Source organism: Dipodomys spectabilis, unplaced genomic scaffold (genome assembly GCF_019054845.1).
Source record: "Dipodomys spectabilis isolate Male_0828 unplaced genomic scaffold, ASM1905484v1 ptg000158l, whole genome shotgun sequence".
Taxonomy (NCBI): domain Eukaryota; kingdom Metazoa; phylum Chordata; class Mammalia; order Rodentia; family Heteromyidae; genus Dipodomys; species Dipodomys spectabilis.
The window spans coordinates 2,109,537-2,397,894 of record NW_024870835.1 but is presented as its reverse complement, the minus strand read 5'-3'; the positions used below and the strand labels follow the sequence as shown (position 1 = coordinate 2,397,894).

The following is a 288,358-nucleotide window of genomic DNA, read 5'->3' as shown; positions in this document are numbered from 1 at the left end:
GACATTTTCATCACCTCAAAAAGAAACTCTGTATTTATTAGCTACTACCGTCTTGTCATCACACCCTCCTGAGCTCTAACCTACTTTCTTCTTTCTATAGATTTGCCTTTTGTGGACATTGCATATAAAATGGAATTCAGTAAAAGTGGTGATGTTTGACTGGCCTCTTTCAGTTAGCATGTTCTTAAGATTAGGTATTGTAAAAAGAAGGAAGGAAGGAAGGAAGGAAGGAAGGAAGAAAGAAAGAAAGAAAGAAAGAAAGGAAAGAAAGAAAGAAAGAAAGAAAGAAAGAAAGAAAGAAAGAAAGAAAGAAAGAAAGAAAGAAAGAAAGGAAAGAAAGAAAGAAAGAAAGAAAGAAAGAAAGAAAGAAAGAAAGAAAGAAAGAAAGAAAGAAAGAAGGAAGGAAGGAAGGAAGGAAAGGAAGAAAGAAGAAAAGGAAGGAAGGAAGGAAGGAGAGAGAAACAGAGACAGAGAGAGGGATTAGGCATTGCTTCAAGATCCACACATTGCTTGTTATATCCAAGGACTACTCCATTATATAGATACACCACATTTTGTTTATTCATTTGTCAACTGATAAACATTTGAATTCTTTCTACCCTCTGTCTATTATGAACAATGCTGCTATGAATATTCATGTAGAAAGTTTTTTTTGTGTGTGTGTGTGTCTGTGTGTCTGTGTGTGTGTGTGTCTGTGTGTGTCTGTGTGTTTGTGTGTATGTCAATCCTAGGGCTTGAACTCAAGGCCTTGGCAAAGTCCCTGAATTATTTTTTTTGCTCAAAGTTAGCATTTTACTACCGGAGCCACAGCTCCAGCTCACTTCTGGCTTTTCAGTGGTTAATTGAAGAGTCACAGACTTTCCTTCCTGAGCCAGCTTGAAACCACGATCCTAAGATCCCAGCCTCCTGACCAGCTAGAGTTATAGGCATGAGCCACTGGTACCCAAGAGAAATTTCTCTTTAAGGGGAAAAACATTATATTTATTGGATTATAACCTAAATGAATCTAGTGATGAAAACTCACTATTTCTTTGAGCTGATTTTTTTTGCAAATTTCATGCTTTCTTATTTTCACTGGGGCCCTCTCATTCCTATTTTAAACAAGCTATCATAATCCATTCTCAAAGACTGATTTGTGGTCTACTTATTCAGTGATTGCCTGGCACTAAGTTGACAGAGGATTCAGGAAGTCCCTCAAGACAGAAGGAAAGTGACATTGTAAATGAAGTGTCATGACCATTATGAAGCTCAGATGGCAGGGACACATGTGGGTGAGTGAGTGAATATGCATGTGAAGGATTGTGTTTGTATTCAGAAGCATAAAAGAACTCCCCAGGTGTGGAAGGGCTGGCCATATCATGTTAGGTTTAAATGCAGTGGTTGAAGCAATGCCAGGCAAAGGGAAATATTTGATTTAGATGCACCTGGCCCATTAGCTCATCAGACTACACTACAGTTTTCACATAAAGGTATGATTTACGAGAGTTCTATTTTATCAGTAGTTGTAATATGAACCCATACAGAGTGGGAAAGTCTCAGGAATCTTGATTATTGCCAAATTATATCATGAGTCTGAAAACAAATTTATGAGTACATTGATGTAGCAGGTCACCAAGTCCCTGTTTTGACTAAGTGTTTCTTTCCAACTTTTTGACATAGGAATGCAATGTTTAAAATAAGAACATTCTCACCTGATATAACAGGTGAGAGTGTATACTATGTCTCTCTGTCAGCTTTGTGAGAATAATGGTCTCTCATGTTGGTTTAGCAATTTACAATATGCCAGACATCAGGTTAAATGCTGGAGGTGCTGTTGAGAAGTAAAATAGACATGGCCCCTGCTCTCCTATTATCCCAGAAAGTTTACTCACTGATTTGTGTATTAGAAAATTACTCCAGACACATTTATGAGAAATTCCAGTTCTCTTAGAAACTGGTTAGACATATGTTTGTACTAGACACTGGGCTAGGCATAGCAAGTTGAGAAAACAATCAAAATATATGGCCCTTGCTTTCAAATAACTAATGGGCTAGGATGTGCACATGCATGTGCATATACCACATACCAGAAGATGAAGACTGTGTGCTATATACTAGCCTCAATGCCCATCAACAAATGAATAAAGAAAAGATGATATATAAACACAGTGGAGTTTTATTTAGCCATAAAGAATGCAATTATGTTGTTCTCAGGGAAATGGATCATAACATTTAGAGAAATATTCAGACTCCGAAAGGCAAGCATAATGTGTGGAATTTAATGGAGAAAAAAGGCATGAAGATAAGAGGGGGAGTATTAGGGATATGAAAGGGATAAAAGTGGAGGAGGAAGAATGAGAAAGGGTAATAGAAGTGAAAATGACTTAAGAACATCATATACCCATATAGAAATCACATAGCAAAACACATTAATTTGCATAATTACCATATGCTAATAAAAATCAAACATGATAAAACAACATAGCTCTATAAATAATATATTTTAGAATAGAGGTATTGAAAAGTGGGCATATCACAATCACTCATTCTGTGAGTCAGTGGGTGTTTGTACAGAGGAAAGGGTCTGTGAAGTTTTTCCAGAGAAAATGAAGGCTAAGATCTTTGAGGACTTATAGGATTTGGACAGACAGTGAAGAAAGAATAAAAAATTCTAATTGGAGGGAACAGCTTGAGAAATTGCCAGAGGCATAAAAGTAATGTTTTGTAGACTAGCAAATAAGTAGACATACTGTCTACTCCTTCTTCTGTCACATCCCAAAAAGGAAAGGCACAAACTCAGATATTGCTCTGGCTAAGTATTTCAGTGGAAAGCTAAGACCAATCTGTCAGTCCTCATTTGAACACCTGGAAGGTCTCAAAGCACATCGAACCATGCACAGCTTTCTTGGGCTTGCCACATATTAAACTTGAATTTCTATGAAAGCAAAAGATAAGTTTAATAGGCAAATAATATTGATTGATAGAATCCCATCATTCAACATCAAGTATAGACTAAAGCTTAAGAAGTACAGTATGTCTTTAAATAAAACTGACATTAAGTATTCCTCCAAGTTACTATGGATGATCTTAATTTGACTGTAGTTGGCATTGTTCTTACTCTATATTTCTACAGACTGGATCTCTACAGGTTGAGGGAAAACTGTATTTAAACTTGAGGAAGGCAACACAGCATAGTGATAGGCCTTGGTTCAAAACTCCAAGTCTTCTACCTATTAGATTTAACCTTTCAGAGTAATAGAAACTCACTGAGCCTCAAATATTTTATCGGCAAAATGTGGGTAACAATCATGCTTGCCTTAGGAGACCATTGTGAGAGTAAAATAAAATATATATTCAGCCTGATGCATGTACATTGGCTTATATGCGATGTTATTGTAATGCAAGGAATCTGAGCTTCTTTCTATTCATATCTATAGCTGAATCCTGCCTCTGTCAGATTCGTGGCATCATTTTTAGTTTTGAGGCTTTGCTTCCTCATCAATACACAAGGAATTATTAGAAAGTAATTTATGATTATTCCAGTACCTGACTCATAGCATATATATTTTAAAAGTTCTTATTAACATTATATAGTTCAAACTAAAGGAAAATTAAATTTTTCTCAGCAGCCATATTTTCTAAGCTTTCAAAAATTAATTTTTGCAAGAATTGTTAAAAATCAGCATCATCAATATAACAAGGCACCATATCAAAAGAAAAACCCAATACACAAAAATGTTCAACACCTTTATCCATCAGAGAAGTTCAGATCAAAACTATACTGAGATGCCATATCAATGGAAAGGCCATTTTTTAATGGCCACATACTAGTGACTTATACCTGTAATACTAATAATACTCAGGAGACTGAGATCTGAGAATTGTGACTCGAAGCCAGCCTGGGCAATCCATGAGACTCTTACTTTCAATTAACCACCAAAAAGCGGCAAGCGAAGGTATGTCTCAAATGGTACAGTGCTAGTTAGCCTCAACTGAAAAAGCTCAAAGATAAGGCTGGGAATGTGGCTTAGTGGTACAGTGTGTGCCTAGCATGCATGAAACCCTGGGCTCGATTCCCCAGTACCACATAAACAGAAAAAGCCGGAAGAGGTACTGTGGTTCAAATGAGAGTGCTAACCTTGAGCAAAAAGAAGCTCAGGGACAATGCCCAGACCCTGAGTTCAAGCCCCAGGACTGGCAATATATATATATATATATATATATATATATATATGTATATATATATATATATGTGTGTGTATATATATATATATATATATATGAGTTAAAAGATAGTGACCAACCCTGTTTCAAGCCCCAGTATTGTGCAAAAAAAAAAAAAAAAAAGTTGGTGAGGATGTGGAGGTAAAATGTTCTTTTTTTTTTTTTTTGGTCTGGTCGTGGGGCCTGAACTCTGGGCCTGGGCACTGTCCCTCAGCTCTTCAGCTCAAGGCTAGCACTCTACCACTTGAGCCACAGTGCCACTTCCGGCTTTTTTCTTTTTGCTTATGTGGTGCTGAGGAATAAACCCAGGGCCTCAGGCATACAAGGCAAGCACTCTACCACTGAGCCACCTTCCCAGCCCCAAATGAAGTGTTCTATATGTACTGTTTGTGAGAATGTGAATTAGACCAGCCATAATGGAAAGCAATAAAGAAGTTCCTCAAAAAATTAAAAATAGAATTTCTATATGATCCAGCTAACTCACTCCTGGGAATATAATCAAAAGGATCAAAGTTGGTTTGTTAGATATCTTCAAATATGTATATATATAACTTCTCTAGTTACAATAGCCAAGTTATAGAATCTGCTAGTGTCCACCAACAAATGAATGATAAAGAAAATGTGATATGTGTGTATGTGTGTATAATATTTGGACACAAACAAAAATAAAATACTGTCTGAAAGAAAATGGATAGAACTGTAGACTATGATGTTTAGAGAAATAAATCAGTCTTACAAACATGGTATCATATGTTTTTTTCATATGCGAAATTTAATATGACAAAAATAAAAAGTCTAGGATGGGTCTATGGGTGTGGAAGAGGGAAAAGGGGGAGAAGGAATGAACATGGGTAATAGAAGGGGCAAATAGGACCAAAGTACAGTATATACTTATGGAAATCTCAAACACATTAATATGCATAACAAACATATTCTAATAAAAAATCAGGCAAACCAAAACAAACATACAATTAAAAATAGTACCTTGCATTTTCTTTTCTTCAATTCCTACTTCATTTTCCTTTTGCCTTTCTCTTTTGCTTTTTTCTCTCTGGAATCACAGTTACAAATGGCTGTTGCATTTTAGTACATCTACTTCATTTTGAGCTCATTCACTGGACTAAGAAAACAGTTAAGAATTATCTGTTGTGTAGTATGCTTTGGATGTATTCTCTCACTGCATTCTCAAAACACTCTATGACATAAGTATCAAGATCATTTCTGATTTTTTAATAGGTTAGCAATTGGAATACAAAACGGTGAAACATCTTTCACAAGGTTCTACAGCCAGTACTTGATAGATCAAGGACTGGAACCCAGGCAATCTGAGTCCAGAGTCCCGGTCCCTATTGTTAATGCAGTTAAGTATTATTCTCAAGTCTGTTCCTGTGTTAAATGCATACATATAAGATATTTCATTGTCAAGGAAGTTATCATGTGTCATCTAAGGAGTGTAGTACTGAGTTACACACAATATAAATGTGTATCTAATTAGAATTTTTTTTAAATGCTCTTTGCGCCAGTCTTAGAGACTGAATTCTGGGAGTAGGTGCTATCCCTGTGCTCAAAACTAGAGCTCTACCATTGGAGCCACAGCTCCACTTCCAGCTTCTTTGGTGTTTAATTAGAGATAAGAGTCATGGATTTTCCTACCCAGGCTGGCTTCAAACCACAATCCTTAAATCTCAGCTTCCAGGGTGGTTAGGATCACAGGCTTGTGCCACCAGCACCTGGCTCTAATGAATATTTCTTTTACAAATAGAGTAGGAACCACCAGAAATGGTCTTCAGGGTAATATTTAGAAGGTCTGAATTGTCTGAATTCATCAATTTCGTTAGCCATTTAAATTTGGGTAAATAACCACTCTGTGGTTTGATTTTTTTCATCTAAAGTATGAGTGTATAATCAAGTTCTAAACTACTTGCCTCACATGATTTTTGTAATAATTGAATAAGTCACATCTAAGAAACCATTTCTTTTTTCAGATCAGGGTAATTGCTATATGTATCACCTCAGACATTTTATCACATCTTTCTGTTAGGAACTTTCAATATTCTCTTAGCTGTTTTGAAATATTCAATTCAAATATTGTCAGTCTTAGTTATCCTACTGCGGTAGAGATTATAAGCTATTGCTTCTAGCCAATGGTAGCCAATAGCCATCATCTCTCTATTTCTCCCTCCCCTACACTTCTCCCAGGTTCTGGTAACCACTAGTTTATTCTATACTTGAATGAGATTTTAACCAGAATTCTAAGCCAAAGGTCCAACTCTAGATATTTCCATGTCAAATTAAGACATTTCCCACAAATAAAGACAAGAGTGGCAATGAGAACAGAGAACAATCACACTTCAAGAAAAGAAAAAAAAAGCATTCCCTGTCTTTGGTGTGCAGGCGTGAGCTTTAGATTGAAATAGGGCAGGGGAGAAAGTACACACAATTAAAAAGTCACAGGGAAAGTATCACCTGAAATCATTATCTCATTCTGCTTCTACAAGGGGTTCTGGACAAGTTGTTGTCACTGTCTTCGCTTGAGGAGAACAATATGATTCTAATGAGGTGATTACTCTTATTCCAGTATGTAGCCTCATTATTACACATACTTAAGAGGCTGTGCTGTTCCCTTCTTTTTTTGGGGGGGGGGGTCCGGTCGTGGGGCCTGAACTCTGGGTCTGGGCACTGTTCCTCAGCACTAGCTCAAGGCTAGTGCTCTACCACTTGAGCCACAGCGCCACTTCTAGCTTTTTTCTTTTTGCTTATGGGGTGCTGAGGAATCAACCCAGGGCCTCAGGCATGCAAGGCAAACGCTCTACCACTGAGCCACCTTCCCAGCCCTTGTGCTGTTCCATTCTTTAGGATAGTTTCAGTCTCTTGTCATAAACATAGAATCAGCCGTGGTAGCTCACACTTGTACTCCTAGCTACTCCAAGAGATGAAATTTGGAAGAACACAGTTTCAGGTCAACCTGGGGAAAAAATAATTAGCAAGATCCCATTTCAAAATAAAAAAGCTGGGTGTGGTAGCACACATTTGTTATCCCAGCTCTCAGAAGAATCGCAGTTTCAGGCTATCTGGGCAAGAAAAGTAAGATCTAATCTGAAAAACAACTAAAGCACAAAGGGCTGGAGGCATGGAGGGTGATAAAGTATCTCCCTAGCAAACTCAAGATTCTGTATTCAAACTCCAGTATTACTAAAACAAATACCAAAAAAAGTCAGATGAGACCAAGTCAGAGGCATTTTGCTAACACATACTGGACTGTTGAAAAGGAAGAATAAAAACTTTGGCAGAGATTTGTCATGCAAAGGTAGTTACGCATGCTGTGTGTGGAAGTGAGAAGGAAGGGGGCTAGTCTACCCAGCAAATAGTGATGCAGAAAAAAAAAAAAAACCTGGGCCTTGTGGTCTGAGGGTCTGTAGCGTAGGCTGAACTTGAGCTTGCTGTGTACTCAGTCTTGTATTGAACCCATGGGTGATTCTCCTGATGAAATTACAAGTGTGTCACCACCACAACCAGCATGGATTTTTCATTGGAAGGAAAAACTGGCCATACAATATGAACTCATCAGTCACTGGAGAGCAACCAATCATTTTAGTGCTGAAGTAGATGTCCAAAGGCTCTGGAGTGGTAGAGCATTGCCCAGAACCTGAATTTTAAACATCATTCGGATGTGGTTGGTTAGTTGATTGCTTGGCCAACAGATTTACTTTATTCTGGGGTAGCATTCTTCTTATGATTGTGTTTCTGAATCCTCTGAGATCAACAGTCAATGTATATGGAGCATGTGCTATGGTAAGATTTCATTGAAATGTATAAAGAAAATGGTTTTATACTGGCTCAAATCCCCTTTAGTCTAGGAAATATTTGCTATACATAACCTAAGTGTGTAGCATGGCCAATATTCATGGAGAGGAGCTCAGAACCCATGATGACCCTAAACCCTTCAGTCCCAGTGTAACTAGAAGAGTAGGTTATATATCAAGGCCATTAAGAACCTCAGTAGTCCCTGATCAGAATTACAAGTGTCAGCAAATACAGTCAGATCAATAGAGCTAACTCTGCATGAAGACTTGAAAACACTAGCTGTGGGCAGCTAGCTATGTTTATTGGAGCCAGTCCCTGAAGAGCAGTTGGAAGTCAGATGGAAACTTTGGTGACTACAGTTGTGTGATGGAAGCCAGGAAAGTTGACTTGTAAAATTGCACCCATCCAGAGAGACCAAGTCCTGCCCTGACCCCAATTAAATTGGACAGGGTTGGATGAGAGAGGAGTTGCAGGACCAGCTCTCATCTTGACACCACTCATTCTGCCTAGATCACAAGATTCCAGCCATGCCCTTATTTTTACATGTTTCTCTCTGACCAATGGGATACAAGAAGTGTGGCCACACCAATATTCCATACTACCTAGTAACACTGGTATTCCCTCTGTTGATTTACACCACTAAGAGCGGTTGAAAGAGGTAGAGGGTGCTGAGTGCTAAGTGAGAGAATCAAGGTGACTTTGGAGATGAAAGTAGACATAGTTGGTGATCATTGTGATACTAGAGGTGATTTCAGGGACCCTGGAATGTGCTCTACATTTCCCATCCCAGCACAAAGATATCTGAGCAAACAAGATGAAAAAAAATAGCTATAGGAAAGAAACTACTACAAGAATACCAGCAGAGAAATTGTCCTGATGGACCTGTAGAATACAGAAGAAAAAAAAGACGAAGAAAACTAAAAAGGCAGGTAACCCCAGGACAAACACTACCGGGGATTATAGTTCAATTATAGGTGTAGCCAAAGATCACTCTGACCCTGAGCCTTCCCAACTTTGGGTACAGTCAGAGATGAAAAGGTCAAGTGAGTCACTGGTCCCAATAGAACCAAGAATATTGAATGGCACTACTAATACCTGGTGCTTTCCCTGGACTCCAGCAGAACATAAAACTGGCAGCTCTGCAGTGAAATCAAACAACTGAAGCAGGAAAAGAAAGACCTGTAGGATCAACAAGGGAAAAAAATGAGAAGATGACCAGTATGCAGGAAGCACTGAAAACAGAACTTTAGCTCCACAAGCTATCAATAGAGAAGTTGATTTCAGAAAAATTCAATTTACAATCTGCCCTAGCCTACAAGCAGCAAGTAGCCAATGAAAGAGAATTGGATCATGAAGATCTTGCCAGCTGCCTGCTGGCTTCACAGCAGCATGCTGCAGAGGTAGAGAAGACATTGTCTGCAGTCTCTACCACACAAAATGAGACAGACAAGAACAACCCAGAGCTTATTAAAGACCTGAGCAATATAAAGCTATAGCTCCAGGAAAAGATCAGAATCTATGATGACCTGGAGGAAGAGAACACTGAACTTCAGGAGAGGCTGGGAGTGCTCCTGACACAGAAAACCAACATAAAGATCAAAATTCACCAGTTTCAACAAGCACTAGTGGAGCAGGCAGAGTTGGAAAGACAACTGGACAATATGAAAGAGTTGTTGACAGCATTAAAGTTAGAAAGAGACAACTCTATTGAGGACCTGAGGGTGGAGAGCTTCAAGTGGCTGGAGAAGGTCCAGAAGCTCTTGGAGCAGATGAAAGAGGAGAAAGAAAAAGGGGTGAGTTAGGTGTTGAGGTAGATACCAACCTGGTGGAACTGAGAAAACAGCTGGCAGAACTGCCACCCCCACAGCCTCCTACAGGAACCATATCAGGATGAGCAGCAGCTGCAGGCCCAGACCTACCAGATGCAAAAGAAGCTCAAGAACCTGGAGGAACAACTTTACACCCAGATACAGGAAAACCAGAGCCTGGGACTCCAGCACATGGACAGCAAGAGTGAACGTGGATACTGGAGAAGAAGGCTGAGGAATGGGATCAGCATGCTGAGGATCAGCACAAGATCCTTGAGATAATGAAAAAGGAACATGAGACCATGAGGTGCATATTGGTATACAACTGTTAGCTGAAAGATCAGCTGGTCCAGTTGCAGGATGCTTTCCACAGACTGAACAGTGAGAAGGAGTTAACCAGCACCCTGCACTCAGAGCAGCAGGTGAAGAAACAGCTGCAGGAGAAGCTTAGCCAGTTAGAAGAGAAGTTAGAAGAATGGAAAGAGATGGCTGGGTTAAAGAGCCAAGCGGCTCAGAATCTGCAGGAGCTGCATGACCTGGCCAGCTGCAGGAGCTCAGAGCTACCCATGATCAGCAGATGGTCTCCAGTCAGCAGCTGACCTCAGAGAAGGAGGCCCTGCAGCACCTGCTGAGGCACACCCCACTGCTGGAGCAACTGAAGCAGGAGCAGGTGCAGAGCAAGATAGGGGATCAGGTGGTGCCTCAAATTTACAGGAAACACTGACGTGCCTGGAAGCAACAAGACAGGAGAATGAGCAGCTGCGGGCCCAGCTGAGCTTCCTGGCTTTTGCTTGGCAAGGTGAAGGAGTAAGCAAAGAATAAAAGGATGAGGAGGCAACTCCCCTTGATGTGACTGTCCCAGAGGACATAAACAACCCACAAACCATGAGGGATTTTTACCTTAAAGCACTATCAGTTGCTGAATCACAAAAGGTGAAACTCAGCCAGCAGCTGCAGGAGCAGCAGGCCAGCTGTGGGTGCCTGGCCAACCTGGCAGCCCAGTGCCAGACAGAGCTGGAGCACCAGGCTCTCTTCCCCAAGAGCTGGAACCATGGAGTGTCTGGGGAGAGAAGCAGGACAGACAGGTGCTCAAGAAGCTGCTTCATCCATGACCTGCCTGACAAGGCGATTACAGAGTCAAGTGGATGACCTCCAACATCAATGCAGCCAGCTGTCAGAACACATGACCGCCATCAGAGTCTGTAAAGAACAGATGGAAGTCTTTGATGGGCTGCATCAGGAGAAAGATGAGTTTGTTAAACAGCTATCTCAGGAGAAGAGGAATATGAAGGAACTGCAGGAGCTGCTGTTGCACCTTGCAGGTGAAGGCACTGAATGTCAGGGCAAGATATCTGTAGCTACCCAGATCCCAGCTGCTGAGGACCTCTCACACCTGCCAAGCCCCACAAAGATGGAAGTTATGGAGGAGCAACAAGGTTTTGAAGAGGTGCTACTTGAAGACGATGTAGAGCCCTACCCAAGGAAAGGCTGGGGTGCCTTGCTCCTGGATGGCCCCCATCATAGAGCAGATCATGCCACTGCTGTCCCACAGCCAGCACCACCAAGAGCTTGCAGGCTTGGGCAAGGAGCCCTCCTTCCCTTTCTTCTCCAGGCTTTTGCAAATGAGTTTGAGATAATTACTATCTAAAGACCCAACAGCCACTACCTAGGCTTCTCTTGCACGTACTTCAAATTATGACAACTGTGTGTCATTCTCTTAAGCTTCTTAAAACACTTGATGGGAAGGAGCAACTGCAAGCTACACAGGGCAGAAACTTCTAGGAAGTGGCCCAAACTCTAGGGACATCTTCCATTGTTTGCTAGGGAAGAGGCCCATGTGATGGTTATTACAAAGAGTAAATTCTTTCCAAAGGAAGATGGCATAGTTTTCCATTAACATATTAAAAACTACTTCTATATAGCATATTCATTATTTTCTGATATATTTGAATGCTGATTGATGGAGTAGTTTTTATAATTCTTTAGATTTTTAAGGAAAAATTTATATTACTGAAATGAATTATTTCATTATTTAGCATCATATAGTGGTGCATTCATGCATTTTCAAAAATCATATTGTGTACCAACAGCACTGAATTTTCTTGTTTGTATTTTAATATAGTACAGTGGTAGTACACTGGGGTGAAAAAACAGTACAAACTGAAAAGTGAAGAAAAGTGCTAGACATTTTGGAAAAAAAAAATTAATAGCACAAATGTGCTATTTTTCTACCTGTAGTGGAAAAACACACCAAAGAAGTACAGAAATGTAATGCAGAATAATATAATACAGAATCATAAAACATCTATCATGAGAATATCAAGCATCTTGTTTTCACTTATGAATTGTTCAAGTTATAAATATGACATTTTGTTCACTGAATCAAGTAAGATATTCAAAAAATTTTAAAGATTTGGCATAAATCAACTCTTATCTTACTTGTAAGATAAGAGATAATAGAAACACTTAAGTTTATTACTGGGTGGGATGGAAGAGACTAGTTAGTAGTTTTTAAGGATCCTCAGCTGTGCTCCTAGTTAGACTGCATCCTCAGAGCTTCCTATTGGAGATCATCATTTGTTTTTGGAAATAGGATTGAACTTGAAAGGTAGAGCTAAATCTCTAATTCGATAGGATTCAGGTAAGACTTCTGCCTCAGCTTCACAGGAAAGGAAACCTCTCTAAAACTTATGGATCCACAGTGTCGGAAACACAAGTATTTTGTATAAGATGGCCTTTTGGCACTTTGATGAAGCTATTGGAAATATTTATATTCTCTGTTTTTCTTTCTTAGTGTTTTCATTTTCCTTACTTTGACCAGAATTATGATGTGACTGTAATAATTAGGTCCAAAAGAGAAGAGAAGAGGATGGTGGTATGGGGTTTTTGTTTTATCTTGTGCATCATTTTGTGATCATTTTGCATTATAAGAAGGTATATCTGACAGGCATAAGTAGTTGCTATTCTCTTGGCATTTCAGTATATAGTTTTTAAGTAGAAGGTGTCATAAATTGCTTTAATAATTATTTTTGTTCCATTAAAGGAAAATAATCAGTTAAAAGTGGTATTGGGATTCTTTTTTTTTTCTGCTCCTGGGTCTTGAACACGGGGCCTGGGTGCTATCCCTGAGTCTCTTTGTGCTCACGGCTAGTGCTTGAGCTCAAGGCTCAAGGCTTGAGCCACAGAGCCACTTCGAGCTTTTTCTTTTTTCTTTTTTTAAATATTTATTTTTTATTGTAAAGATACTGTACAGAGGGGTTACAGTTACATAAGCAAGGTAATGAGTCCATTTCCTATCAAGCATTGTTACCACTCTGTTTTTCCTCTACTGTCCCTTCCCTCCCCACCTCCCAACTCCTCCCGCCCCGCCCCCCACTGGAAAAGTTGTGAAGTTTGTTTTCAACACAGTTTCTTGTACATCTCATTATTGCAGTGGGTCATCCTGTATCCTTATTTCAGCATTTTGTTATTTCCCTTCCCCTCCCCAATTAGAAAAATGTATATAGAAGATGCAGGACACCAGAATCAAATACAGTGACAACAGGGGTTATACTATGGGGGAAGAACATACAAAGAAACAAAAAAAAAATCACATAGTACATTATAAGTACATTAAAAAGAGCAAAAAGAAAGACAAAAAATCCCTTGTGTCTCTATCTTGGGGTTCATTTCACTTAGCATCAGGTTATATGGTCATATGTACATAGCTTTTGACCTCTTCTGCTTGTTCTGAGTAGTTAGTTTATTGGAGATAAGAGACTCACAGACTTTTCTGCCCAGGCTGGGTTCCAACCGTGATCTTTAGAGCTCACCCCCCTGAACAGCTAGAATTACAGGCTTGAGCCTAGGCTGGCACTGAGATTCTTTAAATGCAAGCCAATTGCAGCTCATTTCTTTTTCTTATGGTTTGCTAATGTGTTCTACCATTGGCATCTCATGAATCTATATAACTGCAGGAAATGGGCAAGTATATGAATTTAGGGATGTAGGATGCTCTTCAAACAGGAAATACAAAACAGTGGCTCCAGGCAGTGGACAACATAATTTCTCAAGCTGCCAGAAGTAGTATCAAGTTCCCCCTCATGTTTTAGTACCCCCCTCATTTTCTTTTCCTTTCCAAATATAAATAATGTGCAAACCTTGGCATATTCAGGTTTTCAGTCCCACCAAGAAACATTGTACTTGAGTGATTACAGAGTAGACAACACTACTCCTAAATTCTAGAAGGAAAAAAAGTCCAAAATCAAACCACAGAGTTGATGAGAAGACCCTGGAGGACTCAAAGCTTGTAAATGAAACACATTGTTTCCTTTAGTCTGAGTTTCTCCTTTGATGAGAAAAACTCTAAGATATACAAAAAGAGTCCTTTATGGCTTGAGGCTCTTAGGTTGCTAATAGCTTTTGACAGTGTGTTACAGCTTGTTTAATCCAATTGAATTTGATTATTCATGTCAGTAACAAGATAAACTAGTTGACAGAAAGAATTTTTTCAGCCACTGGTTCATATTAATGTCTGAAAATTCAGCTGTCTAGAAAAGGAGATAGGGTAGGGGGGAAGCCAGAGAGACATTATTGTAATCCCAAGCTGTTTCTGAAATTTGATTTGACTATGAGAAAGCATTGATTGTAAACCAAGATTATATTAATGTTAATTCTTTAAAACAGAACATTTTCAGTGAAGTACAACATGCACACACACATACGCATGTGTGTGCGCACACACGCACCCACACGCACACATCCAGCTGTTATGGAAATCTTTGTTGTTTTCAGAATATATAACACCTTCCCTGTTTGTATCCTTTACCTAGAATATCTTCCTCTTTACTTACAAATTCCTCATTTTTCAAAATGCAGGGAAATTATTCCCTTTGCAATGAAGTCCCCACAAACTCCCTCAATGTCACACAGCAATGTGAAAGTCCTCTTAACTCAGTTCTGTTTCTTCTTTCCCACACAACCACATCCTTGGGATCTAGAACAATCCTATCTGTCCCACTGGTTCAGGGAGATTCCTGTGAGAAGGAGTGTTGGTGGAGATGCTTCTCTCCTCTAAGTCAAAATATTCACACTTTCAGTGCAGTTAGAAAACTTGCAGTTCCTTTGCACTGCTACTAACCCATCATAAATGTTGGTATATCTACCTTGATGCCATGGCTCCAATCATTACTCTTATCAAAACATTCTGTATCTGCTTCTTTCTCTGATACCAACTTGCATTGTTCACTCTTACAGCGATCATGCCTCTTCTCCACAGTGGAATTCTACAGTAGACATTTGTTCTAAGAGTAGGAAAGAGCATGAATGATTGGCTGAATAGAGAAATTATTTCAGGAATGCTATAAGCAGTTATAATTCATAATTGGTAAAGAAATGGGCAGAACATACTTATATTAACTTGTAGAGAGTGAACTGGGAAGTTCCATCTTGTAAGTAGCCACCAGCACTGACATGTCATGTGCTACAAGTGTTCAATGCACACTGGATTTCAGAGTCTTGCTATAAAAGAAGCTAAATAGCTCAGTTTTATCTTGATTACATGTCAAGATGAAAATTTGATATTTTGAGTTATAGCCTATTAATGAAAACTACATTTACATGCTTTTTATTTTTGAATGTGGTTGGTTAAAAAATAATAATCCAAATTTTAATCTTACATGAAGCTCACTTTTATGACATATTTCTCTGGAAATATATAAGTGGCATTCTTAGTGGCATTAATTAAGAAATGAGGCTTGGTTCCTGAATAAATGAATCTAACTTCAGCCTAGCAGATGAAAGCCTCAGTGTAGGGAAAGGAAGGAAGTGGGTTTTTACTGAACATTTATCTCCTTGAAAGTGCATTAAAACTGAACAGAAGAACAATGGTGTAAACATTAATCTCTCAATAACTTCTGACTCTCCACTATTTCAAAAGTATCTAGTCAGCCACACTTCCACTGAAACTTCTCATACAAGCCACTAGGAATTTGCTGATGCAAACTTCTCTCCAACTCCACAGCTACATCAGCTTCATTCATGTGTATGTATGTGTATATATGTATATTATGTATATATGCATATGCTCATACATGCATATTCAAACCTATATGAAGTACCTTGTGTCAAGATCTCTTTCTGAAAAAATCATGCAGTACTATTAGGGAAATATGATTGCTATAACATATTGGATTTAAATTGACTGTTAGTTCTTATTTCTCAAGTAAACTGAGAAGACCATGTATAATTTAGATTTGTTCCAGAATTGTGTGATGAGAGTTCCTATAGTGTCAAGAACTGAGATGAGAGAGAGTCCCCTTATAATTTGAGCTCTAGTCCTTAAAGTGCAACCTAAAGCACATTCAGGCAAAAATTAGATTCCTTTAAACAGATACTTATTAGGGATGCTCCTAACCATGTGTTTCCACCAAGGAAACCTCAGTCATCATGACTTGTACACTGCATGTTGGTCCTCCTAACTTCAGCATGCTTATATTTGTATAGAAGATAGCCATGTTTTTCATATGTGTGAACATATATGTATTTTTAGTGCTTTCTTGTAAGACAAACTTTATTTCCATGTATTACAGAAAACAAAATTTTAGAAGTTGGATCTTATACACTTATTTACAACAGATTTTAATATACTTCCCCAAGACATCTTAGAGTTCTTATTCCCACTGTAGGGAATTAATTCTGTCCAAACTGCAATATATTGCATTAGTTATTTAGAGATTTGACTTTCTTCAGTGGTAGGAAGTCTATGAATGAAATAAAAATACCTTAAAATTTTCCAAACTTTTCCTTTGATTCTACTTACCACCACTTGTCAGTGAAATGTTCCAGCAATGAGGAATTGGCAGTGAAAAGAAGGAAGGAGAATGAGAGAACCCGGGCTATTGCCATTAGAGTTTCTTATCCACATTAGTTTTCATAATGATCTTATATTTGGGCAATTGGTTCAGAGTACAGATGCTAAATGTATCCATCTATGTGAAATACTTTAAACACTAATTTAAATACAAACATCTTAAAGGTCACGGAAAATGTCTATCAATCTTAGGTTTCAGAAATATCTAGATGCACTTGATACATTAATTTGATGACTGACTGGAGTTTTCTATCTTCTCCCAGATAATTAGAAATACTTTGATACAATCTTTGAGGTGTTTGCAGAGTTTCTCAACCATACAAGTATATTACAAGTTATAAGTGACTTATGAAGTAGAATTGCAGCAAGCACTGATGTTAACTGCCTATCCTTCAGAGTATAGGTGTCATCTTTAAGCAGTCATAACCAAGGTAGAGATCTGTGTCAATGCTAGTCTAGATGTGCCTCTTCCTTGTGTCTCAAATTTGTGTTTTTAAGCCATGATATTTCCTACACTTCATACTGCTCTTTGGTGGATTAGACCTTTCTTGGGCATAGAAGGATACACTAATTTCAGAAGGTAGACAATTTCTGTATACTTAAATTCAGAGTTACAAGGCAACTTCATTATCTATATTGCTATTGCTCCAGTTATTTCTGTTTCGGGATTCATTAAGTCTCTAATGCAATTAGAGTTATCATGATACTTACAAGTGATTCCTGTCAAATCTCCTAGCCTTCTCTCCTGGACCATGAGTGGAAGGGTGGGATTCTGCTGTGGCTTTCAGAACAAATAACACCATTTACTCATATTGGCCTTTGGGTTGACTCCCAGATGAAATTTTGTCTTCCACTGCAGATATGTCCGTGGTATAGAGCTCAGACTAGTCTACCATGACTGATACGAGCTGGTTTTAACCCCAGTGGATATCTTGGAAGGAAACTGACTCACTGTTCAATGAGGAAATCAGTCTGCACATTCCCATTAACTCAGTAAACTTTCTTCAAGGTTTTTTTTAATGTTTTTTATTGTAAAAAATAGTATGCAGAGGGTTTACAGTTACATGAGTAAGGTAATAAGTATATTTCCTCTCGAGCATTGTTAGCTCCTCCTTTGTTTTTCCCTTACCATCCCTTCCCTCCCCACTTCCTCAACCCCCTTCCCCCTACCAAGTTGCAAAGTTTGATTTCTACATAGTGTCTTGTACATCTCATTGTTACAATGGGTCAACCTGCATCCTTGTTTCAGCATTCTCTTCAAGGTTTTTAAACCTCTTTATGCATCATTAAAATAGATTATGGTGATGAGATGCTAAGATGCCAGAAAGTTTTCTTTGTCCACTGAATTCATAAGGCATTGAAATTAGGACTAATGAGATTCAAGTTACATCTGAGGTTATAATTCCTGATTCTATGGTTTTAAATCTAGCAGAAAATCAAATACTTTGTCTTCTGTTATGAGATATTAGAACAGAGGAAACAATTTTGTTATGATAGAGGAAGTTCAGAGCACTCTAAGGTAAAAAAAAAGTGAAGAAAAATACCTCTGGAAACAGTGCTATCTGAAAGTTAGGGAAAAGGTGATTCAGTTAGAGATAGCTAATAGAAGAGAGAGAGGAGATTTGAAGCATTCCTCAAGTCATTCATTTGTTTACATAAATCAGACCACAGTGAAATACATAACTGAGAAATTCAGAATGGCTTGTTTATATCTGGAATGTGCACTCCAAAAGTTAATTTGTTGGAAAATTAATCCATAATTCCTATATTGATGGTAGTAGGAAATGGGGTCTTCAAGAGGTAATTTATTAGATAAGATTATGAGAATGTGCCTCTTGCAATGGCTTTATAAAAAGAAGAGAGTCTCACCATGCACTACCCTCTGCCATGTTACAATGCAATAAAACTCCCCTTGACACATACTGGTGCATTTGAACTTCCCAGCCTCCAGAACTGTGAGTTAAATAAATCTCTATTATTTGTAAACTATCCAATCTATGGTATTTAGTTATAGTAACAAAACAGTAAGATGCTGAAATTCAAAGGGATAAAGCGAGATGTCTCTAAAACCATAGGAACAGACTGAACTTCATCCTCAGATGCCAGATTTAGCATGCATTGTTTCTACTATGTGGTAATGATTCTGGATGTTGAAACACGTTATGTCGTTTAATCCTCAAAAACTCCAGTGTATATACACATACAGGCACATGCACACATGCACAGGTGCGCGTGCACACGTGCGCGTGCACACACACACACACACACACAATGTCTTAGTACAAAAATGACAATAAAAGAGAGTTAAGCAAGTGGAGAAGCTATTGAAAAGTAGTTTAATCATGTCCAAGTGCATATTATTTGTCTTTTACTATCATTGGATTAACTTGTGGCTTTATAGACATATTCTAGTTATTTCAAATGAGGGAAACCAGGCAGCCTATGTTTGTCTGAGTCTGGCTTGCATTGCTTAATACAATTTTTTCCAAGTCTTTCTATTTCCTTATGAATGGGGCAATGTCATTCTTTCTGATGGAAGCATAGATTCCATTGTGCATATATACCACATTCATCTACTGAGGAGCATCTGGGTTAGTTCCATATCTTAGCTATGGTAAATAATGCTGCAGTGAATGTAGTTGTGCTGGTGGCTTTAGTGTGGTCTTGTTTGTGATCATTTGGGTAAATGCTCAGGAGTGAGATTTCTGGGCCATAAGGAATCTCTATATTTAGTCATTTGAGGAACCCCCATACTGCTTTCTAATTAAAAGGCACTTTAAGCATTCTTTGCACAGTTGAAAACAAAGGAGGATAATCTTTGGAGAGGTTCACAATGGCTCAATAGCTATGTGCATATGACCAAGTATAATGATGCTTATCAAAATGAATTCCAAGAAATGGAAGCAAGAGGGTTTTTTTAAATTATACTGTTTGCAGTTATTTCTTTTTTCTTTCTTTCTTTAGTTTATTTCCTGTTGTCACTGTTTTTGATTTCTGTACCCTTTGCCTTGTATATAAGTTTATCTGATTTGGGGAAGTGTAGAGGAATCATAGAAATAGTGGGACAAAGGGTGAACCAATTCAACAGTGATACTCACTAGATACTATGTTGGAAATGAACTTTACAACTTAGTGGAAGGGGTGTCAGGAAGGGAAAAAGTGGGAGAAAATGAGGGAGGGAGTAAAACTGTTTAAAAAGAAATGTACTCATTACCTGACTTATGCAACTGTAACCACTCTGTACATCACCTTTACAATAAAATTTAAAATTAAAAAAGTAGTTTATATCTATCATAAAGCAAACTGAAATTGGGAACCACATACGGATGTTTCTAGCTGAACAGAAGTACCATTTCTGCAGACTACTGTGTAAAACAAACAGTTGTCACCCTTGAAGTGACCATCTCAGTGTAAGGTCTGCACAGGGACACCTACCTCCCTCTTGGCTAAGTTTCTGCCGAGTATCTGTTATCTAGGTCTTCCAGTACCTAGATACCTTCCCCTCCTGCTAGATCACATCCTGGGCCACCTCTGGTCACATGCCTCCCATCTGACCTTAGTTGGGTCCCAGACCCTGAGGTCCTGTCCAGAGCCAGTGTGGCCACACCTTTCCCCTACCTGGCCACACCTCCTCCTGTCCCTGGCCTAGATAAGTCCTGGCCTCACAGGTGGGTCGACCCCTTCCTTTTCAGCCATGCCTCTCCACCATGCACAGCGGGGGCAGCAGTTTGGTAAATAAACTTCTTCTCCTGCCTGAATATTGCATGGTGTTCTCTTCATTGGCTACCTAATGAACTCTACCTATTTAATATACCTTACATTCAGCATCTTCAGCATCATAAAGCCAAGCCCTGGTGCTGGTGCCAAATTCCTTAAGGTATCAGCACATCACACCAATGTATTTCATGATAAACCCCATTTGTGTTTTATTAAATATTACCTTAAATCCCCAGCTGCGTAACTGTGAATAATATATGTCTATAGTAAATCCTTCACCAGGCAGTGATCTAGACTGAAACTAAAATTGCCTCAAGCACCTTCAGTTTTAGTACTTCGTTCCAATGACTTTAATCTATGGCTTACTTCATAAGCAAATAAATACCAATATATCTACTAAAGCCTCAGCACTATTTGGCTGACAATACTATTCTATGAGAGGGAAAAAAGTGAAATGAGGTTCATTTTTAACATGACAACTATGTTTAGAAATTTATTAATTTCACTTGTAAGGCTCAAAGCAGACAGCCAAGACAATCATTTATTTAATTACTTGTTCTTTATCCTTTTTCCAATGACAAGCTGTCTTTGGATAGCTCTTAGCACTAAGCTTAGGATGCTGGCTGGGACAAGCTCTATCACCCACAAAGCTCCCTTCCACATAACCCTCCACATAACCCTCTGGCTGTTCCAGTAAGTAAACACTCAACTGTGTTCTTTCATATATATTCAGCTCATGGATTTAGGCCCCTAAGTTACTAGCTCTTCATTTCTGTCTTTCTGTCTTAAATAACTCAAAACAGAATAAACACCAAGAATAAATAGTATGAACAGTGAGTGGTTTTTTTCCTACATATCTCTAGTGCATATTATGTGCATATTTATGTGCGTATTATGATATCATTCAACTGGAAGTACATCACTAAAGACAGAATTCTAACAATCTATGATTTAGAACAACTAGCATTTATTCTTATACAATGGATCTGTAAGCGGAGTGGTTTGATTAATCTGGACTTTTCAGGATATGAGTTGGCTTGACCTTCACTCCTGGCAACAAGTTTTCCTCAGTCTGTTCTAAATGGTTTTTGTTCTGGAGTTGGGCTAACAGGGAAACAGCTCTCCAGGGCATATTCTTTTCATACTGAAGAGCTTGGTTATAGGAAGGCAAGAAGAACCATTCAGGTGCATTTCACTGGCATCTATTTCATCAAACCATGTAACATATCTAAGCTTAAGTTTAAGGAAGTTCAAGAGTAGGCGAAAGTATAGTTCACTAACGAGAGCAGAGTGACAAAGGGAATGATGCAAGCCTGGCATGGGGTGATATAGAAAATGCCCATCTACCACAATGCTCTCTATCCACACCTTATATGAGCCTCCTGGTGAGCCAGTTCCCGGCAGTAGAAAAAGAAAAAGTAGAAGAAAAAAGAAAAGGAAAAGTAGAACGTAGAAAAAGAAAAAAAACAACATTTGGAATAATTATGAGTTCCCAGAAATAAATAAAATTAAGGTGTTCTGGATTTACATAACATTACATGGTTTTATTAACTAGCATCTTTAATTCTTGCAATTTTTGCATGCATATCTTCTACAATTGCTCTTCCCATTTCCCTCCTGTTTACATATTTCATTGCTGAAAGTAGCTACAGAAAAACTGTGCTAGATCAGGACTATGAATGATTACCTGGCACATTTCTTTTTTGGGGGGGCGGGGGGGGGGGGGGGGTCCGGTCGTGAGGCCTGAACTCTGGGTCTGGGCGCTGTCCCTCAGCTCTTCAGCTCAAGGCTAGCGCTCTATCACTTGAGCCACAGCGCCACTTCCGGCTTTTTTGCTTATGTGGTGCTGAGGAATCGAACCCAGGGCCTCTGGCTTGCAAGGCAAGCACTCTACCACTGAGCCACCTTCCCAGCCCTGTCTGGCACATTTTTTAAGTAACCTTGAGCCATTCCTTCAGTATTTCTTAGCCTAAGATATCCTGTCTGAATTATGGCAATATCTGCTATAGAGATTAGATAGAAAATATCATACTTAACAATACTTTTGGCATATATTAAGGTATAAAAATTCAAACTATTTTCTTCAGTCTGTCCTTTCACCCAGCATTCACTACAGAAATATTTTTGTTTGTTCATTTAGAGTAGACAGTGAACACCAGTGACAATTTGGGCCATGCCATTGGGGGTTATCAGAAACACATCATCTGGAGGACTTTCTCACAGGTCAGCAAATCCTTGGCTTTGCTCAGTTCAGTCCTATTCAATATGTTGTGGTATATCATGAGGTAAGTATAAGTTTGGACCTCCAAGCAAAACAGTGTTTAATTATATAGTCAGTTTTCAACTAAGCTATGACGAAATCTGGCCTTCTATGGCATCCTTCTGGCTAAAGGGCTTTAGATTCTGTAAACATTCCTTTATGACAAAAGATGAAGTACCCAAACTTCACCTCAGACTTCATGTTGATCCCTGTGGTGGTTCACATCTGTAATTCCTACTACATGGGAAGGTGGTATAGGCAAGAGGATTGTAGTTCCAGGCCAGATTGGGCAAAAAGTGAAAACATATCTAAAAAATAACCTTTAAAAAGAAAAAAAAGAAGGCAAAAGGAAGTGTGGCTCAAGCAGTAGAATGCTTGCCTACTTACACTTACAAGTGCCAGAGTTCAATCCCAACTATTGCTGGAGGGGGTGGGGGGCGGGAAAGAAGCAGAAGGAAGGAAGAGAGGGAAGAAGAAGATGGGATGGAGGGAGGGAAGGAGGGCGGGAAGGAATAAAAAGACAGAGGTCTTTTTCACCATTGTATACTAAGCATATTTAGCATTGGCACAGTATAACTATAGCTAGACAAGAAGTTTAAACAAACTGAAGGACTTCCTAATTAAATACAAAATAAACCCATTGCTTTAACTTCTCAACTCAACTGAACTTTCATTACTCTCATGTGTGTCATCTTTAAACTCTTATTTCAAATAATTGTCAGTCTAGGGCTTTAAAATTTGAATTATACTAAATTACTCTAAGATATTTATTGTAAATCAGCTGAATTTCCTACTTTGTATACATGCAGAATTTAGGAGTTAAAAGAGAGATCATTATAATCTCTCTAGAGATACACTTGAATTTATAAAATGAATAATAATGATAAAATGAAGCTCTAATTACTCCACAGCTGGATCTTTACACAATTGGATTTTAACTTTTTAATTCTCAATTAGAAAACAAATAATATAAATGTATGTAGACTTGTTTATTTTTATTGTACTTGCTTTGGAGCAAAAAGAAAATGTTTGGTAATCATCTAATATGATTGTTAGAAGTCATAGTTCAGAATTTGAACTCAAGTAGTAGCTCAAGGGTCACAGAAGAATTTGATAAACTATGAAGTTATGTAGATATATTCAGACATAATATATACATCTGTACATATACAGCATATATGCAGTTTATGTATATAGTATGTATACATGTGTATATGCTATATCTATGCATAGTATATACAGTATAAAATATATACAGTATATTTAAATCTGTTACTTGTTATAAATATGTGTGTAGTACATAATGCTATACAGTTAATATACAATGCACATATTATGTAAAAGTATGTTGAAATCATCTCTTTTTGTGACTGTTACAACTAGTTTTAAAACTGGCCCAGCAAAATCCTTTTATTTATGTTTTTACCACAGCATCTCGGTATGGAGCAAATAATTAATAAAATACCTGTTTGGTGTACTAAAGTTAACCTTGAAGAGTAAAAGGCAAGGTTTTGTTGTCTGCAGAGAAGGAAATGAATGAGGTACATTTTTCTTGTAAGCATTTCTGGGTTGTAACCTTACCAAGCTAAGTGTGCTCATTTATAACCACAAATAGCACTTTTGTTTTTTCTGGTGAAAAGAATTAAATTAACATAATTTGTGCCAGGAATTGATGCAATAATGTATGTGTTGAATTGCTACATTAAGAAATCAATTTTTCTAGTTCACACTAAACACATTACCCATCCCTTAATTCAAAAGCAGGAACAGTGTATATGCCTAAGATGAATTTCATGAAAAGAAAAGATAAATTAAGTCCTCAAACCCAGGGAAAACAATAAGATTTCAGCATTGTCTTTAGTTCTAAGTTTTTCACTCTCTTTGGGGCACAACTTTTCCTTTCAGGAATTTGTTGTTTGGAATTCTGACAATCTAATGCAAAAGGGAAAGCAAAGATTCTTCAGTGTCCATCTGCTCTTAGTTTCTTCTGAATGTGAATCCCTTATTTCTATTTCTATTTCTCTCTTATTGCTAATTATCATCTCAAAAATCTAAATAACAGATGTTTATTATTCTAGTTTCTGACAATTTTTTTTAATCTTCCTTATGTGGCATAGCAAACTCAAGAATTTATTTAAAAGACAAAAAATAAGGAAAAATAGAAAAAATAATTTTTTGGTGCCAGTCCTAGGGCTTGAACTCAGAACCTGGGTACTGTCCCTGAGGGTTTTTTTCCCCAAAGCTAGTGCTTTACCACTTGATCCACAGTTCTAAGTACGCAAAATTTTATAAATTCAGAAAGATGCAAACTGAAGGAAAAATCATTTTCACTAAATGTGCAAACAGATAAGGATTATTATAGATAATAATATATAGATGATAATAATATATAATCTTCTTTATTATCTATATTTTAAGTTCATGGGAATATATATTCATAGCAGTGGTTTAGTAGTCAAATGATATGAACAATAGCTTCATGAATGAAGAAATATAAATTTTATATAACCTAAACAAAAGAAACAAAAATTCAAACTATTAGGTTTTTTATCTATTAAATGATAAGCTAAAAGCTAATAAAGAAGTGTAAAGCAGGGCGCCGGTGGCTCACACCTATAATCCTAGCTACTCAGGAGGCTGAGATCTGAGGATCATGGTTTAAAGCCAGCCTGGGCAGAAAAGTACATGAGACTCCAATAAACTCCAATAAATCTCAAATAAACCACCAGAAAACCGGAAGTGGGGCTATGGCTCCACTAGCCTTGAGCTGAAGAGCTGAGGGACAGCACCCATGTCCAGAGTTCAGGCCCCACAACCATCCAAAATAAAAAAACAGTATAAAATATTCACATAATACTTGTGATAGTGTAACAGAGCAACCAATTGGGAAAGTTGGGAGGTTGGGGGGGATGAAGGGAGGGATGGGAAGGGGAAACAAAGGAGGAGGCTACAATGCTTGATAAGAAATGTACTGATTATCTTGCCCATGTAATTGTAACCCCTCTGTACAGTATTTTCACAATAAAAAATTTTTTTGAAAATTTTAAAAATGTCATTTTATATTAAAATGCTCAAATTTTATCTTTAGTGAGTGAATTCAAAATCTTCATTGTGAAATTATTCACAAATATGAAAAACATAATAAAATTATAATGTAAAAATTGAAACAAAGAGATCATTGCCAAACTGGTGCAACAAAAACTGTGTAGCACTATTTACCATGATGAGAACAAGGGACTTCATGGAGCTATTAACTTCATATCATGAAATGTAAATAGTACATGCAAAGGTATTTATGTAGATAAATAAAAAATCATTTTAAACTATATATGTTCTAAGATTGCACCCAATAAAAATGCAAGCAATTTGTACAAAGATTAAAAGGAGTGGCAGTGTGGCTCAAGTGGTAGAGCGCTTGCCTTGAGCTGAAGAGTGCAGGGACAGTGCCCAGAGTTCAAGCCCCACGGCCGACAAAAAAAAAAGATTAAAAGGGACTACATTTTTAATTTCAACATTTCAAACCTGATCACAGAAGCAGCTAATATTTACTAAGTAATTATTACGTGACAGTCACTTTTATAAGAGCTGTGTAGGTTTGATGAAATGCTCAAACAAAGTAAAGAGTAGGCACTATTAATAACTCCATTTGTAAGTGAGACAATTGAAGGAAAAAGACTGGTAATAAGTTTTTTTTTTCAAGAACACTAAGTTATAAAGTAACATGGGCAGAAATCAGACCCAGGCAATCAGGCCTCATGATGACAGAATTATGGATTATTTTCCTTTTCAAACTTTACTGTATTAGGTTTGCTATAATGCTTAAATTATTATTTTTTTTGTCGGTCTTCGGGCCTGAACTCTGGGTCTGGGCTGTCCCTGAGCTCTTCAGCTCAAGGCTAGCACTCTACCACTTGGGCCACAGCCCACTTCTGGCTTTTTCTGCTTATGTGGTGCTAAGGAATTGAACCCAGAGCCTCATGCATGCAAGACAAGCGCTCTACCACTGAGCCACCTTCCCAGACTGCTTAAATTATTTTAAAAAAACAACTCTGCAGCCTTTTTCACTCAGAAAAAGGCTAATGTATGAAAACTATATCTCCAGAAAAATAAGCATTAGCATACCAATCCCAAGTATTATTCCTAATGAACCAGTTACTCCATCAAAAGAGAAATCAAACCCCAGTACTGCCAATAAAGAAAAAATTAAAAGACAAATATTTTTAAAAAATAAAGCAAGAGATTTTTTTTGATCTATCTACAAGAAGAATGACAGAAAGAGTGACGTTGATCAAGATGCATTGTACTTGTAAATCCTCATGTTGAATTGAAACCCAGCAGGTACTTAGAAGAAATAAGTAAGTCTATACCAATCCCCCCCTAAAAAAATCTAGCTACAGAACACAAATAAAATTAGATACAAGTAAGAAGAGGAACTAAAGGAAACAAAAAATTAAATATAAAGTAAAAATAATAAGAAAAATATAGTAAAAGGGAAAAAAAGTTTTGCACAATGAATTGGAAGAGCCAACATCATTAATATTTGACTCCCCTAGACCTGGGGGAGAGGGAAAAGTGGTATAAAAGAGTAGGTGCATCATAGGTGGCCTTTCTTGTAGCTCTTCTCTGTTCCCACTATCCTGGATGGAGCTGCATGACAGCTGAGGGCCAGACGTGTCAAACATCATTTGTCAGCATCAAGCCTACATTTGGGACATTCACTTCTTTTATACCAGGAGGCACTTTGGGCTCCAACAAGCTTTGTGGCCCGTGGGCCAGGCAGGTTCCCATTTGATGTGCCCCTCCTCAGTCGGGTACCCAGTGGGTGGCAAATGTCCAGAACAGAGGACAGAAAGTGAAGAAAGCAAACAGAGTTCTTCACTAGGGGTAAAGGAAGAACCAAGGGAACCTGTTACTCTACCTGCTGGTCTCAATGTTTTAAGATTCACACACACACACACTCACACGCATTGCTACCTACTGCAGTAAACCATGCTGAAGGAAGGAAAAGGCTGTGGAAACTAAGCGATTGAAGTATCTAAGCCCAGAGCTCTTCATCCCATCCCACACCAAACCACACGTTGTAGCCAAGAAGCTCTAGAAGCCAAGCAATCAGGCAACCACAAGTTTGGATCCCTCCAACCCCGAAGTAAACCACAGGTTACAGGTCTCACAGAGGGCAAGGCTATTAACCACACTTAAAGTCCAAGCTCTCTGATGTTTTAATTTCTCATTGGGTCCATGTCTGACCTTCTTCTCCATGACTGCCTCTTGAAGCCATCTTTCATCCAGACACAGTGGAAGGATATCCTACTTTTACTGAATTGTGATTGTTCCCTTTTTTCAGGTTCCCAGAGTAGGTTAGTCTCAAACACTAGGACCCTCTCAAGATGGTGCCTAACTTTAGATCTCTGAGTTATGGGTTATTTATTTTCCAATGCTAGCAAGCCATGCTGAGAGAGTCACTGTCACGCTAAATCCCCGCTCTGAGTTTAAAGGTTGTAGGAACAGCTAACACTGCCAATCTGTTGTCTCCAGAGCTGCCTGGATTATCTTTTGGTGTTAGTTTGGGCTCTTCCCACCAGACTCAGGGAGCTAGTGTTGAAGCTGAGTCTTGCTCCTACTTTTCTATGTTGCTTTCCTGTTTCTCCACGTTTTTTAAATGTTTTGTTGGCTCTTTCTTGAGTCTCAGTGCTCTCCCTCTTTTTTTCTTTCCTTTTTTTTTGTTTTCTGTCAGTCGTGGGGCTTGAAGGCTGGGCTTGGACATTGTCCCTGATTTCTTTAGCTCAAGGCCAGCACTTTACTACTTGAGCCACTGGGCCACTTCTAGTTTTCTGGTGGTTAACTGGAGATAAGAGTCTTGCAGACTTTCCTGCCTGGGCTGGTTTTGAACCGTGACACTCAGAACTCAGCCTCCTGAGTAGCTAGGATTACAGGCCTGAGCTACTGGCACCCAGCTCCCTCTTTTTATCTCCTAGGAATACAGTCTTTTCCTTGTTATCGTTCCTCTCATTCAGTCATGCAAATGAAGTCCCTGAGGTGTAATTTCAATGTGAGGTGGAAGATTGGAATATATTTATTTCCAGTCAGTCTTGTCCAACTATGAAATCCTTTTTTGAGAATTTTATCTAGGCACTCTCACAGAAAAATTTAGGGAAAAACTGTATTCTCGTTTTCTTTTTTCCAAAAAGTAGTTGTAGATATCCACACCAAGAAGACCTCCTCATGGGTCATAAGCTCTATACTCTCAAGGATGCTCTTGTGCTATTGTATTTTGAAGCACAACTATGTGTTTTCAGGCGAGTTTCTTCCACTAGACTGTAAATTCTGAGGGGAAAAAATTGTCATTCACTTGAGAGTGCTGGAGGGTAATTTATTATACAGCCTTGGATAATTTTGAAAGGAAAAGAGGGATTTAATAAATACTTTAGAATAATAGATATAAACTTGGATGAGCCCAAGAAAATTAGGTCACATGATCATCCTACCTATAGCCTTCAGCAGAAAGCTGTAACCACTGGTTTCAGACATACTTGGTCCCAATCTAGATTTGACATCAGTCACCTATTTGGTCTTGAGCATGTTGCTTATCTTCTCTAAGCCATAGTTTCCTTACTTGTACAATGTGCATGTTAAGACTACCCATTTCAACCAGGCACTATGGCTCACACCTGTGATACTAACTACTCAGGAGCTAAGATTCTAGATCATGGTTCAAAACCACCCTGGCAGCAAAGTCCATGAGACTCTTATCTCCAATTAATTAGAAAAAGCCAGAAGTAGAGCCATCGCTCATGGTAGAATGCTAGCTTCCAGCAAAAGAGCTCAGGGACAGTGCCCAGGGCCTAGGTTCAAGCCCCAGGACTGGAATAAAAAAAAATCATTTCAACCAATTCATTGGGTAGAACAATATATTCACCTTTCAAGGAGTAAGAAATTATGAGGTTCCTTTTAGAACCCTTTTTGGTCTCCCAAACCTGTACTTTTTACAGATTTAGTTAATATTAAAAAGCCATCAAAATGACTTCTACCATTATTTTTGTAGTCTTGGGGCTTGAACTCTGAGCCTGGGCGCTGTTCCTGCGCTCTTCAGTTCAAGGTGAGTGCTCTACCACTGCAGCCACAGCACTACTTCCAGTTTTCTAGTGGCTTACTGGAGATAGGAGTCTCACAGACTTTCCTGCCCGGGCTGGCTTTGAACCGTGATCCTCAGATCTCAGCCTCCTGAGTAGCTAGGATTACAGGTGTAAGTCACCAGTGCCCAGCTTGACCTCTACCATTTTGAAGAGTTATTTCCATTACCTTGTCTTCTTTAACCTCCATGAAGCATTGGACAGAAGACTATTCTCTTTTCTGAAGTGTTTCCTTCCGTAAGCCTCCATGGTACTCTGGGGTGCCATTCCAATAGCAACCTCGGCTTTATTACAAACCTGTGCTCCTTTTTCCTTCAACGCTGGCCTTCAAGCTCAGTTCTTGGATTACTCTTCTATTCTTACTTTACTCTTCAATTCTTCATTGAAGCTATCTCTTTTTAGGACTAGAACAGTCCCATTTCCTCTCGTTTGTAATTTTGTACAGAAGGAGTAATGATTAAGGTTTCTCCTCCCATCCCCATGACAAATGTGCTCAGGAGAGCATATTTGTTTTTGTGCAACTCTTCCTGAGATGATTTTTGGCTTAGTGCAAACACGCAGAGACACACAGACACACAGACACACACACACACACGCGCGCGCGCGCGCGCGCAGGCACACACACTAAAGCTTGGTTTAATGAATGAATGAATTAAATACTGGTGGAAGAGAGACACTGAGGCATCTCGATTGATCAGGTCTGCATGGGTATCTCATGGAGAATAGATACAGTGTTTGTGGACTAATGCACCCATGCTGTTGTCATGGAGTGGGTGTGAAACTGCAAGAATGGTTTTGTTTCCTCTTCTTTCTGTCACATTCCCTCTATATGCTTATGAATTGCCTTCCACCATGAAGTACACAACAACAAGGCTCTTGCTAGATGCCAGTACCTTGACCTTGAACTTCCCAGCCTGCATAACTGTGAAAAATAAACTTCCTTTTTTAAAAATAAAAATAAAAAATAAAAAGGCATCGATAAACCATAAAATTTTCTTTCATTTCAGTGGATATTTGTGGACCTAACTCAGGTATTCTATAGAACAGAAATTTACCAGAAAATGCAATGAACATAAGGTATTACAATGTCAGTCGAGCCCACAAACTGCTATGGAAATCTATTGGCAAATTATAGCTTGTCATGTTCAGCAGGTGAGCCAAGAGACCATAACAGGAATCTGAGCAGGTTTGACATTTCTGGTTTTGAACAATATACATCATAAAAGTAACATGAAGTGTGCATTCAAGTTCATTTAGCTTGTTTGATATAATAACCCAGTAATTATTTTGTTGAAATATCCTCTGAGACCATTTAGAGTTTCTAAGCACTGAATTTTGTCATTTAAGTAAACAACAAATGGAGAACACGGCATATGAGAGACCGAAAAAGGTGAAAATCAGAACCGCTCTGTAATTCTATAGTCATTCTATAATGGTTCTTTTTCAGACATGCTTCACTTCCATGGGAAGCCTCTCTCCTGCACATCTCTCTGCCCTCTATTCATTCTGGGCCAGACTATTGGCTGGGTATATGTGCTCAAGCCTGAGGTATCTGCCTCATGTTGCCTCTCATATCCTGGTTTCTCATGCCCCACTTTACATTACAGTGTAATGGGCAATGAAGGCAAAGAACCAGAGGTAATTGGTAATGCATGTAGTGAGTTTGGCCCAGGTGTTGGGGTGGGGAGAGATGCTTTCTGTGTGTCCACACTCCATATTCTAGAAAGCCTGGAAATCTGGATATAAGAGGTCTCAAATTTTAAATGTTGACACTTCATTTTTAAAAAGAAAAAAATATTCCCAAATTCAGTCCATTTACCCCCTAATCACAATGCTGGTTCACTTTGGTTCACCTGTAGAGGTTTTGTTCTCATTCAGCTCCCTAAGCATAGCCTATGTTCTAATCAGCTTCATGTGGTAGTAGCTGTATAAATGCACCCCAAAGGTTTCCTCTACAGTGCCTCTAGACATGTGTTCTCTAGTCACATGTTCAAAAGTGCCTACTCGCTCTCTTTTGTGTCTGTGCACACACTGAAAGCATCTCTCCCACTCCAACACCTGGGCCAAACTCACTACACAATCCTTTGTACCTCTCTGTCCCCAAAACCTTATAACCTCATATTCTGCCTACATTTTGTTCTTTTTTATTTTCCTCACTCCTCCTAAAAGCTTCCCAAAGACAGGAGCAGTAATTTATTGATCTATGTATTCTCATCTCTAGTTTCAGTACATCGTATAACAACTCCTTCATCAGTACGATCTTTATCATCATCATCATCATCATCATCTATAGGACTTACCATGATTACAAGTGCTTTACAAATATATACTTATACCCTCACAACAATCTAATATAATCATCTTCATTTTGTAGATGAAGAAACAAGCACAGAGTGTGACAAGAATCAACACCAACTAGGCTAAAGTCAGAGATCATAGTTCCAGATCATGCTTCTCTACCATATTTCCTTCCACATGGCACAGTATAATTCTTTAGAAATAAAATTAAATCTAAAGGTCATTGCCCAGTCCCTACTATTCCCCCCTGACTATCCTTTAGTATTCCTTGTCTCTATCTTAGGTATCTTTTAGTTGCTAATGAAGTAGAGAGAGCTCAGAGATAGATTTACCAAGGACTATAATCTCTAAACCCTCTGAGCCTTCCTAAAGTCATCTGCCTAGATTCAGCTTTGGCTGACCCAGTGATAACCCCACTAGGTAGTTTCTTTGGGTGCAAACAACGATTTAAGCAAATATGCCCTTTCATGGTTTTTTTTCTAGTGCTCTTTGTTATTGTAGTGAAATCCAAGTTGGACTTGATGTGAGAAATCAAACAACAAAGATGGGGGTACTTTTTGTTAGATACAGAAATGTGAGGGAATGCTTTTTAATTCCCATTCAAGCAGTTACTACTTATCTGCATGGCTAAGGAATGGTGGATCTGAAAAGAAACTAAATGCTAGACTGATCTCTGCTCCTTCTCCCAGATGGAAGTTTCACAGGCATGTTTGAAGTTTCGGGTCAAGGGCTGTCACTCAGAAACCAGTGTGTCTGCTTTTCTTTTACACTCCAAGTAAGCTGACTACTGATACTGTTCCTGTTCTTATCTGATTACCAATATCCAACTAAAGTAGCTAAATGTTTAGAAGAGGTGAAGACCTAATAATACATAAGAGGAGCTGAGATACACTGCTGACACTTAAATAACATAGCCAAGGACATGAGGGAAATCATTTATGCTATTAATCAGTAATCTAGAACTATTGTGTTTGTGTACTTGTCTTTCTCTGGGCTGACTTTGGTGAATTAATTGAGCTCTGAAAAATCTGATGAAAGAACTTTCTAAATGTACACAGTAAAATACAAATGTTTTCCATCAATTACAGCTCACCTTTTGTAGGGCTTAGATTTGACATTTGAGAAATGCTTCAAAATGAACTATGTACACATGGTTAAAATTCAACTTTCCTTTAATTTACATTTGAGACATAGAAAGCTTACTCCTTGATTTAACATTGATTTTTTTATAGCTTTAGTTTTTAAATAACATGTCATCCCCTATTCATGTTTTAGTTTATTTAAAAAACAAAAACAAAAACTGGCCCTATGTCCCTGACTGATGAGAATTGCTGCCATCTGCAGGCTATTCGCATATAACCCGTATGAAGACTGAGGTCCTTCAGGAAAGAACTATGAAAATGACACACACTGTTTTACAACCAGCTGGGCTAAATCACAAAAAGAGATCATTAACATCTATTAATTATGTACTCTTCACCTTTTTCTCTCTCTTTCTTCTCTTTCACACAAGAAACCAATATTACTCAAACTAGACAACACTAGATTTGGGGGGTGGGGAGGAAAACACAACCTTTTGCTGCCCCCTACTGTTTATATTCTTAAGCATTTCTCTGTTTTTATCACTAATACTTTTATTTTTGATTGACACATAGATGTACATATTTATAGGGTAGTATATGGTGTTTAATATGTGAATAGAGTGTATAATAAACATATCAGAGTAATACCATATCCATCACTTCAAGCATCTATTTTTTTCTCTGTTGGGAAATTATTCAATTAATTAAATTATTAATTCTATTAATAATTGTTCATCAGAATTTTCCCTTCTGTGATGTAAAACATTGAAAAGTTGTTCTTCTTAACTGACTCACTCTTTACCTCTTTCTATTAGCATCTACTATTTGTAAAATTGAATTTCACTGTGATACTGTATTTCCATACATGCATACAATGTACTTTAATCCAATTTACCCCATTTCTCTTTCTTTTTTTTCCCTTTTTTTTGCCGGTTGTGGATCCTGAACTCTGGGCCTGGGCGCTGTCCCTCAGCTCTTTCAGCTCAAGGCTAGCACTCTACCATTACAGCCACAGCACCACGTCCAGCTTTTTCTGCTTCATGTGATGCTGAGGAATCGAAACCCAGGGCCTCACGCATGCAAGTCAAGCACTCTACCATTGAGCCACCTTCCCAGCCCCCATTTCTCTTTCTTTACCTTTCCCTATTTCTGTACCTAGTTTGTTAAAATCAAAAATTAATTAATGTGCTCATTTGTCCATATCAAAGAATGAATTATATTATGAACCTATGAAGAAAAATCTATTTGAGTCATAAGGAATTTTTATGTTTAATCTTTTAAGGAAACTCCATACTCCTTTCCAGAGTAGTTGAACAAGTTTACATTCCCACCAACAGTGTAGTACTGTTCCCTTTGGGCCACATCCCCACCAGCATCTGCTATTGTTAGTTTTCTTAATAATGGACAGTCTGGGGTAGAATCTCAAAATTGTTTTGATTTGCATTTCTTTTATGGGCAGAGATGTTGAACATTTCTTCTTGTGTCTATTGGCCATTCTTACTTCTTCTGAGAAGTCTTTCTTTAAATCTTTAGTCCATTTACTAATTGGGTTGTTGTTTCTTTGAAGATTGGTTTTTGAGGGCTGGGAAGGTGGCTCAGTGGTAGAGCACTTGCTTTGCATGCCTGAGGCCCTGGGTTCAATTCCTCAGCATCACATAAGCAAAAAGAAAAAAGCCGGAAGTGGTGCTGTGGCTCAAGTGGTAGAGCTCTAGCCTTGAGCTGAAGAGCTGAGGGACAGCACCCAGGCCCAGAGTTCAAGCCCCACGACCAGACCCCCCCCCCCCAAAAAAAAAAAAGATTTGTTTTTGAGGGGTTTAATTTTTTGAGCTTTAAGTATATTTAGATATGAGGCCCTTGTCAGATGAATAGCTAGTAAAGATCTCCCATTCTCTGGGCTTTGTTTTTTTTTTTTTGTTTTGCTAGCTATATTCTTTGCCATTCAGAGACTTCAATTTGATGCAATCCCATTTATCCAGTCTTTCTTTAATTTGTTGTGATTCTGGATCTGTATTTAGGAAGTTTCAAGCCATGCCAAATGAGCCCTAGTGTTTCCACTATCTCTTCCTGTAATATTTGTGCACCTGGGAATTTATCCAATTGACCCAAACTACCAGTATAACCATGTTCACTCCAGCATTGTTTACCATATCCAAGATATGGAATCATTCCAGATGCCCCTCAGTGGACAAATGGATCAAGAAAATGTGGTATATATACACAGTCAAAGTCTATGCTTCCATCAGAATGAATGATATTGCCCTATTCATAAGGAAATGGAGAGACTTGGGAAAAAAATTATATTAAGTAAAATAAGACAGACCTAAAGAAATAGGTTGCATGATTTCCCTCATCTGTAGTTAGAATGTGCCTATAAATGTATAAGTAAACACAGTGGATAGAAAATGACAATAAGGGCTGGTGGCTCAGCGGTAGAGCGCTTGCCTTGCATGCCTGAGGCCCTGGGTTCGATTCCTCAGCACCACATAAGCAAAAAGAAAAAAGCCGAAAGTGGCGCTATGGCTCAAGTGGTAGAGCACTAGCCTTGAGCTGAAGAGCTGAGGGACAGCGCCCAGACCCAGAGTACAGGCCCCACAACCGGACCAAAAAAATTGTAGAAAATGACAATAAATTACACCTAGACATGATAAATTAAACAGGACTCTTAACATTCACATAGTGAGACCAAAGGAGGATATTCTTGAAATCATGAAGGCTCAATAGTTATGTACATGTGATCATATAAAATGATGGTTATTGAAATGAACTCCAAGAAATAGAAATAAGAGGTTCTTTAATTATTTATTTGTCAGTTGTGGGGCTTGAACTCTGGGCCTGGGTGCTGTCTCTCAGCTCTTCAGCTCAAGGCTAGCACTCTATCACTTGAGCCACAGCGCCACTTCCAGTTTTCTGAGTGGCTTATTGGAGTTACAAGTCTCACATACCCGGGCTGGCTTTGAACCATGATCCTCAGATCTTAGCCTCCTGAGTAGCTAGGATTACAGGTGTGAGCTACCAGCGCCCGGCAAGAGGTTATTTTACTTTTTGTGGGGGTTTTTTTTTCTGTTTTTTTTTTCTCCTTTTGTCACTGTTTTTTATTTGTGTACCTGTTATCTTGTATGTAAGTTTATCTTATTTGGGGTGGGCAAGGGAAAGCACCTAAATGGTAAAACAGAGGGTGAACTAGTTCAGCAGTGATACTCACTAGACACTACTTTGAAAATGAACTATACAACTATACAACTTGTTGGGGAGGGGGTTAAGAGGGAAAAAATGGAGAAAATAAGGGAAGAGGTGATACTGTTTTAAAAGACATGTTCTCGTTACCTGATTTTTGTAACTGCACCCTTTCTGTACAATAAAAATAAAAAACAAATAAAATTTAAAAATAAAAAATGTATTTGAGATGTAGTACAAAATTTTAACCAACGGAACAAGGAAAGAAAAATATGTTTTAAAGTGTTCCTAGAGTCCATCAGTATAATGATACCAGTATCCTCTGCTCCATCTTACAGTTGAATTCGAATTTTCTCCAATGAATTTCAATACTCCATTACCACTTCCAAGCCACTTGAAGTAACTGGCAGTTCCTCACAAATGACTGTAGAGTGGTGTGCCATGGCTTAAACTTAGTTCCTTTATTGTCTTCCCCAACCCCATTCAAGGACCTGTCCTTCAGAAACCCATCATGAAGTGTTCCTGTAGCTTGTTATGTGATTAAGACTCCCCCTTTCTGTTTTACCCCCCTCTTCTTTTAATTTGTAAAAGTATATTTATTAATTTACATATATTGTTCTATCTGTGTATTCCAAGGATATATCTCATTTGATTTGATCTTTTTAATTCTCTTCTAAATTTGCTAATATATAATTTGGCACATGAACAGACAAGACAAAAAAACATGACTACCTCAATAGATGCAGAAAAAAAAATCTTGACAAAATACAACCTTTCATGATAAAAACTCAACAAATTAGCTACAAAAGGGATGTTCCACAGTACAAAGGTTATATTTAACAAGCCCACAGTTAACATCATACTTTTCAGTGTGTACATATGCATGTTCATATGCATAGCCAATAGATATATAAACACAAAAGAATCACTAATTACCAGAGAAATGCAAGTTAAAAGCATAATGAGATATCATTTCATACCTATTGTAAAGACTATTATAAAAAAAAAAAAGAGCAAGTGCTCTCATTGCTGTTTCTAGATCAGGAGTTCCTGAGGGCTGATTGTGTATGGGCCAAATTTTGTTCTCCCTAGAACACTTATTTTAAGCATATTACATCCTGGGAAGAATGATATAGCAAGACTTCAGACTTTGGCTGGAGAAGACTTCTTAAAGGTTTTCAGCCTCCTGTTCTTCATATGATAATAGTGACAGTCACATCTACCCCGGTGATTTCTCAAACATCCTATTCTATCTAGAGTTTTTTTGTTTTTGTTTTTGTTTTTTGGTCCAGTCGTGGGGCCTGAACTCTGGGCCTGGGTGCTGTCCCTCAGCTCTTCAGCTCAAGGCTAGCGCTCTACCACTTGAGCCACAGTGCCACTTCCAGCTTTTTTCTTTTTGCTTATGTGGTGCTGGGGAATCAAACCCAGGGCCTCATACGTGCAAGGCAAGCACTCTACCACTGAGCCACCTTCCCAGCCCCTATCTAGAGTTTTAAAAGCTTAGTTTAAGGGTGGATCCACAGGCCTCTTGGTAAGGTAAATTTTAAACCTGTTTTTGGAAATTTATGCTTAATTTTTTTATCAATCTGTTTTTATTTTGGCCATATTAGAGTTTAAACTAGGATCTTGCACATACCAGACAGGTGCTCTATTATTTGATCCATTTCCCTAGTCCCTTTTGCTTTCAATATTTTTCAAATAGCATCTCATATGCATGCCTGGGCCAATCTGCATCATAATCCTCCTATTTACACTGTCCATATAACTAAGATTACAACATGGCTCACCACATCCAGCTTTTATTGGGTAAGATGGGATTTCATGAACTTTTTGCCTGGGCTAACCTCTCCCAGTTTCTAATCTCTGCCTCCTAAGTAGGTAGAAACACAGGAATGAGCCACGAAGCCCTGCCTGGAAATGTACACTTTAACAGGAGTTATAAGTCTGATTATATATTAATAGGGGAAAGAGAAGGAAAGTCTGAAGGTTGTAAATAAAATGAAGTTTTTGAAGAAGCAAATACATTGAAAAGATGAGAGGAGGATGATTCAACTTCTCTTAGTCTCCTCATCTATAAAATGAGTACTATACTATTATTTACATCAACAGCTATGAGGATTAAATGAATAATATATGGCTCTTATCTGACACCAATTGCTCAGGAAAGAAGACTTGGAATTCCATATAATTAAACAGCTTCTGCACAGCAAAAGAAACATTGCTGGAATCAAAGATTCTGGTTTACAGAATGGGAGAAAATCTTTGCCAGCTATTCCCAAGATGAAGAACTAATACCCTGAATATATGAAGAGCTCAAAATATTAACCACAAAAAGATCAAACAATCTAATTAATCTAATTGATCCAATTAGGCAAGAGAATTGAACAGGCAGTTCTAAAAACAAAAAATACAAATGCACCAAATACATGAAGAATGCTCAACAACCTTAGCAATAAATGATACTAATCAGCACAACACTGAGAATCTGCCTCACTACAGTCAGAATGCTATCATCAGGAAAACAAACAGGAGCTAGGCACATACCTTCAAAGTATAAAGCCAGGGTGGACGGGAAGGTCCACCCCAAAAATCTGGGTGTAGAGTTGTGGCTCTAGTGATACAGCTAGAGTCCTATTGTCAGAGCATTTTAGACTTTGCCAGAAAACCACTCAGACATCCAAGTACAGAGTACAAAGAAAGGTTTATTGCTAGGAAAGGGGTCGACAAGCCCCTTCTCACAAGGGAGAAGGGAGAAGAAGCACCTGTTATTGTCTAAGGTGACCTATATAACCTAGAAGGTTAGGAAGGGCTAGGAGGCAGAGACCCTGGTGTGGACATGTGGGCCAGGGGCTTCATCATGGGGGACTAGGATTTATAGGTGCTGTCCAAATAGTAGATAAGGGGCCCTGCAGCTGCCCAGACCTGAAGGTCACTCTAAGGGGCTCTTATTGCCTTATATGGTGGTAGCTGCCCCAGAGAAGTGCCATCCCAAGGTAAAGGGGGTTGGAGGTTGATTATTTACTGCCTTTACTAAATGGGCCTAGTGTTGCCTAGGAAGGAGCATGCTAAGGTGTGGAGAGGGGAAGGAGTGCACTAAGCTATGGGAAGGGAGCTCATTGGGCTAACACCTGTCTTGGGTGAAAAAAGCTCAAGGAGAGTGCCCAAGGCCTTGAGTTCAAGCCCCAGGGCTGGCACGTCCACACACAAAGAAGAAAAAAAGGAATGGAGATGTGACTCAACTAATAAGAGTGCTTACCTAGCAAGGGAAGAAGCCCTGAGTTCAAACTCTAGTACCATTTAAAAAAAAAAAACACCGTGAGAAAACTTAGGCTAAAGCAAATAATCATGAGGGTGAAAATCTATACTGACAAGGGAAACAGGTTATACAGACAGCTAAACAGACAGCCCAACAAGGCTAATGGAAGACAGTGACACTTGGAATAAAACTGTGGGTCACGGTGTTTTGTGGCTGTAGGGAAACAAGTCAGGCCTACCTCCACTGTCCTTAACCTTTCCCAGAGAAACTGACAGCATGTCGGTAACCTAGAGGCCACCCTTCAAATCGTGCCACCCCAGTGGGTGGCTTGGAAGAGGTTACCCCATGCACCAACAAAAGCTGTATTGAATTACTCCAGAAGGAAGGGTTGGGGTGGGTCCTCCCAAGGGTAGATTGCTGGTATTCAATGACGGTGACATGCTATGCATCCTGAAAGCACAGAAAGTGTTCCACTGGACTTTGCCTGGTAGAGCCAGGCTGAGTGTGGCAGAGTCTGATCTTAAGAGACTCCCCTCAAACTGAAGATGGGTGAACCACAGGGTGAGTCAGGACGATTCCTGCAACGGAGTGCTTTACTCCGTTATGTGTGTGTGGTGTGTGTCCGTCGTGATTTGAACTCTGGACCTGAGCGCTGTCCCCGAGCTCCTGGGGCTCCAGGCAAGCGCTTCGCCACTGGAGCCGGGCCCGGCCCCGCCCCGCCCGCCCGCCCGCCAGTGCGTGGCGGGAAGGAACCTCAGCAGCCCGCCAGCTCCCGCCGCGCACGGTCGCCTCCCGCGAGAACTTCAGTGGGGCCGCAGTGGGGCCTGACTTGGGCAGCGACCCGGGCACCTAAGGCTGGGCCGAGCGCCGCGGCGCCTGCCCGCGCGATGCTCCTCACAGGGCCTGGAGGGAAGAAAGTTCCGCGAGCTCCCTAACGAGCGTGCAAAGCACCGCGTCAGAAACCGCAGAGGCGCCTCAGCCCGGCGGCCCGCGCGGCCGCCCTCACGAGCCCGCCTCAGCCCGGCGGCCCGCCTCGGCCGCCCTCACGAGCCCGCCTCAGCCGCCCTCACGAGCCCGCCTCAGCCCGGCGGCCCGCGCGGCCGCCCTCACGAGCCCGCTAGAACGAGGAACGCGCCACCGGAAGGGTCCGCCGGAGGGCGGGACGCGGGAAGCTGGATTTGAGGAGGGGGTGACGGGAGGGAAGCCCACGCGAGCAGCCAATCGTGCTGTCCCCGGGAGGAAGAGGCGGAGTCAGGGCCGGCCCGGGACTCCGCGCCGCGCGCTCTCCTCGCCGCCGCTGCCTGGCCGCCCGCCGCTGCCCGGCCCGCTCGGAGCCCATCGCTCCGCGCCCCGCGCCCCGCGCCGACATGGCCTCGGGCGCCGCGCCCGTGAAGGTGAGACCCCAGCACCCTTCCCCGGGGACCGCCGCCCGAGCGCCCCTCACTCCCCCTGGGGGGAGCCTACCTGCTCCCGCACTGCCCCCCTTCTCTCCCCGGAGATGCTCCGGGCGGGGGGTTGCGGGTGCCCCGGCTGGCTCTGTCGTGGACGGGACTTGAACTTGCGCCCCGTTGACTCCCCTGACTGTCCGCGGCCCACGTTGGAGAAATGCGCCCTTGCTCTTTGGCAAGCTTCCGCCCCCCCCCCCCATCAATCAAACTTCGCTTTTCCTTTCTCCTTACTGAGATTTTCCTCTGCAACGCATATGCGGGGGTTTCTGAGGCTGTGTGCGTGATTGTGTGTGTGTGCGTGCGTGTGTGCTTCCCGGCACTGGGGCTTGAACTCGCGGCCTGGGCGCTTTTTCACTCAAGGCTGGTGTTCTGCCATTTGAGCCACAGCTCCACTTGGCTTTTGGTGGATGATTGGAAATGAGAGGCTCTTGGGTTTGTCTGCCTGAATCCTCACATCTCAGCCTCCTGAGTAGCTAAGTTTACAGACATGAGCCCCCGGCGCCGGACTTTCTGAGACTATTTTTTAATACCGCAGAGGAGTCCCGGGAGCCTTTCCGTAAGTCTGCTTAGCTCCCTGTTTGGAGGCGTCTAGCTTGAAACCACTTTGTCTGCAAACTTGAAACTTTGAGCTCAATTTTCTTGGGCTCTGGGTCCTCAGAGGTTTGGTCATAAAGGATCATTGTGTGTTGGGAACCTGTGGCCAGAGGGTAGACGTGAGTTCTCAGAGATGCAGAGAGCTTCCCTGGAGCTTTTAAGACAGAAAGGAGAATTCCAGAACACAGGGAAAATTGATCATAAAACCAGACTATTGTTCTTGGCTAAGAGCACAGAACCTTTAGGAATTCCAGGACCATGGGACAGCAGGTCCTTGTCTTCTCCAGGCAGGTCTTGATTCCTTGCACCTGTGTCCAGTTCTCTTGGTAACAGGTAAATCTCTGCAGTCAGTGTGCAGACAACTTAGATTAGCAGGAGCCATTAGTAAAGACAGGAAGGGATGAAGGTGCTGCAGTGAGACTTAGATATGCTTGTAAGTAGAGAAGCTGAAATGGAGAATTTATCTTTTCTCCAATAATCAAATCATTAGGTTTATTGTTAGGACACAGCTGTCTGCCTTTTCTTTATGCAAATACATGTAGGGTGTCATCAAAAACAAGAGAGAGATGATATTTAAGACAGTTTCATTCGAATGAGGTTAGTTAGTATTCTCCCTGATGCTCAGTTCCTCTGTAAATTCAAGTAGCCAAGAGTGGGCAGTGCAGTTGAAGCCCAGATGTAAATATTGAATGATGGGTATTTTTGGTCTTAGCAGGCATCTGGATTTAAAATTAAGAGGTACAAATTATGCTCACATTGCCTGCTGGTTGCTCTCTTTGAGAATAGAACCAGTGACAATTTTGTTTTTGAGAAACTGCATTTTTACATTTCCCAAGACTGCTATAGAAATATATATAGGAAATATGAAATGTCAGTATCTAGAGCAAAATAGGCTAATAAAAGCCATCTGCTGTCCCCATGTCATGCAATAGTGGAAGCGGAATGCTTGTTCAAGACCGTCTGACCCTTTTTGCAGATGTAAAGCTGAGACCCTGAAAGGTCAACTGAGATGTCCAGTGTTCTAAAGCAAAGGCCTGGAAAATGACAGAATTGGGTCTGGAGCCTGGCATTCCACCAAGATGGGAGTTATTTCTGAAATCTGATGTGGTTCCTATGTCCTATTTTGTTGTGTGAGGAAAGAGGTTATTCATCCTTAGGAAGCAGGCTGCTTCCCTAAACCTACTGGATACTTCATTTGTGGACATAATAGACATATTTTTATGTCTTGAGTTCCATTTTTGGCACCAGCACATGGCATGTCACCTGGCTCATCCCCCCACCCCCTTTTATCTAGTCATTTAGTGTGCTTGGAAATGAAAGGGTAGTAATGTTAAAACTCAGCTCAAGGAGGTAGTGAGGGAATGAAAGAGATGTGGAGCTAAGAAACCCACAGTCATAAACCAGCACCACCACTTCCTGTTGGCAAATTAACCCCAGAGCTTTAGCCTTCATGAATGGCAATAGTGCCCTTATAAAAGAGGCTCCAATTTAAAAAAAAAAAAAAAGAGGCTCCAGAGAGCTGTTCTGTCCCCTTCCTTCCACCATTCAAGGCTGCACTACCTATGACTCCAAGAACAAGCCTCTCCAGATATGAATTTCCTTTGATCTTAGATTTCCTGACTTGCAGATGTGACAAATTTTTGTTGCTTATGTCTGTGGTATTTTGTTACAGCAACTTGAACAGAGTACTAACAAGCTGATGTGAAGATACAGAACCTGACTTCTGTCAAGACAGCATCAAGGTCTGAGGAAGAAGAAATGAGTAGAAATCTTAGTGCTAGTGTATGTCAGAATTCAGGGGCCTGGACTAGTAAAAAAATTGGATTTGATTCTAAATGCATTAGAAGCCATTAAAGGTTCTAAAGAGAAGTAACATCTGATTTACATTTTTAAGTGATTGCTTGGCTGCTGTGTATAGAATAAGCCATGAGAGAAGAGCTAGATCTGGCCAGAAGCCATGGCACTGGGGCGCAAATCTCAGCTGGTAGCTGCAGATGGTAAAAATCTGCAGTGGATAGAGTGGGGAGTGGCAGGGAGAGAGGCAATGATTCCTGGTCTGACCTGTGGAACCAAAAGATGGTAGCACTGGTGAATTGTTTCCAAATACGAAGCTAAAAGGCCCATGAGTGACTGGTTAATAAAGGATTCTTTTCTCTAACACACTGCTGGGTAGGGGGTCGGGTCATGAGTGCTGAGGGGCCTTTATTCTATAGATGTAGAGTCAGGTATAGATTGAAGGAGGGTAAAAACATGACTCAAGTAAGAGTAACTGAGACATTTTATGGTTTGCTGGAAGGGTATGTGATCCAGGCAGGCACAAGGATACCACATGTGGGGCAGCCATGGATTAACACCTGGCATTGTCCAGAAAAATCTCAGGAGACATTGTCTTCCAGCTTCAGCCATGAGCAGGTGACATATATGACTGAGTAGAAGGCCAAGCAGGTCTGTAGCATCCAAAGAGAGGCCATTCTGGAGGGCTCTTTCTTTGGACTACAACTTGCCCATCAGCTGCCCTGTTTTCACTCTAGGGAATAAAGAAGTAACTTGTTAAGTTACATTTTCTGAAACAAAGAAGAGATACGGTCTTACTATATATGGGTAGTGGACTGCTAACACAGTGGTGTTAAGAGAGACAGCAGGTCATGGTAGGTGGTTTGTGGAAATGGGAGAAAGCAAAGGAAGGACAGGGTGACACTGTCCAAGAAGAATTGTACTCATCACCTGACTTGTGGAATTGCAACCCTTCTGTTCTATACCTTAATAATGTTATATTTTGAAAAAAATTCTAAAAAGCTTTCTTTGGGCCTGTCTTGTCCAAGGCTGAAAGAGGACTTCATCCTGAAAGTGGTAGTCTGAAATTGGAGGCAATACTTGGGTACTATTTGATAATCAAATGACCGGTGCCTTGATTTTTTTTCCCCCCACCTTGGGTCACAAGTGCATTTGGGGCAGGATAGTTCTTCTGCAGGACTGTTCTGAGCATTGCAAGCACATGGACCACATCCTTAGTCCCTCCCTGAAAAACACCAGCAGCACACCCCCAAGTCACTGTATGGCCAGAAATGATCCATACTTCATACTTAACATATAACACCCCTAGGGCCTCTTCTCACTTAGTTGAGGATGCCCCCCTGAGCTTCATCCCCAAGAGCCTACCTAGGGAGGAGAAGTAGGGGCAACAGGCTTGTATATTGAGCAGCAGAGAAAAGTGAAAACATCGAATGTTTTATTGCCTTGAAAAAATTAATTTGGAGTGTGTGTGTGTCTGTGTGTGCTGGTATTGGGACTTGAACTCAAGATCTCATGCTCTTAATTGGCTTTTTCATCAAGACTTGGTGTTCTGCTATCTGAGCCACACCTCCTCTTCCTTAATTTGGATTTTATGTGTTTGCCAGCAATGATAGATATTGAGAAACTAATGCCATATTTTATAAATCTCAATCTATAGATTAAATAGAAAAACTACTGAGAGTGGCAAGGAAGAAACCAGATAAGGTAAAGATTTGTCTACAGTGGACTCTCGATTCAGTTCTCTCTTTGTTTTCTTCGTGCTAGTTCTGGGGCTTGAACTCAGGGCCTGGGTACTGTCTCTGAGCTTCCTTTGCCATACCACTTGAACTATAGTTCAACTTCTAGATTTTTCTGAGTAGTTTATTAGAGATCAGAGTCTAATGGACTACGATCCTCAGATCTTGGTCTGTTGCATAGCTAAGATTACAGGCATTAGCTACCTAACAGTGATTGTAGTTGTAATGTGCTGCCTATGACTCCAAGCCATGTATAATGGTTCACATGTACAGTCCCAGGGCCTCACCTGGCGCTTTGTTAGAAAGTGAATTTCTAGTCTCCAACCCAATCTAGCTAAACCAGAAATTCAGGAGGCGGGGCCCAGAAATCTTGGCTTTAACAAGTCTCAAGATATTAAATGTTTACTGACTTTTGACATAGCTGACCACGGGTACTTGGATAACAGTGTGCTTTGGAACAAGCTCTTCAGCTGACTCTTACTCTAGGTGTTCCTTCCCTGTGGCTGCTGTCCTCATCCTGAGTACCTTTAAATGACACGTTGGCTCAGGTGGGGGAGACCAGAAGTCCAAAGTGAGCCTTAGGAAGAACTAAGGTCAAGATGTTAATAGGGCTAATTGATGGCTCTTGGAGAATCAAAGGGGGAATCCAATCACTTGTCTTTTCCATCTTCTGGAGAGCCCAGCATTCCCTTGTTCACAGCCCCACAGTTGTCATCACCTTTTCTTTCCCTCTGCTTCCATCATCACATCACCTTAAGTTTACTTTCTTGCCTCCCTAACACAGGAAATCTAGGATACCATCATGTGGTCCTTGATGTAATCACATAATGTATCATTCATAGATTCTAGGAATTGGTCTGTAAATAGGATCCTGTAGGTCTATGTGGTTTATTCGATATCCCCCAAAGACATATATACTGAAGTCCTGGTCACAAACCTCTGGCACTTTTTGGGTATGAGAGGGGGAGGATTGGAATCCTTAGGAAGCAGGGCCTAGTGGAAGAAAGTTAGGCTATGAGGGGGCATGTCCTTGAAGGGGATATTGCAACCCCAACCTCTTCTTTCCCTTTCCTGTGCCATGATATGAATGAGTGGTTTTGCTCCACCCTTCCATAATGTCCTGCCTTGACACAGAGTCAGAGTAACAAAGCCAAGTGACTGTGAAGTGACACTGAGGCAAAATAAACCTTTTCTCCTGTAGGTGATTTTTACAGTATTTTATCATGGTAACCAAAAGCAGACTAATATAGGAACCATTGTTCCATATACCTCACTCAGCTAGCCCACATTTCAGCTATTTGTGGCTCAAGTCCTAGAGTAGAATGGTCAATTCTGACTATGTATCATAACCATCTGAGAGCTTCAGTAAATTATGCCTTGCACATTAATCGGGATCTGAGACCTAGGCCTTGGCATTGAAAGCTCCCCAGGGGATTTGTTATATATCAGGTGATTGGAAAGAATGCAAGTGCTGAAGAAAATTTTCCTTAAAAATCTGATGGACCGTTTCAGGAGTGAAGTATCTTTAAGAAGAGGTCCACCCCTTAGACTAATGCCATTTCTTTTCGGGGAGAGTACAGTATTGTTTGTGTTTTGTGTTTTTTGTTTTTTGTTTAGGTTTAGAGCCACAAGCTCTATGGCTGTAGAAGCTGTGTAATTTTATTCTTGGGTTTTCTAGTCTGTCCTTTTTGTTCTTCTGGTATGCTTTCATGACAGTACTATGCTGTTCTACGACTATGTCTCTGTAGCATAATTTGAGGTTCAGTATTGTGATACCTCCAGGATTGTGCTTTTTGTTCAAGATTATTTTGGCTATTTCAGGGCCTTTGTTCTTCCATACTTCTATGTTAAGTTTTAGCTTGGTTTTTTTTTTTTCTCTTTGAAGAATGACCTTGGAATTGAATTGAATTGAATTTATAGATTGTTTTCAGTGGTATAGATGTTTTCACAATCTGCCAACCCATGATCATACGGGAGGTTTTTCCATCAGTTAGTGTCTTCTGCGGTCTCTAACTGGCCTGTAGATGGTTGTGTTCTCTGTCTTCACTTCTCTTGGACTCCGTCTAGGCATTGTCCCCAAGCTTTTTTGCTCAAGGCTAGTGCTCTACCACTTTGAGCCACAGCTCAACTTCTGGCTGTTTAGTGGTTAACTGGAGACAAGATCTCTCAGACTTTCCCAGCCAGGCTGGCTTTAAACTGCATCATCAGTGTTCAGCCCCCTGAGTAGCTAGGATTAACAGCATGAGCTACTAGTGCTGGGCTCATACAAAATGAAGATTCCTTTTGTATGTGTGTCTGTGCCTCTCCCAGTGACCTCATTTGACTTTAATTACCTCTGTGAAAGATCCCATTTTCCAAATATAGTCACATGCTAATGTACTATAGGTGTTATAGTGAACTTACAAATGGAAGGAGCACCCTTCCACCCTTCCTACCTACAAAAGAGGTTCTTGGAGCAGGGTTTAGTCACCAGTTAGCCCTTTGAATCATATTGGTAGTTTTTCAACAGGTGTTTGGCCACTCTGCCCCACTACAGCTAGGCTACCCAGATTTTGCTTCCAAACCAAGTTGGCCTAACAATAAAGGCTTCTGTCTGCTCCTCTTATCAAACTTTTTAGTAGCAACCAGAACTGAAGGGCTGAAATGCTTAGATCAGGAACTCTGCCAGCTCTGGCGCTGGCATGAATTGATCTCTGCTGCTTGGGGTTGTAGTATTTTGAAAACATCATTATGGAACACTGCCCAGGTTTAGAACAGTTCCTGAGACCAGAAAGTAAAGTCTTCTGGGTCACCAATGAAAGTGGACTCAGGGTAGGGATTATTATGCACCTTTTTTTTTGTGTGTGTGAAAATACTGTAAAGAGGGGTTACAATTACATGGGCAAGATAAGGAGTACATTTCTTATCAAGCATTGTAGCCTCCTCCTTTGTTTCCCCTTCCCATCCCTTCCCATACCTCCCCCTCTCCCACACCCTATCCTCCCCCACCTTTTTACTCTTGCTGAAAGTAAGCATTCTGGCTGGGTAAGCAACCCTTTGGATAAAATGCTTTGACAGTTTCTGAGAGTCAGAGCTTGACTCTTGTTTTAGAGGGAGTTGGCTTATTGGTTTCATCTGTGGGAAAGTGGGAAAAACCAGGAACTGTTGGTTAAAATCTGGCAGTGACCTCATCTGACCAGGAAGTCCCTATTTCAGAGCTTGGGTAATAAAAAATTCCTGACAAAGCAAAATAGATTCAGAAATTCTTTAAGGCTTTGAATGCATGCCTGTCCTGAGGACTAGTGCTCTGGTCCTGGGATCTGACTGGGGCTTGTTACTGTTATTCTGAATATGAATGGCTGATAGAGGATGAGTTCATGAAGGAATCTATGCAATATTGGGAGAAAACACATGATAACGAGGAGCCTCAGAGAACTCTGCCCCTAACCTGGCTTTGCTCCTTGTGACATGCTCTTAGATTTTATTATTTTTAGTTTTCCCTCTTTGGTAAAATAGGACTAATACAATAGGGCCTGTCTTACAGCTAGCAAGATCAATAGAAAGCCCACGGATTGAGAGAAGAATGTCACTATCCATACAACAGACAAGGGTCTCATATCTAAAATATACCTGGAACTCAAAAAATTAAATCCCCCAACAACAAATCTTCAAAGAAACAACTGCCCAATAAACAAGTGAGCTAAAGACTTTTAAAGAGAAACTTCTCTGAAGAGGAAAGAAGGATAGCCAATAGACACATAAAGAAATGCTCAACCTCCCTAGCCATAAAAGAAATGCAAATCAAAACAACATTGAGATACCACCTCACCCCAGTTAGAATGGCTATAATCAAGAACTCTAATAACAACAGATGCTAGAGGGGATGTGGACAGAAGGGAACCTTACTGCATTGTTGGTGGGAGTGTAAACTTGTTCAACCACTTTGGAAAGTAGTATGGAGGCTCCTCAAAAGACTCCACATAGAGCTCCCCTATGACCCAGCAATACTACTTTTGGGCATTTACCCAAATGTTTACAAACAAGACCACACTAAAGCTACCAGCCACGACTACGTTTATCGCAGCATTATTTACTATAGCTAAGATATGGAACCAACCCAAATGCCCCTCAGTAGATGAATGGATCAAGAAAATGTGGTATATATACACACAATGGAATTCTATGCCTCCATCAGAAAGAATGACATTGCCCATTTGTTAGGAAATGGAAAGGCTTGGAAAAAACTATATTAAGCGAAGTAAGCCAGGCCCAAAGAAACATAGGTCCCATGGTTTCCCTTATTTGCAATATCTAGTGTATGTCTGAGTCAAGCAGAAAAGGTCAGATAAGGTGATGTTAGGGAAATGAACCCTAAGATACGTATTCAAATGTTTTTTTTTCTTTCATGCGATTGTTTCTAACACATAAGATTATTTCTTTGTTGCTTTGTATATCCCTCCCCCGCAGTATAACCCCTGCTTTCACTGTATTTGATGTTGGTATAATTTGTGGAGGGGAAAGGGAAAAACAAATCGTTTAACTAGGGATACGTGGACACATTGCAACAATGAGATGTACAAGTTGTTATGTCGAAAACGAACTTTACAACTTTGGTGTGGGGGAGGGGGCGTGGAGGATTGGGTGGGGGATGGGGAGAAGGATGGGAAGGGATGGGAAGGGGAAACAAGGAGGCTACAATGCTTGATAAGAAATGTACTCATTATCTTGCCCATGTAATTGTAACCCCTGTGTACAGTATTTTCACAATAAAAAAAAAAATAGGGCCTGTCTTACAGAGTGGTAGAATTATCAAGTAAAGGCCTTTGAAACACTTAGCATATACCTGTGATATGTAAAATGTTCAGACACACTTATCACAAAGGCAAATACTGAGTTGCTTATTAAATTTGGAGGCTGGAGGAAGCATGGATACCATTGAGAATTGAGAACTTGGGTGCTTCATTCAGCAGTACTTTGCTGTAACCAGCAGGGGGCGTCATTGGCTGCATCTTGATACACTGGCTTCCATCTTGTCTAGTTCCCTCCTGTGGTCCTTGTTATGTTGTACCCCTTCCAAGAAATAGATTTCTATTACTAACTGTTCCCAGTTGGATGACCCAGTAAGCTTATCTGCAGATCATTCAAATGTCAGAGACCATCCTAGCATTTCTAGCATGCAATAGACACTTGCTTTCAAGTCAAGCGTTAATAGTTCCTTGCTGCTAATAATGCTGGGTCATCATGGAGCCAGCATGGTGTGTACTGAAGCTTGGAGCTGTTGAGACTGAATTTCAGCAGGATACTTAGCTGGCATTTCTTAATTATTGTGTTGTGCTGGAGTAGTGGGTCTAAACTAAGAGGATAGTTCCAAAACAAAATTAGATTTGTTTTGTATGTATAAGCCTGAAGGCCCAATGTTGAATTCAAAATATAAGAGGCTGTGCCCAGGGAATATCTGGAAACAATCAAGTTAAAGTGGTCATAGTAGCAAAGCCAAAAATTTTACAAGTAGCTGCATTCCCTAAGAGAAGGCTGAGATTTCAGTCAGCAGTTATCTCCGTGGCCTAGGCTAGGGACATGGGCTGGGCATTAATCTCATTATTGATGGTTCTTCAGAGGTACATGAAGGGTAAAATGGAAAAGCCACACTGGAGAGATGACAGTGAGTGCATAAAATGGCATATTTTTGGACAAATATTTTCGTTAAAGTGCATATTTAAATGTATTGAAATGAGGGAATGCTACTGTTGGTTTGAAAACTATAATACTGATTAGTTTTCAACTGTAATAATACTTAGTTGACACAAAATATGCAACCTGCTGCCATTTCCATAATGTACCACAAGGTGGCAACCACATCAGCTGACTTAGTAAGGAAAAGTGATGAACTCAAGTTTTTTGGTAAAAATCTTGCTAAATTATCCTTATTTTTTTCCTGATCTTTTGTTTGTTTTTTTTTTCTCTCCAAGAAATGGAAAGAAAACCATTTTTCTACATGTTGATATAAAGCCACTTCTATCATCTAACCTGAAAATAATTTTATTTTCTATTTTTATAGTATTTATTTATTTTTGGCCAGTTGTAAAGTTTGAACTCAGGGCCTGAGTGCTGTCCCTGAGCCTTTTTATGTTCAAGAATAGCACTTTACCACTTGAGCCACAGCGCCACTTCTGGTTTTTGAGTCCTTAATTGGAGATGAGTCTTATGGGACTTTTCTGCCCGGGCTGGCTTCGAACCATGATCCTCAGATCTCAGCCTCCTGTGTAGCTTAAGATTACAGGTGTGAGCCACCAGCGCCTGGCTTAATAATTTCATTTAGATACCAATTCTTATCGCTGGAATTAGAAAGCTTATTTAGTAGAAATATAATTCAAGTAAGACTAGACCTGAACTTTCTTAGTGAAAAAACAAAAACAAAAAAGTACTTCTCCCTACTCCCCCCCACCCCCCCCCCCCCAAAAAAAAAGCAGCTCAGGTCATGTTCCTTTATTAAAGTTTCTAGCCATGTCTTTAACTTGTCACTATTTAAATATTTTCTCTGTGGGGTGTCAGCCCAGTCACTAGTTACTTGGTTTTTAATTGTAACACTTGAGTTAATATTTGTCCTTGTAATTGTTCTTATTTGTGTTCCTTAGTCATCAAGTCAGATTAACTCTTAGAGAGTAGAGCCACATTTCCCCATCTTATCTGATGACCAGAACTTTCAGATGTTTTAACTTTAATTTGAACTATAAATTAAAACTCCCTTTGAATTATTTTTATTACTATATAATGACTTCATTGTATGTAAGGTGTCATTTATGCATACTTTCATGTATAAAGTGAATTTTAAAAAATGTGTGAATAATAGTATTATTTCAGGAACTGGAAGCTGACTTTACACATCTACATTACCCTCCAGTTCCAGAGGAAGGAAGGTCCCATGTCATCATGTCTTTATCAAATGGCCCCATGAGACATCATTACAAATGGCTATAAGTAAAATTTTATTTCCCAGAAGATTGCTGAACACCCTCTATTCTGCAGTCCATTTGATGGAAATAAAATTGGTCAGAAGAATTTTCTACTCACTTGCCTACCTTTAGGTTCTGTTTCCTAACCTAAAAGTACTTTTCTGTGCTTATTTTTAATTCAGTTAAAAATCAATTGGTAGAAGCCAAAAAGGTAACCTATATTGTGCTTATTTTTAAAACAGGAATCCTTAAATGGTTATTGATTTTTTTTTAAGGGCCTTTGAATGTTTGTTTATTTTTTTTTAATTTTCAGATTTTTGAAACTGGTTCTGGGGACTGGGAAGGTGGCTTAGTGGTAGAGCATTTGCCTTGCATGCATGAGGCCCTGGGTTCGATTCCTCAGCACCACATAAGCAAAAAAGAAAAAAAAAGCCGGAAGTGGCACTGTGGCTCAAGTGGTAGAGCGCTAGCCTTGAGCTGAAGAGCTGAGGGACAGCACCCAGAGTTTAGGCCCCATGACCTGACCCCCCCCCCCCCAAAAAAAAATGGTTCTGGAGAAGAGTGAATATGAATAAATGAATTTGCCTAAAATAATTACTTGTTTCTGATGAAAATAACCTGGTATGTTCTCTTTTTTTCTCCCTTAGATTGGAATAATTGGTGGAACAGGCCTGGATGACCCAGAAATTTTAGAAGGAAGAACTGAGAAATATGTGGATACTCCATTTGGCAAGGTTAATATCCAGTTGAGGGAGGCTTGTTAGCTTTTCTCTTTCTCCTTACAGCCTTAACTTTAAGTTAGGAGAAGCAATTGCTGTAGTGTTAGCAGCCCAGGGCTCTCTGATCCAGGCATAGAAGCTGCAGCCCTGCCATTAGTTCCATCATCTGAGAAAGAGCTGTACTTCCCAGCTCTTGGATTGCAGTTCTTAGACTGCACTGTTTTGATAACATGGCTAGTGAATGTGTAATAGTACCTTCTCATTTTCAGTGTATATTGTTAGAAGCCAGACACTCATTTCAGACATAGCAACTGTACTCTTTAAATGTATATTCAAATCAGCTTCTGCTTCTAATTTGGAGGTTGATTAGGGGGCAGACTGATGACTAATAGAATGAGTATCATTTTTCTGTGCTCTGGCTCTGAGGAGGAGAATCTTAGGGATCCAGAGCACAGCCAGTGTTAGTAGAATTGGAAATGAGACTCCTCTTTTCTTTGGACAGGCTGCTTATTCTGGTATTAACAGCCTAAGCCAAGAGGAGAGTGTCTGCCTACCTCTAATTCCATACTTCTAAACCTTATCATTCCTCTTGTTCTCCTAGGAAGGTCTCTACATTTGGCCATCCAACCAAACTGACGAAGTTCTTTGGTTGCCCTTTTGTCTTCCAAGACCAGTTTTTATCTCAGCCACTTCTTAGCCTTAGTTCTCTGGACCTTCCCCTGTGTATTTCAAGTCATCCCTTGGCTTGAGAACTGTCTCCCAAGCAGATAGTTCCAGTTCTGAATTCTTCACAGTGCAGCATTAGCATCCTAACCTGTCAGCCTTTCATTGTCACATCTGTTCCTGAGCCTGCCAAATACTCTTGACACAACTGAATTTGATTGCTTACTATCACAGTCCCCTGGCAGTGCTTGTTACAAATAGACCCTAGTAGATAGGATTTGCACAGGCTCTGAGACAATCTTCAGAGCTTGGTAAGTTTCTGCCAGTAGAAAACTTAGTAAATTTTGATGGTTGTGTTGATCAATAAAGTCTGGACTGTAAGCTGTATTACCTAACTCCAAGTTTTATGAGCCTGTTGTGGTTTAACAAGTCAAGTGACAATTTGTTGTTGTTGTTTTATTGTTTTTGCATGTGGTTTAAAATCATTGACTTGTAACAATTTTTTATTGCATGCAGCCATCTGATGCCTTGATTTTGGGGAAGATAAAAAATGTTGATTGTGTCCTTCTTGCAAGGTAAAGTATTTTAAGCTTTTTGGATGTCACTACTAACAGAAACTGAATTTTAACAAACACTAAAATGAATAATGATGGAGTGAGGGTTTTTTTTTGTGCAGTCTTAGGGCTTGAACTCAGGGCCTGGGTGGTGTCCCTGAGCGTCTTCCTTGCTCAAAGCTAGTACTCTACCACTTGAGCCACAGTGCCACTTGTGGGTTTTTCTGAGTAGTTTATTGGAGATGAAAGTCTCACAGACTTTTCCTGCCAGGGCTGGCTTCAAACTACAATCCTCCTAAGTAGCTAGAATTATAGGCATGAGTCACCAGTGCTCAGATGAGGTATGAATTCTTGTGCAGTACTACAATCAGCACATTTCAGTCACTTTTATTTTAGGAGCAGTTGTGTTTACTTGGTAAGCCAGTGACCTCATGACTAGCCCTTTCGCATTGGAAGAGTAAACCAGCTAATAAAACTGAAGCTCTGGTTCAATTTTAGCTACAAGAAGAAATTATTCCCTTTGTTCATTTTTTTTCTTCTAATTATCAAGATAAAAACAATGCTTCATCTGGGCTCTGATGCTCACGCCTGTAATCCTAGCTACTCAGGAGGCTGAGATCTGAGGATCATAGTTCAAAGCCAGACTGGGCAAAAAAATCCTGAGACTCTTATCTCCCATTAACCACCAGAAAACCAGAAGTGACACTGTGGCTCAAAGTTGTAGAGCTTTAACTAGCCTTAAGCAAAAGAGCTCAGGGACAGCATCCAGGCCCTAGGTTCAAGCCCCATAACTGACAAAATAATAATAAAATAAACAGTACAATAATTTATTCATAACCTTATGTGGCTGTAGTTGTGAGGAAAAGCATAGGGTCCCTGAACTGGGTTATTTGTAATGTTTATCCCCTAGAAAAGGGTAGTATTGTCCCCTATTACAGAGGAAGCAACCTCATTTCCATCAACTAGTTAGAAATTAGATTACATATATTAGTTTTCCATTCCTGTGTTACAAATTAGTAGCTTACCAGAGCATATGTTTTCTTATAGGTCAGTGTCTGGCACAGCTTCATTGGGTCATCTGTTTGGGTCTTACAAGGTCAGGTCACTTATGGAGTTCAAGGACTTTGTTCTAACAGAATCTAGTTCATCACACTTGTAGGAGGGGAATTGAGAGGCAGCCCCTATTTCCTGTCATGTGGCCTCTCTCCGGCAGTTGGTGAAACAGCAGCTTGTCAAAGTGAAGCCTCATCCAGAAAGGAATAGAGGGATTCATCTGGAAACTGGGGTTTATTTTATTTTACTTCATTTTTGTCCAGTCCTGGGACTTGAATTCAAGGCCTTAGCCCTGTCCCTGAGCTTTTTTTTGCTCAAGGTTAGTGCTCTACCACTTGAGTCACAGCTCCACTTCTGGCTTTTTGGTGGTTAATTATAGATAAGAGTCTCACAGACTTTCTTTCCAGCTGCTTTCAAACCTTAATCCTCAGATCTCAGCCTCTTGAGTACCTAGGATTACAGGCATGAGCAACCAGCAACTGGCTTTGTGTTTCTGTTTTTATTACTTCATGGCCATCTCTCCTTTTCTGTGTAATGACCCTATGATACCTGATGTCTCACTCTGTGGTGTTCATGCCCATCAAGATACACACACACACACAGACACACACACACACACGAGTGTGATTCCTTGGTGAGTTATTGCATGCGTCTGGAAAATAAATTCATAGAATATAAAATACTTATAGACTAATTATTGCCTGACATCTGTTCCTTCTTCCTATTACAATAAAAGTGTTTTAGTGGAAAAAATCTGAAGAACATTGTAGTAGGTTACTCTTGTAATTAAAACAGCCTGATCACTTGTGTACCATTTCACTCTCCCTCAGACATGGAAGGCAGCACACCATCATGCCTTCAAAAGTCAACTACCAGGCAAACATCTGGGCTTTGAAGGAAGAAGGTTGTACTCATATCATAGTGACCACAGCTTGCGGCTCTCTGAGAGAGGAGATTCAGCCTGGTGATATCGTCGTTATTGATCAGTTCATCGACAGGTGAGCAAACACCTAAAATGTGTTAGGTTGTGATAGCTGGTCATTTCAAGCTCAGAAGAAAGATGTATGAGAACCACAGAAAAGGGCAGTGCAGGATGCAGACTCATTCTCAGCTTTTTATTATACAACTTTCTAGTTTTTAATGTCTTTTACATAGTAATTTTATAGATTGATGGGTACAGTTTGATACTTTGATATATGTGTGCATTGCACAATGATTATTAATGATTGATAAGCTAAAGAAATTATCTCACTTGGCTGGGAAGGTGGCTCAGTGGTAGAGCGCTTGCCTTACATGCCTGAGGCCCTGGGTTCGATTCCTCAGCACCACATAAGCAAAAAGAAAAAAGCCAGAAGTGGCGCTGTGGCTCAAGTGGTAGAGCGCTAGCCTTGAGCTGAAGAGCTGAGGAACAGGGCCCAGAGTTCAGGCCCCATGACTGGACCAAAAAAATAAAATAAAATAAAAAAGAAATTATCTCACTTAAGCAATTTTTGAGATTTACATTCTGAGCAGTTTTGAAATGCATTCTAAATCACCATTAGCTAATCATAGTATTGTACAATAAATCTCAGAAACATTCCTCCTATGCAACTGTAATATGATGTCATTTGTCCAACATCTCTAACTTCCAGTAAATAACCATTTCACTCCCTACTTCTATGAGCCTGACTTTAATTTCCACATAGAAGTGCAGCCTTTGTATCTGCCTTGATTCACATAGTTTTTATCACAAATGATAGTTGTCTTTTTTATGGTTGAATAGTATTCCAATGTTCATCCATTCCTGATGAATACCTACACTGATTACACGTTCTGCTGTGGACATCTCTTCCACACATTGATGTCATTTCCCTTGGGATATGCTTAGAGGTTGCACTGCTCCCTACCCTTTACTCCAATGATGTATGACTTTGCGTACCCACCAGCAATGTGCAGATTTTCCCATTTCTACATATCCTCACTTATCTTTTGCCTTTTTGGTAGTAGCCATTCTAGCAGGTATAAAGATGGTAGCTTATTTTAATTTTAATTTGCATTTGCCCAGTGATTAGTGATATTAAGCATTTTTTATGTATCTCTTGGCCAGTTTTATGCTGGGGTGTGTGTGTGTGCGTGTGCGTGCCCACGTTCCCGTACCCCACATGCACATGTGCCCATACATATGTGCTTTCATATGTGTGTGCATGTTTGTGTCCCGGTCCTAGTGCTTGAACTAGGGGACTAGGTGCTGTCTTTGAGCTTTGGCTAGCATTCTACCACTTGAGCCACAACACAATTTCTGGCTTTTTGGTAGTTAATTGTATCCAAGAGTCTTTTGGCCTTTCTTGCCGAGGCTGACTTTGAACTGCAATCCCCAGATCCCAGCCTCCTGTGTGTGAAGTTAGGATTGCAGGCATGGGTTCATGGTAACTGGCTTTTATGCTATCTTTTGAGGAATATTTCTTCATTGCCTTTGCCTCTTTTTTTAATGCTGGTCCTAGGGCTTGAACTCAGAGCCTGGGTGCTGTCCCAAAGCTTTTGCTCAAGGCTAGCAGTCTGCCATTTGAGCCACAGTGCTACTTTCTGAAGAACCAGAAGATAAAAATCACAGACTTTCCTGCCTAGTCTGCCTTCAAACCGCAATCCTCAGATTTCAGCCTCCTGAGTAGTTAGGATTACAGGCATGAGCCACTAGTGTAATACTCCTTTGCCACTTTTTTTTTTTTTTTTTGTCGGTCATGGGGCTTGAACTCTGGGCCTGGGCACTGTCTCTCAGGTCTTCAGCTCAAAGCTAGCACTCTACCACTTGAGCCACAGCACTACCAGTTTTCTGGTGGTTTGTTGGAGTTAAGAGACTCACGGACTTTTCCTGCCCGGCTGGCTTTGAACTGTGATCCTCAGATCTCAGCCTCCTGACTAGCTAGAATTACAGGTGTGAGCCTTTGCCACTTTTTTAATCTGGCTATTTTCTTTCTATTTAGTTGAGTTATGTATATGCTTTTAATATTATCCAAATACACAGTTTGCTTATGCTTTTACCTATGCTTTGTCCCTTTATAATGTAAGACTTTTTTAACATGTGTAACTTTTTTTAAAGCATAAATTAGTATTTCCTTAATTGTTAGGTATCTGGGCTTTCCTTTTTTCCCTTTTGTGTCACAAACCTTTTTTGTATTTCACATAGTTGATTTTGGTTTTTCAAAAAGGGGCACAAAGATAGACTACTTTTTACTATATACTTGTACTTAAAAAACCTTCTAGTCTAAAGATTTTTTTTCCCCTTTTTTCCTCTTTTCTCCCCTCATTCTGAGTTCTATTGACTGCATAATTAAACATCCAGTGCCTTCCTGTCCCTTATGTTTTCTGTGAACTAAAATCTAGCTCTGCTCAAAACCAGGTATAAACCTTCCTCCTGCCTTGTATCAGGCACATGGTATCAATTCTTTTTTCACAGTATTAAGATCATTGTTGTTATTTAATTGTTGTTGTTGTTTAATTGTTGTTGTTATTTAATTGTTATTTAATTGTTTTATCTACTTCTTATCTTTTGGACTCAGTTACTGAAGACTTACTTAAGAACTTTGGGAAAAGTCTTACTGTCTTGCTTTTTCATATTTTTAGTGTTTTTGTGTTGCAATTTGTTCATCTTTTGGGATGGATATCTCTTATGCTTTTAAGTGAGGATCTACTTAGTAAGCAGCCTTCTTTTAAGAGTTTAATCTACTATACAACTCAGTAAGGAGAAAACAATCCACATTAACAAGCACACACACACACACACACCCCCAAAAAAAAAAAAGATGTATAAAAATAGGATTTTTTAAATAATAGAAGATGGCAAAAGGGAAGAATATGAAATAAAGATATGAAGAAAAATAGTGGGGGAAAGTACAATAAAGCAAATGTGAATTGTTTTTTAAGTCAAAAAAGTCTACCACATTGAAGAGATGGAGACGCTTCTTTCCCAGGCTCAGTCATGGGTGGGACAAAGTGATGTTTCTTCTCAGATCCCGTCAGACAAGTCAAACCAGATGGGGCCTTTAGAAGTTGAGCCCGTCCTTCCCTGTCTTGCCTGCCAGGCCTTGCCTGCCTCCCTTCCAGCCACTATGAGCTCAGCATGATTGTTGCAGTGCTATATTTATATCAGTGAAGGAAATCTCACTTGGTTGAGTGATATAACTCAGGCATTTATCACTATGCCCATGGGTGTGCCCAAGCAGTGACTGTATATCCTCTAGATGTCTCCCAGTTTCTATTTGTGAAAAGGGCAACCAAAATGTGTGAAGAGGGCAACAAAAGCAGGCTGTGTTGGGCAGTTGAGCCATGGACAATGGGTGATCTTATTAGTCCTGCCCAGGCCAGCCTCTGTCTTAATCTGTGCCTTTAGTCTGTATCTCTGTACCCTCATTGATGCCAAAAATTGGTGTGTTTTGTCTCTCAACCATATTCTATAGGTCCTAAACATTGTAGTAGTGCTTTTTTCTTTATTAAGTATGAATATAATAATCAACCTTGTTTTAAGGTCCTTATGTTCTGCCTTTTTAAAAAAATGAACAGGGGTTTACAGTTATATAAGGTAATGAGTACATTTCTTATTAAACACTATTACCCCCTCCCTCATTTTCCATTCCCCACACCTCTCCCCCTTCAAGTTGTAAAGTCCATTTCCAACATAGTATCGTTGTTGTATCATTGTTGCATTATTAGTTCATCCTTTGTCCTGTTGTTTCTGTGATTCCCTTTCCCTTCCATGGATCAGATAAGCTTATATAAAAGATAGGGTATATAAAGGGTACAGAAAACTAAAACAGAAAGAAAAAAAAGAGAAGTAACTATATACATGACATAGAACCTCTTGTTTCCAATTCTTGGAGCTCATTTTGATATGCTTCATTATATATGGTTCTATGCTCTTAGCAATTGGACTATTATGATCCCCTGCTAAGTATATCATAGACATATTCTAGTTATTACAAATGAGGGAAATCATGCAACTTATATTTCTTTGGGCCTGGCTTGCTTCACTTAATATATTTTCAGGTCTTTCCATTTCCTTATGAATGAGGCAATGTCATTCTTTGTGTTGGAAGCATAGAACTCCATTGTGTACATATACCACATCTTGGTCTATTCCTCTTCCTAGGGGCATCTGGATTGGTTCCATATCTTAGCTATGGTAAATAGTGCTGCAATGAACATGGTTAGACTGGTAGCTTTAGTATGGCCTTGATTTGGTCATTTGTATAAATGCCCAGGAGTAGGATTACTGGGTCAGAGGAGAGCTCTATGTTTAGTTGTTTGAGGAACCACCATACTGCTTTCTAATTGATCTAGTCCATTTTGGATACTTTTCACTGAGCATTCATACAAATCTATACATAGCTCCTTTCTCAGAGATGAAGCTGCCACTTTTGAGTGGAAGTGTCTTCCATTTCCCTTTGTATTACAGACCATGCTTCCCACATGTAGATGTGTGTCTGCAGTTTACAAATTCCTGGACCCAAGTGGCTCTCAGTGTGGCCCAATGGGACTAATAATAATGCAGACTCTACGTTTGTAGACCTTCCCAGCCTTTCTTTCTCTTTTGTTTATGGTCCTATTGAGGGAGATCTTCCCAAGTCTCCATTCTGAAGTCCTGTATTTCTGAGATTAGAGTAGACCTCTTAGATCATGAGGCCTAGTAGTCAACACCAGGGAATATGATTTATATATTATCATAACTAAAATTTGGAGAATATTGTCTAAAGATAAGATTTTAGGGAGTCAAAGAAATTGATGTCTTAGTTCCTCTGCCTTCAAGCCTAGATGCTCAAGGGAGAAGAGTTATAGCCATCAGAATTTACCATGATGAGGGGCTGGGAAGGTGGCTCAGTGGTACAGCGTTTGCCTTGCATGCCTGAGGCCCTAGGTTCGAGTCCTTAGCACCACATAAGCAAAAAGAAAAAAGCCAGAAGTGGCGCTGTGGCTCAAGTGGTAGAGCGCTAGACTTGAGCTGAAGAGCTGAGGGACAGCACCCAGGCCCAGAGTTTAGGCCCCACGACCGGACCCTAAAAAAAAGAAAGAAAGAAAGAATTTACCATGATGGATGGGATCTAAAATCTGTAGGAAGTCAAGGCCCAAAAGCACCTTGGAGGGAGATGGTATAAAGTTTATCACCGTAATGGTGTCTTCCTCGTGACTTTGGGACTCTTGAGTGGACCCTGAAATTCTTGGATTCCCTCTTCTGAGTCCCTGAATCCTAACAATATCTAAAAGATCCAGGACCACCTAGAAAAGGATTTGACCTTTATAAGAGTGAGACATGCCCAGAACAAGTCAGGAGTAGGCCAGAAACTTCCACAGAGATCATGAAGCTAAATGGTGTCTCTTCATTTCTTTCCATTTGTAGCTGCCAGGGAACCCGTTAGATTCCTAATGGGTCTTACTCTTGAGAGAGAAGATAAATCTCCCAGCAAATTTTGCCACTGTTGTACCCATTAGCCTTAGAAGATGAAGAATTCAAACAAGAATATGATGATGATGAACCACTTAAATTCTCAAATGATTTTTCATGTGTGTCCAGTGGGAAGAAACTCCCATCCCAGAGGCAGCAAAACACCACTTTCCAACCTAAGAAAACATTCAGGAGGGTGGACATAGCAATCCCAAGTCTCGGGCTGGGAAGGTGGCTCAGTGGTAGAGTGCTTGCCTTGATCTGAAGAGCTGAGGGACAGTGCCCAGGCCCAGAGTTCAGGCCTACGACCGGACCAAAAACAAAACCAAAAAAAACAAAAAACAGAAATCCCAAGTCTCCTGGTTGATATCACTTGGGCCAGGAAAAAAAAAAGGTAGGTGAATGCAGAGACCTAGGATTTGAGGGAAGAACTATGTCATCTTGAATGGGCTGATTATTCAGGGGAGAGTTTGTAGAAACTTGTAGCCATCTCATCTGCATACAGTCAGTTGAAAGGGAGTGATCTGGGCCTTTTTTCAGTTAGTTTATGAGTTTGGCAGTTTAGAGGGCTCTAGACCAAGGCAATGTTCTATTTTCTAAGCTAGGGATTTTACTGTGGACAAGGCTGTTAGAACAGTTTCTTAGGCTATGGGATATTTTGCTGCTCCTGGCTGTGGCCCTTGTGGGCTATCTGGAGTTGGGCTGGAATTTTCTGATGGGATCAGGAGAGGAAGAGGAATGTGGCTATTCCCTTTACTGAGTTTTCAGCCTTGCAGTATTGACGTATGAAAGGAAAAACTAGATACGTGTATTTGTAAAAGTATCCACATCATATTAAGCTTAAAAAAATGAATGGTTCATGCCTATAATCCTAGATATTGAGAGACTGAAATTTAGAGGATTAAGGTTTGAAGCCAGGCTGGACAGAAGAAACTGTAAGACTCCCATCTCCCATTTAACCAGCTTAAGTGACTTAGTGGCTTAAATGGGTAGAGCACCAGCCATGAGCAAAGAAGCTGAGCAAAAGCACACGACCCTAGTTTAAGCCATAGTACTGTCACACACATAATCAGATTAGTAGGATCTGCTTTGTCACTCTGAAAAACATCAGGGTCAAATTTGCAAACAAAACTAGTAAAGAGGAAGGTGTTGTTGTTGTTGTTGTTGTTGTTGTGTTGTGTTGTCAGTCATGGACTTGAACACTGGGCCTAGGTGCTGGCCCTGAGCTCTTTGGCTCAAGGCTAGCATTCTGCCACTTGAGCCACAACGCCACTTCCAGTTTTCTGGTTGGTAATTGGAGAGAAGAGTCTGACAGACTTTCCTGCCTGGGCTGGTTTTGAACTGCGATCCTCAGATCTCAGCCTCCTGACTAGCTAGGATTGCAGGCATGAGCCATTGGTGCTGGGTGGAAGGTTTTTTATTTTTTCACTTTCCCCAAGCTAGTCAAGTGACCACTTGAGCTGTGCCTACACCCCTTAAATTTCTGACTTTTCAATAGCAGATTTTTATCATTAATGTTTTACATATAGATTTTTGTATTTGTTTTTGTTTGTTCATTGGTTTGTTTGTTTTACATTGGGAATAATATGATCAAAAATGAAGATTTAAGAAAGTAAATTATGATTCCAACTGCAAAGTGATTTCTGTAAAGTGTGGCCAGCATGTTGTACTGTTTGGCCTGCAGGGTCTAAGTTTTGCTTGAAGAATGCAGTAGACTTGAGACCTTCAAATTCCTTTCTGGCTCATCTCCCAAATTCCTTTGTCACTTACTTGTCTTCATCTGCTAAATGAAGGAGCTGGATTGATTCCTAAGGTCTGGTGTCCTCCTTTTAAAGCCTGTTTTTTGTTTGTTTTGTTTTGTTTTGCTTTCTTCTTGCAAGAAGTATTGGGAGAGCCCTGGGTGTGCTTTTGTGATCATTCTGACTCATCAGGAAAGTCCCACTGTAAACACACAGTGCTAAAGGATGGGTCTATATCCGTTAATTTTCCCTGCCCAGAGACAGCCCTGCTTTGGGTTTCCCCCATGATGTAATTTACATAAAGTACTGGCCCCCAAGTAGGGTGTACTCAGATGCCATGTATCTCTTCAAGCTCTCTTGGGCATTGGTAGGGTGTGACGATTAGAAATCAAAACTCATGAGGTAAGCATGATGGCTGAAATCCCAGCACTTGGAAGTCTAACCCTGGGTTGAAGCCCTGGTACCAGTACCAAAAAAAAATAAAAGGTAAAATGTTTATGGCTTTCCACACAGCCTTCATTCTAGGCTACTATGATCCTAAGAATAAAAACACCATATGGTGCATGTTCTAGGTAGGTATACCAGGATGTATGTACAATGGTTCCCCAGGGAGTAGCCTAAAACATTGATCTCATTGGACCTGAGGAAGCCTCACAGATGAACTAGGAACGTGACCAAGATGATTATGAAACTGCTGGATAAGAATAATAGGTCTTAACTGCTAACAAGGAAGCACTGCCTACATACTGTAGTTTATCTTCTTTTATGGGTATGTAAACTGTCTTATCATCGTGTGTGTGTCAGGCTTATGCTTGAGCCACACCCTCAGCCTTTGTGCTTTTATTTTTTATTGGTTTGTTTTCAGATAGACTTCCTTGCCAGCTATTTCCAAGCTGTCCTAGAACCATGATCTTTCTACGCCTACCTCGCAATTAGCAGAGATAAGCGTATACTGTTACACATGGCAGGATTTTTTATTCATGTACTATTACACAGCATACCATTTAGCAAGACCTCATAAAATACAATCAAAAATAAGAAGGTATACAATCTATTTCTTGAACAGTCTCATCAGGATATAAGCATCAATTTTTTTCTTTCTTTTGGCACTATAACCAACTGGACTCTTAAAATTAAAGCAATGGGAAGATTGTCATGATATTATTCCGAATTTGTAGCTTTTCAGTTTCCTCTGATTAAAAGACAAGCCCACTCAGCTTCTTAATCCATTATTGTTCATCTCAGCATTCCCTCTCTGTCCATACATATTATTGTTTGACTATTGGATATCTTTTTAATGATGCTGGTAGAATTATTTTTCCCAAACAGTCTTCACTTGTAACATTTTAATTGCCAATGAATTAATTGACTCATATCTGCGTGCTGGGGCTTGTTGTAGACATAGGTCATGTTTGGAAACCACCTAGGAGGTATGTGGTTATGCTTATGTTTGCCGGGGCACAGGTAATTTCCTTGTTGCAACTCTGTTTCCCTTAAGAACAAATACTAACAAGTAGCTGCCCTTGTGCTCATTCAAGGGTCTTGATTGAACAAACAGCCCACCTGTAAGGCTCTATGGGTTGAAAATGTATAGTGTTTTCCCCTTGACTATTTTGAACTCATTTCTCTTGACAGTATACAATTTATTTGGTTTCTTCACTCTTGAAAATCAACAGGTTTGTTGTTTTTTTTTAATGTGTGCATTTTTTTAAAGTACATATCCCTTTGACAGTAATTTGGGGGGTATCCATGACTTAAAACCCATCAAGATTCATACTCCTGGGTTGGAGGAGAAACATACAAAACTGACCAGTGGAACCCTGATGGAAATAAGTGTTTTACAATGAGATTCCAAGCCAATGGGGAAGTGAAAATTTTTGCTTTGCTAAAAGGGTGTTGAAGCCAGCATAGGCAGACTTTGAGGAACAGTTCATTACTACTATAGAAGCCATATGTGGGTCATTCTTAAAGTCACAGAAATGTATATTTCTGCTTCCTATTGCTACTATAACAAAGGATCACAAGGTGGGAGGGAAGGATGGAAAGGGGAAACAAAAGAGGAGGCTACAATGCTTGATAAGAAATGTACTCACTATCTTGCCCATGTAATTGTAACCCCTCTGTACAGTATTTTCACAATAAAAAAAAAAAAAAAAGGATCACAAGCTTGGTAGCTTAAACAGCACAAATTTATTATCTTCTGATTCTGCAAGTTGGATCTCATGGTCTAAAAAGCCAACAAAGGTGACAAGGGCTCATTATTTTCTGGATCTTATGGTGAAATCCATTCCCTCACCCTTTCTGCTCTGCCTTTCTTGCTTATGGCCTCCATCCATCTTCAAAGCCAGTAATGATGGGCAGAATTCTTCTACCACTCTTCTGGCTCTTGCTTCCCACTTACCTGTGAAAGAATTCTTATGCTGACATTGCTATCACATAGTTAATCCAGAATAATCTTTCTATTTTCTGGTCAGCTTCATGGTAGTCTTAATTAAACCTGTTACCCTAATCATAGGTTCTGAGGATTAGCATATGGACATGGGAACATTATTTCATATGTAAAATGAAGGTGGCACTGTATTATAGTCTATTGAGATAACAGCCACTGGAAATATTTGCATTCTTCCTTTCATTTCTTTTTTTGTTTGTTGGTTGGTTGGTTGGTTATGGGGCCTGAACTCTGGACTTAGGCGCTGTCCCTCAGCTCTTCAGCTCAAGGCTAGTGCCTAGTGCCCTACCATTTGAGCCATAGTGCTACTTCCACCTTTTTCTGCTCATGTCGTGCCGAGGAATCAAACTCAGGGCCTCATGCATGCAAAGCAAGCACTCTACCACTGAGCCTCCTTCCCAGCCCTTTCTTTGCATTCTTACACCAGCCTGTTTAGGCTACTACAGAAATAGAATACCATAGACTGATATAGCTGCTAAACACCTTCTAAAGGCTGAGAGATACAAGAAAAAAATGCCAGAGATCTGTTTGAGGGTTGGTTTCTGAGTATCATCCTCACATAGCAGGAAGGTAATAGCTGGCTTGCTGACATATCAATCATAAGGACTGTCCTATGACTTAGGTACATCCTCCTAATACCATCATATTATGGGTTAAGATTTCAATATAGAAATCTGAAGGGCACACAAGGTTTCAAGATTGTATCAGTGAAGATGTTTCTCATGGCTTAAAAGAACTTGGGTTGTTGAAGTAGCTCAGGACACACATTCAGTGATGAAATTCAAATCCAGGGGCAGAACTATCACTGGTTGGCATATGGTTGAACTACAGTTGTCAATATATAAGCTATTTTGGCTGGAAATTGGATGTGAATTTGTAGCTTAGTCAGGTAATAATTCTTATTACGGGTATGTGCATGGCCGATTTATTCCAGGCTCTTATCTGAATTGCGAAACATCTGATTTCTTTAATGAAGACCTTCAGAGGTAGGTCACATTATATATATTTCATTGTCAAATTTACTTGGGAGATGTCATCCACTCTAGCTGTGATGGTAAATCCCATTGTTCTTGCTCAGAATTGTATTCTGTATTATAGATGTTATGCAGCTTAAGCTGCTTTTCGTAGAGATTTCTGTTTCAGTCATTTAATGTTTCATTGTACTTAAGTGACCCTTAGGTTAATAGTGCAGAACACCACAAATAGGTAGGTAGGCTATAAAGAAGCATTTCTTACCTATAGCTGCCTTTCTGATGTTGTGACAGGATAGTGAAACATAGGATTTAATGTCCTTATTTCCCTGGGGTCCCTTACAGAGTTGAATGTTCTGAGACCTCAGCTTTAGCTGACTGCTTGTTGTCTCTAGCCACGACCTTACTTCAGATCTGCTGGTGGATTTAATCCTGGTGACTTTATAAATGAATAGACAAGCATTTTTTTAATATTGGAAAATTGAACAGGCTTCACTATTTGATATAAGCAATATAGTTAGGAATTCAGGGACCTTTGTTAAAAAGAAATATATAAACTGTCTTGAAAGAGGGAATTTAGTTAGCAAGTAGCATATGAATAGAACACAGCAAAACATACTATGTATTATACCTTAAGACTAAAAGCAAGGGCAGAATAAGAGGGTGATAGGATAGGGAGAGACAGGGAGGCAAGTCAGGCAGAGAGATAAAATAGGCTGTATGCTGGTGTAAAATCAGTGGATATCCTTCTTGCCTGCTTTTATAATCAAAATTTTAAATGGGGATGTTTCAGATACTTGTCTCCTTGAAGACAAACCCAGCTGGAGGTGAGGGTGTGGCATCATTTTCTTGATTAATCTTTCAAACAGAAAAGCTTCTGTTTATGTAGGCTGGAACAGTCAGTTAACCTGTCACTCATTCCCCAGTGGAATTATTTGGGGATTAATTTAGCCTTTCCCATAGACACATTAAACCTTCCCACCCCTCTCTCTACCTCCCTTTTTAGAAAAAATCGACTATCTTTTCTGAGTTACTCATCAGTTCAAATTTTTTGGGTTTTTATTAATGAGTATAAGTTTAAAAAAAAAAAAAAAAGGGTTTCTTATAGCCAGGTAACAGTGGCTCATGCCTATCATCCTAGCTACTCAAGAGGCTGAGATCTGAGGATCATGCCAGTCTGGGCAGAAAAGTCCATGAGACTTTTATCTCCAATAAATTACTCAGGAAAAGTCAGAAATGGAGCTGTGCTCAAGTGGCAGAGCACTATCCTTGAGCACAAAGAAACTCAGGGGACAGCACCCAGGTCCTGAGTTCAAGCCCCAAGACCAACACCAAAAAACAGTTTTCTCATGAAAACAAGAGAAAAGGAGAGTGATGGAAAGGGTAACTGATCAAGAAGGAGTAACATGGACATGTTAAATTGTAACCTTCTTGTTACTGCCATTTGGAGATAATAAATTGTTTAAATAGGAATACAGGAGGACTCATTGCAACAATGAGATGTACAAGACTTTATGTCAAAAAACCAACTTTACAACTTTGGTGCGAGGGGGGGGGGGAGATGGGAAGGGGAAACAAAGGAGGAGGCAACAATGCTTGATAAGAAATGTACTCATTACTTGTTCATGTAATTGTAACCCCTCTGTACGGTATTTTCACAATAAAAAAAAATAAACTTATGGCAAGTAATTTTTGAATGATTTGGCATTGGATTAATTTTAGCTACTCTTTTTAAATTTGAATTTTTTATTGTTTTTATAAAGGTGATGTATAGAGGAGTTGCAGTTATTGTTTTTTTTTTGTTTTTTTTTTTGGTCCCGTCGTGGGGCCTGAACTCTGGGCCTAGGCGCTGTCCCTCAGCTCTTCAGCTCAAGGCTAGCGCTCTACCACTTGAGCCACAGCGCCACTTCCGGCTTTTTTCTTTTTGCTTATGTGGTGCTGAGGAATGGAACCCAGGGCCTCAGGCATGCAAGGCAAGTGCTCTACCACTGAGCCACCTTCCCAGCCCCGAGGAGTTGCAGTTATGTAAGGCAGGTAATAAGTACATTTCTTTTTGAACAATGTCACCCATTCCTTCGCTCTCTAGTTCATTTTCAACATAGTGTCTAGTAAGGACCACTTCTGCATTTGTTCACCCTTTATCCCTCCATTTCTATACCCCCACTTATCCTCCCAAATACAAATAAATGAACAAACGGGACAGAAAACAAACAGCAACAAAGGGGAAAAAAACTGCTTGTTCCATTTCCTGGAGTTTATTTTGATAAATCTTTATATGATCAGATGCACATAGATTGCGCCTTTGTGTTCCTCTCCTAAGAGTATCCTTCGGTCTCAGTGTGTGTGAATGCCTAGAGTCCTGTATAATTTTATCACATCCCAGTGTGTTTTAGGTCTAGCTTCTGCATATAAGAGAAAAGCTGCACCCTTTGTCTCTCTGAGCGTGTTTAGCCACTCTTTTTAGGATTCAAAGCTGATTTGCCAAAAAACCTGAACTCTAAGACTCTTGAGAAATTAGTGGTAGAGGAAGAAGCTAAATAAAGCAGGAAAGAGACCTCATATGGGGGGGTAAGATAACAGCTTCTTCAGGGCCTTTAGCCTAAAAATTATATTTGGGGTTAGAAACTGGATTTACTCTTAATTTGGAGACTTGACTGTGAAATGTGATGTACAGACATTGGTTTGGAACATGATTCTAATAAAGCCATTGTTTAAAGAGTTTTTTGGGACATTGATGAAACTTGCACATGGTCTGCATCAAAGCCTGGGATTTGCACCCATGAAAAAGTGGACAAATGAAGCAAATTCGACAAATTTTGGGGAATTCATGAATCTGGGCAATAGGTATATCTGGTTCATTCTGTAGTCCTGTGCATTTGAGAGAGTGAGACATTTCTGACTGACTTAAGCGTTTACCTGCTCACCTTGAACCCATGGTTCAGTTGTACCTTCCATCACATATGGTCACACTTTAATATTCTGTTAAGGAACACATCAAAGAGCCACATACCATTCTGAGCCTGTCATCATCTTATCTGCAGCTGTAGATTCTGGACTGAAAACTAAAGGGTTGACCTTCAGAGGATGGACCAGGTGGCTTAGAAAAGAAAAAGAAACTTTTGCTTTATTAATTCTTTTTTTTTTGTAGGACCTTGATAAGGCCTCAGACCTTCTATGATGGGAGTCATTCCTGTGCAAGAGGAGTGTGTCATATTCCAATGGCTGAGCCATTTTGCCCCAAAACAAGAGAGGTTTGTAGTCTTTCTTGAAGATGTATCAAAATAGAGCATAAGAGCTTGAGGTGTCCTCTGCAGTTATATCAGTTGGTTGAACAGGTGGGCCCTTTTTCTCCCTCAAGTGTGCTTATTAATACAAGATTTTTCGTTATGTCAAAAAGAAACTTTACAACTTTGGGAGGGGGGAGGATTGGGGGGGTGGGGGAGGATGGGAAGGGGAAACAAGGGAGGAGGCTACAATGCTTGATAAGAAATGTACTCACTATCTTGCCCATGTAATTGTAACCCCTCTGTACAGTATTTTCACAGTAAAAAAAAAAAAGATTTTATAAAGAGTGTTTTCCCTTTGTTAATAATGCTGCTACTCAGTCATTGTTATCTGAAGCACTCAGAGTTGTGACCTACTTTTCTTTTTTAGTACACTTCAAGTTTGTCAGGATACCTTTTAAATATTTATAGGGTAACATATTAGTCATGAGTATATAGTATGAAATTAAATTACTTAGGGTCAAGTTTGTCCTATGAAAGGTAAAACTTTACAAGTGTCTTGACCTGTGCCTGTCAATACAGAACACCCTATGGTTGGTGAATCACATTACTATGGATAATGTAACAATGGATCAGTTTCGTTTTTTTGCCAGTTTGAGTGTGCTCATTTGCTCATTATCTTGCCTCTTCTCCAACATTGTAGTAAACAATGCAGCAACACCAAGGCTAGTCATGATACAAAGCAAAGAACCTAAGTTGTAGTTCTCAAAAAGTAAAAAATGTCTGTTGGAACTCTTATGTCATTGCCTGATCCACATGTGCTATTCTTACAGTCTTAGGCTTGAAAGTCAAGCACAATTCAAAAGACCGAACTGTTGCCAGAACTGCTTAGTAAAATATGTCTTTCAAATTCACTTAGTGAATATAACACTTGTTCAGGTGGTTTTAACACCGGCATGTAGAAAGTACATGATTTCTTTTAGCTTTTTATGTTCAGCCCTAGGTAGTTATGAGAAACCAGTTTCTGTAGAGAACAGCAAGGATATCTGAACTTTACTCTGATCTCAGACACAAATCCAGATTCTTAAATGGGACTTGTGGAAGGAAGGTATTTCAGTTATACTGTTGCAAATTGATTCTTTATGAGTTGTATGAAAGGTACACTTTTTTAACCTTAAAAAATAGCAGATTAAGTTTATATGTGTATATATAATATAGATAATTTCATATCATTGAATATATATGTCTCTAGATAATTTCATTTCATGCTACTACTAATCTTACTCTCAAATATAGCACTGACCAAAAGACATTTGCTGCTCAGGGTAAGATGAAGTAGGAATAAAATTCTTGTCTATGTGAATATAGAGGCCTCTTAGAAAAATAGGCTAAGAGAGGATATGCATGTCAGCGTGAAATCTGAGGTTCGTTGCCAAGAAGAAACCAGGGGCTTGGAGAACTAGGAGTTGGCTGGGAATAAGGAAGCACCACTGACCTGCATAAAATGCATATCAATGTGGCACTGTGGTGTTAGTTTCCAATATAATTTAACCCCCCTCAAATCAAACTGATTCAGCTAGTATTAGTCAAACCAAGAACTGAGTGAATGCTGGGGAGGGCAGTTGAGAAAATGGCAAAAATAAGTCGATAGAGCATTATTTTGTTTTTCTTCCTTATGAAAGAGCTTTTAAACTATCTTAGAAAGTGTAATCAATTTATTAACTATTGTGGAAATGGCACCACTTGTAGTCATCTCGGGAGATAATCTGCAAATTCTGACACATTAAGTATATTTAACTTGGTAACCTCATGTTGCTAGTCCCCCTATGAGAATTCTAATAGCTTCAGCAAGACAAAGACATGAAGTCATCTTACCTCAGAACTTAAATTGGACCCAATAGGTTTTTTTTTTTTTCTGCTGCCTTAACATGGTGTTATCAGCCCATATGTTTCAACCCATATCAGTAAGTCTCCTTTTTTCCTTTCCTGTAATCAGGGTACTTAGCTCTTAGGGTAATGGTGAGGACCTAGGTAGGTAGGTAGGTAGGTAGGTAGGTAGGTAGGTAGGTAGGTAGGTATATGAAACCACTGTGAAGTTTAGCCAGGATATACAGATGGATTGAAAGACACTTGAAGGCAAGATAAGTACAATATATTTTGATATCTTCATTATCCACTGCTAAATCTTTTGACTTTGAGTTATTCCATTTTAGATATGTAATGTCCCAAGGCCTTTTGCCTGTTATTTGGAAAAGATTTAGGAGCTTCGGGTACCAATCATCATTAAAGGACTACATTAGCATTTAAATAGTGTTTACAATGTTCCCAACACAATTTTGTGTTACTGTGTGCCTTATTTAATCCTTATAATATCTGAATTATACAATATTATTACAGACAAAAAAGATAAAGCATAAAGACGTTAAGTACTTTCAATGGTGTTTTAGTGGTTAATAGTTACTAATTTGATTTAAAAATTTTGAAAGCTGGGGGCATGGTGATATGCATCTATAATCCCAGCTATGTGGGAGGAAGAGATAGGAAGATCAAGATCTTAGTCCCATCCAGGCAAAAACAGAGACTCCATCTGGAAAATAAACTATAAAGCCAAAAGGACTGAAGATATGGCTTAGGTGATAGAGCACTTGCCTAGCAAATGGGAGGCCTTAAGTTCAAACCTCAGTACTCCAAAAAAACACCACCACCACCTCACACACAAAGGGAATGTTAAAGCTCAGGCTAAGACAGTAGGAAAAATAACTGATAATTTGAAGATAACTGATAATTTGAAAACTCTGGACAAAACAATGAAAGTTTTAATAGTTCTAAAATACTTGTTCAGAGAATAAAAGAAAGCCCCAAGGTAAATTTCTTGGACAGAAGAAAGTCAGTATAGCCCCCTTCTCGCTTCACTATAGATTCTGGGAATTGCAACAGGCAAAAGAGAAATCATTTTCTACCCCAAAACAAAGATTTTTCTAAAAGGCCACAGATTCTGTATGAAAGAGAAGTGAATGCTAATTTTTCAAGAGCTCAGGAAGTAGAATTCAGCACAGCTGTTGGGGGCTGGTGGGGAGGAGGGAATACAAGAGGCACCTTAGGGGAGCCTCAGAGATCAAGAGCTAGGAATCAAGTCTGGATTCATAGCCTACATTAGTTTCCTGAAGTTGTTCAAAAGAGATGGCATTAAAGCACATAAGGGAACATGTGGAGTACAGAGAAAGCCCCGTGTTGCCCTGGTAGCTATGAACTATGTGTTCAGGGGGCTGGGAGAACTGTGTAAATGAGTATAGAGTGAGAGCATATTTTAAGTAATTAACTTGCTAAACATCATGGGGAAATAAAATCATAGCTTGACTGTATGTTTTCAGTTTGTTCTTCTTTATCTAGGTCCTCATAGAGACTGCTAAGAAGCTAGGACTTCGATGCCACTCAAAGGGGACAATGGTCACAATCGAGGGGCCTCGTTTTAGCTCTCGTGCAGAAAGCTTCATGTTCCGCACCTGGGGGGCAGATGTCATCAATATGACCACAGTTCCAGAGGTGGTTCTTGCTAAGGAGGCTGGGATTTGCTATGCAAGCATCGCCATGGCGACAGATTACGATTGCTGGAAGGAGCATGAAGAAGCAGTAGGTGGAATTTTCTTCTCAACATGTGTGGTGTGGGTTTCTAAGTTTTAATGAGCCATTAAGGGTACATCTTTATTCCTTCTGTATTACTTCCAGAAAGTGTCTCTCTCTCTACAAAGTTTTAAAAGTATTAGGTATTAGCAGATATTTTGTAGAGGTCTCACTGGAAATTATGAACAAAGATCCTGGGCGCTGGGCGCTGTCCCTCAGCTCTTCAGCTCAAGGCGAGCGCTCTACCACTTGAGCTACAGCGCCACTTCCGGTTTTCTGGTGGTTTATTGGAGACAGGAGTCTCACGGTCTCTCCTGCCCGGGCTGGCTTTGAACCACGATCCTCAGATCTCAGCCTCCTAAGTAGCTAGGATTACAGGCGTGAGCCACCAGCGCCCGGCTAACAAAGATCCTTATGGCAAAAGCAGGGGAACTCATCCAAGGATCGACAGTTAAAATTACGTTGTAGACATGTGGCTATTAAGAATCATGTTGAGAGTTAGCCTTACTTTAAGGATAAAGGTGTATTTTGACTGTAATTTCCTTGAGCAGTGCTACATTTATTACATTTACTTTCAGGGGGAAAAAGATTCTGTCTCTATCCATCTATTAAACCTACCACTGCTGGATGCTGTGTAAATAGATAAGTCCTTCTAGGAAGAAAGCAGAAATTAGCAAAATAAGAAAACTAAAGGTTAGGAAGAAACAATGTTGTGAGATGAAGAAGTACTATCCAGATGACTAGACCAAGATTGGAAGTCTGAGAACCCTTCCTGGCTTAAGTGTGTTGAGAAAGGACGTGATTGGGAAACAGAGAGAGGGAGAAGGATGAGCTAGCTACAGCAGGGCCTACAGACTGGTAGGGATTTAATTTGGCTATGGGGGTGAGGAGGTATTAGGCAGGGGAAACAAGATCTAGCTAGACTTTGAGGATGCTGAACACTGAAATTAAGCTTTCAAAACAAACATTTTTACTGTAGAAAACCTTAAACATCTATGAAACCCAACTGCACAGTTACCAACTATGGCTAATCTCCTGTTTTAGATAGTCCCCTATATAACTTCTTCCCCCACCCCTTCACCCCCATTCTCATTTTGAAATTAAAAGTCTTCTTTCAACTTAAAGAAAAATAACCGCAACACCATCATTGTACTGAAACAGTATTAATTTCTTAATATAATCAAATGCTGAGATTATTCTCATTTTCCTTCTGATCTTAAAAAGTTTGGTCAAATTATGATCCCCTACTATCCACATGTTGTATATTTATGGTATGCTTCTTAAAATTCTTCTTAATCTAATATTCCCTCTTTTTTCAAAACTATAGTGAATGAATTTTGAAGCAAGAAGTGTAGATGCTGCCTAACTATATTCTTGGTGCTGGTGGTTTCACAGAAAACAAGGCAAGGTATTCTTGCCATATCTGTTCATGTGTGCAGTGTTTGGGGACACAGGTGAAACTAGATTCTTTCTTCCTAGTGAGTTCTTTATTTTGACTCCTCATTATGATATGCTGTTGCTAAGTAGTAATATACCTTTTTATGTAAGATATGTGAAAATCCTAACTTAAATTATACCATGATGTTTGGTTTGGCAACTTTGTAATTCATGGGACAATTCAGCCTCATGACTTTTGTGAAGCTGCTTCCAATTAATTAATTTTAGGGGGGAAAAAAAGAAAAGCTCCAGCTTGGCTGGATTGATTTTTGCTTGGAGTTTTCTGTCAGTCTTAACACATATGCCTCCCTTGCAGAAGGTTGAAAAGCACCCAGAGATACTTATTCAAAAACAGAGAAACTAAACTCTGTCTAAGCGTTTAGTCATGAAGACAAACTTGGTTAATTCCACAGAGGAGGCACATACACAGAGATGACATCAACTCAGCCAGTCATGTGGCATTGGGCTTTAAACAAATATGTGACCTGGCATGGCAAAGAAGCATCTAGAGTTGCCTAAACCTGCCCTTAATTCTAATTTCTCCATGACTACCAATACTAGGGTAGTTTGACGTGTTTGATGTGTTGCCTTTCTGCGACATAAAACCAGATTTGAGTTTGAGGGATGGAGTTTCTTTTTTAAAAAAATTTTATTGTTGAGGTGATACTCAGAGGGTTACAGTTACATAAGTAAGGTAGTGATTACATTTCTTGTCTAACTTGGGGGTATGGTTTCTTTAGTTATAATTTTGACCTTGCAGAATTACTAGGAGAATAAATCCATTAGTATATGTACAACAGGAAGGTGGTTGTCAGATGGTAACCACAAGGGAATTGGGAAGGGGGAGTATTGTCAGAAAAGTTTGCAAAGATTATAACTTATGAGGTTTGAGTTGACCTTGAATAGAGGGTTAGATTTTTTCCTGTGAGTCACAGGGTCAGTAGGAAGGGCATTTTGGGTGGAGCCCAAGAGCAGAAACAAAGGCAAAAGAAGTCAGAATCAGTGCAGATGTATCAGTCACAGGAAAAGCTCATAGAAAAAGTAAGAGTAAGGTAAAGCTCTTGGCCACTTCATGTCCCTGCATTCTATGACTCAGCTAAAGCCAGGCCTTATCTTGTATTTGGCAAGTCCCCAGCTGGCCACTGTTTTGTGTTACACAGTAGTGGAAACTTCCTCACTCATGCTGCTCTTACCTTTTTTCTAAGTACATCAATTATTCCATCAGTTTATGACCAGTCACATTTCATCTATGATTTTAATCCAGATACATTTCAGAAAGTATCAAACATAATCACATTGTAATTTATGTTGTTTTTTTCTAGTAACATTTCTATAAAGAAATCATAGTTCTGGGCATGATAACACATGCCTAAAATTCCAGCACATGGGAGACAGAGATAGGAATATTATGAGGTCCCGGCCAACTTGTACTACAAGAGAGCTTTCTCAACAAAATGGAGGGGAAAAGAGAGGAAGGAAGCCCTTGTCCTGTTGAGTTTCTCATAGTTTAAGTTTGCTGATTACTAAAATCTAACAATAGTTTAACAGACTTCTTTATTTTCCATGTTTTCTGTAAATTGGTAGAGATTTGATCAAACTCAAGAATGTAAATGGTGCTTTGTTATATTGTCTGGAAGCACATATTGACTGGGTTCATGTGTGGGTGTGTATATGTGTCAGTCCTGGGGCCTGAACTTGGCACCCAGACTGTGTCCCTGAGCATTTTTGCTTCAGGCTAGCATTCTACCAACTTGAACCATAGCTCTACTTCCTGTGTTTTGGTGGTTAATTGAATATAGGAGTCTCATGGACTTTCCTGCTTAGGCTGGCTTCAAACCACAATCCTCAAATCTCAACCTCTTAAGTAGGATTATAGGTGTAAGCCACCACCACCTGGCTTAAGTAGGGTTGTTTTTGTTTGTTTGACTGGTTAGTTTAGTTTTCTTTGTTAGTTTGTGACATTAACAGCCAATCTATTAATTCATTAGTACTTAGACTTAAAATGGAGGCTAGATCAGCACAAGTGGCTCATGCCTATTGACCTAGCTATTCAGATGCCTGAGATCTGAAGATAATAGTTCAGAGCCAGCTGGAGCAGGAAAGTGCATGAGACACTTACCTCCAAATTAGCCACCAAAAAGCCAAAAGTGGAGCTGGAGTTTCAAGTGGTAGGTCACCTCATCGAGCAAAAACGCTAAGGAACAGCATCCAAGTAAGCCCTAGTACCAGCAAGCATGTGTGCACACATACACACACATACCCCTTCTGTTTGGTTATCTAATACAGCAACCCTTTTAAGACTAGAAAATATTCTACTGTGGACAGGGAGAACAGCCTTATTTTAAAACTCTGTTAATCTAAGGTAATTTTTCAGATATCCTGTTGAGAGCTTTCAGTGCTTTTCAGAAATACCGATGGGTTTCTCCCCAGAACTGAAACTATTGTGATAAGTGAAGTGTCTGGGCTCCAGGGCTTGAGTTTGTATTAAATGGGTTTGGCTTAGGTTTGTGTTGTCCATTCAGGCTGCTGTCACAGCAGGTAACTATCACAGGTAAATACCTAGGCTAAACTTCTAGACACACACAAAAAAAGGCCAGTCTTCACCATTTTAGAGTTTGAGGAGTCCCAGCTGATTCGATGTACAGGGAAACTTACTTCCTCCTAGACATCTCCACACTGAACCTCACATGGTTAAAGAGTGAAGGAATACTCTGTAACCTCTGTCCCAATTCATGGAACCTCTCCTTTACCACCTGATCACCTCTCAAATGTCCTAATACTCTTTCCTGAGGATTAGGTTTCAACACAAACATGTGGGAGGGACACAAACATGCACACCATAGCAAGGCTGGAATGCAGGAAAATGTTCTGCAGAAAGCAATGGACTTTTAAATTCTAATGAAATCCTATGTTGTTGTTTTTCCAGGTTTCAGTGGACCGTGTTTTAAAGACCCTGAAGGAAAATGCCAATAAAGCTAAAAGTTTACTGCTTACTACCATACCTCAGATAGGGTCTATGGAATGGTCAGAAACTCTCCATAACCTGAAGGTAAGTGTCCTTCCACATCTGTAAGCAGACTCTCCTGTAGATCCTTAGCTCCTTTTTTCTCTTACTTGAATTTCACATTTGGTCCATCTCTTCATGTTTTTTTATGCAAACTTGGATTTATCTTCAGTGAGTTTCATGCCTTTACTACTGTACCAGCCCTTGTGAAGCTGTACAATCACTTTCTGGCTAAGAGCTTTGGAGACTGAGGTCAGGAGAGTTTCCTTATCTAGTGTCACACATGCTTCATATTGTCCTAGAGTGTATTCTTAAGATCAAAACACATGATGTCATGTGGATGTCTTAATTAACCACATTAGGTAAGAGTTGCCTCAAATTTTTTGAGTTTGTGTATTTATCCTGGTATCTAAAGAGGCTCTTTCTTGAGATGTCCTAGAGCATATCTATACTCTTGGGTTTTATGACAGAAGCTGAGGAAAAATATGAAAGATTGATGGGCACCCTCCCAACCTATGCCATCTAGGAGCCCAGGAACTGGAGCCAGGAGTTTTGTGTGATAAGAGTGGTTTGTAATAATCGCTGATTTACACAGTGTGAGTGCTCTATCTAGCAAAGCTGGTTTGAAACTACCAACCCAGAGCCAATGAGAAGTTAGGAAGTGGCACGCACAAGCTGGTACAAGCAGACTCCAACACATCGCTGCAACATCAGTGACTCAGCATCTAAGACTGGAAACGTTGGGGAGACCAAAAATCCCTTTACTACTAGAAAACATGTCTCTTGGTTTCAATCATGTATATATCTATAGTAAACAAATGGTATTAATGAAAATGGCTTCCAATGAATACATGATACTCTCTTCTTCGCCTTTAAATGTGTTATAAGTGTTCAGACGTAGGAAGCCATTTTTTTTTAACCTATGAAGAACAGATGGGGGGGGGGGGGGATAGAGCCACTTGCCTAGCAAGCACAAGGCCCTGAGTTCAGACCCTAGTACCATTGTAATTTTAAGAAAAAGAGACAAAAAATATATTCTACAAATTAGTGAATTTGGTTTAGATGTTTAGTTTAGGCCAGATATCAGTAGCTGCTCTTGCTTGTAATCCTAGCTTTTCAGGAGACTGAGACTTGGAGGATCATGGTTCAAAGCCAGCCTGGCTAGAAAGTCTGAAAGATTTGTTTTCCAGTGGTAGAGTGCCATTCATGAGCAAGAAAGCCAAACAGATCACAAGGCCTAAAAATTAAGTCATAACTTGATATTGGAAAAATAAAATAAAGAGAATGAAAAGCCTCAGTTCAGACCCTGGTAGCAGCAAACAAAAAGGAAGTAGAGGGGCTGGGAAGGTGGCCCAGTGGTAAAACCCTTCAGACCTTTAGGAGGAAATGTCTTCAGATACAAATGAAGATGACTATAAATGGCAACTATTAGTATATAGAGGAGGCAGCGTGGAGCCAGTGACGCCAGGAATAATTGAGCTCCTAATTCACAATTCCCCTTGAGCTGTAGGCTCCCAAGCCTTTCTGCAGCCAGAAATGGTAGAAACCAACCTCAGAAAAGGCCAACCAAGGACCTCCTGCCCTGAGACCCTCTGAAGAGAAGGCTGGGAAGGAAAAGAAGGCCTGTAACTCCACTCTAGGAATCAGATGGGATCTCACCCTACTCACATCTAAAGATAGGAGGCCTCTTTTGAGCCTTAGTTTAGACCAGTCACCAGCACATTGGTGGGTGAGGCACCAGATGGTGTCTGACTCAGCCCAGATGTGTTCCAGCAAGAGGCACAGACTACAGTCTGCCCTCAGCCAAGCCCAACCTTGTTAAAATTGTCATAGCTCAGGTGGTGTGAAAAATAAAAATGCTCAGGACTCTCCCCTTGGAAACGTAAATGTACTTCCAAAGAATCCCTAGAGGGTGAGAGGAAAGATTTCAAAGTTTGTCAGATACAGCACTGCCTGGGCAGGGACAATAGGAGGCCTGGAACAGTATAGGGGAAGGCTGGACAAGGCCCTGGGTAGGCAATGCCTTCTTCAAGGCCCATGCAACCTGGGTCTAGAACATTGTATCTCCTTAGTGATAAGAGGTAGATGCTGCATCCATCTTCATTTCTCAGGTGGGGAGACTGAGGCACAGAGGGATAGGGAAGAAGGCTGAACATAAGCAGAGCCACTCACTCATATGATCCCCTGGAGTCTACAGAAGGCAGTGTCTCCTGAGACCTGCAGGAGAGAGCAGTCTCCCATCATGGGCAGGCCAGAGAGGTTTCAGATGGTTGTTTTGTTGTCTTGTTCACTCTTCTTTCTTCCTTTCCTTTCATGAAAAATTTATCCAAAACCCATTATGTCAGACTAAACAAGGTTATTGAGGCTGATGGGGTCCATGTTCTCCCAGTCTAATGAAAAGATAATATATTCTGGAGCCAGGCTGGACAATGGTAGCAAGCTGAAGCTCCCCAGTAAATTCTGAGATTAGGAAGGTGAGAACTGCTAGTCTGTAGTGCATGTGTGCCAGCATGTTTGCAAGTTGGATGTGATGCATGTTTTCAGTTTTGGGTGAGTTTATCAAGTTGTAATCCCATTGTAAGTCAAGGAGAATCTAGAGATACAGATTAGGTGATAGAGTAGGTGATAGAATCTCTGGTTTAGTGGATCTGCGTTCATGTATTTCTTAGTGCCATCCATTGAGGCTTTCCAGGAGCAATGACACTCTGAAAAGCATGCCTTAACCCAGATCTTCTAAATGTGCTTGTTCACTAAAATGACCTGGGGCTTCCTCAAAAAATAAACAGTCCCTGCACTTGGCAGGACAGAAGATGAACCTAGGATAACTTATTTCCCAAAAAGCACCATGGGACATATCAAAAGGCCACACATGCCAATCTAAAGAGAGTCCCCACCTAAAAATAAAGTCCTCACTCTAATCAACAAAAACAAAATCTGAATGGGTTTTGTTGTTTTAAATACGTTCTAACAAGCAATCCAGATAATTAGCATGCCCACCTGCAGCACTTACCATCTCTGCCTGCTTTCTTCCTTTCAGAACATGGCCCAGTTTTCTGTTTTATTACCAAGACATTAAAAGAAAGCATGACTGCCCCAGAAAAGAAGACTTTCTGCTACTAGTCATATTGAGAGTTTTACTTGAAGAACAGGGGAAAGACATGCCCCTGCCTATATCAGAAGAAGAATGTGGTAAGAAAGACAAGACATTGAATGTATTACAGACTCTGCTGAAAAGACTGACACTCATTCAGGATGCAGAAGAGAAGCAAATGACCAATGAACAGGGAAAACTTTACATTTTAGGGAAAAACCAAAGATCCCACTTCACCTCCCCCCCCCCCCCATTAAATTTGCAACAAAAAATTAGGGACAATATCCAGTGTTCTTTGTTGCCAGAGAATATGAGAAAGAAAATAGGGCTCAGGCTGCTTGTTTTGATATGATCATAAGTTGGTACAGTCTTCTTGGAGGTCAGTTTATCAAAATACATCAGAAGCTTGACAGTACTTATGCACTTTGTTGGGTATTTCTAGGAATTCCTCTAAAAATTATCAGATACATGCGAAGAACTTTGTATAAAGAAGGATGTTAAATAGTGTTGCTTCTAATAGCAGATACTCAATAATCTGAATATCCAACAGTTGTAGGTAAGTTGAGGTTTAGTTATAATTATGCTGTGAAACAATCAACTGAAGATCATATTTTCACATAGTAATGTCCTAAGGAAATTGTTCTAAAGTAGGAAATTTTTTTAAAAAGTAACAAATTTTACAGTACTAGTTTTATCTTTAAAATGCTGTGTTGAAGCCAGTAGCTCAGCCTGTAATCCTAGCTACTCAGGAGGCTGAAATCTGAGGATCATGGTTGAAAGCCAGCCCAGGCAGGAAAGCCCGAGAGATTCTTATCTCCAATAAACCACTCAGAAAACAGGAAGTGGCACTGTGGCTCAAGTGGTAGAGTGCTAGTCTTGACCTGAAGAGCTCAGGGGCAGCGCCCAGGCCCAGAGTTCAAGCCTCACGACCAACAACAACAAAAATACTGTATTGATGTATAAAAAGACTTGAAGGAAAAATATATAATCTTTCATTATATCTGGAGACCATGTACTGGATATTTTTTCTTTTATTTTTAATTATATTTTTCTATGGTGAGTATAATCAAGTAATGAAGTTGTAAAAATTAAAATGGGAGCTTGGCACTAGTGGCTCAGACCTATAACACTGGCTACTCAGGAGGTGGTGATCTAAGGATTGTGGTTGAAAACCATCCCAGGCTGGAAAGTCCATGAGACTCATCCTCAGTTAACCAGCAAAAAGCCAGGAGGGGAACTATGGCTCAAGTGCTAGAGTACCAGCCTTGAGTGAAAAAGCTAAGGCACAGTGTCAAGATCCTAAGTTTAAGACCCAGTACTGGCACAGGAAAAAAATAATTTAAAAATGGACTTAGAAAAATTAAGTTCTTAAAAACAGTTTTTGTTAATGAAGCAAGAGTCAAATAGCAGTCTAAACAGTAGTGTTGTTTAAGGGATTTACATAATTTACTTGATCATTGGTAACTTTGCAGTCAGATCAGTACTTGGGTTTACAACTGTGTCCTGAGAAAAGCCATGTGTTTTAATACTGAGGTAGTTGAAAGTCAAGCATGTCCGATGTTTTTAAAACTAATACTTGTTTCTACTCCATTTATGAGTTATTTTACATGAGTTGGTGTTTTGTGTTTTCTAATAAAAGGCTTTTTCTTAATATTTTTTACCATTAATTTTCTAAAAATGCCTATTTTCTTAAATTTACAGCATAAGAATATCTTTTTTCCCCCTCAGAGGTAGCTTCTTAACATGGTCTGTCACAGAATATTTAAGGATCAGAATTCATGATCTTTTGTTTAAAGAGTCTGTAAAATCAATGTGTTTATGAGATTGGCTTTAAGATAATAAGCTGCTAATTATAAACAAATAAACCAATTATTCTCAAGCATGATGTTGAGCCATCATTCCAGTTGCATGTGATTATGACTTTTAGAACTCCCTCTTGCAGTGGTTTCCCTCAACGCTGGTTATTGGGGATCCTTGGAGAATCCATATACTGTTGTAATGCAGTCCCCTAATTTCCCCTCCTTTTTAATTGGTGTCTCAGAATGTCAAAGCAAAAAAAAGCTTTATTTGCTTTAATTTGTCTTCATCCAGTAATTTTTTTCTAGCAACCTCATTTTCAGGCTTCTCAAGTGACTAGAGCATATTCTCCGTCTTGGGTAGGGTCTGATCATTTGTATTTCTAAGTACCAGGTAATGATGTTGCTAGTCTAGGAATAACACTTTGAGAACTGCTGTCATAGCTAGTTCTGATTCTTGTGCATCAGATCCCGAACCTCTGACCTAATTGAGATCATCACTGCAGCAACGGTGCCTTTCATACTAATTTTCCTCTTTATTGGATTATTTCACCACACAAATATGCTTTATTTCTTTCACGTAAGAATGGGGGTGGTACGGATCAAACCCAGGGCATCCATGCATGCACCCACCTCATAGCAAGTGCTGTGTTACCAGCTCCCATTGAAATTCTGACTCTCACCAGAAGCCAGCATGATTTAAAAAAACAAAAAAATCATTACTCAGTTATTTTACTTACTGAAAGCCTAAGTCCTCAGTAAACCCATATGTCCCCACATGATCTCTACTCACTGCTCTTTATCCCTGATCTCCTTTCTCACAATTGTCTCTCACTCACTGCTGGAACACTAGAATATTTAGTATTCTCCTACTGGGAAAACTCCCCAAATAACCTTGTGGCTCTCTACATCCCTTCCTTCAAACCTTTACTCAGAAATAGCCTTGACTGGGCCATTTGAATGAAGGGCAGTGCCCATGGTGTCCTCCATACTTCTAAGGAACTCTTCCTTGAAAGCTTTTTTTTCCTACTTACTAAAACTACACACCCTAGTGTTTATTTTTTTCAAATTTGTCCATTGCCTATATACAACATGCTCCCACTAAAATATAAACTCCAAGAGTGAGAATCTCGTCACTCAAAGTTATCCCAAATGACCAGGATAGTTAAGAGTACTCAGGCTCCTAGCTCATACTGTTTTGGACATACGGCTTCTCAATTCATGTGTTTGTTATGTTTTGTCCTGTTCTGGTTTGCTCTGGTCTCTTCTCCATCACTGATAGAAGTTAAGTGTGAGCTAATATGTATTCAGTACCATCTTTCATCTTGTTTTTTTTGAAGGCAAAGGAAATGGTCCAAGATTCCTGTGCTAAGATATTTAAACGAGAGAAAACATTTAGAAAGAGTTTGACTCTATCAAGAAAAACCCAAAATCCTATTAAAAGTCCCTGTTTAATTTCTGAAGGTAAAAACAACCTCTGCTAGTCTCAAAAGTCTCAACAAAGCCCTCACCATATGCTCTGTAGGACCCCTTCTAAGCCTTGAGGTGCCCTTTCCAAGCAGGATTGGCAGCCAGAGGAAACAGAAGTAAGGACAATGTCTCCTTTCCAATAAGGGACCTTAATGAAGGCAGAAACTAGGTAGACTCTGTGAGGATCTAGGTTGCTTTGTGTAGGAATCCAGGGACATTGTTTTCAGCTTTTGTTGCATCTTTTGTGCTTCTCTCCTTTTGTAGATCTCAGTGAGATGCGCTGTATTTCAGATGCTGTCTAACATGCTGATGATGTAATAAATTATACTCTTCCCTTCGCGGCAGTGGCAGGACACTTGAGCTCACGCGCACACACATACACACAGAGCTATCAGTCAAATCAGGAAAGCAAAGGTAATTCATAAACTAGCTATTCTAACAATGAACCTGTGCTTCCAGGAGGGCATGAGGAAATGCCAGCAAACAGGTTAACTTTGACAACTTGAAGAATAACTCAGGAGCCAAATGAGAATCCAGACCTCTTTAAGGATAGGGTCTTATAGCCTTTAGGAAGTACATTCTGACATACATCCTGACTAACATGATCTCAGGAAGGAATAATTCTGGGAACCTATTTTACTAACAAGGAACAAATGGAGGAGGGGAAGCAGAGGGAGATTAAAGTCAAGGGCAAGCCCACTTTTGCAACACTGAGAAAGTTTGGTACGGAAAAGGCATCTGCTACAACTGTCAGCAAGTAGGACATTAGAGCAAAGAATGTCATGGGACACCAGCTTCTGAAAACATCCTGATCTGTCTAAGCAAAGTGGCTCCTGAAGGAGTACAAAGAGAGCTGGGACCAAGCCGTGAAGGGCAACAAGATGGCTGTGTCCAAGCAGTCACCTCTACAGCTGTCCATGTTGGATGGGAGGAGTCCTAGGTTTGAAGTTTCCTTATTGATAAAGGAGCTATCTTTTATTTTGCATTCTCTAAACCACAAACTTCCAAATCCTGCTCAATGATGGAAATTGACAGTAAAACTGTTAGAGGTAGCCAAATACTATTAGAAGAAATAGCCTAAGTCTGGGGCTCCCAAGAATATTGTAGAGTGACGATGGCAAGGATGACAAGGATACCCAGTCAGTGGACCAGGCACTTGGAATCACCTGTTACTTGCATTCAGCCTGGAGGCCTCCTTAGTCTTCTGGGAAGATGGGAAGAGGCAACTAAGTCCTGAAGAAAACGTTAGTTAGCCAGGTTATGCTAAGAAATTGGAATTGGTATTGTTCATTGCTTTATTGGTGGTAAGGATTGTCCCTAAGGCTAATCTGCATCTCAATCCCTATGAAATGATTACTGGAAGGCTGTTCCTAATGTCTGACTTCCTGGTAGACCCAAACATACATACCTTCATTCAACATAGGACAGGTATAGCTTGATATACAATATAACAATACCATCATATGATCCTCTATCATCTTACCTTCAAGTCTGGAAATTTTGCCCTTGTCAAATTATACAGGGACAAATAGGCCATATCTTAATTTTTCATGCAAAAATAAGAAAAGCTTTAACAATAAAACTTTCTGTTTAATTCAGCTATATTAGCCATGGCTCTCTAATAAATGATTTTGGTGGGATACTAGTGCCATTTCCTTCACACCAATATATGTCCCATCTAACAGGAATGAATGGTGTGTGTGTGTGTGTGTGTGTGTGTGTGTGTGTGTGTGTGTGTGTGTGTGTGTGTACTGGTTCTGGGGCTTGAACTCAGAGCCTGGCTGTTTGTTTGTTTTTTGACGTGGGGCTTGAACTCTGGGCTTGGGCGCTGTCCTTGTGCTCTTCAGCTCAAGGCAAGCGCTCTACCGCTTGAGCCACAGCACCACTTCCGGTTTTCTAGCGGTTTATTGGAGATAAGAGTCTCACGAACTTTCCTGCCCGGGCTGGCTTTGAACTGAAGTCCTCAGATCTCAGCCTCCTAAGTAGCTAGGATTAGAGGAGTGAGCCACTGGTGCCCTGCTCCTGGGTACTACTCTGAGCTTTGTTAAGAGTCTAGTAGAAGCCTGGCACTGGAGGTTCACACCTATAATCGTAGCTACACAGGAGGCTGAGATCTGAGGACTTCAGTTCAAAGCCAGTCTGGGTAGAAAAGTCCATGAGATTCTTATCCTCACTAAATTACCAACACACAGAGCCAGGAGTTGAGCTGTGGCTCAAGTGGTAGAGTGCTAACCTTAAATATTCAATGATAGCTCCGAGGCCCAGAGTTTAAGCTCCAGAACTGACCCAAAAAAAAAAAAAAAATGTCTCATGAACTTCTCTGCTTATCAGGAGCTCAAAGTGGTACCTGCCTCTTCCTCTTGGAAGATGCTGTTCCTGTGCTAACCATCAGGAGACAGTGGTCTTCTCTGGGATTGTGCTGGAAGAGCTTCTTATGGCCTCCCCCACTCCAGTTCTAGATTTGGGGCCTTGACATTCATATCTTGCAGGATGAAGGGGCTTTATCTGCAGTTAATGATCCATTAAATATTTCAAACACTTCCCCAAGAACAATAGACACCACTTCAGTTTTGACAACTCTCTAATGTGTGATTATTTTGCTTTGGTTGCTATTTTAATACTGTATCTTGGACTTGAAACATTCAGCTTTTGTATCATCAACACTTGAAGTCTTTTCTGTATGTTGTAATTTCCTTAATCCTCATCTGAGACTCACTTTTTGTGAAAATTATAGATCTTGGGTATGTGGATAAAGGTGTGGTTGTAGTTTCCTGTGTTGGCATCATCATCGGAGGCAAGGTCCTCTGTGCAACAAGGAATCATCTCAATGCATTGCATCTCATTGTCACTAGATCACCATAATTTTGCCAGTGTGTTAGCACTTGCAGAACATTTGCAGTGTGCATGTTCCCAACTTGTCTGGAATCCTCAGAGAACAAGGACTAAGATAATAAGTCCCATCTGGCCAGTTCTAAAACAATGGACACACCACTTGATACCACCTCTGACCCCTGGAGCAACCCTGTGATTGGTGCTGTTTAATAATGCATACCTCTCTGCACTTCCCGTAGTTCTTTCTCTATTTAAATCTATCTTATGAATATAAAATAAAGTACTACCTCCCTGTGGTATGTATATGGTACATAATAAATTTCCTTTTTCTGCTCTTTACTGTGTCTCTTCATTTAGCATCTAGGGATAATTGTTTGGATCTGACATGGAACTCCAAGAGGTTAGATTTGGAGTCTAAAATTCCAGTTTCTCAATGAGCATCGAGATTAAGAAAATAAAATGAGGTGTAGCATAATACAACCACTTTGGAAAGCAGTCTGGAGGGTCCTCAGAAAGCTAAATATAGACCTCCCCTATGACCCAACCATACCACTCCTAGGCATCTATCCTGAACATCAGGAACCAAGATACAAGGACACATGCACCTCTATGTTCATTGCAGATATGGAAACAACCCAGATGCCCCACTACAGATGAATCGATCCAAAAATTGTGGTACCTATATACAATGGAATATTATGCAGCCATTAGAAAGGACAGTATAATGGCATTTGCAGGAAAATGGATGGAACTAGAAAAAAATGTTGACCGAGGTAAGCAAGAGCAAAGACAAACTACACATGGTCTCCCTGATAAATCCAAAACGTAAGGAGATATGAAAAAGTAAACAAGACTCCAGAAACAAAAGACCTCCACTCATATGGTCAAATCATTACTAAATGACCCCATGCTGCTGACCACATATATGGTATATATGTGCAAATCGGGGGAAACTAGAATGAGGACACAGAAACGGGAAAACATACAACAGTGGGACCCATCAGCTGCACTGGTCATCGATCAAAATGAACTAAGCAACTCAGTGGGAGTAATGGGAGGAAGGGAATGAGCAGGAAAGAGGGAACAGCTGACACTAAGCAAAAGAAAAGAAACTTACATATCACCCGATGCGGAAGAAATAACTATTGCCAAAGCTCATAGAACTCATAAACTTTATAGACCACAATAAAGACAATTTGCCCCATGAAGATTAGATTGTGTTTGTGACTTTAAGTATCACTATCTCACAATACTGTGAAATTTATGTAATATAATCAATAAAAAAATGCTGTAAAATCAACCAATATAATTCACTGCCTTCATTTTTAAAAGCATCAACTATTTCAAATTTATCAAAATACTTAATAAAATTCCCATCAGTTTTCAAAAAAAAAAATGAGGTGTAGCAGAGATTCTAACTTAAATCTTAGAGTGAACACATGTTCCACCATTGATGGTGTCTGGAAATTGTCCAAAGACATAGCCGGTTAAGAAATATTTGCCCGAAAAGGTCAAAAGCTATGTACATATGACCATATAAGATGATGTTAAGCAAAATGAACCCCAAGACAAAAAGGGACACAAGTGGTTTTTTCTTTCTTGCTATTGTACTTAAATTGCACTTAAAGTGCACTATGTGATTCTTTGTTTCTTTTGTATGTTCTCCCCCACGTTATAACCCTGTTTCCACTGTATCTGATTCTGGTGTCCTGCATCTTGTACATACACTTTTATAATTTGGGGAAGAGAAGGGATATAACAAAATGGTTAAATAAGGATACAGGTTGACCCATTGTAACAATGAGATGTACAAGACACTGTGTTGCAATTTCAGGGTGAAGGGGTGGAGGTGGGGAGGGAAAGGTTGGTAGGGGAAAAAGGAAGAGGGAAAAAGGAGGAGGTAACAATGCTCGATAAGAAATGTACTCATTACCCTACTTGTGTAACTGTAACCCCTCTGTACAGTATTTTTACAAAAAATATATATATGGAAAAAATCATAAGAAAAAATTTTTTAAAAAACATTTGCTCTCACCCATTGGTAAAAATGGTGAGAATCTGTAGTATTTGTATTAAGACCTGGACCTTCCCTCTCAGTTCAGCAAGATGGAAACTGCAGGTTCATACAGACAAGAACACGGGGCTTCATCTTATCCAGTACCCAGCTGACATCCTAGAGTGGAAAAAACAGCAGTATTTCTTATCCTTTCACCTGAGATTAAGCTTCACATAAGTTCAGGTTAAAGGAAGCTCCCTTCTGCTTAGCTTCCACTTAGGGTAATAAAACTACTTTGGACGCAATACCCCGTCTTCAAATAACTTTGTCCAAGTTTATAAATAAGTGCATTTCTGCTGGCTTAAGCATAACAAGAAGAACCAATGCTATTATGCTGCCACCACCAATTGATACTTACACAAGATAGTTAAAGCAATCAACTTTGTAAACAGAAAGAATGGTAGTTGCCAAGGGTTTGAAGAGGGGGAAAATAATATTGTTGCTTAATGGGCATAGACATTTTCCAACATGGAAAGTTAGATAGGTATATAATATGACCATACTTAACAGTACTAAATTGCTGAAAATGGGTTAAGAGAATAAATTTAGTAGCTGGAGAGGTAGCTCAGTTTTAGAACGTGCTCAGGGCTTAAGTTCAAATCCCCAGCACAGCCAGAAAAAAAAAAAGAAAAAAGAAAAGCATGAGAGTTGCTTTGTCTATATTTTGCCACAACTTTAAAAAAAATTCTCAAAACTACATGTTTATCAGAATTTAAAATGTAAAAAAAAATAAAATAAAACAAAATGTAACACATTTATGAGTTAGAAAGACCTAATGCTGTTAAGATGGCAATACTACTCTAATTTACAGATTTGACATAGAATAACTTAGAAACCACAAAATAAAAAATAACACTAAGTACAAAATGAAAATGTAAAAATGAAAAATCATAAATGAAATTTATCATTTGGGAGTTCACAGAATCCACCAGAAGGAACAAAGTGGCTCAAATGCAACCCCAAGAAAAATTCATTGAAGCATCTTTTAGAATTTGTCCAGTAATTGACCCGGTCTTTCTACTTCAAGTAGTTACTGACATTCCCATCACAGAGCTAATATTTTCATAATCCCTGGTTCCATGTAACTGGAGGGTCAATTTTCACCTGGTAGCTTCAATTGGTGGAGCCGACCTAGGTCATGTATCCGTGCCTTATCAGCAAAAAAGAGAGGGAAAGTAAACATCTGGCATTATTCGCTGCTGTAGTAGATCATCCACTCCCTTAGACATTCCTCAAATATTTAAAAAAAATGTAGTTATACTGTAGAGTGGCCAACACATATGAAAATATCCTGACATTAACTATATATAATGTACTTCCAAGTATACTATATGGTCAATGAAGCCAAGCCTGAGAAGTATTTAAACTAAGACTGCAAATTGTTACTTGTACCTTTGTGAGCTTTCTGACCTAAGAATTTTTCATCTAATAATGTACTTTTTTTTTTTTTTGTTGGACATGGGCCTTGAACTTGGGGCCTGGGTGCTGTCCTCAAGCTCTTTTGTTCAAGGTAAGCTCTCTACCACTTTGAGTCACAGTGTCAGATCTCAGCCTTCTGTGTAGATAGGATAACAAGCGTGAGCCACCAGAACCTAGCAATAAATGTTGCATTTATTTACTTTTTTTGTGTGTGGGGGGTCCGGTCATGGGGCCTGAACTCTGGGCCTGGGTGCTGTCCCTCAACTCTTCAGCTCAAGGCTAGCGCTCTACCACTTGGGCCACAGCGCCACTTCCAGCTTTTTTCTTTTTGCTTATGTGGTGCTGAGGAATCAAACCCAGAGCCATATGCATGCAAGGCAGGCATTCTACCACTGAGCCACCTTCCCAGCCCCTTATTTACTATTTTCAGTGAAGGCTCTTTCCTGAATCAATTTGACTTGATCAAGTAATAAAGCCTAAAATGCCTACAGGAGTGGAGGGATATCACTTTTATCCCCTATAATAAAATTGAATTTTCCACTTAAAAAGCAGATAATTAGGGGCAAAACAAAAAAAATATCAATACATTATGCTTACATTAAAATGAATAGCCACTATACAAAGAAATACAAATTCCAATCAAGATTGTTCTTGTTTGTTCTTGATTGTTTCTGTGGCACTGAATGAAGAAGCCTGCCATGTTAGATTATTAACATGTCAGGCTATTTCAGAAGGTGGTTCATGACAGTACCTTTAGAGCCACAGCTGCCAGGAAACATGGGCAAGAAATGCTCAGACTGGCTTTAGAATGATCATCACTGCCTTTTAAAGTTGGTCACCTGAAATACAAGACTCAAGACAGCAAGAAAAATTCTCCAGCCCCATGTCTGAGCCAGTGTCCAAAACTACTCTTGATGATAACCCAATGTATAGAATTAGAAGGAAGCACTCCTGAGTAGAAAAGAGACTGAAGTCACTGAGCATAGTCAGGAAAAAGTCATTTGCAGCTTGTTCACATTGCTGCCACATACCACAAGTCACTCTACAGTTACCTTTACACCATCAAAACTACCTGTCCAACTGGGCAGCGGTTGCCGCCAGCTACTCAGGAGGCTGAGAGCTGAGGCTCACAGTTTGAAGCCAGCCTAGGCAGGAAAATCCATGAGACTCTTACTGCCTTAACCACCAGAAAGCCGGAAGTGGAGAGTGCTAGCCTTGAGCAAAAGAGCTTAGGACAGCACCGAGGCCCTGAGTTCAAGCCCCATGACTGAAAAAAGAAAAAGAAAAGCAAAAAACACCTGTCTATCTCCTCCCTTAGCCTAGGCACCTACACACACTGTCACTGTAGGTTCAAGTCACTTTTCACTACTAATACACAAAAGCCTTAGTAACTGTTAAACAGTTGGAAGAAACTGTCCCAGCTCACTAAAAATGAAAAAAGAATATATAAAATCCAGAATGAGGCAGAGGAAAATAATTCAGGGTAGAGTTACTGGATTTATGAGGTTGTTTTAGTCATTAGTCAGTTTTCTTGATGATCAGGAAGAATTTTTTTAAACATTCAGTGTTTAGTATCTGAATATTTCAATTGCTTAGAACATCAAGGTTGGCATTTGTGAAGAGATGGTCGGTCATCTTATGGTAGAAAATGAAAAATTGCTTAGAATCAATGTCATGAGGATTTAATCTACTCATTAGTCCTTAATGCATAGGCTGTACTTAAAAGTAAGACAATAAATTAAAGCCACCATATCTTGAGAAAAGAAAAGTTGACATTGGTGATATGCCCTCCCCAATTTTTTTTTAAAAATCATTATTCTGGGAATATAGAACATATGGAAATACAATACAAAAAGTAAGATGCTGGGAAATATAGCCAATGTTCTTTCAAGCACATACATGAAATTGTAATACAGTGGAGTAATTTCCAAAGTCTCCCAAATAAAAATTAACTCAAAACAAACAGAGAGGGTAAGAATGGGGGCTTATATTACCAGGAATTAATATTGTAATTGTCTGTTCTGGAAAATTCACAAAAAAGGAATCATATACTAAGTGACCTTGTGTGCCTGACTTTTTCCACTTGGCATAATGTTTCCAAAATTGATCCATGTTATAGATTGTCTAAGCACTTCTTACTTTGGGACTAAATTATATTCCATTTGATACATAGTCTTCATTTTGTTTATCCTTCATAATTGGATTGTTTCCAGTCTGGCTATTTACAAATAATGGAGCTATGAACATTCATGTACACATTTTTGTCTATTTACATTTGAAATGATTACTCAGTCTATGTATGTTAAGGGAACAATATAAAACAGCATTGAATCTAACTAGGAGATTTATTTGTTGGAGAGCATCTTTCCAGTATCCAACTCCATCTGGAAACAGTAGGTGTGAGCTTGTTTAGAAAAGATCTTTGCAGATTTCCCTGTGTTACGATGAGATCATACTGGATTAAGTCAACCCTAATCGAATGATTGATTTCCTTTTAAGAAGTGAACATTTTGGATACAGACATAAAAGAGAAGGCCAGTAAAAATGGCAAAATTTGGAATGATACAAGCCAAGAAGTCTCAAGTATTCCTAGAATCTAGAAGCCCCAAAATCTAGAATGAGGACACTTAGCACATTTCTCTTCCAGTGCTGAGCCATTAAACTTATGAACTATGGGTGAGAAAAAAATTATTTAGCCGGGCGCTGGTGGCTCATGCCTGTAATCCTAGCTACTCAGGAGGCTGAGATCTGAGGATCGAGGTTCAAAGCCAGCCCGGGCAGGAGAGACCGTGAGACTCCTATCTCCAATAAACTACCAGAAAACCGGAAGTGGTGCTGTAGCTCAAGTGGTAGTGTGCTCGCCTTGAGCTGAAGAGCTGAGGGAGAGTGCCCAGGCCCAGAGTTCAAGACCCACGGCCGACAAAAAAAAATTATTTAAAGCAACTAGATTTTGGTACTTTATTATGGTAGCCCCAGGAAACAAATACAAATGTTATGTTAGTCATTCCAGTGAGAATTATTATTAGCCCAAAGTTAATAATAATAATCACAAGGGTGATAGAAGTCAAAGAAATTTGAAGAAGTTCGTTTTTGTTTTTTTGGGTCCAGTCATGGGGCCTGAACTCTGGGCCTGGGTGCCGTCCCTCAGCTCTTCAGGTCAAGGCTAGCGCTCTAATTGAGCCACAGTGCCACTTCCAGCTTTTTTCTTTTTGCTTATGTGGTGCTGAGGAAGCGAACCCAGGGCCTCAGGCATGCAAGGCAAGTGCTCTACCACTGAGCCACCTTCCCAGCCCCTGAAGAAGTTAGTTTTGAAAGTAGAGCAATTGGATTTATTAAAGGATGCAGGCTTTAAGTGGAGGGTTTTGTTTTGTTTTGTTTTGTTTTGTTTTTGCTGTTAGTTGTGGGTCTTGAACTCTGGGCCTGGGTGCTGTCTCTCAGCTCTTCAGCTCAAGGCGAGTGCTCAGTGAAACTGAGATTAAGAAGGATTTAATCAAGAGCTGGTATGAGCATGGGGCTGAAGTAGAGTGGATGACAAGTTAACCTAAGGAGAGAGCTCAAGGCAGAGAGAAACCAGAGAATGTTCATGCGTTTGCACATTAAGGAATTAAACAAGAATAGATTTACAGAGACTGAGCTAAAGAGCTAAAACTAAGAATAAGTGAATGCAGAACAAGAGTGAATTTTAGAAAGGGGAGGGGGGGATTTTCTAACAGCAATGAAAGGAAGAAGAAATTTGCCTGTGTTCAGAGAGAGAACAAGAGCTTAAAAGTGAACCACCAACACTTGAGAGTGCTTTCAAAATAGGGGAGGAAGAAGTAAAGTTCCTTTACCACAATGAAACATTTTGCTTATCATTGTGTGATGATTTTTTTCTTTTTACCAACATTAAATTAAAGACACATTTATAAACAGGACAAGCCTGGTTTATAGGGGAGGATACTGAAACCAAGTTTAAAGGACTTTTTCTTACAGAAAGTTCGAAATGCTCCTTTAAAAAATTTTCACTTTGCACTGAAAGTGTTCTGACATTAGTCTTGGGACTTGAAGTCAGTGTCTGGACACTGTCCCTGAGCTTGTTTTGCTCAAGGCTGGCACTCTACCACTTTGAGCCAAAGTTCTACTTCCAGTCTCATACTTTCCTGCCAGCCCTGCTTTTGAACTGTGAGTCTCAGATCTCAGCCTCCTGAGTAGCTAGGATTACAGGCCTGAGCCACCACTGCCCAGCTCCCCTTCAGATCTTGAAAGGGGCTGTTGGATTGGAATTTTCAGTTGATACCTTCAGTTTTCTGCATGGTCCTGGGTTTCTAAGCAAAAAGAAAGCCAGCAAATTTGGTGCATGTGGGAGAGATTTAGAGACTTATCACTGCTGGAACCTCTTGCCTCCATTCAGGACAGTGAACTCTTCTATCATCTTCTCCAATCTTGATTTTTTTTTTTGCCGGTCATGGGGCCTGGACTCTGGATCTGGACGCTGTCCCTCAGCTCTTCAGCTCAAGGCTAACGCTCTACCACTGGAGCCACAGCGCCACTTCCGGCTTTTTCTGTTTATGTGGTACTGAGGAATCGAACCCAGGGCCTCATGCTTGCAAGGCATGCATTCTACCGCTGAGCTACCTTCCCAGACCCTTGATTATTTTATTTTTATTTTGGAGTAAGTTTCCACAGGGGGCAAGGGACAGATACAGCAGCTTTTTATAAGTTATGGATCTCATAATTGCAAGTTCCTATCCTGTGGTACAATCATCTGCAAACACAGTGACCATTTGGCCCCCTTTCTCTCCCCCTGGAGACGGAAACTCGGAGAGGGAATCCGTTACTAGGATACTTGGTGAGTAATACATAGTTTGTCCTCTGATTCAGAGATCTCTGCTTCCTGTCAGATCATATGTCTGCATATCAGGAACTGCACCAAGTGAGGGGTCAAAAGTTCTGACTTCATAAGCTTCAGCACAAATCCACCTCTGTTTGTTGAACTTGGTATAGAAAATTGCACTATGTAAATATCCAGATTTCTTTTCTCAAACCAAATCTGTCCTCACATTCAGTTGTGACTTACTTGAAATTTTACATGTCATTTCTTTAATTACAGCGTTTTGAAAACTGATGATGATTTTAGGAACCCAGGAACTGATACTGCTAATAAACATCTGGCCTTGTTGTTGTTGGTGGTGGTGGTGGTGGTGGTCATGGGGCTTGAACTCTGGGCCTGGGTGCTGTCCCTCAGCTCTTGAGCTCAAGACCACTGCAGCCACAGCACCACTTCCATTTTTCTGAGTTGTTTATCAGAGATAAGAGTCTCATGGATTTTCCTGCCTGAGATGGCTTTGAACCTTGATCCTCAGATCTCAGCCTCCTGAGTAGCTAGGATTACAGGCATGAGCCACCAGCACCTGGATCATCTGGCCATTTTAAGAGCTATGCCTTGCCTAGATAAAATAGTAGAACAACTCTGACAAACTAGTAAAAAGAATAATTCTTTTTCATGTTTTTCTCACCACATTTATGTTCTATTCTGGAGTTCCTCCTCCTCCTCTTCCTTCCTCCTCTTCTTCTTCCTCCTCCTCCTCTTCCTTCTTCCTCCTCTTCCTTCCTCCTCCTCCTTCCCCTCTTTCTACTCCTTCTCCCTTGCTATCTCTTCAGACTTAATATTTGGTCATCCTTTTTAACTTTTTGTCCCTACAGTCAAGTTATGCCAAACTCTTCTAGTACATCAGTTTATAACAAAAACCCCAGTAAAATTTCACTAAAGTCAGAATATGAAAGATCAGATATGTGATATGATCTCCCTTGGAATGTTTGCTGCATGAGAGATTGTGCCTTCTTGCCAAAAAGCCAAAACCTTGGTGTGCTTACACTGCTATGAAATAGAAACGGTGACCATATTTAAGAACAGGTACTTGGAAGTGGCGCTGTGGCTCAAGTGGTAGAGTGCTAGCCTTGAGCTGAAGAGCTGAGGGATAGCGCCCAGGCCCAGAGTTCAGGCTCCACAACCAACAACAACAACAAAAAAAAAAGAACAGGTACTATGTGTAAAGAGAAACATTTTGTTTAAAAATAAAAACTCTACACATTTAAAAGGTCATATACATCCATTTTCAAAAATGAGTAAATGAGTAGTGTTTGGAAAAGAATTAAAAGCCTTGTCAAAACTTAAATACATGTACTCTTTGTCTAGCAATTTTACTTGGTTTGAAACACAAGTAAACATCTAAATTCAGTTACATATATAGTTAGAGAATTGCACTCTGAAAGAACCACTGAAATACCACTGTACACTTAGTTGAATGATATACACATATACATGCATGGGCCCATATGTATATATACCTATGTAAATAATTACATATAATCTATGTGGATAAATATAGAACATAAATCCGAGAGTGTCTAGATGAGGAAGAGAAGGAAAGAGGGAAAAAGAAAGAGAGCTGAATAATTTTGAAGTATATTGCAACTGTATATGAAACAGCACGGAGAAACTTGATAAAAAGACCTTGGTCAATAAAGGGCTAATGATGGAGAAAGATTGTGCTTGTGGGTTGGACACTAGCAGGAGGAACTTGGGCTAACAAGTGCAATAGATGAGAATGAATATGGTCAAAGTAGATTGTTTGTATCTGTGAGATTAATAGAGGCACAAGTTCAATATTGTCAAACAACAGTCTGTCTATAGAAATGTACTATGTCCCCAGATTATTTTTTTGCGGCGAGCGGCGGCCGCGGGGTGGAGAAGACTGGCATTCCCTAAAAATTAAAAAAAAAAAAAATTGTCAAGCTAAGAGTGTATTATGAATTCAATGACAGTGTTTTGCCTACAGTGTTTATAGCTGCCAAAAGGAAGGAAAGAAGGAAGGAATGAACAAACTAAGGACAGGAGAAAGTAAAAGAGAAAGAGGGAAGGGGAGGGAAGGGATAAGGGAAGAGCAAGGAGAAGTCACTCTAAGTTCAAAAAGAAAAAGACTAACGTATTAATTTAACTGGTTATTTGCTTCTCATTTGAACATGATTACTTAAATCAGACAAATGAGGTCTGTCCGGAAAGAGGTGGAAGATCTCGATCTTCTTCTCAGAGATTCACGCGAGTCAGTCCGAGATCACCGTGGAGGGGGGCGGGGGGGCGGGCACATTCGACCTTCTGCGCCATCTGCGATCCAGTCTCTTAGGCACATTTCTCCAGTACCTCTCTTCTGAGTCCCTCTCTCTGTTTGGGGCTAGATGGAGCGGGTCTCAGACTGGGGACTGGTGTGCCCGGGGTAACGAGGCTCGCATTTGGAGCCCTGGCGCGCGGTGGTGCGCGAGCGCTCCAGCGCCTCCCTCTAATTCAGGCAGCTGTGGGAAGCCAGGAGCCGGGACTGGACGCTTTTCTAGAAAGTCTTCCCCAAAGCGCGCCCCAGGCGGAGGCCCTGGGCCTTGTAACAGGTGCCTTTGTGATCCCCGAGGTGCTCGGGCCACAGCACCGTCTGCTGACTGTGAGTTACTAAGCCCGATGGGACTGGAGCGCCGGTCGGACAGTGTGATCCTTTGGTGGACCATGTAAAGAGAGATTCGTGGAACGGAAGGATGGGGGACAGATACCCGGGACATGGAAAGTCTGAGCAGCAGGCATTGGCATCTGTGAAAGAACTTGGCACATCGGAGACAATTGCCCTAAAATAAACCAAAGAACTGAGTGGTAACCCGAGGATGGCGGCGCAGAGCGAGCGACTTGGAAGATCTTCCCGGAAATGCGGAGAAACGCGAGAAGTAAAAATTCTGAATTGACCGTGGGAATCCTGAGAAAGAGACTGGCTCTTATAGTCCGTGTTGTATTCTAACGGCAGCATTTTCCTAAGAGCTATTTGGGGAGGGGGAGCGGATATTCAGAAAATGATCCAGTGGCGCAATGGGTTAGCGCGCAGTGTCTTCGATCCAGGAAATTCAAGTTACGGTTTTTACACTGGCTCATATGTGAAGCCGTACTAGGCCCTCAATAAATGTTGACTGAAGACATCTTTTTACTAAGTCCTGGCGAATTGATCTGAGAAAAGCCAAGGCCCTGTGACTACTTTGAGCCTTCCAGGGTGTTGGTGGGCACCTGGGAAGGTAGGGAAAAAGGAAGTTCTCATGCATATATAACCTGAGGACCCTAGGGAGGGTCCTCACCCTCCCCCCACCAAGCTCCCACTCAATCAAAAGGCAAGAATACGGTTTGGGCTTTAAAAAGACCTTTTATAGTGTTATATATAAGCGATAACAAAAATAGAAGTTTGCGGGGGCAGGGAGGCAATGCAAAAAAAAAAAAAAAAAAGCAGAGAGGAAAAAAAAGCAGAGCAGCATTAGATGAGGTGGCACAGGTCTGGCAATCTTGCATCTTCTGAGCTGGACCGTGGACATCAGGCCTGCCTGCAGAAAGCAAAAAGAAACCAGAAGTCAAAAACCAGCTGCCAGTTCCTCCCAATTCTCCTGTATTCCCCCCCCCCCCCCCCCCAGATATTCTGAAGGTTTGGGACAGGATACTCCAAATGTCTTCCTTGCTTTTTGGACATCCACTTGCCCTGCCTTAGATTTGTGTGTCCTTTCTAAATGCCAGTCCTGCAACACTCCCCAAGCAGCCTGGCAGATTGTCCCCATGTGGCCCCACCCACGAGGGTGCAGGAAGACATTCTAAGTTCTTATGCTGCACTGCTCTAGCAGTAGGGCACAAAGGAGCCTCCCGTTTTTGCGATCGTAGACATCTTTTTGCATCTAAACTAGTACAGAAAGAACCAGAAGTCCCTTGCCTCATGCACCCCCCAAAACCATTAGCTTCAGCTACATTTGCAGAACAAAACAGACAATTCTTTTATCTACTGGAGTCTTATAAGATCTGGTTTCTGCCCTCTCTAATGTACTCAAAGACTGCTCAGGGTCACTAAGTCAGCCTAACCCTCCAAGCTCTATCAGTCTTTGCCTTAAAACTGAACCCAGGGCAACTCTCCTCCCCATCCATTTCTCTAACCCCTATTAAGTTTTTCCTGTTCACCCTTACCGGCCTGATTTTACAAGCTTACTTTTCTAAATTAGGTTCTTAATGTATTTAAAGTCTGTTTCCCAGAATGTAAGATCTATGAAGGCAGACCTCCAGTTCTGTCTTGTTCATCTTTGTGTTCCAGCACAAATCACTTAATGTTTTTCACTAAAGAATCAATCTGGGCTGAAGATGTAGCTTCAAGGGACTTCCTTCCCTAGCATACACAAAGGCCTGGGTTTGAGCCCCAAACTCTCCTCCAACTGGAAACAAACAACAACAACAACAACAAAAAATAGAAGTTGAAGTCCACCTCCTTACTCCTGGGTTTTGTATATGTGGGTTTAACTAATCTCCCTTGGGAAATCTAGTTAGAACATGGTTGCCACTGTATAAAATATGTAAGCATTGTTTCCTAATAATTATTCTCCAACAACTCAGTGTCATAACTTTGTATCAGTTACATCGCCTTAAGTATTAGACATTATCTAGAGATACAAATTAGAAATCAGCTCTACAGGAGGAGGTGGAGTTATGTGGTAGAGTGCTTGCCTAGTATTGTGAGACCCTGGGTTCTATCTTCAACAAGGTTAAAAAAAATGTACTCATTTGTTGCCATTCAAGGTAGACAACTACCTTTGCTGGTCTCTCCTTTCTTAAGTCAACTTCAGAGCAACACTGGTCTTTCCTTCTACTTGAATGTGTGAGGAGAGCTAAGATAAAGAGTGGCTAGGTTAAAGATCTTCTCACCTTTTACTTCCTATTCAAAGCTCAGGTTTTGCAGTGTTTTGTGAACTTCTTATCTAATTGCCTTGGGCTAGATTCCACTCTGTCCCCAAGGCTCTCTGAAGTCCCAGTTCTAAGCCAAAATAGGATAAATTTAAATATTTTTGAAATCATGTTCCACTTAAATATTCATGCTAATTTCATGTTGCCAGATATAGCTATTTTGATTTAAAGTTATTTAGATATTGAATAATTTTAAGCATTATTTAAAATTACATACAATGTTGTTTAAATATGAAATAAATAAATATTTTGAAAGTAGCTACTGGCTACTCAGGCGAGCCTGAGATCTGAGGATAATTGTGTCAGTCAGCCCAATCCAGGAGACTCTTAATTTTCAATTAACCACCAAAAAAGCCAGAAGTGGAGCTGTGGCTCAAGTGATAGAGTGCTAGCCTTGAGCACAAAAGCTCAGGAACAGTGCTCAGACCCCCGAGTTCAAGCCCCACGACTAGTACTGTATGTAAAATTATTCTCTCTTCAGCAAAACCCAAAGTAAAGCCAGCCACTGGGATAAACAGAAGTCTGGTGAGCAGATTGGAGAAGCAGCCAGAGTAAGGCTTTGAAATTCATGAAGGAGTGAAATGGAGAAAGGTTGCGATTCTAGGAGACTTATCCGTCTCCTAGCAATGGAAGACTTCAGCCTGGAGGAGGGAAGGCCAGGGTCTCTCAGAGCCGACTGGGGAGTCTCCATCCCAGGTACCCTTACGATCCTTTAGAGAATCTTTGGGAAACACTGCCTAAGGCAGAGAGGCAGATTTTCTTGGAAATTATGGAGTTGGCTTGGTGACAAAGGTTTGCGAATGGGGAAAACTTGGGTGGTACTGGAGAGGAGCAGTTGGGCTTTTGTAAGTATGTTTTTGGCGGTGCAACTTCTCTGCTGCTCTGGCTCTACCATTGTTAATGTGCAAGGGGTGTGAGCTTGAGCGAACCCGAACCAACGCAACTTTCCCTTCGGAAACCGCTCTCTCTCCAATCCTTGGACCACTGGTCTAACCTGAGTTCACTTAGCTGCCACTTTCAGGGGCCCCAGCAGCCGCGCGCAGGTATCGCGCGACTTCCCAATGGCCCCGCTCTTCAGCCAGGTCCACGGGCAGCCGGCCCCAGGCATCGCGCACATGCAGCTGCGCCCCGGCCCGGTGCAGCATCACCAGCGTGTCCAGGAAGCCCTCCCGGGCCGCGTCGTGCACGGGTCGGGTGAGGGTGGCGGGGTCCACCCAGTTGGGCTCTGCCCCGTGGAGCAGCAGCAGCTCTGCCACGCGGGGGTTGCCCATCATCATGACCTGTGGGGAGATGGGGGACACTGGTCAGGACAGGGTGCTGGAAATGGCTGATTCGAAAGAAGCAAATGCCCATTTCATGTTTCCGCACACAAGGAATCCCACTGTCGTCTTCTTCGCCTACACGCAGGCTACACGCGCAGGGAGGAACTGGCTTTTACTACAGACCCATTTCCTGTATATTTCCTCTCATTTTGTGAAGAAATTCTTAGGCTCTGGGATTCTGTGTAGTTTCCATGTGGATATTAGCGCAGACATGATAATGATTAAAAGGCATGTGGTGCGTGTGTTTGCACGAATTAACCTTCTCATAAAAGGTTGTGATCTTCCTGAAATGTAAAACTTATATTTTTCCAAGCATAAAATGAGAAAACGTGGCCAGTTGGTCCTAAAATTTTTTCCTGTGGTAATAACATTTCATCAAATTTTCACAGATGATCTTGGGGTGGGGGTGGGGGTGGGGGGGCAGAGAGAAGAGACAGAGGCCACAAACTTAGAGCTGTGAGAATCAGGGAAATTATAATTTTTAAACATCCTTCTTTTGCTGGGTGTTGATGGCTCATAGTCTGTAAGCCCAGCTACTTGGGAGGCCAAGGTCTGAAGATCATGGTTCCAAGCGAGCCAGGACAAGAAAGTCTAGGAGACCTTCTTCTCCAGTTAACCACTGGTAAACCGGAAATCTGTGGCTCAAAGTGGCAGAGCTCTAGCCTTCAGCCAAAAAGCTCAGGGACAATGCCCCAGCCTTGAGCTTAAGCTCCGCCACTGACAAAAAAAAAAAAAAAAAAGGAAGGAAGAAAAAATTCCTTCTTAGCGCTCCCCAAAGGAATGAATACACCATATCAATTAAGTTTAATTTCAGATGTCTAGAATTATAAATGGTTTGTTTGGTGAGATAACTACATTTGTGATAATTCAAGCAATAATAAGAAGCATAACTATCGATTCCTAACTCATCTTTGAAATAAAGTCATTTCTAAAGAAAAATGTTAAAAGAAGGCTGCAATATATTATATAATGGGTGGTGGTGGTAGGCAATTGTATTATTTGATTACATTAGCTCAAAAACAGAGACTTTCAAACAGGAATTGCTTATTTATATTATGCTCCGTGTCCCATTAAACTGAATCAAGTATTTTTTTCTACACCATGGAACAAAAATGAATTATACTATTGCGACTGAATCTTACTGAAAATGAAATTGTTTTAGTTTCTAAAAGATAACCAAGCAAAATATAATTGAACTAAATTACAAATACAGAAAGCCAGAAAAAAACTGCAATTCAGTGTCCTAATGTGATGAAACCCTTCATTTTGGTAATTGGCTTTACCTTAAAAGTTTTTCACATATTTTATGGTATAAAGAAACTGGAATGTAACCCATATTTAAACCGGAATAGCAGTCCAAAGTAAAAAAAATAGGACTCTTTAATAAATTTAATAATACATTAATTTGAATTTTCTATAAACTGATACTTGTGTCACGCAGCAATCTGGTTGAAGTTCAAAACCAAAACCATTTCCTCTTTCTTCTCCTACTAAACAAGTCAAAACTAATCATCCAATTTTTTTTCATTCATTTCAGATAAATTTTCTTTTCTTAGAATGAGAAGTAATGGTTGCCATGGGTTGTAATGCTGACTGCTGGGAAGAATTTTATTCAACTTAAAATTTTGGAAGAATTGAAAGCAAACACACCAGGTGACACAAAACCGAACGAAGGACAACAGGGAAGGAACAACACGCCTCAACAATAAGAAATTGAATTATATCCCAAATGCACACGTCAACTAAGTTTTAAAATAACAGATAGTAGAGCTACCCTCCAGAAGTTACCTAAGGGATATGTCAGGCGAGTTCGCTGGTTTTGTTCATACATTTGCCTTTTACTTACTAAATTTACCTCTAGCAGTCAAAAAGCAACTCAAGATACAGTTTCTCAATAATTTTGGTCGACATGTATTCCAATATACAAGGCAGATTTCCAACGAAATCTCCCTTATGCAGGAAGAAGACAGGTTCCAAATACATTTTTTTTTTGTATCTGAGAGCGTGGAAAACTCAATCTGACACAACAGACACAGAGAGACACAGACACAGACACAGACACGGACAGACACAGACCCCCCCCTCCACACACACACACACACACACACACACACACACACACACACACACACACACACACTGCCACCCTTGTACCTTCTTCCTTCCAAGGCTTCATAAGTACCGAGAATTCTGAGACCCCGGTTTCCAACCTCCCCACACACATCAAAAGCTCCCTCCCACCCTCCACCCCAGGAAATGGTGTCTTTTCGGGGTTGAGTCGGGGCGCTATCTGGTTGCATTTCTCCTGGGCTGACCCGATCCTCCGGGCTTTCCTACCTGAATCGGCCTGCGCCCATGACGGTTCACCGCATCGGCGGCCACCCCGGCCTCCAGCAGCGCCCGCACCTCTTCCACGCGGCCCCGGGCCGCGGCCGTGGCCAGCTGGTCTCCGGAGAGTTCCATGCTGCTCCCAACCTCGGGCTGATTTCTCCCCCCTGCACTTTCCGGCTGGCCAGCGCGGGCGACCCACCCCATCCTCCCCGCCCTCGGGTGACCACGCCGCCCACGATTGGCAGCGGCGGTCCCTCCCGACGCCCCCCCCCCCCCGCCTGACCGAGCAGGCCTGCCACCGTGGGAGGCGCTGCATGCGCAGAAAGGAACGTGACTAGGACACCCATGAATTCAGGGGTCCTCGGTGAAATCGAGGGGGGGCGGGGGTGAGGGGGGCATTCGGCCGAGCCTTGCCAGCCGCGGGCCAGGGCCAGCGATGGAAGAAGCTCCCTCCCCACCTGCGGCTCCGCCGCGCGCGCGCTTGCGCGCGGGCCGCACTCCCTCCCTCCACGCCGCGCCTTCCGGCCCCGCTGGAAAGGCTCACAGGGGTTTCTGATCTGCTTCTCTGCCGCAGCAGGGAGTCAGTTTCCCCCTGTTTCCTTCCTCCCCAGTGCCACAGCCTCTCAGTGCAAAAAAGAAAACACCCAGGAGGGTTTCTTCACTGCCCAATTTAAAGTAGGTGTTGTTGTTTAATATCAAGCGCAGTTTTTTGTTTGGTGCCAGTCCTGGGGCTTGAAACCGGGGCCTGGGCGCTGCCCCTAAGGTTCTCTTTGCTCAGGTCTAGCACTCCACCACTTGAACCACAGTGGCACTGGCTCTTTCTATGTCTGTGGTACTGAGGAATGGAGGCCCAGGGCTTCGTGCAAGCAAGGCAAGCACTCCACCACCAAGCCACCCCAAATCCAGTCCTGCTTCCTCTTTTAATCAGAAGAAAAGGCAAAGCCATTTCCCTCCCGTTGGTAGGGGCCCCATCGAAAGATCGGTATCACCGGTATGACCTCGCTTTGTTTCAAGTGACTCTTTCTCCTCCTCTACATAGCTTTCGGCACTAGGTTCACGGCAGAGGTGGTATGCCAGAAATACAACTCAGAATTCTTCTTTGGCAAGTCAGCCTGCTAGTCACTCCCTCCTGGTTGCAAAATGGAGGTCTGTCCCAGCCAGGGTTTTTCTGAAGTGTGTGTTGCCTTATATAATAAGGGCTGGCTCTTAAAGAGATGGGGGAAATTCTGCTTGTAAGCAAGTAGGAAAACACTACTGGTTGTCTTCTCGTCAGGCACAGAGAAGAAAATGCTTTGGACAGTTGTATAAAGGGAATATTATATATATATGTGTTATGTTATACTAATTAATATATTATACGTTATGTAAAGGGAAAGACCAAGAGATCACTTGAAGGCAGTACTTTCCCTTGTCCATCCTTGCATTGTATAATGAAAAGTTAGACCGAACTAGAGTATAGCAAGGAAAAAGAACTACAAATTTAAAACTGCAAATTTAAACCTCTGGTTATTGCTGTTTATGCTTTTAACAGCACACATTAAAAAATTAGATTGCTTAGATCGTGCTGGTCCGTTAAACATATGTTTCCTCTGTCTACTGTATAATCTATGCCTACTTAAATATTTCAGTCCCTGTTTGACCTGTCTTGCTGACTCAGGCTGCTTCTTTGTTTCAGAAGCAGTTCCGCAGCAAAACATGCTTTTTAAAAATAATGTCAATTAAAATGCTTATGACTGGGGCTGGGAAGGTGGCTCAGTGGTAGAGTGCTTGTCCTGCATGCATGAGGCCCTGAGTTTGATTCCTCAGTACCACATAAGCAGAAAAAGCCAGAAGTGGTCTGTGGCTCAGGCGGTAGAGCGCTAGCCTGGAGCTGAAGAGCTGAGGGACAGCGCCCAGGCCCAGAATTCAGGCCCCACGACAAAACAAAACAAAACAACAAAACAAAAACAAAAAGCCAATGGTTAGCCTTCAAATAACAAGCTAGGTAGGTATTAAATAATTATTAGGCAGTTAATAACATGTGTGTGATAGGGAATTTCATTGAAGAATGTTAAGGATAGGTTATTCTGATTAAAGCAGTTAAGTTTACTGTAAGAGATTTGTTTTATCTGTACCACATATGAAATTGAGTTTAGGATCTTTTTTTTTTTTTTTTTTTACTAAGGTTTGAACTTTACTCAGCTTTACTGCTGAACCAAACTCTAATGACTTTAAATTGACTTTGAATAAACTATTGTATAATTCTGTTGTTATCACTACTATAATTCAAAGTATAAATACAGCATAAAGAGTAACAGATAATTAGGTGGGTTTTTTTTTTTTGCATTTTCCAAATTAACTTGGGGAGATTTTTGTGCTTGTTTTTGCATGCAGATTTAATTATTTGCTTTTGAATGCTCCATATTTATTTCTTCCTTTCCTTTTTTTTTCTTTTTTCTTTTTTGGTTGTTATGCCTATTGGCATTTACATCACAGGCAAGTTGAAAAATTAAGAAGAGAAATTTTAGTCTTTTTCTAGAACAATGTCATCTAACTCACAAGGCTTTTGTCAAAGGACATTGATTCTAGGGAAGGAACTTTATATTGCTTTTAGTTTTTTTTAAATGTCATTCTTTAGATGTCATTTTTGTAAATATCATTTTCCAAGAAGCTTGAATGTAGCAGCCAGATTGAACATGTTTTAAAGTCTGGTGATAGGATCAGGTGGCATCAAAAGTTCCAGTCCATTTTAGTATAGGTGCTTCCCAGAGTGTGCTGTGGTAGGTCATAGACTGCAGCTAGCTCTGTCTTGTTTGTGCTGTTACAGGACGATTTGATCCCCATTTGGAGTGACCAGAAGAGATTAGTAAATCATTTAGGCATGTTATCTATTTCAACTTACTTTAAACCTGAAGAACATAGGACTAAACAGGTTGGATTTTTCTCTGGTCATTCCTACAAGTAAGGAAGGATGGAAAAAATCCTTATAACACTTACATAGAGCTGTCTGGGACACATTAACACTGATGCTTGAGTAAGATGGAAGGAGCAAGTTGAAGTGGATGTTGGATTGGTAAATCACAATTTCTGTTAAAAATTGGACTTAAGAGAAGAAGTAGATCAGGAAAATATGAGAATGAAAAAGAAATATGTTTTAGCTCTCAGAAATTTCCAAACTGTTAAGCACAAATGAGAATGGGGTTCGAGGCTCAATATGGGAAAGGATTAAATAATTCACATAAAGAGAATTTAAGTTTAAGTGTGGCAAGCATTTTTCTAGATGTCTTGTAATGTTTTCTAAAATGTGTGTTCACTTACATATGTATTTCTGTGTAAAGCTGAATTTGGGGGACAATTCAGCTATTGATTCCTAAATCAAGAACTTTTTCAGCTCCTATACAATGAATATCAGGCTACTGGTGAAGGAAGGAAGAAAATGGGAGATACACCATTAAAACTATTCTTTGGAGCTGGGCACCTGTGGCTCACTCCTGTAATCCTAGCTACTCAGGAGGCTGAGATCTGAAGGTCCCAGTTTGAAGCCAGTCTGGGCAGGAAAGCCTGTGAGACTTTTCTTTTTTCTTTCCTTTCCTTCCCTCCCTCCCCCTCTCTTTCTTTCCTTTCTTTCTCTATTCTTTTCTTTCTTTCTTTTTCTTTTTTGCTGTTGTTGGTTGTGGGTCTTGAACTCAGGGCCTGGGCACTGTGCCTGAGCTCATGGACAGTGCTCTATTGCTGTGAACTACAGCTCTACTTCTGGTTTTCTGTTGGTTAACTGGAGTTAAGGGTTTCTTGGATGTTCCTGCCCAGGCTGGCTTTGAACTGCAATCCTCAGGTCTCAGCATCCTGAGTAGCTAGGATTACATGCATGAGCCTCTAGTGCTGACTAGACTCTTATCTCCAATAACTACCAAAAGAGCTAGAAGTGGAACTGTAGGTCAAATGGTAAGTACTAGCTTTGAGAACAAAAGCTCTGGGCAGCACCTGAGCAGAGTTCAAGCCCTAGAACCAGTATGGCACTCATTAGGTGATGCATATGTAGAGGTTAAGTGTATTGGAAATGGCAAGACTAGGTTTTAGATATATGTACACTAACTTCATTTTTCCAGCAAAGCTAACAAAAGATTATGACACTTTTGTGCTGGAAGGTGACCCTGTTATCTATTATAAATATTGTGTGGATCCTTAATGTGAAAAATTTTCTAGTTTGTTTTAAACCTATCAGATTTCCAATGTACTCATCTATCTCAATCAGACTAATACTCCAGATGAATTTAAATATGAAGTTCAGGCCCCTGGTATTAATGAAACCGACTTCTGATTTCACTAGTCTAAAATAAGATGTTGTAGGTCAAAAAGCCATTTACTTCTAAAGTGTGTTAATGGTTATTATTATCCTGTACTTAGTTCTCCTCTTCCCTGAAAATGTCATGGTATTTTTTTAGGTATGTTCGCCTTTGTAGTTTTGAAAATGATATATTATGAAATTTAAACCTGCCTCAATTCTGATACATCATTTAAAAAGAGCCCTACTTGTTAATTCACTCAATTAGCTAAAAAAAAAAAAAAATAAGGCAGGGTATGAAGATGAGGTAGGTTAAAGAAATGGACTCTAGAATTGAACTGCCTGGGCTCAACGCTGACTTTTCTGCCTATTTATTTTCTAACTTTGAACCAGCTCAGAGCCTTGTTTTCTCATCTGTACAATCGGGGGTAATTAATAGCAAGGGCCTCACGTAGCAGATGTAGGGATTGAAGTATGCATTCCAGAAGGAAGCAGAGAGGGTGACTCACAAAGGTAGAGGAGTCTAGGGACATAGCTCAGTGGTGAAGCACTTGCTTAGCCAGAGCAGGGCCCTGTTTCCATCGTGCAAAGGAATCTTACATAGGATGGCTCAGTGAGTCAAAAGGAAGTCTAGAAGTGAATGGGATGGCAAGAAGCAGGACACTGTGGGGACTACATACTTTCCCTCCTTGGTTGTGACAGTTCAAGTATGTGGATTGAGGTAGATGAGTGTGTGCGTGCACATCCCTCCTTCCCCCCAAGGGAAAGTGCCAGGGGGAAGAAAGTGGGAGGGGAAAAAGAGGGAGGAGAGGGAGAGGGAGAGGGCGTGCTAGGTGAAGGAGAGGGAAGGTGGGGGGAAAGAGGGGGAGGGATGGAGGTCGAGGTGGGGAGAAGGGGAAGAGGCAGAGGGAGGAGAGGGAGGAAAGCTGACTGGGTCTTACAGAAGTCTCAAAGTTTCTCAAATGCAGGGAAGAAACAGAATCTGAGTCACTAGGGAAGCCACGTATTTCGCTGCAGAAGATACAGATAGATACGAGGAAGAAAAGATCAGATCAGGGAGGGAGTTGACTGACATATTTCTTTGTGCAAGTGAGGAGAGTGCCTTGTTTACAAGAGATTAAGGTAATGGGTCAGGAAGTTTAACTGCTGAAAAGTTTGGAAAGCCTACCAGACTGGGGGACACAGCTCAGCGTGGATATGAAGGAACACTTAACTACTCAACTAAAGAAAGTCTTACAATGCTGTGGAACCTCTATAGACAAGGAATAGCATACTAGTATATGTTGAATATGAATTCAATATATAAAATTCAGAAATATATTTAAGTCTGAATTTAGGTTCAGAATCTAACAAGATTGTCAAGCGTGATATTCAATCTTCTCATTTGATAGGCAAGAGGATTTTGTTAGGAAAATAAAAGAAATGAGAAATCGCTCTGGACTTGGACCAAGTGAGGGTCTTAGGTATCTAATGAACTGCTTTTTGATTGTGAAGTCCTTTGATGCTTTTTGATTGGGGGGGGGGGTCACAGATCAGTACTGGAATTCTTGATCTAATGCTTTCACTCATTGGCTCTACCACCTGAGCCATGCCTCCAATCCCTATTGATTATACTTTTAGCTTTTATATTCATAATCTTCAAAGTGGGCTTTACATCTTATGAAGTTTTTCTATCCATTAAAATAATGCACACAAAAGCTGCTTAGCTTAGCACATGCATAGCTCTTTCCATTTTTAACAGCATTATTAACAAGAAAAAATAAAGTTTGAGGTTAAAATAATATATCATTAAACTACCTCTGAGAAACACACAGAAAATTCTGTTGCTTCTGGGGCATAACTAAAACCCTGGATGTCCATGTCTGTGTTCATACTCTACAATTGAATTGTGTTCTTCAGAGAAATAGATTAGCATACATTACCCATTCTAATGAATCTAACACAGTTAAGGTATTTTTCTCAGAGTTACATGCATTTGACAGAGTAACGGAGTCAAGTGCTGGGAACCAGGCTTGAAGTTGTGGCTAGTTAAGAGCATGGATGGGTAACAACCATGATTAGTATTTGCATTTGCCTCTCTGGAGAAAGTTCTGGCCAACTGAGGTGAGTTCATGAAGGAAGCCTCCACTATAAGTATAGGGGCCAGACACTGGGTTGATGCACTCCGATAACATAATTTAGACCTGTACTTGCATAGAAAATAATTATATTTTCAGGGTCTGGATAATATTCCATAATTAAGGGGAGTTCATTAGGAAATAAGTTGTTAGAGCAAGATATATATTCAGTAGTGGATTTTTTGAGTCCAGTGGTGTTAAGCCGGGATAGTTGGTTTCTAGCAGAAGATACTAGACCAAAGAGTAAATTATTTAAAGGCAAAGAAACAGAAGAATAATTCCAGAAATCCCCTATAGTTTCACAAAGACACTAATGAAAGGAAATGACAGTCCTGGTTAATTTCTATCACCCACTTGAACAACTGACACTTTCTTCTAGCGTCAATGTCTTCCTCTATAAAGTGGGCATAATAACAACTCTCCTTTAAGAGATTGTTGTTCACCTCCAAGAAGAAAATTGTTCCTCACAAAATTCTGAGTAAAAAAGCCAAGGTTGTCTGTCAAATCTTATTTTAAAACATTTAAACAAGGAAAGAAACTCTCTCTTAATTGAAAAATGGCAAGGAAATTATTTTCCTTGAGGATAAAACATACCTTTCATAAGGAGAGATCTTTGAGAAAATAGAGCAGACCTACAAATAGATTTTTTTAAGAGAAGAAATATCTCCTTAATAGAAATATTTTTCTTAATAGAATATCTAAAAGTTTCAAGACAGAGCATGCTTCCTTCTTCTCTCAGAAGATTTCTAGAAGTTTAAAGATAGAGAATGCTTCATTTTTCTTTTTGTGATCCTCTGCTTAACTAAACCCACTGTAACACTGTTATGGTTTGCTGTAAGTAAGGCACTCTTTAAGGGACGCTACACTATTTCAGCTTCCTCAGCACTGTAGTAAAAATTATCTTCTGCTTAAGCAGTACACAAAACTCAAAATGTCTTAACTTATGATGTATAATTAATTATAGGTTACCTATAATGTTTTAACCCCAGTTTAAGTGTTAACTTATAATAGAATCTACTTATCACCCACTTACCAATATCATTTTGTGGAAAACTTATGTGTGTTAAATGTTATAAAGCAGCTTTTTATATTGTATGAAAAAAACATCTACATAGTGATTTTATTACTAAAGTATTTCCAAAGTAGACTCGATATGAACTAAAGAAGTTTCATGAAAATAATCACTCTCTTAACTTATTTTGTAAATGCATCCTGTTTAAGAAATTTCTTATGACAAATTACTTATATCTATTTATATCTATTTGTTTGGCTGACAGAACTAAAAGAGAAAAGCAGAGGCTAAGCACATATATAGGTGTGGGCATATACAGTTTCTTTCAATACATAGAAAGTACTGAGAATGAGAAGTAGCCTTATCCTAAAGAACAAAGTAAGTAACAAAGTATATGATTCAAAATGACAAACAGATACAAAAAGAAATTCATTCAAACTTACCAAGAAAACCATAATGGCTGTCACTTATTGATTGAATTCTAACTATGTGGCAGGCAGTTTTATTAAGAAGTTTTATAAGGGGATGTGGACAGAAGGGAACCTTACTGTATTGTTGGTGGGAGTGTAAACTTGTTCATCCACTTTGGAAAGTAGTATGGAGGGAGGTTCCTCAAAAGACTCCACATACAGCTCCCCTATGACCCAGCAATCCCACTTTTGGGCATTTACCCAAAAGTTTACAAACAAGACCACACTAAAGCTACCAGCACAACTATGTTTATTGCAGCACTATTTACTATAGCTAAGATGCCCCTCAGTAGATGAATGGATCAAGAAAATGTGGTATATATACACAATGGAATTCTATGCCTCCATCAGAAAGAATGACATTGCCTCATTTGTTAGGAAATGGAAAGACTTGAAAAAAAATTATATTAAGTGAAGTAAGCCAGGCCCAAAGAAACATAGGTCCCAAGGTTTCCCTTATTTGCAATATCTAGTATATGTCTGAGTCAAGCAGAAAAGGTCAGATAAGGTGATGTTAGGGAAATGAACCCTAAGATATGTATTCAAATGTATTTTTTTCTTTCATGCGATTGTTTCTAACGCATTTGTAAGATTATTTCTTTGTTGCTTTGTATGTCCCTCCCCCACAGTATAACCCCTGCTTTCACTGTATTTGATGTGGGTATAATTTGTGGAGGGGAAGGGGAAAAACAAATCGTTTAACTAGGGATACAGGTGGACCCATTGCAACAATGAGATGTACAAGTCGTTATGTGGAAAGCGAACTTTACAACTTTGGTGGGGGGGGGGGGACGGGGGGAACAGGGAGGATTGGGGGGTGGGGGGAGGATGGGAAGGGATGGGAAGGGGAAACAAAGGAGGAGGCTACAATGCTTGATAAGAAATGTACTCATTATCTTGCCTATGTAATTGTAACCCCTCTGTACAGTATTTTCACAATAAAAAAATGGGGAAAAAAGAAGTTTTATATAAATAATTTCTAATCCCAAAGCTGTCCTGTGGAATTGAAGTTATTCTCTTTCCTTTATAAAGCAGAACAAAAGTCAAGAGTGAAGAGTGCAGAGGTAATGAACTACGGGAAGATGGAGTTCAAGCTCAAGGCTCCCTGATGGCGTGTGAGAAGTCTACATTCTCTCCCTGTGATGGACATGCTTCCTGTTGACTAATTTACACCATTTGTGGTGTACCATTCAGCAATGTTTCCTTTTCTTTGAGGATTGTGCTCTGAAACAGGCTGCAGGAAGGTGATGTTCGAGGTGACGGGTTTCTGTTTCAGGAGAGAGAATAATATCTATGACATTGTTCAGTAGTAACAGAAATTTGGATCCCTAAATTCTTTCAAACACACACAATCCAGTCATCTTATTTTTCAATGACTACCTCCCCTCCCATATAGCTCACATGTGTAGAAAGAAATGAGGAAGGAACTACATAAAGAAAATGAAAAGTAGCGCCACACAGAAGTAATAAGCATAAATGTTTTGGAAGACTTTCTTTGTCTTTTTCTAATCTTCACCTTGTGAATCTTACACAATTTTAGAAGATTTTTATTCTCATTATCAGTAGAGCATTTTCCAGACTTTTCCAAGAATACTTCATAAATAGTAAAGAGGGGGCCACACTATATTCCACCAAAAAAAGTCAGAGTCTACTTAAAAATATAACTTGTCAAATAGTATTTAAGGTATCTTTAATTGCTGCTATAAATAATATTCCTCTTTAAGTACAGGAAACTTTATTTTTCCTTTTTGGCATTGCTGGGAATGTGTTGTTAAAGAAGCATTCCATCACTGAGGCCATGTCCCCAGTCCTAGAAGTAAGACTCTTAATACATATTGCAGAACTCTGATCTCCAAGAACCATCCCTTTCATTTATTTACCTAACAAGACAGAATGGGTAGTACATGCCATGTTTACCCAGTTGATAACTTCTGGGTGTGTGCGCAAAAATTTTAAACTCAGTTCTCTCCAACTTTTTTCTGTGGCTACAGCCACATACTTTGACTTGGACACATATGAGTGGTGGGGATGTGAACCATATTCTTAATCTTAATTGTGGAGGGGACACAAATGCAGTGCAGGGTCGTGGAACAATCCTACTCAGAATTCAGACATGAAACCTTCATTATGTATATACAGTCTAACTATAATGCCCAGGCTGCTCTTTAGCCCAGGGGATTCTATAGTTGGGATTAAAGCATGAGCCACTACTACTATGCCTTGGCTTAGTTTAAGTAAATTATATAAACAGTCTGAGCCTCTGCTCACTTCAGGCTTGAATTAATTATATAAACTTTCTAAGGTATTTCCTTGCCTAATTAAGGAAAATCAAATTTACCTCAGAGGGTAAATTCACAATGTGTGAATAAAAAATGTCAGCTATATAAAAATCTGGATGCATCGTAGACTTTCAATAAGTGGAAGTTGTTTGGAGAACACTCATAATATTTGCTATCATGTTATGAATCCCATATTATGTATCCCACAAAAGTTGGTTGCTCCTTTGATCCTTTTTTTTTTTTTCCTTTTATTTATTCTGGCAGGTATCTGAAGGTTTGAACATCAACCTACTTTTCCAAAGTCGTGATTATTTCATCCTTCTTTCAATTATTTTTTTCTTCTTTCAATTTTAACCCTCTAAAAACATCTGTGTAACATAACTGTCCTAGTTTTAACAGAAGAAATTATACAGAAAAATTCATTAAATCATGGGAAATGACTCTGGAGTGTATCACTGTGTTCAATCTTTCCTGCTACCCACCATTCACCACCTACCTGTATTTCACATGGAATGTACATTGGGAAAAGGAGCAAAAGATGAGAGATTGCAAATTAATTTCACCTTCTCTGAACCTTTAGGTCCAATCACCCTCTTTCATTCCTTGGTGGAGGTAAATTCTACTAAAGATACTTTGCAGCTCTTTTAAGGGCAAATTCTGAGGAAGAGTAATGTTTAATATATTTTGTCTCTGCTTTCTAAATAATTTGTCTCTACTCCTAAATAATTTCTTCAAATTCTTATTAAATTATTAGAAAAGAAAAGCTACCTACCATCAAGATATTTTTAGCAGTTTTAAAGATAACTTTAATATTTCTACCCTTCTCCATACTATTTTTATACTACAGGATTTTTAGAAAATTATTCTAGCCAAACTTATTCAAATAGAACAATTCTGAAGGACTTAAATATCTAATTACCTTCACTGCTTCCATTAGAAATTGAGATTCCTGGTTACTAAGTATTTTGATATATTAAAGACAAGTTAGTAATAAAAAAAAAAAACCTTGATTTTGTATTTCAGGAAATAGAGACTTGTGGACATTGTTTAATATGTTTTATATATTAAGTAGAGTCATACACTATAGGTCTTCAATACAGGTATAAATAAAAGAATAGGCAAATTAATCTTGAAATGTACCAGGCATTCATCTTATTATGTTGTATACATTCATTAAAATTGAAGTGAGGAATTTTGAGCTACTCTGAACGATTAAACTCAATGATTTAGGCATTTATTGTAAAAATAAACTAATATGCTTTAAGACCATGGTTTAGTTAGGCACTTTAATAATAACTAATGTGACTTGAATGACCACAGTGAATATTTACATATACTCTTTTATCTAGCTCTTATTACATGAACATTATTTATTACAACAGATGAAAAAATGGAAGCACTGGATGGTCCTAAAACCACACCAACTAGCAGCAGAGGAAATGGAATCTAATCATGTGAACACTGAAAACAACAACAACAACAACCACCATATTACTGCATGCTTTACATGGTTCCTGTGATGGTGAATAGATCTCTGGCTTATTGCTTTTGAATCAAAGTAGGAATAAGAAATTTATACTTATAAGGAGATCTCAGTTAACTTTAGGAGATTCTGTGACTTCTCAAACCTTTGAAACCTGTTATTATTATGTTCCCTTACTTTTCAACATTTTTAAATTTATTCAACTAGTAAATACTTATTGGGATATATGTGGCTGATGCTGAGTATAACAATGACTTAAGAAATGCTAAACAACTTACGGAACAATAATTAACTGGGAAAAATAGAAATGAAAGTGTGTATACATATATTACCCTAGAAGCAACCAAATTCAAAAGTGAAAATATAGTACCTAAGACAATTAAGTGAGATAATGTTTCCTGAATTGTTCTATGACTGCTGAGCTCCTTGTTTCTGAGGAGAAACAGAACTTGACTATATATTTTAGAGCAAGGTCTCAATAAATTTCCTTTAAAAACCAAATGTTAGAGTATATTCATCAAATATTTTTCATGTAAGTTACATCAAACAATTGCAAAGTTAAAAGAGTACTTTTTTTTCCCTAAAGAGAATGGAAGGTTTTTAATCCAAGATAGTCCTTGCTTTGCATATAGCTGCTGTTTCTTTAAAATTGGGTAAGAGTTACACAACTGCTGAGTCAGATGATTTGGCAAGAAAATGGTGGCATTTCAGAGAATGCAGCAAGCATAAACGTTTTCCTGATGCATCTAGCAAAGTTATTGGTATAATATCAGATATCTGGTTGCTTGAAAGCAAACAAATTCTGATCATAATTTGGAGCTATCATAAGCTGGGTTTTGTTATAAATGTACATACTCTGTGTTTTTACTGAGACACAAAGACTCACCATTTTCTTCTTTAGTGATTTACTCTGTTACAGTGACACTTCACAGAAAATATGTCTTGATTTTAAACAAATACAAGTTCAACCAGTGAAACATTTGTGCTTTGTTTTTTCTCTCTTAAATCATTTTTGGTGGTCAGGTTTATTACAAATCTAGTTGGGATAATGAAAGGAAACCTGAATTATATGATATATCTATGAGAAAGTATTGAGGTTTACTCACCTTGGGTAAACAGAGGTAAATGCATAGAGTATTTTGAAAAGGTATTATATTGTATGTGCCTTATGTGAATATTTTTGTCTGGTGCTCTTAATGGTGAAGCACCAATATATGTCTTCTCTCCCCCAAATAAATTCTTACTGTACAAATCTTATTGTAAAAATCTAAGAGACTATATATATCTACATATAATTAATGTGCATAATACATCTACATGTACACGTACATACATCTACATGTACATAACACAGCTACATATAATACATTATATAATATCTACAGATAATATATATATAATTCAAATTATTAATAAAGGGGTTTTCCATTTGGTGAATTTTTTTTCTTCTTTCAATTCAGATCCTCTTTCCTAGGATCAAAGTGTGATTGACTAGGTAACATTTAAAATCTTACCAAAAAGGACTTCAGTTTAAAAGTAAACAAAATAAGTTTTTTAAAAGCAATATTAACCGTATTTGTCAAACGTGTCCCAGCAGCAACTTATAAGATGATCAACCTCATGGGTTTATTTTAAATGAAGATTCTTATTCCCCCATGCAAAACTGCTAAAACAGATGGGGATGGGGGAGGGTGAGCTTGTAACCTTAACTATACTGCTTTTACTTCTGACTACTTGTATACTATAATTAATAAAGTAAAAGAATTTTATTTATATTTCCCTGATTGTACAATCATATCAGTTTCAATTTGCTTAAATGCATCTTTGTTCACACAATTCTGAATTTCTACAAACCCTCTTCCCCCTAAAAGAAAAGAAAAAATTTACCAAGCAGGATTGCCTGCTCAGCAGGAAAGCATTTGCCTTTCTGTGTAGGCCCCAGGTTCTATCAAAAACATTTTTCCTCCATTCCTAAATTCCTCCTCACTTTGTAATCACTTAAGTAATTTGAGATTTTGTTTTGATGGTAGGGGGGGTGGGGGAGAACCAGTTGAAGAACTAAAGTTCTTTGTGATGAAAATGTTTATATTTTCATGAACAAAGCCAATGTGTTTGTGATATAAAAATTAAACTAGAACTTAAAATCTTTTTTTAAAAAAGTGTTCTGAGGTTTGGGGGAATTTAAATCGTGTAGCCTGGATATTAAAATGTGTCCTTTATTCTTTGTGATTATGTAGTTTTGAGGAAATATGCAAATTATGTAGTTTTGTGATGCAGTAACAATGCATTTCTGAAGGTATGGAGAAGCACTGAAAAGCCCTGATATTTTCTTTAGTCCTCTTTTAGAAAGATGCTATTAGCATTTCGTAATTCCAAGCACTGTACACATGTGTGGGTTTTCTGGGCATACAATACAATGCAATGCCTTGAATTAGCACATGGTGAATCTGTTTCAGTTTGAGGTTTGAGTGTATTTTCTAGAAAGGGTAAAAAAAAACATCTTTAGAAGTAACTTACTGAATAAAACTTATTCCTGGGGTTTCTCCATCAGTTGGCTTGTGGAAGTGAATCTTGTATTGCTGTTTCATTCTTATCAATGCTTCTATTTGAAAGTTTTAACTGAGAGGGATATTTGCAATACACATAAAGTTGAGGAGACTACTGGAAAAAAAAAAAAAAACAACCCATCTGGGCCACCCACATTGTCCTGCACCCATACAAGAACGAAGAAGAGAATTTGGTCCAGGTCTCTAGCTAGTGTGGAAGGGAATGAATGACCGGGAGTCCCCTTCCTCGGTTCTTCTAAATGAGAAAGACTCCTTCCCTCAGTCCACCTCCGCTCCCCACCTCAAGCCCTCAGAGCCAAGCTGGGGGACTTGCAGATGCCTCTCACCCTCCCCCGCTCCCCTTTCCTACAAGGCGGTTGGGCACACCGGGGATCTCGCCCCCTCCGCTGCCGGGGAAGCTTCCAGCCTCTCTTCTTCTAACCCGTAGACTGCAATTACTTTGATCAAATGGCACCTGCAGAACTGGGGAAGAGGCAGGGGGTCTTGAGAAGGCTACAAAGGTGAGTCTAAGTAGATCAAGGGTCTACACTTTCCCTAGAGTATCTCACCCCAGGAAACCAGTGAAGACCTACCGGAGGAGGGCAAAGAGCATGTTAGGGAATGTGGGTAAGTAGGATGGGGTGGGGGAAATGCTTAAGCACCTCAGTGCTTCAAGATTCCTTTCTTACCTGCTGGTGCCCTTGGGATTCTGGGGGACATCTTCTGGAATACTCTAAGGTGGTGAGCCAGCCTGAAGTTGTTCCTGGGGCGGACCAGTTGGTGAGGTGGTGGGGGGCAGAGTAAAGAAGAGATCCTAGGCAAGGCCTAAGTGCTCAGAGCAGAAGCCTAGTGCAGAGGAGCTGTGGCCTCTATTTTATTTGAAAACAACTGCAGGCAATCAAGCAAAGGTTGGTTGTCTTCAGCCACAGCCCCCTCAGGCTTTCCCAGAATTGAAAGCCTGCGAGAGAGACTTCCACAATTCAGTTCACCTTTTAGCTCATCAGTCTTGTTATCATTACAGTGTGAAAGGCTTTGAGAATAGAGAAAATATGTTTACTAGTGATGGTCAAAATACTTGGGAAGCCTAAAAAATATTATGATCAGAGCAAATGCCATCCTGACCCCTCTGTCCCTGAGGAAGCCATCATACATGTAAGCATACAATAAAACACAAGCACATGTGCAGAGGGAAATAAAAAGAATTGCTTCCTGTTCAGAATTTCACTGGGGGAAAAAAAGCCTAGGTTTACAATGTCACCACTTCAAATTCTGTTAAATGTATTAAATAATCTGCAAGAAATATAACTGTCAGCCAACTATGGTGGGGTACACCTTGATAACAGCACCTGGGGGGCTTTGGCAAGAAGACTAGTTTCAGATCAGCCTGGGCTACACAGTGAGATCCTATCTCATAACAAAAGAAAGAGAAAGAAAGAAAGAGGAGTGTGTGAGAAAGGAGAAAAAGAAAGAAAAGAAAGCAAGATGGAAAGGGAGAAAGAAAGAAAAGATGAAAGAAAAGAAAATATAACTAATATTGTAGAAAAGAGCTGCACTACTATTTAACATAGTGCTACAATTTCCAGCAATTTTCAATTTCTTGAAAATACAGACTATATGGACTATTTACCTATCTGTACTGATCCTTCTTAGAATCTCTGAGTGAAGCCTAGATTGAGAATAATTGAGTGAAAGCGAACATGTTCATACTTAATGCACTGTTTCAAAGTTGTTTTTCTTGCCTGTGAGGCTATTTATAAAGTGCACTAGTAGGCACTTTTTGGCTAATAAATACAGGCAACACTGTGGTTAGACATGTGAAAATTTTTAGTATTATAATTTTATGTTTAGAAAAAAACACCCATTATTCACCTAATTTAAACTGCAAAAATATTTTCTATCAGCAGCAGATAGAGGTCCTACGATATTTGGGCACAGAGATTCAGTTTTGGTTTGGCCTAGAGTGTGTTAGTTAGTACATGGTGATAAGTAAAAATTTGTCTTAGACACTTTGCATTAGTGAAAAGGTTCAGCCAAATGTTCAGTTTTGCTGTAAAAAGATGTGTGTGTTTTTAAAAGATGAGCTATGTCACTTTCTTATATTTTAAAATGGCTTACTAGTCATGAGTAATGGATAATATGTAGTAACAAGTAAGATATTATATAAAGCAGAGTAGGCTATATTGTGTGTATGTGAGGTTCAGAGTATATATTTTAAAATTCAACAGTCCTCAAAGAAGGAAATTGGACAAGAAGTTTCAGTTTACACACAGTGCCAGCTAGGATCTGGGCCACATTGCGATTAATAGGTTGTGCTTTTATAGGTAGACTCTATGATAATAAAGAAAAAAAACAAAACAACCAGGATTTTCCAAATAACTTCACAATAAAAATGTGACCATTGTATATCAATTTGGAAGTAACAAATTGACATGCAATGTATCAGGTTTGTGTAGATAAAAAAGTAGTGATGCAGATAATAATGCAGGTTTTATGTTTATATGTATGTGGACATTAAACATATGGCCTCTGGCCTGCTAAGCTACATTCCCCAATCTAATGTGGAATTTTATTGTACACATGTCTAGTCATAAAATGAAGACATAATATACGAGTTTGCTAAAACGTTAAAAACATTAAACAATGATGGCTTACATAACTGCATTAATATTAAATTATTAATCCAAGCAACATGTAACCACTTGTATCAAGGAATTGTATGAATCCCAATATAATCAGTAAAATATATCCTTCTAAATCAAGATAGCCATAGAGGAAATACATAAACAGTGAAATATATAATTACATATTTATATAATTAACATCTCAGATGTTTATGGGTGTAATTTCATGCAAAATGTTTGGAAATTGCACATATTTTCAAGACATCTCTTCTATCCAAGCCATCTATATGTTCTTTTATTATACTTGTTGAAAACAGGACCTTTTACAATGTACGTCTAAATAACTTTACACATGATTACTACAAATTGATTTATACTTAAACAACAGGAAATTAATTATTTCTTTCAGGAAACTTATTTTTATATTTTTCATATTCCACAATAAATACACTATAAAATGCTGTTTTATACTGCTGAAATTAAAAAAAACATAATTATAGTATTTGCATATATTATTATATTCAAACTTACACATTAGTGGCTAAAGCTTTGCTGATACTCAAAAACTGCCCTGAGAAGATCTTTGAATGCTTTCAAGTCAACTAAAATGAAATCTAAAAAGCCATTAAATCCTTTGTAAATTCCTTCTAATAAAAAGAACTGTCATAATAATAATAATAATATGAAAATATGAAGTGTCCGCTTATTGTAAACCTTCTAGACGTTTCTCTAACCGAACTCTCCCCCCCCCCATAGTTTTAACTGGTTTGCCTTTCCACATCAAGACAATTAATGGTGCTATAAAAACATGTCTTCCTCCACCGGCCTTTGTTTTTTGGAGCTGTGTGTTCTCAAGGAAGTGATGCCACTAAGAAAGGTTACCAAAATGAGGCCTTAATATTTTAATACTCAGCATCTAAGTTGTAATTGTGATTCTGCATTTTATAACTCTATATATGTTTCAATTTTTCTGGTGAGAGGAAATCACACAACCGAGTAAAGATGAGTCCAGTATGTATAAGGACAAAAAAATCTATCAGATTCTATTTTTCAAGAAGTAGGCCTCATTTTTAAAGTTATGTTAATTTGTGGTGGGAGATGATTAATATATGATCAAGTATAAGTCCCCAGGGCCAGCACTGTAACCCAGTCATCTATGAACTATAGGAGCAAGGGTCCGCAACAGTTTTTATAACTTAGGCCCAGCAAGAGTCGGCTGCTTTCCTTTATCCAGAAAAGCCTTCTGTTGGCTTTAGAAGCCCCTGAAAACAAGAAATTTTCTCCTGGTAGAACTTAATGATCCTTGATGAGCGTATTTCAGGAAGTCACATTGCGTGCATGCCCTACCTCGTGTCCTCCATACTACTTACTCCTGGAAGGAGGGTGGAGTGGGGAACAAAAAAGAGAGAGAGGGAGAGAGAGGTGGGCGTGTAGAAAACTGTTAGCATTAATCTTCCCCAGGTCGAAATAGAATGATCTAGAAATATACCTCACTGTGTGTGTGGTGGTGTGTGTGTGTGTGTGTGTGTGTGTGTGCGTGCGCGCGCACACGTGTGCTCTAACTTCCACCTAGGGAATTCAGGAGCCACGTATTTCAGAGGTGAGATTAGAAGCTGTTGGTTTCCCTTGAAGTTTCACAAGGTTGAGGTTGGTGAAGGGGGGAGGGGTGGTTCCACGATCTATGTATAGTGAGAATCGGGGTCTCGAAGTGATTAATTCCCATTAAGGAAAAGGTGTCCATCTCTATCTCCCCCCCCCCCCCCAAGTCCTCCCTTCCAAATCACCTCCACCTTGTTCCAGATGATTCCTGTCTGCATTCGATCGCACCAAACAAAATCATCCAAGTGCCCTTCTGCCCGGGAGGTGGTGAGGGCCTTTCCTACCTGGTCTTCTAGGATGCGGCTGCCGCCTTCTGCGCTGGCTCCTGGCTAGCATCAACAGGAGGGCCACCACGGCCCGCGCCCTGGGCGCTGCCCCCTCACCCGCGGCCCGCGGAACCTGCACCACGAAAGTCCTCACTCGCGGTGGGCCGCCAGCGCGCCAAATCCGGACCGTCACCAAAAATCTGCGAACCATACTCTCGTCACCCACGCCAGCTTGAGCTCCACCGCTTCTGCACCGCCCTTCGGCGGCACCGTCCCTACCCCACGAGTTGCAGCCAACTGGGACCCACACGCCGCCCCCCGCCCATCTCCGCCCCGCAAGCGCGCACCCGCGTGCTCTGCGCGCGCCCTTCCTCCCCGTCACTCCTCCCTCCCTCCCCCCCCCCCCCCCCCCCCAGCGCAAGACCTCAGAAACCGCTCAGTGCCCAGCGCGCGCGGGAAAGCCTGCGCGGGGCGTCCGCGTGAGGAGTGAGGCGCGCTCAGGGCGCCTAGCTTCCCGGGTTCACGGCACTCGGGCCTATCACCTCTTTCCCGCCTTATCCGAGCCCCCCCACACCCCTCCCCACCATCCCCTCCCCACCGCCTTCCACCCTCCGCGCGCGGGCGCCCTGCGCAGTGACAGCCATGGAGCCGGACGCTGGAAAGCATCTCCAGGCAGCCCGCCACCCCCTCCCTCCTCCTCGGCCACCTCTGTCACCTGACTCAGCCCCGGCCGGGAACCGCCACGCTCCCCGAGTTCTGGTCCTGATCGCGTCCCTGCTCCCCTGCCCCTTTCATTTTATTCCTCGTGGTCGAGAGAATCGTCCACGTCTCCCTATCGAATTATTTAAGGAGAGAGAGAGAAAGAGGGGAAAAAAAGAAGCCAGCCCAGCCAAGGCCACCCCTGGGTGCCGCCAATCAGCTGGCTGCGTGGCACAGTTTGAACGAAACTGCCGCTCGGCTCCCTCCGCTGTTAGATTCGGGAGCGGAGAGCAATGCAAAGGAACCACGCGGCGCGCGCGCAGCCCGGGCGACAGCGACGCGAGACGCTGCTGCCGGTGGCTGGCGCGGCTGGGGCTGCGAGGCCCGGGCTCCGGATCAGGTAGGTGGAGCCGGCCATGCCCCGGGAACCTGCGTCCCTTCCCCACCCCCCACCCCCATTTTCCTAACAGCTCCCCCGCAACGCTCAAGTTGCCAGGCTGGGGCGAATCTCGGGTCCGACTGATGTTGGCCGTTTTTATTTTCGGTTTTAAGTTCAAGACAACAGGGAGCATCGGAGCGAGCGCTTCTTCCTCTTTCCTCCGCCCCGCGCGCGCGCGCTCCTCCCCCACAGGCCGCTCTCGGGGCCTCTCCGCTGACCCAGCGGTCCACGGCCCTCCAACACGCCCGTGCGCCCCCACCTTCTCCTGGGAGGCCGATCCCCCCCCCCCCCAGCCCGGTCCCTTCCTTCTCTTCCACATCACTGATCCTTTCTTTCTAGAGACTCCCCCTTCCTTCTCCCTGCTGCGGTCCACTCAGAACAGGAAAAGCAGGGGGAAGGAAAGGAAGGAGTGGCAGAAAGGAGGGGTGAGCCCAGGACACAGAGATAGATGGCAGCCGGGGATGTGGATGGGAGCTGGAAGTCGAACCCCAGGGCTCCATGCTTTCAGGCCGCAGGGCCGCCTGACCCGGTGTCCAGCCCTCTTTGGCCCTCAGCCCATCTCGATGTGTCCAGGGCCTCGCTCTCACTGGCCCCGGCCCCTCCCCCCCGATACCCCCCTTCCCTTCGCGTGTGCAAGAGGTTGTAGGACTAGGCCCAGATTTTCAGAGCCTGGAGACGTGGCCCACCATGCAGTGGTCTCCAGTTCAGGTGCTCCGGCCTAGTGGCCTGGCTGCTGAAACTGGAACCATCTGCACAACGAGAGCTGGCAGGGACCTTGTGGATCAGATCCTCTCCACTTCATCCAGGAGGAAAGTAAAGACTGCCAAGTCACCCACCTAAGGACATGTTGTATCGCAGTTTGCCAGGCAAAGCAGCAAGGCAGTGGGCATCTTTACCTTTCCCATCCCCCACCCTGTCACGTGATGTTGATCAGCCCCTCTGCCCAAACCCAAAACCGAAAACTGGGTCGAGTGAAAGGAGTGAGATTTAACAGACACCCTTACACTGCTCCTCTAAACATGGGCCTCGGTTGCATTCAGAATTTACTGAGCAGGATGCTACCTTCTAAGGGAGTACTTGCTACCTTTCTATCTTGATTTTTTTTTAATCCTTTTTCACTTTCAAAAGGCTGATTCCTCCTTCAGGTCTCCTCTAAAGGATCTCTGCTAAGAGATCTTTGGGTATCATGCCACAGCATTTCCCCCCGTGTAGTACTTGGCGGGTAGAAGTCACTTTATTTAGAGATTTGTTTGCTGGCTTGTGGTCTCTGTTTCTTACAGGGGAATGTAAGCTCAGGAGAACCAGATCTTGGCTGTCTTCCTCTGCATCTAGATCACCCCCTCTCCAAATAGCCTCACAGGAGAGAGAGGGACTCCACAACCTATTATTATAATTGGGCATTTGGCTTTATGAGAGACAAAGGAAAGGTTGTGCAAAGAATTGATTCTGGTAGAAAAACTGCGGCTGGACACGAGTATAAAATTCAATAATTCTAGAAAAATGGAGATCTGAGGAGTTTTCTGGGCCCAGATTAGTCTATTAGCTGTGGCTATAAACCATGGTGAGGGGAAGCAGGGTTCTATTCTTCTTTTAAAGTACTATTTTTAGTAGTCAGAATTATCTGGGGAAAATACTCATATACATGCATATACAAATACACACATATATACTTTGTGTGTATGTAGTTATGTACATGACACGTGCATATATAGACATCATACATATGTATCATATTGCATCATAGATATTCATCATATATGTATATATACATATAGAGAGAGAGAGTGAGAGAGAAAGGAAGCAAGGGAGTGAGGGAGAGAGGGAAAGACTGAGACTTTGAAAGGCTGAGTCTGACTTATTTTGGCTCAGGAGGTATTGTGCACTGACAAGTGTTGGATTTGAAGAGTAGGCAGGCTGCCAGACTAGAGATCTAGGGGAAAGTCTGGTCAGTATGGTTGGCAGAATTGTTTAACTGCTTCCTTGAAGGACCTTAGTCTTTTCTGTTAAACCCTTCAGATGATTGAGGCCAACTCCTTCTGTTAATTTATTATTATTATTATTTTGAAACAGGGTTTTGAAAAACAAGGCCAGGCTGGCCTGGAGCTCACAATGTAGCCCAGGTTGGCCTTGAACTTGAGGTCTTCCTGACTAATCCTCTGAAGTGTTTTTTTTTTTTTTTAATTAAATTACAGTTACTAATGTACCGGTGTTTGTCACCACACCCAGTTTCCCACTCAGGTATAACTAGCAACCTACTTTATTCATAGCCTCCTGGATTTAATGTTAATGACATCTAAAAGATGCCCTCACAGACACATTTAGACATGTTTTCTAAACGTGAGTACCACAGTCTTGACAAGTTAATACACGAAATTAACCATCCCCTTACTCTATCATGCTTGACAGATGGAACTTGTTTCCCAGCCAAATTTAAGTTCAGGGGTCTGTCTGTATTTAGTGGGCCTGTGTAGAATAAATTGTAACCACTTTTTTTTTCTATAGGAATTTATTCTGCAGATAAAGACAGTTGTCTCCTTTCCTTCAGGTGAATGCCATTTGAGCAAGAGGAGGATCGTAGAGTAGGACCTTTGCTCAAAGAATGTAATTTAAAAAATTGTACCTTTAAATTTAATTGTACCTTTAATTGTAATTAAATTGTACCTTTAAATTTCATCTTGGTATTCCCTGTTGTGTAACACATGTTTTCTATCATTGTGGTATATAGAAAAAATTTTTTACTGTAAGCAAAATGGAATTAGGAAGGCATACAATTCCAAAGACTTTTGGAATTCGAATGACTTTGGGCTATGGACTCTTTAAAAAATTGGAATGAAAAATTGGGCAGTAATATATGGGTATTTTCACTTGAATTACTCACTGTATTCTCACAGTATCCCTTTAAATTTGGATTTTGCAGGAGAGAAGCCTAGAGAGGCCCAAATTATGGACACCACATCGCCAGCAAATGCAAGGGCTGGCTGCATCAGAAAGGTCTGTGGACTACAAGGTTCGTGCTTTTTGTTTTCCCAAAGACCACAGACAATATCGAGTAGTTTTTCTGTGGGTCACTTAGCAGACAGAATCATTGAATACTGGATCTTTCCTTTGCTCCCTTCCTTTGGAGTGGTAAGCTGACAGTTTATTTTCTATCTTTTAATAAAGGGAAACAATGTTCTGTTTAGTATCAGCAAATTTATCCCTTAGGCAGGGATAGGAAGGAAGATCTTATTGAGCATCCCTTGTCTTGTCACCTGCCACACACCTAGGATACAAATTTATACCTTAGATAATTATCAAAATTCCAGGAGACACATTCTTACCATTGCACATGCTCTCAAACTCAAAACTCCAAAGACATAAAACAAAAGATACTATAAGCAAGGGTAATTCTTTGGGAGGTGAACACAGTTACTATCAGAATTTTCTATGTGTATATGTTCCTTTTGACTCAGATGTCCCGCTCTTATAATGCATGTATGTATGTAAAGATACAAATTATGCATGTAAAATATATACACTAACGTATACAATCTACATGTGTACACATGCATTCTGTCTATGTAGTATTCATATAAGTATCGATAGAAGTATTTTTTTTGTCATGTGGCCTGAACTCTGGGCCTGGGTGCTGTCCCTCAACTCTTCAGCTCAAGGCTAGTGCTCTACCATTTGAGCCACAGTGCCACTTCCTACTTTTTCTGCTTATGTGTTGCTGAGGAATAGAACCCAGGGCCTCATGCATGCGATACAAGCACTCTATCACTGAGCCACCTTCCCAGCCCCTAGAAGTGTTTTTTATATGTGTATATATACATATACACAGATACCCTTTGAATTGGCAATTTTGCTACAATATAAGTATAGAAAACATACTATATAAGTGCATATAAGCATGTATGTATGTAAAATATGGAAAGTTATATATGCATATATTCCTCATGTACAATTATTGAAAGATTGTAAACACATATGCATAACATGCTGCAAGATTTCACTCCTATTGCCACAGGAAGTTCATTTAAGTATGAAGAAAAGGTTCTTCACAACAGTGAAGAACCATAGCAAAAAATGGGAGGAAAAGGAAACAGAAAGAGCAAAGGTAGTATTTTGTAAATTTTTTGAAAATTAGAACTCACCCATAAAATAAAACCTGCAGGCATAAGAAATGAAGTGCATCCATATTGGAATTGCCAAATTTCTATTTTCAATGAAAGAAATCAAGTGACAGAATAGTGTCATCTCACATTTACTTTCTAGGTATGTGTTGGAGGAGAAAGATGTTTACCATTATACACGTGAATATTTCAGGCATAATTAAATTTTCTGTGGTATCGAGGATTAAAGTCAGAAGCACATCTCCAGTTCTTTTTCCATATAGGGCCTCATTGCTTCTGCCCAGGCCAGCCCCAGACTGTGCTTCCCTTTCTACCATCTCCCAAGCATTCCCGACCATGCCTAGCTTGCTTTTGAGGCTATAGTTTTGCTTGTGTCCAGGCTGTCCTCAAATTATGATTTGTATCTCAGGAGTAGCTGGGATTATAGACATTCACTACTACCCACACAGCACAAATTTTGAATTAGTGATTTCCCTGGGATAGTGAGAATGGGGGTGGGAAGGTTTTATGTTTTTCCTTAATACTTATTACTTTCTGGCCTGTTTGTAAGTTTACTCTGAGGAAAAAAGAACTCTACCTTTAATCCACAGAAACCTGGGTTGGGGGCGGGTGGTAGTAGTGGCTAGCTCACACCTAGGGATTCTGATTCTGGAGCTGAAAAGCAAACATGAATTTTACATCTCCATAGGCGATTCTGACTTGAAAAGAAGGTTGAGACTCAATCCTTTCATGGGGACATGATTTTAAACTTGCTAACTGCAAGTGATGATGCGGGGCACCATTATTGAACAGATACAATAAATGCCTAGAAGTAAATGTTGAACGGAATGACAATTTTTCACTAGGAAAAAAATGACATTAAATTTTTGTTTATGGTATGTTTTAAACGGACCAGAAGCCATTATATAATTCTGGAAAAGCCTTATTTAAATATTAGAAATTAGATAGGTGTCGAGGATGATCAAACATCTTTCCAGCAAGGCTGCATTTATATCTTTAAGTGGCATGTTGGCAGGGACACAGCTGATGGGGAACGAATTTCTGAGCATGAAGGAAAATGATAGAATTTAGGGCCTTATAATTCATAGAAGAAACTCCATGTGTTGGCAATAATGTGATTATCTAAATGAGTTTGTGCACAGAGTCAGTTGCTGACCATTTTTGTTTATGTTATCTCTTATAAATATATTATAAAATACGTAGTAACATACATATAATATATAACACCCCTTACAGCTAGTAATTCAGTAAAGAAACTCCAAACTGAGATAACACAGAAACCTGAAGAACAGGCCTAATTGCACATATTTGTCTTGAGACACACTGAAAGCAACAACAGACACCCATACTCTGATATCTGTAGTTCAGTACTTTATATCTGGTGCAGAATGAAGTAAAGTTTTTAGGAAGATCAAATTTAGGAAAGGCAAGGGAATTGATTGTGAGATTTGTGAACAGATTATGGTAGAGGAATGTGTTTAAAATGGAATGAAGACCCAGAGGTTATATAAGACAGAGTTTAGAGGAAGCAGCCCCAACTACATGATGATGATGATGATATTGCATTAGCATTAATGGGAACTATGATAGTAGATTTAGTGTTTCAGGAGGCAAAATATGAAAAGGAAATGAGATATAGTTTAGTTTCTGTAACTGGCGCTAAGGATTTTGACTTGAATTCTGTTAGAATCAGCCAGAGCTGATTCTATTAACTCTCAAAGTCTAATTCTGAGCCCTTCTGACCAAGCAGGGAATTAACAGGAGTTTAGGATCCTCTTTAAATTTCTGCTATAATGTGGATATCTAGGAATCAGCTATCTTGATGTCTTGTTCTTAGTTCTTTTCCTAGCAAAGCATTTGCTTTATGCTCCGTTCAGACCTCAGATTACTATATTAGAATTAGTGTTCATTTTTTGACCTATATGTTGATGTACCATTGCTATGTTTAATATATTATCCATGCCAGTTGCATATTGTTCCATCAGCAGCATTTGTATCAAAGCAAATTTTCTAACATTATGTAATTAAAAAGGCTGATATATGGAAGTTACTGCATTTCTGTGAAACAAAGTATTTTTTTTCCTTATGCATATTAAAATCTTCTGAGAAAGAGACTCATGAGGCAAAAATGAAGTTGTCTCATTTGGATAGCTTAAATTGAGAAAATTTGTATAGAAAGTCAGAATATTAGTGGAGAATGAACATGTTTCCATTCTGATGAGAATGTCGCACCAGCCTGTAGACTAGATACAATGTGTTCTGGTTGATTAATTTGTGGAACTGGCTAACAAAACACCACTTTGATGTTCCTTCTATTCAGTTTGCTCTTTCCTTTTTATCATTCTCTGCCATCCAAAAAGGGCTGATAGGCACATAACAATGTGAAACAGACCCCTTTCTTAACCAGCTGGTTACTACATCACCTAGTCAAGATTTAAGGACCTAAAGCCTCAAGGAATTCAATGGGGATGAGCCAGAAAGCAACCCCATAGGAAGTGTGTAAAATCCCCAACTGATGTTCAATTTCTCTGGTTGTAGTGATGTTTAATTTTGGTGGTATTAGGGGGTTTGAATTAGGTGGCCCTGGCTTCTGAGGCTAGTAATTTACCACTGGAGCCCTGCACTCCTACTAATCTTTCTCTGCTTTAGTAACTTTTCAGATAGGGACCCCTGTTTTTATCTGGGCCAGCCTCAGATCATGATCCTTCTAGCTATGCTTCCTCCCCACTTTGGATTGCAAGTTTGTATCATCATGCCTGGCTTGTTGGTTAAGATTTGGGGGAGGACAGTCTCACTAACTTGAGAGTCTCAAGGCTGACCTTGAACCATGATCCTTCCAGTGGTCACCTTTTGAGTAGCTGGGATTACAGATGGGAACCACGGTTCTAGCCATCTAGTAATTTTTCAAAACATATTTTAGTTTTTTTGCCTTTCCTCTTTTCCCTCTAATATTCTTAAACTTTTCTCTTGGTGCAAACTCCTACATTTGTCCAGTTAGGTTTTATTCCTTTAGGTTAGAAATACCTACTTCTCCAGTACTTTATAAAATTGAACTTACTTGCTTAGCTCACTTAAGAAACTAGTTCTAGTTGCCTCACTGACAAAAGGAAAGGCAAATAGCAATAGGGAGAATCAGAGCAAAGATGAAATGAGAAAAACCTTAAAAGTTAAACTAAATCTTTATTTTCTGTCCTTGTTCCCTCAAACTTGTTTGTAACTTTCCCATGAACTTGGATAGTACTCATAAAGAATTCCACCTCACAGCTCCAGAATTTCAAATAATGTTTCTCCTCTCATCTTTTATTAACTCTTCTGTATATCTTTGCTTAGATCATACTATAGAAAATTCTCTCTCTCTCTCTCTCTCTCTCTCTCTCTCTCTCTCTCTCTCTCTCTCTGTCTCTGTCTCTCTCTCTCTCACACACATACACACACACACCCCACAGCCATGTGTACAACAATTACAGAAAGACTAGAATTTTTACTGGTAATAGGCTACAGAAAAAAAATCCAGTCCAATTCTCATTTTTAAACATGAGGGAAATTGAGGCTAATTAAAGTTACTTCACTCAGTGGTCATAGATCGAAGTAGTTAAGAAGCCTGTGTAGGAATCAGGTCTTCTACCTCTCAAGCAGTTCCTAATTTCCTTTTCCTCCATTTTCTTTTTATCAAAGAGTTACAAAAAGAATGGGAGAAGACATTGAAAAATATTGAAATATTGAAGACAATGCCAAGTAATTTCTAAAATTAAAAATATCTTGCTATTTACTTATTTGTTTGTTTATTTATTTACTTATTGTTGGTTCTGGTGCTTGAACTCTGGGCTTTTGTGCTCAAGGCCAGCACTCTACTACTTGGGCCACAACTCTACTTCTGGCTTTTTGTGGTTAACTTGAGATGAGTCTTACAGACTTTCCTGCCCAGGCTTGCTTTTTGCTATCTTTGAACTGTGATCCTCAGATCTCAGTTTCCTGAGTAGCTAGAATTACAGAGGTAAACCACCAGCACCTGGCTTTATTTTGCTTTTAAAATATATAACTACATGTATGTATGTATGTGTGTATGTATGTGTGTATCTGTCTGTCTATCATCCATCCATCTAATCATTCATACTGCCATAGCTTAATCATTAGAAGCAGGAGGAACATGAGTTTAATGCTACTAGCCCAAGCAAAATTAGTGAGACCCTATCACAGACACAAAATACTAACAAACAAGTTGAGGGCATGGCTCAAGTAGTACAATGCTTGCCTAGCATGTGTGAGGTCATGGGTTCAATCTACAGTATCAATAGGAAAAAAAAAAAGAAAATGAGTGCATATTTTGCTTTTTGAAATAACTGAGTGGTAACTGTAAAAACAGTTAAAAATTCATACACACACACGTGTGTATGAGTGTGTGTGTGTGTACAAAATGTTTTATTTTGCCACAACTAGGACTTAAACTCAAGGACCTAGGTGCTATCCCTGAGCTTTTTTTTGAGGGAGGGGGTAGTGTTCACTGTATATGTATTTTTCTTTTTGCCAGTTCTAGGGCTTGACCTCAAGGCCTAGGTGCTGTCCCTGAGCTTCTTTTGCTCAAGGATAGAACTTCTAGCTTTGTCTGTTTATGTGGTACTGAGGAATTGAACCCAGGGATTCATGCTAGGCAAGTACTCTACCACTAAGACACATTCCTAGCTTGTATTTTCTTTTTGTCTTTTTGTCTTTTTTGGACATTGCACTTGCTAGGCAAGTGCTTTGCCACTGAGATACATCCCAGACCCCTGAGATTTTTTTTTTGCTCAAGGCTACTATAATTCTACTTGTAACTTTTTTGGTGGTTATTTGGAAATAAGAGTCTCAAGGACTTTCCTCATCAAGCTGGCTTTGAACCTCACTCAGTCTCCTGAGTAGCTAAGATTATACGTCTGAGCCACAAGTATCCAGCTCATAATTTGTTTTTAATGTTTCAAAAATCTGCATAGAATTTCAATGTCAGTGAAATTATTTGTATGTTTTTAATTGAAGATCTGTTGTCTACTTTCAAAATACATAGATTGGACACTGTGTGTACTTGCTATATATGAAACTAAAATACCTACTAAACGTTAAGTAACACTGTCTCACCAGTGTTTGGGGTTTTATGAGTCTTGATCTTTCCTTTTGAATCGATTTAATTTCTTAGTTCTGAAATTACTAATTTTAACCAGAAGTGCTCAAGAAATTTAGAACACAAATTTTTTTCCTTCATAGTAGTCACACTTGTTTTCTGAATCCATTCACTTAATTGAAGAAACATAAAAATGAAGACAAGTGAATCATATTTATTCTAAATTCAATGTAATCTAAAGGTAAGTTGGAATGTAGTTCTGGCAGGTAGGAGGATTTGTAAACACTAATAATGTTTAAGACTTAGATACAGAAATTAACAGGTAGGGAGTCAGAGGCAATGCTTATCACTATACTAACATATCCTTCCATTGCACATATCCTTCAAAGTGAAGTCCTTAGCAAATTTAGTATCATATATCTCTTTGTGCTGCTAGCAAATCAAAGAAACCCTTGGGGCAGGTGGGTTTCAATTGAATTAGTTTTGACATGGCATACGTTACAGTACCACAAATGGTAGTTACTTTCTAGCACTGTTTCAGCTTCGTTTTTATAAAAAAGTGAATAAAACAAAAACAGTGCAACATAGTACTGTGGAATCCACAATCACCTTTTCTTGCTTTATATTCTCCATATAGCAAGTTGTCACTAGGAAAGATCCCACAAATACATATTTTAAACTGGCAACAAAGGAAGATGTTTTATTTAAAGATCATTGTTTATGATTCAGTGTACTATAACTATCAAATTCAAATACTATGAAACTTAAGCAACAAGGGAGAAAATAAGGGATTTCATAAATTAGGTGGATAATAATTTATTTTCTGTAGGATTAGGGTTTGAACTCAGGACTCTGCTATGTAAGCTGTCTTCCACTTGAGCCATACCCCATTCCTAAGAGGGAGATTTAAATTATCAATTGATTTATGAGTAGTTGAGTAGTTAGTAATTATACAAAAACATAAACTTAAAAATGTTATCCCTGTAGCTTATAATGATTGGCCGCTGAAGTAGTAACTAGTATATTTTCTGTTCTTATAGCTTACTTTGAAAATAAAGTCTATTATCTTTTTTTTCCTGGTGTTTCTTTTGAGTGCTATTCTGTAAAAGCCATTTAAAACAGTCTGTTTATATTTACTGGATCTTAAGGAAAAAGTCACCCTAGGAACTTAAAAGGGAGGTGACTATATTTCTGCTTTTGAAAAGTGTTAGTTGTTTTCATATTTATCATTCGTGATTTTGGATGTCACAGAGGGAATAAAACAATGAGGTCTGTAGTGTGAACTTTAAAATTTTCTTTCTTAGCTATTTTGAAATAATTTTAAAAAATAATTTCAACCATCCCCAGAGCTCTTCCTCCTTATGCTTTGTAAACTACTATTTTATTCTCTGCCTCTATCATCTTGATTGTTTTAAATTCCACATATAAGGCAGATGTGCCATTTGTCTTTTTTGACATTTCATTTAGTGTAATGTTATTTGAGGTGATGGATATGTTAACTAGATTGATTTAATAATACTACATTGTATTTATGTGTAACATTATTTTTACTTGACAAATGTATATTATAAATTCTTAATTTATAAATTCTCATGTTCGAAGCCCCACATCATCTCACAAGCTTATAGGGGTATTTCTGTGAATTAAAACCTTTCTTAAGGCACTAATGCATGTCTGGGTTGGTCTTAGCAATTTACCTATGACTGGTGGGCTGTTCTTAGTTCATCTGTAGTTGTCTTATAGTTAAATTAGTGCCTCAGCAGTTACTGGTGATGGTACAGTATTTTTGTTTCTATGATGTCTTCAATACCTTGAACATCTTATGCACTGAAGAGACTTATGCAAGAGATTCAGGACTGTAGCTTCCTAAAGTATACATTCCATTGTCTGAATTATGCCAGTTTATCTTCTAAGGTTCTGTGAAGGTAATATACCCATGAAACTAACCTAAAAATGCAATTGAGAAGAATCATGTGAGACTCTTATTTTTTCATAACATCCTACACTCGATCACCTCAAAATTATTTAATCAAAGTAAAATTTTATAGCACTGTTTCAGAAATAAACTTTTAGGTTGCTACAGTGACATTGTTTATTTTTACAAACACTTTTGATGTAATAAAGACTATATCTAGAAGCAGCTGGGACACATTGCTTTTTGGGTAGAAAGCAAATAATTATTCTTCCTTTAAACTTGATTTTCTGTAAGTAGACATTATGTTTACCATTTGTATTTCACTTTTTGTAAACCTTGAAACATAGTAATACTGTAAAATGTTTCTGTTTACAGCTATCTTTATATCCTTTGAGTCTACTGTGTCCAGACTCTGTGTGGTGGTGTGCACCGCGGTTGTGAAAATGAATAAGATGACTGCTTGCTTGCTGTTGGTGAGTTACAACATGGAGAAGGAAAATTAGCTACACTTATAGGGCTTAATTCAGAACATAAAGGAGGGGTCTCAGTTCAGCTTCAGGATGAACGAAGGCATATTCAGAGTGGATTCATGTGGATTATGAGTATGCATAAGGCTTTGAGTTTGATCTATCTGAAAGTCCCTCATGAATGATGCCTTTTGCCTCGGTATGAAGGAGTAAGAAATCCTCCCTAGATGGGGCCTCGGATACATGGACTGGCTAGCGTCCAGTTCCACAAGCCAAATAAAGTCCCATTGCCTATATTTAAAAGCAAACTTCCACAAGCTTCCGAGTCAGAAAAACTTACTTTACATATCATGAAATAAATATCCCATAGCATGTTATTCCATATTTCTCTGCCTTATTTTCCTATCTAGAAAGCCATTTCTATCTCTTGGGTTTAGTTGTTAAGTGAACAAATACATTTGAAAGCCTGGATGGTATAACTGTATGTCAATAAACACTTCTCTTCCCTAATAAGATGTGGTCTGGTTCCCAGTATTGATCTTCCCTAGTGATGTATTATTTGGGAGAAAAAAGAACTGATAGAGAAGTAAAGACTTGTGCATTTAGCATAATACAATCCCTCTCTGCAAGTCTTTATTCTCAAATATTTTTCTCTTCTTTCTGTTAAGTGTACATTTGGTATACTAGACACTTAGAAGAATGCTGTTAAAATCTTAAGTTTAACTTTCTGTGGTATATGTAAGTAGGTTTTAGAAATTGTTGGAATCTCTTATATACACTTACTACAAAAAGCAAAAGGTGTAAATATTTTTGAACCTTTAATATTTTAGAAATCACCGGTTAAGTTCATGAAAATACATTTTAAAGCCAAACCAAATCCTAGATCCGAATCTATACTGCTTAATCTTTATTAAATCAGTGAAATATCAGTTGTTCCAATTCTATAAGGAATTAAACAACACTGAAATTAAGTTCCAAAGCAGTATACTAGTAATTTGTTCAGCTAGAATCCCACAAGCAATCATGTTTTTAACAGGTTTATACTCATTCTGCCTTTTCAGCACCGTTTGAGAAATAATCCCAAAATAATTTACTGGGCAAGTCCATCTATCTTCTAAACACTAGGAATATTCCCCTGAAATACTCTATAAAGCAAACAGTGAGAAAAAAATGAACAAGGAAAATAAATAGGTTTAGTATGAAGCTAATCTAGGTGTTGGGTGAAAAGAAAAATGGCATTGGCTTGCCATATGCCGTAGTTCTGTTAAAAATCTGTAGTTCATCTGTACACAGTGGTGCAAGACTGGAAGGCTGGGGCAGGAAGATTGAGGGATTGAGGGCGCTAGACTAGACTATGTAGAGAGGCTCTGTTTCCCTTTGTTTAAAGCAACAACAACAAAATCTTTCTGTTTGACCTCTTTACCAAGGACCATGAGTTAGTCTCCCCCTTAAATACACTGTCAGAAAAGAACAATGCAAAAGTTCAAACCATCACTAAAATCTTCTTAAACGACAATTCATAGGGGGATTTGTGTTCTATCTTACATAGCACATCCTTAGAATGCCTGCTCCCAGTGTGTTCTCACGGTGACACTGCACTGACTTTGGCTGCGTCCTAGATGCCAATTCAATCAAGACTTAACTGAAAGCCAGCCAGCACCTTTGGAGAGCTGCTGTTTCACTGGGATACATCTTAGGACACAGGGGCAGATTTGCTGTGGCCCCCATGTCTTCTTCTCCCTGTCTGCTACCTGAGGGAGCTGAGCGGGGGTCCTCAGGGCTTCTTCTGGAGAGTGTTATTTTGCAAATGAATTGTCCTGCACTGCCCAGATGGCAGACCTTACCGGGTGCCCACCTCATTGCCACTCCCCCAAATCTAGTCTTCCGGGTCTCCTCTAGCCGCCAGGGATTACGACCTGCAACTGGGGTTCAAGGGGAAGCTCCTCCAGGTCAGTAGGGGCAAAAGTACCCACTGCCTGCGCCCTAGTTGCGATCACCTCCGCCACCAACACCCACCGCAGCGTCAGCTCTGGGAAGGTTCGCGGCCGTCACTGTCACTTGTGCGTTCCATCCATCACCAAGTCCAGAGACGAGCAGGACACCTGGAGCACCACACATCCCTAAAAGTCGGTGATCCAGTTTTGCCCCACCTTTCTGCCTTCGGCTTCTCCCAAAAAACGTGTAGCAACTTATGCCTGTTTGGCTCCTCCGGGGAAGCTGAGTGGCTGGGGAAGGCTGGACAGGCTTTGAGAGGCTCTGCTGTCCGGTCCTGTGTTGCAGACTTCTTTGAACTGGGTTTGAGGGAAGCGGGGTGCTGGGGAGGAAAAAAATGTCCTCGTGGGGCGGCCGGGGGCGGGAGGGGGGACTTGCCATCAATCCCCCGCGGCCGCGCGCAGGTACCGCGCCACCTCCCAGTGGCCCCGCTCCTCAGCCAGGTCCACGGGCAGCCGGCCCCAGGCGTCTCGCACGTCCAGCCGCGCCCCGGCCCGGTGCAGCATCACCAGCGTGTCCAGAAAGCCCTCCCGGGCCGCGTCGTGCACGGGCCGGGTGAGGGTGGCGGGGTCGGCGCAGTTGGCCTCGGCCCCATGGAGCAGCAGCAACTCGGCCACGCGGGTGTTGCCCATCATCATGACCTGTGGGGAGACGGGGGACACAGGTCAGGAGGCGGGCTCCGATCAGAAGATGCAGAGCTATTTTGTAGGAATATGCACCCATTGGTGTGAATAGTCCAAAGAAAGGCTCAAGGAAGCTTGAGTCGGTTCCCTTCCTTGGCTTACATCTCCCGACACGTTGGACTCTTTACTGAACTCATTAAATTCAGTGTTAGTCACCAGATGTGAAAGATAGAGCCATCTGTTATTGTGGAATCTTCTACTCAGTTTAATTGGAAAATGTTAGTCATTTTGTTAAATTATCTATGAGCAGAGTTAAGTGCAAATAGCTTTTTAAAGTCTTAAATTGTTTTTCATTCTTCTCTTATTCCCCTCCCCCACACTTTACTTCAGGTCCATCAATATTTATTAAGTAGTAAACAAAAGATGGAGTAATGCTTTAGGGGAGACAATAAACAATTAAGCTTTTTTAAGGTTTAATTTTGTTTAGTTCTCATCATTAATTCCCTGTGGAAAGGGTTTCCTTTTTATTGTCATATGAATCTGTTCTTAAACAGTGTAATCTAATTTGAACCAAGGCTGGGGATTAAAAATAATAAACCATGATACATTTCCCATCTTATAAATTAGGAAAACAAATGATTTGTTATAAATAAATCTTTCACCATTTTAATATTATAGGCTAAAATTAAAGTGCAGTATATGTAGTGCAACGTAATAATGTCACAATATTAAAAATATACAGTATTTTATAGTCACTAGGATTTCATAATGTGAACTAGTGAAAACTTTGATATTTGGAAAGAGCTTGAATGTTAGCAGTCAAACCCAAACAATATATAACTTAGGGAAAACAGAGGCAAATCCCACAGGCAGCCATTTGTGTCCGTGTACATTGTGCAGGCATTGCTTTCAACACTACTTTGAAAAATCAAATGTCCAGAACAGAGTTATTTGTTCTTGCAGGTTCATGTGCTTTGAAATGTACTATGTAATTGAAAAGCAGTATACATCTAGCATTTATTTTTTATTTTGTTTCATGAATATTAGAAGTATTCATTTCCTCCCTTAAAACATAACTATAAAATATCATTTTGGTAGTGATGTAAAAGCTATTTTACTTATAGAAAAGGGGAAAGTAGTTCTTAGTAGCTCAGAAAATGGTGAATTATAATTGTGAATAAAACTTGTTTTTATAATTAGTATAAGTTGTCGTTAAGAATACAGTATTATTTTGACTGCTTGAAAATATTCCTTATTTGTTATGACATTTGCATACTACTATGAATTAAAAAGAAATGACTATTTTCTTTAAAGATCTAAACTATTAACAAGATCCCTTAATATCAGCTTAGTTCTGAAAAGTGAGAAGTGAATATCAAATGTGACCATAACAGTCAACTTTATAGTGCAAAGTCATTGTTTTAGATATTAGAGGAATTAAATGATCACTAGTAAAATCCTGATTACTAATTAGGATTAGTAGATAAACACTGAATAAATGCATGGTAACAATAATAAGACTATGAAAACTCTACTACTATTCAAAACCGATCTAACAGTCTTTGAATGAAATGCCTTTGTCATCTCCAAACACTGAATTTCATCAACTAAACAGTAACTCTAGAAGCCTATCTATGTTTTATCTCTTCTGCCTGGTTCAAGAGACGCTGCTAACATGAAAAATATAAAAGTACTTCAGTAGTAGTGTGGTCGGGGCATCCTATCTTCATTCCTTTGAATCTAAGTCGCTTCTATGAGGAAAAAACTTACAAGGATCCAAAGCCACACCTTCAAGGTTTGCGTGGACTTTTTTCTCGCCCACCATGATTTCTGTGGAACTCTGGAGTTTAATCCAAGCTGTGTAACTTGTCGTTTGCTCTCGTCGTGATGGAATGTGGGCAGACAGAGCACTTCTCCCCAACCCACCCGTCCTTGCCCCACGTCGGCATCAATTCCCAACTGACATTTTCCTCGTCCCTCTGCCACTGAGCTAGCAGAACAAATAGTGACACGTTTCTCTACCATCGAGGAGAACATTAACGTGTGGGAGGGGAGGCCGAACTTGTAGCTCGGTGGACAGGACTTGGCTAGCCTGCAGGTGACCCTGACTTCGACTACACCTGGCACTGGGGGAAAGAAGAAGAGTGGAGGGAAAGAGGGGAAGGGGGGTGGGGAGAACGAAGGAAGAGAGGAGGGAGAGGAGGAGGAGAAAGGGGACAAAGAGGTAAGGGGGGGGAGGAGGGGAGGGCGAAAGGAGGGGGGAGGAAGGCGGGAGAAAGAGAACGGAGAGAGGAAGGGAGGGGAGGGGAGGGAGAGCGACGGGAGAAGGGAGAGGGAAGAGAGAGGGACAGAAAGCGGAGAGAGGGGCCGAGACGGTGGGACCGAGGGACGGGACCGGGAGAAGCAGGCCCCCGGCTGGAGCAATGGCTTTTTCCTCCCAACCCCATCTTGAAGCTTTGGCTGGGGGAGTCTGCCTCGCGTCGGGCTCCGCACGTCCAGCCTGGACGCGGCCGCTCGGGGCCGGGGCCGCGCCCGGAGCCTCCGGGGCGCCGCGCGCCCCCTGCCGGCGAGGCCGGGCCTCTACCTGGATCGGGCGCCTCCCGTAGCAGTTGACTCGGTTGGGGTCGGCGCCGGCTTCCAGGAGCTGCCGCACCTTCTCCACCTGCCCCCGCGCCGCGGCGCCCGCCAGTCCCGCGTCGCTGCCGCCGCCGCCGCCCCCGAGCACGCCCTTGTCCTCCGCTCGCATCCCGCAGCCTTCGGACGGTCCACCGCTGCCCGTGAGTTCAGCGACTCTGCACCTCCCTTCCCCTGTCCACACCGCCCGGCCGGCGAGAGCCGGGCTCCGCGTCGGTTCCCTCTCTCTGTCCTGCTGCGGCTGGACACAGCCCCGGGCGATGGCCGACCGGGCCGGAGTTATGTCCGGGCTTGTCCTGGCGTCCGGGACCCGGCGGGCGCTCGCGGCTCGCTGCTGGGAACCAGCGCCTCGCGCGCCGCGCCGCGGACCCGCAGAGTGGGAAGCCGGCGGGGAGCGACCGAGTTCCAGCTGGGCGGCCGGGCCGCTCTCCCCGCCCCCTTAGGCCCCGCCCTCTTCCCACCGCCCGCCCAGGCCCAGGCCCCAGGGACTGGAGGGCGGGGGAGAAGGGCGGGCCCGCAGCCGGTGACGTCACGAAACAAGGTGGGGTGGAGCTTGGGCGCGGAGGACTCCGCCCGGGACGATCTAGGACGCAGGCGCCACAGACGCGGTTGTCGTACCGGCCGAGCCGCAGGCTGGCGGTTTGCTGGCGCCGAGGGTTTTCTCCCTCCACCTCCACCTTCCCTCGCTCCTTCCCTCCCTCTCTGTCTCTCTGTCTCTGTCTTTGTCTCTGTCTCTCTCCTCTCCCTCCCTCTGTCCCTCTCTCTCCCTTCTCCACCTCCTCCTCTCTCTTCCTCTCTCTCCTCCTCCTTTCTGCCTCCTCCTCCTCTCTTCCTCTCTCTTCTTCTCTCTCTCTCTCTCTCTCTCTCTCCTCCTCCTCCCCCCTCCTTGTCTCCCTCTTCCTCTCTCCCTCTCCTCCACCTCCCTCCTCCTCCCCCTCCTCCCCCTCCCTGTCTCCCTCTTCCTCTCCTCCCCCTCCCCCTCCCCCTCCCCCTCCCTGTCCCCCTCTTCCTCTCTCCCTCTCCTCTCTTACTTCTACTTAGCCCTAGGACAGCCAGTTTCACAAGTGGCTGAGAGAATGCCTTTGGAAAACAAACAAAACGAAACACAAATCCCTGCTTTCTTAAGTCTAAATGTGGCTCCACTGCACCTGTCATTTAGGGTAAACCCATCCTTTGTCTCTGGGAAGGTGGCCCAGTGGTAGAGTGCTTGCCTACCATGCATGAAGCCCTGGGTTCGGATTCCTCAGTACCACATAAACAGGAAAAAGTCGGAAGTGGCACTGTGGCTCAAGTGGTAGAGTGCTAGCCTTGAGCAAACAAAGCTCAGGGACAGAGTCCAGGCCGTGAGTTCAAGCTTCAGGACTGGCAAAAAAAAACCAATCCCCCCTTCCTCCCAAAAAACCATTCTCAGACAGTACTTCAACTTCCCAAGTTTCACATATTGCAACAACCTTAGCAATGCTCTTTTAGATGTGTCTTCTGTTTGAATTAGTCAACCAGAAAAATAGTTGAAAATCCCGAGAATCTTGTTTTGCATGTGCACTTTATTTTTTAAAAAATGATTCTTATTTTGAATTATGGGTACAATCCTAAAATAAGTGATGACTTGATATATATATATATATATATATATATATATATAATGTATGTACACACATACATGCACACACATTTTAAGAATCTGAGATTCCTGGAGGTGCATCTGTAGTTCCTGCTATTTAGGAGGCTGAGATAAGGAGGATTGATCATTTGAATCCAAGAGTTCAAGGTCAACCAGGGCAATCATCACTCAAGAGCTCTTCTAAAAAAAAAAACAGCGGGGCGCTGGTGGCTCACGCCTGTAATCCTAGCTACTCAGGAGGCTGAGATCTGCGGATCGCGGTTCAAAGCCAGCCCGCGCAGGAGACACTGTGAGACTCCTATCTCCAATAAACCGCCAGAAAACCGGAAGTGGCGCTGTAGCTCAAGTGGTAGAGCGCTCGCCTTGAGCTGAAGAGCTGAGGGACAGCGCCCAGGCCCAGAGTTCAAGCCCCACGACCGACAGAAAAAAAAAAAAAAAAAAAAAAACCAACAAAAAAACCCCAAAAGGCCTAAAATCACAGTCCCATAATATTTATACAGTATATCTTTGCCCTCTTACCTCTTTGAACCCACCTCAGCAAGTATTTGACTTATTTATCATAATAAAAGACTTTACACAGTAATAATAAAACATTAAAAAACATGGGTGTGGTGCTGGGCCTGTTATTAAACAGGCTGAACCTGTCATTAAATCCTCTTCTGAAGATCAAGCACTTCTTTTCCTCCTAGGTGAATTTGAACTAATACATTTATTACTTTAAAGGTTTAAGGTATTACAACTGATAGTATATTAAGTTACAAAGAGAACCACATATTGTATATAAGTTACTTAAAACCTCTGTTGAGAAATTATATGAATGAGCCTCTTCTAACACCAAGCAGTTATTTACAACTTAAGTTCGGAGTGCTGGGGAAGACTGCACTTATTCAGTGAAAAGTTTCAGAACACATTGCTTGTAGCTCAGGCTCCACCTATAGAATCAATAACACTCTGCTTTAAAGACAGTGGGGCATGGAAATAGTGGTTACAGATGAAGACCTACTGACTCATTACAATTTTTCTCTTTCCCATCTTACCCTCATTTCTTAGTTTTCTGTTTAACATCTCTACTTTTTACTCACATTTGAATGTCCACATTCATCTGTGGTAGGCATCACTTGTAAGTGAACATTTCATTCTTAGGCTTGGACAGAGAAACAGAAATCTATTTCTGGGTGAAAAGCATGGATAAGCTGTTTATATTTTCTCTTGAGAACCAGTTTCAGTTTACAGTATATTGGGTATTACAGGTGTGTGTACGCAAAATGGGAGGAGGAAGAAAGATAAACAGTGGGAATTCAGAACCTTTGAAATGAATGCCATGGGTATTTTGCCAGTAACCTGAGGAGCTGAGGCACCAGACTGATATTAATGGATGTGGTGACAAATTGACTCAGTTCAGAATTTTTTTTTAAATCAGAGAAGTCTGCTTATTCTGAATTTAGTGTACAGTCTTTTAAAGTGTTCCTATGATAGAGCTAGTAGTTAAAATTTTGTTCAACAAAACTTGGATGTGTCTTGTATTCTTGGAGTCCACATTTGGATAAGACACGATCCTTGCTTTGTAAGAAAATCTTTGTAGTAGCATTCAGAACTGATAGAATTTTTAAAGCTAATATGATAATTATGCTGAGAGATATATTTACAGGGTATTTTGGAATGAAGACAGAGGGGAAATTAGTTTTGTGTGAAGGTGACATGATTGTTTTAGAGTAGGGGGCTGATAAATGAGAGTATTTAAAAGATATAGCAGATGTCAGTTAATTCCTGTAATCTCAATTTGGCATTGGATTCTTTTTTCTGGGATTTATCAAAAAGGCCACGAAAAGGTAGTCTGTAACAATTTGTGAGCCACTTTTTTGTAAGGTAGACATGCCCATTGTGTGTGTGTGGTGGAGGAGCGGGGAAGATTTGGAATTGATAAGGAAATGAAAATTGTTTTTCTTTGAGGGAAACATAGAAAACAACACATAGTAAACCAGGAAAAGAGACAATGAGGAGAATGAGACATTTCCATGAGGCAGAATAGTTGAGTTTTGCTGAGCCAGCTGGTTGAGATGAATTTGGGGTAGGGGCATGGGCTCTTGCTAGCACCATGGACAGCGCCAGCATGCCCAGCTTCACTGGGTGGTCCTAACCTGCTACCCAAATGAATTCCTGAAGCATCACCCCTAATTTTCTAATGCATTTTATCCTCTAAAATCAAAGGGGCAGCACATGGAAGATCAGTGGACTTTTCTCCCCCTCTCAAGATCAAACTGCTTATCATGGTTTTGAAATATCATTGGGTTATCTAATATTCTCTCTATAAAGAAGAGTTAACATTCTCTGTATTTATAAGAAGAAAGCGGGAGGGTGGGGAGGAGCGGGGAGACTCTCCACACTTATTGTGACTCTGTTCCAAGTAGATTACAAGTCTTGTTTCATTTAATCCTCATAAAACTCCTATATAGCTTGCATTAGTATCTCGATTTTACATAAGATAAAGGATTAGGGAATTGTTGGAGATGAAGTTTAACCTGTATGGCTTCAGAGCCACTGTCCTTTACATTAAATAATATGTCCTCACAACCATGATAGGTTAAACTGGAAAAGAAGCAACAGAGCTACTTATAATTATTTTTTCCACATTGCGTTTTCCAGGTGGCTCACCTCCCAGCACACCCTTTAGAGACTTCAAAGAGAGCATTTCACACACATTACAATAGCACATTTGTCTTGAACAGTAGAGTGAGATAATGAAATATTTTACCTCTCTCTGGAGCCCAGCTGTCTCTAGGATGAAATACAACCTGTTGTTAATGCTTCAAACACATTTAAGGGATGAACTGGATAGGAACGCTGCTGAAACTTGGAATTGTAACAGTCGTATCTTTGTAAGTGAGAAGGGGAAGGCAGGCTTGGAATTTTGGAGATAAATCGAAGGGAATGAATAGAATCAGCTCTAACATTGTACATGATACAGATATCTAGTGACAAGGTTTAGATTCTAATTGGTGAGACTAGATAAGAACTTGCCATAAAGGTATGAAGATTATTTAAATGGGCAAGAGAAGTAGTGGCCTAATCATATCTGCATTAATGTGTTCTTTTGCAAATGGTTGGACCTAACAATGTTTCCTAGTTGGATAGAAGGAAATTTAGAATCTCTTTTGGATTTTTTCCAACTTATAATTGACCCATCTCCTCCTATTTCATTTTATCAGTTGGTAATTATTGTTCCACACCCACACTATCCCCATATGTCTTTCTTTCTCTCCCATTTTCCCCCTCCCTCCCTCCTTCCCTGGGGAGGTATGCCCCCAGCCCTTTTGTTTCTGAGCCCTTACTAATAGCACATACTATATACTAGGTTTAACTGATTAGAAAATCAGAATTTTCATTTCAAAACAAGGCAAATGACATGAAAGAAAAGTTATTATGCTGTGTGAATGTGTAATGAGGAAGCTGATACAATATGTTGGTCAAGGAAATAAAGAGATATTTGAATTGAGTTCTGCAGCATTAGGAAAGAGTACTAATTAAGGTAGACAGGCAGTAGTTACAAGGGAGAGCATTCTAGGCAGCAAGAAGTGAATGTGGTAAGCTCTGAGAAGAGAGGAAGACCAAACATCTTGAAGACATTGTGGTGGAGGATGGGGAGAGGAAGACCAAACATCTTGAAGACATTGTGGTGGAGGACGGGGATATGAAGAGAATGTGGCTAGCTGGGGTTGGAGAAGTACGTATGGCAAAATCTTGTAGCAAGGTATAGACCATGTTAAGGAATTTCATCTTAAGGAGAAGCTACTGTGTTTATGAAGAAAAGTATTTCGATCATATTTTCAGTTAAATGTAATTTCTTTGCATGAATGTTGGAGAAAGATTTGGAGAAAAGGCACAAGTGAATAGTGAGCAATGAGTTGTTGAACACTAGATTAGATGGTATCTTAAGAGAGAAGAAGGTATTCGCCAGATTTGTGCAGTGGGAGAGTTTTGGCACTCATGGCCATGAACACTGGGCCAGGGGACAAGTTTCAAGAACTTGTGTTTCCTGAGACTGAACTTGAGACATGATGAATTACCCATATGGAGATCTCTAATGAAGTTAGAGAAGGGTTTAGAACTCAGCATCATGTGTATTCCTAATTTAGACTAACCCATATTAATAAATTTTGCAATGCAGTTTTCTAGCAGAAATTTGAGGATAGACTCATATCTCCAAGAAAGAACAGTGTAAACAATGATGCAATCCTAATAACTGATTAACAACACTTTTTAGCAGAAAATTGATAATACATGATGATACCAGCTCTTCTCTCTAAGATTGCTTAATTGTTCTGAAAATAGTTTTTGTATTTGTTTACATTGCTTACACTTTTTGTTTTAAAAGTTCAGCTTTTTGTTTAATTACTAATATATAAAGACCAGCTACCAGAAATAAGTGAGATTCAAATTAAAATGCACAAGAATCTACTGAAATAAAATTTAGGGGATTAAACAAAAATCCTTAAGAAACATGTCAGGAAAAGGCATTTATCACATAATATTGCAGATGAGGATCTCTTCCAAAATTTCTTAGGGTTGGGGGTATAGCTGAATGGGCTCACTTACTTATTATGTGCAAAGATTTGGGTTCAAACCTCAGTACAAAAAGGAATAAAATAATTCTTTTTCCATGTTCATTTTACCAAATAACCAATAAACAAAACAATATTATTAGAAAATCACCTAAAATAATGACTTTTTGCTTGTTTTGTTTCTTGAGACAGGGTCTTACTGTATAGCCTAGGTTGGCCTTTGACTCATGATCACTTTGCTTCTCTCTTGAGTGCTAGGAATACAAGTGTGTACTACCATGTCTGGCAAAATAAAGCCTTTTTTTGTTTGAGGAATTTTTTTAAATAGCTGCCCTGTTATTGGGGTTCCAGGTCTGTGCTAAATTATTCAGTTCATCTAATAGCCAATCAACAAATATTTATTGTGTTTCTTATAGGCACTCTTCTAGGTCTCAGAGTACATTGTGATCATGACCTTAATTCTAGCATTTTTTATTGTAAAGTTAATCACATTACAAAAATGTAAACTCAAACTTAAAATATTAAAAATATTTTAACACTTCTGTTCTACACTACTTCATAAGACAGTCAATTATTGACTTGAAAGAAATTACTGTTCATATAATATTAAGACATATAATGGGTTGGAGGTGTGGCTCAGCTGGTAGAGTGCTAGCCAGTGAGTGAAAGTATCATGTACTAAGTTCAAGTCCTGATCTCAGACAAAAAAGATATTTAAAATTTGTGTTATATGAGTAAAATTTAAATTCTCACAATTTCAATACTCATAAACTGCAAAGTGATTATTCATTTAAGAAAACCTCATAGAATTGAAAAACAAACAGAATTTGGTGCCAAAATTAAATATTAGAGTTTTAACTTTTTGTTTGCATAGTAGATGAATACTTAAAATTCAGTAGTAAACATCTAGATATGGTAATAAATCAAAATATAGGTAAAGTGACACTTTCAAAATAAGAGTATCATGAGCAGAAATTCAGTATCATTATGATGGCAGTTCTGGGATTTTAATTTTGACACCCTAGGTCAAAACCTTTGATGTGGTTATAAACCTTAGCAATGTTGAAGTGAAAGTTTCAAAATAAATTAAAATCAAGAGTTAACAAAAGCATGACATGAGATAATTTTAGAACTCTTCATTTGCTACTGTAGTTTTAAATTAATACTTGAAATCTAAAAGTGAAGAAGTATTCATGAAATTCTGGGCTTATGACCTTCATATTGATTTTTATACATAGTTTGTAAAATAATTTGCAATCCCATGTAGAATTACTTAAGCAACCTTTACATGATAAGCTTTTATCAGTCAACAATAACTTATTATTTCCTGGTGAGTGATACAAAACCCACCATGTATATTTTCACAGGTTGTCTGATTATGGCAAAATAAAATTTAATATTGCCACACTAATGTGTAGGTGGCTGAATATGGAACAATATGAAAATCAGAAAGAAAAATGGCATAATAAACTACATTAAATAATCCAAGAGTGACAAAACCATCAATAAACTGTGGTTGGGAATAGATTAGTCTCATGATATCACTATAAATTTGTTTATTAATTTAAAAATGGAAGTGAAAAAATGGAGTAGAGATGAGAGAGAGAGATTATTGACTTTACCAGAAAGGAGACCCTGACCATTTACAATTGGAAGCTCATCTATATGAAATTCTTGATGAACTATTTAATTTGAATCTAATCACAGACAAGTTGGTCTGAGAAATTCAGAGTTTTGGGTGCTTAGAAGTATTGTTGATCAAGATACTTCCAAGGATTTTAGATTTTAGGGAATACTGGTTGTCATACTATGATGGTTCCTCTACTTTGTGGTGGTCAGGGTATATTATTCACCTTGGAGACACACCTAACGTTGCCTGAACTCTGCAGAGAATAATTATCTTCCAGGGCTGAAGAAAGGAAGAGTAAGGGGAAAATGTCTCTTTCAAATTTGATTTACAAATTATCAAAAAATACTTTAATGACTTGTTTCCAAATATTTCCTTTTTTGTGTATACCAGTCCTGTCCTTTTACTCAGGGCCTTGGCACTATGTCCGAGCTTTTGTTGTTCAAGGCTATAGCTCTACCTCTACCACTTGAGCCACACCTCCATTTCTGACTTTTTTTTTTGCAAGAGTTTATTGAAGATAAGGGTTTCATAGATTTTCCTACCCAGGTTGGCTATGAACTGGGATCCTCTGATCTCAGCCTCCTGAGTAGCTAGGATTACAAGTGTGAGTCACCGCCCACCAAATATTTACTTTTAATGTTCTATTTTATTGTATTTACTCTGCAATTCACTCTACTTTTTGTATTTGTAATCACTTTTTGTATTTGAGTACTGTAATATTATACACATAATTCAAATTAGTAAAAATCATTCTGTTACAAGATGGATAATGGATCATTTTATCTCTGATGCTTCCCCCCATCCCTCCCTCCTTTCTCCTTCCCTCCCTGTCTTCCTTTCTTCTTTTCTTCCTAGTCTGGTGATCAAACTCAGGGCCTCCCACCGAAGCCCTCTATACTGGAATTATACATATGTGTAATACTTTTGTATTTAATTATTATTAATTATTAGTAATATTTGGTACTTCTCCTTTTTCCTCCCCCTCCTCCTCTTCTTCCTCTCCCTCCTCTTTTCCTTCCTCTTCCTCGTCTTCTTCTTCTTTCTCGTCTTCCTCTTCTTGTTCCTCTTCTGCTTCTTTCTTTTCCTCCTCTTCCTTTTTGCCTTCCCCTTCTCCTTCTCGTTCTTCTCCTTTTCTTTTTTTTTGTGCTGGTCTTAGGGCTTGAACTCTGGGTATAAGCACTGTCCCTGAGCTTTTGTGCTCCAGGTTAGCACGCTACCACTTGAACCAAAGTGCTATTTTTGGCTTTTTTGGTAGTTAATTGACTTACAGACTTTCCTGTTTGGTCTGGCTCTGAACTACTGTCTTCAGATCTCAGCCTCTTGAATAGTTAGGATTACAGGTGTGACACTGCCACTCAGCAGAAGTTAGTCCTTTTGAACTCCATTGGCAGAGTAGAATTTAGACAGAGTTTGGAATTAAATTTAAGTTGAATTAAAGTTTTAAGTTTTAACTTTGAATTTAAGTTTTAGCTCTTCTACTTATCAGCTGAGTGACTGAGCCTAGCTCAGTTTCTTCATTATAAGATACAATACAATCTTTCTTATTGTATATTATTGAAAATATATATCTATCCATCTATCTTTATATATATATATATATATATATATACTTATAAATACACACACATACATATTTATATAATTTCAATCTCCCTCTCCTCTTCTCTTTCACCAGTCCTGGGGCCTGAATTCAGGGCCTGGGCACTGTCCCTGAACTTCTTTTGCTCAAGGCTAGCACTCTACCACTGAGCCACAGCTCCACTTTTGGCTTTTTCTGTTTATGTGGTACTGAAGAACAAACTCAGGGCTTCATGCAGGTTAGGCAGGCAATCTACCACTAAGCCACATACCCAGCCCTATTCTCTTTATATATACAGTTTAGCATAGGCCAAATGCCTAGTAAATGGAAATTATTATTTATACATCGCTAGGGAAAGAAAGTATATCAGAAAACAAATTATATAAATGATTTTGTTGGGGCTGGGAAGGTGGCTCAGTGGTAGAGTGCTTGCCTCGCATGCATGAGGCCCTGGGTTCAATTCCTAAGCACCACATAAGCAGAAAAGGCTGGAAGTGGCGCTGTGGCTCAAGTGGTAGAGTACTGGCTTTGAGCTGAAGAGTTCAGGGACAGCACCAGGCCCAGAGTTCAGGCCCCATGACCGACAAAAAAAAAAAAAGATATTGTTAATAACAGGGTAAATGTTTTGTTACAAAATATTTATGATTGGATTTCCAAATTTCTTTTATCAAGTGTACTTAGATTTATTCTTCTGGTAACCAACATATATCTACTTACTTCCTTAGACTATTATTATGAAGAATAAATTAATGAATGGGAGTTAATATTTGCAAAACATTTTATATTTTATACAACCATTGTATATCTCATTATCAGACCACTTACTAGTTTCTTAATATTCTTAATATTCAAATGGAGTCATCTCTTTGAAGCCTCCTTGAAAATTTTTAGAGCAATTTTATCAATAAAATCATGGCTTTGCTGTGCAAGTTGTATTTTCATAATGCAGTGTAAAACAAAACTTTAAAAAAGTGCCATATATAAGGTGAGCGTGATGGCACATGCTTGTAATCCCAGTGCTTGGGGGGTGCGGGCTGAGGGAAGGAGGGTAGAGATCCATGTACCACTCATAATCATCTCAAGTACTTCCAAGAATCTCCAGAGAGCTGCTAATATGCTTCAGAAAACTCTGACATACTTCCCAGTCCTCCTAAGAGTTATATAAGATAAACAAGGAGGCATAATATCTCATTTCAAAGATATGAGGAAATCAAGTTCACAAATAAGCCTCATTGTCATAAATATACAGGAATGGATCCTGTTACCATGCTTTCTCTATAACTACTCAAGCTTGTACTATAGCATCAGCTAGATATTTAGACCTGGTTATTTTGGACTTTTGTGGTATTTCAGAGATAGATCAGACATAAATTAGAATAGAATTCCAAGTTACAGCTGTGCTGCTGATTATCTGAGTGTCTTAGTACGTATGGAGTAGTGCTTCGAATTGCTTATTATTTTTTTCTGCTCAAGGCTAGCACTCTATCACTTGATTCACAGCATTTTCTGGTGGTTAATTGGTGATAAAACTGTCATGGACTTTCTGGGCTTTGGACCATGATCCTCAGTCTCAGTCTCCTGAGTAGCTAGGATTGCAGGCATGAGCCACTAGTGTCGGACTGAATTGCTTACTTCTACAGATGGATTATGCAACTTGTTGATTCCCCAACAAGTTTGCAAAAGATTGTGATTTCTATCTTGTAAGGAGATATTTTGGCTGACTTTGATGAAACAAGCTGCCAAAAGAGAGAGGCTTGTACATCAAAGACCTGAGCGTGGCCTTTGCCTAACAGCTAGCAGCAGAGAGGCCTTTAGTTTAGCATCCCTTAAGGGATTGAATGAATACTCTTGGCCATATTGAGTATTCACTCCAAAGTCAATCTGTCCCTAGGCCAGACTTTAAATGAGAGTTCAACCTTGGGTAGTCACTTTGACTGTAAGAGATTGGGAAGCAGTAGACCAGCTAAGACATTCCTGGAGCCCTTTAAACAATTTATAGGTGTTTAAAGTTGTTAATTTTCTTGAGGGGAAGTTTTATTATTAGGCACTATATAGCGCAAGTCCACAAAGTAATTTCCAATGTGTCTCATTGCAAATCAAGTCAATAGTGCCCGTTATGAGCCCTTCCGGCTAGTGCTTTACCATTTGACCACAGCTCCATTCTTGGTTTTCTGCTAGTTTATTGGAGATAAAATCTCTCTGACTTTCTTGCCCAGGCTGGTTTTGAACTGGAATCCTTAGAGCTCAGCCTCCTGGGTAACTGGGCATGAGCTACCTGTACTCAGCTTTGCCCATGACATTTTGAGTTTTCATTTTCCTGTTTGTGGGAATGTCTTCATTCATTTGGTATACTCACGTTCTCTCTCTTTTTCTTTGGAGACAATCTATCACACTGTTCTATCAGTAGCACTTTCTGACACGAATGTGAAGTGAATGTCTCCTGCAGGTATTCTCTCTATAAAGTTAAGAGTATTGGCTTTGAGAAAATACTACATATGTTTTGCATTGTCTTACTGACTCCCCCTACTTTTTTCTGCCTAGTTGAAAGATTTTCAAGTAGTGCAAGCTAGTTCTTTGATAGAGCGGGTGATGGGGGAGGTGTATATTCAAACAAATTAGAATCACAAATCTCTTTCTGTAAGACAGCCAAATTTAGTAATAGCACTCATAAACACACCTATATATGTAAATGAGTCATACTATAAAACCTTTCAACAAGTGCTGACAAGTCAGATGGCAGACTTACCCTGAAACCTGCCTGCCCAATAAAAACCTCATAATTAAAAACAAGGCTTCCCATAAACTATTACATATTATAACAATTACTTCAAACTGGTACAAGACTCAATTAGAAAGTTAAAAGTCAGCTTTCTCAGGTACCGCCACAGTATGCACTCAGCACATTACCATTTGGATTTGGATGATGAGATGCTACGCTTGTTAACTTTGGCTCAAGAAGAAATTGGAATGGGGGGGGGGGAATGTGGTTTTACCTGCCTTGTGAGAGCAACACTAGTGTTTTCTGTGTGTGGATGGATTGCCTACTATCTGTTGGAGACTTTGTTAGTCACTGAATGTGCTAGAACAGTATATATCCTCTTTATATTCAGGGATCAATCAACTTTATGTTATTTATATTAAACACAGGCTCAAAGTGGTTCATTGGATTTCCTAAGGTTAGCTAAATAGTAAATGGCTTTAACTCTTGCTTGACTCCAACTTTCTTGTTTCCCTCAACCACGCTTTTTATCTCAAAGGTCTAGCTTTTATGAAGGATATAACATGAATGGCTATATTTGGAAACTGTTGAATAAGATACAGTTGTGGCCTTAAGCCACATCCTGCTGAACATGTGGTAGAAAGGATAACAGAAAGTTGCTAACTGATTCTGAACTGGTTATTACCTGTGTGCATTCTATCTTAAAATTTTATTTGTTAGAGTTTATAGATTTATGCATGCAATGAGTAAGCATCAAATGAATAAGCATCACTAATTAAACTTTGAGATTTGGCATGTCTTTCCTTAGAGTACTAGCCCCAATGGTATAAGTCAAGCTCTGAAAATGAGATGGAAGTTTTTATAAGGATAGAATATTGCTTTTCCATTGTGTTCCTTACTGACTTTCCCTCTTATGTAGATGCTTTGGTGAAACATCTTGTGAGAAATTGAAGGGAGGAGAAGCTGGAAGTTGGCTTGAGGAGGTGAATTAGTCAATAAATTCAGAGTATTAAATGCTAAACATTCTCTCTTCAACTCAGTAGTTTTCCTCCTTATCCTTTTTGTCCTCCGTCCTCCCTTTTCCCTTCTTACTCTTCTGCTTCCTTCTTCTCTTCTTTTTTCTCCTTATTTATGTGCTGGGGATTGAACTCAAGACCTAGTGCATATTAGGCAAATGCTCTACTACTGAGCCTCATGGATGCACATTCTAACTCAGTTTTTACAGAATGGACGAAAGCTCCATGCATAGGCTGTTTTTATTATTTTATTATTATCCTGTTTATTATACTTTTAGCTTCTCTGAACTTATTTACTATATACAACACATTTGAAATCCTTAATGGCATACAACAGCATTGATATTGACAAAGTCTTTGTAAAAGTCCAGAGAGTAAATTGTTTAGCCTTTGTGAGCCATATGGTTCTGTCAAAAATGATTCAACCCACCTGTTGTAGAACCACAGCAGCTGTAGATTATAAAATAAATGAACGAGAGTGTCTGTGTTCCGATAAAATTTTTTTTTATTTTTATTTTTTTTCGATAAAATTTTATTTACAAAAACCACCAGCAGAACAGATTTGACAAAGGGTAAGTTTGCTCATAGTTAGTATAGTGAAGACAGTTCAACTGAAGTGTTATTATGACCCTTACATTCCAGTTGGATAGTCTTGGGAAAATATTTAATTTCAATTTGATGTAATTTTCTTATCTGTAAAATGGAATAATAACTTCTGTAGCTAACTGTAGCACATTGTCTGACACCTAACAGGTACCTAATACATGTTAACTATAGTAATTATCATCGCTATCTTATTATTTTAATTTGCCTTAGTTTTTTAGGGTGTTTATTGTCTAATATACTTACAGTCAACTAATAAGTTCTGCTGAGGGAAGCTAAATCTGTTTTACTGGTGTATTTTAAAATGTCTTCTACTGTGATCAGAAAACTGCCTTAGAGGTTTTGGGAGTTTCGTACTATTGAATAAATATTGTTCCCTCTCTGTTGTAGTTTCATACTTCAAGTCCTTTTGAAGAGAATTGTATAGATATGAGTTCATGTGTTTATTTTCCTTATTGTTTTTGTGGGGTAATTATGCATATGTTGATTAGTGTTAATCTTGGCTTTCACTATCCTCAAGGCTATAAACTCCATTGAAAGCTTCAAGCATAGGCAGAATGTATGAATTCATACAGCACTGGTAGCACTGTGAGTGGGAAAATCTGGGTGTGTCAAGCTTGGTTTCTGGTGCCAGAAAGGGTGGATGCACCTGCTCTACCAGTATGCTGGCACCTAGTGTAGTTGCTGCTTTTTTGTGCTATTTGTTTCTGTCCTCTTTATGAAAGTTCATTGGTTGAGTTGTTGCTGGGCTAACCTCATATTCTGTGTATGACACCCTGCCTTTCTTTCTGTGGCTTTCTGCTTCATTTCTAGAGATATATTTGGCTTATAGAACCAAAACCTTCTTCTTTCCTTCCTTCCTTCCTTCCTTCCTTCCTTCCTTCCTTCCTTCCTTCCTTCCTTCCTTCCTTCCTTCCTTCTTTCTTCCTTCCTTCCTTCCTTCCTTCCTTCCTTCCTTCCTTCCTTCCTTCCTTCCTTCCTTCCTTTCTCCTTTCTCTTTCTTTCTTTCTTTCTCCCTTTCTCTCTCTTTTTCTTTCTCTCTCTTTCTCTCTCTCTCTTTCTTTCTTTCTTTCTCACTCTCTTTCTCTCTCCCTTCCTTCCTTCCTTCCTCCCTCTCTCTCTCTCTCTCTCTCTCTCTCTCTCTCTCTCTCTCTCTCTCTCTCTCTCTCTCTCTTTCTTTCTTCTTATCCTGGGGCTTGAACTAAGCACTTGTGCATTGCCTTTGAGCTTTAGTGTTTGAGCCTAGGGCTCTACCACTTGAGCCACAGCCCCACTTCTGCTTTTTGGTTGTTAATTGGAAACAATAGTCTCACAGACCTTCCTGCTAGAGCTGGCTTTGAACTAAAGTTCTCAAATCTCAGCTTCCTGAGTAGATAGGATTACAAAAATGAGCCCCTGGCACTTTGGCTAAGCTTCTGGTTTTGTAATTTTATGACTTTCCTAGAAGGAGAGAAAGCCATGATAACATTCTAGACTCATTATAGATATGAACTTATTCAAAGTTCTTTTTTCTTTGACTAGTAAAGAAAAATTGTACCAGTCACAGTGGAAAAGAAAGAACACAGACCAGGGCCTAGGTTGTTGACTTAACTATGAAAGGCCTACAGTTAATATCCACATTTCAATTCCTGCTAGTAGAAGGGATGATCAGTCCTTCTTCAAGTCTCTGCCTTTCCCTCTTTGTTTCTTATCGTAAAGAATAAAGAGAAATGATAGCTGATCTATCCTGGGTTGTATGGGAGAAGTCTAGTAACAAAAGTTAGGTGAAAATTTACTTTTCTGTTTTTTGAATTGAAATTAAAGGGTGCCTAAGCTAATTTGATCCAAATCTTTAAACATAAAGCTAACGTTTTCAGTAGTGAGAAAGGGCCTAAAGCAACCAATAGCATATAGGGACATTATTATTATTATTATTATTATTATTATTTTTGTCAGTTATGGGGCTTGAAGTCTGGGCCTGGGTACTGTCCCTCAGCTCTTCAGCTCAAGGCTAGTGCTCTACCACTTGAGCTTCAGCACCACTTCTGGATTTTTCTGCTTATGTGGTGCTGAGAGGAATTGAACCCAGGGCCTCATGCATGCAAGGCAAGCACTCTACCATTGAGCCACCTTCCCAGTACCAATATAGAGACATTATTAAAATTCTTCACATACTCTACATTTAGGTACCACAAAGAACAAATTCAATAGCTAAAATAACAAATCTATGCACATACAAAAGAAAAAAACAAAAACATTTAATTTAGGTCAATGTAATTTCAAAAGTATAATAGAATAGCATGTAAGTTGCAATAAATAACAAGGTTAGTCTGAAGCCAAAATGGTTTGCTTTTTGCAGTTTTCTTTTACTTCTGTCCATGCTAAAGCTTCCTCATTCTTTAAACATTCTGAGATAGTCTGTAATTTACTGACACTCCTCTGTTAATGTTTATTTAGCATGTTTCTTAGTTTACTAAGGAACTTAGTTTACTAAGTTGCTTCCTCATAACAGTTAGAAATCACACATCTATTTAGTGGATGGCGATGTCTTCAATAACTCCTCTGGCTTCATGCATATCTTGGAAGATGATCTTTCAAGAAAACCCTTGGAAGACATAATGGATGCTCATATCTATTTGGACATTTCTTTCTGCAACTTAGCTGCATTAGAGACCCAGGCATATAGGTTTAATTTAAAACCAATCAGAAACCAATTCTGTAGTTGGATTCTGATTGGGTAAGTTACCAACCATCTATCTCTGGAACAGAATTTCAAGGTAGATTGTAAACACCCCAACACTAATACATCAGTTTGACTTCAGCTCCTTTCTTCCTCCCATAATAGTAATTTATGTACATACATATCTGGCTTTCTCACTTCTCTGACTGCAGGGACCATGCTTTACTCATTTTTGTATTATTCATGGCTTTTAAGATAGGACCTGGCCCAAAGTGGTTGCTGAAGGAATGAGTGTTAGAGAAATAATTACACATCAGCTAGGAAAGCTCATCAAATTCTTAAACATGTCACTTTCAGTTCCTATGTGGAATCAAGAACTACAACTTTGAAGTGCATACTTGTCTTTAATGTGGAATGTACTAGCTGCTGCACAAGTTTAGCCAATCCATCACTAGCCATGGCTCAGTGCTAGGCGAATCTTATTCTGGCATGTTTTGGCAAGACTCTTTACCTGGTTTGCCCAATCTCCACTGGGTCTAGTTTCAACAGGAATTATTTACATGCATTTAATTTTGAACACTTGAACTATGACATGTCATTGTTCTTTTTACTTATCTCGTCTCTTACTTTTGGAAACAGGACAAGCATCTCTCTTGCTGTTCCTGTTTGGTGTGCTCTTAGATTAATTTTAGCTTGCTTGCTCTTTAGCGTTCATGACATTCAAGATATTTTCCAGCCATATTTCCTGTATAAGAAACTATAGACTACATTACCACAAAGGGAAGTGGAGATAGGTGGAAGAATAGTGTTTAAATAATTCAGGGACTTATATATCCTGGGTTAAAAGGAAAGTAGAGCAAGGCATTTGAATTAATTTATCTCATTGCTTTTGTATATTTGGTTGATAATATAAGACACTCAGTTAGTATTCAATTCTGCTGTTATCACAATGGATCTGAAAAAATAACATGCTATGGACTTTGTCAGGTTTAATAGAACTGCTTTTTCCATACTTTGGAGAAATGGATATGCTAAGGGAATAATAATGAACTCTGGGCAGAGCAGTGTTTTCCTACAAATAGGACATGGTAACAAAGTACTCAAATCAATGTGGAAAAGTCTCTTGCACAATTATTTTTCCTTATGGTACTTCTGCAATCATATTTCTTTAATGACTTTCTATAAGTTCTCTTTATATTTACAAGAAGCTTAGAGTATATAAAAAGAAGGAAAATTTGGGGGGAGAAAATACTTTTGGATTTTCTCACTTCTGTCCTACAATAGATGGGAAAGTATATCTTTATGTTATAATGTTCATGTGCTAAAGGATCCAGAAAGTCCAATACACTGTATGAGGTCTGAGTTTGCCACCTAGAGGAGAGAACTGATATTCAATTTTTCTCCAAGTTACTTCAGTAGAATTTGTTAATACATTCCTCCAATTAATTATTTACTTTTGTAGCTTTCATAAAACAAAATATCGACAAGGGTACAATATTGTGCCAATGTAGATTTGATAAATATGTTAAAGATAAGTTCAGCTTTGAGTTCAAAGAAACTATGAATGTGTAGTACTTTGCGCAATTGTCTATCTTTAAAACATTTTGTATTAAAAATTATATACCCAAACAATGAAATGATTCTAAATATCCATATTTAGTATGGATGTACTTTAAGTTTGAGGGCTATAAAACTATTAATATTTTTAAATTTATTCTATCCTTTTTCTCTTTCATTTGAAATCTTTGACAAGTTTGATGCAGAAAACTAATTTCTTCTTGATATGGACAAGATATAATTTCTTCTATGAAGAAACAGAACAGCATATTAGTGATAAGGCAAAAAATTCTGATGCATTTTAATTAACTAATTAATATTACTTAAATGAGGGTGCCAGGGGTTGAACTTAAGCTTTGTGCATGCTATATAAGCTCTATATAGATGAATTACATGCCTTGCTCAATTCTAACCCATTAAATTTTTTAAGCAGGAACTAAACAAGAAGTTTCTTTAAATAAGACTTTTGATGTGAAGGAAAAACTATCTCACATTCATTTTTTTGCAAATAATATTATATCTCTACTTAAGACATATCACCTTACATGTAATATCTATATATGAGGAAGTTTTAGATTTGTCCTTGTTTTTTTTGGCAGACAGGAGAGGGGGCCAGTCGTGGGGCTTGAACTCTGGGCCTGGACACTGTTCCTCAGCTCTTTGGCTCAAGGCTAGTGCTCTACCACTTGAGCCACAGCATCACTTCCAGTTTTCTGGTGGTTTATTAGAGATAAGAGTCTCATGGACTTTCCTGTCCAGGCTGGCTTTGAACCATGATCCTCAGATCTCAGCCTCCTTAGTAGCTAGGATTACAAGTGTGAGCCATCGATGCCTGGTTTGTTCTTCGTTTTAATGAAAAACATTAAGTAACTCTTGTAAAAGCATTTTATTATTTATCTAATAGTTTGTTAAAACAGTGAGAGTAGCTTGGATGTGGCATATCTGCAATCCCAGCTACATGGAAGAAGTAGGTAAACAGGATTGCAGTTTGAAGTCTGCTCTATCTGAAAAATAACCTGCTTAGCAAGCACAAGGTTTTGAGTTCCATCCTCAGTGCCACCAAAATCAGACAATACAAAGCAATCCAACAAAAACCCATAAGAACAAAATACCTTATATAATATAAAAGTACAAGTTTAATAAACAGGCCACTAATAGAGAATGAGACATTTCCACAGAACTGGTACTTTTTTCTCTCTCAGACCTTCATTTGATATCAATTAAAACATACCATTTGCCATTTATTTAAAATAAAAAGCCAGATACTGGTGGCTTATTCCTATAATTCTAGCTACTTAGGAAGCTGAGATTAAGAAGCCAGCCTGGGCAGGAAAGTTTGTGAGATTCTTTTCTCCAATTAACCCCCAGAAAACCGGAAATGGAGCTGTGGCTCAAAGTGGTAGAGCAAAAATAGCTCAGGAACAGTGACCAGGCCCTGAGTTCAAGCTTCATGACCAACAACAAAAAGCAATATTCTTGTATACACATAGCAATTACTTTCTATACAATCAAGGGATAGGGAAGGGGAAAATAATAGAGAAAACTTCACTGTTGTTGTCAAGATGTGGTCGAACCAAATTGCAATTTCCTAATTGGTCTTTAGGAACAAAATCCTAAACTAGACACTTCTTGTCTATTTGGACATACCAATCACATTTAATTTTCCATATCCAACTGTATAGGCATGTCTGTTTCATTGATAGACTAATCTTCAAATCAGAACTTGATGTGTCATATTGAAAAAAACCTGTGATTCACAGTAGACTTTTATTTTTGGCCTAGAATGATCCTTCCCTGAGACCTTTGGGTTAGTAGAATTAGTCTGCGTCTTGACTTCTTCCTTGGGTTTTTGATTAGCTAGTGTATCCTTAGTTACAGCTTCACAAAATAGGCACTAGCTCTGCAACCAAACAAACAGCACTAAGGCTGTTGAATTTTAAATGATAAAGTTTAGAATAAGTCCATCATTTGGTAAAGATAAAATACATATAAATACACTCATGCCATTTATCTGGATTTTAATCATTTCTGGAATTTAACAACAATTATTTCCTTCCTTTTATGTTATACATATCCTAAAAGGTGTAGTTAGCTACATAAGAAATAGTGATTCATGGTTGACTTGATTATATTGTAGTGAAACTTGGTTTGGAAGAGATTCAGGCATTCATTTATTTAATACACTTCTAATAAAGACATGAAATTTTTGTCAATGTTTATTCACAACATGATTTAGAAATTTCCCTGCTGAATAATTCTAGGAAACATCACAAAAATGTTTTAAATGGTGAAAAATTAAAACCACACATAATTTGTTAAGGTCAAAATTATTGAAAGGGAATCCAAAGCATTAGATTTTGTGGTTCAGTGGAGATTGGGTCATTAATATCTCACCCAGATTTGATCATGACCTTTTAGAAGGTCATTCCCTGCTGAGCTTCCCATGTTCTCTCTGTATAACAACAACTTCAGATACCTCCAGTAGGCTAGATTCAGTGTATGATTTTTTAATTTCAGCTTTTGTCCTATTTGTTTTCATGTAGCAACAAGATTCACCCTTCCAAGTAACACACACTCTGTCACTGTTTTGACCCTATTTTCAATGCACATCTGTTTAACCAGTAATGTATCTTAACATCTGTATGGGTAGCATTGTTCTTACATTCTTTTGATTATAGGCTTCTAGGAGTAGAGATCAGTGTGATTTTTTTCCCAAGTTTTAAAAAAAAATTTTTTTTTTGGGTCCGTTCGTGGGGCCTGAACTCTGGGCCTGGGCGCTGTCCCTCAGATCTTCAGCTCAAGGCTAGCGCTCTACCACTTGAATCACAGCACCACTTCCGGCTTTTTTCTTTTTGCTTATGTGGTGCTGAGGAATTGAACCCAGGACCTCATGCATGCAAAGCAAGCGCTCTACCACTGAGCCACCTTCCCAGCTCTCCCAAGTTTTGAATTAGGAAATACATGTTACTATAATCATAGTGAAAGGATAGATTGCAGTAGATATTTGAATATGTGGCATAGTTTCTTAGAAATAGCTGCAGTTGTGCAAGGCACACTGTGTGGTTTCTTTGAGCTCTGAGCTGCTGAATATAATTTACCAAACCTTCAGACCCTCTCTACTTGTTATGGGATGAATTGTCTCCCCAAATTGACATGGTGAATTTCTGACCCCTAGTACCTCAATGTATTTGAAAATGAGATCATTACTAACATAACTGGTTGAGATGAGGGCATTCTGGAGTAGGATGACATCTCAATCCCATAAGACCAATGTCCTTATGCAAAGGGGCAGTTGGGGCTGTAGAGACCCACAAGTGGAAAACATTAATTGAACATTGGCATTACACTGCTTCAAACCAAGAAATTACCAGCAACTAGGAGAGAGGTCTGGAAAAGAGACTTCCTAAAAGGCGTGCATTTGTGTGTGTGTGTGTGTGTGTGTGTGTGTGTGTGTGTGTGTGTGTGTGTGTGTGTGTGTGCGTGCTGATCCTGAGCTTGATCTCAGGGCCTGGGTGTTGTCCTTGAGTTATTTATTTTCAAGGCTATCACTCAACTATTTGAGCCACAGCTCAACTTCCAGCTTTTTTTTGAGGGCTTGATTGGAAATAAGTTTCTCACAGATTTTTTTTTTTTTTTTTTGGCTGAACTGGCTTTGACTGTGATCCTCAGATCTCAACCTCTTAAATAGCTAGGATTACAGCTGTGAGCTACTGGCACCAGGTCCTTCCTGAAGTCTTTAAAAGTGAGTACAGCGCTACTAACTCCTTGATCTCAGACTTCTGGTCTTCAAAACTGGGAAACAGTAAGCTTCACTCTTAAGCCACTCAGTTTGTACAGCTTTGTAACAACAGCCGTAGCAAACTAATACATTTGGATTCTACAAACCATGTAAACATCTCTTTCATTCCTCATTAGTATAATATTAGTGCCTTTTTTATACATGTGGAGCCTTACGAAATCAAATGACAAGTTCAAGCTGTTGTGGGCATTAAATTATAGTATAATTACTCTATTCAATTCTGGTCACATCAAAATACTACTGGAGGTGCTTTTGTGTTGAAAAAAGAGGTCTTGGCCAATATCAGACTATCAATAAGGTAGGCTGGGAGGTACTTTAGGAAACCAGGAAACTATACAGAATATCCTAAATATGGTAGGATTATTAATATATGTGGATTCCTGAGGAAAGAACTGCTAAGTGAACCTGAGTTTATCCAGTTCAGGCAAGGGAAAAAAGGAGTTTGGAGACAGGGGTTGTGCCTGAAAGCTTCCTTTGTAGCTGAGTATCTAATATCTTCAACATCCATGTTCACATGAATACAGTGATAGTCTACAAATTAATGTAACATCGAACTCTCATGTAGTCTGATTTGATTCTATTGACTTTTTCCCCGCTCAGGTCCAATCCTACTTAGGTAAATAGCTAAAGTGAACTAGTATTGAAGAGGTCCTATGGTTCAAGTCTGGGTCTCCAGCATTCTTTCTATGCCTCATCCTGCCTGGGGAGTCAGCTTTGCTTTCCTTAGACTTTTCCTGGTCAGCCCTGTGGTTTCATTGCACTCCCACGTTCTCATTCAATAACTGTCTACTCAAACCAAACCTCTCATGAAAACAAAAATCAAATGGACCAAAGAGGATGATGGGAGAAAAGATAGAATAAGACTGAAAGAGAAAAGGGAGAAAAGGGAGAAAAATCAAAGACAATTGGAAGTGGCTAGAAAAACAACTAAATGCATACTTAGACCTCTTTGGATATGCTCTTCAGTAGTAGTGTACTAGGTGGACAAAATGTCTTCTCTCTGGAGATCACCCAGCTCGTAAGAGCTCCATGGAACATTGTTCAAGATGAATTCCAAACAACCCTACACTTATTTATGGAAAGACTTCTCTGCTCAGGAACTAAAAAGCTTTTGTTTTTGCTATGGAAGGTTCTTTCTAACCCTGAGACAGTTTTGCACCAGGACAATTTACTTAGAAAGGAGTAATAGAATTTGTTTAGTAAATAGACATGTGATAATGTGTCTAGTGATCTTCTTCTGTGAGTAGTTGTGTTTATTTTTTTGAATCCACTGCTGGGGATGAAAGATAATACTTTCCTGGGGCTTTAGATTTCTTTAGACTAATCTCACTTATGTGGTATCTTTTTCTGCATCTAACATTGTGTTTAACGTAATTGATGTGTTAGGATGACTAATGGAGTACTAAAGTTTTTGTATTTTAGAGTCTAGATTTTATGACTCAATAGATTTTAATTATTTTTTTTGTTATTGATACTTGTATAATCACTGGAACCCTACAACATAAAGCAACAAAAAGCCAACCAGTGCCACCTAAGACATTTTTTTTTTTTTTTTGGGTCCAGTCGTGGGGCCTGAACTCTGGGCCTGGGCGCTGTCCCTCAGCTCTTCAGCTCAAGGCTAGCACTCTACCACTTGAGCCATAGAGCCAGTTCCGGCTTTTTTCTTTTTGCTTATGTGGTGCTGAGGAATCAAACCCAGGGTCTCAGGCATGCAAGGCAAGCGCTCTACCACTGAGCCACCTTCCCAGCCCCCAACCTAAGACATTTTTGCTTCTACTTCTTCTTAACAAAAAAACCTAAAAGATAAAATCACTATACCACTTTTCTTTCAGCCTTAATTACAGGAAAAAACAAATTTTTATCTGCATTATGCTATGATTCCATAAAGAAGTTAAAAAAATTATAATAGAGTAGCCTCTCATCTTAGGGAGGTGAATAGGGCTCCATCACCAGATTACAAACTGTGCTGCTTTCTTTTATCATTCCAGTGTGTGTGTGTGTGTGTGTGTGTGTGTGTGTGTGTGTGTGTGTGTGTGTATGTGTGTATACCACTGGGATTTAAATTCCACTATGTACTTGCTAGGCAGTTGGTCTACCACTGGAGACACACTCCTAACCCTTTGTGTTTTGGCTATTTAAAAATATTCTCATATTTATATTATGATGGATCTGGACTGATATCCTTCTATTTATGTTTCCTGGGTAGCTAGAACGAATTGTGTTGAGATGATGTCTCGAGAACATTTGCCTCAGTTCTCTTTGAATGACTGTCCTTTCAATAGCCCCTTCCCCAGTGAGGATTACAGGTGTGGGTCAGCATACAGGCTCTTTGACTGCTCTCTAAGCTAAATGCAAGCATGTCTTCATGGGGTTAGCTGCTGCCCAGTCTGCTTTTTCCAAAGGCCAAAAACATTAAAAAAAATACCAAGTGTCTAAAGCTAAAAAGATTTAAAAATCACTTTTAATTTTTTTCTAAAAAAAAAAAACAAAATGAAGAAGAGCTTCTTTTTTTCTCCAAGAGAAAATCGACTTCTCTTTCACCTAAAAATGTAGAGTTACATAGAAACTGTGACTGTTTGGTTACAGATGAAATAAACTTCAATATGTTGTCTCTAGGTTTCTTTACCACATCAAAAGTTTAGTTGCAAATTTAGACCTTTTTTTTTCTTTTTCTTTTTGGTTCCATTACTGTAGCTTGAACTCAGGGCCTGGTTGCTGTTCCTTAGCTTTGTTTGCTCAAAGGTTAGTGCTCTACCACTTGAGCTACACTTCCACTTCTGGCTTTCTGGCGGTAAACTGGATATAAGAGTCACAGACTTTCCTGTCAGGCTGGCTTCCAATCATGATCCTCATATCTCAGCCTCTCAAGTAGCTAGAATTACAGGCATGAGCCATTGGCAACTGACTAGACCTTTATGCGCGTCCAGTACATCCATGCTACATGAGGAGCCAGCATTGAGATATATGTGACATTTAAAATCTCTTTTTCATGTCAAACTATAATGAATAGCTGGAATTTGCTGCTGCAATATTGACTGTGCTTATTATCATAATAGTGATTAAAATAAACCCCAAAACAACAAACCCTGAAGTCTACACTTGCCACTTCACTCTTCTTGTTTAGAACAACACAAATGCCATGACCTAAGCACCTGTTTTGAATTAAACATTATTTCTCCTCTGGCAAAATAACTTCTTTATAATGCAGCAAACTGCAAGCAGGAGACATATGTCAGTTGCTTTTTCCTTCCTGGAGGAGTCAGCAAGATAAACTTCATGTTCTAAGAGCTATCCTGCATTGAATCTGAGAGAAGCAAGAGGAATGTATTCTTTTCCATTCCAAGTTGTGGAGGTAATGTGTTGAAAGACATCTGTATTTCAAAAGGGAAAGCAACTATATGAAAGAAACAGACACCCAACCCTAGAAGATAGCATAGAAATTCTTGCCAAGTCCTGAGTTAGAATTTTGTTTTAGAATGAATGAACAAAAACACATAAGGTTAGGAAAATGTTCCTATGTACACCCCTGCTACCTTCTCTCCTAATAGATTTAAAGTTTAAAAATAAAGACAAAGGAAGACTTTGTTGCAAATAACGTGATCAGTTTGACTTAATTACATTCTGGTTAAAAGGAAAACTTACAGATTCCAAAGTGACTATTTTAATTTTGGGAAAAAAGTCAAAAGTCATGCAGAATCAGTAGAGTCTAGTCCTTTTCTTGTGTGTTTATTTGTGGGTGGCTAATGTTCAAATTTCTCAACATAACATAATTTTAGTGTAAGTGGTCAAACATCAAAGTAGATAATCAGGTCTACCTTACCAGGGTAGATTTGTCCTGGGAATCTATCTGCCAAGTGTACTGTGTTTTACATGAGTCTTAGATTCATCTCATTTGCTGACAGGACATGTCCAGCTGGTTATAACCATGAGATCCCTGGCTATTCTTCACTGGGCCTAATAGAAGAAAACAAGAAATAAATGAGTAGACTTTGGGTATCCAAAGTTCTCTTTCTAGTCTCTTATCCAAACCCCTTCTATTACCCATGTAGGGACTGAAAGCTTCATTCACAAATTAAATAATTAATGCAATAAATATTTTCTAAATCCTGGCAATAGTTCAGTCTCTGGTCATGGTGCTAGAATTATAATTAAATTAGACATTTCCTGCCTTCACAGTTACATGAACAAATAATTATAATACTCTGAAAATGGCTTACAAGTCACTGAACTCAGTCATTCAAATCTTTATCTTTAAAAAGCAGGACATGCACAAATGGCCTTTGGCTGGCACAGAAATATATTTAGGCATTTCAGTACATCAAATTAATGAATACATGAAATTGGGTTCATCTGCTTCATAGAGAATTCTGAATGAATTCTCCCCACTGCAACCTAGACTCTGTCTTCACCCTTGGACACCACTGCCAGTGCTTGAAGAGCTGTCCCTCAGCAATTTGGCTCAAGGCTAGCGCTCTACCACTTGAGCCACAGTGCCACTTCTGGGTTTCTGGTGGTTTATTGGAGATAAGAGTCTCACAGACTTTCCTGCCTGAGCTGGCTTTGAACTATGATCCACAGATCTCAGCCTCCTGAATAGCTAGGATTACAGGCGTGAGCCACCAGCGACTTGAGACTCTTTATTTCTCCATGAAGCCCTAAGCACTGATTTAGGTTGCCTCATATTCATATTCATAGAATTATTGACATTGAATAAAATATGAATTAGAGTTTAAATCTTTTCCACATTTGCTGCACTATAAATTTTCTTACCCCCTCTATGTAAAGCTATTTGAATAAGTGGCGTGTTCTGACTGAAGAATGACACTTTCTGCACTGTCCCCGTGTGTGTACAATTCAGTGGTCAGTTGCTGTGCATGTATTAATGAACTGATCTAGATGAGCACTGGGTCTGCTCTCAGGATTTTATAATTTAGTAAATAAGAGATTTGCTTCTTTAAACATGTAAGCCTACTTTCTCCCTCTTTACATTATCAAAGTGTTACTTATGCTTCATTATATTGATTCCCAAACTTTGCTTCTTAAACTATTTTATTTTTATTTTTTTTATTTTTATTTTTTTAATTTAATTTAATTTTATTTGTGAACATACTGTACAGAGGGGTTACAATTACATGGGCAGGATAATGCGTACATTTCTTACCAAGCATTGCAGCCTCCTCTTTTGTTTACCCTTCACCTCCCTTCCCAGCCTCCCCCCTCCCCCCCCAATCCCAATCCTTCTCCTTCCCCCCCACCCCCCCTCCCCCCCGCACCGACGTTGTAAAGCTCGTTTTGGACATGACAACTTGTACTTCTCATTGTTGCAACAGGTCCACCTGTATCCTTAAACAACTGGTTTTTCCCCATCTCCTCCACAAGTTATACTGACATCAAATATAGTGAAAGCAGGGGTTATACTGTGGGGGAGGGACATACAAAGCAACAAAGAGATAATCTTATAAATGTGTTAGAAACACATGCATGAAAGAAAAAAACATTAAAATACATATCTAAGGGTTCATTTTCCTGACATCACATTATCTGACCTTTTCCGCTTGACTCATACATATACTAGATATTGCAAATAAGGGAAACCATGGGACCTATGTTTCTTTGGGCCTGGCTTACTTCACTTAATATAATTTTGTCCAAGTTTTTCCATTTCCTAACAAATGGGGCAATGTCATTCTTTCTGATGGAGGCATAGAATTCCATTGTGTATATATACCACATTTTCTTGATCCATTCATCTACTGAGGGGCATCTGGGTTGGTTCCATATCTTAGCTATGGTAAATAATGCTGCAATAAACATTGTTGTGCTGGTAGCTTTAGTGTGGTCTTGGTTGTAAACATTTGGGTAAATGCCCAAAAGTGGGATTGCTGGGTCATAGGGGAGTTCTATGTGAAGTCTTTTGAGGAACCTCCATACTGCTTTCCAAAGTGGTTGAACAACTTTACATTCCCACCAACAATGAAGTAAGGTTCCTTTCTGTCCACATCCCCTCCAGCATCTGTTGTTGTTAGAGTTCTTGATTTTTGCCGTTCTAACTGGAGTGAGGTGGTATCTCAATGTTGTTTTGATTTGCAATTCTTTTATGGCTAGGGATGTTGAACATTTCTTCATGTGTCTATTGGCTATCCTTCTTTCTTCTTCAGAGAAGTTTCTCTTTAAGTCTTTCGCCCACTTATTTATTGGGCAGTTGTTTTTTTGAGGATTTGTTGTTGGGGGGTTTAATTTTTTGAGTTCCAAGTATATTTTAGATATGAGACCCTTGTCCGTTGTATGGCTAGTAAAGATCTTCTCCCAATCCGTGGGCTTTCTATTGATCTTGCTAGCTATGTCATTTGCCCTGCAGAAGCTCTGCAACTTTATGCAATCCCATTTGTCCAACCTTTCTTTGATTTGTTGTGTTTCCGGGTCTCTATTCAGAAAATTTCGGCCTTAGCCAAGGAGACCTAGGGTTTCTCCTATTCCATCCTGTAATGTCTTAAGCTATTTTAAACTAAGATTTGTTTAATAATATTAACAGTACTGCTAGTCACTAGGTTGATGTGGTTGTTATAACATTTTCAAAGACACCAAACCTTTTCCTCAGTGTTACACATATTGTGCTTTCGGATGGTATACCTGTGAGACCTGTTTTGAGAATGAAATTGGCAAGAGAAAAATGGAAAAAAATAATCAGAACCATAACGGTAGTAGTAATGACACCTGTTATTTATGGAAGGCTGTGCATGGGCCATTTAACTTGATCTTATTTTATTTTCACGGTTCTCACTGACTTGGGGCTTATATTAGAGAAATATGAGGTAAAAGGCAAGAGATACGGGACAGTAGAAGTGAAGCTTCATTTTGTTTGGGACCACTGTAACTGACACATGACATTTTAATATTTGTTCTTTTTTTAGTTAGCTGAGATTTCATAGCTGAATATTATATGAAAATTGGGGTATGAGGGTGGTAAAAAATTTCATCATATGTCTTTGCTGTTAGCCACATAAAGTAACCATTCCCCCAGAAGGATATCAGTGCCAATTACACCTATGCTGGGAAGGCTGAGTCTTCTTTTACCACAATCAAGCAGAAGAAATCAGATAAAAACATGTTTTGTCTTTATTCCTTAATCATTACCCATTTTCCTCATTGCTAATTAGTGAGAGTATCTTTATTGATGCTGAATCAAAGCATTGGTTCAAAACCCTTTTCATTCTCTATACTAGTTCTTAATTTGTTATAATCTTCTAGCTCTTTTCCTGGGAAAACAGTGAAGGAATTTTATGAGACAGGATCTCAGTAGATATCCCAGAATGGCCTTGAACTTGGGATTCTCCTGCTGTAACCTTCTGAGTGCTAATAATAAAGACATGTACTATCCATCTACCGTACCTGGCCTGACATAAATGTTTTCATAAATATATTCTTTTATTTTTTTGGGTCTGGTCGTGGGGCCTGAACTCTGGGCCTGGTCGCTGTTCCTCAGCTCTTCAGCTCAAGGCTAGTGCTCTACCACTTGAGTCACAGCGCCACTTCTGGCTTTTTTCTTTTTGCTTATGTGGTGCTGAGGAATCGAACCCAGGGCCTCATGCATGCAAGGCAAGCGTTCTACCACTGAGCCACCTTCCCAGCCCCCATAAATATATTCTTATAAATGTACTAGAGTTATTAATATTAAGGTTCATCACTTAAGAGAGGAAAACAATTGAAACCCAGAGAGAACTGGGAAAAATATTTTTGACTCTGTTAAGTATTACTACCAACATAAAATTTATGACATGGGTTTCTTTTTTATGTATGTATGGATTTTGCTTCCAGTATGCCTCACTTTTTTTATCCTGTATTCTTTCTTGGCAGTGACTTTTGTAGTTAGTTGCTGCTGAATAATTGGTTTTAGGCTTACTAAATGGTTCAATGGGCCCCATTGTACCTGCCTTTTAATTCTTCATTGTCAAAACTTTTTAGACATGCAATCCCCATTTAGATTTCCACTGTTCACTTTACCTGTAAAAGAGGTAGATAGTGGGCTGGGAAGGTGGCTCAGTGGTAGAGTGCTTACCTTGCATGCCTGAGGCCCTGGGTTCAATTCCTCAGCACCACATAAGCAAAAAGAAAAAAGCTGGAAGTGGTGCTGTGGCTCAAGTGGTAGAGCGTTAGCCTTGAGCTGAAGAGCTGAGGGACAGCGGCTTGGCCCAGAGTTCAGGCCCCACGACCGGATCCCCCCTCCTCCCCCAAAAAAGAGGTAGATGTATGTTTGAAGGATACTTTGGTGATCAGTATGCTGCCATTGTCACAGTTACACTTTCTGTGTGTAGGCAACACTTTCTGCGATCAAAGTAAGAAAGATGAAACATTTAAAGAATATAGCCTATACTGATTAAATATTTTCTTGCACGTCAATGACAGGAGCTATAGGATATAATTATTTTTGGCAATTATGGAACACTATCAGAAGATCATAAAATGCTTAGAAAATGATGAAATTATGGTTGATGTTTTCCATGAATACATTATCAAATGATGGCTCTGGATTTGTTTTCAGAAAAGTCTAATTAAAGTATTGCTTTAAGTTGTTAATATGATTAAATATTAGTGTTGTTGAAGGTTTAACATGTGACTTTCCTACATATGCACATTTACATGCATACATATATTTATATTATATAAATAATTGAGTTGTTGCAAAGTAATTCTGTAAAATATCACCTTTTGTACTTATAAATACAGTTTGGTACAAAGTTCACTCTAAGAAGTGTATTTTTTTCAAATTCTTCATTGTGATTAAGTGATTAAATTGTCTATCGTGGTCTATAAAGTTTATGACTTCTATGAGCTTTGACAATACAGTATTTCTTCTACTTTGGGTGATATGTACATTTAAGAAGTATATTTTTGAAGGCTGATTTTTACCATGAAGGTCAAGGACTTTGTCTTTTTAATCTTTTGGATTTTTTAAAAATAGATTGATGAAATGCAACATGCTTCTACCTCCCCCTCCTTCCTGTGCCTCTCTCCCTGCCAGTTATTCTATTCCGTTTGGCATCTGGACTTCTTCTTCTGCCAAATGAGTCAGTTAGAGAGGAAATGTTTAACCCACATTTTTCATCTCAGCTGGGAAAAGAGATTTGAAGGCACAGGTTCTTAACTATATTTCTTTCTTTTTTTTGGTGCCAGTCCTGGGCATTGAACTCAGGGCCAGGGTGCTGTCCCTGAGCATTTTGCTCAGTGCTAGCACTCTACCACTTGAGCCACAGCTCCACTTGTGGCTTTTTTTTGGGCATTTAATTGAAGTTAAGAGCCTCATGAATGTTCCTGTATGGGCTGGCTTCAAACCATGATCAACAGATCTCAACCTCCTGAGTAGCTAGTTAGGATTATAGATGTGATCCATTATTTCCTGGCTTGAATACATAACTTCCATGATCTTCTGAGAACACTTAGCGTTGAAGTTTAAAAGTGTAAATGATCAGTTTCTATATATACACATTTCACTAAGTCAATTCTTTTTATTTTATTTTATTTTTTTGCTGGTCATGGGGCTTGAACTTAAGGTCTGGGCTCTTTCCCTGAGCTCTTTTGCTTACGGCTACACTTGAGCTACAAAGCCACTTCTGGTTTTCTGTTGGTTAATTGGAGGTAAGAGTCTCACAGACTTTCCTGCTTGGGCTGACTTCAAACTGTGATCCTCAGGTCTCGGCCTCCTGAGTAGCTAGGATTATAAATGTGAGCCACCAGCACCCAGCTTTTATTTTATTTTTATTGTTTTATTTTAGAGCCTTTTTTCTCCTTGAGGAGTTGTGTGTGTGTGTGTGTGTGTGTGTGTGTGTGTGTGTGTGTGTGTGTGTAATGTGTGTATTTTCTTAGTATCTAGTCTCTTTCCCCAAAGGATTTGTTTTACAAACACAAATAGGTAGGTCACAGAATGAGAAGGAAAAATAGACAATTTTTTTGTTTTTGGTTGGTTGTGGGGCTTGAACTCTGGGCCTGGGTGCTGTCCCTCAGCTCTTCAGTTCAAGACTAGCACTCCACCACTTGAGCCACAGCACCACTTCTGGGTTTCCGAATGATTTATTGGAGATGAGTCTCACAGACTTTCCTGCCTGGGCTGGCTTTGAACCACGATCCTCAGATGTCAGCCTCCTGGGTAGCTAGGATTACAGGTGTGAGCCACCAGTGCCCGGCTGGCAAATTTTTTTTTAAAGAAGGGGAAATATGTGTAGAATTATAAAGCAAAAATGTGTTGCTTGTATTCTAACCTAGAACAGCTATCCTTTGTTGTGTATTTATCATACTTCAGACATTTAAACCTAATCAGAATATCTTTTTTAAAAAAAAATTGGCTGTGTAGTTTGAATTCAGGGCCTGGGTGCTGTCCTTGAGCCACTTTGTGCTCAAGGCTAGAGCTCTACCACTTGAGCCACAGCACCACTTGTAACATTTTCTATGTAGTTAGTTTATTGGAGATAAGAATCTCACGGACTTTTCTGCCCCAACTGGCTTCGAACTGCGATCCTCAGATCTCATCCTCCTGAGTAGCTAGGATCACAGGCATAAGCCACCCGTGCCTGACTCAAAGTATATTATCTAGGGGCTGGGAAGGTGACTCAGTGGTAGAGCACTTGCCTTGCATGCATGAGGCCCTGGGTTCGATTCCTCAGCACCACATAAGCAGAAAAAGCTAGAAATGGTGCTGTGGCTCAAGTGGTAGAGCACTAGCCTTCAGCTGAAGAGCTGAGGGACAGTGCCCAGGCCGAGTTCAGGCACCATGACTGGCAAAAAAACAAAACAACAACAACAACAACAAAAAAGTATATTATCTAATGAGAGAGAATCATGGTTCTGACTATGTTATGTAGAAACTGAGCCATAGACAGGTTGGTTAATCCAATTACACACTGGTAATTAGTGATGGTTGGAGTCTGAATTCTCTGATAGTCTTGACAGAGTTTCACCACTGTACCTCCTATAACTTTTACTTTTTTTTTGGTCCAGGTATTTATTATTAATATTAATGCATAGCAGTATTTCAGTATAAGCATTAATAGCTTAGCTTCATTACATTAGTCTTTTTTCTCCCAGTTGTCAGAGTTTAGGAAGCAGAATAGTGTGTGTGGGGGGGTAGCAATTGTTGGGTTCTTGTAGTAGTTGTGGTGCTAAAGGAAGTGGTAAAAGACACACGCTGTTCTTGCTGTTGCCACAGTGAAGGTTAAAAGTAGATCATTTAAAGTCCAAGATTACCCTTGGGGGTTGTATTAATCACAAAGAAGTTGGTGTTAAATGAATCATCTACACTTGCAATATGACACAGAAGTGAAAATGCAACAGTATAAAATTCTACCACAATGTAAATCGTTGGGAATTGTGGTCCAAGCTGTTTTTAAATGTTTATAAAACAGCATGAACATTTATTAAACACTGAAATAATACAACACCACACTGTAACATCACAAATTAGACCTAAAATGAAGCCACTTGCTATACAAAACAGCATGCATTGTATAGACAACAAATTTATTTACACTAGATCTAGAACATGCACATAAAGTTTTTTGGTTTTTTTTTGGGTCCGGTTGTGGGGCCTGAACTCTGGGCCTGGGCATTGTCCCTCAGCTCTTCAGCTCAAGGCTAGCGCTCTACCACTTGAGCCACAGCGCCACTTCCGGCTTTTTTCTTTTTGCTTATGTGGTGCTGAGGAATCGAACCCAGGGCCTCTGGCTTACAAGGCAAGCGCTCTACCACTGAGCCACCTTCCCAGCCCATGCACATAAAGTTTTAGGCATTATGAATTGCCTAGTTTAGGCCACCTGAAAGCGCTCAGTTTACTTGAATAACTTTTTTCCTCCCAATAAATTTTTCTGTAAGTCAGAATGATTCCTTATACCTTCAAACTACCTTGAAGCATTACAATTTGTCTGCTTGACAGGGTATTGAATTAGAGTGTAGCAATAATTCAGGAAAAATGCAGTGTCTTTCATTACATATTAGGCAATGTGCTAGAAAATTAATGCCTATCATTTCATTTGATTTTTAGTAGCCACCCCATGCAATAATTCATGATAACGAATCACCATTTTAGAGGTTAAGGAACAATGGGAAAATCAGGGAATGAAATAGTTTGCTCTTTCAAGGGCCTACCACCATGGAGACATAATTTGAACTCATCTACCTAGTGACTGGACTTACTTCCTACTCTCAAGAAATTGCTAAGGCTATCAGAGAGTTGACTTAAATAGTTGCATTAAGAGAGAAAAAAAAGGTAGAAAAATATAGTACATGGCTTTAATTATTGCATTCTATTTGTTGCAAACAGTATGCCATATTCAATGTAGTTTTCTATTCTACCCCTTTCCCAAGGTGATAAAAGGATTCATGAAGGGAGATTAGGACCTGTCTTTTATATTTGGGTTGTAGTCAAATTGCAGGATGAATATCTGCCTCTCTTTTCTTCTTCTATATCCAGTCTCCCTTTTGATGAGAAGAATAAGCCTCGTTTTGATTCAATAGCAGAGATCAAAGTAAAAGCTTTTGTCTTCTGGGCACCAGATATATGTTATCTGTGTTTAAAGAAATGAAAAGCACACATCAAAGAAGCATTGGCTTGGAAAGAGAGGTAATGAGATACAATGAAGATATGAAAGATAATAAAATCACAGAGGATCAAATCCTAGAATTGACACTTTTTGGTAGTATGGGGTAGTCTACCTCCCTTCTTTGATCCTCAGTTTGTTTTTCTGAAAGTTGAGGGTGATCCAAAAATACCTCCAGATTTGTAACAAAGATATAATGCGCACAATGTAGGTAAACCTAGGACACCAGTGGACATTAAACAAATAAGGAGAGTTTCATCTTTCTTTGCCCAAGCCCTACTCTGTACACCTATCTCTCCCTTCCCTTTCCCTTTTCTGCACCCATCACTTTACCTAAACCTTTACAACTCTGTGTACTTATAGTGTTGCAGTGTCTATCCATAAAAGAGCCTCTGATTCTTTGCATCCAATTATGTGGTGAGATAAACATTTTATCCTCACAAGGTTTAGAAGGAAAAGCTACATGCTGGTGAAGTGGTGAGAAAGCACTTTCTGTGATTTAATTAGACTTGGCCACGGAAGAGGTGCTCTTTCACTACTGCAGGCAATTTCATAATCCTAAGAACTTTTGAGCTGAAGAATTTAGTACTTGTGATGGATTAATAAAGCAAAAAAGGTACAGTGAATAATCTGTAACATTATAATACATTACAAATGTTAAAGTGTGTAATTATGATTTATTTAGCTCTCGTTTGGCACCAAATTCTTACGATAATACTGCATTATATATGTACAATGTATGTGTTTGTGCATGTGTAATTAATCATCAATAAAAATGATAGGATCAAATATCTACTATAACTTCTTCCTAAATATTTTTTCCTTTGAAGGATATTTTGGGATCCAGCTTTGTCAAGGTTAGATACTACGGAAGAGAAAACACTGAATTCAAGACCCTAAGCAAGGTGTAAACACTTAGGTTTATTTTAGAGATGGATGTCATCAATCGCAGCCTCGACTTTGTCATCCTAAAAATATCTCTCATTGCCCCGAAGTCAGCTGCTGTATTGATGTTGCTGTGAAAACTGTCAAGTGGGGGTGAACTCTTGGCGGGAGAGAGCCAAACTGCTCATACCAACTGGAGCTCCTCATTCTGCTGGCCTACCTCTCTTAAACCTGCATTTCTCCAGAGATTAACTCTTATCCATACTGCAGTGAAATAATTTCCATTGGAGCACATGGATGTGTACAGGGGGTTAATTTGGCAGTTAGGTCTCTACATTAGACTTTTAAGTTTTGTAATCAATTCCATATGTTTGCACACACCCTTTTCTTGAAGTCATAGTTCATTCTTAGGCCCTTTAAAGTTAGATATTTTTCATTGCATCTTTTAAGATCTTATTTTGTTTTTCTGGGTAACTTCATGGTACATGATCAGTCACCAATCTGTGTCAGAGAGCAGTAGATTCTGCAGCCATCTTCAGTCATAATTTATTTGGGAGAACATGAAGATAAGAAAGTTGCAGTAGGGTTGGCATGTGGAAATGTTCCATTATGTTTACTTCAAGTATGCCTTCTTTGTCTTTCAGCTATTTTTTTCTCTCTTTGTAGCCCAAGCTAGCCTGGAACTTAAAATTCTCCTGTTTCTATCTCCTGAGCACATGAATTACAGGCATGTACCACCAATATGGTGGCTATTTTGAAATGAAGAGTATGTTTTGATCATAGTTTTCTAAGTGGAAAATGGGAAGTATAATAGTACTTCTTAGTGCTGTTGTAAGATACAAAGTCACTATGCCATGGAAGAGATAAAGTACTATTTGCCATTTTGTTAGGGCTCAAAATATTGGTGATCTGCTTACTATTATTAATATCAATTCAAAAATGCTATTATCTGAATCGTTCCTGGTAATAGGTACTAATAACAAGGCTAATGTTCTTTGTGGTTCTAGGTTTCAAGCATTAAGGTTAAGTATATTAGAAAGCTTCCCAAGTCAGTTCTGCTTTCTAGGGGAAAATTAGAAATCTGTATTTGACATATATCTAACACCAAAGACACCATCTGGGGTAACATGTGAAGGATAGGAAACAACAACCTTTTAGACATGAGTCCTAATTGAATACAAACTTCTAATTTATTGCTACATCTGAAAAATGGTTGCAATCTAAGTGGATGGCTGGAGAGTTTAGGGAAAGTTTCTTCCTGTTCTGTGTATTGAGAGCCCTCTGTGGCATTAACCAAAGAAAAACAGTCCTTTAGAACTGAATATATGTCCCAAAGGTGCTTTCCTCATGATGCCTGTTTTGTCCTTTGCTTTTAGAACTTGTCCTTAATACCACTCCCTCTACGTCACCCCCCAGTAACCATCTGCTCTTACACAAGAGGCCACACAGAGATTGGCCCACACACCAGCCGTAGCACATGGGCCAAGTTTTAATAGCAAGGCAATATGTGAAAGCCTGGAGTATAGAGGTAGAAGAGGAACATGGATTCCTGTTAAATAACACCTACTTCACAGGATTATGATGGAAAGGAATCTAATGTCAATGAACTACTTTATAGATTGGCTAGTTTTATAGTTCTGGTGGCTATTAGGTCACTATCTGATAATTAGTAGTTATTATTAGTCTTTCCTTCAAGTATTTTCTCTGATCTCTTAGTAATCATGAAAGCCATACTTATATAGAGCCCAGGGCTAGGACCTGAAGACAAAAAATTATCTAAATAATAGAGATGCAATGTCTTTTCCCCTCCGACCAAAGGAGGAGTTTTGTCCTGAAATATTCAAATGGTATCACCTAACCAGATAATTTCCAAATCTATACTTCACTTTTATGCAATTAGAAAACATTTAAAAAATTGTATGTAAACACATACCTACACATACCTAGGTATGTGTGTATACGATTTCTAGAATTTTCATTTGTTTGTTCTCTCTTTGTGGGATATGTTTTCATATCATCCTGCTTTATTATTTTTTTCTTTCTTTTTTTATTGTGAACATACTGTACAGAGGGGTTACAATTACATGGGCAAGATAATGAGTACATTTCCTATCAAGCATTGTAGCCTCCTCCTTTGTTTACCCTTCACATCCCTTTCATCCTGCTTTATGATTAAATGAAAAAGGAAAAAACAGCAAAGCAACTTGGGTTGGCAAAAGGCTTTCAATTGATTAAGGATAGGACAGGGTGTGCCAACCTCTTTCTAATTTTATATCCTCTATACCATTCTGGTGGCTGTGCAAGTGGAATGCTCTATAACTCGGTGGATAAAGAAGTTTCAGCTGAAAGGTAACCAGAGGAGAAAAGGATTTGGAAGCAGTATGGTTGAAATCCAGTGAAAAGTTAAAATCCTGTTGGGCAAATTCTTCCTTACCCGGCAATAGCAATTGCTGTCAGTGCTCTGTTTAGCCACTTTGTGAACCAGCAGGATGCTAGCAAGAACTCCCCCAGTGGATTTTTCCTCTGGGAGCAGTGATTGCTTTGGCTAGATTCTGCAGTTGTGGTTTTTCTGGTAGGTGACAAGCCTGTAAGTCAGACAATTGGAGGCAGTAACCATTTTTCTAATAATCACCTTAAGTCTTTTGGCACCTTCTCCCCTGGCACTGTCAGGGAAGCTATTTCATGCTGCTTGTTAACTCAACTTGCTTATCTTTGCTGGGAAATCTGACACCACCCATCAAATTGCTCACCAAGGTTAGATCCAGTATGTGCCCTGAAAAGTGCCCAAGGAAAGGTTCTAGTTATCTCTTTCCAGCAAAAAGTATAGAGATTTAAAAAGTGGCTCTGCTTCTGCAACTTTTCACTCTGGGGTCCCACAGTGTTTGAAATCCAGATGTGGTCCGGAGTTAATGAGTTCAGGAAACACTTGGAGGCTCCGACTGTCTACTTGGTCTTCTTGAACCTCATATAGACGGGCTTCATCCTGTTTCAGGGTCTGTAGCCCCTATTCTCCTCTCCACTTCCTCTGCAGGCCTTCCTCTGGTTTGTGGGCTAGGTACTTCACCTTCTTCCTTTGAGGGGCTTATTGAGCTGAGTAAAAGAGACTTTCTGTGGTTTTTTGCTACCTACTTGCTATCCAACCACAGCTTCGGGTTTTCTTCCCTTGTTTTTGAATTATTTCCTTGTCTTTGGATTATTTTCCAATTTTTCTATATTTTCTTTCAACACACCCAATTAAGCAGGAGTTACGCTCCTTTTTTAAACATTGCGTTTTATTCTGCCTGATTCCTAAAGAGTTGTGCTAACAAAGCAAAGGCAAATGTTAACCTTGGAATTGAGCTGATGACTTCGTAACTTCATACTTTGTAGTTTCTGTGAAAGGGTTTGCTAATGTACTAATCTAAACTAATCTGCCTGAATTTCCTCTAAAGAAAGTTACATACATTGTCTCTTAAAACAAATTCTCTGTATTTGCAGTTGGCAGCTTCCTATTAGGATGTTGGAAGGCTAGTAAGTCATAGAGATTAGATCTTCCTGTGCCGGGTATGAGACTTCCATCTATATAAGTACTCCTCAAGAAGCTATTAATTCCTGAGGTTTTGGATTTAATTTCCAGCATCACAAGGAAAACAAAAACTCCAAACAGAGCTAAGACCACCAAATCAAACCAGAAAAAGACCTACTATGTTTCAAGGAAGGTTGGAGATTATTGTGGAGACCCATAAAATGCTCCCTTTAGATCAGTTATTAGGGTGAAGTTTCTGTCTTGAGGGTAGTACACTCCCACAGTTCATTTTCAGCCTGTATTCAACAGATTGCTCACTGCAGTGAGATCCACTCTTTTCCTCAGAGTGCTCAAGGAAGGGGGTGATCATCTCTGAAGAGTGAAAAGCAGTGAGATTAAAAAAATACTCTTCATCTGGATAGATAAACCAGCCATACATATTTAAAGGCCATTGTATCAGCCATTATTGGGAAACTTTTTCTTAAATTAGTAAAGATCCTGTGAGGTAGCCTGTGACATTTCACTGGTTGTGGTTTGTTAGAAAACTCTACCTCAATCTGGGGCAAGTTGATGGACAAGGTCCTCACAGCATGGTGGCAGTGGGGATCTGAGTGATAAAAAGAAACACCTTATTTCTGACTTTCCTATAAAGTTACATTATGGGCTTAGTTGACCTATTTCCTCGCCCAGTAAAAATGTAAATGTCAGTAGTTTCTTCAAACTGAGGAGTAATCATTATAGTCATTTTATTACTTAGTCCAGTCTCCTTGAAAATTTTAAGGTTTGTCCGGGTGCTTCCTGAGGGCATGGCCTGTGTCTGATTCTCTGATTCAGTTTTTGTTTTATCCACAGAACCCTCTGGGGCAGAGAAGAGTAACTACTCAGTGAATGGAACAAATGGAAGGATAGAAATAGAGTCATATTTATTGGACCTAAGTATTTTCAGGGTGACATAGTATTTTAAAACAGACTGTGGTAGCACATTTCTAAAAGGAGATGGATGACAAGTACACTTAACACTTCTCAAGAAGGAATTCAGCTTCTATCACTTGATCTAGGTTTTCAGTTACAGAAGCATTGAGAATTCCCTATGGCTGAATACAAGTGAATCTTTAAGGCAAGTTGAGGGCCCAGGCTGCCCTTGTGGACATCAATATTCCCAAAGAGCATTTTCCATGAAGAAAAGTGTGGGCTTGCTGTCTTTTCATCAGAACTCTTAGAATTTGGCCAACTGCCTGGTTGGTCCCAGGACATTAGTCAGCCCACAAATCCCACATTTGTTTATTCAGTCCAGAGCAAGTGAATGCTGCCATTCTTTCCTCCCCTTTGTTAGTGAATGCTTTGCAAACCCGAATTAAGTGAGTTCTGTAACACAAAATGAAGTTGGCTAATCTGGAAGGGGGAGTTCTCCTCTCACAGGGTTATATGAGCCGGTAGATTTATAGATCCCAAAACCATGCTGCCCTTTTATTTTGGTGGTTCTAACCAACAACTTCTAGAGCCACCATTTAAAAGGGAGGATTCTGGAGTTTGGGGTGTTGGGAGAAAACACTGGTGGCCAAGGGAGGTGAGATCTCCCTTATACTTCCATGATCTTCTACTGTGTATTTGTAGTAATTAGTCTACCCTTTCCTACGTTTTCTAGTTCTGCATACATAGGTAAGACAGTGTAGTTTAATAAGAATCCTAACACAGAATAAATAATTTGGGTCACCACACAAGTAATATGTGGTGGATCTGGAATATAGAGCAAGCAGAATTTGTCACTACTAACACATGTTTGAGAATCTATGTTTTGGAATCCATTGACCATAAAAGAGTGACTAGCTTTGGAAGACAACTAACACAACCTGATGTGATAGAAGAGAGGATAAAGGAGATCATAAAGTTTCATTATTGCTATAAGCCCCAGCAAATTGCACCTAGAGGTTGGGGACAATTCTTGCTGATCATGAGGCCTGTAGAAATTCTATTTATTTCTTAATGTTTGGGGTCCTGTTTTATCATTAATAACCTGTTTTTTTTTCTTTTCCTCCTTTCCTCATTTAATCCTTATCCATGATATCTTTTTTAATTTAATTAATTATTTAATTAATTAATTTTTTATTGTAAGAATACCGTACAGAGGAGTTACAATTACATGGGCATGATAGTACATTTCTTATCAAGCATTGTTGTCTCCTCCTTGTTTCCCCTTTCCATCCCTTCCCATACTCCCCCTTTCCCCACCTGATCCTTCCCTCACCCCCCACCAAAGTTGTTAAGTTCATTTTTGACATAACGACTTGTACATCTAATTATTGCAATAGGTCCACCTGTATCCCTAGTTAAACGTTTTGTTTTTTTCCCTTCCCCTCCACAAATTATACCAACATCAAATACAGTGAAAGTATGGGTTATACTGTGGGGGAGGGACATATAAAGCAACATAGAAATCATCTTATAAAAATGATAGAAACAATTGCATGAAAGGAAAATAAAACAAAAAAACATTTGAATACTTATCTTGGGGTTCATTCCCCTAACATCAACTTATCTGACCTTTTCTGCTTGATTCAGACATATACTAGTTATTGCAAATAAGGGAAACCATGGGACCTATGTTTCTTTGGGCCTGGCTTACTTCACTTAATATAATTTTTTCTAAGTCTTTCCATTTCCTAACAAATGAGGCAATGTCATTCTTTCTGATGGAGGCATAGAATTCCATTGTGTGTATATATTACATTTTCTTGATCCATTCATCTACTGAGGGGCATCTGGGTTGGTTCCATATCTTAGCTATGGTAAATAATGCTGCAATAAACATAGTCATGCTGGTAGATTTAGTGTGGTCTTGTTTGTGATCATTTGGGTAAATGCCCAAAAGTGGGATTGCTGGGTCATAGGGGAGCTCTATGTGGAGTCTTTTGAGGAACCTCCATACTGCTTTCCAAAGTGGTTGAACAAGTTTACACTCCCACCAACAATGCAGTAAGGTAACCTTCTGTCTACATTCGTCCAGCATCTGCTGTTTTTAGAGTTCTTGATTATAGCCATTCAAACTGAGGTGGTGTCTCAATGTTGTTTTGATTTGTATTTCTTTTATAGCTAGAGAGGTTGAGCATTTCTTCATGTGTCTATTGGCCATCCTTCTTTCCTCTTCAGAGAAGTTTCTCTTTAGTCTTTAGCCCACTTATTTATTGGGCAATTGTTCTTTGAAGATTTGTTTTTGGGGGGATTTCATTTTTTAAGTTCCAGGTATATTTTAGATATGAGACCCTTGTCTGTTGTATGGCTAGTGAAGATCTTCTCTCAATCCATGGGCTTTCTATTGATCTTGCTAGCTATGTCCTTTGCCATGCAGATGCAAACATAAAGGGGATGCAAATAGGAAAAGAAGAAGTAAAATTCTCCCTCTTTGCAGATGACATGATCTTATATTTAAAAAATCCCATGGACTCCACTCTCAAATTACTCGAGGTGATTCAAAACTTTGGCAAAGTAGCAGGGGATAAAATTAACCCTCAAAAATCAATGGCTTTTCTATATGCCAATAATGAGAAAACTTTGGCTGAAATCAGGAAAGCAACTCCATTCGTAATAGCCCCACAAAAAATAAAATACCTAGGAATTAACTTAACCAAAGAAGTGAAGGACCTCTATGATGAAAACTTTAAAAACCTGAAAAAGGAAATCAAAACAGAACTTAGAAAGTAGCAAAACCTTCCAGGCTCCCGGATTGGAAAGATCAACTTCATGAAAATGGCAATACTTTCCAAGGCTATCTACAAATTCAATGCGATACCTATCACTATTCCAACCTCATTCTTCAAGGCAATAGAAGAGGCAATCAGAAATTCATATGGAACAATAAAAGACCCTGAATAGCAAAAACGATCCTTAATGGAAAGAACAGTGCTGGAGGAATATGAATACCAAATTTCAAACTCTACTACAAAGCCATAGTAATCAAAACAGCTTGGTACTGGCACAAGAACAGACCCCAGGACCAATGGAATAGACTTGAAAGCCCAAAAATGAACCTAAAGACCTATAGTCTAATCTTCGATAAGGGACCTAAAAAACTAGAATGGAAGAAAGACAGCCTCTTCAGTAAATGGTGCTGGCAAAATTGGTTAATCACTTGTAGAAAACTAAAGCTAGATCCTTATATATCACCTTGCACCAGAATCAACTCCAAATGGATCAAAGACCTTGGAGTCAAAGCAGACACTCTGAAAACATTACAGGATGGAATAGGACAAACCCTAGGTCTCCTTGGCTCAGGCCGAAATTTTCTTTCTTTTTTTTTTTTTCCAGGGCTGAGGACCAAACCTAGGGCCTTGTGCCCGCCGCCGGGTGGGCGCCCTTCCGTTGGGCTAAACCCCCAGCCCCCAGGCCGAAATTTTCTTAATAGAGACCCAGAAACACAAGAAATCAAAGAAAGGTTAGACAAATGGGATTGCATGAAGCTTTAGGCTTCTGCATGACAAAGGACATATCCATGGTATCTTTCAGCTACTCTCCTCCACAGTTTAAGAAAATGCAAATGTGTGCTGATGTTTGAGGTAAACACTTTTTTCTTTCTTCTTTTTCTTTCCTGTTGGTCATAGGGCTTGAACTCAGGACCTTGGTGCTGTCCCTGAGATCTTTCTGTTCAAGACTAGCTCTCTACTACTTTGAGCCGCAGTTGCACTTTTGGCTGCCTGATAATTACTTGGAGATAAGAGTCTCATGGACTTTCCTCCCCCAGCTGGCTTTGAACTGCAATCCTCAGATATCAACCTTCTGAGTAACTAGGATGACAGGCAGGAATCACCAGCACCCGGCTGCAAGCACTTTATTAGCCCAGCTTTGAACAGAAGTATACAAGTATGAAGAATACAAAGAAGAACCAAAGCAACACATATTCCTTTTAGACTAGAACACACTGTCTTTTGTAAATTAGAACCTTCCTGATGTCTTGTAGACTGTCATTAGCTAATTATCACAGCTGCCAAAGGAGAAAATATAAAGATAGTTTCTTATTGAATATGTACCTACTGGAAGAGGAGATGGTATAGTAGAAGAGCGCTGGCTTTGGAATCAGACAATCCTGCCTTTGAAAAGAAAGTTGACTCATAACTACCTATGTGCCTGGAATAAGTTACTGACCTTTATTGCTTGAGTTCAAAGTACAATGGAAATGATAATCATAACATTAGCTAATATAAGTGTTCATTCAGTATTCTGGTAGTGAACAATTGATAGGTACTATCTGTAATCCTCACAATACTTTTTAAAATAAGTACCATGATCATCTTTTGTTTATAGATGAGGTCAGACTTAGGGAGAGAAACAAAGTAACTTCCCAAATGTTGTACGGCTCCTATGTGATGAATTGGGAATGTGAACAGTGAACTTTGATTCCAGAAGCGTGCCCTTAGGCACTGTACTGCTCATCGACAGATCTTGAACCATACAAGGCGCACAGGAGCTGCTTAGTAAACTGTACTTAGTACTATAAGATCACTAGACAATGCTTAAAATGTCACCGATGACGTCTTAGGACTTGTCATGTTACTAGCAGCTGCATCATGCCTAAGTGTATTTTCTACCAGGCACTTCTTTTTATAGTATTTGATTCATTATTAAAGTTACTCATTGTTTTCTATAATCAGGATAATCAAAATTCAAAAAGGCTAAAGGGTTTGTTTAAGATTACTTAAACAGCAAATTATAGGACTGAGAATAAAATCCGGTCTATTCTGTCTGAAAACCTGCTCTGTCTAACTTCTTTTTTTTTTTTAATAATTAAACTCATGGGCTGGGAAGGTGGCTCAGTGGTAGAGTGATTGCCTTGCATGCATGAGGCCCTGGTTTGATTCCTCAGCACCCACAAAAGCAGAAAAAGCTGGAAGTGGCACCATGGCTCAAATGGTAGAGGGCTAGCCTTGAGCTGAAGAGCTGAGGGACAGCACCCAGGCCCAGAGTTCAGGCCCCACAATTGACAAAATAATACCCCCAAACAAAAAACTCATATTTATTTATTATCAGCTACCTCTGCCTCTTTACTTTTAAGACATTTATTTATTTATTGAACTTGAACTTGGGGCATGGGTGCTGTCCCTGAGCTCATTTTTGCTCAAAGCACTCCACCACTTTGAGCCACAGCTCCACTGTTGGTTTTTGAGTGATTCACTGGAGGTAAGGGTCGCACAGGGACTTTTCTGCCCAGGCTGGTTTTGAACCATGATTCTCAGCTCTTAGCATCCTGAGTAATTAGGATTATAGATATGAGCCACCAGTGCCTGGTTCCTTGATTTATTTTTATTATGGTACAGACAACAAAATGGTCTAGGGAATGAACTTCAGAAGAGTTCTTTGGGTTCTTTAGACACTTGGCAAATTTTCTGAGTGGCACAGCCTATGATAGGCTGTCTCCAGTGGGCTTGATATTTCTGGCTTTCCTTTGTCTTAATTGTTGAGCTAGTTCAGCTGCAGCCACTGTTATCCTCAGACAATAAAAATTCATGGTCTCTATAGCCCAATGAATGAGTTTTTATTCATGCAAAAAGATCCTTAGTTATAGAACTAAAGACATTACACCCTTAAAAGGGTATCTATACACTATCTTAACACCTTGACCTGGAGGATTAGTTTGTGATCTAGTTGGAATTATTTTTGGGTCTGGCTCTGCTGAAATCTTCTCTCTTCTTGGGGAGATGAGGTGGTGGGGGCACTTGTGACTAGGAAGTCCTTGTTGGTGCTAGATGAGGAAAGCACTTCCCTTGGGTTTGGTGCCATCTTGTAGTTGAGATACTCCCATTTGTGTTTCTTAGGGCTATCAAATTTCCAGCATGAGTTTTGGAGGCAAATGGGAATCTAAATTGATAATGTTAGCTTTCAATTGTGTGACAGCCTTTTTTCTCTCTCTCTCTCTCTATCTCTCCCTCCCTCCTTCCTTCCTTCCTTCTTTTCTCTCTCTTCTCCTCTCTCTTCTCTCTCTCTCCCTCTCTCCTTCTCTCCCTCTCTCTCTCTACTCTCCCCTCTCTTCTTATGTCAGTCCTACCTAGGGCTTGAACTCAGGGCCTGGGAACTGTTCCTGAGCTTTTTTACTCAAGGCTAGCATTCCACTACTTGAGCAACAGCTCTACTTGTGGCTTTTGTTTTGGTTGGTTAATTGTAGATAAGAGTTTCACAGACTGGGTTTCACATTCCTGCCAGGGATGGCTTTGAACCATAATCTTCAGATCTGAGCCTCCTAAATAGCTAGGATTACAGGCATGAACTGTTCTGGGCATGTGCAATTTCTTGACCTCTCTCTGGTTTAGTTTCCTTATTGGAACAAAACTGCTGTTCAATATTTGAACAAGGAAAAGGGATTGGACTTACGAGAAGATCAGGAAATAATAGTGGTAGATATTTTCCATGAATGGAGTGAGACATAGGGAGGGCTACAAGGACGACTACTAGGTTTTTATTTCAGGTACCACTTAGGGATGACAAGAGGAGTGGTGTGTGTGTGTGTGTGTGTGTGTGTGAGAGAGAGAGAGAGAGAGAGAGACAGACAGACAGACAGACAGACAGACAGAGACAATGAGAAAGAGAAAGAGAAACATAAAAGGGTTCAGTTTAGGGCATGTGGTTTATAGGTGCATTTTAGAGGATGGGAAATATGGATTTGAACTTGAATGATGTGGATTGCTAACAGAAATCCCATGTGTGAATCTAAGGTATAGTAGTAGATGAAGTATACATATGAAACTGAGAGTCCTGAGAATATCTATTTAGCAGTCTCAGGCTGAAGAATTATTCAGAAAAATCCCCTTTTATGACACAACATCTCTCTAACTTTCTTCTTACTTTTTTGGGATATCAAATTTGGTTTTGTTTTAATTTTTTAAAATGAATAAATTACATTATTTGTTTAGAAAAAGGGACAAAGTTTGGTAGGGCTTCTCAATAAATACATAGAAGTTTAAAATACTTAGGAAAGTAGAGAATAGAGCTAGTTAAGTAAGCAGGGCTGAGGAAACTAATTGAAGTTCTGACATCAGAGACCATCTGTTTGTTGTGACAATAATCTGAGTGGCCATAACACTTTACTCAAGCATTCAGCCTTTGAGGAGCCAAAACAACATCAGTTCTATTCTGTAAGCTTGCCAGGGAGACACAAGTGCTGGATGTGTTTGGCTTATGTGGTCGAGTGCTGACCTAGCAAATTTAAGGCCCCCAGTTCAAACCTTATTCCACTCCCCCATCCACTGAAATAAAAAGAGAAGCAAGTGGATTTGGAGATGCTCGTGAAAGATGGCCAGCGACTTGGAGTCTGTTTCAAGAAAGGCTGATGGACTGTGAGGAAGTGAAAACTCAGGATTTGGAGGAGTGCACGTTTGAAGTGGAGGTGCATGCGTGAATTAGAGTCCAGTGAGCACTGGAAGAAAGGCAGCGAAGATAGAGCATGGATTTTGCAGACTTTGGTTATGGAGCCCTTTTGACTGTGGAAACTCCAGGCTTTATTTCTATAACACGGGAGCATATAAGTCAAGTAGTTAGTACATATGTAGGTCAAGGAACAGTGAGAGGTTGTAGGTGGATTGTCTTCAGATACTGATGTTTTCTAGAATGATGACAGAAACTGGGGCTGAGGGTATGAGAAGACTGTTAGGTCAGGAAGGATGTGGCTAGAAGGTCAAGAGATGATATAAATACAGACGTGTCTACATGTACATGTGTACACATGGTATGGTAAGATGGCATGAACACCCTGATGGAAATAGCATTAAGGAGCCACTACATTGTTATGCCTTCTCTTAGTTCTATGGTAGGTGAGATGCTCAGCGTCAGGTGGGAAATAATGAGGAACATTGCTCTTACACTGAGGGTAAAGAAGAGGCTATAGAGAAGAAAGACAGCAGTTCAGTGAAGAGCAGGGAGGAGAAAATCGACTTTCTCTTAGAGAATGCAGATTACTTGCATGGAAGCCTTAATTGGAGTTAGTTGACCACAATTATTTAAAAGATGAAGTGAGTCATTTGTTGACAACTCTGTGCGAGGGTCTGGGGCAGGATCCTGTTCTGTCATGTGTGGGTGGGCTTCTTGTGTGGGGCCTCAGGCTATGAAGGATATGAACCTGGGCTCCTCCTGTGTGCAGAGTGGAGGGGTCAGGGCTGTTCTCCCAGAAGTGGTTCTGTGATCCTGCCCATGAGAGTTTCCTTGAACATATCACTTCTAGCCTGATGTTAAACCTGAAAGACAGACACAGCAATAATGATAAAAAATATTTGCTTTTCTTCCATACTTGGAGTTGCAAAGATTCAATACAATCATTTATGGGGGAGCACTTTAATAACTGTAAATCACTTGTATATATGCTAAGTTTTATTGTTACCCATTCCTTTGACTCATTTCTCTTTGGTCTCTTCAGTGTATCTATAACGAATTCCCTTGGATAATTAGGGCTTCCCTTTAACAAAGCCAAGTTCGGCACCTGGGCAGATTCTTTCGTAATTATGCAGTCTTGATGTGGACTGGCGTCTTTCCCTGAAGTTTGAACATCTCCTTCAGCAGCTTTGTATGGCCAGAAGCTTCATCTCTATGTCTTTCTATTACAAAACCCAAACTCTTCTTCAGGCCACCCACCAGGTTTTCCTTTCTAGTCTGAAGGACTTGCTAACTGCTGACAAACTGAGCTGGAGGAAGTGCCCTGAGCAGCCAACGTGGTCTCATTTTTCAGGTTCCCCTCGATGATTCAACAGGAAGGTATCCACTGGACTCTGAAGATTGCACTCTTGCCATGTCCAAAGTCTTTGAGATTTTTCTGAAGAGAGACAGATGTTCTAAGCAAGGAATAGAAACCCCTTTATTAACTCTTCTTGTATGTATTTGAAATTTAACAGACCGTGCTTGAGTTGTTAGATGTTAGGTTTTCTCACATGGGGAAAAGAAGCTTTTGTGATGGAATATTATTATTTTTCCCTGTTCTTGCTGGTACTGGAGCTTCAACTCAAGGCCCTCCATCTCTCAACTTTCTTTTGCTCATGGCTAGTGTTCTACCACTTGGGCCATGCTTCTGGTTCCTCCTCCTCCTCCTCCTCCTCCTTCTCCTCCTCCTCCTCCTCCTCCTCCTCCCCCCCATCTCCCCCTCCCCCTCCCCCCTCCTCCCCCCTCCTCCCCCCTCCCCCCTCCCCCTTCCTCCCCCCTCCCCCTCCCCCCTCCTCCCCCCTCCCCCCCCCTCCCCCTCCTCCCCCCTCCCCCTCCCCCCTCCTCCCCCCTCCCCCTCCCCCCCCTCCCCCCTCCCCCTCCTCCCCCCCTCCCCCCTCCCCCCCTCCTCCCCCCTCCCCTCCCCCCCCTCCCCCCTCCCCCTCCTCCTCCTCCGCTAGGATTATAGGCCTGAGCCACTAGATTTTTTTTTTAAGAGTTGGGGGAGTGGGGTGGTGGTGCATCTCAGTTGCACTAACTTCATTCTGTCATCTATTTTTTATGAGCAGTGATTTATTTTTTCCTTCTATGGCTTGGGGAATGGAGACTGTTCTACAAAAAACATATCCCTTGAGGTGATTAGATGGATATCGTCTCAGCTATCCTGTGTGGTTTAACACACTTGGTCAGCTATTCATACATGTATACTTCATTTTTAGTAAAATGGGGAAGAAAAGCAGATATTATATATTCCCTTTATGATGTGTCATCCTTCCCCTCTTCCTTTATACTCCCTGTGTCTATTTGGGGGAGAAGAAATACTTCTTGATTTCAAGGAAAATCTCTGCCTCAGGAGCACATCCTGGACACAGAAGTTCTATCATTAATTTTGTTTGAGGCTTTCAATATTTCATCGAAACATTGATTACACTCATAGCCATCTTCTTCTAATGACTTAAATGGAATTTTATCTTTCTGATTTTATCCACTTGGCTAATCCCCAAGTTCCTTTATATGTCTAGAATGAGTACCATCTGGGTGATCAAGAACTGTCACCTTAATTTTAAAAAAGTAAAGAAATAACCAACCCTTTAGGGGTTGGAGGCATGGCTCAGTTGGTAGAGCTCTAGCCAATGAGTGAAAGCAGCAACTATTGAACTTGAGTCCCTGTCTCAGACCTTAAACAACCCTACAAAAACGAAAGAACTATTACCTACCAGGAAAACATTAACTTCTTAGAAGTTCTTGTTCAGCATACCCTGTTTGCCTTAGTAATGCTACTTCTCTGCCGTCTTGAGACTTTTCATAATTCTGTGTCTTTCCTTTATCATATCACTCCAGTCTTCACGGGACACTGTTATAAAAGCATAGAGATTTGGGAGTAGGAGAGTTCTGCTATAGCCTTCTTCCCCAGAACTAGCTTCTCTTAAAAAAATCCCAGTCAAACTGGGTGAGGTGGTAAATGTCTATAATCCTAGCACTTGGGAGGCTGAGGCAGGAGGATCATGAAATTGAGACCATCTGGGGCTATAGCAAAATCTTGTGTCAACAAACAAATAGGTAAAACTCCCCCACATTTCCTGTCCTCCATTTATTTATTTACTTATTTATTACTTATTTATGTTTTATTGTCATTTATGGGGTTTGAACTTTGGGTCAGGGCACTGTTCCTGAGCTCTTCAGCTCCAGGCTAGCGCTCTACCACTTGAGCCACAGCTTCACTTCCTTTCTGCTTATGTAGTCCTGAGGAATTGAACCCAGGGCCTCATACATGCAAGGCAAGCACCCTACCACTGAGCCACCTTCCCAGCCCTCTTTCTTTTTTAATGACTTTTATTTAACAGTGAATAATGTAGGAATGATCATTTTGGCAGAAATCATAGAGTTGGGATCAATCATGTACCATATTTACAAAAGAAATCTTCATTTGTAATTCTTATGGATAACTATTGGAATGCTAGTATGGTAAAGAGTATTTTCATCAAAATAATGAAATAACCATTAACGACTTCTTCTTCTTCTTCTTCCTCCTCCTCCTCCTCCTCTTCTTTTTCTTCTTCTTCTTCTTCTTCTTCTTCTTCTTCTTCTTCTTCTTCTTCTTCTTCTTCTTCTTCTTCTTCTTCTTCTTCTTCTTCTTCTTCTTCTTCCTCCTCCTCCTCCTCCTCCTCCTCCTCCTCCTCCTCCTCCTCCTCCTCCTCCTCCTCCTCCTCCTTCCTCCTCCTTCCTCCTTCCTCCTCCTTCCTCCTTCCTCCTCCTTCCTCCTCCTCCTCCTCCTCCTCCTCCTCCTCCTCCTCCTCCTCTTCCTCCTCCTCCTCCTCCTCCTCCTCCTCCTCCTCCTCCTCCTCCTCCTCCTCCTCCTTCTCTTCTTCTTCTTCGCTGCTGGTTGTGGGGCCTGACCTCTCAGCCTGGGCGCTGTCCCTCAGCTCTTCATCTCAAGGCTAGCACTCTACCACTTGAGCCACAGCACCACTTGGGCTTTTTCTGCTTATGTGGTGCTGAGGAATGGAACCCAGGGCCTCTTGCATGCAAGGCAAGCACTCTACCACTGAGCCACCTTCCCAGCCCCACTAATGACTTCTTTAGAACAAAAAATGGTAAAATTTCCTTGACAGCCAGGATCATATGTTGTGATACAACATTAATGCTTATCAGGAATGGACAGATAAGTTGATGTTAGGCAAAATGAACCCCAAGATAAGGACTCAAATGGTTTTTCTTTCTTGCTATTGTTTCTAACATATTTATAAGATGATTTCTTTGTTGCTTTGTATGTCCCTCCCCCACGGTATAACCCCTGTTTTCACTGTATTTGATGTTGGTGTAATTTGTGGAGGGGAAGGGAAAAAACAAATTGTTTAAATAGGGATACAGGTGGACCCATTGCAACAATGAGATGTACAAGACATTATGTCAAAAAATGAACTTTACAACTTTGGCGCGGGGTGGAGAGGTGTGGTGGTTGGAGGATGAGGGGGAAGGGGGGGAGATGGGAAGGGATGGTAAGGGGAAACAAAGGAGGAGGCAACAATGCTTGATAAGAAATGTACTTATTACCTTGCTCTGTACAGTATTTTCACAATAAAAAATGAAAATAAAATAAAACAAAAAATGGACTATATCAAAATTATGTCTCTCTGTTTTTGTAATCCTGTCAAGAATTTCAAAAATTTTAAATCTGTATTTAAGAGTCACAGCTTCCTAGGTTTCAGATTAACAGCAGTCCCGCCCTCTTTTTCTGTGTTGGTCAATGAAAACTTAAAGTAAGTGTTATTTGTAGAATTGCAAAGCTTCTATAATTCTGAATGAGACTAGCTTGGATTTTCCTACTGTAACAAAGAAACCTAGACTGTTTCAGCTTTTTATTTAGAGACTGAACTTAATGATTGTCATCTCAGCACTTGGGGCCACTGCCAAGATCATGTGGTCAGGATGAGGGTAGGATATCAAATAAATGAAACTTCATGGAGCATGAGTGGGAGTGAGTCACGAAAGTAACTATCTTGTTTTCCCTTTCCTAAATTACCACCAAAATGTGTTACCATGATTACAGAATGTTGATTTGAAAGGAAAATAAGAAAGCTGAACACACAACTGTAGCTATGTGTTTGGGAAGGATGTAGACAGCTAAAAGCACAATAAACCATCCTTTTTAAATTAGGCACATTATAGTGGAGAGCAAAGTGCTGGTCACATCACAGCACTTCCATATTAATTGATTCAATATTTTTTCAAAAGACTGTACTGTTGTACAAAGGATTCCAAATGTTTTCATAAATATTTAAAAGTAAATCTTTAAATCAGTCATAAAACAAACATTTGAAATCAGCCTTTACATTAGGGTTCATTTGAAGAAGGTAAAAGAAATTCATGAAATTGATAAAATGTTCATGTCTCTCTTTAACATATCTGTCTTTAATTCCTCTTTTCTGTTTCTGGGATACAACTAGTCTCCTGTTTCATCCACCTTTTTTATTTACTCAAGTAAAAGCACAACTATAATTTGTTGAATAAGAACTGAGACTTGTTAGTCTTTCTATCATAGTCCAGTGCCTTACACACACAAAAGGCTATATTTACATGTTAATCTTCTTTTGATTTTTTTCTTTTCCAAGACATCTCCCCTTCTATTTGTATAAGGAAAATTTTCTCTTCATTCTTCCCAATCAGACTTCTCTGTGACTTGCTTCATCACATTGAGAGTAAGACAGAAAGATATCAAACCTCCTTGACTTTATAATCAACTGGAGAAGGCAAAAATTCGATGAATTTCTTCTGGTGTTATGGAAAAACACAGGGCATAAGATGTATCACTGATCTAGGAGAGAAAGATTGGGAATTGTGAGCTTAAGGGAAAAATAAGATTTGACTAGGAAAAAAAGGTTTGATCAGAAAGCAGTGGGAGAAGCGTATCCTAGGCATTTTGGCAAACTATACTCTGATATTTGGTCTTGATTGGCAACTTGACTGGTGTGGGAGATGCTTAGGAGATTACTAAAATAGTTCTGGGTGCATCTGTGAAGGCATTTTCATTGCGTGTGAGACTGCAACTGTAAAGGGAAAGGCCTGCTGAATATAAGTGGCAGAATCCAATGGGTTTGAGGATTGAATAGAAAAAGTGGGAGGAGGAGGAAGTCAGCAAGCCTGTTTTTCCTGTGCAGGTGTAGTATTGCTGCTGTCATTGACTGTGGATATGAGACTTCATTCATCTTTCCAACATGGACTTGCAACAATAACTTTCCACCTTGGCCTGAACAGAGAGATGCCATTACATTCTAGGGATAGAATCACACACACACACACACACACACACACACACACACATTCTATTGGTTTTGTTATTCTAGAAAACTCTAGCATACACACACACACACACACATTTATATATAGCAAACCTAGGTTTTTGAGAAAAAAGCATTGTTCACTGATGAAATCTAAAAACTAGTTTTCATAATGAGAATGTAAGGGTGTTACTCTTTAGAGACCTGTGTTAAACTCTTCTCCAGTGGCATAATGTGTGGTCTCTTAGTGATTTTCTAATGCTAATAACAGCCGTATTACAATACTGAATGAGCTCTTTCAGTAAACATGGATGCATGCTTTTGGAATCTATTTTCTCAAGTCATAGAAAGTGAATCATCAACTTTTGAGGGCTTTTTAAAAACATTTTTTAGTATTTTATTAGATTCAATGGACAATATGAAACATTTATCACTTGAAAAATTCATAAGTGAAAAATTGAAATGCTTCCATACAACGGACAAGGATCTCATAACTAAAATATGCTTATAACTCAAATACTTAAATCCTCCAACAACAAATCCTCAAAGAAACAACTGCCTTATTTATTAAAGAGAAACTTCTCTGAAATGGGAATAAGAATGACCAACAGACACATGAAGAAATGCTCAACTTCTCTAACCATAAAAGAAATGAAAATCAAAATAACATTGAGGTTCCACCTCACCCCAGTTAGAATGTCTATAATCAAGAAATCTAGTAACAAGAGATACAGGAGGGGATGTGGCCAAAAGGGAACCCTACTGCATTGTTGATGAGAGTATAAACTTGTTCAACCACTTTGGAAAGCAGTATGGAAGTTCCTCAAAAGACTCATAGAGCTCCCCTATGACCCAGCAATCCCACTTTTGGGCATTTATCCAAATGATCACAAACAAGAGTATACTAAAGTTACTGGCACAGCTATGTTTATTGCAGCATTATTTACCACAGCTAAGATATGGAACCAACCCAGATGCCCCTCAGTAGATGAATGGATCAAGAAAATGTGGTGTATGTATATATGTGTATGTGTGTGTGTGTGTGTGTGTGTGTGTGTGTGTGTGTGTGTAATGGAATTCTATGCCCCCATCAGAAAGAATGACATTGCCCCATTTGTTAGGAAATGGAAAGACCTGGAAAAAATTATATACAGTGGAGTAAGACAGGCCCAAAGAAACATAGGTCCCATGGTTTCCCTTATTTGCAATAACTAGTATATGTCTAGGACAAGCAGAAAAGGCCAAAAGCTATGTACATATGACCATATAAGATGATGTTAAGCGAAATGAACCTCAAGATGGGACACAAGTATTTTTTTCTTTCTTGCTATTTTTTAAAATGTTGTCCTATGTGATTTTTTTTGTTTCTTTTGTATGTTCTTCCCCCATGGTATAACCTCTGTTTTCACTGTATTTGATTCTGGTGGCCTGCATCTTGTATATATACTTTTCTAATTTGGGGAGGGGAAGGGAAAAAAACATAATGCTTAAATAGGGATAAAGGTTGACCCATTGTAACAATGAGATGTGCAAGACACTATGTTGAAAACGAACTTTACAACTTGTCGGGGGAAAGGGAGGGAAGAGTTGGGGAGGAATGGAGGGAAGGGATGGTAAGGGAAAAACAAAGGAGGAGATAACAATACTCAATAGGAAATGTACTCATTACCTTACTTACCTAACAGTAACTCCTCTGTATACTATTTTTACAATAAAAACATTTAAAAAATTGAGATGCTTGATAGTCTCACTATGGACGTTCCATAATTGTGTATATTATTCTGCATTACATTTCTGCACTTAGTATATGTTTTTCCATTAAAGGACACTGTCATTTGTTCTATTGATATTATTTCTTTTTTTTCCTAAACTATCAGGTTTAATAACCTTTGCTCTTCATGGATAATGCCCCACTATAGATGAATGGATCAAAAAAAATATAATGGGACCTCTTTTTTTCTTCTTTTTTTAGTTTTTAGTTTTGATGATTCTGTCTTCTCCATCTTGTGAAAGGTTGGGGGATGGTAGAGAACTCAAAAGGGAGAAAAAGCGCAGTAGTGGAGCTCCTGGGTGGAGACGGGAGGGAGAGACTGGGAGAGAGCGAGGGAACAGAAGACACTGTAGGAAAGGAAATGTACTCATTACCTGACTCATGTACTTGCAATCCCTCTGTACATTGCCTCTAGAACAACACTGAAGTAAATTAATAGTAATAATAAACATAACCTTTGCTTGCTTATCATAGTTTGTATTGTTTATTCACCTCAGTGAATAACCATTATAGCATATTAAAATGCAAATGAGAAAAGTCAATGTTGCCAAGTATGGCGTATGGTTTTTAAAAAAAAATGCAAGAATGCACTGACATATGTTATATAATGAAATAACTCATTTGAGGAAATGATATAACATTTTCCTTAAAATATTGAAAGAATTTTGAATACTTTTCTATAAATCAGTATGAAAATGTCAGAAAATAGTATCATGAGAATGCTGATATGCAAATAATTTATAAAATAACATCACTAATTCGATATTTGAATAGAAAACTACACCATCACTCTCCATCTTCCTTTGTAAAAAAAATTATTCTTTGTAATATTCATCCTATAGGCCCTTTCCCTGGCACCCAATGGACAATTAGATGTCACTAGAGTTTGGGCTACCTCCCAACAGCTTCTGCCCTGTCTGGCCGGCAGTTGCTCTTTCCCATCACTCATTTTAACAAGGATTAAGAGAATGCCACACAGTTGTCATGTTCGAGTACATGCAAGAGGATAGGAGCTCGCCATGAGGTGGTGGTTACCAGGTATTCAGATAGTAATTATCTCAAAGTCATCATTTGGGTCAGTCTTGGAGAAGAAAGGGAAGGAGGGCTCCTTGCCCAAGCCTGCAAGCTCTTGGTGGTGCTGGCTGTGGGACAGCAGTGGCATGATCTGCTCTGTGGTGGGCCATCTAGGAGCAAGGCACCCCAGCCTCTCCTTAGGCAGGCTCTGCTTCGTCTTTTAAGTTGTACCTCTTAAAACCTTGCTGTTCCTTCATAACTTCCATCTTTGTGGGGCCCGACAGGTCTGAGGGGGCCTCAGCAGCAGGGGTCTAGGTGGCTGGAGCATCTTGTCCTGGAACTCAGTGCCTTCACTTGTGAAGTGCAACAGCAGCTCCCACAGCTCCTTCTTCTTGTTCCTCTTCTCCTGAGTCAGCCAGTTGACATAATCATCTTTCTTCTGATACAGCTCATCCAGGACTTCTGTCTGTTCTTTTTTTTCATTTTTTTTATTGTGAAAATACCATACAAAAGGGTTACAATTACACAAGCAAGGTAATGAGTACATTTCTTATCAAGCATTGTTGCCTCCTCCTTTGTTTCCCCTTCCCATTCCTTCCATCTCCCCCCTCTCCCCATCCCTGGCTGTTCTTTATAGAAAACTAGGGACTTTTCAATAGCAGTGATGTGCTCTGACAGCTAGCTGCATCAGCGTTGCGGGTCATTCTGGTGTCCACCTTGTAGGGCAGATTGTGGATTAAGCAGATTTTCAGCTTCTTCTTAGGCACCTGTGTGTCCTGCTTCCTTTCCCCAGACATGCCATGGTTTCAGCTCTTGGGGAAGAGGGCCTGGTGCTCCAGCTCTATCTGGCCCCTGGCTGCCAGGTTGGCCAGGAACCTGCAGCAGGCCTGCTGCTCCTGCAGCTGCTGGCTGAGTTTTGCCTTTTTTGATTCATCAACTGATAGTACTTCAAGGCAAAAATCCTACAAACTCTGGGACAGTCACATCAGGGGCAGTTGCCTCCTCATCCTTTTATTCTTTGCTTACTCCTTCACCTTGTCAAGCAAAAGCCAGGAAGCTCAGCTGGGCCCGCAGCTGCTCATTCTCCTGTCTTGTTGCTTCCAGGCACGTCAGTGTTTCCTGTAAATTTGAGGCACCACCTGATCCCCTAACTTGCTCTGCACCTGCTCCTGCTTCAGCTGCTCCAGCAGTGGGGTGTGCCTCAGCAGGTGCTGCAGGGCCTCCTTCTCTGAGGTCAGCTGCTGACTGGAGGCCATGTGCTGATCATGGGTAGCTGGCCAGGTCATGCAGCTCCTGCAGATTCTGAGCCGCTTGGCTCTGTAACCCAGCTATCTCTTTCCATTCTCCTAAGTTCTCTTCTAGCTCGTTCAGCTTCTCCTGCAGCCACTTCTTCACCGGCTGGTCTGAGTGCAGCATGCTGGCGAGCTCCTCCTTCTCTCTGCTCAGACTGTTGAAAGCAACCTGCAGCTGGGTCAGCTGATCTTTCAGCTCAGTTTTGCATAAGTGTGCATCTTGTGGTCTCATGTTCCCTTTCCATTGTCTTCAGGATCTTGTGGTGTCAATCTTGGGCATGCTGATTCCATTTCTTGGCCTTCTTCTGTATCCACAGCTGCTCCTGATGCTCCAGGAGCTGGAGATGGAGGCTCTGATTTTCCTGTATGTGGATGTGAAGTTGTTCCTGCAGGTTCTCGAGCTCTTTCTGCATCTGGAAGGTCTGGGCCTGCAGCTGCTGCTCAACCTGAGATGGTTCTGCAGGAGGCTGTGGGCGTGGCAACTCTGCCAGCTGCTTTTTCAGTCCCACCAGGTTGATCTTTAGGTACAAGACCGGCCTCACCCCTACTCTTTCTCCTCTTTCAGTTGGTTCTTCTGCTCTAACAGCTGCTGGATCTTCTCCTTCCACCTGGAACTCTCCACTCTTGGGCCTCTGCAAAAGTGTCCCTCTTCAACTTTAATGTTGTCACCAACTCTTTCATGTTGCCCAATTGTCTTTTCAATTCTCTGCTCCACTAGTGCTTGTTGAAACTGGTGAATTTTGATCTTCATGTTGGCCTTCTTTGTTAGGAGCACTTCCAGCCTCTCTCCTGCAGCTTGGTGTTCTCTTCATCTAGATCATCAGAGCTTGCTTCTGGCCTTTTCCTCGAGCTCCAGATTCACATTGTGCAGGGCTTTTGTGAGCTCTTGGTTGTTCTTGTTGGTCTCATTCTGCATAATGGAGACCACAGAGAGTGTCATCTCTAGCTCTTCAATATGCTACTGTGAAGCCAGTAGTTAGCTGGCAAGACCTTTATTCTCCAGTTCTCTTTCATTGGCCACTTGCTGCATGTGATTGTAAATCGATTTTTTTGAAACCAACTTCTGTATTGATAGTTTATGGAGCTCCAGCTCTGTTTTCAGTACTTCCTGCACACTGGCCGCCTTCTCATTCTTGATCTTGTAGGTGTTTCATTTCCTGCCTCAGTTGTTCAAGCTCACGGCAGAGCTGCTCGTTTTGTGTTCTGCTGGAGTCCAGGGCAAGCATCAGGTGTTGGAAGCTCCTTTCCAGCTCCTTGGTAGTACTGGGATCTGTATTGCTTTTGACCTTTGCAGCTCTGACTGAGGCCAAAGGTGGGGGAGGCACAGGGTCAGGGTGATCTTTGGCTGCACCCTCAATTGAATTATAGTCCCCAGTGGTGTTTGTCCTGGGGTTACCTTCCTTTTTAGTTTTCTTCTTTTTCTTGTATTCTGCAGGTCCATCAAGACACATACTGCCACTATTTTTGCAGTAGTTTCTTTCCTATGGCTTTTTTTTGGTCTTGTTTGCTCAGACATCTTAGTGCTGGGACAGGGAAGGTTGAAAGGCTACATACCCAGGCTCTGAAGTCTCTGAAATCTCTGAAATCTCTTCTCACAATGACTACCAACTATGTCTACTTTCTACTGTATATCCAGACCTCAATTCTCTTGTTTACCATTAAGCACCTCTACCTCCTTCAACTGCTGGTAGTGGGTGTGAGTCAATAGTGGGAATACCAATGTTATTAGGGGAGAATGGAATATGGACATGGCTCCAATTCTTGAATGCCATTGGTCAGAGAGAAACATGTAAGGTGTGAGAGAAACAGGAGGTGTATGAATCTTGTGATCTAGGCAGAATGGGTGGACTCATGATGAGAGTTGCTTCTATGGCTCTTCCCCATCCAACCCTGTCCAGTTTTGTTGGGGGAAGGGTGTGACCTGCTCTAGCTGGATAGGTGCACAAATTTACAAGTACCTTTCTTGGCTTCCATCACACAACTGTGGTCACCAGAGTTTCCACCAGATTTCTATCTGCCCTTCAGGAAATGTCACCAAGAAACATAGCTATCTGCCCATGACCAATGTCATCAGGTCTTCATACCCTGCAGAATTAGCTCTATTGTTCTGACCATATTTGCAGACAGGTGTTCTGATCAGGGAGCTACTGAGGTTCATAATGGCCTTGATATAACCAGCTCTTCCAGTTAGTCTGGCATTAAAGGGTTTAGAGAAATCATGGATCCAGGGCTCCTCTCCATGAATATTGGTCATGCTGCACCAGTAGGCCATGTATAGCAAAGCACATGTTGCACACACTTAAGCTGGCAATCTCAGAGGATTCAGAAGCACAATCATGGGAGGAATGAATATGTCTGAGAATTCTGTGCTGATGTTGTCCAGTAGTATGTGAAATCTACACCAGCACAGAAAGAAGAATAACTTGCAGATGACTGAAAACAAATCTGTTACCCAAGCAGTCAACTAACCAGCCACATCCAAATGATGTCCAGTATGTTCAGAATCCAGGTTCCGGGGCAGCACTCTACCACTCCAGAGCCATTGGACATCTACTTCAACACTGGAGTGATTCATTGTCCTCCAATGCTTGGCTGAAGTGATTGATGAGTTCATTTTGTGTGACAAGCTTTTCCTTCCAATGAACAACTTGTGCCAGTTGTGGTAGTAGATGCCTGAAGTCCTCTCTGGTCAAGTCACTTCCTTGGATTAAGGTGTTGTCTTCAGAAGGCCACTGTGAAATGTGTTACTGGGACTTGGGGAGACAGCGACTCCTCAGTCACTTGATTAAGATGGCTTAATTAAGCTAGTCCTCACAATCAGAGTGAGTTAGCAGCCAGTCTGGGGACTTTTCTTTGTTGACAGTTGATATGCTAGCAGATGCTAATTTACTCACTCTTGTACAATAATGGCAATGACTTGCTCCTCTTCATTTTAATCATTATCTTTCTTTTCTTTTTTCAAGTGTTCAGACCCCTTTTATATATGTATATACTCCACCTATATATGTGTATATACCCATATATGAATATTTTATATATAGTATATAAATATTATATGTACACATATTATTTTTGAGTATTGAGAAGTACATACTCTATGCCCAGGTAGCTCTGATTTAGTTAAATAGAGTCTCCTAGTGAAAAAACAAATGAATATTTTGTCCTGACAATGGATGGAAAGCAAAGTAAATCCTACTGTATGAAAAGGAGTGCAAAAGCATTTATTTTTGTCAAGTAATTGGCGCATTTCAATTTTTATCTGTTTGTTTTATCTGTTTCATTTGCTATGTTAAGCTTCTTCAAAACAAACCATACATTCTTGTATGTTGAGATGGGTGTGGAATGTGGGGAGATACACTGGTTCTATTCTTTTTTTAATGCAAAATAGTGCATGTCAGTAATATTCTAGTAAGGATGAATTACAAGAATTCATAGATTACACGATTGATTCCCTCATAAGCCTTTATTGAATGACTGCTTTTTTCAGATACTGTATTTGCTCTTCAGGAGACAAAAACGGCAAGGCTCTTAGTCTCCAAATGCCAACAGTCTTTGGGAGAAGACATGTATATTGCTTTAAGTGTTATATATTGTCTGGTCAAGGAAAATAGGACTACTAGGCTAACTACAAGTGAGGGATCACTTTGACTTGACAGGAAGGCTGAAATCATGTAAACTTTCCCAGGGAAGGTGTTGCTTGTATTAATGAATGAACATTTTCAAGAGAATCAAGAAAGAATAAGGGTACCCCAGACAAAGGCAAGAATATGTCCAAAGGCTAAGTGACATGTGACAAGACAGTACATGGAGGAAAAGGCTTTCAATTCAACTGTGATGTGACACAGTTGTAGGGTGTTGCCTCTGGTGTACACATAAAGGTGTTAAGCTTCTTCAAAACAAGTCATACGTTCTTGTATGTTGAGGTGGATGTGAATAGGAAGACATGGAATGAATTTTGAGTATTGAGTATTATCAACTCTGATGTTGCCATTGTTTTTGTCTTATGCAATGCTCTTGAATTTGAGCAGTTGTAAGCCCTGAGAAACAGCTGTCTGTTCATGCCACCTGTGCCCTGAGAGCAGAGCAAATGTAGAACCCAGGAGACAGAAGCAAGATTGGGGCCTGATTCAGTCATGTCTGGTAACCTAATTCAAATTGCTGGATTATGCTACATATGAAATAGATTGATTTCTAGGCAATTTGAAGTTTTTGCTTAAGTCAGTTTGACTTTTTTTTAAAAACTGTAACTTAGCAGATACATCTTTCCTCTTCAATTTTCACATTATGAGGCTAATAACCAGGATGTCAAAATGGCTTTCCACCAAATGGCTAGCTAAAAAAAATCGAGTCTAGGCTGAGAGTGGTATTGCACACCTGTAATACTAATATAGCACTTGGAAGGCAGATGCCAGCCTCAGCTACATAGCAAATGAAACAGATAAACTGAACAGACTAAAAACAGATAAAAATTGAAATTAGAACTAAGTTTTTATTCAGAAGTACTCAGCACTTAAAAAATCTACATGAGAATACACATATATACAAGTATGTAACCTTGTTTTTGAGAATGTGAATTTAGTTTAAGAATAACATTTCTAGGAGTTAATGTGGAAGAAAAAAAGCATTGAGTCAAGGGCCTGGCATACTGAGTTCATGGCCTGCTAATGCCAACTCGTCTTCGTGATCTCCAGACTTAGTTTGTTCATTGGTTCTGAGCATCTCTAAATCTTCAACAATTTCTGGGATTCTAGCCACAAGGATATTAAATTTTCAATGATCTGTTCTGGATTTTGTACACTACCACATATCTAGAGGAACTATTTCTTTTGAATTATTTTCAATATTGATATTTGAATCAACTCTATACAACTTTACTGAGTACCAGCTATGGATTATGTGTTGCAAATGTGAATAGTAATTTCTAGTCAGCATTGTGACCATTGGTATTCCCCAATGCAGTTGTAACCCCAAAGCATTAAATACTGCCTTCTAATCAGAGAATGTGTGGTCCAAAGTAAGAGCAGGACTAGAGAGACTGCTAGAGGACTAGAGACTAGAGACTAGAGACTAGAGGACTAGACTGACACTTTGCAATCTGGTTGAGAAGCAATACTGCAAGTGTCCAGCTGTCAAGAGAAGGGATAGATTAATGTCCTGAGAAGTAACAATGTATTAGTATGTGCACATACAAATATATGTATCTAATTTTTGTGTGTGTCAGTCCTGGGGTTTGAACTTAGGGCCTGGGTGCTGTCCCTGAGCTTTTTTGCTCTAGGCTAGCACTCTACCACAGCTCTACTTCTCGCTTCTTTTTGGTTTTTAATTGGAAATCAAAGTCTCATGGACTTTCCTGCCCAGGTTGGCTTCACACCATGGTCTGAAGATCTCAGCTTTCAGAGTAGCTAAGATTATAGGAGTGAGCCACCTGCACCCAGGTTGGAGTTGTTTTTGAATCACAAGTCTTCAGTACATCTGCAGCATCTCTGTGGACACGTGGGTGTATTCAGAGCCTCTGAGGGTAATAACTTCTTAACAGTTTTTTCTGCATGGCATTATGAGCAATCAATTGCTTAATGAGTTCTTTTGGATAATCTTTTTGTGATGCAGTTGATTCCCTACAGTGATTTTCAAGCTTGTATACAGATGAGCTTTGTCTGTTTCCTCAGCCTATGTCTGTTTGACAAGTTCTGTTGCTAGGAAATAGTCCTGGCACATGGCAATCTAACTTGAAAAGTCTTAGAAAGAGGTGAAGATGTTAGCTCTGCCATTTATTTTTAATTTATTTTATTATTTGTTTTTACTTTCTTGGAAGTTGTAAGGCTTAAACTTAGGGCCTGAGCACTGTCCCTGAGCTTTTTTTTGCTGAAGGCTAACACTCTACCACCATTTTTAATAAGGGTTTTTTTTTTATTGTGAAAATACTGTCCAAAGGGGTTACAGTTACATGAGCAAGGTAATGAGTACATTTTTTATCAAGCATTCTTGCCTCCTCCTTTGTTTTTTCCCTACCATCCCTTCCCTCCCACCTCTACAACTACTACTTTTTAAAATATATTTTTTATTGTAAAAATACTGTACAGAGGGGTTACAGTTACATGAGTAAGCTAATGAGTACATTTCCTATTGAGTGTTGTTACCTCCTCCTTTGTTTATCCCCTACTATTCCTTCCTGCCCCACCTCCCCAACTTCTCCCTCCCTACCCACTGAAGTTGTAAAGTTTGTTGTCTTGTACATCTCATTGCTACAATGGGTCATCCGTAACCTTATTTTAGCATTTTGTTATTTCCTTTCTCTTCCACAAATTAGAAAAAAATGTATATACAAGATTCAGGGGCTGGGAAGGTGGCTCAGTGGTAGAGCGCTTGCCTTGCATGCATGAGATTCCTCAGCACCACATAAGCAGAAAAAAAAAGCTGGAAGTGGTGCTATGGCTCAAGTGGTAGTGCGCTAGCCTTGAGCTAAAGAGCTGAAGGACAGTGCCCAGGCCCAGAGTTTAGGCCCCACAATTGGACTCCCCCCAAAAAAAGATTCAGGGCACCAGAATCAAATACAGTGAAAACAGGGGTTATACCATGGGGGAAGAACATACAAAAGAAACAAAAAAAATGACATGATACATTGTAAGTACGTTAAAAACAACAGCAAGAAAGATAAAAACCACTTGTGTCTCTAGCTTGGGGTTTATTTCTCTTTTGAGCCATAGCACTCCAGTTTTCTGGAGGGCAATTGGAGATAAAAATTTCATGTACTTCCTACCCAGGCTGACTTTGAACCAAGATCCTCAGATCTCAGCTCCCTGAGTATTTAGGCTTCCAGGCATGAGCCACCAGTGCCTGGCTTAGCTCTGCCATTTATAAAAACCAAGTTCTGCTTTCTCTGATCATTTTGCCTCAGTGACTCTACAGATAAGGAAAAGATCTTAAGTTTCATCATCGATAAAATGGGAATCATGATAGCTTTCTGAAAGGACTGCCCAACAAGGTGATTATTTATAGCATAGCTTTGGTAAATATTACCAGAAACAGTCCCAGTAAAATTTACTTTGGACTATTTTTAACTAAATTCTGCAGAATTAGAGTGACAGGAATATATGATAACCTAATATATAAGGTTGATACTCAGCATGAAGATGTCCGACAGATTTATAATTTCAGATGCAGTTGGTAGGATTTGTCTCTAAGTAATATATATTTTATAATTCTGGGTAATTATTTAACCTCTCTAGGCTTCTATTTCTTCATAGTTAAATTGGGAATGCTGTTCTTACCTTATTTCACAGACACTGGTAAGGGATAAGACATAGGAAAATCTTCATGAGAGTAGAAAACATCACTGTGACAGTTCATGGAAATATGGTGCAGTTGTCATTGAATGGTAATATTAGTATTGACACTTCTTTGTTTGCATGGTAAAATTGTTTTTACATCCAGATTATCCCCTATCATGTATTAAAACATTGTTTTTTCTGTGACATAGTATTGCTTTAAAATTTAAGGATCTAGGGAAGCAAAATTTGTGTGATATTTTAGGCAAAAGAGTAAAACAAAAGCTTTGCTATTGAATATAGATATTTCAATGATTATTTTTTCTATCAAGAAAAGAGTTCCTTTCCTTAAAGAACAATCAATTTTTTGAGTATTATTTTAAAAAATATTCTTTATTCTGATGGTTCAAAAAAGTTATCTGAGCATGAGTGAAACCATTACTTACCTCTGCAAAAATATTTCTAAATGTGTTTTTGTGTCTACACTGATAGTGTACAGCTAGCAAAAAGTCCCCTAGCATTTTCATATCAGACCACATGTATTTAATACACACCACCTCAAAGAGGAACATCACTAACCCAGCAGTCTACAGTAAGAACAGAACAGAAAGATTTCTAAGAATATATGGGTGTAATTTTCTGTTAACTGAAAGTGATTGGCAATTCGTGGAAATCTGCACTCAAAATAACTGGCTTAGCACCCTTAGTTTTCTTTGGTAGGAAGAAAACGACTTTTTTGGGATTCATTTAGCTACCAGAAACCCCTCATTTGTCACATTAACTGCTTATTCCTATGGATTATTAGGCAAAGATCTATATTTTAATTTTGATTTTTTCTTATTGTTTCTATTTGAGAATTGGTTGAAATAAGACAATTTCAGTGAAACTCAACATTGCCTAAGTCTAAAGTCTTTGAACCTTTATACTCAAAAGTTTTTGTCTAATGTCTTCTTTTTAAAATTTTCCCTTCCTCCCTGCCTCCTTCCTCTCTTTTCTAACTTCCCTCTCTCTCTCCTCATCTCTCCCCTCCCTTCCTCTTCTCTCATCTTCCTCTCCTTCTCTTTTGTGACAGGGTCTTGCTGGCCTAAAGCTAGCCTCAACCTTATTAAGACCTACAGCTTCCAGAATACTAGTTTTAAAGGGATGCACTTCATGCAGAGTTTCTGGTCAAAGTCTTTATCTAGCTCTTCATGCAGAAACCACTGTTGAGAATTAGAAGCTGGGAGCACATGGGGGTAGAAAATGATGGAGCAGTTTTAGAACTACTCTGCTTTTCTTGGACTTTATTGGGTTTGAACAAGGCAGATTAAAAGACTTTTAGACTCAGCAGTTAGGATTCAAGATTTCCTAGAAAAAATCCTTAGCAAGATTTGAAAAGATGAGTAGCAACTGTTCAGGAATGACATGTTACAAGTTTGTTTCTTTAAACAAATGTGAATGTCTACATTTGGTGGTATGAGGATAGAAATATCCAGGGCCGTCTATAACTTCATTCCTGAAACAAGCTAGCAAACATATGTAGCTTGACATTTGCTCTTTCCCCTGGAAGCAAAGGAATAGACAGTGCCACCCATGGGCAAACAGCAACAGCAAACAACAGCAAACAGAAGGAACAGCAAAGGGAACACACCACTTGAAACAAAGGAGCAGGAATAGCAAGGAGCTTTTCTGTGTACTGAATGGATTCCAGAAGTGCCCCCATTTTATTATCTGGAGAGGTGTTAGGTCAGGGAACTTCTGTGTTTCTAGAATGGGACTCTGCACAGTTTAACCCCTGTAACATCTGGAGGGTCAGAGGCAAGAAACAGCACCTGCCTGTTCTTTGTAATGTGTGATTTTCCTCCTTGAGTCAGGTACATGCGTTAGAACAATCAAGTACCAGTATTCTCAGATTGGAAAGGCTTGAATTTCTTTTTGGAACAACAAAAAAAATGTGCTCTTTTGGAGTAGCACAGAGCAGGATTGTCTAATAGAAATGGGCTATAAGATACATATAGAATATAAGAAAGTATGACCATATTACAAATGTAAAATGAAGCAAGTAAAATTAATTTTGAAAAATAGATGTTATGGTGCATTATTAAGAAATAGAGCATTATGTAATGAGATAAAAGGGTGTGGTATTCAGGATTTTTGTTAAGTGAATAGATTGTTTCTGCTCTTGTCACAAGAAAGAATATGGGTAGCTCTGTAAGATGATGGATCTATTAATGTGTTCCACTTTATTAACCATTTTACTATACCCATGTATCACACTATGCTATTATATATCTACCTATCTACATGTAGATCTATCTGTCTATCTATATTTTTTCTTTTGGCTTAATTCTGGGGCTTGAACTCAGGACCTAGGCCCTATCCCTGAGCTTTCTTTGCTCAAGACTAACACTCTGTAACTTGAGCTATAGCTCCACTTCTGGCTTTTTGGTGGTTAACTAGATATAAGAGTCTCACAGACTGGACTGCATGGACTGGCTTCAAACTGCCATCCTCAGATCTCATCCTCAAGATGCTAGGGTAACAGGCGTGAGCTACCAGCATTATATTTCTTAATAATACACAATAAATAGTACATAATAAATAAAATTAAATAAATAAGTTTTACTTGTTTCTTTTGATCGTATTTTCATTTCCTATAGTTCTGATCAATTATTTTGTCAAAATTGAAAAAGAAATCAACAAATGATATAAATATTAGAGATAATTTAGCAGAGGAAGTCTGGCATATATTCTAAGTAGCAAAACAATTAGTAATACAGTGAGCTTGGGCCTGTGGAAGGTTTGGAAATTCTCAACACTGGTTATACCCTCAAATAACCCAGGATGAGGTAAAAATGTCTTTTGTGTGTTTGTCATAAAAAAGAAATTATTCTAGCTTTTCTTACTCTTCTTGTTATTTTTGGATTGTGTCCCCGTCCCTAGGTCTACATTCCTCTTCCAAGTGCCTGTTCCTCCTCCATGATTTTGGCTTTTTTCTTTGTAATCAGTGTTCATCTAGCCTGATACTGCTGTTTGTCACACTTCTTCGAAAACTGACAGTTTGTCAAAGTGTCTTTCTAGTAATCCAGATACCCCTCACCCAATGCCTTTGATGTGGTTTCAGTACAGTCATCTAGAGCAGCAATGCTTTATGGAAATGAATATGACAGAACCTGTCAGTTCACTAAAGCAGGGCTGCCATGAGGTGAGAAAAGTCAGTTGCTCCTACTTAGAGTTCAGGAAGGAGCCCTGTAGGTGATTTATGCTCCCCATAGCACCCCAGAATTTGTGTTGGGTGAATAACCACAGAATATATGAGATGTTAAGGAATCCAGCTTGGCTGACTGTGTAGTCAGATGCAGCCAGCCCCATTTGTGTGTGTGTGTGTGTGTGTGTGTGTGTGTGTGTGTGTGTGTGTGTACATAAGAACTGGGCTTTCCCCAAGTTATTGGTAATGTTACAAGAACAAACTTTCCCTTCGCTGTCTCCCTGGAGTCAAATGGCTGCCAAAGTATCTTGGAACAGAAACTTACAAATGACTGACCACTGGAAGAGAGTAACAGAAGTCCTTTGAAATCTTCCATGTCCACTGTGATAAAGCTGGCATTCGTTTCCTTCTTAGGTAAGGGTTCTGCTCAATCATAGGCTGCTTCAGGTATGTGATCTGGCTACTTCTGTCAGTGATACACTGCGGAGGTGGGCTCCTGTTTGGATTGGAAGTCTGTAAGGAGCAGTGCTTTGCAGAATGGTTCTCTTGGAGCCATCAGGGAGAAGAAGGAAATCAAGCACAACGGGAAATATTTATCAATTAAAACCAGCCCTTGCTTGTGTGGTCCTGTGTTTTACCACCTCTCTCTATGGAGATGGACTGCTGGGAGGAAGTTTGGATTTCTGACAGTATATAGAGCCAAAAACCTGTTAAGACCTATTTACAAGGGAGTGAAGAAAATGACACAGGACTCAAAACTTCAAGGAAATTAGTAATGACCATAGGCAACCAGATTGCTGGGTCATAGGATCAGAGCTACATGACTATCAAAATAAGAGAGTCAGATGGGCCCAATCAAAAGCAATTCCAAAAGGTACTTGAATTTCTAGGAAGCTAGCTTTTAATATATATATATATTTTTAAAGTTTCAGCATGATGTTGGCTCCTATCCTAGCTGTTCAGGAGGCTGAGATCTGAGGATCATTGTTTGGAGCTAGCTCCAGGAAGAAAGTCTCTGCAAGTTATCGTCAGTTGATCAGCAAAATGCTAGAAGAGTGGAACTGTGGCTCAAGTGACAAAGCACCAATGCTGAGCGAAAAAGCTAAGGAACAGCACTCAGGCCTTGAGTTCAAACCTCAGTAGCAGCATGCATGGCACACACACACACACACACACACACACACACACACACACACACAATTTTTTATATGCAGACATGAAAATGTCATAAACCCATAGTAAGGTGACATATGTTACGAAGGTCGTGACAGCGGTGGCTCCTAAATCTTCATGAGTATGTAGTTTTTATGGATTTTTTTTGTTTTCTGAGCCTAGATACAGCACCCCAGTGACGCTGAAGCTCTGCCAAAGCAAGAACCACAGCTCTACTGGCTTTGCTTTAGATGTCTCAGGTGGAGTGTGAAAGAGGGAGGATTTTAGGATAGCCACCAGCTCTCTGCATTTTGTAGCTAAGTAAATAATTGCCCCTTACAAGCTACAAAATGACAATAGACATGGAAGGTAAGATGCTGAGTTAGGTCCCCACTGGTACTGTGGGTAGTTGGACATCAAAGTCTAAAGCCTGGATTAAAGGTTAAGACAGAGGACTAGGTATGAAGTACATTGGTATTTGGGGATGAATACTCTAATTTTACATAGAATTTTCAAAGTTCCCAAATCTTCAATTTTTCTCAGTTATTAAATAATCACTAGTCATTTTGGTAAGTATTTTATGATTAGGTCTATTACTTTTTTTTTCTTTTGGTCAGTTGTAGGGGCTGAACTCTGGGCCTGGGCACTGTCCTTCAGCTCTTCAGCTCAAGGCTAGTGTCCTACCACTTGAGCCACAGCACCACTTCCTGATTTTTTTCTGGATATGTGGTACTGAGGAATCGAACCCAGAGTCTCATGCATGTGAGGCAAGCACTCTACCACTGAGCCAACTTCCCAGACCGGGTCTATTACTCTTTAAATGTTGTTTTAAAGATTTTTTAATCCCTATGTTTTAGATGGAGAGATTTTTGGGAGGAGATAGGAGCATTCTATAACTCAGCCAAGGTAATGCAGATCCAAAGGGTTGAGCCTCTTGTCTTCTCTCCTCCTCTTCTTTTTTCCCCATTTCTCTATTCCCCCTCTTCCTTTATTCTTTCATTTTCCTTTTTTCTCCTTTACCCTGTCTTTCCCTTTTTCCTTGTCCTTTCTTTCTCTTCTTTTCCCTTCTCCTTCTTTTTTTTTTGTACTGGGTGTCAAACCCAGGCCATTGCATGTGCTGGGCAAGAGTTCCACACTAAATCTTTGAGCCAGGATATTTGGACTCAAGTCTCTTTCTGGGTTCAGGCTCAAAGCTTTTAGGATATTTCATAATAAGGCTGCTCTTAGGTCAGGCAGTCAACTTTTATATTATGATTATATGAGGCAGTTTAATCTAGGGGTAGTAAATTTTACAGGGTAATAACCTACTCTGTTTTAACAGAAAAATACGTTTTGGAAATGAATTATATGCTTTTTAAGAAATGAGATGCCTTGTAAGTTGTATTTAGTAAATATATAGGCCTATATAGTTTATATAGGCTTTTCTGAGATTGGGAAAATTTGACCTATCAAAGAGTGTCTCCACCTTTGTCTCAACAGCATAAGAGTTTACTGACTTTCCTATCCTGGCTGGCTTTAAACTGTGATCCTCAGATCTTACCCTCTTGAGTAGCTAGGACTGTAGGAGTGAGTGACTGATGCCTGGCATGGCTTCTTAGTATTCCTTACAAGGCATATCCAACTTTGTGTCAAATGTAAAATGGGTGCCTGGTAAGCTCAGATTGAAGCAATGTCTTAGCACTAACAGTGGCTTTAAAAAAACTTTGGATAAATACATCTTTATCTCTTTTTGGTAGCATTTATAATAATGAGAAGGGCTAGTAAAAACAAAATATACAAGTCATTCTGAAAATTGGCAGGTTAAAGTCAATACAGTAAAGTACTTGCATTTTTTCCATAAAATGAGTCATATGGCTGAAACTGTGGTATCATCGGGTCCAACAACTGTAATAATCATGCTTAATCTCTATAAATGACAGGGACTAAAATAATGCTGATGTTCAGATAAAGACTGAGGCTATACTAGCCCACATGTTGAGTATGAGAACAGGATCAATTATAATAAAGGTGATCATTTTTCCAGAGGAATTTTTTTTTTCATACTAGGGCTTGAAGTCAGGGCCTTTTCACTCAAGGCTGACATTTTCACTCAAGGCTGGCACTGAATCACTTGAACCACACTTTTACATCTGATTTTTGCTGGTTAATTGGAGAGAATGGTCTCTCAGATTTGTTTGGCCACCAGTTTCTGGCCCTCCAAAGGGATCCTAAATATGACAGCTTTAATAATCTTTAATGCACTGTGCTCTTAACACAGTTAAAAAGTAACTTCTATCAGTTTTTACAACATGGAAATATATAGGCTATGATAAAGGAAAGCAATCTATTAATTACGAGTTAGGTGGCCAGTGTGCCTAAATCTATGCAAGTGTGAGTTATGGGAAATCTCCTAGGAGGCTTCAAGAGATGAGGTCAGGCTCTATATAAAGAAAATCAACCAAGCCTATAAAATCATCTTTGTGAACTTTGAAACAACCCTGAGTGTACCTAGTAAAATTGTCCTTGGGTAAGCAGACTCTCAGGCCTGGGTGGAGTTCATATGGGTTCCTTAGTTAAAATAAACAAAAATGACTGAGAACTTTGGATTGCTTTTGTCTGAACTTGAGTGTCTGGCTGGACCAGCAACAGCAGCATTATAGAACACCTACCTGTCAAACCAAGGAGTAAGCCCAATAGGCAGTTGTTTCTTACGTGGTCAACTGAGTAAAAATGTCAAGGCAGTCTAATTTAATGTGGTCCATTGTTCTCAAAAACATTCCCACACATACTTTGCAACCAAATAATCCTTCCTTTAAAAGGCATAGGATGTTGTGAAGGTGGGAGGGAAGGGATGGTAGGGGGAAAACAAAGGAGGAGGCAACAATATTCAATAGGAAATGTACTCATTACCTTGCTCATGTAACTGTACAGCATTTTACAATAAAAAAATGGATGAGTAAGAAGATGAAGTAGATCATTTGCATCTCTAACTTCAAAAGATAATATTTTAAAATTTAACTGTAGGTAGAATGTATTAACTGTATAAAAAGCCCTAGAAAGGCCGGGTGCCAGTGGCTCATGCCTATAATTCTAGCTACTCAGGAGGCTGAGATGTGAGGATCCAGGTTCAAAGCTAGCCTGGACAGGAAAGTCTGTGAGACCACCAGAAAGCCAGAAGTGGCACTGTAGCTCAAGTGGTAGAGTGCTAGCCTGGAGCTGAAGAGCTCAGGGACAGCACCCAGGCCCAGAGTTCAAGCCCCACAACCGACAAAAAACAAAAAACAAAAAAACAAAAACCTAGAAGAGATTTCAGAAAAAAGTTACAATGGGCTTATATAATTAAGAAAAGGATAAACTTATTTTTTGTTTTTGAGGTAGCAGGGTTAGATTTCAAACCTCACTAGCAAGGTAGGAGCTCTAGCATTTGAGCCACAACTCTAGCCTTTTAGCTTTAGTTATTTTTCAGATAGGATCATGCAGTTTTACTTCAGACTGCAATGTTTCTAAGGATACCCACAGCATTGCAGGAATTATAGCCACTATCAAGCCTGGCTTGTTTGTTGTAATGGGGGTCCCATTCACTTTCTACACACTCTGGCCTTCAACAGTATTCCTCCTGATCTCTGTCTGCTGAACGGCTGGGATTATAAGTATGTGCCACTATGCCTCATCCATAAAAATCACAAATACCTTGTTTTTCTCCCCACTTTTCTAAATTTTATATTTTTATAAATATTTTGTTATCTTTAAAGAGTTATACAAAGGAGTTGCCATTTAACAAAGGAGTTTATGAATACAACACATTTTCATAAATGTCACCGCTTTCAACATTTGTACGCATCCTTCCCAACCCATCCCTTCCCTCACTTTTATTAATTTGTAGGACATATACTGAATTTCTGACTGCATTCTCCTCTCTTTTCCTCTTCATTCATTTGCTCCTCTCTCCGTGACCCAACCTCACCCCTTTAACTAAGTTTTTAAATTATTATTTTTAGATAGTTGTACAAATAAGTTGCCACTTAACAATGCAATTATAAATATAATAAATGTAATGGGAATTTTATTTTTTAATCTTTGAAAATTCTTTTTTTCCAAGGCAAACAAAGGTTGACAATTTTAGTTGATGGCAGACAAGTTGCAGTGATTTGAGCGCAGAATCAAATTTGATGTCATCTAAATTATAATAATGCCTTTGAGTGGCTTGTAAGATGTGAACTCTTCCCCTACAAGTTTCTTAATCTGCGAACTGGGATTATCCAAGCATAAATTTTTCTTTATTAATAGATAACTTCTTTAGTCAAATTTTGTGAGGCATATTAAAATTTTCTTATAAATGTACAAAAACTATAGTTCGAATGAAACATTAGCTCCCCATTAGTTACAAAACACATGAACTTGTAATTATTTTTTGTCGGTAATGAGGCTTGAACTCTGGGCCTGAGCTCTGCCTCTCAGCTCTTTAGCTCAAGGCTAGAGCTCTACCACTTCAGTCACAGCACCACTTCTGGTTTTCTGGTGTTTTATTGGAGATAAAAGTTTCACAGCCCTTCCTGGCTGGGCTGGCTTTGAACCTGGATCCTCAGACCTCAGTCTCCTGAGTAGCTAGGATTACAGGTGTGAGCCACTGCTTGAATTTATGATATTTTATGTAACAATCAGAAAATATTTGATGTGACAATGTATAATCTAGCAGGGTTTAAAATTTAAGAATAGGGTCATGAAGTAATAGAAATAGATTGATCATTCTTTTAAGGAAATTTCAAACCCTTCATTTATGTGCATATGTACATCAATCAATCAATCAATCTACCATCTGTTCATGCATAAGTCAAAGGAGTATCAATTTTATTATTGATTTTAGTCTCAATGATTAATCTGTGCTATTTGCACCAATGTTTTGGATCAGAAAACAGTGATAAATATTTTCTAATAAATAATCCCCTGAAAGCAAAAGTCAATCCTAAATTTCATTAATAATTTCATTTAGATTCTTAGATATCATATTAATTTAAAGAGGTAAACATACACATTTAATTCCAGGGCAATGGTTCCCCGCGCGCCGGCGCCCCCCCCTCCCCCCCCCCCCCCCCCTTCCCCGCTCTCCCCACCCCCTAGTCCTGGTCATGGAACTGTTGGTTTACACTCTCCCGAGAGCCACGTGAAAGTTTAGGTCTCAGGGTCTCTGGGCTACATGACTTTCTTATTGACCAAGATTTCTTTCTTTCTTTCTTTTTTCAATTGTGAAAATACTGTACAGAGGGGTTACACTTACATGGGCAAGATAATGAGTACATTTCTTATCAAGCATTGTAGCCTCCTCCTTAGTTTCCCCTTGTCTTCCCATCCTCCCCTCCCCCCTGCCCCCCCAATCCTCCTCCCCCTCCCCCGCACCAAAGTTATAAAGTTCTTTTTTGACATAACGACCTGTACATCTCATTGTTGCAATGGGTTCAACTGTTTCCCTATTTAAACGATTTGTTTTTCCCCTTCCCCTCCACAAATTATACAGTGAAAGCAGGGGTTTTTCTGTGGGGGAGGGACATACAAAGCAACAAAGAAATCATCTTATAAATGTGTTAGAAACAATCGCATGAAAGAAAAAAAAAAACATTTGAATACATATCTTAGGGTTCATTTCCCTAACTTCAACTTACTGCTTTGACTTAGACATATACTAGATATTGCAAATAAGGGAAACCATGGGACCTATGTTTCTTTGGGTCTGGCTTACTTCACTTAATATAATTTTTTCCAAGCCTTCCCATTTCCTAACAAATGGGGCAATGTCATTCTTTCTGATGGAGGCATAGAATTCCATTGTGTATATATACCACATTTTCTTGATCCATTCATTTACTGAGGGGCATCTGGGTTGGTTCCATATCTTAGCTATAGTAAATAATGCTGCAATAAACATAGTTGTGCTGGTAGCTTTAGTGTGTTGACTAAGATTTCTAAATGATGCTCCTTGCTATCTGAAATTTTGGTATGTCCTGGATTATTCTACACATTAGAAATTAAAAACCATTGTCCTAGAGGAGAGTCTCTGGAGACTCGCAGCATTTCTTTTCCTAAGGAGGAACAAGTGACTAACTTTTCCATTTATTATGCTCCTGGAGGGCTGGTAGTTCTTTCAGGAGAGAAGGGAGACCTAAGTGAAAATAATCGAATCTAAACCATCACAATCCCTCTTTTCCATCATCATCATCATCATCATCATCATCATCATCATCACCATCACCAATATTGATGCCATTTATTGAGCATTTCCTAGCCAGGCACTAGGTATTTGCCTTTCGAAGATGGTATTATCATTTAATCCTTACAGTGGGTTTTATTATTGCTAGCTTATATCAAAGGAAGCAAGAGTTTCAGTTCATGGAGCTGGTGTAGGACAGAGCTAGGAAGCAAAAGCCTTTAGTATTGGCTCTTTCATGGTTGGGATGGTAAAAGGAGGACTGAGTGGAGAGGAGAGGAACATTAGTTACGCATTTTTAGTCAGATGGTTTACATGGATGGTTATATTTGTCACACTCAACAAGCTGTGAGGTGTCTGTTTCTATCTTTATACTATAGATCTTACAAGTAAGGCCCAGTAAATTTAAAAGTTTACCCAGAGTCACACTGCTAATGATAGAAAGGTCTAGATAAGATCCCCTGCCTTTCCCCTCTCTCCTAAACCCAGCTTTAGGAGGAGAGTTGGATACAAGTGAAAAATCTCCACTCTGTTAATGTGCTAGTTTTATGACTTACAGCAAATAGCTCAACTTCCACTGCTGCATCAGTGGATTCACTTGTGAAATAGGGATAAGGTAGTGTTCGTGTCAGAGGGATTTTTTTAGGATTAAATGACTACACTTATATACTATAAATTATGCAAATCAATGCTTCATAAATATAACATTCTAAAACTACTAAGGGTGGAAATTATATGCAAAATGTAAAAATGATCGGTTTTAAGGAAGTCTGAAAGAGAATCAGAATCCAGTTTTTGAAGACTTTCTTATTGGAAGGATCAGGCTGTGCACCATTACCTTGTAGAACAACGTGCTGGTAATGAGGGCCAGAAGAAAGCTTTGCCAGAAGTAGAAAGTGGTCATGATCACACTCAGAGAAGACCATAACTTCCATAAAAAGTTTACTGCATTGGGCCTTGAGTGCTTGTTGTGAAAAGAAAGGAGCTGAGATATTACTTCCAGATTCTGATTTAAACAATGTTTTCTAATTCAAGAGCTGAGCCCTGCATCATGATCATCCTAAAAAAAAACTGAAAGTGAGCTAACAGCACAAGGCTTATTACTGTACAATGGGAAGTGGGTGTTTGTCTGTAAAATACTCTGTCTGGTTTTGACCGCAGCAGGATTCCTACAAGGCAGTTTGGGCAATGGTAGGACTCCAAGGGCAGTTAAAAAAGATTAAAGAACTACTTCATTAGACTCAGGACTCTTCAATGTGTAAACACGGAAGCTGAGCTGACAGTGAAGAAACTACAAAAATGATGGATTCCATGAATGCAGAATTATCACAAACTTTCAGGGCACATGCTCAAAGTAGCTGGGGATAAAGAGAGAGATTATGAAATTAATGATAAAATACAAATAACTTCAAGAAGTAGAGAAATTCACAAAGACATCATTTGAATATCCCTGATTCAGGTATACCTGGGATCAGTTGAGGGAAGCAAAATGAGACCCTAACCTCCAGAAACTCAAAACCAAGGGCTATACATACTAGAGTTCTATTATGATTAGGAGTCCCAAATGTGGTGAATTCTAAAATTATGTGGTTATAGTAAAATTATAGTGTAAAATGTGTGCAATGGAAACTATATAAATAAGATGAACTGTTGCTTTTCATTTATAACTAGAACTCGGTTCAGGAGGAGTCTTATGTGGGTTAGCATGGTGGTGAAAAGTATTGTTATCATGACAAAACCTTCCCCTGAGAGTAAAGTCTGAGCTGAATGTTGAGACAGAATTGGAGTTCACAGGATAGACAGGATAAATAAACAGCATATGAATGTCAAACAATACAGTGCATTTGGAAAACTATCCAGTTTTATTGTCATAGAGCAAGTCTTGGACAACGCTGAGATGAATCTGGAGAGTAAGGCAGAAGTTAGCATTCACTCATTCACTGGAGCTAAGCTGCATTGAGCTAAGTACTGCATCAGCAATGGAGACAAAGAGATGAATGAAATTGTATGTCATCCATTCATGATGATGTATCTAGTATTTCATACAATAAAGTTAGAAAGCATACATGCTTTCTACCCTCACTATGGTTACAGTCTAGTGTAGAAACAGATCAATGCCTAGTACACTATTGTGTGGGAGATGTTATAGAAATAGAGATCAATTTCATGGTCCACAGGGCTGAGTGACCTATCCACAGCTTATAGCTGATCTTATAAAATCAATCAATCAGTCAATCAATCAATCTTGCAGTATCTCTGCTAGTAGTGTCTTCAAAAACCTACTAAAATCCAAGATCTAAAGCATCCCTTCACAAAGTCCTTTGTCATGATGCTGGCACTTGTCTCTTGTGTTTGGCCCTTCCCATTGGTATTCCATTTCCATCAATACTGGACCCAAAAGTTGTAAACATGCCTTGCATTATTTCAAAACTCAGAGATTTAGTGCCTTAACCTCTCCTGTTTCCTTTGCTCTTCTTTCTTTACTGGGTCATCTCTAGCATACCTGGTACTACCTGGTTGCTTCTATAACCCTCTGAAATCCCTCACCTGGATGGATTCAGTGCTTTTGCCTGTTGGCTCCAACAGCTCCCACGTGCTTACTTCTCTTTGCTTGCTAGCTTTGTAGAGTTTGTGACTTGTTAACTCAGGATCCCATTTCTCTGGGCTTGTAAGGTCAGACAGTCTTGTCTTCCATCCTGTCTTAGAGCATCAGGAAATTTCTGTCCTTATCTCAAGCCCCTCTCATTTTTGCTAGCAGGCTTTCTACAATGTGTATCCATGACAAATTGAGTCAGAGTGACAGTAAGTTTCTAGTTGTAAGGTGGCAATCCTGCTGACTGCCCTATTGCTTTGCTTCCTGCTCACACTGAGAACTTCAATGCTAGAAGTGACAGAAATTTGAGTGTGGACAGTATAGTGATAAATGGAGACCATTCACACATGAGTTTAGGATTTCAGGACCCTGATTCAGGTGATGTCTGAGGAAAAGAATCAAAGAAAAATATAGGCTAAAAGAGAGTTGGGCCATAATTAAACTTGCCTACAAAATGAGGATTTGCTCTTCTAATACCCACATTTTGCCAAAACTTCAAAAAAACTTTATCATTTATGTTGATAAACAAAGTTGAAAGACTAACAACTATTTACAAAGCTCAAGCACTTCCTTAAATTCTGGATTTCTCTACAGATACAGACTTAAAAAATGCAGATATTGTTCTGTATTTGAGCCGCAGACTTAAAATGGAACTTGTTTACAATTCTAAAATTTTCTTTTAAAAATGAAGGTTCATGGGAGAGAATGCCATTCATATTTATTAAAAAGGCAGGAAAAGTTAGTTTTGAAGTTGCACCCATCTACATCTGCAATGCGTTTGTGCTTTGAGGAGACTTCTGATCTCGAGACAGTATGCTGTGACAAGATCTCTTCAGCCTGCTTATGATTTCTCTGACCATGTTAACAGGCAGACTCTGTCTTTCAGGCAGCTTCATTGTGGTCCTTGAGAGACAGAAAGAGAGAGAGAGAGACAGACAGACAGAGACAGAAAGACTGACAGAGAGAGAGACAGAGACAGAGAGAAACAGAGACAGAGATGGCACAGAGGCTTATGACTCAAAGCTTTCACCTCTCATTTATAGTCCAAAGTTGTTACAGTTAAGCAATAAATAAAATCATAAAATCCCCCTTCCATGTTCTTGTCTTCTTGATTAGAAGCCTGGGTAAACTGAGAATGTTTCATTTAGATATTAAGCAGGAAAGGGCATAGGTCACAACAATATAAATATAACATGGTACATTTTGTGAAAAAAGAGGCAATATCATATGCTTTTAAATGTCTTTGCAATAGCTGAAAAATGAAACTCTGGAAGGACCTCAAAGAAACCATTACAGGTGATTTCCCACAGAGGTTGGGAGGAAATGGGACAGGCAAGAAGCTGTTGTATGTGTTTTATTAGCATCTCTGCCTTTAAAACATGATATGTATTACCTTTTCAAAAATAAAGCTAATTAGGAAAACAAAGTCCACTTGGTAATACAATATATGTCAGTGGTGTGTTTGCTTTCTTGGCACAAAAATCCATTCACCAGCATAGGCCATTCTAGTCACTCAAATATAAGCTTCCAGGTTTAGAGCACCAGCTCTGCACCAGCTACTTCAGACATTTCCCCCATTTAGATCCTTCATGCATTTAGATGAGGAAATCACATCTTGGATATACTATCTGACCAACTTAATGTACAGAGTTAATATTATCAGAGCCCATAACAGGAATCTTCTGACTTTAGAGCCAGTGAGGTTTTCTGACTAAGTAGAGCCAGTGAGGTTTTCTGACTAAGGTACTCTGCTGACCACACCTTCCTCACTGAGATATGCTGATGACTTCCAGGGATCAAAGAACATTTTTTTTTTTTTTTTTGTCAGTTGTGGGTCTTGAACTCAGGGTCTGTGTGCTGTCCCTGAGCTTTTTCCACTGAATGCTAGCACTCTACCACCTTGAGCCACAGTACTACTTCCAGTTTTCTGGTGGTTAATTGGAGATACAAGTCTTAGGGACTTTCTTACCAAGGCTGGCTATGAACCATGATCCTCAGATCTCAGCCTCCTGAGTAGCTAGAATTACAGGCGTGAGCTACTGGTGTCTGGTGGACACATTCTTTTGATCGACAGTATAACCATGTGATACAAAGAACCAGTAGTGAAGACAGGCACAGAAAGAAAAAAGGCTTAATACTGGTAAGAAGGACTTTCAGTAGAATGAAGCACATTTCATTGAACTGAGAAGTTCATGGCAGTTTTCCCAGAGATGGGTCTTGGAAGACAAATGGTGCTCAGCCAGCAGGAAAGGGGGTTAAGTGCATTCCAGGCAGTGGGAACAACATGTTCAAAAGCACATTTTAAAAGAGCCTTCCATTTTTGAGAAATAGCCAAAAATCTGTCATGTCTAGAGAATTAGGGTAGTGGAGAGAAACAAGTCCAGAAATGGGAAGGAGTTTGTATCCAAACTTTATTATTTAAGATTCATCCTGTAGCAATGACAGACCACAAAGATCTCTCTCTAGAATATGAAGAATGAAAAGGGATGAAAATCTAAAACTTAGAAAATTACTCAAGAAGGATAGGAGACTATGAATTGAAAGGGAGCTGGGCTTGATGCTGGGACTTAAAATGACTTCATCATACCATATTTTATAGGCTTTAGGGTTTTACACACACACACATACTTTTAAACATTTAAAATATTTCTGTAATTAAAATATAGCCAATAACTTGAAAAGATTTAATTGACTATGCTATTTTTCCTTTAAATGTCCTCTCTTCCCATCAGTGCAGCCTATGATGGTGACATCTCAGATTAAAAGAGGCAGAGGCACTCAGCATTTGACCCAGTGCCCTGGCAATGAGGGGTTAAACAATATTTAGAACCCGATATGGTAGTGGCGATTAGGTAAGAAGAGAATTGCGCTGAACACTTCTGGGTATTACAGCACATTTATAAGATGCTACAAGGTGTGTAAAAGAGGTCTGTGTATAGCATGTTTACATGTATATTAATAAAATTTGTGTAGAGGCATAAGATGTCTCTATAGTGATCTGAGAAACTAATAATACTGGTTGTATCTAAGGAGGAAGACTGGGGACAGAAGGAGTAGCGACAGTGATTTTCTTTGTTTTGAACTATGGATTATACACTTGAAATGCGTACAAAGGAAAAAAGTAAAATATTTGGTAGGGATATTTGGCAAGTTTCTTGGCAGATTGCTTATGAGTTAAAGGAGAGTGTTTTAGGGGCATGTTTATGCCTTTAAAGTTCACAATCCAATACTTTTAGTAAATTTACAAAATAACCTAACCATCATCACAATGATTTAGAAATGTTTTCACTATCCTAATTAAGATCTTGCATATTCTGTTAATTTGAGTTAATCTCAGTTAATCCGCCCTGGAGAAAAACTGGGAGAAAATAAGGGAGGAGGTGAAACTGTTCAGAAAGAAATATATCTGTTACCTGACACACATAACTGTGACCCCTCTGTACATCACCTTTACAATTAAAAATAACTCTTATCATAAATATTTTTAACGCATTGCTTGGCAAGATTTGGATATTTTATTATTTATTTTATGTTTTGACCTGTACTGGTACTTGAGCTGAGATCCTCATGCTATTGGCTATTTTTGCTCAAGACAACCAATCACTCTACCACCTGAGCCGCACTTCTGCTTCTAGTTTTTGCTGGTTAATTGGAGATAAGATTTTCATGGATTTTTCTGTCCAGCCTGGCTTTGAACCACAATATCTGATCTCAGTCTCCTGAGTGGATATAATGATAGGCATGAGCTACTAGTGTGGACATTTTATATAAATAAATCATATGATACATGACATTTTGTGTTTGGTACCTTTTTTGTATATTTTCTAGGTGTATAACTGGTGTTTTAAATATCAGAAATTCCATCATTCTAATGGATGAATAACAGTCTTTTGCATGGCTATTCCATACTTGTAGTTACCAGTTGAAGAACATTTTGTTTTCATTTTTTGGCTACTTTGAATAATACTGTTAAAATAATTTATGTTCTGCTCCTTGAATGGAAGAATTGTTTCCCCTTAGGTAGACACCCAGTGGTAGAAGTTATATGGACAATCAATATTTGACTTTAAAAAACTGTCCAATTATTTTTTAAAGTGGTCATATTGTTTTCAACTTGAACAGCAGTGTATGAGAGTTTTCATCCTGCTACTGCCTGTCATTTTGGACAGACTGAAGCTTAGTAGGTGTAAAGTAGTATCTTTTCAAATGCTTATTAGCCATTCATTTTTTGGTAAATGTCCTTTTTTTAGAGCTGAGGACTGAATCCAGGGCCTTGCATTTGCCAGGCAAGTACTCTTCACTGATCTAAATTCCCAACCTTGAAATGTCTATTTTAAAACCCTTTGTCCAGTTTACAATTAGGTTGCCTTTTCATTATTGATTTAGAATTTTGGTATGCTGAACATTAATTTGACTGAAGATAATTATGCACCAGTAAGGGGACACATTTTTTTCCTCTATATTCCTGAGACTGTAGAAAATAAGGGCAGACTAACTGAGATTATCTCAAATTTATTTTAAATTTCTCAAAGTATTAGTAAGGACTCTTCTGTTGCCTCTGCTATGTTCAGAGTATTTCCCTGAGAATAAAACACTCCACTGTGACAATCACAATTTTCTTTCTTTATTACAGATTCAACCAACAGTTATAAAATAACGTTTATTATTTTCACTTTTATCATATTTTTTATTGTGAAAATACTGTACAGAGGGGGTTACAATTACATGGGCAAGATGATGAGTACATTTCTTATCAAGCATTGTAGCCTCCTCCTTTGTTTCCCCTTCCCATCCTTTCCTATCCTCCCCCCCCCAAAGTTGTAAAGTTAGTTTTCGACATAACGACTGTAGATCTCATTGTTGCAATGGGTCCACCTGTATCCCTATTTAAATGATTTGTTTTTTCCCTTCCCCTCAATAAATTATACCGACATCAAATATAGTGAAAGCAGGGGTTATACCATGGAAGAGGGACATACAAAGCAACAAAGAAATCATCTTATAAATGTGTTAGAAACAATCACATGAAAGAAAAAAAAAACAGTTGAATACATATCTTAGGGTTCATTTCCCTAACATCAATTTATCTGACCTTTTCTGCTTGACTCAGACATATACTAGATATTGCATATAAGGGAAACCATGGGACCTATGTTTCTTTGGACCTGGCTTACTTCACTTAATATAGATTTTTCCAAGTCTTTCCATTTCGTAACAAATGGGGCAATGTCATTCTTTCTGATGGAGGCATAGAATTCCATTGTGTATATATATCACATTTTCTTGATCCATTCATCTACTGAGGGGCATCTGGGTTGGTTCCATATCTTAGCTATAGTAAATAATGCTGCAATAAACATAGTTGTGCTGGCAGCTTTAGTGTGCTCTTGTTTGTGGTCATCTGGGTAAATGCCCAAAAGTGGGATTGCTGGGTCATAGGGGAGCTCTATGTGGAGTCTTTTGAAGAACCTCCATACTGCTTTCCAAAGTGGTTTGAACAAGTTTATACTCCCACCAGCAATGCAGTAAGGTTCCCTTCTGTCCAGTATCTGTTGTTATTAGAGTTCTTGATTATAGCCATTCTAACTGGGGTGAGGTGGTATCTCAATGTTGTTTTGATTTGCATTTCTTTTATGGCTAGGGAGGTTGAGCATTTCTTCATGTGTCTATTGGCCATCCTTCTTTCCTCTTCAGAGAAGTTTCTCTTTAAGTCTTTAGCCCACTTGTTTATTGGGCAGTTGTTTCTTTGAAGATTTGTTGTTGGGGGATTTAATTTTTTGAGTTCCAGGTATATTTTAGATATGAGACCCTTGTCCGTTGTATGGATAGTGAAGTTCTTCTCCCAGTCCTTGGGCTTTCTATTTCTTGCTAGCTATGTCCTTTACCATGCAGAAGCTCTGAAATTTCATGCATTCCCATTTGTCCAACCTTTACTTTTATCATATTTTGAATGCTCAGTATATTCTTTGTTATCACTGTCACCACTTAATGGTTTTAATTCATTCCTCAAGCACATTTGGTTTTTTCTGATTTCTTGTTTGACTTTTGAACTCACTTAAAAGTTCAGGAAATTTAAAATAAAAAAAAAATACAAGTGGAAAGATTAGGCCATACAGACATTATATATGGCTACAGGTACAACAAACTTTAATAAATTAAGTATAAGGCTTTTTTTTTGTTGTTGTTGGTTATGGGGCTTGAACTTGGCCTTGGCACTGTCCCTGAGCTTTTGTGCTCAAAGCTAGCACTCTACCACTTTGAGCCACAGTGCTACTGCCTTTGTGTCAAATTTTACCCAAGTTTTATATCTTTAATTTTACTTGGCCTGGATATAAATCCTTTTAGTAAAAGATATATTAATGTTTTGTGAACAAATAATAGCAGAAAAATCCCTTGAGTTTTAAATCCCTGGTGAATAATTTTTATACTTTTTAATTCTGAAGTAACCACATTTCATTGCAAACCTTTTATTTCTAACCCTCCCAAACACACACACACACACACACACACACACACACCTCTCACACATTTTTAATTTCTAAATGGATACTATACAAGTTAGCCAAAAAGTGAGAAAAAAGCCAAGGACAAGAAAGAGGTAGATCACTATATCAGGTACAACAAAGTCTTTTTCTCTACCTACACCAAGGATGGGCAAGACTTTGCCTTGGAGTGACATGAGCTAGCAGAAAGGGCAAAAAGAGAGATAATGAGGCTTCTCAGTTCTGCTGTGAGCTGTTTGGACAATCAGTTGGCTCCAGAAGCTACACTGACTAATTAATGGTATCAATTCATTCCTCAGGCACATTTGGCTGTTTCTTGATTTCCTGTTTGATTTTGAACTCACACTTATAATACAGGAAATTTAAAATAAAAAATTCAATGAAAGTGGAAAGATTAGGTCATACTGGACTCATGTGTTCATATGGTAGCAGTGAGATAAATCAAAATGACAGACACTTCTTTTGGATAGGACATGGTTCCTGGTTTTGATATACTTGTTTTTGTAGAAAAATACACTTTTGTGACTACTTATACTGTGTAGTGTTTCCCTTCCTTGGAAACTGTCAAATATTGAACAGAACATTTATATAGGAATCTAAAACCAGAATATTTTACAGACCTAGGCTTCTTGCTCATTGTATTACCTACATAATTCCTTATAAGGCATTTGAATTTCTTTTTTTTTTATTGTGAGAATACCTTACAGAGGAGTTACAATTACATGGGCAAGATAACGAGTACATTTCTTTTCAAGCATTGTTGCCTCCTCTTTTTTTCCCCTTCCCATCCTTTCCCATCTACCCCCTGCCCCAACCCAAACCTCCCCCCGACCCCCTACCAAAGTTGTAAAGTTAGTTTTTGACATAACGGCTTGTACATCTCATTGTTGCAATGGGCCCACCTGTATCCCTATTTAAGACGTTTTGTTTTTTACCTTCCCCTCCACAAATTATACCAACATCAAATACAGTGAAAGCATGGGTTATACCATGGGGGAGGGACATACAAAGCAACATAGAAATCATCTTAAAAATATGTTAGAAACAATTGCATGAAAGGAAAAAAAAACAAAAATACATTTGAATACTTATCTTGGGGTTCATTCCACTAACATCAACTTATCTGACCTTTTCTGCTTGACGCAGACATATACTAGTTATTGCAAATAAGGGAAACCATGGGATCTATGTTTCTTTGGGCCTGGCTTACTTCACTTACTATAATTTTTTCCAAGTCTTTCCATTGCTAACAAATGGGGCAATGTCATTCTTTCTGATGGAAGCATAGAATTCCATTGTGTATATGTACCACATTTTCTTGATCCATTCATCTACTGAGGGGCATCTGGGTTGGTTCCATATCTTAGCTATGGTAAATAATGCTGCAGTAAACATAGTCGCGCTGGTAGCTTTAGTGTGTCTTGTTTGTGAACATTTGGGTAAATGCCCAAAAGTGGGATTGCTGGGTCATAGGGGAGTTCTATGTGGAGTCTTTTGAGGAACCTCCATACTGCTTTCCAAAGTGGTTGAACAAGTTTACACTCCCACCAACAGCATTTGAATTTCTAACTGCATTAGTTTCCTGTCTATCATAAGCAATTACTGTGATATGATGGCTTTAAAACAATAGAAATTTATTTATAGTTCTAGGATCAGAAAATCCAAAGTCAAGATGAAAGCAGAACTTTGTTCTGCAGGTGAATTTGTTTCCTGTTTCTTCTAGTTCCTCCTAACTACAAGTGTTTCTTTGCTGTGTTGATATCATTCCAGTCTCTGCCATGATCTTCATATTGCCTTCTCCCCTTCTCCTTTAGTCTCTCCCCTAGGGTTTCTTACAATGGCACTTGTAATTAGATTTACTGCCCACCTGACAACATCTAATCCAAATAAAATCTCATCCACAGGCTTGGTGGATTAGGTTGCTGACATAGTGGTTTTTTATGTTTATTTTAGTTTTTGGATGAGAGAGGAGAGACAACATTTAGTCTATTTCATAACCAGAAAATTTTGGAGGACATTTAAACAGAATAGGGAGTTGAGGTTGTTACTCTCCATGAGGGTAAAGAAATAGAATAAGGATAAGATTATTGAGAAGAATTGTATCCTGAATCTTAGCATACCAAGGCAATCAAATAGCCTTAAACTCTGAGACCTGTACATTAACAAAGTTAATTATGGGTGACTTAATTTCTGTGGATCATTAATTCCATCTTGTACAATTGCTTGTTTGACCTTGGCCATAGTCCTAGAGATACTATCTCTTAATATTCTCACTGCTTTCAATTGTCTACAAACACAAAAAAATGTTCAAAGTCCTAAAAATCAGAGCATATTAATTAACTTGGAGGCAAGATTCTTTTCTACTAAATGAGAGGATTATGCAGAGAAGAGGAAAGAAGATGTGAAACTAGATAGTATTCAAAAATAGGCACTCATATAGCTAGACCTCAAAGTGTGGGAGGTGAGTTTGTCATGAACACCAAGGAGCCCATCCTCCCAGAAAGCTCCTAACTGACTAATTATGACCATTGAGTCAAAAAAGATCTGAGACAGTTCTAGGCCTCAGTTGGAAGAGTTAGAACAATAGACAAACGGAGGCATATTGATTAATCAGGAGTACAAACAGCTCACAGTCCATTTAGAATCTAGACATCTTGATCATGCCTGGTGATATTACTCTGTATTCTAATTGTTTTCTTCTAGATAAGATGTGTCTGTGTGTTTATGTGTGTAAACACACTGTGTACCTGCATCGTCTATGCAAGCACCCAGAAAACCATACCCACTCTTCCACATTTCCCAAATGCAACTGGATGATTACATTGTTATCCCCAAAGACATGTAGCTGGAAGTGTTGCCCAACTAAGATTTGCATTATTTTTCTTGTTGCTGGAACATGGTAATCACGGTGCAGTGAGAAGCTCAAGGACGCTGGTCAGAGACTAAAACCCAAATAGCTTTGCTTAACTCTTGGCTTTAGCTATAAATGATGTGTGTGTGAGGAGGGTAGGGTGGGGAAGGGGGTGTAGGAAGGTGGTGGCCAAGAAAAGTGCCTAGCATTCTTGCATGTTGACATCAAGCTTCCAAGTTGCTACCCTCTGGTGAGTCAACAGCAAAAGGCCCACATCGTTCGAGAGCTGCTGTCCAATCAGAAGATGTGGTGGCATGCCTCTGAAATCATTCCAAACCTCAGCATTCTGAAGGCTTCAAATAGCTCCTTCCGAGAAAGAATGTACAAATGATTAAAATTATGACAAGCACAGAAGCTATAATAATGACAACAAGATAAACTCATATGGGCTATTAAATCAAGTCCTTGGAATTTACTCATTTAAAAACATTTTAAGCGTTCCTTTTATGCTGAGGCAAGAGGGTATAATGGACTAATTGGTAATCTGGGAATTTTTTTTTAAATTTTGGTATATTAAAGTCAAGATGTATCATAATGACATTGATATACTAGAATAACATTGGGTTTCCAGTGACAGGTTCTGCAGTTTTGGCTGAAAGCTGTTATCATAAGAATTTGATGCATAAATAAGCAAATATGGATATCCTACAGTGAAATTAAAAGTAAATGTAAAAATCTCTCTTCCTTTAGAATTAAAGGCCACATTTCTGTTTAGAAATCTCTCTCAATTTTTTTTCCCACTGAACAGTAATCAGTCAGTTATAAAATGCATGAAGAAAGAGGTAAATTACTTGCTTAATGTAGCACAAACCTGCTCATCAGGTAGGAGCAGAGTCCCTTTCCAGAGCATTGTCACCATATGGTACTGCCCTATCGTGGAGTCCATAAAGAGGAATGGCATTGTAAAGATTAACTAAGGTTTTACTTGGCAAGGTCAGACATGTAGATGGCATGTTATAAAAGTGGTAGTAGTAGACAGAGACTGTATATTTGGAGGCCATATAATATTTTAACACCAGCTTTTATTTTAATACCAGCTTTCCTTAAAGTTCTGCCATCTGGTTTAGACTGTTCCCTTGCTGAAGTGAAGATACTCTCTGTATGGCTTTAGAGAGGAGGGAGTTTTATAGTCATGTGTGTGGTTCTGTAGCACCATTAGAAAAAGAGAAGAATTGAATTTCCTCTGAAGACATGCCTACTGTACTGAGCCTGTCCATAGGTCTCAACACCTGTGGATATCTCCTACATGCTGTGTATACCAGATTAAATGGAGCCTAAATTATAGTTGCCAATTCGATCATTCAACCATTTGTTTATTTAAAAATTCATTTTGCATATTCCAAGCATCAAGCATTGGGAATATACTTTCCTTGCTCTCAAATAACTAGAGTTCAGAGGAGGAAATGGAAAAATATAGACTGATGCAAAATAATCAATGCCCTAAATAGGGCAACATGTATTGAACCCTTATTAACGACAGAACTTTTCTTCAACTGTAAATGAGTCTGCACACCATGATTAAAAAGAAAGTTGTATTATTAGTTATTTTTGGAGGGAACAGAAGATTAGAGAAATTTAAGTACTACGGCTTGTAAGGAGTGAATAAAGACAATAATAAACAAAACAAGAACAACAGTAACAACAGAAAATCAAGCCTAGACATTTTGGCTTGAAGTTTGGGTGTGTAACCATCCATTTGCAAAATTTAAGAGAAGATGATTCAAACTGCAACACCTACAATGACTCTTAGTAGCCAAGGAACTTTTCAAATGACTGGCAGGTGGTTATGGTGGGGTGAGGATGGCTTATAGGTAGAGCAGCTGCACTTGCCAAGACGATTGATTGTGATCCCCATGGGCAATGGGAGTGATTAATTGATGTTGCATATCTCCATAGTTTTTTTGTTTTGTTTTGTTTTTAGCATTTTTTCCTTTGTGCTGGTCCTGGGTTTGTACTCAGGGCCTGTATTATTCCTGAGCAGTTTTTCTTTCCTTTAAAAAAATGTTTTAATAAGTTTTTTTTTATTGTAAAATACATACAGGGGTTTTCCTTTCCTTTTTTTTCTTTCGTTTCTTTTCTTCTTCCTCCTTCCTTCCTTTCCGTTCTCTTCTTTCTTTCTTTCTTGCTTTCTTTCTTTCATTCTTCTTTCTTTCTTTCTTTCTTCTTTCTTTCTTTCTTCTTTCTTTCTTTCTTTCTTCTTTCTTTCTCTTTCTTCTTTCTATTTGTCAATTGTAGGCTTAACTCTGGCCTGGTGCTGTCCCACTCTCTCTCTCTCTCTCTTTCCTTCCTTCCTTCCTTCCTTCCTTCTTTCTCTCTCTCTCTCTTTCTTTTTTTTGTCATTGTAGCTTGAACTCTGGCCTCGGTGCTGTCCCCTCCTCTCTCTCTCTTCCTTCCTTCCTTCCTTCTTCTTTCCTTCTTTCTCTTTCATTTCTTTCCTCTTTCTTTCTTTCTTTCTTCTTTCTTCTTTCTTTCTTTCTTCTTTCTTTCTTTCTTTTCTTTCTTCTTTCTTTCTTTCGTCAGTTGTAGGGCTTGAACTCTGGGCCTGAGTGCTGTCTCCAGCTCTCTCTCTTCTCTCCTTCCTTCCTTCTTCTTCCTTTTTCTTTCTTTCCTCCTCTCTCCTTCTTCCTTCTCTTCTTCTTTCTTTCTTTCTTTCTTTCTTTCTTTCTTTCTTTCTTTCTTCTTCTTTCTTCTTCTTTCTTTCTTTCTTTTTGTCATTGTAGGGCTTGAACTCTGCCTGTCTGTCCCACTCTCTCTCTCTCTCTCTCTCGTTCCTTCCTTCTTCCTTCTTTCTTTCTTTCTTTCTTTCTCTTCTTATTTCTTTCTCTTTCTTTTCTTTCTTTCTTTCTTTCTTTTCTTTCTTTCTTTCTTTCTTTCTTTTCTTCTTTCTTTCTTTCTTTCTTCTTTTCTTTTTTGTCAGTTGTAGGGCTTGAACTCTGGCCTCTGAGTGCTGTCCAGCTCTCTCTCTCTCTCCTTCCTTCCTTCTTTCTTCTTTTTTTCTTTCTTTCCTCCCTCCCTCCCCCTCCCTCCTTCCTCCTCCCTCCCTTCCCCCTTCCTTCCTTTCCTCCTCTTCCTCCCTTCCTTTCCTTCCTTCCTTCCTTCCTTCCTTCTTTCTTTCCTTTCTTTCTTTCTTCTCTTTCTTTCTTTCTTTCTTTCTTTCTTTCTTTCTTTCTTTCTTTCTTTCTTTCTTTCTTTCTTTCTTTCTTGTCAGTTGTAGGGGCTTGAACTCTGGGCCTGGGTGCTGTCCCAGCTCTCTCTCTCTCTCTTTCTCTCTCTCTTTCCTTCCTTCCTTCTTTCTTTCTTTCTTTCTTTTTGTCAGTTGTAGGCTTGAACTCTGGGCCTGAGTGCTGTCCCAGCTCTCTCTCTCTCTCTCTCCTTCCTCCTTCCTTCCTTCCTTCCTTCCTTCCTTCCTTCCTTCCTTCCTTCCTTCTTTCTTTCTTTCTTCCTCCCTCCTCCCTCCCTCCCTCCCTCCCTCCCTCCCTCCCTCCCTCCCTCCCTCCCTACTTCCTTCCTTCCTTCCTTCCTTCCTTCCTTCCTTCCTCCTCCTTCCTTCCTTCCTTCTTTCCTTCCTTCCTTTTCTTCTCTCAAAGGTAGCACTTTATCATTGAAGCTACAGCTCCACTTCTGGATTTTTTTGATGCTTAATTGGAGATAAAAGTCTCATGGACTTTCCTGCCCAAGCTGGCTTTGAATAGTGATCCTCAGATCTCAGCCTCCTGAGTAGCTAGAATTACAGGCATGAGCCACTGGCTTTTCTGCATTTATTATGCTTTTTTGGCAATTATTGTTGCATAACAATTCCACCAACATTTATTAGCTTAAATAACCAGATCACTTGGTTATTCTAAGAATGGGACAATTTGGCAGGGTTTGGTGAGACAGATCCTCCCTATGCCATGAAGTATTTGCTGGGGCCTGGCTGAAAGATGGCTGAGCAGCTGGGTATCTTTGTATCTCTCAATCTTTATGTAATCTCTTCACATGGTCTCTCAAGCATGTAGCGACAGATAGCAGAACTCCTTACATGACAATGTAGACCTCCAAAAGTGAATATTACAATACAGTGTACTGGACAGAAGCTATATTTTGTGACCTACCCTTGGAAATCTTGTGACCTCACTTGTATTGAACTTAATTAGTCCTGTCCAGGTTAAGGATACCACCTGGGAATGTAGAAGTGCCAAAGTTCTACAAATGCTTGGAAATCAGGTCAAATAAAGTTGGCATAATATAGCAAAAAAAGTAGATATGGAGTATGAAAGATTTTGACTTGAACTATATGCTCTACACTTACTAGCAAATTTACTTTGAGAAAGTTGCAGCACTTTTGTTTAGAGCATGTTACCTTTTATTTATTTGTTTATTTAATTATTATTTATTTATTTATTGTGCTAGTCCTGGGCCTGAATTTAGGACTTAGGTGTTGTCCCTAAGCTTTTTCACTCAAGGCCGATTAATGCTCTACCACTTGAGGTACAGTTTCCACTTCTGACATTTTGCTGGTTAACTGGAGATAAAAGTCTACTGGACTTTCCTGACTGGGCTGGCTCTGTAACACAATCCTCAGATCTCAGTTTCCTGAGTTGTTAGGATTACAGGCATGAGCCACCAGTGCCCAGCTAGTTTCCTTATCTTTACAATGAGGATATTAGTACTAACCTTACAGTATTGTTAAAGATTGAATAATGTATGTAAGCCAGGTGCTAGTGGTTCACATCTATACTTTTTCGTACTTAGAAGGAGATCTGAAGGTTGCAGTTTGAAGCCAGCTGGGGTAGGAAAGTCCATGAGACTCTTATCTCCAATTTTCCACAAGAAAATGAGAAGTAGACCTCAAAAACAGTAGAGTGCTTGAACACAGAAGCTCAGTGACAGTGCCCAGGCCCTGAGTTTAAGCTCATGATTGACAAAAAAAATCCCTTCGCATAAAATATGAGTTTCATATACAAGATTATAGACTATTGATGGGGCAGTAACAAGACAAACAATGGGAGGAGAAGAGGTTAAGTTATGAGATGCTTTTGTATAGTAATAATAATTTTGTGACATGATAATGGCAATAATAGTCAAAGTTTACTCAAAAGAAGAAACAATGCTAAGCAGTAATTCACCTAGTTTTAGCAATAAAGGACTAATATAAGCAACTATTAGTATCCCACTTCATAGATGAGGATCTTTAGGATCAACAATGTTAAGAAACTTTCCCAAGTTGGTAAGTAGCAAAGACAAGATTTGAGCCATGGTAATGGATGCTTTTCAGAACTTGTTTAGAATAATGATATTTAAACCAGAAGTCTACTAGAAACCACTAAAAATTTAAACAAGGTAGTCTTGTGATCAAACTTGATCAGCGTTGAGTGTTGGCACTGGCACATGCATTATTACCCAGGGCTCTAAGTGGAGAAAGAAAACAACCCCAGGGTGTCTCCTCGCCTAAAGCATATTTCCAAAGCCTTTGCACTCTCAGTCTAGACGAAAAACAAACAAAGCACACTCCCCTGAAATGCTGGAAACCCTCCCCACTTGAAGCTCTCAGATCTCTTACCTTGCAATTCTAGCTTTCAAATTCCATGCTGAACTTCCTTTCCCACACCCTAAGTCCTTGTACTTGGGATTACAATGCTCATTTGTGTCTACTAGATGATTGTTACTTCCGTATTAGGGACCTAGAGAGGATATATTAAAGCTGTTTTCTTCTGCCCTGACTTCCAACACCCTGAAACTGTACATGAAATTTACTGTTTCTTGTCAAAGAGGAATGCCTGATCATTCTTGTCTTCCAGAAAGATCAGAGATTGGAGCTATGAGCTGGTCTTCCCCAGTCAGGAGGAATCTCCATATGAGGTATTTGTTGACTATGCCATTTAGTTTTACAGTGAACTTCCTTCCCAGGACAGTATGTACTTGGAAGCACAGAGTGCCATTAGGCAAAGCATTCCATAGTTCAAATGAAGAAATTTTTGGTTCAAGGTCTAAGGAACAAAGCAGCTATCAATAAGAAAGTAAACTAAAGCAAAAAAAAAAACCAAAAAAAAAAACCAACTGATAATCACAAGTGCCCACTTTTTCTATTTTGTCTTTTCAAATTATTTTCTTCGACTGAGGTAATTTCTGAGATTGAAAATGTTGTGACTTTGATGCATTTCTATTATTTATTAGTTGCCTACCTTGCTTTCTTTAATAAAGAATCAATCTCTGAAAAGTAATTTTACTCTATTCTGATGTTATATTTTGAATAAATCACTCTCCCTCTTGGTGGGCTATAGAAATTGGCATTTTGTTCACTATTTTCTTTAGGTATATTGTTTTTTTTTTTTGGTCCGGTCCTGGGGCCTGTACTCTGGGCCTGGGCTGATAAATCAGTTGAAGAGTTTAATTGAACATTTGTCTATGTGCATGACTTGGACATTCAATAATTTTTGGCTGTGCCTTTTACTATGTGAATCTGTGATTTTAATCTAGTTAAGCTTGGCTACTCTTCTGCTGTAGGCTTTCAAACATAGGATCCCTTCAGCAAGAGGTAAATAGGGAAGCATAAACTTGGCTTTGCACATGCAGTTATTCTTTTAGAGAAATCATTTATGCTCCAAAATGAATGGAGTACATTTATTTATTTATTTATTTAGTCAGTTGTGGGCTTGAACTCAGGGCCTGAGCCTGGTCCCTGAGCCTCTTTGTGCTCAATACTAGCACTCAGAGCCACAGTACCACTTCCCATTTTTGAGTGATGAATTGAGATGAGAGTCTCACAGGGACTTTTCTGCCCGGGCTGACTTTGAATCACAATCCTCAGATCTCAGCCTCCTGAGTAGCTAGGATTACAGATTTGAGCCAGTAGCACTATGCTGGGGTAATTTATGATGTAGAAATTCACAAATTGATTATATTTAATTAAACATTTGCTATGAAACTTCTTCATCTAGTGAGTGGCAGTGGCAGTGAGTGAATAAGAGACAAGATTTGTTGTTGTTGTTGTTGCTGGTCGTGGGGCTTGAACTCTGGGCCTGGAAGCTGTCCCTCAGCTCTTCAGCTCAAGGCTAGGGCTCTACCACTTGAGCCACAGCACCACTTCTGGTTTTCTGAGTAGTTTATTGGAGGTAAGAGTCTTACAGCTTTCCTGCCCAGGCTGGTTTTGAACTGCAATCCTCAGATCTCAGCCTCCTGAGTAGCTAGGATTACAGGTGTGAGCCACTGGTGCCCAGCAAGATACTATTTTTTTTTTATTATTTTTTATTGTGAAAATATCATACAGAGGGGTTACAATTACATGGGCAAGAAAATGAGTACATTTCTTATCAAGCACTGTTGCCTCTTCCTTTGTTTGCTCTTACCATCCCTTCCCATTTCCCACCCCTCCCCTCCTCCCTCCCGTCCATCCCCTCTCCATGGCCCCCCCATCCCCCGCGCCAAAGTTGTAAAGTTCATTTTTCGACGTAACGTCTTGTACATATCAATGTTGTAATGGGTCCACCTGTATCCCTATTTAAACCATATGTTTTTTCTCTTCCCTTTCCCAAGTTATACCAATATCAAATACAGTGAAAACAGGGGTTATACCGTGGGCGAGGGACATACAAAACAATATAGAAATCATCTTATAAATATGTTAGAAACAATAGCAAGAAAGAAAAGAAACATTTGAGTCCTTATCTTGGGGTTCATTTCGCCTAACATCAACTTATCTGACCATTTCTGCTTGTATCAGACATATACTAGTTATTGCAAATAAGGGAAACCATGGGACCTATGTTTTTTTGGGCCTGTCTTATTTCACTTAATATAATTTTTTCCAAGTCTTTCCATTTCCTAACAAATGGGGTAATGCCATTCTTTCTGATGGAGGCATAGAATTCCATTGTGTATATATACCACACTTTCTTGATCCATTCATCTACTGAGGGGCATCTGGGTTGGTTCTATATCTTGGCTATGGTAAATAATGCTGCAACAAACATAGTTGTGCTGGCAGCTTTAGTGTGGTCTTGTTTGTGATCATTTGGGTAAATGCCCAAAAGCGGGATTGCTGGGTCATAGGAGAGCTCTATGTGGAGTCTTTTGAGGAACCTCCATACTGCTTTCCAAAGTGGTTGAACAAGTTTACATTCCCACCAACAATGCAGTAGGGTTCCCTTCTGTCCACATCCCCTCCAGCATCTGTTGTTATTAGAGTTCTTGACTATAGCCATTCTAACTGGAGTGATGTGGTGTCTCAATGTTGTTTTGATTTGTATTTCTTTTATGGCTAGGGAGATTTGGTAGAATAAATTTCTTTTTCTTACACCTGTATTGAAGAGATTCATCTTTCTCCTTTTTCCCCTCTTTCAGGAGTAGACCACTTGGTTGCAACAGCCTCAGCAATTTAGCCACAGTTTGCAAGCAGATAGAGCAAATAAGAAGCAATCATTCATCAGTCATAAAGATAAGCCAAGGAATAGAAATACTTTTGTAGGTCACGTCACCTGACAAAAACTTTGTACTGGTCCTTTCCTGGTTCAAGAGTTCAGCCATAAGATCCACTTTCCCTATCAGCTGGACCAAGGTGATAAGGCTCCAAAGCAAAGGTTCTTTATTTAATTGTCCTTGTGATATAAAGGTTGTAGTGATTAGTCTGTGTAGAGTTACTTTGGTTGACCTATTTTTCTCTAGAAGAAATCATTGATTCTTCTAGATAGACATGGAAGAATTTGCTTAAGTGCTTTTTACCAATTTTCTAACAGTTACTACAGAACCTTTGTCCTTGACAGCTTTTCTGTGAGTACTTATGGAAGGAGTAAGTATAAACTCAGCTTAAGATTGATGAGTATCTAGGGATAAACATGATTCAACAACAAGCTTTGTAAGTAAGATCAAGTGAAATATTGTATGCTCACCAGGTATAGGTGATGGAGATGAGGGTGGAGTGTTGCCTGAGATTATTAAGTATTAGCCAGGTCATCCCAAGAATTTGGCTCCCAAGGAGAGTTCATTGAAAAACATTACTTCAGCTAGCTACTGATGGCTTATGCTTGTAATCCTAACTACTCAGGAGGGTGAGATCTAAGGATTGAGGATCAATGCCAGCCTGGGCAAGAAAGCTCATGAGACTATTATCTCCATTTAACCAGTCAAAATGTGGAAGTGGAAGTGGAGCTGTACGTCAAGTGGTAGAACACCAACTTGAATCAAAAGAAAGAGTGCAAAGCCCTGAATTCCTGCACCAGTACCGAGCATCAAAAACAACAAACAAACAAAACAATGAAAAACCAAACTCAAACAAAAATCGCTCCAGAAAGGTCTGTGTGGCATTGGTTAGTTTCAGTGAATTACAGCTGCTGTGTTCCTCTGAATGGATCTCTGGATCTCTCCTACCTGATCTCACTTATTTTCCATTTTTTTTAATTGTAAAAATGATTTACAGTTACATAAGCAAGGTAATGAGGACATTTCTTTTTGAACAGTGTTAACCCCTCCCTCATTTTCTCTCACTTCCTCCCCCAACTCATCTCCCCCCCCCCCAAGTTGTAAAGTTCATTTCCAACATAGTGTCTAGTGAGTATCACTAGATACTAAGGTTCACCCTTTGTCCACTGTTTCTGTGATTCTACTCTTTTCTACTTCCTACCTCCTTTCTCCTTCCTACCTTCTATTTCATCTGGTTAGTAGCAAATAGTAGGGCACTTTCTACAGCTTCCATCTTAGCTTCCACAAATCCAGTGTTGACCCACAAGAAATGAACTGATTTCTGTGTACTGACCTTTTCATCTACAAGTAAATAATTGAATTAAGTGGTATCAGGGGAATCTTTAAAAAATTCTATAGTTTGTATTGTAGAATCATACATAGTGGCATGCTGTGATGCTTCCAAGGAACAATTTCTAGGCCCTCTAGACCCAAGGCTGCAGTGTGCCCTGATGGTTGAACACAGTGAAGTGAATACTGAGAAACAAGTTCCCTACTTTACTTCCTGTGAGCTAGGTGTGTCACAGAAGTGGCACTCTTTTCCCAAGAGAAGCCTTTTAATGGTGTTTATACTTTTACACTCTAGCACATGTTAATGGATGGGATATTGTTGGTTTCTTAGAAGCCCTCATGACTCTGTCCTATTGCTCTTGTGCAAAGGATGGGCTTCTTTTTTAATGCCACAAATATTTTTAGAAACCATGCTTTCCCTAGCCCCAATACTCAAACTTCAATTTCTTTCAAACTGCCTTGTTCTTCTTTTGGTCTTTCAATTCTCACCGTAAATTTGGAGAAAAGCAGCTAGCAGTACTTATATAACATCCTGCATGCTGCTGCCTTGAAATTTCTTCTGGCAGATTAAGTAGACCATCATCTTAAAACTGTGATTCCCACTCAGGACATGGAAAAAAAACGTAGACAGGTTATTTGCCACAATGTAATATGTATGACTTCTAGTCCAGTTCTCAACAGAGTCCTTATACTCATCCAAAAATATCACGAGTACGGACTATATTGTTCATACTTCTATCGGCATTCACCCTTCTGTGTTCCAACCAGAACTGCTCATACAGCATTCCAGACTTTCTCTAGTTCATTTCCAAAGTCTTTCAAATTCTTCTCATAAACACATTCCAAAGACTTCTGAACCACATGATCAGATAGTTGCATCATTGACCCCGTTCTCAGTTCCAATTTTCTGTGCTAGTCGGTTTTTCACCTCTGTGACAAATGCCTGAGAGAAACAATTTAAAAGGAGAAATTTATTTTGGATGACAGATCCAAAGATTTCAGTGTGTGGTCAGCTGGCCTTATTACTATGCGCCTGTGGCATGGCCCATAGACTCACACACGGGGAAGAGGACATGGTAAACTCAATGCTGCTTATCTCATGGCATATGGGAGAGAGACAGAAGTTTCGAGAGAAGGCCTTCAGACTTCAACTTCAAGAAAAAATTTGGCAAGGCTGGTTGGAAATCCTTAAGACAAAGGAGCCTATCAGGAGGGTTCTGTATCTCCCAGAAATGGGCTTGCCTCAGTTTCACTGCTGTGCTTAGTCATTGGCTGGAAGCAACCATGGAAAGCCTGGCCTAAGAGGAAACATTGGTAGGTTTTTAGGCAGCAACTCAGACTCTCAGTCCATTACATTCCCTACAGTGGTTACCATAATTACTATCAGAGCAAACACTCCTTTTGGTTTGTCCAGTAGATAATGATCTTCACTTTCATGCCTTCAAATGTCAGGTTACTGGAAGGGCTAATTATTATTCAGAATTTATTCTGCATCCACATACCATATTTGATTTAAAAATACTTTATCAATTTCCCTGATAGTATTTTGTTAGACTAATTTACTCTTAACCTCCTGGTTGCCTTTGTATCTTTTCACTGTAACCACTAATATAATGTACTCAAGATGGCCTGGATTTTGTGCTTCCAATCCTAAGAAAGCAGTGTAAGTGGTTATATGTAGGGAGTGGTTATAACAACTGAAGTGTACAAATATATCAGACACAGGAAACCTTATTCAGAATCACTGAAGTTTGGACCCAAATGCTTTTGTGATCTGCTTTTTTATTATTTTGTTTTAGTGGATGAATTGGACAATTGTTCTCTCTCATAGGCTTCTGTTTCTCTGGCAGTTTAAAGTTAGGCTGAAGAGTTGTGTCACTTTGCCTCTGACTCATTCAGTTTGGTTCCTAGTTTTTTTTTGAGTGGTGTGGGGAAGATTTCCTTAAGAATGACCATAGATTGTACAAATGAAAAGAGAATTCTATGAACAATTACATCGTTTTATGCAAATTAGGATGATCCTGGGTAGACTGGCTTGTCTGGTCACTGTAGGGTCTTCTTCTCTTGGAAGTGAGAAGAACTTACACTTTTAACCTCATCAAGCACTTGGGAAGAAAGAGAGAAGTGAAATAATTTAAAGAGAGGTCTGAAGCTAGATGTGGTGGTACATGACTGTAATTCCAGTACTAGGGAGGCTGAGATCAACTTGTGCTACATAGCAAAACTCTGTCTCAAAAACAGAGAGAATTTACGCAGTGTCAGTATCATAGCCAATGAGGTTTGCCTGAGGCTCAATTATTGCTAATTGAAAACTTTTCCCAATAGCCCACCTTGACGACTTGCAATATAGTTGGCACTGGCAATATTTAGCAATCTCTAATAAAAGAAAAAAAAACCCAAAAGCAAAAAAACCACAATAGGTGGTGTAAGATGAGGAGGAAGAAGAAGAGGAAGAGAAGAGAAGAAAGATCTGAGATGACAGTGATATAGAGAGAAAAAATTTTTAAGCTACTATGGTTTCCTTATTTGCAATAATTAGTATATGTCTAGGATAATCTTATCAGATGAGCAGAAAAGTTCAGAAGCTATGTACATATGACCGTATAAGATGATACTAAGCGAAATGAACTCAAAGATATGGACACAAGGGATTTTTCTTTGTTGTTGTTTTTAATGTACTATGTAATTTTTTTGTTTCTTTTGTATGTTCTTCCCCCTATGGTGTATCCCCTGTTGTCACTGTATTTGATTTTGGTACCCTGCATCTTATATATACATTTATCTAATTTGGGGAGGGGAAAGGGAATGACAAAATGTTGAAACAAGGACACAGGATGACCCATTGCAACAATGATACTCACAAGACATATGTTGGAAATGAAATTTACAACTTTTGGGAGGGGAGTGAGGGAGGTAGAGGAGGGAAGGGATAGTAGGAGAAAAACAAAGGAAGTGGTAAGAATGTTTGACAAGAAATGTACTCATTACCTTACTCATGTAACTGTAACCCTCAATACAGCATCATTATAATAAAATAAAATAAAAAAATTAGCTGGTTTTTTTTAGCTCCTCAAACATTCACATACCTTTTTATTCCTAGCTTACTCTATATTGTCTTGTTCCACAGCATTTCTTCCCTGGGCTGGAAGGGGTGAGGGTAGGGGGGTGGGGGGGTGGGGCGTGCAGTAAGTGCAAATGAAGGAGCTGGGATCCTTTTAAGATTCTTCCAGATCATTTCTAAATGAAGATCAGCTTGGATCACACGTACTGGGGGATTCTTGATCCTTTTCCAAAGTAAACAGGGTGCATCTTCTTGGAAGGCACATTTATTTCTTCAACTATTTGAGGGCAAATTTCATTTTTATAACTTTTTATTTTTTATTGTGAAAATACTGTACAGAGGGGTTACAATTACATGGGCAAGATAATGAGTACATTTCTTATCAAGCATTGTAGCCTTCTCCTTTATTTCTTTTTTATTAATTCAACAATGGATTAGTATGCAAAATTCATCTGAATTTAGAAAATAAATTGTAGGACTTTAAAGATATTTCATTCTCAGGAGCTACTTTATATTCCTGTTAAATTCCCTACTGAGCATTACTACTCAGTTTTCAGCTGTTAATTCTGTCTTGTTGGAAAAGTTTGAGAAAAGCTATCCAAGGACTTAGAGTGCATATCAACATTCTCTAAGCTCTTTGGTCTTTCCATAATTGAATCAAATGACTTTGGGTATTATCAATTTCTTACACTTCTGACATTGTTGGAGGATATCATAGTAATTAATAATTCAGTGTAGTTTATTCAATATGTAATGAAACTCAAGGCTGTTAGAACTCATGATAAGTAAAAGAGCTTGAAGTGGGTGAGAAGCTGAGCCAGGATGATTTCTTCAATATCTATTAATGAGTGACTCTTATGTGCCAAACACTGTTCTGTAAAGTATAATTTACACTGTTCTGTAAAGGCCTAATACCTTTCCTCTCATGGAGTGCAACATGTATACTGATAAATTTAAAAAATCATGTAAAAGCATCCATGTAGAAATAAAACTTCTGGGGAGAGAACAGAACATAAAAGGTCTACAACTTTGCTTGAGGCATCTCTAGGGAGGTGACATTTGACTGAGAACTAATTGAGAAGGAGGGCATTAAGTGAAATGAAGAAAGAAGCAATAGCAAATACAAGGAAATGAAGATGACTTTTGCCTTTTATGGGGACAGAGAAAAAGCCAGTGAAGGATCACAGAGGCTGAGGGGATCCTGGAGAAATAGGCAGAGGAAACGTCATATAGTACTCTGGTCATAGAAAAGGTTAGGGTATTATTCTAATGATAGCAAAAACTTCCTGGAGTGCTGTAACTGGAGCCTATTCTAACTGTCCAGATTAAACCCATTGCCAAAGCTAACTCTTCCTGAATATCCTGCCTAAAAAAGATAAAATGTCCATTAGGTATGCATGAAGATGTAACCAAATATGGAAGAGATACTTCAGTTAAAATTAATCTTGCTGAACTATAGGGAGAGGACCAAATAGGAGCTAGGAGCACTAAGAGGATATACAAATAAAATTTTCTTAAAACAATGAGAGAATCAGCTTTGTTTGTGTCACTGTGACCAAATACCTGTTTTTTATATATATTTTTTATTGTAAAAATACTGTGCAGAGGGGTTACAGTTACATGAATAAGGTAATGAATACATTTCCTATTGAGCGTTGTTACCTCCTCCTTTGTTTTTTCCCTACCATCCCTTCTGGCCCCACCTCCCCAACTTCTCCCTCCCCACCTCCAGTAGTTGTAAAGTTTGTTTTCAACATAGTGTCTTCTACATATTTTTGTTACAATGTAACCTTATTTCAGCATTTTGTTATTTCCCTTCCCCTCCCCAAATTAGAAAAATGTATATACAAGATTCCAGGCACAGGAATCAAACACAGTGAAAACGGTTTATACCATGGGGGAAGAACATACAAAAGAAACAAAAAACGTACATGGTACATTATAAATTCATTAAAAACAGCAGCAAGAAAGATAAAACTACTTGTATTTCTATCTTGGGATTCATTTTGCTTACCATCATCTTATCTGGTCATATGTACATAGCTTTTGAGGTTTTCTGCTTGTTCTAGACAAATACTAGTTATTTATTAGGAAATGGAAAGACTTGGAAAAAATTATATTAAATGAAGTAGACCAAATACTTGTTAGAGACAACTTAAGGGTGGCTCACGCCTATAATCCTAGCTACTCAGGGGGCTGAGATCTGAGGATGGCAGTTCAAAGCCAACCCAGGAGGAAAGTCCGTGAGGCTCTTATCTCCAATTAATGACCAGAAAACTGGAAGTGGTATTGTGGCTCAAGTGGTAGAGCACTAGCCTTGGGCTAGCTGAAGAGCTGAGGGACAATGCCCAGGCCCAGAGTTCAAGCCCCACGACCAACAAAAATCAAAACAAAACAACCACCACACACACACAAAAAAAACCCCAGGGATTCATGGATACTAAGTACTAAAGGTTAATTTCTAAAGCCTTCACTGTATATCATTTGCTATAACATATTGCTTATAATTTACTTGAGTCCCAAAACACAGGGAAGTGTTTACATGGTATGAACAACTCCTTAAAATAGCCATTTGAACAGCTCCAAAGCAGTGTTTTTCTGATGTGAGAACTTTTCCTCCCAGAGAATTTATTAAATGAGAGGAAACACAGTGATTCCTTATCTCAGAAAAGTGTGTGCATGTGGGGGGAGGGGGGCGGGCAGGGGAGACAGCTCAGTGGTAGAGTATTTTCATAGCATGCTTTCCTAAAGCCCCAAGTTAGATCCCCAGAAAGAAAAAAAAAAGGATAACCTTGCTCTAAATAGGGGAAGACTCTAAAATCATGGAGCCAAGGGAGGAGAATTGAAATAGGAAAAAAATAAAACAAAAAGCACCAACCCCTTTAGAGGCTTAAGAGACCAGAGAAGGGTCTGCCTCAGTAAGTCAAACATTAAAATAGGAAAAAACATGAGACTGACTCAGTTCATTGAGCTTGGCTTTCCTTGCTGAGGTCCCTACTTGGCAGGGCCTCTGCTGCTCTTCTCCAACCTTGCTTCCCTTCTCCCTTGTCAATGTGGGGAAACAGGAAGGAATGTTTATTAACAAGGCCATTTGGGGTCACACCCAAGGCGATATCAGACTTTTACGTCTCTTAGGCCTTGGAAGAGGTTCAAGGATCAAGGCCAGCCTTAGTTAGCAGCGAACGCAATCATTTGAGAAATAAATTTACAAGTAGTATTTGACAGAAACTCCAGAGTGTAGTAGTCATAGTAGGGGTGGCCTCTGTGTGACCACATCTCCACCATCTGTGAAGTCTTAAAACAGTGAGAACCCCTGGAATTCCAATACCCAACGAGCTTGCCTGAGGCTACAGGAGAGGAGGGCTTGGATCCCCATCTGACTTCTAGAACAGGGCCTCTTCAGACCTTCTTGTGCCTCTCTAGTAGCGGGTTATCCCTGACACAGTTGAGCTGCACTAAAAGTGGAGAGACAGAGAAAGAGACAGAAATACAGAGACAGAGACAGAGAGATTATTTTCATATTATAATGTGTTTATTGCCTCACTCCACCTCAATAGGAAGACAAACACTCAAAAATGATTGCCATGAAGAAAAAACTACCTCAATGATTGTCACTTAGTTTAAAAAAAGAAAATCTCAGAGGTATCAACAAGTTACGAGGCAACAAGACATCTGTCTTTCTGTTCTCATTCCTTTTTTTATTGTGATAATACTGTACAGAGGGGTTACAATTACATGGGCAAGATAACGAGTACATTTCTTATCAAGCATTGTAGCCTCCTCCTTTGTTTCCCCTTCCCATCCCTTCCCATCCTCCCCCGACTTCTCCCCTCCCAATCCTCCTCCCCCCCCACCAAAGTTGTAAAGTTCATTTTCAACATAAAGACTTGTACATCTCATTGTTGCAATGGGTCCACCTGTACCCCTATTTAAACAGTTTGTTTTTTTCCCTTTCCTTCCACAAATTATACAGACAGCAAATACAGTGAAAGCAGGGGTTATACCATGGGGGAGGGACATACAAAGCAACAAAGAAATCATCTTATAAATGTGTTAGAAACAATTGCATGAAAGAAAAATACATTTGAATACATATCTTAGGGGTCATTTCCCTAATATCAACTTATCTGACCTTTTCTGCTTGACTCAGACATATACTATTCTTTACTGGTTCTTTAGTCCAGGAAGTTTCTGGAAGGATAAAAAACTAGTTAAGAGAAAGGAAGGTATTCATTGAAACAAATAGTGATAGTTGTTTCATAGGCATATGCCAAGAGTTTTCCACTTCCCTTTCCTTTAAATCTCATAGAGACTAGCAGTACAAGTAATATAAGAGTGAAACTTAATTCCTTAAGTAGACTCATCATATATTCATTAATTTAGAGCAATCCCAGTTGCTTGATATCAGATTGTTTAAATGGATTGGAAAATCCTGTGGAAAGGATTAAACAATTCTTGTTCAGTGGTACATACTAGTCTATATGATCATTTTTCTAGAGGCAATCAGAAACTTACTTGAGAAAGTGTTGATGCTGGAGTTAGGCCACTGGGATATGAATTATTATGCTATCATTTTTTTCTGTGATACTGGGAAAGTTATATAATATTTCTGTGATTCAATTTCCTCATCGAAAAATGGGTACAGTAACTGCACCTATGTCATAAAATTATTCCAAGTCCCAAGTGTAGTAATAGATTATATGCCGTGCCACATATAGTTAACATCTATTAAGATGGCAATGAAGATAATGGAGATGTAATTTAATATATATTTATGATTTTGCTTATTCAAGGCCAAGTATTCTAATTTAATGGAGTTGTCCAAACATAATAAAGTCTCCTGGATTTCAAGATCACAGTTTTATTGGTCTCTCATTTCGGTTGATTGGATCAGGACTTTTTAAGCAATGAATATTATGCTGACTTCACTCTCACATGTCTGTAGGGCTATAATCCACACAGAAGTGTGCTGGTGGAAAGGAAATAAGGAAGAAACAGGAGAAAAAAAAGAGTCAAGCACTTAGTTGCTGCCAAAATTTAATGCACGGAACAACTACGGCCTGTCAGATGTGCTTGTTCTCTGTGTACTGAAGAATTATCACTGCTCAACAGTGATTTCAGTCACTTACTAGGTAGACTTGGGCCATTTCAGGATGCCTTTGAAATACAGTGTTGTTTTTAGATTAAAGCTTTCATGATGTGTCAGTTTATCAATCATAATAGAAAAAATACTACCATCGATAGGCTAGTGGCTAGTAATAAAATTTCCCTCACCACATTGTGTCTTTAGTAACGTTTATCAGTCAAAACTCAGAATCCTTGAAATGTAGTGTCAAAGTTGAAACAATAGCCAACAAACCATCCAGCCTTAGTGGATCTCAAATCTCAGTGACGCAACTTGAGCTCTGAGCTTTCATTCCAATTCTGGTCTAAAGTTAGTAACTATGTGATCTTGAACACTAACTTTAAACCTCTATGAGAAAATCACTTCAAAAATCCAGGCAATCAAATGTAAGCTGTTGAGAGGACTCAAGGAGATTTAGTTATAATGATTTATATTTTAGATAGTCCATAAATATGAATGCCTTTATATTTTCCCTTGCTTGCCTTTTTTTCCCCCCTCCCAATTATTAAGATCACTTGGGAGTTCGAACTGTTTTCCAGAAAGCAAGTCAGAACCTGGGGGATGCATAAAGCTACCCTCATGAGCTGTGGAAGACTTTGAAGCTTTCTGTTAAACAAAGGCCAGGGCCAGAGTAGGTGGTTATATTCTGCAGCAGGCTGGTCAGCTGTACCGGTGACTCAGGTCAGCTGAGGACATGGGAAATACTGTGTTTCCTAATGAGCCACTGTGTAAAGAGTGCTTTGTAAAGTGTCCGGGCTCTGGGAGTAAGTGGTATACTATCACTATTGTTAGGACTTACCCCTTCCCCTTCTTATTTTACAGGTTACTGAAACACAGAAGACAAAAAGGGGTTTGCCCAAGTACATAGAGCAAGGCTGTGGGAGAGCCAGACTGGAATTTTATCTCTCAATTACTAGCTTTATAAACAATATCCTTATTATTATTTTAAATGCCCAAATATTAAAAAGACACCCTAAAAGGATTTACTTACAAAATGAAGAAAATAAAAATCACCTCATAATGACACATTGTCATGTGACCTTTCGGTATTGATTTCCCCCTGAATCATTGTCATTACTTTCACCACTGTCAACACCACACCACCAAGCTCTTGGGCATCGACTCTGAACCTTTATGAAAAAACTATACCTGAAACATGAACAATAAAACTTAGGTTATTGTGAGCGCTCAATAACATTTGATCTACATTTTAGTATATCACTACCACTGACACATAGTTCCTTCTTAGTACCAAATTCCAACTTAGACATTTTATATGTTTTGCTAGTAACTCACACAATCTTCCTAACAATCCCACTCACAGCTACTATTATTCTCTTGTTAGAGATGAAAGAACTAAACCTTGGAGAAGCAGTGCTGTTATTAAGTTACTAGGATTTAACATATGTATGCTAATTTGGTAATAATGATTTTAACAAGTCTGCTATATATATATACATGTTTAAAAGTAAAGCTGGATGCAGACAACAAACATCTTTTTATGCTTTTAAAATAATTTTTATTGAGATTAAGTGATTATATAAATTTCACAGTATTGTGAGATAGTGATACTTAAAGTCACAAACACATTTTAACCTTCACAAGGCAAATTGTTATTATCATGTCTATAATGTTTGTGAATTCTGTGAGCTTTGACAATATAACTATTATCTTTTTATGTTTATGGTGCTGTTTTTTACTTCATAACACACCTCAATTTCTTAGGAAGCTTTTGAAATGTTTTAAAGATTGAAACAATGCACTTTAAATGTATCGATCACATGCAAGTTAACAAATCTCAAGTTACTAGAGATAGGTTTAAGCTACTCTTCTATGGGGTTGATGAAGGCAGAGGTGGAGGTTGGGTGGTAAAGGTTGTTCCAAAAGTGTATCATATTTTATAGCCAAACTTATGGGAGAAGTGACAGCAGATTTGCACTGAGGGGTGATGGGTGGAGAAGCCAACGATGAAGCTGAGAGAGCCAGAAAGGGTGGGTGCTGCTGCTGGAATGGCAGCAATGAGAAAATAGGTTTTAAAAAAAGAAGAAGAACAGAGGCTTACTTAGCTTGGAGAAGAATAGAGTCAGAGGAATGTGAATACCTATGACATTTCAAAAGGCTGTTATTTGACAACGTGAATAGATTTACCTGTGTCATTCTAGAGGACAGACCTGAGAAGAATGGATCCACATAGAGTGAAGTAGACTGAAGAACCAAATGAAGAAGAATCAGCAACAATGACAGTGAGCTCTACTTCTACAATTGCATAGTTTCTGGACACTATAGATAAATGTGTAAGAAGAGGCTAAATAGTTATTCACCTGGGAATGACTGTAGGGAAAAATATAGCAAACTGTGGAACAATAAGTATTATATTCATTTTCATCATAAAATAAATATGTATCATATGCATTCATAAATGCACCAAATTGAGAAACACTTGCATTGTATAATCCATTTAATTTTTTAATGAGCCTATATTACTTATATAATTTAGAACAACTCAAACAGTGAAAATATTTTTAATTTAGTAAAAGCTTGAGAAGGATAATTTTTTCCCCCTGAGGTCATGACTAAGAGACAAGATGTGAAGCTATCTCTGTCTGATTTAAATCCTGGTTTTTGCCCAGGAAACCATATTCCCTCATTTGGGGGGATTAAGGAATTAAAAGATGATGGAAAGACAAAAATCTAAGTACAGAATACAAAGTTGTAGGAGTCTCAAAAAAGCAAACATCTTATTGCCACTAGAAAATGACGAGAGGACAGTTAAATCAGTTGCAACTGAATTGTGTTAAAAACAGAGTTCTTGGAGAATGAGCAGCCAGGGTGTGGCCATTCTGTCAGGCAGCAGATGGGAAATCAAGATAGAGTTTTTCATAGCCCCCCCCCCCCTCCCCCCCCCGCCTCTACTTTAGAATCCTTTGAAACAAATGAAAATGAAGAAATGTTATGCTTATTCTTTCCACTTTTAAAATATTTTTACATTATGATGATTATTAATCATATAACAATTTTGTTTTTTCGGAAACTTTATTTCCTCTTTTACTTCTCTAGTTTAGCTTTAAGTCACATCTTTTATGTGGGACTTGAAATATTCCTAGCTCCTTGGGCACAGAGTGGAGTCGAGCCCTGTCACTAAGAAGTGGTCTTAGCTAATTGAGAATCTGATACCATTATTTACACAGTAAGTGTGGTCAGCCCCCAAGAGAGAGAGTGAGGTGTTTTATGACCATAGGCTTTATGAGTTGTAGCCATAAAATAATCAACCTTTGAAGGCAAACATACCATAATGTCTACATCGAAATGGGAATTATCCTGCAGAGCTGTGACCTTGGGAAACTTTTTAAACATGCTGGCCTTAAATGTATTTAAGTTCTTAGAAACATTCTTCAGTGATAGCCCACTCCTTCAAGACACACAGATTATTTTCACATCTTACTTCTCATTCTTAGCCTAAACCATTTCATCTTGCTTGAGAACCTATACTGAGGATATATATATTGCAAAGGTGTTTTTTCTTTGGTTCAGCCAATATGATTCAAGCCCTTTGTTTTATAGATAGGCTCACAAGCAAACAAGTTGTGATGAATACCTGTTATGCCAGCACTCGGGAGGCAGAAGCAGGAAGAACATGAGTTTTAGGCTACATGGGACAATGTAGCATAACCTTGTCTCAAACAAACAAAATAACAGGAAAACACCACAAACATGTGTAAAGTTATATTATCCGTAAAGGTCTTCCAGATATACTGTTGAGTGTAAAAGCCAGTTTTAAAAAAAGACATTTCTCTTTTATACCCTACCCATAGATAATTCAGAAAATCTATTTGTGTAAATATCAAGAGAGCTACATAAGAAAGTATGATAGTAGTTGCCTGTAGAAAACAAAATAGAGGTGGAATATATCTGATAACCGTTTATTATACATGCTTTAATGTTATTCATTTATTTTTTTGTCGGTTGTGTGTCTTGAACTCTGGGCTTGGGCGCTGTCCGTGTGCTCATCAGCTCACGGCGAGTGCTTTACCACTTAGCCACAGCATCAGTTCCTTAATGTTATTTTTTTTTAAACCCACCAGTTCATCTATTATTTCCAAATTTGTGAACATTTAAAAAAGTAAAACATACAGTGAGTAAATGTATAACTGGAGGTGCAGTTGGGAACAAGCTTCAGTCTTTTTACATAGGGAGGAGCTGAATTGAGCAACGCCATCCTCCCTGGGTATGCTCGGATGGGCAGAGTGCGTGCTGTGGTTTACTAAGAACAGTAATCAAATCAGAGGGGGTATTGTTGGCAGTGAAGTATGAAGCCTAGAAGAATGATATTTTGCCTCTTACACGGTTTGATCTTTTTCACCTGAAAACTAAATGAGATTCTGCATGTTTGACTTTCATCAGTTATTCGCTTGGTGAGAATGCGGGGAACTATTTTCTTTATGCTTTATGCTTGATAAGAAATGTACTCATTACCTTGCTCGTGTAACTGTAACCCCTCTGTACAGTATGTTCACAATAAAAAACTTATTCAAAAAAGTAATTACAAGCATGAGTATACATGGCTTAGAAATTCTTGAGAAAGTATTTAATTCACTAAATTGCCAAGATACTGGGTTTATAAGAGTTGTTTTTTTTTTTCCTTTTGGTTTTGACATGGTTTTTACTTTATACTGGTCTTAAGATCTTCCTACATCAGCCTCTGTTAGGATAATTGTAATGAACCACCAGGTAGAGACCTGACTTCAGGTGATATGGAGGGATATTAATATGGTCAATAGACAGCAGAGAATAAAGCAGGGGAGACCCAAGTATTCCTATGGTCAGTGCCTAGGCTGTGAGCATTATTAGACAAACTGGAGAGAAATAGGCACATGGCTGATTGAATGAGTTAAGCAATACCATGGAAGGAGAAAAGGGAGGATGAAATATTTCTAGAGGTTCTTAGAATTAGAGCAGCTTCAGCTTCACCTTCACTGGCTGGGTTGAAAATAAAGAACTTCTTAATTATACAAGCTACATTCCTTTTCCTTATTCTTCATAATTATTTTCTCTATTATTTTACTTCAGACATTAAATATTGCTTACCCTGTAGTCAGGCTTTCCTTTCCAGTTACAAGACTAAGCCAAAGTTTCATGAGTAGATATGATTCAAAAAGAAATATAAGGATTTCCAGAAGTCCCTGGGTTTTACTTACTGTCTTCCTACCTCAAAGTCTATCTGAAATTACTGCCAATCAAAGATGCTGTTCTCAGGCTATATCAGAATACATTTTTGGAAGCAAAAGGCTTTCCTGTCTAGTTTCTGGCTCCTACTTTCATGTGTATCACATTTGGAGCTGAGCTGACTTTTCAGACAGATGCCTGAGCTCTTTTATCTGTAATAAATAATGGTGCTAACATCAATGTGTGTTTACTGTGTAACAGATTCCACCAGTGGGTGTGGTATGAAGTTGAGTGTTTGTGGACTGTGTCGCTTCTGCCATTGTCTGCAGCATTTCCTCCCTTGTCTTGGATGTTCATAGTTTCTCAGGCAGAGGCAGTTTTAGATCCAGATAAATGTCTGGGTTTTCTTACTCTAAGGAGGAGACCAGAGGTGTTTTGTAGTGGTAGAATAGTGATAGCTGTAGAGTTATCTTTTTGTCAAGGATTCCATTATGAGTAAGTCTGTCCTTATTTATGGGTTTTTAAAAAATTAAACTGATGCAACTGTTCTCATCATGTGAATGATTTTCTTGTTAAGATGAAGTTAGGAAAACAATATCCAATTAAGAAACTGTAAGTATGTAAAGGAAAATGAGGATTTGGATATTGAGGTAGGTTTATGAATAGATGACAAGCAACAGCAGACAGTTTGGCTTTGATCAGCATGGAAACAACAAGATAATCTTTTCCTACTAAATCAGTAGAGCCCTGGTGTCTGTTCTGCTCTGGGACTGCCTGCGAGTAGGAGTCCATAAATAAAGAGAACTATTTTACATAAGTGTTTTAAACTCCATCTTGTAGTAAAAGGCCTGAAAGTTGTCCTAGCCACAATGTATTTGTAAGAGGTGGTGCCCTCAAATAGGATTAGAGTCTGTTCTGTGCACCTGCTGTCATGGGGACTGTTTCTCTGCAAATGTTTAGTATTAAAACAGTTTAGGGATGGGAAGGGGAAACAAAGGAGGAGGCAACAATGCTTGATAAGAAATGTACTCATTATCTTGCCCATGTAATTGTAACTCCTCTGTGTGGTATTTTCACAATAAAAAAAAACAATTTACTTGATACTCATTAACAGAAATTGGAATCAACTTTGAGAAAAATTCAATCTAATTGATGGGAGAAGATATATATTCACCTGTAGCACAGTTACATTCTCTGTAGTGAAGTTTTGATAGTTCGAACTGTTTTTTTTTTTTCTATTGCAATCCATTAGGGTGGTGGTAAATGTACTCTGAGCAATGCTTGGTCTGTCTGAGTGCTTCTTCCTGTGTTCTTGGCTTTGAGTCACCTACTGATCTCTGTACGTGTCAGAGCACTGGCTCACATCCTGCACAGATTTTTATTAGCTTCCCCTTTTTAATCAATGCTTTTTTACACTTAAAGAAAATTCAATGTCCTGTATTTCTTCACAGTCTAGTGTTGAAATGACACTGATATATACTGTATAGCCTTTTTTTTCTTTCTTACCTTTGATCTCTCCAGATAAGTGGTATGCTAGAGGTGTAATTCCTTTCCTAGTTAGGAATGATTTGTACATTATCATGGCTAAAATGTTTGTACAACACTAGGTCTATAGTGGGAAGGGCTTGGGGCACCTGTAGCAGTTGACTTTCAAGAGTCACTCAATGCTTAAAGCCTTTCGATATGTTCCTGAGTTGGACACTGCCTGCATGATTTCTTATCCTTAATGAATACAGTATCCTTGCTATTTAGCAAAGAGTTGGCTGATTTTTTGATCATATACTTGTGTGGTCGTACATGACGGCAAACATATGTAGTGTGTGGCTGATAAACAAGAAAAGCAAAGTTTTGAAGTATAGTGGGAGAAGAATCAACATTATTCATGAAAAGGTGGTATGATGTTTCTAAAGGTTGGATTCATGTAGAAAATTTATCTAGCAATTTCCTATAATCTCTTATTTAATTTTAAACAATATTACAAGGTAGAGATGGTTTATATTGGAGATGTGGCCACTGAGTTTCTGAAATGTAAAGTAACTTGTCAGGGTTACAGTACAGGGCTCCATGTCTGGTGTATGTCATCTGAGATCACAAGTCACGGCTTCAGGTAATTTTCAGTTATTTGTCACATTAAATTTATAATCCTTCTCTTACCATAGTAAAAACAGTAGAAATGCCATAGCACAATTATTTGTAGTGATATTTGGGCAAGGTCATTTGATTTACATTCAAACATTTCTGTATATTATTTCCTCCCTCAAAATCAGAGTAATTTTAACATCTGAAGAAAAGTACACTGATCCCTACTTACTAAAGTGAGATATGAGTTCACATATTTAGTTAATGTTCATGCCTATCATTTGTTAAGCTTTAGAGAGTAGAGATTTAAACTTATTTGAAAAATCCATTCACCAAGGACAAGGCATACTTGGATAACATTTTCCAAAGCCAGACCTTTTGAAGGAGAGAGTGGAAATGAGAATCCAAGAGTGTGCTGACATCCTATGTACTAAAAGCAGGGATGGTTTCTTTGTCTACCAGTAGTTTTTTAAAAAAATAATGCACAGGAGTTTTGGATGCACCAAGCTGTTGCTGTTTTGAAAAACTAAAAACTGCCCAGCTGTATCTAAATCACAGGAAGGAAGGAAATGCACATGCATTGCACATCTATTATTTGCTACAAACATCCGTCTGTAATAACTGTGTGATGCTGATGTGAACTTTACAAGAGAGAAAAAGTCAGAGAAATTAGTAATTTTCCCCTAATTGTTTAAGCATTAGGATCTGATTCTTCTCCAAACCAAAAACTTTATGTTACTTCCATCTAGCTTGAAAATTTCCATGAGAAAATGATGCATTCCCTCTCTGTAGGAATCCATACTAAAAACAAACTTCCTCTTCCTCTCATGATCTTCCCAAAGGTTGAAAAAAGGTACTGTGGAAAATGATGCCTTAAGTACTCTGAAATCAATAGTTTCTGTGATTGTTTCTCGTTCACATGCAAGTTTGTTTGTTTTTGTGGTGGCAAGGATTTCTTTGCTATAATGCCAAAAGAATTACTAATAAAAGTAGAAAGGATGAGTTTATATAACATTCAAATGCTTGGTGCATCAAAGTGAAAGAGTAAGCTTTCAAATTGAAAGGGTAACACAGAATGAAAGAAAATACCTGTAACTCCTATATCTCCTACAAAGTTCCTACTCAGACTAGATAAACATGTTTTATGATGGAATATTTCAAGAATAAAAGTATACTATTTTCATAGTATAATGAAAAATTGTACCTAGCCCTTGCTTGGATAATTTCTTATTTAATTTTATGCTCTGAATAGTACTGGATGAAATTATGGCTTATCTGTACTTGGTAGTGTATACATAATAGACTGTTACTAATATTTTTTACTCTTTAAAGCCTGGTTCTTACCCCTGTACAAAATGGAATAGATATTTTTCCTTATAAGCCTTAATGGATTATCAGCAGTCATATTTTAAAAAGCACATGTAGGAGAGGTTTCAATATATTGCTATCAAAGTAAGATAAATTAGAGATATAAATATTTCACCTTGGAAATAAAGCAAAGTTAGAAGATTAGGAACATGATATCTAAAGACCATTGGAAGACATTCTGTTCCCATGAGTGCACTGTGCTGGTTTGATTGAAAGTTGGCAAGGGTAAGGAAAGGGCATAAACATCAGAATGACCACTGGATTTCCTGACAAACGCAATTGTCCTTTGCTACATAGACTGTCTGCTCTGTATCATAGCTCATCTATTCTGAGAGGAATGAAGACTGAAGGAAAGATATTTGGTATGCTGTCACATTGCGATTATTGACCTAAGTGTTTGGGAGCAGGAGCATAGATTACAAAAGATGAGAGATAATAAAATAATTACATCCGACTTTGGGATCTATTGTTGTATTTACATTTGTCAAGGGAGTGGGTTACTCTCACCATTCTTCTTTTTTTTTTGGTCTGGTCATGGAGCCTGAACTCTGGGCCTGGGCGCTGCCCCTCAGCTCAAGGCTAGCACTCTACCACTTGAGCCACAGCACCACTTCCAGCTTTTTTCTTTTTGCTTATGTGGTGCTGAGGAATCGAACCCAGGGCAAGGCAAGTGCTCTACCACTGAGCCACCTTCCCAGCCCCTCACCATTCTTTTTTGAAGACACCATCTGTTTCAGAAATCCATAGAGCTGTTTTCTTATTCTACTAAACTTCAGCTTGTCTGTATTTATGCATCCTATGCAATCACGGAAAGAATAAAAAGCCTGAACTTATCCATAAGTTCAGAATTCTATGCTAAAACAATCAGTTTTGTACCTAACTTGTATAGACCTAGTATCATCTGAAGACTAAAATCAGATCACTGGACTTCTACTGTGAAATCTTCATCTTGAATCATCTGGAGCTTTTTTACTTCCATTTATTTATTTACTTACTTACTCATTATTTATTCATTCATTCATTCTGGTCCTACGGCTTGAACTCTGGGCCTGGTGCTGTCCCTGAGCTCTTCAGCTCAAGGCAAGTGCTCTACCATTTGAGACACAGCCCCACTTCTGGCTTTCTCTGTGACTAATTGGAGATAAGAGTCTCACTGACTTTTGTGCCCAGGCTGACTTCAAACCATGATTCTCAGATCTCAGCTTCCTGAGTAGCTAGGATTACAAGTATGAGCTAGTGGCGTCTGGCTTGTTTTTTGTTTTTATTTTTTGCTAAATGTATGTGAATTGCCAGATAATTTATTCTTGTTTTTATCAAACACTGCAGTCATATTTCCAAAGCAAAACAAAATATAAAATAAATTACCTTTGCATTTCATTGACAGAATGGCTTCTGTGTTAGTGATATGATATGTAATGAAAATAAGACTAGTATTTATTGAGTACTTATTCCGAGCCAGAATTGTATTTAGTGCTTTTCTTGGATTAACAAGAATACCCTTATTAAGTAAATGATGTTATATGACTCAATTCATAGATGGTGCACTGAAGTATTGGCTAACTTGATTCACAGTAGAAAGAAGAGAGTACACAATGAATGACTCCAGAATCCAAGCTTTTACATAGAGACAGAGCAACTGTTGAACACAGCTCCAAGACATAGCAGGAACATTATATGAGAAGCTTCAGTGCCAAAGTGGAGTAAGTCTGAACAAAGCTGAATTGAGATAATCAGGGCACACTCATTGGCAAGATCAGGGAGATGGAAGCCAAGGATCTACTTAATAACAAAATAAAAAAAGGGACTAAAATTCTTTTTTCTTGAAATCTTATTTGAATGGACATTGGCATGCATATAAAGATTATAACCAAGAGGTGAAGAATAGCTTCCTAGAAAGTGCAAATCCTAAGTTCAAAGCCCAGAACTGTTTTTATTTTAAATATTGTAACCTTGAACATATAAAGATGTCTTTCACAATTCGTTTTTTGACATTTTATAATTTAACATGTATTTGACACATTTGATAAAAAGGTTTATTTGTTGTGGGTTTATTAGTGTAGATAACTTATCACTTATTTGAAGGTTCATTTTTATTTTGGTACTAGGAAACTAGCTAGCAAGATAAAACATATTTAAACAATCTAAATAGAGAAGTAATAATCTGTGCTTATAGCAAGTGTTGTATATACTTGTATTCAGGATTAGTTCATATTTTGAAATATATTCTAAAATATAAAAACTACCACTTTTAAAATCACTTTACAAACTCTTTAATAATATTTGTTTATCTTTCAAAGTTATGGTCTTTTCCACTGGGGACACTTTTTTTAGTGGTTAAATCTTCTGATCATATGAATTATTTTCATGTTTCATCATTGTCATGTAAACATTTTACTTCAAAGAAAAATTCTTATAAATTTTTAGTGCTTTTAGAGTTTAAGAATCTGTTTCCTATTTTGTTTAAGACAGAGAAACATTGATTATAAATAAAGAACATTCTACAGTTCAAAAGAAAATTAAAGATCCTCATATTTCTCTATTAGATAGCACAGAAACTGCTGCAGGAAATTTTCAACATTATTCACCTCATGACAGTATGTGGTCTGTATAAAGGACAAATGAAAGTTTTTGCAGGAATAAGAATGCCATATTTACCCAACTAGCCAATCACTGTGCACAAATATTTGTGTTACTGAGGATTATTTGATTTTTATCAAAGCAAATTGAATTGGAAACATAGCATGTATTATTAAGCCACTGGTGTTTATTGTCTAATTCTTTTTCCCATAGAAATTTCTCTTCACTAAAAAGCACTAAGTCATCAGTTAGACATACCATGTAATGATTCTTATCATATCCAGACAAAATAAAAACCTTTTAAGAAGTTACTTTACAAGACAACGACATAACTTTCCTCAGAGGAACTTGTTAAACAAACAATGATTATTAAAGAGATTCGGTCAATCTTTTACAGTAGTTTAACAACAACAATTCCAAGATGTCTAGCCCATTCCACATTCCATGTGACTAACTGTGGTATCCAGAGCATGGAAAAAAAATGTAGGCAACTCACAGTAGTTTTTTTTTTTTTAAAGGCTTTTATGGGCACTCACGTTTAAGGAAAGTGATGGAAGTAGGTTAACAAGGGAAGTCTTCAAGATGTCCCCAGTGTTAATCGTATAAATGGTTCATTTGTATGTGATAATTGTTTAAAGATGCCCAAAATTAAAATGGTGAAGATTTAGTGCCTATAAGTCTTGAAGTTGGTAAAGACATATGTCCTAATTAGAGACATAGAGATTTATTGTATTCTATGAGATTGACTTGGAGCTTTACACAAGTTTCCAATAAAGGCTATGTATAGCTAGCTGTCATGTGTTCACACTAACAGCTGTGCTATGTTTACATTTTTGCCAAGATAAGAGTAGAAACAAACAGAGGAAAGATTTAAAGTGAGAAGTAGAGAAGAGAAAGGGAGGATAGCTGTTGAATCAAACAAAGGATTGTGGGTGGTCTCTGTTTAGTTTTGTAGTTGTTAATTTAGGTCTATAGGAAAGATGCTCTCATAATATTCAGCTCATAAAAGTCAAGTAGGAAGATCAGGGAGGAGACCAGTTGATACTCTTTGTTTCTTCTAAATAGGTATGGAATCCAGATGTATGGTGCTTGGTAAATAACCCAAGGTAACAGATTTAGAATAAATTGTTGGTAACTCATGTAAAGAATCTAGGTAATAGAACTAGGGGGTTGGGCACTAATGCTAACAGTTGACCAAGGTAAGGGTTTCTGTACTTCCTGTTTTGAATCTCAGTTTATGAGAATGTTTTAGAAGGACTGAACCGCAGATACTTCCCCTCCCTCATTTATTAGACACCTGCTATTTGTTAGGCTATTAGTGAACCGGATTTATTTAGTAATGAAGACATAATATACCAATAGATGAAGACATGAACACATAACTTTAGAAGGAAGTAAACAGGGCAGTATATCTGCGAATCTGGGGAAACCATGTCAAATAGGATGGCAAACAGGTTTATCCAAGGATGTGATGTTTGAAAATGAAAATTATATAGAGTAACTGAGGAGCTTCAAGAGCACAGTCTTGGCCAAGGAAAGGATAAAGGAAAGGGCGAGAGGTGAGACGGGCCTTGACCTTGGTTCAAGGTTCAAAAATGAAATGATTCAGAGAATGTACAGCAAAGGAGAGTGGTCTGAGATGGATAGGGAAGTTGGTAAGAATCAGATTCTTCAGTGGGAGGGGGAGCGCAAAAGTCAAGGCTACAAGGAGAGGCTAAGGCATATTCTAAGCACAGATAGGAGATAATGCTCTGCTTTTTTTCTATAGGCGTAAGTTGAAAAGCAGATTTCGCGGCTGAAAATTCTGCCTGACATGTCCAAACCAATGTCTGTGAAGAGTTCTAAAGCAGCAGCAGAACATCAGTGCTGGATCAGGGTGCATGCTAGTTTTCCAAGAGCCCAGGTTTAAAAAGCAGCTTCAGGGAAAAGAATGGTTGGGGGTAGCAGCCAGAGGATTTTCTCTTTGGCTGATGAAATTGTTCTGCAATGGGCATAGGAGGAAGGTAGTGAGTCACTTTCTGTGGGCTGGTTTGAAACAGAGCATAGTGTGGGTGAGGTGGGGAGGTTTTTGAATAACAAGATGAAAGAAACATAAAACCCCATCCTTTCTTCCACAGAGTGAGCAAGGTCATACATAGGACCCGGAGGAAACCTTTACTTGGTTAATACTATATTAAGCTGTTCCTTTGAATTTTAAAAGTAAGTATGGGGGCTGGGAAGGTGGCTCAGTGGTAGAGTGCTTGCCTTGCATGCCTGAGGCCCTGGGTTCGATTCCTCAGCACCACATAAGCAAAAAGAATAAAAAAGCCGGAAGTGGTGCTGTGGCTCAAGTGGTAGAGCGCTCACCTTGAGCTGAAGAGCTGAGGGACAGTGCCCAGGCCCAGAGTTCAGGCCCCACGACCAGCAAAAAAAAAAAAAAAAAAAAAGTAAGTATGAAAATTTGTTAGCAACCTTTTTGTGTGTATAACCAAATAATACTAGCAGTATCTTGACCTGTGATGGGTTGGGATGGGCTCTGAAAAGATTCATCAACATCCTAATTCCCAGTATCTCAGAATATGATCTTATTTGGAAGACAGCCAGTGCAGATGCTACTAGTTAAATTAAGATGAAATTATTTTAAGGTACATGGCTGCTTAATTCAAATATGGTCTTCAAGAAAAGGAAATTTGTACAAGAGTTACATGTAGCGGGCAAATGGACACATGAAGACACATACACACGAGGATATTGCTTTGTGAAGTTGGAGGCAAGAGGAGTGGGATTGGTATATTTATAAGGTAGTTCAAATCAAGGATTGACAGCCATTGCCAGAATATAGAAAGAGGCAGGGAACAGATTCTTCCTCAGAGCCAATACAAAGTCAATACTGGTTCTTAAGAACCAATACTAGCAATGCCTTAATATCAGACTTTTAGCTTTAAGCACATGATTTGTGGTACTACTCACTTGTGGGAACTAAAGCCATCCTTGCCTTATTGTTTTCCATTGTTCTCCCTTATAAACTATGGTCTGTGAAAACCAAGTTATTTTTCCAGCCACTATGCTGTTTGTGCCAGAAACTTCCTGCCTAGTTTATAGGTTGCCAAGTACCAATTTATAATCATCTAAAACATGTTTTATTATAAAAATTTTCAAGCATGCAATGGATACCAAATCTTTTTTTTTCTCTCATTAGTTCTTTCCCTCTCTCCCTCCCTCCCTCCCTCCCTCCCTCTCTCCCTCCCTCCCTTCCTTCCTTCCTTCCTTCCTTTTTGCTAATACTGGGGCTGGAAGTCTGGGCCTCTAGAGAGACTCTTACCTCCTATGGCTAGCTTTCCTCCATTTGACTTTGAGCCACACCTCCAGTTCCAATGTTAACTCTTTAAACATCTGGATTGGTCAGATGGCAACTCATTTGCCATGTCTGCTTCAAATATCTTCTTTTCATTTTAAAAAGTATCTAGTTCTTCTCCATATTACCCAAGATGATTTATTAACCTACTTTCACAATATTTTTTCACACAATGTCTAGCAATGAGCGTATCATATTTTAATTGTAGCATCATTTTATCTATAAGAGAAGAAAGCAACTTGCTTATTTTCTGTCATGACCTGCTGCCTATGCAATGCTTTTCTCTTGGTCAAACTGAACTTTGGTTTAATGATGTCTACATAACACCATCTGACCATCTGGACCATCTGGCACTGGCAGGATTACAATTGTTCTATTTTTCCCTAGAAGTTGATACTTCATGAATTTCATTTGTTTAAGTGGTAATTTATTACTTTTCCCACAATTATTCATCCCCTCCTTATTCTTGCCTTGGCATACTGTTGATAGTCTATTTTTCTGCCTTCCTGCTCTTGGGCTTGATCATGTATTGACTAAATCAGGCAGAAATGACATCATGCTTATTCTAGGCTGTTGATTTAGGAGACTCGTGGTTTTCTGCTGTCTTCTTTGTGTCCCTGTCATTCACTCTGAAAAAGTACCTTGGTAGCTGGTTTCAGAATGAAGAAAAACTAGGAGCCAACCTGAACCTAACCAGAAGGCTGACTATTGCTGTCTAGCAGAATTATGGTGAATTTGCAGACTTGTGAGAACAATTAATGTAGGACTGGGATGTAGCTAGCCTTATAAGGCTCTGGCTTGATCCTCAGCCCTGCCCAAACAAGCAAACAATAATAAAACAAAAAAGAAAGCCAGGCGCTGATGGCTCAGGCCTGTAATCATAGGTACTCTGGAGGCTAAGATCTAAGGATTGCAGTTCAAAGCCAGCCCCAGCAGGAAAGTCTGTGAGACTCTTATCTCCAATTAATCACAGAAAAAACCAGAAGTGGCATAGTGGCCCAAGTAGTAGAGTACTAGCCTTGAGCAAAAGGAGCCCAGGGACAGCACCAGGACCAGTGGAGGGGTGGGGGTGGGGTGAGAGAGAGGAGACAGAGGAGAAAGAGAGAAGAGGAAGAGGAGAGAGAGGAGAGAGAGAGGGAGGCTTGTTGACATTAATTACTGAGATTTGGGGTGACAGTTACATAGCTTTATCATAATAGAAATTTAAAAATTTCACTAATACACCTAGACAATTGATGATAGAGCCCGAACTACCAGAACATATACCACCTGAATATAATCGTGTCTTTTCAAATAAATCATTCTTATTTAATTCCACTTAATAGTCAACAAGTACTTATCACATATTCACTATGAAAAAATAGCACAACACAAACCAAACAATTGATTCTGATATATGAAAGCAGAACATTTCTAGTGAGAAAAACTGGTAAAAACAAGTATTTTAAATGATAGAAAAGGGCTTGTCTCTTAGAAATAGTACAAACGTACTTCTGAGGGAGAATAGTGGGTGAGATGAAGGAAAGGAGATGTAGCCACGTTAAGATCTGTGGGGGACAAGGCTATATTAGTGATTGCAAAGCAGTGTTGGTGCTTCAAGAAAAGAAGTCAGTTTCTGTCTTGTGGAACAGTCTCAGATAATAGTTTCATTTTTCTCTTACTTATGTAATGTCAGAGCAACTGTGTGCCCTCCTAGCTAACTGTTCTTAGTTTACATCCTGTGTGTTCAGAATGTTAGTGGGTTGTTTGGTTAAGTTCCTAGAGAAAGACTGAAAAGGAGGCTTCATTTGCCTTTTCCATAGAGAACAGTTATATACTCAGCACAGCAACAAACTTAATCCCTAGGATGTAAACAAAATCTTATTTCTCTCAGGTGAGAGACATTCGTGTTTGGAAACTTAAGAGAAAACTGTAACTGTAGCAAAACCTTAGGGAGTTGTGGTCAGTGAGGAGCAGATAAAGGCTTTTGTTTCTGATGTTTTGATTGGGTTTGCTAGCGCAGAGTTGCTCACATGCCCATCTGTATTCCTATTATTGGGACTGAAAAGTGCTGACCTAGGCATGCACATTGGGTCCTGTAGCTTGCCAGGGTAAACTTGTGTAATACACAGCATATCCCTCCGAACTACAGTGGTTCTTTTGTCACTAAAACAGAGGCCATTAAGAATTTGAGTCATTAAAAAAAGCTTTAGAAAAAAAGGAGGCAACATTTTCCAGTATTACGGTTTTGGGCAATCTTCATTAAGAAGTCTCAGAAACCCCAGAAGAGAAGCATTTCATTAATAATTAACAATAGATTCTGAATCAAAAGCTGACCTGATTAGGCAACACGAATATCTAGAAGTATAATTGCTGCATGTAAGAAGACACCCATTTTTTATGGTGAAGGTTCACTGAAGTATTTTCCTGAATGTACAAAAATATCACAGCTGAGAATACTTTCAAATCTTAAGTTGTTCTGGAGATCGCTAGATTATTATAAAAGCACTATTATTTAGGATTTTGGCTTTACCCCCTTATTTTTCTCTTTTCTTTTTAATTCCCCTCATCTTTCCTCCTAATTTTATCTAATCTTCTTAATCTCCTTCTCTCTTCTCTCCCTGTTCCTCTCTCTTGTCTTTTCCCTCATCTCTCTTTTTTCTCAAGTTGTCTAGACTGACCGCCAAACTCCTGCCTTAACTTCTCAAGTAGCAGTGATGGGGTATTGTGCCCACTTTTTAACTTTTGACACCTTATAAACAAAGTGTAAGACTAATTGAAAAAACTGTACTATTCTTTGGAGAAAAAGCAGATTATAATTTTAATGTTCTGTCTGCTAGTATTTTCTACAAACACCTTTTGTGAAGTTGTGATGTTAAGTAGATGTAATTTTTTTATACTTTTCTTTGTTGGTCATTTTTTATTCTTTATTCAGTGGTCGGAAAATATGGTTCAGGGGCCAGACCAGGCATACTGCCTATTTGTTGGAACGCAGCTATTCTTACTTACATACAGCAGAAGCCATTGTTGTAACAGTCTGTGAGGTCTTACAAAGCTTGAAATGTTTACTTTCTGAACCCTTACACAAACGGCTTGCAGATCCCTAGGATGGAGTATTAGAGTCAGATGTGAACAACAATTTTGAGGATCTCATAAATATATAATAAAGTATCCATTGACACTTTCACCAAGTTACTGCATAGTTTTTTCAAACTGTTCACCTATTTAATTGCTTATAATCAGATATAATGTATACGTATATAAAATTACCCTTTTATAATAACCAGCTGTATATACATAGTTTATGTGTATCTTTTTATATATTATATCTATGATATAATACATATGATTTTGGACCAGAAGTGTATCTCTTGTTTGCTTTTGTCTTCACTCATGTGAGTAGCAGTTAAAAGTTATTTTTTTTTCATGTTTATTGATTTAGTTTTGCAACTGGCACAAGTGAACCTTCTCATTACTGAATCTCTTAGCTTGGTCATGACCAGCTGGTGGTGGGTACACCGTGGCTAATTATGGCTATCAAGCTACAAAGAGTCACTCATCAGATGAATGACTTCATATCTTAGCCGAGTGTTTACTCTCACTGTCAGAAGTATGAGGATCTTTTGGAATTTTCTTCACTATCCTCTTTAGGATCCAGATTTCTTTTTTTTTTTTAATTTAATTTAATTTTTTTTTTGTGAACGTACTGTACGGAGGGGTTACAATTACATGGGCAGGATAATGAGTACATTTCTTATCAAGCATTGCAGCCTCCTCCTTTGTTTACCCTTCACATCCCTTCCCATCCTCCCCCCTCCCCCCCACCCAATCCTCCCCCCTCCCCCCCCCCCACCGCACAAACTTTGTAAAGCTCATTTTCGACATAACAACTTGTACTTCTCATTGTTGCAACAGGTTCACCTGTATCCTTAAACGACTTGTTTTTCCCCATCTCCTCCACAAGTTATACTGACATCAAATATAGTGAAAGCAGGGGTTATACTGTGGGGGAGGGACATACAAAGCAACAAAGAGATAATCTTATAAATGCATTAGAAACAAATGCATGAAATAAAAAAGCATTAAAATACATATCTAAGGGTTCATTTTCCTAACATCACATTATCTGATTATCTGACCTTTTCCGCTTGACTCATACTAGATATTGCAAATAGGGGAAACCATGGGACCTATGTTTCTTTGGGCCTGGCTTACTTCACTTAAAATAATTTTTTCCAAGTTTTTCCATTTCCTAACAAATGGGGCAATGTCATTCTTTCTGATGGAGGCATAGAATTCCATTGTGTATATATACCACATTTTCTTGATCCATTCATCTACTGAGGGGCATCTGGGTTGGTTCCAGATCTTAGCTATGGTAAATAATGCTGCAATAAACATAGTTGTGCTGGTAGCTTTAGTGTGGTCTTGTTTGTGAACATTTGGGTAAATGCCCTAAAGTGGGATTGCTGGGTCATAGGGGAGCTCTATGTGAAGTCTTTTGAGGAACCTCCATACTGCTTTCCAAAGTGGTTGAACAAGTTTACATTCCCACCAACAATGAAGTAAGGTTCCCTTCTGTCCACATCCCCTTCAGCACATGTTGTTAAAGTTCTTGATTTTTGCCATTCTAACTGGAGTGAGGTGGTATCTCAATGTTGCTTTGATTTGCATTTCTTTTATGGCTAGGGATGTTGAGCATTTCTTCATGTGTCTATTGGTCATCCTTCTTTCTTCTTCAGAGAAGTTTCTCTTTAAGTCTTTAGCCCACTTATTTATTGGGCAGTTGTTTCTTTGAGGATTTGTTGTTGGGGGATTTAATTTTTTGAGTTCCAAGTATATTTTAGATATGAGACCCTTGTCTGTTGTATGGCTAGTGAAGATCTTCTCCCAATCCGTGGGCTTTCTATTGATCTTGCTAGCTATGTCCTTTGCCATGCAGAAGCTCTGCAATTTCATGCAATCCCATTTGTCCAACCTTTTTTTGATTTGTTGTGTTTCCGGGTCTCTATTCAGAAAATTTCGGCCTGAGCCAAGGACACCTAGGGTTTCTCCTATTCCATCCTGTAATGTTTTCAGAGTGTCTGCTTTGACTTCGAGGTCTTTGATCCATTTGGAGTTGATTCTGGTGCAGGGTGATACATAAGGATCTAGCTTTAGTTTTCTACAAGTAGTTAACCAATTTTGCCAGCACCATTTACTGAAGAGGCTGTCTTTGTTCCATTCTATTGTTTTAGCTCCCTTATCGAAGATTAGATGGCTATAGGTCTGTAGGTTCATTTCTGGGTTTTCAATTCTATTCCATTGGTCCTGAGGTCTGTTATTATGCCAATACCAAGCTGTTTTGATTAATATGGCTTTATAGTAGAGTTTGAAATTTGGTATTGATATTCCTCCAGCACTGTTCTTTCCGTTGAGGAGCGTTTTTGCTATTCGGGGTCTTTTATTGTTCCATATGAATTTTTGGATTGCCTCTTCTATTTCCTTGAAGAATGAGGTTGGAATTTTGATAGGTATTGCGTTGAAAGCAGTTATTTTTTACAACTCTTTTTTACTCCTTTTTCTCCCCCTTAGTCATCTTTTACTCTTCTTTTCACTTGTCTTCTTATGCTCTTTACCCATTATTAAACAGTGAGATTTAACAAATTTAAGGGCTCTACACATATTCAAAATACTAAACCTTATTGTTTTTACATTGAATATATTTTCACAGTTTTCTCTAACTTTTAATCTGAGAGATCTTTTTTGAAACTTAGAAAATTTTAAAATTCATATAAAGTTCCTTCAGATGTCTTTTGAAGCTTCTAGGTTCAGAAATTTTGCAGTATCTTAGGTTTCACTATACATTTTTAATGTTGAAATCATATAGGCTTTGATATTCTATCAATTATGTTTAAATGGATTTGTTTTTGGGGGGGGGGTCGGTCATGGGGCTTGAACTCTGGGCCTGGGCACTGTCCCTCAGCTCTTCAGCTCAAAGCTAGCACTCTACTGTTTGAGCCACAGTGCCACTTCCTGTTTCCTGGTGGTTTATTGGAGATAAGGGTCTCATGGACTTTCCTGCCTGGGCTGGCTTTAAACTGAGATCCTCAGATCTCAGCCTCCTGAGGAGCTAGGATTACAGACATCAGCCACCAGTGCCCGGCTTCAACTGATGTGTTAAAAAAAATGCATTTTATTTTTCAGAGTGTTTTAGGACTTAAACAAAAATTGAGAGAATAATTCAGTTTCTATGAATCTTTCACCCAGTTTCCTGACTTGCTTCACTAATATTGTGTCCTTATAATAATTAATTGACCATTATTGATATATTATTATTAATAAAGCCCATTTTTTATTGAATTTTCCCTTGTTTTTATCTAATATATTTTTCTGTCTTAGGATGTTATTCCAAATAATATAGCACATTTAGTTGTTATATTTCCTTCCTTCCTTCCTTCCTTCTTTCTTTCATTCTTTCTCTCGTTCTCTCTTTCTCTCTTTCTCTCTTTCTTTCTTTCTCCATTACTGGGGCTTGAACTCAAGACCTTACATTTTTGTTTATGTTAGCATTATGCTCACCTTTGGTTCTCAGCTCCATCCATACCTGGCTGAGTTCCTCCCTGCTTTGGAGTTCCTGCCATAAAGCTGGCTGCTCCCTCTCTCTGCCCAGACCCACCTGAGTATCCACCTACCTCACTTCCTGCCCCCAGTTCCTCCTGCTACCTGGATAGGGATCGATGCCATGTCCTCCTTCTTCGGGGAAATATGGCTCCTCTGATAAACCTTATAATAATCTTTCTTGAGTACCTGCTTGCCTCCAGATAGTCCCCTGGAATGGATGTGAAGGATCCTTTCAGTTTATTATGCTGGTGTTCTACCATTTGAACCAAACTTCCAGTTCTAGTTTTTGGCTGTTAATTGGAAATAAGAGTCTAGGCTAGATTCTAATCTTGATCCTTAGGTCTCAGCCTTCTGACCAGCTGGATTATAAGTATGAGCCATTGGAGCCTACCAGTAGTCATGTTTTCTTAAATTCTTCTTGGCTAAGACATTTTGTCAGACTTCATTTGTCTTTGAGAAACTTCATAGCTATAAGGATTATTGGTCAGGCATTTTGCCGAGTGCCTACTGATTACAATTTATCTTGTGTTCTATGCAATTGGAGAATGAAGGTAGATGTGAAGTGTCATTTTCCCGTGATATCAACATGATTTTTGAGTGTCCAAGTTGACCTTGATCATCTTACTGCAGTGATGTTTGCCAGGTTTCACCACAGTAAACATACTCTTTTCCTTTCCATATTGACTCTTTTGAAAAAAGAAAGAAGTCACTCAGGAAAGTTCAGTTTACGGAATGAAAAGTTATGCTTCTTCTTGATGGTATCGTATTTGTGTAAGCATCCGTAACTCTTCTAAATGATATAACAAATGCTGGAGAAAAAAGAACTGATGTATTGTAAGTAGAAATGTAAGTTAATGAAACAATTTTGGAATAGCATTTGGAAGATCCCTCAAAACACTAAAATACAGGTAGCACGTGATACAACCATCCCTCCCCTGGTATATATTCAAAGGGAATGAAATGAACATAGAAAAGGGACATCCTGCATGTCCATCTTTATTATAGTGACTGAACTATGAAATCAGCCAAGATGCCTGCCTGTAGATAAACGTATAAAGAAAATATGATATAGACATTCGTTGGAATTCTACCTAGCCATAAAATGAATGCAGTTCTGTTATTTGAAGAAAATTAATGGAACCAAAGGATAGCATGCTAAACAAAATATGGCAGACAGAAAAACAAGTATTATCTTTCCTGTCTCACGTGAGGGAAACTAAAACACACTGTCAACTTGAAATTATAAGAGTGATTACTAAGATTTGGGGAGGATGCTGGGGATGAGACAATGATAGAAGGGTGGGGGGATGGATATTACTGAAGTAAGGAGGTCAGGTCTGGCCTGGCTGGCGCCATATCGGCCATATGGTAGATTATAGGGTCTGGCATCTTGTCTTCATGCTGGGGGAAGACAGCATGCCTCCAGGTGATGGGTATGCCCGGATCTCTGGAGGCAGGAGTGGGCACTTGGCTGATAGTTACTGAACCTGTCAGTCCAGTGCCTGGGACTGGGAATTTCCTGTGGACCTGCCTCTTGCATTGACCTATCTAGGCTCAGGCCAGCACAGGTGCCATTACACCATGCCACATGTGTCTCAGAGACTGTCTCCCGTGTCCTATCTCCTGGCTCGTCTCCAGTCATCATGGAGTCCCAATTCAGCTCTCCATTGAAGCTAAATTGGCTTGTTGGTATTGTTCTTGTTATTTATTTCCTCTTTAGCATGTTTCCTAGCTGTGTTATATGTATGTGCATGCTGCAGGCCTTTGTAACAACTGGTGGCCTGCAGCCTGCTAGCTGTATAATAGAGACTCCCATATTCTATATTTCAAAATGTGGTTTCTGGGATGATTTACCTTACAACATGACCAACATACACTATGTACATGTATGGAAATCTCACAGTGAATATCATTAGTATATACACTTAATATGCATTAATAATAAAAAAAACAAGCATGGGGATTTCTTGGCATTCTTGTACCCAGTGCTCATGGGAAAAGATACCTGTAGCAACCATGGGCTCACAAGAGCAATGTATCTAGGGACTTAAACTGTTCAGGGCAGAAGATATGAGTCATCCTCTGAGGCTGGAAGCTGTGCAAAGGAGAAGTGCTGATGGAGTGTGAAGCAAAGTTAATATGAGTGATGAGGGATGGGGCTCATAGATACCAAGTCAAACTTCAGGACCAGTTGCAGCCGTGGAAACTACTAAGATTTGTCTATTAAGACTCATGTAGAGGGCTGGGAAGGTGGCTCAGTGGTAGAGCGCTTGCCTTGCATGCTCGAGGCCCTGGGTTCGATTCCTCAGCACCACATAAGCAAAAAGAAAAAAGCCGGAAGTGGCGCTGTGGCTCAAGTGGTAGAGCGCTAGCCCAGGCCCAGAGTTCAGGCCCACGACCGGACCAAAAAAAAAAAAAAAAAAGACTCATGTAGAAATTGTGGTTGACCACCACCTTGGAGACTCAGTGGAGTATGCTGTTTATTGTAGGTTATGAAGATGGCAGAGTTGCACAAAGAAATATCTGTATGGGTTGTTTCTGGTTCCTGACTCATATCCTCTTGGCCTCATCTCTGATTACAGTGTAGCTGCAGTGGGTAGTTTGGCTTACGTCATGTTAATATATTTTCTCAAGTAATACATGTCTTTTTGCTTTTGCCCTGAGGTATTTTTTTTTTTTTTATGGCTGTAATTGCCACTGGAAAGCCCTCTCTTCTGTCTCATTGGGAAAGCATACCAGAGTTTACAACCTAAGGCAAACCTCAGCTAATATAGGATGTAAACTGATTAACAAAATTGATCAATCCCGAGGAAATCAATTACAGAAGACATTTCACATACACCTTAATCCACATACACCTTAAAAGATGCCAGGCATGGCTGAGTGCCAGTTACCATACAATGGTGATCATAGCAATGTATTCATGTATTGGTTTTTCCACTTTTTCTCACAGTCTTTCACTCCTCCTTTCTGGTTATATCTAACTATGCATAAATCTCAATATGCTTCGGGTTTTCACTTCTTTCCACACCTTATGTTCCTTCTTGATGCTTCTCAGTATTCCTCAGAACATAAGTAGAGAAATAGGAGCATGGACCATCAACAAACAATTCAGTAGAATTTCTAGACGACTCTCAACTGCCAAGTTGAAAGGCTCCACTAAGTAGTCCAGAAAATGATCAGAAATACAATTTTTGTAGCTTTTTTCCATGCAAAATAATCTGTTTCTGTTTAATATGATGTAGAGCTGTCCTCCTGAAGTGAGTTTGTCTCTATTTTTTGTGACAAAACTTGTATTTCTTATGCCAAATGCTTGATTTCTTGAAGAACCATTTAAATAATCTTCAGAGGGAGTTCATGGGAGATAAAATTTTGAAACCTTGGAAATCTAAGGAAGTCTTAAGTTTTTCCTTTAATGTGCTTGAATAACATGAAATTGCAGGCTACAAACAATTTCCTTTAAGTATTTGAAGACAACATTTTCTTATTTTCAGTATTGCTGTTAAAAGTTCCCTAATGCACTTCTGTTTATAACCCAGAGCACATATTTATTTTTTGTCTCTCTGGAAGCATACAGTTTTCTTTAGTTCACTTCAAATGAAGTGCCTTGCTGAGGAGATTGAAAGCTAATTTGTTAAAAATTCCCTTGAAAGTTATTATATTTTAAGTAAAATAAAAGCTTTAAAAAGCAGTATTTATATTTACTTATATATTTGCCATATCTCTTATTCTTTGTGTGAATGTGTGAGTATGTGTGTGTATGTGTCTGTGGGTTTTGTGTGTGTGTGTGTGTGTGTGTGTGTGTGTGTGTGTGTGTGAGTGAGTGAAAGAGAGAGAGAGAGAGAGAGAGAGAGAGACCCTGCATTTCTAGCCTATGTCTTTTTCTTCGCTCTGAATAACTTCTCTTAGCATAGACTTGCTGGTAATAATTTGTCTATCTCCATTTATCTAAAAAAGTAATTTTACCTTCATTTTTAAAATGGTATTTTCATTGGATACAGTATTCTTTTTTCTTTTCTTTTTTTTGGGGGGAGGTCCAGTCGTGGGGCCTGAACTCTGGGCCTGGGCGCTGTCCCTCAGCTCTTCAGCTCAAGGCCAGCACACTACTACTTGAGCCATAGCACCACTTCCAGCTTTTTTTTTTTTCTGCTTATGTGGTGCTAAGGAATCAAACCCAGGGCCTCATGCATACAAGGCAAGTGCTCTACCACTGAGCCACCTTCCCAGCCCCTGGATACAGTATTCTGAGTTGATAGTTTAAAAAGTTTTTTTTCCTTTCAATACTAATACTTTGTTCAGTGCTGGTACTGATGCTTGTGCTAGTGTTCTCTCACTTGAGATATACCTCCAGTTCTAGATTTACAAGTTTTCTGTTGTCTTCTATTTACAGTGCTGATAAAATGCAGACATTATTTGTAACAATTTCCCTTTGTTGTAACACTGTCTTTTTCCGTTAGCTGCAAAAGTCTCCCTTTATCCTTGTTTTTTTTTGTGTGTTTGCTTTTGATGTATAGCTAAACAAATTTAAATATATTTCAAGGTATTAAGTCATTATTTCTTCAACTTTATTTTTCTTCAAATATTTTCTCCCTCCTTTTCTTTCTCTTTAAGCTAGGATTCCAACACACTATGACACCTTAATGTAAGACTTTCCAGCCTCCAAAATTGTGAGAAATAAACGTTTGTTGTTTATAAATCACCCAAATCTATGGGTTTTTCAGAAGGACAGTGTATTACATTTTGATACCTGTTATTCTGGGAATCTGAATTCTGGAATACATAATAAACAACACTTTGCTTTTACAAAAATGAAAAGAAACTGAGGGCCAGACTTGAAGAACAATTGGTCTATGGCCCTGGAGCCATTGTGCCTTTCAGCTTTCTGCTCTCTTGGTGAATGTTAAACTGTTCCATCATTTAGGAAGTGAAATCTTGTGCAAAATATACCTTAGAGTCAACTTACCCTCCTGCCTGCCTGCTATAGTTTAGATGTGAAACGTTCCCCAGAGGCCCAGGTGTTAAAGCCTGGTTCTCACGTTGTGCTATTGGGAAGTGGAGAAAACTGTAAGAGATGGGACTTAGAGTAAGTTCCATACTGGGAGTGTGCCCTTGAAGGAAACATTGGGGCCCTGGATCCTTCTCTTAAATTTTAAGTGAAACAAATTATTTTTATTATTATTAATTACAATTATTATTATTTTAGACAAAGTCTTGTTACACTTTCCAGGCTTGTCTGGACTTGTCAGACTCCCTGCCTCAGCCTTCTGAATTCCAGGCTTACAAATAGACATCAACACATGTAACCTTCTTTTGCTTTTAAAGAAAATTATTTTTAAAGGACATTTAAAGTAAATACCAGATTGGAGGAAGAAAACTTGGAAGAAAAGTATATGTAAATAACAGTGATCATTGAAAAGCTGTGTATGAAAGGAGTTAAAAATCAAGTAGTTCTTGCCTTGTAGAATTAAAAAAAAAAACCACAAATCCTAGTATGAGGAGGTTGATCTGTGAAGAATGATAATGATCTGTATTGGAAACCAGACAGGAGGCAACAGGCTTAAGCTACAGCATCAGGGACATAGATAAGAGAAAAGGAAAAATTTTCAGACAGTGAGGTTCGATAGACACTGGAATGTATATCTGGGGAAGCTTGTGGAATTTCCTTCTCTCCAGGTCTTTTAAAAATAGGACAGCCTCTCATCTGCCTGGAGGATGGACTCTATTTGACCTCTAAAGTGTCTACTGAACCCAGATCTACCACACTTGAAAAAGGAAGAGAACTTGAATGATCCTGGGTGGCCTTGGAAGTGAGCAGGAAAGGAACAATTTCATATTGGATTTGATTTACACATGTCACATGTGTAAATTATAACTGCTCTAGTTCTTATCTTGTTTTTTAGTGTAATGTTTTCATTTTTAAGTCCCAAAGATTAGAGTTTAAATAAAGCTGTAATAAGGAGGGAAGGAGGACCTCTTTTATCTTACATTGGAGCATTTTTTTATAGGCAAGGAGAAAAGGATATTTTGAACATCTTTGATTTTGACTTTGCTTCCTATTCTAAATTAAAAAAATACTACTTTTTTGTTGACTTAAGTATTTTAAAGGTAAATTTAAGCAAATTAATTTAACCAAAGCGTTTCTCACAATGTTTTTGGCAGGGTCAGTAGCCCAAACTGGAAGAGGTTCTCAGTATTTAATTTCCTCTCAGGAAGTTTACCTTCAGAAGTCCAAGTGTAGGGTCAAGACTTGGGTTGCCGGAAACGGTAATGTCCTTTACTGTCTGAGCACCCAGACAATACTTAATGAGATATCCTACTTTGTGGACATTGGTAAGGATTAAAATGCTTTAGCTGTTTCCTTTTTTGTGATTTATCATTTCTATATTCGGTCTTCTGAAACTCAGAAAGAAAATTTTACATAAGTAAGAGGCTATTCTTTGGAGTCAGTTATAACTGCAGATTTGTAATTACAAAAACCGAAATACAAACCTAAAACAAATTTAAAACTAAAACCAAAATCTGTTGCAGGCCAAAAGGGAAGTAAACTTTAGAACTCAATATCCATTTTAAGCCAAACAATTCTAAACTTAATTTCTTTGTCTCTTGTTTTAGGTGACTTGAAGACATTTAAAGAATAAAACACACAGTCATATAACTTCTTAGGTTTATCAAAATACTTACTGATTTAATATCTAATTTAATCTTAGTAAAACCCATGTAAATGTAGTGAGCTTGTAGCACAAAATGAAATATCAGTAAGAAGTTGCAATTTATTCAGGATCACAAAATTAGAAAATTTGTAGAGTTGGAGCACTGTGAATTCAATGCTTGCATCTTTCCTACTGAACTATACTTCGCTACCTGTATGAATCTATGACTCTGGTGTTTTATGTATTTTTCATAATTGATGAGATCTTTGACTCATTAAACCTGAATTAAAATCTATTATATAATATGATACTAAAGTTGTCATGGCTAAATAGAAAATTGTGCTGGCTTTCTTATGGAGAAAAAATACAAAAATGTAAAAAAAGTCGTTCTACATAAGTCATGAAATTTCTTATAAGATATGTCCCAAGAGATTGGAACTTGTTAAACACATGAGAGGTTTTATGCAATACACAATGCAATAATATACACATGTATTAACTGAAGTATAGTATTTGCAGCGGAGAATTCAAGTGATGTAATTCCTTAGAAAAACAAACTTACAGCCCAACAAAATGAATACCAACAAACTAGCACTTGAAAGGTGTGTGTGTGTGTGTGTGTGTGTGTGTGTGTGTGTGTGTGTGTGTGTGTTTCAAATGGAGTAAGGTGAGGTAGACGAAGAGAAGAAAAGAGAAGATGCAGTCATAATATTCAGTGCATATCCTATGAAACTAAGAAAATGGGGGTGGGGGGTGGGTAGGGTTGTGTTGGGAGGGATGGGAGAGAATGATGAAAGGGGTGATATCAATCAGGGTGTGTTGTCCTTATAAACAGATTTGTTGAATGGCATCTGCTTTGTACAACTGCATAAATATAATTAAAAATATAATTAAAAAGGTTGTAACTTGTTCTAGTTCAAGTTATTTATTTTAAGCAGTATTAAAAATTACTAAACTCATTTTAGTCATCGCATCAGTTTCTGACAAGGTAATGAATAAAACCCAGAATCCCTGGCACCCTATCATGGGTGGCTTCAGGGGTACAGTGGCTTTGTTTCCTTCCTTAACGGGTCGGAAGTTTGTTTAATACTGACTCAGAGGAAACATTCTAGCTGAGTCCTCACATAGTCTTGTTTACAGCTCCTGAGTGTACATCATAGATAAGCTACTGACTTTCACAGACCACTGAGCTTCCTGGGTGCGTGGGCATGTGCTTGTGTCTGTGAATTACAGTTGTGCAATCTTCCTGCTTGCTAAATCAAGTTATAGAGTCGTTTCATATCTCTTAAATATTCCTCTAGTGGCCTTAGTATTTCATAAATTAAATATGTTTCACAGTATTCCATGTGAAACATGCTCATCACTAATGATTAATATTGAAAATTCTATGAATTTATATCATGACCAATCTGATACTGTTCAGGCTGTAGAGAAATTTACCTAAGGTAGTAGTGAAACAGAGCTGCAAATAGCCATACATAAACATTGCTCCATCAGGAAGATCTCTTTCTTTATATTGTAATTATAACTATCAGTGTATATAGTCTAGTACGGTGAGACTTTTTGTTAGGTTATCATCATCTTACTTGATTCATGTGGTTACTTTCTCAGATAAATGTGATTATAGCACTTTTTCAGAAGAGGGACCAGAGATTCAATGTGTCTTGAATTGCACTTAGTGTAAATAATTGAGTGATAAGTAGAAGTCAGGACTGTTTGACTAAAAAAACCCAATAAAGCTCCTTTTTCTTTTTGTCTGTCAGGGGCCTGAATTCTGGGCCTGGGCACTGTCACTCAGATCTTCAGCTCAAGGCTAGAGCTCTACCACTTAAGTCACACTGCCACTTTCAGCTTTTTCTGCTCGTGTGGTGCTGAGGAATCAAACCCTGGGCCTCATGTATGAAAGGCAAGCACTGTACCACTGAGTCACCTTCCCAGCCCCAATAAGGCTCTTTGTACATATCCTCCTTTGATTTCTTCCTTTTTTATAAATATAATTTTGCCTGAAATTTAATTGTGGTTACAAGAGGTATAATAGAGGTAGTTAGAGGAACTATTTCTGAATTCTAAGAAGGCTTAGGCTAAAAAGACATTTGGAGGATGATAGTGGTGGGATGAGAATAACAGCAGAAATTCCACATAGACACCAATCATTCTTACCTAAAAGTGGGGGATGGGCTTGTGATTAGCTATGTAATCTGTTGTGAGCACAGTGCTAGAATGATTAAATCCATTCTGAACAAATACTTAGTTTGAGCATAAAAAAAAACCAGTTTTCTTCTACCAACCCTTAGTAGCACAATGAAATAGATAGTGCTTATTAAATTAGGATTTTTGTTTTAGTTAAATCTTAGTTTGAAGGTGTCATCATTCTGTCCCTTTGCTCTCTTTTTTGCTGCTGTTGCTGCTGATTTTTATGAGGTTTGTCATGCACTGCTTCTGCAAAGGATAGCTTGTGAGTATATGGATTGCTGGTGCTGAGAGATCTGAATGAATATATCAGAATGACCACAAGGCACTGGGCGTGGGTGTATTTATCTGTTTGCCTCATTACTAAGAGTTTCTATTTCCAAAAAAGTAAACGGAAGGATGTAGTTTTGGGATGTGGGGAAGGAGAGGTAGTAGACTGATTCTGATTTTATTTTTTTGGCTAGTCCTGAGGCTTGAATTCAGTGCTTGGGTATTGTCCCTAAGCATTCCTGCCTTTCTTTTCTTTCTCAAGGCTAACACTCTATCCTGTGAGCCATAGCTTCACTCTGGCTCTTTGGTGATTAATTGAGATGAGTCTCCTGGGCTTTGCTGTCCTGGCTGGCTTTGAACCATGATCCTGAGTAGTGAGAATTACTGGCATCAGCCACCAGCAACATGCTAAGATTTTAATTTTTTAAAACAATTCATTTAAGCCAGGCTCCCGTGGCTCATGCCTGTACTCCTAGTTAGGTGGGAATCTGAGACTGGGAAGATCATGAATTGTGGTCATCTCAGGCATCCCCATGAGAACTCTTCTCAACCAAGAGATGGACGGAGGGAGACTGAGATTGAGAAGCTTGCTGTTCTCATCCTAGCTCAGGTGGAAAAATCCTTGAGACTCCCGAGACTCTATCTTGATGGAAGGAGTTAGGGTGAGGGAACATGCCTGTGATTCTAGCTACATCAAGAAGACTAAAATAGGAGGATCACAATCCAGATGCATGCCTAGATGGAAGATAAAACCCTATCTCAAAAAAACAAAACAACGCTGTACATCATCTTTACAATAAAAAATAGTAAAAGAAAAAAGAAATAAAAATCCAAAACCAAAACAAAAAAGAACATCAATCCTTCTAATTTTTAAAGTTAATAAAGTTAGTGCTCTTCCAACCTAATCTCTTTGGTTTATAATGCTGAAGTCTCTTACTAGTACAATTACTATCCAAAAATAGATGATGTAGTGTGGCATGTCTCTACTATAGATTTATATTGTGTGGATGATATAGTCTTTAAATGTCAAAAGAATATTTAGTAACAAAAATGTTTAGAAGGAAATACTAAGTGAAAGAACACCCTAAATTGGTACAAAATGCGATCTAACTACAATCTGAAATGCATTATAAAATACTGTATTAGCCATAGATAGTAGCATGATATATTAACATGATTACTATACTACAGTAAATTTGGTGAATTTGAGGTCTAACAGTTTTTCTTTATTTTCCTGTAGATCCTTTTACAAAGTATATTTTTTATTTTTACTTTTATAACTAACAGAAAATGTAAATTTGTTTAAAGATCTGTGGACTATCACGCTTGGAGAGGTTCACGGATGCTAATCTGGCGACTGCTATTTTAACTTTGGACTTTCTGCCTTAAATATTAAATGAGTCCTTAAGGTGTTGATCAGTTGGAGGGAATGAAAATGTGCTCAATTCTGTAAACTTGGAAATATGCTTTTTACTAAATAAGAAGCTGTCTGCTGACTCACATGACCAGCAGAACAGGGTCTAGTAAATCAAATCCTTGTCAACTTCATTTGACTATTACACAAGACAATTGAACTTAATTGTCTTTGTATCTTGTGTGTGTGTGTGTGTGTGTGTGTGTGTGTGTGTGTGTGTGTGTGTGATTTAGATAAGTAGATGTATCACAATCTTTTCTTGCTAGGGTTAGTTTAAGATACTTGATTTGTTACTTATCTTCAGGATGAATGGAAGAGAACAAATATGCTGGCTTTGATTTCTGATAAATTCTTGATGACCCCCAAGGAAGCTACTTGATTCTCCACTGATTTCTTTGAGGCCTAGTTTCTCTCTCTTAAGAAGGGGATAAGAGGATTTGCCTTACAATGTTTCTACATTGTATGTACACTTCCTGGTATGACCCACAGAAATGGACAATTCTCAACAAATGTGGATTTTTCTCTTTTCTCTTCTCCAAAATAAAGGGAAGCAGTCTTTAACACTTTAACCATATTCTAATATTAGAGAACTGATTCTTGTAATCATGTTATCTAGATTCAAGTCTGGTTTCACTCTTGGCTTAGGCGAACAGCATAATTAAATTGTGCCTCAATGTCTTACTTATTCCTACTTATAGACTGCCATGCATATTGAATCATGAAATGTAGAATGCTTAGATATTTTTTGACCTGGAATAGGAACTATATGAGTCAAGCTATTATCTTTATTATTTGCCTAGTGCAATAAAGTTTCCAAGCTCAAAGTTCAAGGCACTTCCCCCTTGGATGATACGTGAGACACAGTGACCACTTCTTGTTTTTTACTTTGCTTTTTATGGATCTTCTTCCTTCTGTTTATACATTTCAGACTCATAGCTATAGATTTTTCATAATTAAGCCAAAATATTTTTCATTGTAAATGACTAGTGTTACGTAGTCTGTCCCTTTTCATTATTTTATGCTGGTGGATGTGTGTGCATGTGTGTGTGTGTGTGTGTGTGTGTGTGTGTGTGTGTGTGTGTGTGTGTGTGTGTGTGTGTGTGCATATGTTTTTGCTTCTGAGTTATAATGGTGTAGCTAGCCTATTGGTACACTGCAACTTCCCAGGCATCTACTTTCTGCCTAGTCTTCCTACAGAATTTTCTCCTGCAATATGACACTGTATTAACATATTGCTTAAAAGATAAACATTGCACTGTTTGGTGAAGGGTGAGAACATGATGATCTAAACTTTTAGAACTATGTTGACAGCAGAAGTATTTTTAGATGGTTGTAGGATACACTGCTGAATGAGACGATTCAGAGAAGGGGACAATCCACATGGCCATATTATTCAAGGAATATGATGGGTGATCGGTGGACAGGGAGTAGTAAGTTCTATTAGGTAACATTATTTTCATATAATAGGAGTGTGTACTCATTACCTTGCTCATCTAACTGTAACCCCTCTCTACAGTATTTTTACAATAAAAATGTATAAAAAGGAAAACATTTCCCATTCAGTGGAAGGAAATAAAGATAAAACCAAAGCATATGTACCTTTGCATCTGAGACTTAAGAGATAATTTTCCAAGTGTGCTGCTGCTGGGGGCAAGATATTTCTCCTATTCAGTCACAGGCACTAGGTGAAGTAACCAGGGTGTAGCCTGTAAGACACAGGACACATCTATATAATATATGGTCATACATTGTCAACATTCATGATATTCATGATAGATCAAGTTTAGAAGATGGAAGTTAGGGAAATGAACACTAATAACATAAGGACTGAAGACTTCTCATTAGGCAGCCAGCATTTCTCAAAGCAGTGATTCTTATTCTGAGGGTGAGTTCTGGTTGACTAAATTTAGCCACCTAAGAGGGCAAAGGACACACTACCCAGAAACCCTACTCTATTGATCCAGGGCACCATTGTCCAGCTTTTTTAACTCTATGGTCATAAAGAGACAGTGTGAAGTATCCTTTGTTTCATTACTTGTTCACAGCCAGCAGTAGGAAGTGATTTGTGCATAGGTCAGATGACAGAAATTCTGTTAGATTACTCTCCTCTCTGGGGAAGATCACATGGGACCTTGTAGATCACGCTAAGGGGTGTAGGGATTAGGAATCATTTGTGAGTTATAAACAAGGAAGTGAAAGAAAATATGTGCTATTTATAGATCTTCAAAATATGAATTTGGAAAACTTGTATGCTTTAAATAGAGTCATTTGCTTTTCATTCACCAAAATCTAGGAAATATTTTCAGGTGGTATATTAGTGTAGGTAGAGAACAGCTCACATGATTGTGAGATGCAAATAAGCAGGGTAGAATTCAGATAAGTTATGTTAGCATTGGATCTGAATTTTATTTTTATTTTATTATTAAAAAATTTTAATTAATTACTTTATTTTTTGCCTGTTGTGGGGCCTGAACTCTGGGCCTGGGTGCTGTCTTTCAGCTCTTCAGTTCAAGGCAGCACTCTACCACTTGAGCCACAGGGCCACTTCTGATCTTTTCTGTTTATGTGGTATAAGGAATGGAACCCAGGGCCTCATGCATGCAAGGCAAGCACTCTACCACTGAGCCACCTTTCCAGCCCTTGGTCTGAATTTTAGATGGCAGCAGACTCAGAGAACTCAGGCTGGATTTCTCTGTTGCTGTTTTAAGATAAATTCCATTTTGTTTGGAAAACTTGTCTTTAATGTTGTGGCCTTCAGGCATAGGTGGGTGGGTTCTGTCTACCAATATACAAAGAATAATCTGCTTTCCTCAAAGTCTATTGATTAAATGTTAATTATACCTAAAACATAGTATTTTGACTGGTATTTGACCAAACACTTGTCATCACAATCTAGTCAAGTTGACATATAAAACTAACTATGGCAGATAATCAAAGAATTTATTGTAGTTGGGTGCCAGTGGCTTATGCCTGTAATCCTAGATATTCAGGAGGCTAAGATCTGAGAATCACAGTTTAAAGCCAGCCTTGACAGAAAAGTTCGTGAGAAACCATGGGACCTATGTTTCTTTGGGCCTGGCTTACTTCACTTAATATAATTTTTTCCAAGCCTTTCCATTTCCTAACAAATGGGCAATGTCATTCTTTCTGATGGAGGCATAGAATTTCCTTGTGTCTATATACCACATTTTCTTGATCCATTCATCTACTGAGGGGCATCTGGGTTGGTTCCATATCTTAGCTATGGTAAATAAAGTTGATGTTAGGCGAAATGAACCCCAAGGTAAGGATTCAACTGTTTTTTCTTTCTTGCTATTGTTTCTATTGTTTATAAGATATTTCTTTGTTTCACTTAATATAATTTTTTCCAAGCCTTTCCATTTCCTAACAAATGGGGCAATGTCATTCTTTCTGATGGAGGCATAGAATTCCATTGTGTGTATATACCACATTTTCTTGATCCATTCATCTACTGCCAGGCCCAAAGAAACATAGGTCCCATGGTTTCCCTTATTTGCAATATCTAGTATATGTCTGAGTCAAGCAGAAAAGGTCAGATAAGGTGATGTTAGGAAAATGAACCCTAAGGTATGTATTCAAATGTTTTTTTTTTTCTTTCATGCGATTGTTTCTAACACATTTATAAGATTATATCTTTGTTGCTTTGTATGTTCCTCCCCCCCCCTGCTTTCACTGTATTTGATGTTGGTATAATTTGTGGAGGGGAAGGGGAAAAACAAATCATTTAAATAGGGATACAGGTGGACCCATTGCAACAATGAGATGTACAAGTCCTTATGTCTAAAAACGAACTTTACAACTTTGGTGTGGGGGGAGGATTGGGTGAGGGAGTGGAGGGAGGATGGGAAGGGATGGGAAGGGGAAACAAAGGAGGAGGCTACAATGCTTGATAAGAAATGTACTCATTATCTTGCCCATGTAATTGTAACCCCTCTGTACAGTATTTTCACAATAAAAAAATAAAAAAGATATTTCTTTGTTGCTTTGTATGTCCCTCCCCCATGGAATAACCCCTGTTTTCACTGTATTTGATGTTGGTATAATTTGTGGAGGGGAAGGTGGACCCATTGCAACAATGAGATGTGCAAGTCGTTATGTCCAAAAACGAACTTTACAACTTTGGCGAGGGTCGGGGCAGGGGAGAAGGGAGGGGAAATGGAAAGAGATGTAAGGGGAAACAAAGGAGGAGGCAACAATGCTTGATAAGAAATGTACTCATTATCTTGTCCATGTAATTGTAACCCCTCTGTACAGTATTTTCACAGTAAACAAAAAAAAAAAAAAAGAAAGAAAAGTTCATGAGACTCTTATCTCCAATGAACTACCGGAAAACTGGAAGTGGTGCTGTGGCTCAAGTGCAGAGCACTAACCTTCCGCTGAAGAGCTCAGGACAGCGCCCAGGCCCTGAGTTTAAGCCCCATGACCTACCAAAAAAAATAATTTATTGTATTATCCTCAGTTTATGAGTGACTTTGTTAGTTCAGAAAAGTCATGTGACCATTTTTGCTTTAGTCATACAATCAATGAGAGACACACTTATTTGCTACATATTTGGAAAAGGGGGCATAATGAACTTTACAACTTTTCAGGGGAGAAGGAGTGGGAGAGGGGAGGGAGGAGTTGGGGAGGTGGGGAGGAAACAGATGGTAGGGGAAAAATAAAGGAAGGTGTAACAATGCACGATAGGAAATGGACTCGTTACCTTGATCAAGTAACTGTAACCCCTCTGTACGGTATCTTTACAATAAAAATTATTAAGAAAAAAACTAACAAAAAAGGTAGCTAGAGCATTTTATAGCTCCATTAAAATCCAATTGATAAGCATCTCATTATTCTTTGAAACACTTGCCTTTTTGTTCTGTTATCACATGATCTTTTATTGACAACCTTGCGATAAGCGCTAATATCCCTTAGTCTCATTACTGATATTATAAAAGCCTATTAATTCATGTCTTGTTAATTAGCTAGAATTTGTCACTTATATGAAAGTGAATGCTTCCATTGCTAATGAGCAAATTTCTTTTTAGAAGGCCATAAAATTACAAGTTTCAATGACCAGGTTTAAAGAAGATAAAGGATATTTGAGTGGGTTCTCGAAGGTAGCTAAAGAATTCATGTGAGGGCAGTGAAGAGAGGATTTTTTTCCTACTATGTCGGTTTAAAGGCTTCTCCTATGCATTTCTGAGCAATGGTAATAAATACACAAGCACAAATCATTAGATTGACAAGGAAATTCTAGTTTCTTTGGAAAAAATGTTTCATTATATAATCCACAGAAAATTTAAAGTCACTTCATGATTAAAGTTTTGAAGTAAAAATAACCATAACAATTTATAATAAACTCTCATAGATTTTCATTTAGACTCTGTCTTTAAACTCATTCAGAAGAAGTTTCAACAAAGCAAAAACTCCGAAAAGATGTCCCAGAATGAAACAATATTGTGGACAAAATGGACTTAACAGACGCTTCTAGAATTTTTCACCTATAGCAGCAGATTAAGCAGCTGCCATCTCTGAAACTTTCTCCAAAATAAGTCACCACTCAGAACATAAAGCAAATCTCATAAAATTAAAAAAATATGAAACAAGAACTGTATCCTAGCAGACAATAAGGAATAAAATTAGAGATCAATAGCAAGAAAAACTCCAAAAATCATTCAAATACACGGGGACTGATCAATATGTTTTTGAAAAATTGGTGGGTCATTGAAGAAGTAAGGAAAGAAATTAAAAAATGAAAATACAATTTACTAGAACCTGTGGGACAAAGCATAAGCAGTGCCAAGAATTTTGTAGCTATGAACCTCCAGATCAGAAAGTAAGAAGGATATCAAATAAACAAATTAACAATGCACCCTAAGCCCTAAGAAAAGCAATAACAAGCCAATTCCTAAAGTAGGCTTCATCTTTGTGTATTTCTATACTGCCAGCCATCTCAAATATATAGCAAAATAGAAGATAAAAGACCAAAATCTATAAAATGTAAAACATTCCATTGGGATAGCAGCTAAAACTGCACTTAGCCAGCTGCAGGAATTAAAAAGACAGAACACAGGAGTTGTTTTTTTTTTCTTTCTTTGCTGTTGTCTTTAATGTACTATGTGATTTCTTGTTTCTTTTGTATGTTCTTCCCCCTATGGCATCTCCCTTGTTGTCACCGCATTTGATATTGGTACCTAGTATTGTACATACGTTTATCTGAATTAGGGAAGGGAAGGGGAACAACAGAATGGTGAGACAAAGGACAAGCCGGGAACCAAAGTAACAGTGATATACATAAGACAATATGTTGGAAATGAGCTGTACAACATGGGGAAGATTGGGGAGGGAGCGAAAGTAGGGGAAATGAGGGAAAGGGTAACATGTTTGACAAGAAATGCACTTACTACCTTACTTACATAACTGTAACCCCTCTGTACATCATGTGACAATAAAAAAAATCTGTAAAAAACTCACTGGAAAAAGTAAAAAATACAAAAACTAGATAGGCCATAAGAGCCAAGAGTGGCTCCAGGCTAGGCCGTAAGAGTGTCTCTGGAACTAGTCCTTGTGTGAAAGGCCACTGATTCCAAACATGCCACAACCCTACTCACATTCAAGCTCACTTGCAGGGAATGCAAGCTAGAGAAAACCACCACCTCCTTCCTGCATAACACCCAAAGCAGATCCCGCTCCCATTAAATTAGACTAGGATCTAAAGACCCCCAAGTCTGTCAAGCAGAATTTTCTCTTCCCATTCAATCAAACTCATTTGAGAAACAAACTAAGAAACAAGGAAAACTAACCACCGCAAGGAAATCAAAGGCTCCATCAAGAGACTGCTATGGACTTAGGGAGACACAATATTCCCCTAAATAATTATTTTTATTTTATTTTATATTTCCTTTTTCCTCCATTTTTTCTCCTTCATTTCTGTTCAGTTCATCCCTAGATACATAGCTGACAGTAATCAGTAGGTTTCTTCCTTCACTGTGTGCACACTTAATTCAGATTATATTTTGATTACTCAATTCTCTATTTCTCAATCTTAGTATTTTCAATTTTAATATTATTACTTTATACAAATATACTTTAATTTTAATTTTTTACATATATTTTTATTTTCTTTTTCTTTCTCTGAATTTAGGTCTTAGTTTTCTCCCTTCTGTTCTTTTCCTTCTCTACATTCCTCTACTCTTATTTTCTCCTCCTATTTTTCATAATATCTCTTAATTTCTGGTCCTTAATCCCTTCTTTGTTTTCCTTAGTCCATTGATCCCTAGTCATTTGTTGTAGACTGTATCTGTATTCCTTGACTGTGTCAAAATGGCTCATTGAATTATCCTTTTGGTCCAGATTGCTTTAAACCTTATGAAAGATTTGTTCACTGATTACAATCCCCACTCCTGAATCACAACATCCTCTCTTTACAAAGAAAAGCAGAGATAGAGGAATACCTAGCTATGAACTTGACCTCTAAAATCAGTGCAATTACAGGGGTTGGGGGTTGTTTGTTTTTGTCTTAAAACTGTGTTTGGTAGTAGTATTGGATCAGCTTTTACATCCAAAAAAGGAGAGAGAGAATGAAAATACCTGTCTATGATTGTGAACCTCTAAAGTCTGTGCAACCACAGGGCTCCGGGTTGATTCTTGTCTTAAAATTGTGTTCTGGTGTGGTATTGGATTTGCTTACATTTCCAAATGGGCAGAACAAACCATAGAAACACAAGAAAGATGGCAAGTCAAGGAACTTCAACTCTCAGTCAAAATAAACAAGTAACAGAGCAGTCAAGGACACAAATCTATTAATGTAATTCAACACATCAATAGGAGCAAGGACAAAAACCATATGATAATCTCAATCAATGCAGAAATAGCATTTGACAAGATCCAACACCCCTTTATGATGAAAACTCTGGAGAAACTAGGAATCTATGAAATATTCCTCAATATACTAGTGGCTGTATATGACAAACCTACAGCTAACACTATATTTAATGGTGAAAAGTTAAAGCCGTTTCCACTAAAATCAGGAATGGGGCAAGGATGTCCACTCTTTTCACTCCTCTTCAATATAGTATTAGAATTCCTAACTAGAGCAATAAGACAAGAGGCAAACATAAAAGGGATCCAAAGAGGGAAAGAAGAAGTAAAACTCTTCCTGTTTGCAGATGATATGATCCTGTATTTAAATAACCCCATAGCTTCCACTCACAAGTTACTTGAGCTGATCTGAAACTTTGGCCAAGTAGCAGGGTATAAAATTAATCCACAAAAACCAATGGCTTTTCTATATGCCAACAATGAGAAGAGCAAGGCTGAAATCAGGAAAGCAACTCCTTTTGCGATAGCCTCAAAAATACCTAGAAATTAACCAAAAAAGTGAAGGACCTCTAAAATGAAAACTTTAAAAACCTGAAAAAGGAAATTAAAGCAGACCTAAGGAAGTAGAGAAACCTCCCACGATCCTGGATTGGGAGTATTAACATCGTGAAAACGGCTATACTGCCAAAGGCTATCTACAAATTCAATGAAATCCCCATCAATATCCCAACATTGTTCTTTAATGAAATAGAAGAAGCAATCCAAAAATTCGTATGGAATAATAAAAGATCCCTGAATAGGAGGAAAAATCCTTATCAGGAAGAATAGTGCTGAAGGAATATCAATACCAAACTTCAAACTCTATTACAAAGCTGTAGTAACAAAAACATCTTGGTACTGGCACAAGAACAAGCCCGAGGAACAATGGAATAAAACTGAGGAACTGAGGAACCAGAAATGAACCCGCAGACTCTGGCCACCTAATCTTTGATAAAGGAGCCAAAAAAAAAAAAAAAACAAAAACCCAGAAAGACAGCCTCAGTGGGCTGGCAGAATTAGTTATACCTGTGTAGAAAACTGAACTCATATATCAGCCAGTATTAGAATCAATTCCGAATGGATCAAAGACCTCAAGGGTAAAAGAAGATACTCTGAGAATATTACAGGAAGGAATAGGGGAAACACTAGGACTCCTTGGCTCAGGTTGAAACTTTCTTAATAAAGACCCAAAGACACAAATCAAAGAAAGATTGGACAGGGGCTGGGAAGGTGGCTCAGTGGTAGAGCGCTTGCCTTGCATGCCTGAGGCCCTGGGTTCGATTCCTCAGCACCACATAAGCAAAAAGAAAAAAAGCCGGAAGTGGCGCTATGGCTCAAATGGTAGAGCACTAGCCTTGAGCTGAAGAGCTGAGGGACAGCGCCCAGGCCCAGATCTCAGGCCCCACACCGGACCAAAAAAAAAAAAAAAAGAAAGAAAGGTTGGACAAATGGGATTGCATGGAACTGGAGAGCTTCTGCATGGCAAATGACATAGCTAGCAAGATCAATAGAAAGCCCACAGATTGGGAGAAGATCTTCACTAGCCATAGAACAGACAAGGGCTTCATATCTAAAATATATGTAAAGCTCAAAAAATTAAAACCTCCAAAACAAATCCTCAAAGAAACAACCACCCCGTTAACAAGTGAGATAAAAGACTTAAAGAGGAAATAAGAATGGCCAATAGACACACGAAGAAATGCTCAACATTTCTGGCCGTAAAAGAAATGCAAAGATCTGGGAAGATGGCTCAGTGGTAGAGCGTTTGCCTTGCATGCATGAGGCCCTGGGTTCGATTCCTCAGCACCACATAAGCAAAAAGAACCACATAAGCAAAAAGAAAAAAGCCGGAAGTGGTGCTGTGGTTCAAGTGGTAGAGCACTAGCCTTGAGCTGAAGAGCTGAGGGAGAGCACCCAGACCCAGAGTTCAGGCCCCACGACCGGACCCACCCCCCCAAAAAAGAAAGAAATGCAAATCAGAACCACATTGCTGATGGCAGTGCAAACTTGTTTAACCACTCTGGAAAGCAGTATGAGGTTCCTTAAAAGACTAAACATAGAGCTCTCTTATGACCCAGCAATCCCACTCCTGGGCATTTATCCAATGACCACAAACAAGACAATACTAAAGTTCCTAGCACAGCCATGTTCATTGCAGCATTATTTACCACAGCTAAGATATGGAACCAACCCTCAGTACAGGAATGAATCAAGAAGATGTGGTATATATACACAATGGGGTTCTATGCTTCCATTAGAAAGAATGACATTGCCTCATTTATAAGGAAATGAAAACACCTGGAAAAAGTTATATTAAGTTAAGCAAACCAGGCTCAAAGAAATATAGATTGCATGGCTTCCTTCATTTGTAATAACTACAATATATCTATGATATACTTAACCGAGGATCACAATATCCTGATTGCTAAGTGCATAGGACCATTTCTAATGAAACATATCAAAATGAACTCCAAAAATTGGAAATAAGAGGTTCTTATTATGTCCTGTATGCAGTTGTTTCTATTTTTTTCTTTCTGCTTTAGCTTTCTGTACCCTTTGTCTTGTATATAAGCCTATCTTATGTACGGAAGAGAAAGGGAATCACAGAAACAGTAGGACAAAGGATGAACTAATGCAATGATGATACACACTAGATACTATGTTGGAAATGAATTTACACAAGCTGGGGGAAGAGAAGAATGGGAAGAGGTAAACGGGATTAAATGAGGGAGGGGGTAACAGTGTTTAAAAAGAAATGTACTGATTACCTTACTTATGTAACAATAACCCCCGTTCATTACCTTCACAAGAAATTTTAAAAAATCAATACATATTCCTTATAAGTATTTTGGAAAAACAATCCTAATTCCATGATCCAGTGGTGATAGTTCAGTATCCTGGAAAAATTTCTCAGTCTTTCAAATGGAGATGTGTAATAAGTTACATACAAGAATGCATATACCAATTGTATACAAAGTTATGATTTCTTTTTAATTTACTTGCTTTAGTTTTTATTTTATTTTGTTTATTTCTTGTCCTTAGACAGCACTTACCATT

General features: G+C 39.2%; 4 protein-coding genes, 1 long non-coding RNA gene and 1 other non-coding gene across 6 annotated transcripts; 3 read left to right on the top strand and 3 right to left on the bottom strand.

The window, feature by feature from the left end:
• The first annotated feature begins 40,932 nt into the window (after window positions 1–40,932).
• Window positions 40,933–81,679, top strand: LOC122118938 (methylthioadenosine phosphorylase). The gene is made up of 8 exons (XM_042692896.1): window positions 40,933–40,976; window positions 52,734–52,820; window positions 53,985–54,043; window positions 55,906–56,073; window positions 69,795–69,897; window positions 73,261–73,500; window positions 77,855–77,977; window positions 80,970–81,679. Exons 1-8 carry the CDS (start codon window positions 40,950–40,952, stop codon window positions 81,006–81,008), a joined length of 846 nt encoding a protein of 281 aa, XP_042548830.1. The 5' UTR covers window positions 40,933–40,949; the 3' UTR covers window positions 81,009–81,679.
• A 17,104-nt stretch (window positions 81,680–98,783) lies between these two features.
• LOC122118979 (cyclin-dependent kinase inhibitor 2A-like) lies at window positions 98,784–104,181 on the bottom strand. The gene is made up of 3 exons (XM_042692953.1): window positions 104,031–104,181; window positions 101,366–101,651; window positions 98,784–98,978 (listed from the first exon to the last, which is right to left on the bottom strand). Exons 1-2 carry the CDS (start codon window positions 104,154–104,156, stop codon window positions 101,376–101,378), a joined length of 402 nt encoding a protein of 133 aa, XP_042548887.1. The 5' UTR covers window positions 104,157–104,181; the 3' UTR covers window positions 98,784–98,978; window positions 101,366–101,375.
• Window positions 104,182–112,841: 8,660 nt separating this feature from the next.
• Window positions 112,842–118,966, bottom strand: LOC122118980. The gene is made up of 3 exons (XR_006149481.1): window positions 118,882–118,966; window positions 118,164–118,265; window positions 112,842–113,151 (listed from the first exon to the last, which is right to left on the bottom strand). It is a non-coding gene; the product is annotated as an uncharacterized LOC122118980 (long non-coding RNA).
• A 4,354-nt stretch (window positions 118,967–123,320) lies between these two features.
• On the top strand, window positions 123,321–248,033 carry LOC122118954. Its single transcript, XM_042692927.1, has 5 exons — window positions 123,321–123,777; window positions 126,734–126,823; window positions 135,314–135,411; window positions 233,680–233,740; window positions 247,974–248,033. The coding sequence occupies exons 1-4, from the start codon at window positions 123,321–123,323 to the stop codon at window positions 233,701–233,703; spliced, it is 669 nt and encodes a 222-aa protein (XP_042548861.1). The 3' UTR covers window positions 233,704–233,740; window positions 247,974–248,033.
• On the bottom strand, window positions 136,200–141,025 carry Cdkn2b (cyclin dependent kinase inhibitor 2B). The gene is made up of 2 exons (XM_042692952.1): window positions 140,605–141,025; window positions 136,200–138,038 (listed from the first exon to the last, which is right to left on the bottom strand). Exons 1-2 carry the CDS (start codon window positions 140,764–140,766, stop codon window positions 137,778–137,780), a joined length of 423 nt encoding a protein of 140 aa, XP_042548886.1. The 5' UTR covers window positions 140,767–141,025; the 3' UTR covers window positions 136,200–137,777.
• LOC122118993 lies at window positions 239,870–240,012 on the top strand. Its single transcript, XR_006149486.1, has one exon. It is a non-coding gene; the product is annotated as a U4 spliceosomal RNA (small nuclear RNA).
• Window positions 248,034–288,358: the final 40,325 nt, after the last annotated feature.

Coding starts and splice junctions, on each gene's coding strand:
- LOC122118938 (XM_042692896.1), top strand. CDS start 40,950: ATGGCCTCGGGCGCCGCGCCCGTGAAG. Junction 52,821..53,984: donor TGGATACTCCATTTGGCAAG/GTTAATATCCAG, acceptor TATTGCATGCAG/CCATCTGATGCCTTGATTTT. Junction 73,501..77,854: donor GGAAGGAGCATGAAGAAGCA/GTAGGTGGAATT, acceptor TTGTTTTTCCAG/GTTTCAGTGGACCGTGTTTT.
- LOC122118954 (XM_042692927.1), top strand. CDS start 123,321: ATGGAGCCGGACGCTGGAAAGCATCTCCAGGCAGCCCGCCACCCCCTC. Junction 126,824..135,313: donor AAAGGTCTGTGGACTACAAG/GTTCGTGCTTTT, acceptor TTCTGTTTACAG/CTATCTTTATATCCTTTGAG. Junction 135,412..233,679: donor TGACTGCTTGCTTGCTGTTG/GTGAGTTACAAC, acceptor CTTGTCTTCCAG/AAAGATCAGAGATTGGAGCT.
- Cdkn2b (XM_042692952.1), bottom strand. CDS start 140,766: ATGCGAGCGGAGGACAAGGGCGTGCTCGGGGGCGGCGGCGGCGGCAGC. Junction 138,039..140,604: donor ACGGGAGGCGCCCGATCCAG/GTAGAGGCCCGG, acceptor GTCTCCCCACAG/GTCATGATGATGGGCAACAC.
- LOC122118979 (XM_042692953.1), bottom strand. CDS start 104,156: ATGGAACTCTCCGGAGACCAGCTGGCCACGGCCGCGGCCCGGGGCCGC. Junction 101,652..104,030: donor ATGGGCGCAGGCCGATTCAG/GTAGGAAAGCCC, acceptor ATCTCCCCACAG/GTCATGATGATGGGCAACCC.